The sequence below is a fragment of the Vidua macroura genome, chromosome 3 (assembly GCF_024509145.1).
Source record: "Vidua macroura isolate BioBank_ID:100142 chromosome 3, ASM2450914v1, whole genome shotgun sequence".
NCBI lineage: Eukaryota > Metazoa > Chordata > Aves > Passeriformes > Viduidae > Vidua > Vidua macroura.
Window position 1 is genome coordinate 49,266,373 of NC_071573.1, and position 243,793 is coordinate 49,510,165.

The window sequence follows — 243,793 nt, forward strand, 5'->3', positions numbered from 1 at the left end:
TTTTATGTGAAGCTGTTTTAGAAAGAAAATACAGCTTGCCTTGGAAGGCATTCTTGGGTTTGAATTATCAAAATAATTGTGGAGTATTCCTCTCCCTTTGGTTTGTGCAGAGAGAAGATTAAAAATTTAAGTAAATTAAAGATAAGATATTTTAAAGAGCCTTTGATATTCTGTTGGAAATAAACTTTCCAAATTCAGTGTTTTTTCCTTCCTCCAGAGAATGGCAAATTTGCAAACTCAGCATTACCACTAATGTTGCTTATGAAACTTTAATTTAGTCCTCAAAGTTAAAGTCATCCTAAATTCAAGATGCCTTTGATCCAGTCACCTGTAAACTTAGATTTAATGTTCATTTGATCTCCCTTCATATGCACATGGTTCAGGTCATGTTGTTTATCTTTATAGTGGCTGGACATGAAAGCAGAGACAGCTACTTTCAGTTCCTCGTATTCTCGTGAGTCCTTTATTCCCATGGCTCAGTCACATTCCTTTGCCTGAGAGTCCCAAGTTGGTTTATTCTCAGTGTGACAGAATGGTGGGAATGTTTGGCTGGAATCCTCATTGTGTGTTGAACATGCACATTTTGAAAGACTTTTAATTTCTATTTAGGCAGAGTTTACCCAAGGGACAGCTCCTTTCCTCCTGAGTACACTCCCTCATCAAAGGACCACAAGGTTGTCTGAGTTGCTTCAGTAAATGCTTGAATGTGTACTTTAAAAATGGTAGAGCACAATATTTTCCTTTAGTCTTAAGGTCAAAAATAGTTGATCTTTGTTTTTCCCTCCCACTAGAAGTTCATTCAAAATCAGACACCCACACTATAATACAGTTTCAAGGAAAAAAATGTGACACAATCATAAATGCTTCAAGGCACAATCCTATTCTGGAAAGCATTGGGCAACCATCACTTGAGATTCCTGGTAGCCTTATGTAGCCTTATTTGTTGCATATATATATATATATATATATATTCATATTCATGCCAATAACTTATTATGTAAACACATGCTTATCTCTAAAGCCTGGGAACATTTTAAAAACTAAATCATAACCACAGCAGTACATATTTTAAGCTTAGTGCTCTTCATTCAGTCAAAAACCAGCCAAAATACTCCTGTTAAATTACTTGCATGTTTTTCTATCTAGTTTCTGCTAGCTATCATAGTCATAATTTAATTTTTGATGTTTTTTCATGTTGAACAAAATACTGCTGCGCAACAGCATTTCAGGGCCCTCCAGCTTTGCTACAGCAGGAACAGACTCAATGATTCACCTGAGCTGCTCATGAGTGTGAGGCTGCAGAAGGGCCGTATGCAAAACTGGATGTGCAGCTTATCTCCCTTCTCTCTATAGCTTCATGCTCCAGTGCCAGGAGGTGGAACGACTGCTGGGCAGATTCTCTCATATGTAATGCCAGCATCCTCTAGTACTTCTATAGAACTCCAAATCAAATGTCAGTAAATAATTAATGCAAATAAAATAGCAATTGTGTTTTGGTCACAGCATGGGTTTTATGTGCCAAAGAGAGGCAAGAAGTCTGTAGGAAGAGAAGAATGCATCATTGCTTCACAATTGATGGGTTTGACAGATATCAGCAGAGTTTTATTCTTTTGCTTTTGGCATAGTGGGGGCCAGGGAGTGGTGGGGGAGCAGAGGCCCTCCATGGAAAGGCGGCTGTGTCTGAGGAGGTGGTGGTGTTGTGTAACCACATTGACAGAGTGCGTCACAACATGTGACATGTGGTAGCAGAAGAGCCTTAAATAGCTCTCACCATCTTTTCTCCTTTGGAGGTTTTGAGGAAAATTTGATTTTCTGAGTAATGTTTTATCCTTCAGAAAATCACCTGCTAATATGGCTCAAGCTCCTCTAGAGAACATCTCCCTAAGTTGTCAGGGAATTTTAGGGTAGAACTGGTGAGAATCTTGGTTTTTTTAGCCCAGATGTTAAAATTGTACACCCCAGAGACTATGGGATGAATATATGTTCATTAATCTTGGTATTAAAATTGATCAAAGTCCCTTCATGACCTCATCTGTAACAGAAGTTGGGGCTGAATTAATTCCTGCTTGCGCTGAAGCCATTATTAGAAGAGTGTCTGACAATGACTAAACTTTTTCCAATGATAGAGGATCCATTGCAAAATACAAAACTTTGTTTAACTGTTAATTATCTTTTGTACTAAAATTTCCACTTTGTTTCTGAAGGTTAGTGAACTTATCTGGATTCATCATCCACTCAGGACTTTGTTATTCATTTGTCTGCTAGACTTTAGAGACCTTGTAACCACATTTCTGTTCTTTATTATTGTACTTACAGACAAGTAAGTCTTGTCTGCAAGTCACTGTTTATTTCTGTAAGCTAAATACATTGAGTTCTTTCACTCTTTGTCTCCAGGATCTGCTTCTGCATGTTGCTCATTGCTCTGATCTCTCCAGTTTATCTGTGTAGTGTTTGATCTGTAATGCCAAATTTGGACTAAGCATTCTAGCAGTGCCTGTGCAAATGAGGAATACAGCGAAAGCATCATGTCAGCTGTGCTGCTTAATATTCCCCTTTTATTCCTCCCAGAACTTAGGTGAACATATCAGAATGCTGAACCCACATGTCCAGCACATCAGTGACCTGAGTCCTCTTCAGAGTTACTGCATCTTTCCTGCAATTGTGGCTTTTATTTTTCATTTCTGGTTGAATAAGTTTTTTGGGGCAGTACTAAAATGCGGCCTGTTACCCATACCCAGGAGCGCTGTGTCCTGCTGACCTACACCCATTGTGCTTTACTACACCTCAGATTGTGACATGAGCTCAGTTTCTGTAAATCACCTTAAGTCTTGTTATGCAAATTAGCAAACGACCCCCTGAGATTCTGGTGGGATGCCCTAAGACCCTCAGACTAGCTTAAAGTCACTTTTCTGCCCTCAGAGTTTCCCTCCACCTCTGCCAGAAAAAAAACCTGTTTCTCCATGCACTGCTCCTCCACATCTCAGCGTGGGCCAAATTAACTTAATAGATCAACATTTATTACTGATCCTCAGCAGTAATACTTTTTTACCTCAAAGTGAGATTTTGCAGCTGTCTGGCCAGGCCTTCTGAGACACAGCCCATCAAAAGATGTTTTGCTGGTGAGATCCACTCAGAGTTCATGTTTCACAAGCACAGGTCTCCTTAAAGTGAAATTTATTAAGCTAAGACTTAGTCTTTCTCAGGTATTCCAACATCTGGTGTCAGGCTGTGTAATGCAACTTGGATTTTTCACCCATATTCAGCACTTACCTGTCACCAGGCCAAGGATGAGGCATCAGCTGGGGCTGTCCGTAGTCTCTGGGGTGGGGACTAGGGTACACCGATGGTGTTTGGGATTTAGGGTGAAAGTGGGAAGGTAGGAGCCACGAGGGAGGAGTGTACTGGTTTGCAAGATACGCCGGCAACAGGGTCACGTGGGATGCTGAGGCTGTGGATGGCAGCTAGGAATGTAAAGGCAACTGCTGGATGGGTGATAACCAAAATGAGCAAAAGTCTTTTAAGGGGCAGAAAATCAGGAACCAGTGAGATGAGAGCAGAGACTGAGGCAGCTGCAAGAGTGCAAATGAGCCTAGGTTCTCTTCCCTCCCTCCTCTTCTTTTATTTCCCTCCTCTTCTAATCTGGCATAAGCAACTTTTTCTCCAGGCGCTCCTTGTAGACAGCATCAAAGCTGTGCATCCAGAAGGAAAAAGGACTGCTGAAAGTAGCCTGTAGCTAAGCTGGCCTGGGCAAATAAATGTATTCTCCTATGTATGCTCTGGCCATTCAGATAGTTAGGGATGGTATCTGTCTTTTTCTGACTCTTTCTTTCCATTTCTCTAAGATTGTCTTCAATGCTCTTTTATAGCAAATAAGACATATAAAATGTAATAAAGGAATAAAGAAGGCAGTTCCCCCCAGTTTGCTTCCAACCCTTCCCACCACTGCCCCTCAGCTTCATTTGCCATGCAGCAGCAGTCTTTTGTAAAATTTCTCTGAATATACTGCTCAGTAAACAAGCATTAATTAAAAGAATAAGAAGATGGAGATCAATGTTGATTTACAGACAGAAGACAGAGAGTTAATCCTGAATAGATAAATAGCTCTGAAATTATATCTAGAAAGTGAATGGAAAGAGAAGAACAAAATATCTGTCAAGTTCTTGTAGTGGAAAAATAAGACCCAGATTCTGCTTGGGCCCAGGATTTGCATGTCTGGTAGAAAAGGGCAGGACTAGACAGCTTTCAGGATACTAGTGCCAGTGAGGTGAATACCAGAAACAGCTGGTTTCTTTTTTGGGCAAAGTTTTTTATTGCAGGTCTAAGAAATATTTTCATCCTCCTTAGGCTGTCATGCAAAATCCTCCCAGATTCCTGATATGTGTTCCATTGCAAGAGCTTTCTTCCCATCTTTGTCCCTGTGTGTTCCCCCTTTCAGTCACTGAGAGAACTATTATTTCCAAGATTATCTTCTTATCACAAAAATATAATATAATTCCTTCCAATTTCTCCACCTATTTCTTTCTCTGTCTAATCCCTCAAAGAAAATTTCAGCATATAACATATTTCCATTGTGGCATATGAATGTCATACAGAGGGCAGTGCTGCCTTTTCACAGGCTCTCCTGCTTCCAAATGTTGCACTGCTCCTTGTGATATTTTTTTTTTAGCAGGATTTGTTACTGTTCAAGCAAAAGAGGAATCCACTGCAGGAATGAATTTACACTGGCCTTGTGCCACCTAATCTTGAGAACTGAGACACTGAGTTTAACATTTCTGAGACAAACTGTAATGTGTTATAGGCTCTATGTAGCTTAACCTCTAAGGAGGGAGAAAGATGTTCGAACAGGGATGATTTAACAGAAGCAGTATTTAAAAAAAATAGACCCAGGCCAACTGAAGGAAAAGGACCCCCTCTTAGAAAGCAGTAGCAAGGATATGCTTTCTGAATTTCAGGAAAGCGTTTTTCAAATGGCAAACTGTGCCAAATTCTGCTTCTCTGTCCCAAAGCCCACGATTTGCAGCATGATTTGATGCTTGGTGCATGAACACCTGTGAAATAATGACTGAGGAAGCATAGCAGTAAGTCCCTGTAATTCTCTTAATGTTATATAGTGCACCTTCCCCAAGGGAAATAAGAATTTACACTCTAAGGGGTCCCCCAACCACTTAAAGTACACGTCCCTCAAGGTCCCATTAAACTGCCATTACAGTGAGCCTGGGGCTGTGCTGTTCTCTCCCCCAGCTCTGTGTTTTGTGGCTCCTCAGCAGGTTTCCTCATTATTTTGGAGGAAAATACAGCCAATAGATTGAAGATCAAAAAGAGTCGAAAGCGAGATGCGAAATACCAGCCCAGTCAGAGCTGAACAAGAGCCATTTGATTTTCTCTGCAGAGGAAGAAGTCTAGTGATGCACATACAGCTGTACCTACTGTTTGGCACATACTGGGAGGTGTTTGATCACTTCTGTTGCCTACTTAACCATCAACAGTTGGATTTATTTTCCCTGATGTGATAGGGCAGGGCGAGGGAGAGGTCAGTGTCACCTCAAGCTGCCAGAGATCGACAGAGATGTTTCCCCATCTGCTGACTGTAATTGGTTTCCTCTGTTCAAAGCCAGAGTCACTACCCTCCTACCCTCCTTCTCCTTCCTTGTATTTCCAACTGCTATCCCATTATGCTCCTGTGGGCTGCTCTTTTTGGTGCTGTAAAATGGATGTAATGGCCTGAAATTGGACAAACAGTAGAGACACAGCCTGCCCCAGAGTTTCAGACATAGCAGAACATAGTGGGCTCTGAACTAGTCCTCAAAGGCTGTGCAGTAATGGTACCCAATCCCTGTCTCCAAGCTTTTGGTCCAAGTGATACCACTGTTAGGGCTGCACAGGAGACCCTTATCTGCATTAGACATGACCCCACCACAGAGCTGCAGTGACAGGACTAGATGAGCTCCAGCCATGTCTTCCAGCCTCTGCTGTTCTGTGATTCTGTATTCCAAAAGAGAAGCCAGATTTGGTAGTGTTTTCTCAATATCTTTGAACAGAGACCGAGCTTTGAAAAGAGATTCTAGTAACCATTTTTATAGAACCAATTAAATAAAAACTAACTGCAGAATTCAACAGGAGTTTTAACAGGCTTCCTTATTTAATAATATAAGCATTTAATTTTTCTTCTTGGCAGCTTTGTACAAACAGGTGGAGAGGAAAGATCTGGGCTGGCTTAACTTGTGTTTTTTGACACAGCCAAATGTCAACACTCAGAAGTGTGTCATGCAAATCAAAGCCTCAGATCTGAATGGCTCCAGTCTTAAGGAAGTTTGCACAGAGATACAGATTTTACAGATGGCTTCTATCTTTTCAGTCATATGGCAAAGGCCTTGGGGCTGAACTACAGAGTAGTCTGGAGCTGCATGATGCAGACTGAATTAATCTGAGAATTTATGGATGAGAAAAGAAAATGGTGTTGCTCTCCAATACAAAAATAACCTTTCATTACACTGAAGGCTGATGCTGTCCTAGTAGCCAATTGCTCCTACAATAAACTATACATTATGATGGCAGCCAAAGCAGAAGAAAGCAACTCAGGTGTGCCTAGGACAGCACACAAGGAATAAAAGGGAAGTTGTCATTCCAAATTCTAGCCAGTAAACATTCATTGAACACTACTGGTCGATTTTGAGGGATTTGGATAAAGTCATGAGCAATCCAAATGAAAAGGAATTATAGTAATAGTAAAGTAATTCTCTCTGAACAGTCTCATGAGCAGCACTGAAAGCAAAAGTAAGAATATCAACTACATCAGAGGTAACTCAGAAGGTGAAACAAAACTGTAGTAGCCAAAATCTACTACAGTTTTCTGTGAAGTGTTCCCATTCATCTGCATGAACATTTTTTCACAGCAGTCAACCACAAATAAACCTTCATGGAGTTCCTTTGTATCATGAGGACAAGCAGATTAACAGCAGGCTTTGCATATGTCAAAGGAAAAAAAAAGGTTTCAGAAGGATTCTCTGTGTTACTGAACTACACTTCTGCACTAAAGATTCTTTCAAACTCAGTTTCATTCCAGTTCATAGGTTTTGAAATGGAGAGAGGTAAAGTAACATAAGCACATGCTAGGACATATATGTCAGAAACTAATAAAAAAGATGCAGTTAGGCACCTAGGTTAATAATAGCTTTGTACAAATTCTCTCAGACTAGGTGGTGTACTGACTTTACAGTCAGTTAATAACTTCATCTCCACTTCTGACACTAAATACAGATTTCCTTACAAGGAGATTAAATACTGAGATACAAGAAATAACACCCAAACTAGATCTGCAAATAGGGCATGCAATAAGGTTCAGTTCTCCTGATCCCATTAGCCCTTTTGGTACCCATAGATAAACTGTTTCAACAAAAATCTTTGAATCTATAAAGACACCTGTATCCTACTGATTTGGTTTGTTTTCAATTGAGCTAACTGGAATTAAGTATCTTAATATGTAGATTTTAGCCTTCCAATACATCACTTTCTGCACAAGTAAGTAAGAGCAGCAGCATTACATGTTCTCAAAGCAGCACTAGAGAGCAATTGCATTAAAGCTTATGAGGGTCTGAGGTAGAGGAGATGAACACTGCTCAGACATCACACACTGAAATCATAGCAGTGTCTATTGCACCCGCTTCCTACCCACACCCTGAGGGGACTTTTCATAGCAGCATTGAGATGGTGTCAAATCAATCATTGCTAAAGTCTGCACAGGAAAATTAATACCTCCTGATATTTCCTTCTGGTGTCCACAAAGATTGGCGCAGGAATTGTTATTCTTTAGATTTTGCATGTGATTTTCTGTGCTCTGTGATTTGCTGTGATTTTCATCACATCACTGTAGAGAAGGTATCTTGGCAAAATCTGGGTCCTGATGTACATTGTCATTATTCTTGATGTTTCAGCAGTGGCAGGGGGAGAGGGGCAATCTTCCCCCGTTTTTCCAGCTTTGAAGATCCATGTGGCTACAAGAAAGAATTCTCTTTCCTGTCTGCTAGTCAGAAGTGGGTCATCACCAGCTTAGAGTTGGGCAATCTTTTTATTTGCAATTTTTTTCAGGAGCTTAGAAGGACGTACAGTGGATGGCTTGGCTGTGTCCATTCCTGCTGGGCAATGCCCATTTAATTATTGCATTGCCTTGCCTCCAGACCATCCTGCTTCTATCCTGAGCAAGCCAGAAAGTGAACGCTCCTTTGGCATCTTGGCAGAGTTTCTGGTATTTCATCATTTAGGATCCTGTGTCATTGATCTATTTGTGCATATAGCTTTTGAGCAAATCAGGCCTAAGATATATTTGTAACCCAAATAAAACTTTCAGAAGAGCATACATTAGCTTTTAGTCATTCTGGCTACACTGTGTACAAACAATGCCAAAGGGGAAAAAATCTAGTGGTTATAAATTGTGAGGTGTGACAAGCCCTTGTATGTGTCAACAACTAAAACAATTATTTCTGTAATCAGCAAACAGAGAAAGTTAAAGAAACGGGGACATTGTCCTTCTAAGCAATTCCTAACAGGAATTTAATTTTAGACAGCATATCTGATCTCTCTTTTTTCAATCTATCTCATTCACTCATTTGATTATTTCTTGAAAATAGGATTTATGAAAATAAAATCTTCATTGTAGTTAGAAGTGGAAGAAAATGAACATTCTTTGAAAATGAGGGCAATGATATAGAAAGCATAGGAAATCTTTGTTCTTAACCTATATACATCTGTGTGCCTTTCCTTATTCCTTATTGCTACATTTTATTTACAAGTAAACCACCAGGCAGACCAATTCTTGCTATGAGGAATAGATCTATTTTCTTTGTAACTAACCTACTTCCTCATTCTGTAATTTAAATCAATCACTATGGTAGTGGCCTTACCTGAGGAGACATTTCAAGAAAAGATAGCTGAGTGTGATGTACAGTTTAAGTTCAGAGCTTCGTGTTTCCAAGCATGCACACTTCTATTTTTGTAAAGCAGAGGAACAACTAATGAGCTTTAGACATAAAACATTTGGTATCACCCTGCAGCTGCTGTTTACCAGAAATGCTGACAAACCTGTTTGTAAGTCTGCAAGAACCACATGACACAGTATGATTCACGTTCATGTTGACCTTTGTCTTGTTTGTGATTGAAAACAATTAAAATTACCAGAGTCAACAGAGTGAAAACTATGTGGGGTAATTGAGTTTGGTTATCTGTGCCTCTAACTCTGTTTCTGTGTTTCATCATTCTGGCTTTGCTGTGCACAGAAGCTACTGAACCATTCATGCGCACACATGTGAAGATCTAGATTCAGCATGTTTGACAGCTCAGGGAAGTCATAAGGCAACGTTGTCAAACAATTGCAGAGAAGATGCAAGAGGCATTAACTAAACTGTCAATAAGCTACAACATTAACATTAAATTATCAAATCAAATTTGTTGAGTATAAACATGCATTTTTCTTAATGAAACAGCATTTGGATATTTAAGTTCTCTCCCAAGACAGCAAAGTAGAAAAACAAATGGCATTAATGTTTCTCTTAATAACAGATTGTCTTTAAATATTTAGTCTCTTTAAATATTTAGTCAGGAACTATTTGACTAGGACACTTTATTTTTAAGGAACACCTTGATTACACAATGATTTCTTCCTTGATCACATGGTGTCTTTCAGTCAGGTGTTCAACACCTCCTAGTGCTGGCGGAAGGTGATGACAGCTCCTGTGATTCAAAGGGTGAAATTTTTGCCACCGGGTAATGAGAATGTCTAGATGTACATCAGTGTGCGTGAATTAGAACAAGTTGCTGGCATTCAGTGGCCCCAGTCATCCTTGGTGCATTCTTTCCCTCTGTGTTTGCAAGATACCCTCAGAAGATCCAAGGACCTGCTTCTAGTAGGGTTCAGGAATGACCCTGGTACAACATATTAATAAGAAAAGCATATACCTTCAATATAAGGGAATTTATCTTCTTTCTATCAACAATGATCTTGGAGTTTGGATAATCTCTGTTTGGGTAGTGTTTCTTTAAATGAGAGCTCTTAGACTTTTTTTTTTTTTTAATTGTTGTTGTTATGAAAAATGAAACAGCATGTCTGAAGCCTCATATTTCCCTGAGCAAGGCCACAGCATTTTGCTGAGGTGAGTTCAGTGCCAGAGCTTGGGTGGTGAGTAAGCAGAGAGGCAGCCCAGAGCCTTTAGGTACCAGACCTCTGAATGCCACCTTACACTGACAGCAATCTCAAAAGCAAAATATGCTGCTATTACAAGTATCTGAAAAACAAATAACACTGACCACATTAATTTATTGCAGTGTGAAGAAGTTTTATTACCACTTCTCCGCAGAGGGTTATCAAATTTTATGATACAGTCAAAGACAAGATCTTTAGCTCAGGAAGTCCCTTAGCTGGTCTTATCTTAGTGGTGTAACGCTTCCAATGACATCCTATGTGGCTAGGTTACACACACGTGTTAGTCAAACAAGAGAAGAAACTTAATCTTTGGAAAACTAAAAACAAAATCAAAGAGAGGAAGATTATTGGCATGAAAAAGTTCAAGAGCTGTCAGCACTTCTGAAGGTATTGTTAAGAAAAGTGGCCTTAGAGATTTCTTTCTTTTTTAATTATTTGTTTTCATTCAAATAAAATCTTTATTGTATACGAAGATGTTTCTTCATGCTTGAGTGTTTTTCAAAAGGATGTAAGTTTACACTTAATATTTTATATCTCCATAGCTTCTATTAACTGATACTATCATGAGTGAATTGGACATATACTGTAGATAATATAAATAACATACTCTTCTTGTAGAAGTGTCTTTAAATAAAGGTTTTTAGCTTTGATATCGTTTCACAGCAAACACATGTCTTTTATTTGTCATTTTTCATGACCTTTTATTTCAAGAATGTCTGCACATATGCTGACATTTTGTATCTGCCATCCCTTAGATATAGTAATTGTTCTGTTTTCCTTCTAGTGCCACAGAGTTCATTCGTAGAGCCATTCTTTTTATTGCTGTACACTCTAAGGCTTTTCCATCAAGCTCCTCCCTGTAGCATTCCATTCATTTACAGAAAAGAAAGGTAAAACCTTCATTTTTGCAAGAGTGACTAAGGCATCATTGCCTTGGGTACTTTTCTCCTTTGTTGCAGAAAGTAGCAACAACTATTCATGTAATGAATATATTTTATCTTTAACTTACTGGGCTTTTCCAGCTTAATACTACTGTTTTTTTGCCATTACACCTGCTTCTTTGATGGTAATTAATGTCCTTCTTATTTCCTAATCTCTGTTCCAAAGTCAGTATTTCTGTTCTTGGCTTTTGCCTTGTGAGAGGAAATGGAAAAAATAAAGAAATGTATAAAAAAAGGTTTCTGTTTTGTTTGTTTGTTTGGTTTGGTTTTTTGGTTGTTTTTTTTTTTCTTTTTTTTTACTTATCCTTCCCTCTGAAATCTCCAGAATTATTGTCATGCACATAATAATTGTTTTTGTTTGAAAAAATTAGTAGTTTTGAACATTTGTGCCTCAGCATATAAGATAGTGAGCAACTGATAGGATTAAACAAACTTTCTATAATATTTTTTTACATAATTCTTTTCTACATGGTTTTTCTAATCTTAGCCTGAAGCAGTCAGCAGTTTTTACAGAACAAGACAAACTGAAGTCTGACGTGAAGAGTTTCCTTGGGCATAGAAAATAGAGAAGTACAATGGGAAATCCCAGTACAAAAGTCAATCATACTGCTCCCTTGAGGCTTTAACATGAAAATTACCTAGAACATATTTCTTCTTCTAGCTTCTAGAATCCTGTTTATATGTCTGTTTCATGTGTAGTGACCTCCTCATAAGGAATAAAAGTTACTATTCAGAATATTATACCATTTAGATGCCTAATTCATGGACAAAGACACATTGTGCTTGGCACAGTAGGGACCAAAAGACATCCTCTCCCTCTGTAAAAGCTTAGGCTAAGCGAAAAGACTAATAAAGAATCAGGAAATAGTATTTATTGATCAAAGTATGCACTAAACATACTGTTGTCCAAAGTCTATAGCCATCAGAAAAAAAGAAAATTATAGGGAAGATGGAGGGGGGGGGGGGTGGGAATGAGCCTTGTGACTAATCATGGACCTTTCTTTCAGAGTATGAAATGTGCCAGAAACAGAAAGCCTCCGTGTTTGAAGGTTAATAAGAGAAGTGTAGGCTGGCATTTTCATAAGAAATGAGAATAAGTGCATATGACCAGGATGGGTATCAGCAGTCTTACAGAAGGAAATCAAGCAGCGTGGTTTGATTAGATAGAGAATGGAAGGCCAGGGTGAGCACAGGGAAATCTCAGTGGTTGGTGTGGGCTGGATGGGAGCAAGGCTGAGGCTGCATTTCACAAAGAAATAGAGAAGGAAGTTGCAGTAGTTGACATATGAAATGAGGGCCCCACTTTAAGGAGGATGAGAAATGCATTTACTTAGAAATGCAATGCAATTATAATTTTTTTTTAGCTGAAATATGTGTGAAAATTTTGAAAACAGGCAAAGATGAAGACTACATGCTCTTCAAAGGTCTAGAGCATGGGAACAGGGTTTTAGCCATACTAAAAAATTTAAAAAGAAGTGGCAATTTTATATTATGATCTATTAGATTAACATGGGTTTCTGTTGCTTACTAGGGCTTATTTTATTTTCTATAATGCAAGTTATGTCAGTGTAATGCAAGCTGAAGGCAAATAATTGATAATTTATATCTCTTAAAAATACTCATCAAATATTTTTTCATTGTTAGAGTTTTTCATTTTTTCATTGTTAGAGTTTCATATTAAATAGCTGCCCTCCTATGAATAAACATTAATCTGTACCTCTGCCCAACCTAGGAATATGTCATAACAGCATGCACCTTAACTGCATGCTGGTAATTCTATTAATATATATGAAAATATAAATATATCTATTACCTATTTTTAAAATATATTAATATTATTAATAGTATCCAGGCTAAAGTACATAATCACTCAATTGTTAGGGATTAAAACTATCTAGAGCACACCTATACAATCATGTGTATTGCAGTTCCTGCATTAGGTCAATAAAGTTATCAAGTTATATTCATTTTTGAGCCTGGATTAATAACAAAAGTTGAATTTTTCAGTTTGTGCAAATGCATGGGTCAGTGGATTACAAATTCTGGTGACTGTGCAGATACAGGAAAAAGATCAGGAAAGGTTTTGATTAAAAAAAACCCAGATGTCTCCTGGAAATCATGCCATTTTCATTCTTGTGAAATTAGAAAACTCTGATAAGATGACAGATTTTGTGATTCCCCCTGTTTTACTTATTTTTTTAAAGTAAAACAGAGTGAGGTTCAGTTACATGACCAATTTAAAAAAGGGGGGGGGGGGTTGTATATCTTGGAAGGTCCATAGGTTCAGAGATCAAATAACAAATCAAAATACTTAATATAGAGTGTTCTGCATAAAATATTTTTTTTTTTTTTACATGGAATATGTAGGATTTCCTCTTAAGCATTAATGGAAGACATAAAAAAACCAAAAAGCAAACATAAAACCCAAACCACCAAATGGAAACAATCAGGAGTCTGGGCAGAGAGACTTCTTGGGCAGCATTTACCAGCATGACATCATTTTTGTACACAGAAAGGTGTAAAACACAATAAGAAGTACAAGTTTTCAGAAGCAATGATTTACTAAGTATATCAGCATCTCAATATAATTTTTCACCAGACAGGTTTTGTTTCTTCAAATATTTCATAAGTGAAGCAACAGAAAACATTGTCTTCTAACTAAAAGTTGTCAAGGAATATTGAGGTCTAGAGGTCCACAGAGGCAAATTTAGTTTCAGCTTTGATTATGCTTTATTCTAAATAAAATAAAGGCTCCAAAATGCTTAAGAAAATATAGCCCCAAACCTGCAAATTATTCTTTTTTTTTTCCCTAGTCTTGCAGTTTCAAGATCTTGCAAGGGATTGGAAGAACATTACTTAAGGTAAAGTATAGAAAATTTATAGCTGTAGTTTAGGACTGGAGAACTAAAGTACGCTACAAATCCTGCAAATTCTTATGTCCCCTTTTAACTCTAAAATTATGATCAATTTTAGAGAATTTGATGAGACTGTCCAGAGGGACATTAAATATATGCATAAACAGCAGCAGCAGGGGAGTGAAAGAGATCACAGTATTCCCTAGAACAAAATAACACGAATGTAAGAAAATTGGAATTTGACATTTTCAGTAATGTTTCCCATTAGCTTTGTTTTTTGCCATGCTTTCAGAGCATGCCAGGGAAATGCAGGTTTAAGAAATTTTGATACAGTCTCTTTGCTTTACAATGATTGGTATGGTTGTAAAGACATATGTTTAGACATATATTTTATCAAATTTAGGTCTTACTTTTTGAAGGATTATTTTTCATCTCTCATTTAAAAAATCAGATTTATTTAGCTTGAACCTCTGCTCCTGATATCACATCCAGCTGCTTACTAAAAGACCAGTGTGCTTTTATTGCTGCCTATATTTTACGTCTGTTTATTGTAGAATAGTAGGCAGCTAATTCTTCCCTTTCAAAAAAGCATAACATACTCAAAGCTTTACCTATAAATTCCCAATAAAATAAAGATAGTAAACCAATAAAACACAATGAATAATGGAAATGCAATAAAATACAAACTACCTTTATATGTGCTTGCATTAAGAAGCAAGAACTTAGGCTAATCCTTAAAAATGCTCATATGCAGAAAAAGGTTTGCTGATATACTGAGATATGTGACGAAGAATTAATAGTGTCTTCAAAAAAAATTATCAACCATTTTAATTTCTCAGAGTTAACATGTATACAAATCCATATTTCTTACATCAGTTGCCTAGTTTTGTTCTGAAATTTTAAGAGGCAAATGATTGTCTGTTTTTGTTTTTCCCATGCTGTTTCCTGTTCTCAGAAAACAGGAACTCATCAAATGCTATCTTAAGTGTCCATAAAATCTTGAGAAATCCTTACTTTTTCTACAGTCCTTCATTTCCTGGAAATATAAGCCATCAGGCTCAACATGATGGAGGTGTGTGTACTAGCGTGCCCTTGCTGACTTCAACAGGGACAGTGAGCCTTGCACTGTGTAATGAACTGACCATCTCTAACCCTGCTGAGCTGGAGAAAAAAAGAAAAAGAAAGAAGGGACAAGAAATAAGTTTTTAAAATGACTTTCACATCCACCATGTGGATGGAAAGAGGAGTACTGTTATGAGAAGAGGCACAGAGTCAAACCTTAATGGTAGATGTCCCTTATTCTTCTATATCGGTCTGGTAAATCAGCATTTCCTCAGTTCCACATCCTTGTTATGCTACCACTTTCCCTGCAGCCATTCTTTTTGTCTATTTTAACTGGATGCCCTTCAGTGCAGAGTCTTTTGGGTGCTGGAACAGCTTCCAGCTCGACGGAAGCTGGTGCTCTGCCAGAGACTCCAGGGACAGGTCTAATAAGCCATTTGTGTACTTGTTGCCATTCAAACTGAGCTTTGTCCAGCCCTGCCCTGAAACAGGCAGTGAATTGGACATGAGAGCTGTTATAAAACTGTAACTGAGAATTAGAGTTGACAAAACAAAGATGGTTGGCCAGGTCTCTTCTCTATCACTGGAGGATGTCAGGGGTAACTCAATTAAACATAACTGAATTCCACTGAAGCAGAGGAATGGGAAATCTGAACTGATGCATGCAGAGATGAATGTGTGGCAGAGGATCGAGGACGCAGACTGTGTCTGAACTAGATTGCTGTCAAGGTGGCTGTAAAGTTTGTTGAGAAGAGATGTTAAGTGTGAGAAGAAGGTCAAGCTGGATCAGCAAATTTTAGGGAGAACATTAAATAGCAGGTGGCAAGATGAGGACAACACACATTAGCCTGTGAAGACAAATGGTTGTGTTGTTTTATCTGACTTGCAAGGGGTGTGTGTGAGAATACAACACTGGATCAGAAGAAAATAAATACGGTGTTTTTTCACACTTCTTATATAGCTATGCATATACTTTCTCCTTTCAGAATGGCTTTTGAATGGCAAGTTTTCACTTGGTTCTGAGTTCACACATTGCCATAAAAAGCGTATTTTAAAAATATATTTCTAAACCTACCAATTCATGGGTATGTGAAAACCAGCCAGTTCAGAAATACTGAGTGTCATGTACCAGTCTGCCTCTGTTCAAAAGGAACAGAGGAATGCCACAGCATTCCTCAGCAGTGGCAGCCAGGACAAGCAGTGCCCGCATCACAAAGTGCAGCACCTCAGACACTAAATGTGGCTCCTCACATGGACCTGTTTCTTCTTAAACAGCAGGGAAATGAGAAATGAAAGGGTTTCCTGAAGGACCTCAGCCTCGGTTTGTTTGTGTGCTCAGGGGCAAGAAGTCCTGCTGACGTGAAGCTTCCATGGACAGTTCCTCAACCCCAGAAAGTACTGGGCCAGTTCAGGGAACCCGTTCTGGGGAGGGACTGATGATTTTCCATCTGGTCTTACAGGCTGCACTAGGCTGTGGGGAAAAGACCGCCTTTTCATTTAGGAAGGAGGTTTTTTTGAACAGCAACAATCTCCCATGTAAAGTTCGTTAATTTGATTCTCTCTTTGCCTTTCTAACTAGAAAAACTCCTTACCGCAGAGCTGCTGTCTCAAGACTATCTATGCAGCTCCCTAGATTACTCACACTGTGTAATACTGAACATGCCAAACACCATGAACCATTGCTTCATCAATAGCTTTCCTATGACTGTGGCTGAGCCCTCATGTCTGTGTTTGCTAGATATTTTAATGTAAAATGGGAATTTTTTCTGTATCAACTATTTTAATGTAAATTATGGTGGCTGTTGAAAGTGCCAATTGGACTGACAAGCCTGTAAGTGCAGGTCTCACTTTCCACAACTTAAGTAGTAATATGTTATTTCTGTTATTGCATTGAGGCAGCTGTCAAAAACTAATCCAGCTTGCGGGCCTGATCCTACAAGTCAGGGTACCTACCTACCTACCTACCTCACAGAGCAATTCAAAAGCTAAGCGTTGTGTTGGTAATTAAAAATGCACTGAGTGAGGAGGGGGAACAGGGAGATAAGGATGACTCAATACTACTGCTGAAATGAAGCAACCCCAGCTTGTCTGCTACCTGAATTTTAACAAGCAAATGTTTTCTGTCTTTATTAGGACCAGAGATTGTTTTGAAGGAGGGGAATTTTTGGAGGCTTTTTCTTACACAAGAGGAGAGCACAAGAAAACTGATATTGCTGGCAGAGGTGAGGAAGCAGTCAACAACAGAAAGAAGAGGATAGTCTAGGCAAGTATTTCACAGCAAAGAAAGAGAAATGGTTTGTAGTGGATTATAGCTGAAGTGACAAGTAACGTTGCTAAAATTTCTTTTTAGATGGATAGTTCATTCTACCAGTGAATGCAACCCCTCTGCCTTCCTCAAGACAGTACTGACAAGCCAGGAAAAGGATTGTTGCAGTAGCCTTCTGATCATAGCATAGGAATAAGAAATTTATCTGTGAGGGTGGAGAGGACAGGTAGCAAATTTTCGAAAGGTCATGGAGGAAATAAGGGGAAAATTTCATCTCTGGTGTAGCTTTAGGACCAAGAAGAGAACTCTTGTAGAGAGGAAACTGGCAAAGAAGATGGAATGGTTTCTGCAAAAGAAAAAATACTCTTGTCATGCAAAGATTTAGCGATCTGTTTTGTGCCTGTGGTGACAAGACATCCATAAGGAGATTTGGATATTCAAGCCAACATTAAGACATGATGAAATAGGGAGCAATTTAAGGAAGCCAAGGTAAGCAGAGGATATTACACTAACTAGCTATTTGCCCAGTTTCAGGGCTGCAAGGGAATCAAAGCAATATAAACATGAATATTGCTTCAGTTAACCTCTTCCATGCCTAATTTGTCAACTGCTGTCATTGCTCTCCATGGCACCATCATCACCACAGCAAATGACTACAGTGTTACAGACTGAGATGTATGTGAGGAATAAGCAGCAGAAAAAGATTAGCCCATCATTAATAATTTTGTTTCTCAGAGACAAGAATTCAACTCAGAATTTTTTACATTTCTTAAGTTTTTTATTTTCAGGAAAGTTAATTTTTTACAGATATTAGTAAAGGTTTTATCTACTCCTCTCAGAGACTTCTCTTTAACTGTGTTTTGTCAGTCTAGCAAGCCTAAGCTTAAGTTGAAAGTAATTTGTGTCCTCTGCAGTAGTAATGACCAGTAGTTGAAGTGTAACTCTTAGCTGTGAATCGTGGTATAGCTCTGATGATAGCTTTCCCATTATTGCATTGGTTTTACAAATGAGAATCCTAAAATAGAGCTTTTTAGCCAGAAAAAATATGCCAATAGAGAAGACTCATTCAGAAAGAATTACATATAAATAGTAGCTGTTTCTTTTTGGATCATAAACAAACTCTCTTCTGTGTATGTGAGAAGTGCAAACACAAAGCAAAGAGAAGCTGCAAACCTTACATGGTTTGTAGGTTTTTGACCTACTGCCATAAAGGTCTTCAAATGACACACTAATTCCTCCATCTAAGCTGGTACTGAAGGAAATCTGATATTTTTCAGGAGAAATTTTAGAAGTCTGAGAAGTGTCTTATGGGTTTTATAAGAAGTTTATTTATTTGGAATTATGTCCATGCATTCCCTATGCACTTTGGTTTTCATCCAACTATCATGTTATGAAAAAAAAATGATAAAAATATCTTACAATTAGCTAATAAATTATTCTAAAATACATGCAAAGCATTTTTTTCTTTAGTATATTATCTAGTTAATGAAAAAGACCACTTTCAAACAGGTAAATATTTCTGCAGAGGAGCTACTGATTAAGTTGTGTGCAGCTCTCTTACTGTAAGCCAACAATTTCTATGTCCTTGAAGCCAACTGGCAACTGCTTGCAATCTAGCAAGTGTATCAGCAGAAGTGTCAACCTTTTGCTTTGCAACCCTCTGCTGATTGTGAAAGAAGTGAGAAAAAATTTCAAGAAGTTCCAGTTCCCCCACTTAAAGTACTACAGCATGTGGCTGTTTCAGATCTGAGTGCCTAACATCTTTTTGATGTTGTACTGACATTTCTAATTCTAGTCCCAAGACTGACCAAAGGATTTGCAGGAGTTAAGGGAGGAAAGACAAAACCCTATATTTTACTTCTTAAAATCAAGACCAGTTTAAATAGATACTTTTACATAATTCCTCAAAAGGCGATGGTAAATTTTTACATTTTCTACCCATTGACACTCAACTATGTTGTGGTTATAAGTAGGTAACGTGGCAAGTGTCACACTAAACTCTGTTTCTCAGAAAGACAACAATGACAAAAGTTAACAGAGATTATATAAGAGCTACTGTTCTATTGAGTAAGATAATTTTGTTATGCTAGTTTCCTTGGGTAATTACTATGTTATCTTTCATTTTGAAGGCTGAAGTTCTGAAAATTTTGAAATCCCTCAGCCAATTTGAATGAAACAATTCACGTTCCTAGTCCTTAAAAACACGGTGAAATCAGTGAGAACCTCTTCATTTCTGTGTTTCTTTGTTGGTCTTTTCTTTGCAGAAGGTATTGCAGACACTACATAATCTCTTCACAGAAAGTACATTCAGGTCACTGCTTCCTGTCAGCAAAGTTTCCCTGGTTCATCAGGTTAGATGGTAATAGGCTGGTGTATTTGGTTTGTGTGGAAAGGTTTTGGCAAATGCGGGTTACAGGAGTGACTTCTGTGAGAAGCTGTCAGAAGCTTCCTCTGTGTCACGAGAAGTCAATGCCAGCTGGCTCCAAGACAGACCTGCCACTGGCCAAGGCTGAGCGCATGGCAGCAGCACTGTTGGGATAATATATTTAAGGAGAAAGAAGTTATTGTGAAAACTAAGTGCAGCTGAAGAGAGGAGTGAGGGTCTGTGAGAGGAACAGCTCTGCAGGCACCAAAGTCAGTGCAGAAGGAGGGGCAGGAGGTGCTCCAGACACCAAAGCAGAGATTCCCCTGCAGCCTGTCGTGCAGACCATGGTCATGCAGGCTGTCACCCTGCCGCCCATGGAGGTCTAAACTGAAACAGACCCACCTGAAATCCTTGGAGGACCCCATGCCAGAGCAGGTGGATTCCCAAAGGAGGCTGTGGCTCCTTGGGAAGCCTGTATTGGAGCAGGCTCCTGGCAGGACCTGTGGCACTATGGAGAGAGGAGCCCACAGTGGAGCAGGTTTTCTGACAGGACTTGTGACCCTGCAGGGGACCCACTCTGGAGCAATTCACAAAGAACTGCAGCCTATGTTAAGGACTCATGTTGGAAAAGTTCATGGAAGACTGTATCCCTGTACCCCATTCCATTCATACTGGAATGGGGAAAGAATGTAAGGAGACCTCCTTATGAGGAGAAAAGAGCGGCAGAAACAATGTGTGATGAAGTGACCATAAACCTCATTCCCCTGTGCTGCGGTAGAGGGAGGAGGTAGAGAGAACTGGGAGTGAATTTGAGTCTGGGAAGAAGGGAGGGGTTGGAGAAAGGTGTTTTTAAGATTTGATTTTATTTCTCATTATCCTACTCTATTTAATCGGTAATTAATTAATTTTTTCCCTAAGCCAAGTCTGTTTGCCTGTAATGGTAACTGGTGAGTGATCTCTCCTGTCCTTATTTTAACCCATGAATGTTCAACTCTATTTTTTCTTTCCTCTGTCCAGCTGAGGAGGGAGAGCAATATAATGGCTTTGGCTAGCACCTGGCATGCAGCCAGGGCCAGCCCAGCACAGCTGAATTTCACACACGACCATACTGGACCAGTATTGGCACTCAGGGCACCTCATGATAGAAAACAGACCTCTGACCTGAGAAAGAAGAGTTCACTGAAAGGGTGCATCAAAAATGGTACCTCACTCCATTGGACATATAAACCCAATTCAATGAGGTAATATGCTTCTTTGATATCACATCACCAGTGAAGTGGCACTTGAAGGAGTTACAATAACAGGGTGAAGTATAATTATTGTTTATGCAGTTTTGTCAAATATCATACTGGGACTGTGTGTGTGTGTTGTGTTGCCTCACTTTATGTATGGCACTCCTGGGACTGCATATTATTTCTCATGGCATGGAAAGATGTGATCTTTATATGCAAATGGTAGATGATATTCTGCCAGATCGGTGGCAAGTGTAACTTCTCCACAAATTTGGATTCTTTCTTGAAGTTGTGTTGTTACTAAGGATGACATTGGATGTGGCAGTACTGACCACAAAGCTGGCCCCATAATGTATGCAAAAATTAAAACTTACTCAGTCCCTTTGGGGTGTTTTCTACAGCAGATAAGAGAAGCTTAATTTTTTCCAGGAGATTTTGTCCTCTTTTTTTTTTTTTTTTTTTTTTTTTTACCTGGAGCTCTTTTTCCCAGAGCATTTATGTCCTGTGGCTGCATGAGAGTACTCATTCTGCATGAATACGCCTGTGACCCTATGAGAAGGTGAGTGTAAAATGGACAGCTGTAAATTCTATTTAAGGATCAGTGGCAAGGAATAAAATGGAAGTAACGAAACTGGCCAGAAGGCACTAACATTATATGGGAGTCTTAATATTCCTCCTTCCCCATTTCACTGATGTGTTAAAGTCTTGGAAATTGTCCTTCAGGGTAAGTTTAACATGCAGAAACTAAAGGTTTATCTACATGACCCTCATTAGCACTTATGGGGAGTTGCTTTGGATTATGGTCTGGGAACCTTGCTGCTGGAGCTTGCGAAGTATAGCAGCGGAACACAATTTATGCATTAGAAGTCCAAGGATGGCAGAAGCTTCTTGTTATCTTTCACAGGAAAGAATGCTGAAGGACAGACCTGCAGAGAAAGCTTTCCTGGAATCATTGCTGAAGAAGCCATTGTAGCTCTGACTTTATTTTTTTTTCTGGAGAGCAGATTACGAAGCACCTTATATTCAAAAGGCAATGGACATTTCCTAGCTACTCCTGTTGAAGATGCATCTACAGTTCATGTAAACCCGCTTTGAGAAAACTACAATAAATAAATGCTAACAATAAAAATGAACATAATGCAGAACACTGAGATCTACTGGGTAAGGCCTCAGCTGTGAGGCTTGCTCTGAGCTCCACTGCATCCTTCTAGGCACTCAGTTCAGCTTGGCCTCAGGGACAAAAGCAGGCAGAGAAAACTGCAAGGTCAGTCCAGGGTAAACCCTAGATAGACAAAGCAGACAGATCTACCAGAAACAGCATCTTCTGACAGGAAGGCAGAACTGTTTGGCCTTGGAGATGTGTAAAGAAAAAGCTGCCTGAATGCAACCCAGTTGCCCCTCTCCCTGGCAGGATCTATGCAGGCACTGACTGCATTGCCACCACTGCAAAGACTTGGAAGGGAGAGCACAGCCCTGACGCTGCTCCACAAGGGTCATAACCTGGCCTGTTAACAGTCCAGGGCTCTCACCCAGCACCACTGCTCTTCATACCTTTTAACTAACTTCCTGAATTCTTAAGGATTACTTTTTATGACCTGAGCACAGGATTAAAAGTACGTGTGGATTTTAAGGTTTACAAGGTTTGGTACAGACGAATAGACTGCCTTCTTGATTTGCATTCTGTTGTAGCAACAGCTTCTCACTTTGCAATGGATGAGAACAGAAAATCAAAAGTCTATTTTGAGACTGTCTGGAATTCACTCTACAGATGTTGCTCTTAACATGATGCTTTTAAATTAATTCAAATTATTTTTAATTTCACACACATACTGTTGTTTCTAGAGTTTGCAAGGCACAACTCCAGTTGAACATACAACCTGAAATCTACATTGAGAAAAAGAAACCTTATTTAGTTTTTAATTTTAAAAAGTAGATCCTGTACAACAGACATCCTGCAGAACAGTTTTTCTGGAAAAACCCAACTAACAAAAATGCTTACCTAATAAGAATTTAATAGGTGTTAAAGATACAGTACTGTACCTTGATTCACAATCAGTAACCAGGATAAAACTTTCCAGACTGGCTCCCTGAGCTAGATACTTCCAGATATTTTAGGAGTCCCCATGGACATCCAAAGTTATCCATGAAAACAAGTGACAGTTTGAGATTTTAATTTGATATTATTTGCTGTGCTTGCATATGTTGCTCTCAGTGGATGAAGTTTAGTTTAAAAGTCATGGCATTATTAGGATTTTTTTAAGAGTGTCCCTTAAAAGCCAACAAAGAGCCATCTGCTTTGCAAACTCTTAATATTTAGTGTCCTGTGTGCTTGTGACTCCTCAAAACTTCATCAGTTTTCCCCCAGGCATTTAAATATTAATGTATTTAATACTGACTCATTCCACTTAATACACCTAATTAAGAGAATGTTGCAAAGTCACCTTCATATAAAACTCAGGTAAAAAATTCCAAGCAATAAGAATGTGCCTATCTAGCTACCCCTTTAGATTTGAGCAGTTGGGTAGGATGTGAATCCTTGAGATGTCATGGTTTGCCATTCTGACTGAAAGAGAAATATTTGCATTTTGATATGAGACACTGCAAGAAATGATGCATTTCTTAGTTGCAAGGTGGTGAAGGAGAGAAACTGAGGACTCTGCAAGCAGCTGTGCAGCAGGAGCAGGCCCCACCATCATGGCTGGCTGGAGGACCTGCCCACACCCTCACATGGAATCAGCAGCAGCAGCTCCTCACAGGCAAAGGAGGTTCCTGGCTGGCTTACTGGCCAGACTGCCCTGGGCTACTGGGACAGCCTTCAAAGCCAGTGCTGCCATTTTTACCAATTGCTGCTGGGTATATGACTGGTTGGAAAATTTCTGACAGAATAATGTTTCCAATAAAGAGACAGTTCTATTAAAATTGACATATTTCAAGGAAAGAATGACAGAGTTGATTCATTTGGACTTCTCCCATTTGAACAATGAGGCTTTTCATTTCAATTTTCTGCCATGAAAACAGTTCATCTCAACTTTTATCACTTTGATTTACTGTGCATTTAAATAATAAATGAGCTGCTACATACACATAATATAGTTACATAGTATTCTGACATTACAGTGACCCGTGATTAAACCTTATGAAAAAGGTTTCACAATGCAACCCTTTTGCTAGCAGATTCACTCTGCAGTTTCTACATCCTATTCATAGGAAGTTTGAAAGATGAAGCTTTAAAAACCAAAATGAGAAATCAGATTTGCCTATGCAATGCAGCTAGTCAGGTTCCTGAGCAACTCTGCATGGAAACCACTGACCCAAGCTGTCATGTTCTGCAGGGCAGATGCTTGGAGGAGGCTCCTAATTTCCATGGGCTTAATCACTGTCCCCAGCCAAATCGAGAGGCCAATGTGACTGCTGCTTTCTTTCCTTTCCACTTGAATCTGTCAGTAAGCTCTGCTCTGATGGAAAGACAGGGCATGCAGGACTGAACACAGCTGATCAATAACCAGCCCCCATGTCCTTTTCTCTCCACTGGCTTCTGAACTGGGATGCAGCCTTTTAGTTAGTGGCTGCCAGACACAGCTGTTTGAAATGTGATGTCACAGCAAGGCTGCGGAACCCAGCAATGTGGGTATAATTGAACAATTACAAGTGAGGTGTAGGACATTTCCCGGGGAACTGATAAGCAACCAGGAGGATTTAATGGCCCACATTGTACTTGGCTCATTAAATGCTAGCAGATATCAATCTCCAGAGAACATTCCTGATGAGAGCTGATGTTGCTGTTTGAAATGAGATGAAGCCATATTTTGCTTTCTGTATGCCTACCTGTTTGTTCTCATATGTGTTATGAGTTTGATGGTGGTCTCTTTGCCAGAATGAGCCAAAGGGGTCCTAAATCTCCTCCACAGGCCCTGGTAAAAGTCCTGAAATCACCAGGTGGGAGTAGGCAGTTCCTGCACAGGCAGTTCCTGCCTTGTTGTGTTAATTCCCAGCTCATGGGTCAACCCCAGACTCCCTTACTGAGTACCAGACCAGCATGGGAATTTTCTCATTTTCCATACATAATGCAATAGACTGTGAGAAAAGGAAATGGAGAGAGAACAACTTATGATACCTTCTAAACCTATTCAGGAAAGCTTCAAGGAGTTCTGTAATGTATAAACTAAAATTAACTATTCCTTACAGGGAACTGTTTCTGAGGGAAAAAAAACCAAAACTATAAGGCAAACAAGCATCTATTTTTGGAGGACATAAAAATATAGTAACAGGAGTTATTGATGGGTATAGCCTTGTCAGAGAAGCTCAATAACATTATAAACTCAATCACATCCTCAGTCTTTTACAGCTTCTCAACAGTAATGGTAACCCAATAAAAAGAGATTGCATACAGTTTATGTCACTTTTTGTACATTTTAAAGCTATTTTATTTTCTACTCAGAGGGGAAATACTTTCTGGGAACATCATACTGAAAAATCAAAACTCCTCTTTCCAGCTTTTCTCCTAAAAAGTAACAGAGATGTCTTTGGGAACCAGCAGCTTAATCCATGTAAGCTCCTGCTGAGCTGTCCACTGGGAATTGCCTGAAAATAATTTCTTATGGAACTCCATTGACAGTGATAAAATTACACCAAAGGTGAATTTGGTCCTGCCTACAAGGAGGAAGCACAGAATCACAGTAACTACTGTGGTACTTGCATCTGAACATACTAGTGGCTTTGGAATTTTTGTATCTGGACTGGGAACATGAGGGAAAATCATTAAGGACAGAAGGAATTAACAAGCCTAAGGGCAGCTATCCAGTGAGATGTAGTCGTTATCTATGTGCCCAGAGCATTTGCCATGAACTCATTAAGAAACTTTACTGTTTTATAGCTGGTGAGAAATGCTCATTCAAATTACTTTACAGCAACAGTGCTTTGTAAATTAGAAGTCAGATAAATGTAGGTCCTGCTGTAGAAAAATTCCACTTAATAATTGGGCTGTCTCTGGAAGACAAGAGGTTTCAAAAGGTTTTGTTCAGTTCCCTCGCATTGGTAAGTCTTGGCAAGAACAGAGAAATTAAGCAAAGCTGGCCATATTCAACAATACCAAGGTGGTCATGGAAGGCTGAGCAGACTTGGGGCACTGGAGCTGTGTTGGACTGGAGGGGGTGTAAGCACTCAGGTAATGATTCTTTGTATAAGGAAAACAACCTGCCAGCCTGCCTGAGCCTAGCAGACTGCACAAGGAAAGCTGCAGATGCAAAAGGAATATTTTATTGGGTGGAGTTTTGACCCTCAATAAGCCAACCAGATATTAAGACTGGGACTGTGGACTACTCTGATGATGCAGAGGGTTTTGTATTTTTTTATGTATGTTGTATATTGTATACTTTCCAAATAAAGCTGTTTGTAATTTCATCTTCTAAGACTCTCGTATGATTTTAAAAGGTTGAAGGTTAAAAGGTTGAAGAATACCTGAAAAACCATTAGATTCAGTCTCTGAACCATGAGAATAGATACATTTTTGGACAAGGAAGATTCAAAGAAAGACTGTTGAGAAAACTGAGTCTGGCTCTGGCAGCAACCGCTGACATCTGGTACAAAGTCACAAAATACAAAGGGAAAGAGACTGAAACATATGACCTCAATGAAATAACAGTTCCTGTGGCATGGTGGAATAGTATGAGATAAATATATTTACACCAAGAAAAGGGAATAGAATGCCATTCCTCTCAGGATGCTATGAAATGCAATATAGTAGTATTCCCCTGTCTTAAAATTTGTAAGTGTATTACAGATAGAAAGAGGAGTGAATATGAAAAAAATAATTTAGTTTAGTTTAATGGACAGAAAATACGAAATTGGTTGCTTTATTCTTTTTGTTATGCTGTCTCATACCACTTTTATTGTTCCTCTTCCAAAGTGCAAGAAGGCCTCAATAAGTGTGTGATGCCAAAACCACTTTGGATTTAGAAACAAAATTCTATCCTTATAGCAGAACAGTCATTCAAAACTGTAATAAATTACATACCTAATATGATAAAACAGTTATGAGAGTGGGGAAAGTGAGGGCTTGAGACTTCTCTTTCTTTATTTTATTTATTTCTTGAGCGCTTATGGGGCTCCCACTGCTGCAGAACCTCACCACTTTAAGAAATTATTCTCCTAATACTTAGATGGTGTTAGGGAGCTAAAGGAGCAAGTCCATGATAAGTGACTAGTCACTTCTAGACTCCTAGAGTCCTGATGGTGCTCCTCAAATTTCTTTCTTAGATCATTGATAAATTAAATTTTTCTTTCATTCTCACTGATCAGTTCCCTGGAGTTCTGCTGCTTTTTAGCTCCAGAGAAAGTTCTTTATCTCACAGGCTCAGCAAATTTATTTAAATCCCCAAATTGGACAGTCTCCTCAATTTAAGTGCTTCTTGGCCATAGCAAACCAGACCTAGCAGCCATCCTCAGCACATTCTGCAGAAAACATATACACAAGTAGATTTGACCTCAACCAAAAAAAAAAAAAAAAAAAAAAAGTTTTGGAAGCATTTAAACGTCCAAAATCTCAAAGCAATAACTCAAATATTTTGCCCTCAATAATAAACCTGTTAATAATTATTTGTCATCAAATAATGAGTGAATAATAGCTGCCTGGCGGAGATTAGTTCATATTGGTATGACTCTCTCGGGGATGGATGTTTTAAATGGAAAAGAATTATGCCTCCTGAGTCTTTTAGGCTCCTAGCTATGGGAAGTGATTTGGTACTCCAGATCACCTGGCCAAGTGGTCCAAGTAACGTCTGGAGGGCTATACCAAATGAAGCTCTACGTGATTCAGAACATAGCAAAGATTTAAGATACAAATTTTTCTCTGAAGTATTTCCTATTTGCAGCTCAATGCTGAAGCTACTGGAAACACCCTACCAGAGTGCCAACTTCCCCTTGGAAGTGAGGTGATCCAAGGTTTTTTCAGTTTTTAAGTACCAGATTCAAGACTTTGTTTTCAAATGGTCATGGAAAACCAAAGGTGAGTCCTTTTGCAGCTTTAACCCTATATGACTTTTCAGCTGTCCCAGCTGCATAGGAAACTGAATGAAAGGCTACATGCCAGCTACTACTAAACTACTTTAAGAATGAACTAAACTGTTCACTCTAAAGAAGAATCACTTCATTTATTAAAGTTAGATATCTGATCTTGTCATGTACATAGCTCCTTATTTGGTGGGAAGAGAAAAAGGCTGAACAAATTACTCTTAAACAGTGCCTGAATGTTTTATGGTAAGAACCTCGGTGGATGACCTGGAATAACTTTTCGATGGCTACATCTGGATTGGACAGATCCCATTTTTTCTGTGTTTAACATTATCAAGAGGAGACACTAAGGCAGTACTGTCAAACAGCTGGTTTTAATCAGGAAGAAAACTACCCATGACACATCAGTCATACGTATGCTTGTTTAGGCCAAGAGCCAAATGATGCAGCCATCCAGTCAGGGATGTCTCCCTAGCAAGAAACAAGCCTTAGCTTAGAAGTGGCAATAGGTTAAATAATAGCACCTGGTCTCACTGCTTTGAGGGGGGGGGGGGGGGGGGGGCGGGTTTTGTTTTTTTTTTTAAACTATTAAAGGACATCAAAATGCTTAGGGAGCTAAGAAATAAAACTTGGAATATACCTCTTTGAGCCTTCACCAGACAAAACAGGAGGATAGGGGGCTTGTGTTGAGCTTTCACACATGGTTTGCTTATAATGTGAGATTAACTGTCAGTGACAGCATTTAGCTGGTTGAAAGAATGCATTTTTCCAGCATCTTCTCACAAAATTCTGTTTTCCAGCAAGCTCCTTAGGTACTGAGTCTCTCAGAATAGCACAAATGGATTGCCAAAAACCATGAAAACAAAATGACTGTCACCACTGATTAATGAAAACAATGCACATGCTAGTAGGCGCACACTCACTAATCACATTTTCCATGTACAAGCCCTAATCTTGTATTTGCATTCAAAAATACTTATTTTGCATAAAAAGGAACAACAAAAGAAGCTGAAAGTAAATACTCTGTGGGAGGGTACAGTCTGCATTTCATCTGCAGCAGCCTGTGTCTGAACTGAAGATGCAACGGTAGCTGTCTCCAGCTGATACCAGATTCCTAGTGACTGAATGGGGTTATACAGAGAGAAAAGATTCTGGTGTTTCTTATATGTCATCACAGTCTTGAATTTGCCAGACTAGGAAAATACGGCTTTGATAAAAGTGACAGATAACAAATTGATGAAAGTTAAGCATGAGGAAGCAACTCTTTCTTCAATATTTTCACAACATCAAACCCTCCAACTCTCTAAAAGAAACACAGTGAGAAGGACAGGACTGTAATTACTGGAGCTGTAATTCTTTTTGCTGTGCATGTTTAGACACCAAAAACTGTACTCCAGACAACTGTACTCCAGGCTTCTGCTTGCAGTACCAGGTTCTCCATCTTTCTTCTCTCCTAGCTCCTTCAGCAATTTCCAAATGCTGGGCATGTCTCCTCTGTAGCGAGGAAAACAACCAAAGCCAAGCACACGTAACACTGGTCATCCTCTCCTCTTCTCCATCCTTTAGCCCTGGGCCCAGTTGGCAATTGCCACCTCTGTGCAGATGGTGGCCTTCTCATTCCTCCTGCAGTTTTTTCTCTTCCTTGGTTCTCACTGCCAGCTTTCTGGTGAGAATCTAATTAATTTATCTAGCAGAGTGATATCACCTTGTTAGCTCTATCATGAAGCCGTGCTAAATGGAAAATAAAAGGAAAGAAGTCGAGCCTGGAGAAACATAGTGGGATTTTTCCTTCATTCCCTAATTTCTGCTACAAGACTATAGGTGTAAGAACCCAGGTAAATGGTTTCGATTTAACGAGCATCCAATCTGCCACCAAACCTATTTTGTATGGCACAAAGCCTATTTTTTTGTTTTGTTTTTTTCAGTAGTTGGCTGAAACTCAGAGCATATGGAAATGGCAAGTACTATGAGCTGAACAGCCAGTGCTTCTATAGCTGGCTGGACCACTCTTAACATTCAAAATCAGACTTCCTTTTCACAGTGCGTCCAAACCATAAATGTCAGATCTAAACTTCCTCTTGAACTTTGCAAAGCTGAAGCCTGGTGCTGAGCTCAGCAGCTGCAGACCAAGATGAGCAAATGTTGGAAAGTCTTGGCCTGGCCTGAATGGCTGAAAACCAAGCCTTATGTTGTTCATGTAACTGCATTCAGGGAATATCTCTAGGTCAGAGGCCTGGTAAAGTAGCTTTTTCTCTTAATTACATCAAGGTAACTGGCTCTGTGAGTCAGAAAGGGATGCAAACAGCCCTCATGCAGAGGACTCACAATATCTTCCCTCCTGTGTGCCAAGGTTTCTGCCCCTTTCGCACAAGCCAGTGAGACACAACCACGAGATCAGCTGTCTGCAGCACCACTGTGATACAACACCATAACTCCAGATTAAGATGGGAATCTTCTCCTTTCCCCTGCCTTTGCAGCATTGATAAAGTGAACCATAGAATGTTAGCTATCAGGTTTTTCACCATCCTTCCAATAAAGCTATGTCCACATTTATTGAGATTTTTTTTTTGTCTATTTGAGATTTTTCTTTATTTTTAGCCCCCAGACCAGTACTGTGAAGACTTCAGTTTCTACAAAATCATGAACTTGACCTTAAAGAAACTCTGACAGTACATTATTGCCAGCATTCTGTTGAACTCATCCTCTACTAGTGGCCACATCCAACCCAAGGATGTCATGAAGAAAGTAGCTGGTTGGGAGTGGAGACAATGTGAGTCTTGCATCATAAGTTCAGGTGTCTTTTCGGCTATAGAGATGAGGAATGTATTCTCACTTCACATGAACACACATCTATAGTCACTGACTTCTTCCCAGCACCCAGGTTGTCTGAAATCAAACTAGTGAGGAAGTTTTTGTGTTTTTGCTATTGTCGAAAACCTGTCATTTATAGCCACTTACTGCAAGGAGAAAACAAGAGTCTGCTTTTTTGTACATAACTCCCTGAGGTGTGAAGCATCAGAGGAACAAGCTCGGTTACACTGCCAGCTATTCAGCCATGCAAAGAATCAGCTTTGTGAGAAATTACATAATTAATTCTGCTTTTAAATTGGCATTTAGAGAAGGACTTCAAATTCCTCTGGTTTATCTTTAAAAAAAAAAGAATTTTATATTTTGCGCAGTAGTACTTCTTTAGTAAAAAAATTTTTTTCTTCTTTTTTGAAGAAAGACATGATTTCTCAATTTCTTTGAGCTCTTCTAACTTACAAGATAAATGTTCAAGTGGTAATTTTTTTGACCCAGACAAAAAGAGAAGAAATACTAAAAGCCTAAAGTTATTGGTGGAATTTTTCATAGGTGACTATCTCAGGGAAAGCCAATATCAAGTAAAGATTCTGTATTTCTAACACAGATTGATTTTAAAGCTGGATTCCCAATAGAAATTGTACTGAAGAAATAGTACAGATCTTGGAAAACACACGCCAGAAACAAGGGAAATAATTAAATTTTGAATAGGAAGGCGCTGGAAGAGTTAAGATCATCCAGGGACATAAGGGTAGAAAATCTGGGAAAGAAAAATGCCCCATAATCTGTAATTTTCTCTTTTGAATAGATAACAATTAAGAAGATAACATTGATTTGGTTTGACCTTAGAAAAAACACTAGCTATTCTTTTGCAAAAGACCACCACTATCAGTTCATTAAAAATCTCATCAACTCAAGTACCAGCCAGCACAGTACTGCTCTGACTTCACAACAAATTAAAACAAACACTAAAGGTCCATCTTCCTCTACCTTTTGGTAGAACATTATTTTCTCAGTACTTAAGGTTAATGCATTTAAGTGAGAATTAGAGATGCCATATGTGTACACACCATGAGATACAGGAGGTAGGAAAGGACTGAAAATTGGATATGGAAGACGATTGATGGCCTGGACTACATCCTTACTGCTTTGAAGACGAGTAACCAGAAGCAATGTTTATCCAGGCTGGGAAGCTGGGAATGCTTTTTGGGTTCATTGTTTTTTGGTGGGTGGTGTGTGTTTGGAAGTCACCAAGCATTACCGTATGGCAAATATAGAAATCAAAATGTCACTGTTATTTGGTTACTACTTGAAAGACTCTCCTCTTCCTGTACAAGAAGTAATGTGTTTTTCTTTCTTCTCTTTTTAAAATCAATAATTATTTTTTAGTTTTAGATTACATAATCCTTTCAGACTTTGCTGCTCTTTTAATTAGTCGGTTATCACGATCTTTTAAATAGCATTTATGAGCAATCCTGCATGTCCTTTAATCCTGTCTGTTCAGCGCCTTTTCTGTGACTTGCTTTCTATACAAGTATTTTCCAAATGAAAACCTTTCACCATCTCTTGAGTCTTAAATTATCCCTTCTGCAGCAGAAAGAAAGCACAAGCCAGTAAGTATGTCAATTTTAACCTTCTCAGGTTTTGCACTCCGTGAAATATTGCAAAACATCAAAAGTACTTGAGCAGATATTTTAAAAGCATGCAGAGAACATAAGCTAATTTAAAAATTTTGCTGTTATTGGTACATCTAACAAGAAATACTCTACCATGAGCTTTTAAAGCATCAAACACCTAGTGAAAAAATACCAAATAATTTTCTTCTTGTCTTGTGTGTGGTTTCTCTTAGTGAAGGAGGGGAAAAAGAGAAACTGTTACCTTAAAAACACTCCCTTAAGAGGCACTCAGCTGCTGCAGTTGTGCCTAAATGTCTCCATCTAAATTAAATTGCAAATTTCTGCAGTTACCTGAAGGGGTAAATACTGACTTTTAAAGCTTAGTTAGATCTTCTGTAAACTACTTTTGTTTTTCTGCTTTCAGTGTGTTCTGTTTTCTCTTTAATCTAAAGGTGAATTCATTATTTTTGGCTCTAACAATGAAGCCATACTAGAGCTACAGATTTTAGAGAAAAACAGATACAAGATTATGGGTAGGATTAAGACAGGATTTTTCCCAGGAACCTGTTTCTGGTGTTTTTATTTGAGACTGAGCATATATTATGTCATTTTATAGAGTGACAGAATCATTGAGTTTGGATAAGACTCCTAAGATCAAGTCCAGCTCGTTACCCAGCACTTCCAAGTGCACCACTGAACCACGTCCATGAGTGCCACTTCCACAGACCTTCTGAACATTCCCAGGGACAGTGATTGCACCATTTCCCTGACCATTCTTTAAGTGAAGAAATTGTTTCTAATGTCAAATCTAAACCTCCTATGGTGCAACTTGAGGCCATTTCATCTGGTCCTCTCACTTGTTACCTGGCAGAAGACTGACACCCACCTCACTAAAAGCTCCTTTCAGGTAGCTGTAGAGAGCTACTGTGGGCTCAGTTACAACTGTTAAAAAGATCCAGACTTTCAAAAACCATTTACACTGGACATAGAAATTTTGAAAAAGAAGATCCCTGTAGGAGGCACAAGTAAAAAGTGAACCTTGGCTGTGACACAGCATTCAGAGCAGCTCGGGGTGATAACTCTGTGGAGCAGTTTGCCCATACATAGATAACTGTATCACAGTTCCATCTAACTAACCTTGTGCTTTACTTGGGGAAAAGTCTCTGCTCCCCTGCGCACACACACACACTGAGCCCTGCAGACCATGCTTGCCAAAGGGGATCCATAGGTCTACAGGTTATAGGGCTGCCCTGTAGCTGTGGCTCCCAACAAAAGGCTGAACTCTTCTCCTGAAAAATGACCAAATCCAGAAGATGGTATGTAAATGGGCTGTAAGACATAGGCCTTGCTCCTATGCAAGCTGGCACCCACCCTCACCAGTAAGGGTGATTTCTTCTTCCCAGCTGCACTCTGATGCGGAGGCAGCAAACTGGTTCCTCTGCAGCTGCAGAAGAGAAAGCTCTATTCTAAAAACAGTCATGGAGCTATACTGAGCTTTAAACAGGTTGTACTTTGTGCACATACTTCTTTTGCTTTCATATATTTTTTAAACTTTAACACTTGAAGATTTTTCATTTTAAACTATTTTATTGAAGTATCTTCCTGCTCTACTGTTTCCCTATCAGCTGAGTAGCCACCAGCCCTTTTACCATGCAAGCCACATGCACAGCAGGCTCTGAATTTGTGGCTGGGAGCTAACCTGCTTCTGATACTCTGTAGGAAGATTCTAGTAAGACTTTGACAAACTGGTGCAAAGCTCTGTGGGGTCTGATTTGCTCCAGGTTAGTGCATTCTACCCATTTTGAAGCCTGTAGCCTACTTGGCCTGTATTATACATGGCATGAGCATCACTGGCCTCCCCTCCAGGCAGGGCATCAGCTCGGCAGGCTGCTGGCTTGGCTTACATCCTACATCACATGTTGGATTTGCTGCTTTGGGTCTGATCTGAGTTTAAAGTTCAGGTCCTGTGGGTTTAAGGCATTTTATTGTTGTTGTTTTTTTGTCAAGTCTGAAATATTTTCCACCCTGATGTTCGTAAACTGACTTCTTGTTATCTCTAGTTAAAAGCCCACAATCCCTTGCTAAAACCAGTGAGAACCATTTTAAAACATTGCTCATATGTTTTGAAGAATATGGTGTATTTTAATCCACATCTTTGTACATAAGTGAAAATTTGTGAAATAAAACAATTATCTGGGATACCAACACTTCTGCATTCATGACTTGTCACATTAAAGAATCTTGGTTTTCCCCACTGTAAACACTTACCCCTTCTCAGGAAGCCAGGTATCCAGAAAACCTCTAAATACATTTTGAATATTTAAAACTTGTTTGCATTAAGATCTCACTCCTACAGTTCTATATCAGAGCTCTCATTTTAGCCAACTTCTGATACAAAGTCTGTTTTTTCCTCTCCTCCTTCCACTTCCTGCATAAATAACAACCTTAAGCTCTTCGGCACAGCACCTGTCTTTCCATACTGCCATGCTGTCCACAGCACAGTCTGAATGCTGGGGCTACACACAGCATGCAGGAACAGAAGTACACATCTTGGCTGTGCCCATATCCAATCTTCCCCGGACCATTCCAAATAATAGCATCCTGCTGCAATGTTCAGTGCTGAGAACACAGCTCTGACATTGCAGGTTGTACTTTGATTTTGGCAGGAGAGCTACTAGCTGGAGAAAATAAAATCTTCAAGAAGGCAAATTATTCTTTCTCCAGGTTTGTTTCCTGACCTTGCCCTACACAGATATGGCTGTGTAGCATCATTTCTTATGTTAAACCCTAGTAAAGCTTTTGTGTGATTGCAGATGGTTGACAAAATCAGCAAGCAGCCAGCTGGCCTTTCCCCACTGCCATTCCTTTCTCTCTTGCTGTCCCTGTGAAAGTTTCACTAGACACGCTGGCCCTGAGTATCTGGAATATTATAGCTCTACAGTCTGCCAAACACAGAGATACCACCCCAGCTACAGAGACAAAGTTTGTGCTGTAAGAGGTGTCAAAGGGCAGAAGACACATCATGTTCTTGTTTAACAGGGTTGCACAAATAGACTTTATGACATTTTCTTTGTGGGTGTGGCAGGATTGTTCCCCCCTGCTCTCTACCACAGACAGGTGGTGCATAAAGAGATAACCCAGGCTGAAAGGCCCAGCAAGGGGCCTTCTCTGGTGCCAAAAGAGCTCAGGCCTCAGCTAAGAATCAACATCTTAGTCTGGAGAGCTGATATGGGAAGAGATAAAAGAAATATTCTTGACTAAGAGACACTGTCTTATAAACTATAAAAGACACACGAAATATCACAGAGGCAAAAGCCTCCTACACATGCACACCCTAAAAATGTTTGAGACTTCTTCCTAGAGTTACTTGGTTACTTCCCTGGGGATTGAGGGAGAGAATCTAAGTGCTCCACCACCAATTGGATTCTAAGGTACATTGAATCCTGTGTTACATTATTTCGTGGCGAGCTGTAACATTGATAGGTGCCTTTAACCCCCACACTGTATGAACCTACTAGTATTTTCTCTTTTTACCCTTATTCCTGATTAGTATTAGTTTGTTTTAAGTCTTATTAGTTTTCTGTCTATGAAATAAAAAATTCATTCTATAATAGACTGAATTAGCCATTATTAAAGAACTTGCAAATGAGAACTTGGGTTTTGGGGTGCTGGCTGCCTCAATAAAGCTCCTACCTGCTGCCAGAGGCCTGGGCAAAAGACAAGGACTCATCTAAACCACCGCATCCATTTCTAACAGTGGGATCAGCAGCCTATTTAAACTTAATTCTTTTCATAGGCATTTTGACAATGCTGACATCAAGACTTGTTAATTTGGCATCTTGTGCTGCCTGTGCACTGAGACATGAAGAAGGTTTCCTCTTCAGCTGTGCTGCCTATACATGTGGAGGAGCAGCAGGACCTGGAAGGCATGACATTCCCTGCCAAGTGACATAAACCAGCTCTGAGGCACCACTGCTCCTGGGGCAGTGGGCTGTCGGTCCTGGAGAAGCAATTTTTTATGCAGTCAACTCAGCAAAGCAGAGGGCAGAGAGCCAGTAGCTCAGAAATATTAGAAACAATTGCTGCAAGAGAATTTTAAAAGCTTTTGAAAAGCTATAATTTTAAAAACTTTTGAAGCTGGATCATGCCAAAAATAAGACAGAATAGCCTAGTACCTAGAGAATGTGACTTAGAGGAAGCTTGTACCACTCCAAAGATTTATCACTGATTCACATTTCTTTCATTCTCTCCTCTTTCCTCAACATCTTCGCAATTTCTCCTTTTGGTAGTTTTCTGGAGATAGGGCATGCCCTATGAGACAGCAGAAAGCCTTTCCCCTTGTTAATACAAATATTGGTAAGCCTTTGCTGGATATTTGTTATTGGCCAACCCTCCTGCAAGTTCCAGTCAGGAAGCAGCAGGAGACCCACAATGGCAGAGCATTAAATAAGCCAGAGCTCATGACACTACTCCCATGTGGCAGGTTCCAGAGCAGCTAATAGCACAGCAATTCTTCCCTTCAGACACATAAATTAACTTTATAAAAGCAGCTCTTGAGGAGGTGGATGGGCATCTGATCCCTAGCCATGGTAAATGCTTGACTGCACTGCCCCATGGGCATGGCCCAGGCAGGGTGGCCCTGGCCACCCTGCAGGAAAGGGCTCTGATCATCCTCTGGCTCAGCAGGGCCACTCTCAGGGCTGCACTGGCATGGCATTATTCTCTGGACAGTCAAATGCTGTTGACATCATTAGCCAGAGGAGGATCACTTTCTGATGACTCCAGAGGTTCAGCAGGGACCATGTTTCTGCTGGCTCCTGATCTTGGATGTTAAATGGCCTCATAAGAGTTTAGGGACCAGAAGAGAAATCTGTACTATTCTTACCCCTACAAACTTTTTTTTTCTAGCTGTACCTTACAATTCAGTGTCAGAGAAACCAGTGTCCTTTACTCCCATCATGATCTTGCACAGAGAAGCATTGCGGTTACGACAAAACCACCAGGACACTGAAGGAATAGGAGTCCCCCTGCACTTGCTGAGACACACAAGATTTCCAGATATCAGCAAGAAGGAAAGGGAAAGATGCAACATCTGCTTGAAGAGACACTTTTATCTGAGTAAGCCATACTTTTTTTTTTTTTTTTTTTTTTTGGAGTAAGCACTTGTAGACTTAAGTCAACCCCAAAACTGAATGGAATTTTCCTGCTGAAGCTAGGGGAAGAAATAAAACTAATTTTCTTAGTTAATCTTATGAAAAGCACGATCCAGTATGGGATAGGAGAGGATTATTTCAGCTGAAATATTCTTAAGAAACATTCTTTCATTTATATTTGTGTCAGATGCAGAGGTAGAAGCTCAGAGATGTGGCTGGTGGGCTGCGACAGAAACACAGTCTCCTGTTATGAATGACCTGGTGAAAAAACAGTTACCTGGAATGGCTTGATGACTATGGCTATTTTCCCAGTTTTATTCAAATGTTGTTGTTATCTAGGATGTGTGTCCTTCTAAGAGATCAAAGAGTTTCAAGCACTTAAGATTCAAGAACTCAAGACTTTCAAGTATCAAGATTCTTTCAAGCATTAAAGCAGAACAGAATGTGAGTCAGAGCTGGGATCTAGATAGACTGAAAAAGACAATTGAAAAATAACACTAGAAATACTATGGTTTTCCTATGGAATATGCTTTTTCCAAGGGTGAGAAAATCCTTGTCAGGAAATCCAGTCTTTTCAGCAGACACTGTGATCCGCTATCAGTTGTGCTGCTTTCATGGATTTGTCTTGGAAACACCTGGAATATGGCACCAGATTTGGAAGAACAGCCACTTTCCTCCACCTCATCTGAATGATGAAGTGCTGAGGTGAGGCAGGAGAAGCACTCACCAGGGAGCAGAGGACCCAATGCTTCCAGTGCCAGATATCTATCACCCCTTGAGCACTGAATGCAGAATAGATTTACATCTATGAATAAGGGGTCCTCTGGGCCACAGCTTAATGATCTTTTAAATAATTCTGGATCCATCTCAATCATGCTTTCAGTAACCATTAACTAACCATTTACCTGTTCACACCAAAATATAAGTATTTTCCAGCTGCTCAATATACACACATGCATCTCTAAATTGGGTCCAATTTGAATTCCCAGATTCCTTTTTTCTTCTATTATGTCAACACACTGAATGTCTGCAGATGTCCTCAGAAAGTTTGCTAGAGAACAGTCAGTTACAGTCAATTCTGAATATAAAATGTTTTTCCTTTTGTTTGAAATGAAAAATAACCTGAAAGCCTTTTCCTGGTAATAAACCAAGCTTTGTAACATGCATTTTTAAAGGAATAAAAAGAAATTATGCTTTGGAGTATTCACAACTCATCATGGTATCAAAATACATGTGTACTTCTAAGCAAGAATATAGCTATTCTCTTTGATGAATAGGAATTGCTCCATATTTAAGAAGGAAGTGCCTAATGAGGGAAAACAGGCTGGCAAAGCAAATTCCCAGTATATTTGCATCTGCGACTCAACTTGCCAGCAGGTTTTACCCACACGTTTTATTTTAATATTCTGCCATGACTGATAATTAAATCAAATTTCTCTCCTTGACTATCCTTTTTATCTTTGCTCTTCCTTATTTGTTGCCTTATTTAGTGGATCTTTGTTTTATTCTTAGACTGGAATACTTAGTAGGGGGAGGAGAATTTTGTTTTTAACTTAACACATCAAAACAACAAATCTTGTGATAATGTATTGCTCCTTAAGAACATCAGTCTGCAGCCTTCTCCTGCACGTTCACACATCCTATATTCTCTTCCAGATTGGGAACATTTCACTTAAATTTTATTTTAAGAACCCCAGAAACAAACAAACAAGCAAACAAACCCCAAACCACCCTCAAAACAGAAAATACTGTTGAAAAAAAGGCTAAAGAAAGTAGCATGTCCATTTAGAAGAGATTTCACTTGAGTGTGAGGAATTCAGGACTCCACACACCTGGAAGAGGCCAGAGGTGCCTGACAACCTGCAGATTGCTCCTTTCAGCATTACCTTCTTTCTCAAAAACTCGTTGTTCCCTTCACATAGCATCATCAGGTCGGCTCTCCTTTCATTACTTGTTCTATGGAATGTTAGTCTCCCTTAGTTGACTATCAGTAATATATGAATACAGCAGCCCTTGTGGGTTGTGGTGGGGAAGGGGAAGTGAGCTTTAGAAAACAAACCTAATTTAAAAGCTGAAATTAAAAAAAAAAAAAAAAAACTTTGCTACTTAAATGTTTAATTTTTACTTGGTTACTAAAACTGGCTAAAAAACCTCAATGCAAATAAACCTGATTTTATTGGATGGCAGGGCTTTAATGAAATTGGAGGTCAATAAGTTTTCAAATCAAGACTTACTTTCCATAAAACCTTCATTTGAAGATAGATATATTAAACATAAATGCAAAGTTTTCTTGAACAACAGAACCCAAGGTATTTCTGCTCTCACAGCACAAGCTCAAATTCATGACATAGTACAATTACACCAGATAGAAAAATGCAAAATGTAGAATGTAATTCATTCAAGCACATTGTTTATATGATTCCTTATTTTTGACATCTCTCCAGTTCCCACCTGTAACTGCTTTTAAGGCTGTAGAAGCCCTGGTTCAATTTATGTGTCTTCAGAGGTTTCACTCCCATACCTTATTTACACATGTTATCAGCCCAGACCCCATGGACAGTCAGTGCCAACTTGAGAGAGGGAGCTGAGCAGCAAATCACTGGAGGTCTGATTCATTCTGTAAAACAAGGCTTTTACTCCCAACTAGCTGAAACACCAATTAACAGCATAGGCTGTTGTTTACTGGACATGAATAATTCTGCAGTTGGGATTTTTTCCCCAGGCTGTCAGGGAGCATTGACCTTAGGAGAGAGCCCATCCTCACATATGCTGAGTTCAGTTCTGCAGCTGGCCACACCATCAGGAGAGCATGGATCTTGTTTGGGATGCAGATGCTCTTCCTTACTCTGTTATGTTTTATCTATATATGCAGGTCAGCAATTTCAAGATCATAACACCACCTGAAGCCAATGGCATTTTCAAGCAAATAGGACACTGATAAAGGATGGAGACTATTACTATACTGAAAAATCTAAGTTAGATTGAATCAGATACAAAAGAACAAGGTAAAAATGAAAAAGTTGTGCTTAAACTTATTTATATTTGAGATAAGCTTGCAAGTATTTGGATACATATCCAAGATCTTTAGGTCAGGTTAAAATATGAGCCCTGCAGGCCATAAAAGTAAGGTAGATTAATTTCTGGACTACTGCTAAACTGGTTTTTTTTTTTTTTTTTAAGATTTCACAATATTTGGTTCACTGTGCACATCTGATTTTCTCTCTCTGCCTTTACTACCAACAAAGGTCAGAAATCTTACCATTTCTCTGTTGTTTTAGGTAGATCATGTCTTGGCTAAGGAAAATGAAAGCTTTTGTTTATTTGTGGACATTAACTAGGACAGCATCTCACAACCTGTCAGTAATAAATAATAGAATTTGTTCCTCCTCTTTAAATCTGCAGCCCATCACACTAACTCTTTCAATGTGCATTTTTATCGATGTTATTTGATCTTCAAAACCTCTGGAAAGAGGACCACCACAAAAAGTTTAAGCCTAATTCCAGTACAAGCTCCTATCAGCTTCAAGAACATATTGCCTTTGTCAACTTTTGGAAATGAAGGTGTGTGAAATATTGGTCAATTATTACCTGGCTTTAACAACAAAGCTACGCTTTTGTTTTGCTCTGAATGAAAAAGAGAGTTGCTAAACTCTTTTGAAATCCAGATAGTGTCAAGGGGAATACTATATTTTCTGAAACTTAATATTTATGAATATATTTTATAATGCAGCCCCAGCTTCTGGAAACAGCACCACATTAGGGCAAATGCATTTTTTTGCAGAATCAAATAGCTGGCGATAAAAGAGCTGTCATTTTAATACCAGGGCTATAGACATCCTAATGACACTGAGCAACTCACAGACTCTGGAGAAAAATGACATCCCTTTTTTTAGATACAAAGTCTAATAACTAATATATTCAAATGTGAATAACAAATAGTACCTTCCTCCTCAAGCACTCATCAGCACCCTGTATTTGTATACTCAGAAAGCAAATCTCCTACATATATACATACTATTACATTGCCCCTGTGTACACTCACCCACCTTGCACATGTGATCTGGGTTACTGCAAGTCAAGAAAACAAATCCAGCCATAATTTTCCTGTGAATGTCAAGCCAGATGTCTCCACAGCTGTGAAAGTCTGCCTTTATAAGGCAGATATAAGAAGCACCTGCATGCACATCCTTTCCCAACTAATCCTCATAAAGGGTCTCAGCCAACAAAGCAGCAGTTTGCCATGAACAACACTGCCTTGCCATCTGTACTTGCTCAGGGCTTGAAAACCCCTTTTGACATCTGCCTCCAAATGGGGCTGCTTGGGACAAATCTTACCAGATATCTCTTCCTGATCTTATTCACAGTAGCTGTTGACACAGTTTCCTTTAGTCTATTTGGAAATAACATTTTTCAATCAATTTTTAGAGTCAGTTGAAGCACATGCCCAGTTACAGATAAAACACTGCATCTCCAAAGCTGTCTTGTTTGTGCCTGGCAGTCCCAGCACAGCTCCACAGTTCAGTTATGATTCACCAGGAGCCACAGCTTGATGAAAAGACTGGACTAAATTTCAGTGAAGCTTGACCAAGTCTGCTGCAATTTATTTCTGGGAAGAACTGTGGTTTATGACTGAGAAGAATTGCTGATAATAGCTGAGTTGTGATGCAAGTTTTTGAATTTTCGTACTAGACTCTAAAAACACAGCGTAGACTAAAAAGCTCAGTGCTTATTGAAAGCTGAGATAACAATATTTCTCCTGGAGCTGCTCTTTGTTGTAGCACATGAAAGAGACCTAATATTGGCAGGTTGCCTTCTGAGGTGCTATGGACCAGAATGAGCTAAGTGTCCCTTTCATCACACAATGGAAAAATCCATTTTCCATCTATCTCCAACAAAATGTTTCTACCTTATTTGATCACCATTCAGCAGAAACATGGATGACAAGTTAAAAAAAAGCCACAAAAAGAATGAGCCATGCAGAACATTAGGAGAAGAAATTGTAATTAAATATATCAGACAGAGGAAAGTCAAGATGTTTAAGATTTTGAATACTGCAATATCATGATTTGAAACTAAAAATGAAGTAGCTCTGTTTTATCAAGGAAAACTTTCTTCTGGACAAGTTGGACTGTCAGTATTCATCCTGCTCACCCCTCCTGCTCTGTATTTACATGTGCATAATTGTTGTGACACAAATCTTGTACCTATACTTCTTGTTTTACCTCTTGTGGATTATTTTACTTTCACAGTCACAAAGACAAGATCTCATGGGTCAAAGTGTAGGTGAGGTTTCTTAGTTTGTTAAGCACTGATATATTAAACCCTTGCAGAAGATTAGCAAAAATATATTTCTCTATCACATCAGAGTTCAGTTTGGCCTAGAAATTTCAAGTCTACTGAATATTTTTTCCCCTAAATTCAGAAAACCTCTATCAATCTTATACCACTGATCATTCCTTTGCAAATTTGTTCTTGTACTCATATTCCATGCAGGAATACACTCTTTTGCCACTTCCATTAAATTTTTCATTCCAGTTTTCTCCAGTGAAAGAGTGTTCTGATTGTCCAGTCTGCCCAGTCAAGCAGCATAAGCTCTCATAACCTCTGACAAAAAGGTCACTTTGCTAGGATTTTGCTATTTAGCATTTATTCTAAATCTTGATTTTTTTACTCAACATTAAAATAAGTCATTTTGTGTTCTGCAGGCCCCAAAGGTGGCCAAACTGCTTTGGGAGCAAATTTATTTTGAAGGTGATGGCTGAGAGTCTTTGCATGCACTGAAAACACTGAATTCTTGCTATTCAGATGTCTGCCCATGAAAGAATGTATATGCTTTCCTTTTCCTCTCGTATTCTAGATCCAGGTTAAAAAAATAAAATGGAAGGAGCAATTCTTATTAGGTAAAATCATAGTTCTCCATGTGGAACCAGATTTTATTCCTAACTGTAGTCTTATAAATTAGTCTCACAGTGTTAGAGAAGTAAGGTGATACCCTTCACAACTTTGGTCCCCTTCCTGGACTCTGTGCTACTGTTTGGGTTTTTTTTCCATTCTGTTTTTAATTCCCTTTTTATAATAAAGTCAGTCTTCACTGCCCATCCTGAATTACATTTTAGTACTGCAATTAGGCTCTTAAACAATTGCAACATGGTCCCCTCAGGCAAGGGACACAGGAGATCAACAGAGCAATCTGTGCTTATTGTCTTGTATATCATGCTACTGTGACACTGAAACTTTTTGCTTCTGCAAAAGAGAGGTTTGCAGGAGGAGCCTAGAGGTCGTTTGGTTGTGCTTGCAGTATCATGAACGTTGAACACAATGCCTTTAATCTAATACAGGTGCCATAAAATATGTTGGCAGCAATTTTACTGTGCTTTTACCAAAAATGAACTGGATTTTAAAGAAAAGAATTTTACAAACATGGAAGGAATTAGTCAATAGCAAACAGGACAGGACACAATGTGAATTTGCCAGTGTTAAATCAGATTAGACTGATTTTCTTTTCTGCTGAGATAATTAGTATTCACACAGGGAAAGATATGGTTGATCTAATATCAGAAAATATTTAAATTACTACCACATAGGTAATTATTAAATTGGAGAAAGGGAATACCTGTGAGAATCATAAGCTTCAGGAAATGGGCTAAAGAGAGTGGCTTGGAAAAGGGTATGAAGCTGAAGCTGGAAGGAAAAAAAAAGTGTATAGCTTGTTGGCAGCTGGTCTTTTGGTCTCATCTTACATAATGTTCTTGTTAGTGCTTGGAGCATGCTGGTAAAGTTAGCGATCCTATAAAGTTGGGAGGCATTATAGAGATGTAATAGGGTTAGACACTTGTATTGGCAGAAATGGATGACCTTGCAGTCTGGAGTAACAGAAATTGCACAAGTGAATGTCATTCCACAGAGAAAGCTAGTTCGTTTCAGGATGGATAGCTAAATCTTCTGCTTTAAGGCATGGATATCAACTAGAAGTAATGGGAGAGGAGAAAGATCTGATTGTTTCCAAGTGTGGAATAGTCACTTCTCACTGTGATGATCAGGAAAAGCATTGCTGTAACACTGCTGCAGTCAGCCATCTTTGCAGAAGGGCAGAATTTTCCCTACCAGGCCCTTTCCATACACTCAGAGAAGGAGCACATTAGGAGGTTGGCATTTATAGCACTGGGACAGGGCACTGTGGTGAATGGAGCACTCATCCTTTGCAAAGCCATTCTCTCAGGTTCCCAAAAATGCCAATGGACATAGCACCTCAGTGCCGCTACCAGTGACATTCAGCTTTTAGAGCTTTCTCAGTGGCCATGTCAGAGACTATTTAAAATTAAAGGAATCAGATTCTTGGGAACAAGATGTCAGTGAGAAAGAAGTGCTAGTATGTCATTCTGTGTTAGGTTAGCTGAATGTGAGCCTTCAACGAAATAATATCCAAACATTTTATGCATCTGGACAGTATGTTTACCTTGGAACTAATTCCTCCTGGACTCCTAAGATTTTTTCATTTGTCCAGTTTTAATTTAAATAAAAGCATAGAATGTCAAAGAAAACCAAACTGCATGACAAGTCTTCATAAATTATTAAATATTGGGAATGTCACAGCAGAAATTCTGTCTTTGTACCTTATAAAGCTGTCACATTAAACTGATGAAGGGCCAGTCTGAAACCAGGCAACACATTTATTCTGAAATGAACTTACAAAAAAAAAAAAAAAGACCCCAAACAAAAAACACCACCACAACACCACCACCACACCACCAACAAAAAACCCAACAAAAATCCCACAAAAAACAAACTTGTTTCCAAGCCAAATAGCAGGTATATCTCAAACTTGGTCTTCTAGAGTACAGTCACATGGTATTTCAAGTATTAATACGAAGTATTCAAGTAAATTTAAAATATACCCCAAAAATGTAAGTGAACTTTTTCCTTTACTTCAGAGAAGAACAGGATCCATCCTTCTGAAATTAGAAACTTCCTAAACACGTTTGTGTCTCAAGAGAGGATGTGGGGGAAAAAAAGCAGACAATAGGGAAGATCACATTGCATAATACATTATTAAAAGGGTCCTCAAAGTGAAAGCTATAGAATACAAAACCTTCAGAATCTGACCAGAGATGGTACTGCCACATAGAAGAATATGAAAAAAAAAGATAAAATTGACTAAAATACCTTTTAAAGATTAGTGAGGAAAAGCTCTTAATTTCCTAACAGAAGAAAAAATATGAATTATTAATGAAGCTGAGTTCTGACTGCTGTTGAAATTGAAAGTCGGCCTGCAGAGTTAGACATCTGGCCCTGAGCATGGCTCCACTCCAAGTCTGGGAGAAGACAAGAAGAGAGAAGCTTTAGCAGACAGGCAAATACACTGTTCGTTGGAAATACTTCTACCACAGAGGAGGAGCAAAAGTTTTCCAGTTCTGTCTACCCCAGGGACACCCTATGACAAATGTCCTGTGTTCATGTTTCAAAACACATCTGCTAAAGGGACAGAATCTGGTGAACTGATCAATCAACAAAAAGATCAATCTTTTTTATCTTAAAAAAAATAAAGAAACAGCTGGAGAGTACCACAGTGTTTAATTAAAAATGTGTTTATCTGCTAGACACATTTTTCTGAGATGGAGGTTCAAATTTTGCAACTTTCACAGATCTGAGCAGATCCCAGGCTGTCCAGGCATGGCTAGAGTTGAGCCCTGCCTTCATCTACTGCACAGTGGCTCTGTCTACAGTGAGACATCACATCTCTGGGTATCAGATTAGGACAGCTCTCCAGACAACAGGCTGTTGGAGTGGCACAGCAGCCTACCATTCACTCCCTGCATTGCCATCGCAATGGGTGGAAGGGCTGGCATACCCTCCATTGCCAAGGAAAAGCTCAGGGCTTGTACAAAAATGGGCTGTTGCTGGGGACCATAGCAATAGTCAACTCCCCGCATCCTTTCCTCATTCAGCCTTGGAAGAAGTAGCACTAGATTTCCCAGGACCTCTCACAGCCACCTTCCATCCCAGCCCTGCTCCTCTCTAAGCCCCTGCCTCCCATTCTTTTCCTACAGCAGCAACAGAGTGGTCCCTCTCCCATATACTTGTGAAAGCAAAATTTAATTTTGCCTTCTCTATCTAAAAGTCTAAACTAGTACTGAACACTGCAGAGCCTACAGGGTTTAGTATTGAGAAGTAGTGTTGGTACAGTTTAATGACCTTTTGTATTTCAATGGGAAGGACATGACTTTCTGAACTTACTCAGCAACAGAGAGAGATTGAGTTTTTGCCAAAGGGTGCAGGATAAATTATGGTCAGTTGTGAGTATTCCTGGGAGTGCACTTTGGATCAGAAAATGTTTCAGAGCTCTAACCATTGCTGCTCTCTGTGGGGCCACAGGGCAGGAAGGGTAATTTTCTTCAGGTGCCCTGTATTTCTAGCTATTAAAAACAGGACGAGAACCTGACTTACAGCAAGATACCAAGAACATAAAGCATTCTTTAAAGGACTTGAAAGTTGGGGGCAATTGACAAGACTTCAGTTTCCTGTGGGGAAGTTTCTCCTCTTTGAGCTTGGTGGTAGTGCTCAGTGCCAGAAGCAGAGACACTCTTCCGGAGCCCAAGTCACTGTTGCTGAGGCTCCTCAGGGTAGAGAAGCAGCATAGGGAATAGTACAAAATTGCAGCTGTACAGGAATTAAGTTATTTAGCAGTAGTCCTGTGACAGATTATGTATATCTAGGCTCTGAACCACTTCTGATTTGAACAGGACTGTTGTTATTATTTTTAATGCATTGGGGCAATCTAAATGGAGAAAGAAAATACAGTCAATCCCTAAGGTCACTGTAAGGTCACATGCCCAAGCTGTGTTGCTCCTTCTGCTGCTTGGTTATTCATTTACATGTTACATATCATAACTTGCAAGCTTGGGGGAAAATGACATCTGGAAGACTTGAGGTTTATAAAAATATTTTTTTAAAAATTGCAAGCTATCAATAGTCCTGCAATTATGAGAGAGTTGCTGGTCATTACACATAGTCATCAGGAGAAAAAGTCAGTAAACAATGCTGTAGGGATAAAACATAAGAGTTGAGCATCAACAAAAATAAGGGAGAATATAGAATTTCTGCCTCTAGCCCTCTTCAATGTAAACTTGCTGAATAGATATATTTGTCATGCATGCTTTACTAAGTTGTCATTAAAATGAACAATTAACGTTAAGGTTGGGTCCTGGAACCAACAGTTTCAGCTTCATGGTCTGGCACATGGTTGTGCAAGGCAGTACAAGTTGTACAAACTAGCATTTGTAGAGGATAGTGCAGAATAGAACTGAAATGGGCCAGCTCAGAGTCAAACTTCTAATCAGAACGGTGTTTAAAACAATAATTAAACGCAAGTTAAACCGGTGCTTAAATCTCAGGGATCACATTGAAAACAAAAGCATACTGTAAAGCCCTGGTCCTCACTTGGTGAATTTATTTAAAAGAGGCTACTTTTCCCTGGGGTGATTCAGAAGTTCCCAAGAGGTTAAAAAGCAAACTTTACTGGCAAAATAGAAGGTCAGGAACTCAGCAACATTGAAACCAAACATTCAATCAAAATAAAGCATTTAACAAAGCATTGACATGGCAAACTCTAACCCATCCAACTTTGAATTACTCAGATTTCAAGAGGAGGAAATTAGGAGAAGAAAAATAGAGAAGTAAAAAAGAGAGAGTGAAGAAAGATACAGCTATTGCCTTGGATCCAGCTTCCCGTCAGCTGCCATAAAATCCAAAGACAACGGGGATGTGTGACTATGTGTGTCTCAGGGCAATGGGTTTTATCTGCTCTGGCCTCCTGTGGCCCTGCTTGCTCTGGCCCACTCCCCCTCACACACACTCCAGTTGTTTTAAGCCAATAATAATTTTCTCCAGTCTCTCACAGATACTGAAAGAGCTTCTTTACACCTAGAACTCAGACAAGTTGTACTGATTTCATATACAGACATATAAATTATCATCAGCACACATGCAGAACAAAACAGCATAGTCAACATGAGTAAACACTAATTTTAGGAAGCCAGGCTTCTCAGAGATGTCTGAAAATCATAGAGTAGCATCTACTTTCCAGTCAACATACATCATGACTGAAAATTCTGACCCCTGCCTCTCATGTGGAACTCAAGTAGTTTGCCTCTCAGCAGCATTTATCAAATTCAGACTTTTCTTCTAATCCCATTGTTGCAAGTTTCACAAAAATCCTGGTATCACTGTCATTTATGATCACATCTGGTTTGAACTGAGCTTTTGATTTTCTCTGTAGCTTAGCAGCAGAGCTCAAGCAGCAGAACGAGGACTGCAAAGTTGATACATGTGAAAAGATGTTTTTAGGAAAGGATAAGAATACTTTACAATTCAATAGCATACTCACCTGGATCTGGGGCTTTGATTATACTGAGATGCCAAGTGATGCAAAACACAATTTATTTCTGTTCTTTCCCCTCAGAGACCTATACTGTATGACTGAGGATATAACTACAGGGTTGGCATGTAAATAACTTATTTGAAGGATATCATTAGCAACTTGCTGTGCTCTCAGTTGCCCTCCTCTTTCTATCCACCTCAGTATTTGTTAAGGATTGCATATTGGTCTCATTTTAGAATATTCTTTTGTATAGCTGTCTGTAGGAATCAAATTTGCAATGCATCGTAGCCAGATTCTTTAGCGTTAACAGACATTAGTTGGAACTTCTTTTCTAAGTGGAGTGTGAAAACAGTCATTTCTTCTCCTCCACACTCTTGGAGGGGTGGGAGGGCTAGACAACTCCTCAGTTTAACTGGAAGTAATCTGTGCTTTATGGAAGTCCTAATGCACAAGGAAGTCTGTATACCATGCACAGCAACTAACAGGACTTTTCTTGCAGGAGTCCTCAGCATTTATATTGCTCTTGTAACACAGTAGTAATACCCAACCTCTTTTTGGGTTAGTTCAAACATAAACCAGTTATTTTTAAAAACAGGATTCCACCCCCCTCTTTTACTCTTCTTGAATAGATGCAGAGTCCTACCACATTCAAATTTTGGTTGACAATTCATAGATAAGTCCCTTTCAACAGATTGTAATTCTTCTGCACTGCTTTTTTTAATTTTTTTTTTTTAATTTTAAACAGAAACCATAAAATATAAAACAAAATCAATGTACAAGGGTAGCAGGACCTCACATAATTATATGGTGTTCTTTTCTGGGTGTATCACTACAGTGAGAACTGTAACAAAAATATTGCCATAAACCCTAAAAAAAGATTTTATAAAAATGGTGTATGCCTACATCACATTAGCACCCAGCTCTCTCAAGGCAGTGCACTTTGCAGAATCAGAAATAGATCATGAAAATCTCTGAATCCTGAATATACCGCTGCTCTGAAGCTACACCAGCCATTTAGGCTTCTATTACTGACACAGCTATCCAGCCCCTACATGGAGAGTTTACAACCAGCATACCTTAGTAGTAGTAAATGGCAGGAGATATGGCAAAAGGGTTTAGCTAAGCACAATTGAAATTCTGCTGGGAATGTGACCCCACCAGAAAGTGTAGTAGTATAACAGCCTGGAGTGCTTCCGAGTACTGCTCTCTCTGCTGGAGGAAGTCAAACTTGTGTACAGGTATTTATGTAGCCCTTTAAATACTTGCAATACATCTACAGGGAGCTGTAACTTTATTGCATACTAAGATTGCATACAACAGATTTCCTAGGTGGTCTTGTACAGGTGCATATTGTCTTAGAAAGAAAATTGTTTCTGAACTCATGTCAGAGTTTCATGAATAGCAAAGGAATTTAGCTTGTAGGAGTAACTAATGTGATAACATCATACTGCTGTTCATTTAGTATCACCTCTATCAATTACAATGCACACATTTCCAAAGCAACACATACATTACATTGTTATGTTTTACCATCTTTAAGAATATTTTTCTTCTGTTTATGAAGATAAGTGGGAGGAGAATGGGTACTTCAGAGGAAGAGAAATACAGATTTTCTGGAAATGCTTATGAAAGACTTTATAGCTCAGTATGTTCTCTGTAAAGTTAAGAGGATCAGAGGATGCACTTCACATATTTCCTGACTGAAAAAGGAATTGCTTATCTTTAAACAAGTCTCTCTCTCAAAAAAAAAAAAAAAAAAAGGATTTAATTTTTTTCAGTTATAACATTAGCTTTTAGGAACTTGCTATTTTCCTCAATTGTAATTGAATTGGACAAAAGGAAACCAAGTAGATGTGCCACATAATACAGGAAGAATGAAATATCATTCTAGAGGCCTCAATTCAAGAGTCCTGGCTTTGTTTTTGAACTTCCAAAGAAGGAAGCAAGATGTGCTTGTGCAGAAAAGCACTACTGCAGGCATCTTCTTCATCAGCCTCATGTAAGTGCATTCCCTCAGAGAAGGGAGCATTAAAGATTAGTCTATCTTACAAAAACCTTTCTGCGGAGGGCAATTGAACATCTGTTCCTGTTGCACAGTGGACTAGACAGAAGTTGAAGCTCTTCCAGTTGCTTTTGCTTTTTAGACTGAAGGACCAAGCCTGAAAATTTCTGGCAAATAAAGAGAAACAGGAACCCTGTATGTTTATATGGCCCTGCAAATGAGCTGTGGATCATTCATCACTGTCTCAGTTTAATACAACATGTAGGACTACCAAAGCTATACATGTATTAATTTCATCTGTAATTGGCTTAACAAGAAAAATAAAGTGGAAACACTGAAAAATGAGGACCAGTGAGCCTGTATGTACCAACTGAAGCAAAATTAGCAAAAAATTAGACTGGTTATATAAACCTAAAAACTCCTAAAAAAGAAACCCCAACTCCCCTTTACCGCCTTTTTCTCTAGCTAGAGAGGACAGCTGTTAATATTGGCTGTTGAGCTGCTTATATTGCTTACTACCAGTAGACAGCACACCTCAGCACATTCATCTGTACTCTGTCCCTTACACAGATATCCCTCCCTGTGCTAAAGCCTGGTGAAAGAAAATGTTGTCTCTCCATGTCAACAGTAAAACAACCATTATCTTCATCTGGGTCAGGATTTCACCAGCTGTCTACCTCTTGACTTTAACTAGGCAAGACAAAGTCAACTCTCAGCTTCAGCTAGCCTTTGGACAAATAATTTTATGCATGACATTTTGCATAGAGGAAGGGTTAAAAAAAAAAAAAATGAGTAAGTGAAGGAGGAACAAAAATCCAACCCAAACAGACATCCTGCACAGACTCTCCAGTCTTCTCTGCACTGGCTAACACAAAGACTGAAGCTGTGCTGAACCTTAGCTCCAAAACTCAGCTTGGGGACTCATAGTCCTAGTGCTAATCCCAGCAAATTCCCAGATTGCTTCCAATCAGGAAAAATTATTTTAGTGTGAGAACACAGGATCTAGAAGGCTCAAATATGAGAAGAACTAAACATTGCCTCTCTTTAATTGATTAAAAGCAAGGCCTTGCCAGCTGAACAAAGTCTGATTTTGTACTGAGCCACCCAGGAAAAAACTTAAGCTACAAAAGCAGCTTTGTAGAGTTCCACATTAAAATGTTCAAATTCATCTCCACATTTCACTGGGTTTTTTTTTTTTTTTTTTTTTTGTATTGAGAACACTGGTTATCTATTTCAATTTTAATTAATTTGAAATAAATTTGCATTAAGTATTTAAAAATATTTATTAAAAAAACATATTAAATGGTGCATAATTTAAAAAGTACATTCAGCAACACAATAAGTGCTTGCACTACTTGTTTTCCAGATGAGAAACTCTAGGATATTCAGTACCCTGACACAGTACCATAGTTATATATGCTATATCTATATTGCACCAATAAAGGAAGTTAAACTGGGAAAAATCAGAGTTCAATATGACAAAAAAACAGTTGCTCTCTTGCCTAAAAGTGAGAAAGCTAGTATGCATTGTGTGATCATGATTAGTGTAAATGAGCTAACTGCAAAACATTACTGAAAAAACTTACTTGGCCATTTTTTTTCCTGTGGCCAATTATGAAACTTTCTGGACACAAAAAAAAAAAAAAAAAAATCAAAGAGAAGGCTGTTGCATTAGACAACATAGAACCTATTGTTTGAAACACAGATCACAACTACAGCTGATGACAGACAGAACACCTATTTGTCTCTGTACAGTTATTTTATGGCTTTCGGGTCCTCTTGTCTCTGTCAGAGAGCAGCTGTGCCAGGACCACAGACAGATGTTATTTAATAGGGACCATGAGCTGGTCAAAGGATGAAGACAAGTGCTATGAGTTACAAGTTGCAATCTACAATTCCCTTGAAAGGAGGTTGTAGTGAGGTGGAGTTTGGTTTCTTCTGCCAGATAACAAGCAATAGGACAAGAAGAAAGGGCCTCAAGTGGCATCAGACAAGATTTAGATTGGTTATTATAAGAAACTGCTGCTTCTTCACAGAAGCAGTTAACAAGCAGTGGGCTGCCCAAGGAAGTGGTAGATTCACCATCCCTGGGAGCATTCAAATGTTGTGAGGATATGGTTTAGTGATGGACTTGGCAATGCTGAGTTAAGGACTAGACTAGGTGATCTTGGGGGTCTTTTCCAGCCTTAAAGGGTTTATGATTTTAAGTTTTCCAAGAAAAAAAATTTTCCTGGTAAGCAAGATTCCTGGTAGCAATCAGATTCTTTGTACATCTTCATGACATTGCCTTGGAACAAATGGCTTTGGAGCTGCTTTTACAGGCCAGGAGGCAGTTTGACTGAAGGCACTGCTGCACTGCCATGCATCACAGTGCAACAATGCACCACTGGAGTGATCAGCCCTGGTTTCAGTGCAACAATGTAATATATAAAGCCTGTGGCAAGCAATCCCCTCATGGAGGCAAACATGGGAAACACACTTGTGTGCCAGGCTGCTTCAGTCAGTAACTGTAGGCAGAAGGAGGCTGTTTTAGTTATTAATTTAAAAGACATCTGGGGGAAAAAAAAAAGGTACCTGGTTGATGGGGATATGCTTCTTCTACCCCTAAACTAAAAATACTCCCATTAGACTCACTCCAGAAAACTGGCTGTTCTTTGTGTCATTAGAGTGACAGAGAAGAAAACTCTAAAAGTGTATTGCTTCCCTACCTCTTAATTTCCCTCAGATTGTATATTTCCAGTGTGCATATTAAATACAATATGCATTTAGATGCTGATGTAAAAGTTACTTTGTGGCTGGGTGTTCTGTGAAGTTAATTAGCTGAATACTCTATCTGGACTCAGACCAGCAAATCCTGCTCACCCTTTTCAAGCAAGACCCTCCAAATAACTTGTTAAAAGTTACTAAATGGGCCAAATTTTATTCCTATCTAATATATCAAGCAGTTTATGGAAAATTAAAGGTCTTTACTACAAAACCTCTTCTCAACTGTGTTGCACCTGGGACACTAATTATTTAGTTAAAATTGAAATTTTGAAATATAATTCAGAATTTTATTATTGGTTCATAATGTCTATTCTCTTTTCAGGTCTGCCTAATTCTTCACACTTAGTTATAATCTTGAAAGAGCAACTTGAGTTGCAGCTGAAATACAATTTAATTTACATGTAACATATTTAGTTATATTTTATAATTACCACTTGCAACTGAAAATGCCTCTTTCAGAAACTCAATAGTAATAATTTGTCAGTAATATTTTCTTTGTAATTAAGAGTGACTTGGTTAAAAAAACAAATCATCCTACTAGTTAGACATGTCTTGCAGACAGTACTTGTGCACAAAATTATATCATCTTCTGCACAGTAATTTAACTCACACCGTTTTATACTGAACTTTCTGCTTTTGAAGTTTCTCACCATTTAATTTGCCTAATTTCTGAGATGGCTGTGTACAGATTATGGACAGTGCATCCTGGGTTTTGGTGGTGGTGTTTTTAACCTCAGTGCCAGTGCACTCACACATTCCAGCCCTAACCCGACAGAGCTACTTGGAAATGATCATTTGTTCCATAGCTGAGATGATTAAAATGAAGGAGGGGGAAACAAACAACAAACCCAAAGTAGCAAGCATTTTCTGCTAATGATTCTTTTCTTCTGTTACCACTTCAAGCCCCAGCTAGCAACAAACTCCAAAGCTGGCAGGTGCTGGAGAATACTTTCTTCATCTTTCAGATGTTCACAGGCCTTTCTAAAGGACATATTAGTGCCACATCAAGAGGGAAGCAGGAATCACTTTGAGTACTGAAATCCCTGCTGGGATATTATATATAGCCAGCCGAAAATATTTGCACATTTCTGAATAAAGATATGTAAGCTACAAAAAACGTTGGATATATTCTGTGTCCTCCCCTTTTAACCTCAAAGCTTATTTGCTGCAATTTAACTTCAGCAACAGTCATCAAGTAATGATTTAACCATCAAATAACTTGGGAAATATAGGGAGAGGTGACAAAAAAATAATTGTTAAAGCAAACTATCAAGTACTAACATTGCAGCGTCATTCAATACCAGAATGTTTTTGTATGGGAAGCTTATATGGCAGACAAGGTGAGACTGTGACTCCCTAAGGTGCCTTTAGTTTTTTTATCTCCAGAGTACCTCCAAAAGGATACGAAGTGCCTTTGACCTCTTTTCCCGAGAAGCAGCCCCCACATTTTGAGAGATTGCTTCAGTTTATACAAGGTTTGGAGTGTCTCCCATATTTTCCATTTGTCTCTGAACACTTTCACTCCTTTGCTTTGTGAGGGAGAAAAGTTTTTTTTTAGTAATCCAAGTAAATAAATACTCAAACTGTAAGTTATTGCTTCAGAAATACCATTCATTTGGAGAGAAGGACCTTCTTTCAGAAGCAGTTTAGCATTTTAGAAAGAGAAAAATGGTACAGTCATGCATCAGGAAAGCTCACACGTGTTTAAAGAAGCCAGGCATATTAACATGGGGAGAAATCTTATATTCAGCAAATAATAACTGTTTGCTAGTTGATAAGGCTGACACAACAAGATACAGCTTATAAGGAAGTCTATTGTGGATTACACATTGAGAGCAGTGGGTAACACTGGTTTTGCACAGATGAAAGGTAAAAAGGCAGTATAGCATTACCCCACACCTGAGCAGATAGTATCGCTTGCTAGCAAATGAAAGTAGAGGTCTTTTGATATACCTACATAGATTAATACTATCAGAGGATGCTGAAGTCCTAATCCTTCAACTACACCTCTGATTTTATGCACCAATCATAAAGCCATTTATGAACTGGATACGTAGCCAATGAAAAAACAAAGCCTGCTCCACAGGACAATCCGTCACATCCAAAGGAGGCAGGCTCTGTGCATGGGAGGGCTCATGAATTGAAAAAACTTTCCTCTCTGCATCAGCTACGTATGTCCAAGCCAACTCACCTAGACTTGTTTAAGAGAACAAGGTTCAGGCAAAATAAATGTTATTTCACCATATGTAGTGCTTCTTAGAAATAAGCAGGCAAATTTAACCTCACTAAAAGTCTTACTCAAGAGGCTGAAAATGCTATTGCAGTTTCTCACTGGTCTATCAACAGCTGCAAGTTTTTAAGGCATGCAACACAAAATTAAACAACCTCACTGAAAAATAAGCTATTACTTGCAATAGTATTTATGCTGATATTAAAACTAGAACCCAAAAGAAACATTAAGTTATGATTCTACCACTACTGAAAAAGATCAGAAAGACCTTGTAAATCAACATCTGATCAAGGAAAAGAAAATATGACAATGATTGCAAAGTTTCCTATGAATGTCTACACGCTGTATTATATAATACAGTGTATGCACATGGAAGTGCTGGTCATATTGTGTCAAGACATATTTACAGGGAACAATCATATTCCTTCTTCTCAGATGACAGCAGTAGCTGGAGGGACTCAGGCATATTTGCTTTGGTTTGGCACTGCTCTCAGAAGGGTGCCCGCAGCGGGCGTCCTCTGCATGACACCCTGCCTACTATTCTAGTCATGGCACAACACGGCATTAAAAGATAGATCAAATGCTAAAATAGAACTTTTAACATTGAGTGTAAGAGACGAGGTTGCTAGATAAAACTGAGCTAAAATGCCTCAACCTTATCATGACCAAAATGTCTTTTGACCTTCTTCAGCTTAAGCCTTTTAACACAATCTGAATTTTTAAAAAAAGAAAAAAAAAGTGGGTTTTGGCAGGTGAACCTTTTTCAATTTGTTTTGTGATGTATTCTGACCACTTTCAGTGCACTGATAGGGCTCAAAGCTCACTGCAGTGGGCCAGTAGGACCAAAGCATTACTTACATAACATACCCAAAACATCACTTCCATGAAGCAAAAATCAGCACAGACATAAAACCTGTCATCGTGAGGAAGATAGCAGCATGTCTTCCTTTATCCATCTCAAAGCATTTTCCTCATCTTTCCCAGGAACACATGGATAAATGTATAGTATACAAGGATGTGCCCACAAATCAATTGGACTCATAGCATCAGGAAGGCAGACATACAATGAGAGGGTTTTAATTGCTTTTATTAATAACATTTAAAACTAATATGCCACTCTGCTACTGCTTTAATCAGCCTTAAAAATGTAATTGCACAGAACCCCTATGGTTCAAAGGATGTCAATATTTCAGGATGCCCACATGCAGAGAGCTGCTACCAGCAGATAATATTGCTTATGTTTCTTAGTAACTGATAAAAATTGTTAATTTATGAGGAAGCCTCTCTGAGTCACCTTAGCTTTATGTTAAGATCACTGTAAAAATATGCTCCAAGACATGCCATATGCAACCAGAGGAAGCAAAGAGCAGGTTTAGAATGACAAAATCAAATAATTTCAAAAGCAAATAATGCAGTTAGGGAACAATACAATTTCTTGTGTATATTTAAATTTGCACACTTATCTTTTCCCTTCTACTAAAACCTGCTTGGTGCTTAGCAACTATAAGCTAGCTGAACTGTTCACTACAGTCACTGCAACCCAGTGAGAGAGATTTACAGAAAAAAATTTAAAAGGTTATGGAACAAGCACATTGGCAACTCTACTATATGAAGTCATAAAAATGATCCAGAATTAGCCAGTTCATTTCATATGCTACTACAGATTCAGAACACAATACAACTTCCATTTCATTCTTGTGAATGTATATTTCATATATACATACAATACACATATACACATATATGTGGTGGTTTTTTGGTGGTTTTTTTTCTGTTTTTTTTTCAATGTTCAATGAGCACACAGAGATGTCCATTATGCACTTTAAGTGGGTGCATAGCTGTAGCTGATATCTAAAATAAGTTTCCAGGTAAATAAACAAGGAATCCCTGACCCAATTGCCCAGAGCTGAAGCAAAGAAAAAACTTTTCTCCCTCATGGCAGAAAAAAATATTTGAAGAAAGCTAAAGCTCTTTGTAAAATTAAATAAAAACTTGGTAAAGACAAGAATCACATCTACACAGGAAAAGCTATGTAAAGCCACAATATTAAAAGCATGGGGGCATTTACAGAGAAATCCTTGAGAAAGGGAGCAGAAAGAGTTCAATATTGCTACCTGATACTTTAACAGAGGCAGCCCTTTGAAAGGAAGATGTGTGTCCAAATGAACAGAATAAAAGATCATGAACTCCTACAGACTAAACTTAAACACACAGTGTTGGGATCCATCCCCGTACAGGCCACCAATTGTTGGCATCGGTGCTTGGTACCAATTAATGGTGGATGGGAGCTGACTGTCACTGTTAGTTTATTTTCTTACTGCAAAACTTTCATACCTTCTCTCTGTGAGTTCTCATGGGCAGCTCCTTACAACACTGACTCCTTTTCTCTTCCTTCCGCAAGGCTGGCTGACTTCTTCCTAACCCTAGCAGCACATACTAACTCCCTTACTGTCCCTAGCACAACCACCTGACCCTTGCTCCTCACAGCAGCACAACCAACTGACTCCAACTCCCCCTTCAACCCGCTAACCCACTCTTTTATAACACCCATCCTTATTGGACACAGCTGTCACCTATTAAAGGCAAGCTGCTCCTACTCTTTGGTACTTAGTACAGCTGCAACTCCTCAGGGCCACTATCTCTATTCTCTCACAATCCATCCTCCCACACACAGTGAGGCAGACAAAAATGTTTCAAAGCACAATTGATAAAAGTAATGCATCCACAAAGATATAGATTGATTGCAAAGTCAATTAATAATAATGTAAGAACAGAAATGTATGAAGATAAGATGTAATTTCTTGCACAGCTTTTTGCTCTGGGAGAAGCTGGGAAGTTTCCTATGTTCCCAGAACAAAAAAGAGTGTTGGGGGTCTTTTGAGGGAGTTTGTTTTTAAATGAGTGACTCAGAGGAGCTGTCTGAAATTGAAGTAACTGTAGAATAAGTTATGAAACAAATTCAGAAAATGAACTGAACAAATTGCCAAGTCCAGATGGTATTCACCCAAGAGCTTTAAATGAACTCAAGGATGAAATAACTGAATTACCAAGGACAGTGTGCAGCCTCTCATTGCATCAGTATGAGAGGACCATGAAAAATGTGATGTCATTTTTTAACAAACAGTTTCAAGGAAACTTCAGGCCTCTTGACCTGTAGTGGGCAAGTAAATGGCAACTTCAAATAAAAAAAAAAAAAAAACCAAACGCAGAAATAATAGTCATCTCAATTATCAATTTCAGGAGTCAATAGGGCTTTGAAGAAAAATTATGCCTTGCAAAACTATATTTTGAAGGGGACAAGAAATTCTGTAGATAAGTCTCATAAAGCTGAAAATAACTACTTCAGTTTCCAAAAGGATATCTAACTGAAGTGGTAAAAACAAGCAAGTACAACATAAAGGATGAATGTGCTAGCGTAGACAGATAATCAGTTGAAAGTAGAAACTGAAGTTGGAAGTAAATGGTAAATTCTTGTTAACTAATGGTTCTACCTGAATTTGTGCTAATTTCCATCCTGGAGAAGTACCTGAGAGAGGGTGAGAAATGGAGTGAGAAAGTTTTATTATTTTGTTAATATTAAGTTATTAAGAATGAGGGCAGACAGAAAAACAGCAGGGCCAAAGAGCTGAGTGGACAATAAAGAAGCAGATGAAATTCAGTGTAGGTGATAATAAAGGATGCACAGAAGACAAAGCACAATTCCAGGTTCACATGTAGATGATGGTCCTTACCATTTTGCTGACGATTACCACTCACAAGTGGTATTTTGAGTCTATGACAGAAATAGAAACATAGCGTATATCTATATAAATGTAACAGGAAGTTCCATGAACACACCAGCTCATTTCTTTGCAGCACTTAAAAACTTAACGTTTAGGCACTACTGAGTGATAAACAGAGAAAAAAAATTACCTACGTGGTGCCACGGCTCATTTGGTTCATGAGTATTACAAGATCATAAGTGCAATCTCCACATCTCTTGTGGGAGCCTGGAACAGATTCAGAGGTGGAAAGCAACCAAGATCATGAATAGGAGGACTGGACAGCTCAGCCACAGAAAGAGATGACAAAAGCAGGTTATGGTAGAGGTGTACAAAATCATGATGCTCATGAATGGGTTAAAAAGGCATCACTAGTTTGCCCTCTTTGCCAGTAAAACAAAAGAAGCATTAAAGAAAGCAATTTGGAGCCAGGTTGCAAGCAAACAAGAGGATAAAGGTTCATTTTACAACATTCCTAAACACAATAATAGCTGTACCTGGGAGAATATTCAGGATTATCCATTACCCACTCTTCACTTTCCCACATGCCTCTATTTGTGGCCACTGTAGTAGCTAGGATAGTTAGCCAATGTCTGACCTGTTAGTCTGACCTGTAGTCTTTTTTCTATTGTCATATTAAGATGCATGGCACCTCACTTCCAGATTAATTCAGATACATCTGAACGACAGGTCTAGAATAGCAGTTAATCTGGATTTGAGAATAAATACTGTTTATGAAAACCAATAGCTTTGCCAGGGGGAGGTATCATGAATCTGAATACCATCTCTACAAAACCTGTAACATGCAACAGATGAAGAGATTTTAAAATAAGAGGAATCTCTTGTAAGGAATCTCTTTCACTGCAGTTTCCTCTTGGCAACTGACAATCAGATTTTTTGTTGCTAAATATCAGTAGAGCTTCTGTCATTTCACTGCAGCTCCTCAGGAACACCCAGCAAAGAATCTTAGAAAGTAAATAGCAGTGCTCTCTGTCCTTGTTAATTAGATAATCCTTGAGACTGTTCCTGGGAACAGGGATGTGATGGTCTATACTGTTGTTACCACTGTCCTACCAAATAGCACCATACAAAACCTCACAGAGCACAATTCTAAACCAAAGATATTCCAGGGACCCTTGCCAGGCCAGTTTGCACATGGATATGCTAGTCTGAGATCAAAGGAGAAGACAGGACTTTTCCACAAAGAAAAGAGTGAGTGGAGGGAGGAGGAGGGAAATGGATGTGGGAAGGAGATGGTTAAAATTCTTTCATGCCATAAATCCGATTCATTACACTGTTGCAATTTCCATCCCACAGATTTTTCTCTTAGTTTCTTGCCTTAGTATCCTGGCAAGCCCTGTTGCTTGAACACTTTGCTCTTCAACTGGTATAAGGGCAGAAGCCCTTCCCACATGTAATGCTCCTCTTGAAATCCTCCTCTTTTCCACATTACTTCATCATCTGCAGCCTCCCCTGTGGAGAAGAAGCTATGGTTATACGAAGACCAATTTTTTTTCATTGTCTGTGTTACCTATGCAAATGCTAGAAAAGCTGGAAAAATTCAGGAATTTTCCAGTCTTTATAGACATGAAATACTAGGAAGCCATGTTTCTAGGATGAATATCTATTCAATTAACGATGTTTTCAATTTCCTACTGCCCCTTGCACTTGAGGTAGCATGTGAACAACTTGACAGTAACCGATATAGATGTATGCAGCCTACTCCCCTATGCTAATGAGTGTATTTCTGTCTTGCCCTTGTCTGTAACTTACAAAGGGGAAAAAGTTTTAACTGAGATTATGCGCTGCACAAGACACGTGCTGTGTGTCCAAAGGTTGTGTGGCCAGGGAAGGGCTGGATTCACAGCTCCCACCCCCTTCAGGAGACAGCTGTGAACAGTAAGTCACTGGTATGTAATAAAAAGACAAGAGATCACCAGTCCCAGCACTCTGAAGTGCATTTCCCCCGGTTAGAGCTGAGCCTTACAGGATCTAATGATTCAGGGGAGCTGTCTAGTATCCCTGTCACCCTCCTCTAGAAATCCCTTTCACAGAATGTGTGACTCCTTCAAGGCCAGTGAGAAGCTGGGGGTGAGTGAAGGTGCATTTCTCTAATGTACATTCTCCAGTGGTTTTGGTGACAGATTTGACCCAACTGAAATCCCGACTCTGATGGAGACAGAAGTCTTTATGCTATTAATATTTCTTTTGGCTATTTTGCAATAAAACAATAACATAGGTATTTCCATAAATAGAAGAAAGGGCAGCAAGACGGGTTCAGTCCAAGCTAATCAAGTAACTTCAGGAATATCATCACACGCCACCAACTTAACATTAAACAGCTGAAGGAAAGAAGTACATATGGTCTCCAGATACAAACTGAGACAAAAAATATCCCAATAAAACTTTATTTCTCCTTAAAAAAATAACTAGCTTAGATTCTGTGTGAAGATGGTACAATTTTTTTCTTCCCTCATTAGCGGATGCTAGAAATCTTTCCTTTGTTTCTGACACTGTTATCTCACTGCCTATTCAAGCCACTTGGGCACTGATTCAATCTCAGCTGAGATTCTTTCCATCTCTCCGGTTCTCTCCTCTTAGGAAACTCTATCCAATTAACATAACTCAGTTTCTGAGCATATGAGGCCATTATGAGTGTTGAACTTTCTGTAATTCTTACATGATTTAGTCTGGCCATGATGAAAGGCCCTCTTACACAGCACTTGAATACAAATATTCTGTCTAAGTCACAGAAAATCCAAACTTTTTGAGGTAGCTCAGAAATAGTATAGTAATAGTACTGGCTCGCTTCTAAATGATAGCATGGTAGGCACTTGTACAAGTGACACTAGCCCAAGTAAAAGTGGTTTATCCTCTTCCAACATATGTCAGTGTATACAAACAATATAATCCCACCTGTAGGCAAGACCTCACTCCAGCAGCTCATTCTAATACCATGAACAATCTGCTCTGAGCAAATCCATTCCCTCCCTCTTCTCTGCAGCAAAGAAGAGCATCAAGAGCTGTCAAACCTGGGGGTCCATACCTAAAACAGAGTCCAGACACTCGCATCAAGATAGCAAGACAGCCCTACAAAGCCTCTTCCTAACCTTGTGAGCAGAGAATACAAGGGAATTATTTTTCTGCCAGAGGTACTGCTTTGTAAATATACAAGTATACACCTTGGATTATGTTGTTTATTTGTTTTCTCTCCCCTGCTTCAGACCTGAAGAATACACTTCAGTCAATGCCTTCCCACTCCAGAGACCGCCTGGCCAATCTCAGGGCAGTCTTTACACCCCATTCTGCTTCTATTCTCAAATAGAAAGGAGACTTTTTGTAGATGCAGTTTTTCAGTGGGAAAAAAAAAAGATTATATCTATCATCTCCACCAGCAAATAAATATTTTTTTCTGTCAGTTTGGTTATATTAAGTAGAAATGCTGAAATGGAACTGATTCAAATAGAATTGACCACATTTCATCAGGTTTCAAAATCTGTTAGCTCTGTTGAAAGAATTAGAACCTTTTTATGTACCTTTGGAGGTTTTACTTCTTTTGCAAATTAAACAACATTTGGGAAGTATAATTTCAAAGGAACTGGCATTTGTTGTTAAGGGGATTTTTAAAGTGCATTCCTGCAACAAATGGAAATTTAAAGTCAACATTTTCTTCCTGGCAAAACAGCCCTGGATAAAGATTAATAAAACCTGAGATAAAAATAAAATTGAGATATAAATGGAAAAAAATAATAACATTTCCTCTCAAAGAGTGCAAAGACTCCAAGATCAGAAGTAGTGGGTATGTAAACAAAGACTTAGATAGGAGGGCCAAATATCTACTCTGTTCTGGGAAAGAACTGCAAATCTCTCTTAGCCAAAGTCTTGATGCCAGGAAAAAGCATTGTCAGTGGTGAAACTGAGGACTGAGAAGGGATATAAAAAATTGCTTTAAGTGGGGACTGGGTCTTTTCAAAATACACTCCTAAAGCAAAACAACTCACCTCCAAATCAGTTGAATGAGTCTTGAAATGATTGAATGCCCCCTTTCTTTTGAGAGCAATATGGTTTGTTTTGTGGTTTTGAATATGTTTTTTTTTAATAAAAAAAAATGTTGAGAGATTCTGGCACAAAGTCATTCTATCATATTAACTTTATAGTAAAGTTAATGTGAAGAGACTATAAAACAACAGAACTATGCTGAACGTTAAGACAGGTCAGGGAAACCATAATTTTGGAAAAATCAGCCCCTTCAGTAAACAAGACAATTTAAACATAAACAGGAAAAAAAAAAAAACCACTAACTTGAAGTCCTCTGTGGTAAATGACATTCAGTAGATCCAAACCCTTTATTTTCACTGGTGGAGAAAGCGTCTTAGGGTAGCATGACTTAGACCTCTGAACAATATTATAAATATAAAGAACTTCCTCATTGCACCACAATTTTTGCAGTAGTGCACCACTTTTCTTCTTGTACATGTCAAGATTTTTGTCCTTCTTACCTCTTCTCAGCACTTGCCAAGTATTTAAGAAGCAGAAACATACTGGTAGCTGGTCCACTCCCCACAGCTCGCAGAACTAGTGGGGCAATTACTGACTACCCACCTGAATCGCAAGGGTTTTCACAAGGCAGTCTGAGGGTTTCCAGATGATAATTATGGGCACAGAGAAAAGTTTGAGAAGCACTTAGGAGGAAGATTAAGAATTAACCCCATCACAATGCCTCCTTAGCAAGGTGATAAAATTGGGAGCGATATACAAACAAAACGACTCCCATCCCCAGTCCCATATGTGCAATCATATCCAAGTTGCATATCTATGTTAGAGAGTCTGGGCATTATCTTCCAAATGCTTTCTGGACACAGCAGCAGATATTTAGGTACCTTTTCATTAAAGCATATCAAAAGTCTGTTGGCATATTTATCCTACTGAGATTTTTTTTTTCGCCAGAGAACAATTACATGCCATATCTCTGAACTGTCATCCAGCCTTACAAAAACAGCCTCCCGCATGTGTCCCACAGCATTTTCTAAGGGAACAACTCAGAGTAGGGAGGTCAAACCATCACTTCAGTAGAGGATCAATTCAGTAGCATAATTATTTCCAGACAAAGCATACAGTTCATATTCATGTCAGACAAAATCATTGTCAGTATTACAAAGCTCCTCCTAAGATTAGCAGTCCCACTGTATGGGATGAGGTACAGAACAAACAACTCAGGAAGAATATGACAAAAACGGGGTACCTGCAAATGCAAGAAGCAGGGAACTGAAAATAAAGATGGCATTTTTTATTTCTGCCATCTAGGAACTAACTCTAAGTTACATCTATTAATGAAGTATGTGATTTCAAAATGTCATATTATTGGGGCTATACTCACTAAAACAGAAAGCAAGAAGATACTAATGAGAGAGGTCACCTGCCTACACAAACAGGAATTCTGCCTGGTTTGGCCCACTGCTATTAATGAAATCAAGACAGGAAAGACTGGAATGGCATATGGCTGACAGATGCAAGCATGTAATTTGATGGTGCAGTGGAAAGAATGACTCAGTACATCATTATCAATTTAGTATTTTTCAATTTCTTAGGAGAAAAAGACCTCACTTCTGGTTCAGCCATTTAGAAGTTAGCCTTTCCATGAAGGCAGTATGTGCGGGGTACTTTTCAAATGTAAGCTTTATCATAGCTTACATAGCTATGATATGTTATTACAAGTTATAGCACAATACAAGGGATGGTTAGAAAGGACTCTATGAAGTGGCACAATGTGTGCCCAGGTTCAGCTTCAGTCCTGTCATTTCTGATTAATGTTTGTCCAATCTGTTCTTAAAGACCTTCTCAGCTTCTGAGGTCTAAGAATATATCTCATTATCTTTACCTTTAGGTTGTTGTTTGGAGTTAGGGTTTTTTTCCTAGCACCTAATCTCTACCTCTGTTGCTGTAATTAAAGCTCACTGTGCAAAATGCTCCATGAACTCAGAGGTTTTTGCTCTATTTTTGAAGTGTTGAAATCATATTATTCCTTTGTGCTATGTAAAAACCAAACCAAACCAATAAAAGAAGAAAGCACCCTTTCATAAAAGGATCCAATTCATATCTCCTTCAATTTTGAGGCTGTAACAGTGATGACCACATCCAGAGAGCAGCTTTCCTGGAGATAATAATTTTTTCATCCAACCCAGTTTCTTAAAGACCACATTTCCCTAGCTAATTCACAAGAATTTTATGTGAAGTAATGCCAAAATATCTGTTTCCTTTTGGGGCATGATCATGCTGTCCAGGCAGAACTCTAAAGTTCGCAGATAAATACTTAATGCTCTACCTAAGTTAACTGCAGGCTATGGAAGATGGATAGTAGACCATTCAAACTATTTTTCATTATTAAAAACTGTAGGCAGTGACCCTGTATGCCTTTTTTCTTTGGGCACTGTATGCATATCTTACACTGTATGCTCTGTCTTTGGTTTACAGTATGTATCTCTTGAAGGAAAGCTCAGAAAGATTATGGGATGGTCGTGTACAACTAAACAAGTCCACCTCAGTTTTTTGCCAAGATACTTCAGTCCAGTCCAGTCTACTCTTTCACATCAATGAGGCTGGTACTTGACTTTCACTTGGCATTACAAAGTGAGCAGCAGCTTGAATTCTGAGTCATCTGGCAGGAATACTCACTCCAAAACAGTAACCTCGAAGTTTTACCCTCTCTACTTTTCCTGTCTATTTTTCCATCATTTCAAACATGGATGGTTATGGAAGAGTGAAAAAAGTATTCTTCTGTTCACAAGTGAATATACTGCATACATTTTGTTTTCAGAAGAATATGAACTGTAACCTACATTAATAGTTAAGATAACAATAAAAGGTAGAGGTGTTCTTGCCTGGAAAACCATATACACCCTCGAGGATTAAATTACAACCTAAAAGCTTAGGGAAAATGGATTTTATACCTGGAGCCAAGGTCTAGTCTTAGGTTGCTTAAATTTAAATTACTTTAATTGATTATTTTCCAAAGACAGATTTATCACAATTAGCTGCAAGTACTTGCTTCACTGGTAGCTAATATATACACCTATATACACCTAGCAATTAGAAGAAGAGCACTCTACTAAATGTTAATTGCTTGGGAGTTTTTTCTCTTCTCCAAAATGTAGTTTTTAATCAAATACTTAGCTATCCAGATATCCATGTCTCTAAGGCAATTTATCAAACCCATGCTTTTACTGCACCCTATACCTGTTTTTAATCTTATTTTAGAACCACAGCTTCTGTTCCATAATCTCTTGTGCAACTACAGAATTCCATGTTACTGTGTATGTTAACCCCAGTGATGAGAGACTCTTTCATCAGCAAGCAACCAGCCCTTTTCAGCCTAGATATACAGCTGTGTGACCTGTAATGAACTTCCCCTGAATGACTCACAGGCTTGATTTCCAGCCCCCCACACCCTCCCCCCCCCCCCCCCCCCCAACATTAACAAGCTGCCCCAGAGGGAAAAAGTGTTGTGAGGAAGAAGTGGTGATATTTCTGCCTCACTGAATTCTGCACATGCTCCAACTCAAAAGCAATAATGGAGAAGGAGAGAGGTCTAGCAAGTGCTCTGGCACTGTCCTTGTGCACTGGTTTAGACTGTGGAGCGATGGGCCAGGCATTGCTCCTGTAAGCTGTTACACTTCCATGCTGAAGCACAATTATTTTCTGACCACTGCTGACAGTAGCTCCAGAAAGAGGCTCTGACTGGAGTCTGAATTGGAGGAACAGCCTTGAAGGAATTTGCTTGTTTTGCCTTCCATGAAGTAAATCAGATTAACTCCAGCTTATGTCTGATGATTTACATTAACATGTCATTTGTCTACATACCATTAAAAAAATGTTCCTCAGGTTAGAAAAGGGCCATGTTTGGGGTCACTAGTTTCAAAGCCTGGAAATAAATCAGCAATTCTGAAATTACACAGACAGACTAACCAAGCAAGCACTGCAGCAATATATGGCCTGGGACAGCTCTCCTGTTTGCCTCTACTATAAAACACACTATAAGCTAAGGCTCTTGTTTAAAATAATCCTTAAATATTTCAGTAGAAAAGAAGTGATTTAGGACCACCTGCCTTTAGGCTGAGGTTTTCAAGAATCTGATAATAACAGGCTGTGCCAAATAGAATGGCTGTGGGCAAACCTTCCCTGGAAGGGAAGGGGCCGTATCACAAAACAACCAAAATGGGAGTGAAGCCCTGTGCTTTTATCCTAAATTTACAGAATACATCTGTGAGAGATCTGGCTGATTTAGTCAGAAAGGCTGTTCCTAAGCCATCTTCTTGGATGAGCTAGCCCTCTACTTTGCTTGGTTCCAAATAATGACATCTTTGAAATCCCAGTCAGAGGTGTTGACAGAAGACAAATCCTATGCCAGGTCTGTAAAAAGGGCTACCAGTTCTTAAACAGATGTCTCTGTCAGCACATCTTTGATGAAAATAGTCTCTCTGGAGAACCATAAAGGGCTTGCTTTGCCCCAGCTTTTACATATCCTAGACCTAGGTTTCCACACTTTGCATAGAGAGCTGCATCCTGCATTTCTGTGGTGTCCCAGAACCTTGCCAGAAACTACTCCCTGGCTAGGAGACAACAGTCATCCTGGCAATACGTGACACTTCCACTCCTGCCAGCTGCAGTGTGCTATCCAGGGATGTTGGTGGAGAACAGTAAAACCAAGTTCCAAATCACCAGCCCTGTTCAACTTTTTGAACAAATTGAGACTGCTCAGGCAAGCAGGTATTGCTCAGTGCAGAGGCAACCCTTGCAGCTGAAAGACTGGATTCACATCTGTATCTTCTTGCATCAGAAAGATTTGTCTTGAGGTCTTAAATAATCAATTTTATACATATTATGTCTCTTCTCCCAACTAACAAGCAATAGGATAAGAGTAAATTGCATTGAGTTGCACCAGGGGGAGTTTAGATTGGATATTATGAAAAATTTCTTCACCAAAAGGGTTGTCAAGCACTGGAACAGGCTGCCCAGGGTAGTGGTTGAGTCACCCTGGAGGTGTTTAAAGGATGTGGTGTTTAGGAATATGGCTTAGTGGTAGATTTGGCAGTGAGGAGTTAATGGTTGGACTTGATAGCCTTAGAGGCTTTTTCGAACTCAAACAATTCTATAATTCCCTCTTTAAATGTGGGGAGGGAGGAGAAGGCAAGATGGTTTAAGAACTCCCCTTTAAATTGCAAATTGGCTTTGGCCATGAACAATTCACATTAACCCAGAAATAATCTGATACACACCCAGACAAAGCCTTGCTGATAACTCGTCCCAACTCTTTATTGCCCAGCAAACAATCCAGAAATGAGTAATTTTTCATGGAAGTAATGCAGCCATTCCTGTCCTGAAAGCAGATATTCCCTGAGATACTGCTCCATAAACAGCAGCTACAGTAAAAGGCCAAGTACCTGTGCTGGGTCCTATCAATGAAACCCTTACAAAGTCTAAACAATAAAGTCCGAGAAACAAACATAACAAGAAAAGTGGTCTCCAAATTCATAATATACCACATGACATCAAATGGCTGCTAGATGAGGTGATGTCTTTCTTTTTTAAACTGGTTCCAAAACATAGACTGAAAGGTTTAAGCATCATTACCTTGCAATTTTCATCCAAATGATTACACAAGGATCATTATCTATAATAATACTTCACTATAAAAATGTCTGTTTTTCCCCTACCCCTCCAGCCTCTTCTTTTATGCACTGGTGGACTGCATTTCTTTCAACCAAAATTGGATAGGAATAAAAACCCAGAACTGGACATTGACTGAATAAGATTTTAAAAGGATTTCTTTTGTGGTCCTTTGCTCATTGAAATAGAAGATAGAGATGCTGAGAGTTTAAATACATAATTGCCTAAAGGCCTACAAAGGCAGCCATGCAAGTGACTTGTTTCCAAATTATTTTAGCAGGTCTTCAATCTTGCAGCTCATATTGAACATATGCTCAGCACGTTGTTCAGCAGTGTTCCTCATATAATTTTGTAATCTGTAAATAGGGAGCTCTCTGGAATCCAGTTCCCACTCCTTCATTACCTGGGTGGAGTTTTCACTTGTTAATTCAGCCAGTAGTTAAAGGAAATTTTACAGAGAAGATAATGTAAGAAAATATTAATTTGGATGCAAAAACCCATGAACAGAAATAGAAGTCTGTTACACACTCATGTTTTTCTTTCCTTTTGTGTATTGCAACTCAGTCTAAGTTACCAGTTTTTCCTACTGTCCACTGCTGCCCTAATCAATGATGGTGCAAATATTGATTAGAGTAGGCAACTAGGACAGATGACACAAGCAAGCAACAGATTTTTGCAAGCAGATTGAGAATATAGCCTCTGCTCCTCCTGCAATTTTAAAGTCATTTTTAGTCCTTTTGATTTAGTAAATTTTATAACTGACAAAAAAATTGGCTGCAGAATCTCAGAAAACCAAGCGCCTAAAGCATAACATTAATCCAGTCAACCATTACAGAAGTCCTTATTAACTCTTTTTTTTTTTAGGAAAAAACTCCATATAATATGTCTTGCAAACTAGAGAAAACTACGACTACTATGGTAGCAACACAATAGCTTATAAACAGACTATAAATAGGCTGTTATTTTTAGAACACTGTGCTTCTTAATTGCCTATAAACTTACCCAGTGGTGAGCACTTTGTGAAGACTGATGAAAGAATGCATTCTCCAAATTTCCACAGGGCATAGAGACTCTGTATTGTATCTGGTGGATGGGATGTTGACATTAACTGACAGAAGCAGGAACACAGCAAGACACATATTTTTAAATTAGAAAGGAGAGGAAGAAGGAGCCCTATTAACTCTCCTTCTGCCTCCACCTGGAGTTCCCTGCACCTGGCTCAGCTGTGGCAGAATTTCAAATGGTCTCTGGTGGGACCTGGATCACTGTGGATTTGCATGTAAAAAGAATTGAAGCCAGATGAGAACATCCCAGTGAGATTCCTATAATCCACCTTTTGTTTTCACCAGGTACAGACTCTGCTGATGATTTATGCATCATGCTGTCTCAGTCAAATAGTAAAATCCTTTTTACTTTAGGAACAGTCATTCTGAGAAGAAAAGTGTCTCTGTGTCTGTATCCGTGTGTCTGCTCATCATTAACAGATAGATTGAAGTAACTGATGTCACAATTTTAATAACAGAAGCCAGAAACACCAGTGAAATATTGACAAGTGGAATTTGTTCACAGAGGTTTTACAAGACTGATAGGATAAAAAAGCAACCTTAATGAAGACAGATGCAATTATCGAGAAAATTACTGGGTGTTATGCACTGTTTCTTTCCATCCATAGCTTCAGTGTGGTAAATAGTTCAGACTGGACCAGAAATCTCCTGAGAGGTGCTGAGTCTTTCCAGGGAATGAACAATGATCACTGAGTGCCCCATGGCCTTACCTTTGGGCACATTTCCAGTCTTGCTGCCCCTGCAATGCTCTCTACCTGTGTTTCTACCTCAAGTTTTCAAGTGCTTCCACAGTTTTTTTTTCCTGGTGAGTCTCATTTCCAAGGCCTTCTTGCTGTCCTTTAAAGTGCCTCAGCTCTACCACAACTACCCCTTTACCACCTCTCATGGCCTCCAAGAATGACTCCATATGGCTCATGCACCAGTATCCTTGAAATAATCAACTTCCTAGCAGACAAGTCCTGACAAGATCACTATTCCCTTTACTTAGTCCTTGTTTTCAGCAGAGGTACTCAGAGAGCATGCACACAGCCCCCTTTCTTGGGAATCTGGACATTTGTCTAAGAACAGATCCATCTCAAGTATTTTCTTTGGTTTGATAAGGTGAGGTGGGGAGTCAGTGCCTAGTTTTTGACCAAGAACATTTTATTAGAAAATGAGCAGCAATGCAGAACTTCTCAATAGCGTAGCAAGTTTTGCACAGCTGTAAAAAGAAGTTTTATCACTATGAGTAACAGTGCCATCTGCTGACTCCCACTACAACCATATTGGGAGGATTCCATATCATATAATTAAGCAATAAATTTTGCCAAAATCCAATATCTTTTCATAGAAAACAGCTGTTGTTAGGGTTTTTTTAAAAATCATTTTATAGGATTCTGGGGTAAAAATAATTTTCAGGATGACTTCTGAAGTCAGGGAATCTCAGCTGTTTTCCTATGGACCTGAGAGACAGCAGTGTTTTATTAAATATTGCTCTGACGTCTTTGGGATATTTGGATTACTTTACAATATTACACAAAGCATCAGAAAGCTTTGCATAGCTCTCCCTGATTTGCCTCCTCTCTAAGTTATTATCTGGGCCTGGTGAACTGAGAGCCTAACTTTCCAGATGGAAGCAGTACCGTTGAGGGTTACAGAAAAACTCAAAGCTTCAAAGCTGCAGTGTCTGACCCCCAGCTATTTGTGAGAGAAGCTGTTGATTTTTAGAAAATTGAAAGAAAAAAAAAAAAAAAGATAAAAAATCCTAGTTGTTACGTGCACTGGGTTTGATAGTCTCAGGAGCCTAAATCCCAAACACTGGCCCCAAGGGATCCAACATAACAGTGACTAATGCCAATGGATCCATTTTCGGTACTAGTCTCCAGAATCCTGGCCATAGTCTTCTTCACATTCAGGCATATTAGCTTCTATTATTATGATTTTTAAGATAGTGGTCAATTTTTCTTTCAATCAAAATATGCTTCATAGAGCATTCCTTTCTAAATAAGGAAAATTACTTCCACACCTGTATCATCCTTGATCTTTTCAAGGGAAAGCTTTTTGTCCACCACTCTCTTCACTACAGTGCTTTTCATACAAAAGATGTTCAAAATGAATGCCTAAGTAAAACACAAGGTAAGAGGGGAAAAAAATAAAAAAAAGATCCTGGTGAGGGGAAACAGTAAAACAGTATAGCTACAAGACCTGGTGAGTCAACCTAAAACCTCCTGCAAATTATTTTTTATCATATATTTCTCAGCAGTCCAGAATTTGCTTTTCAGCTGGCTATTGCTAGGCTGAAGTGGGCTGGTTGAAAACAACACATGTGATTTGCTCCTTCCCAGATGTTCCTTTCCTGCCAGTCCAGATGATTGAGTAGAGTCTACAGTTTTTACACTACAAAGACCTTTGCTGTGGGGCTGACATCACTATATAATGCCATAACCAATTCTAAAATATTATCATAACATCATATTTTTTACTAGACCCAAATTGGCAGAAAATGCAATAAAGGCAGATTTACTTATGTAATTTTTCTATTGTGTTGATATGACAAAGCTTGGATGAGCTAAGCATATGTATATTAAAATGCTGAGAAAAAAATGCAGAAAATAAGAAGCAAAAACTGCATACAAAGTCTACCACCAAGATTAAGAAGTTTTGGGCTTGTACAGTGTTGGTTTTGTGTGATAAGTCAAATTCTGAGATGATAAGAACCATAGGAATGCTAGAGGTCAGTGTGGGAAGGTAAATGAAAACAAATTTCTGAGACCTGTGTCTGCCAAGGAGAGATTTCACTGAAGGTTTTTGCAGAGGTTTTTGGAGCCCTGACTGAGATGCTGTTAGAGAGTTTATATGAACTAATTAAATAAGACTGAAATTAATACTCCCATTGAAGAAATGTCTTTGTAGCTGTACACAGTATCTTGCAAATATGCTGAAGAGGGTTTATACAGTAATGTCTTCTGGGTCTGCTCCACTCAAGTCAATGAGAGGTCCTGAATTTCTTCAAGCAGTCATAGGGCAAAACTGACATCAGGCCAAGATTCATATGTGTATATTGCTGCTTCCATCTGGAAACAGGAAAGGAGGCTGTCTGCTTTTCCTTTCAGACTGGAAAAGTGAATTTGGGAGGTAGATTGAGCTGTCATAATAATTTTGCTGGTAAATGAGTCCATAATACGACCTTTGGCTTCACTTTGTCCCTTTTTGGTACTGTTTACTGTTCACAGAATTCATCCCAATTTACCAGTTTATTCAGCATCTGTCTTGCTCTTTCAAACAGGAGAGGAAGGAGAGTTTTGATGCTTGAAGAGGCCCAGTTGAGTAAATCTTACTTGAACGTCCACTACCAGTCCAGTCAAGAGTTACTTTTAATGTTCCTTTCAGGCTGTGCTCCAGTGTACACCTCACCCTGCAATATACTATTTTCTTTTCAGTGTGATCTTTCTGACTGCTGGTCAACTTGTTTCCTTCTGAAATTGCTATCGGAATTCAAGCCTGGAAAGCTGCTATTCATGCAATTCATATACATTCCTGTGTTTCTGCATTCGTCCACCTTAGTCTTCCATATTCTATGCCATTTTGAAGGGGATCTTCAATCACCACATTTTTGAAATTAATTTTGATTTATAATTCTGTTCTCCAGCATATCCACAGTTCTTCCTGGTCTGGTGCAACCTGTGAATTTAATACAGTTACAATTATGTCGTCTGTGACAAGATGCTGCTCAAGATGTCTTTTGTGCTGGCACTTCAAAGATCCAGGCTGGACTGCCAGGCCAGGAAATGAGTTCTGTTCAGCAGGAAGTAGTGGGTAGGATCCAGTTCTGCCCACACGACCATATGATAGATACTGGTCATGCTGGGAACTGTGGCAGGGCATCTCAGCTGATCTGTGATACATCCAGGAGCATGGTTCTGGAGTTCCTCCCAGGAATGCAGAACTTTGCTAAAATTCAGTCCAGATTTATTCATGAGACATATATACATCATTCTGCTCTTTATTATTCAGCAGTGACCCTGGGACCATGTAGGAGTGTGTGTGGGCCAGGTGTGAGGTGGCTCTTACAGCTATGTTTGTACATGTAAGGTTCAGTGTGTGCCTCAGAGGCTGACCATGCACCCACAGAGGCTTCCAAGGACTTTGTCAGTGCATGGAACCTATCACAACATCTTCATTTTTGTCATGAGCATATGATGCCTCTCATTCCATATTGTATTTTCTATATTTTTGAGAGGATGACAGAGTTAAACACTTGTTAATTGAACTACCCTCTTTTAATTCCTGGCAGAAAACTCTTTCTACTTGAAGTACTTTTATGTCAAGGAGCTTCAATGCTCCCTTAAGCAAAACATTGGAATCCTTGCAAAACATCCTTTCTATGGTAATTTTCATAGGGGTCCACTTACTTGCTCATAGTGGTAAAATGTTCACATCTCCTTATGTTAATTCACCTGGTTCAAAGTTGGCTTGCAGAGCATCATTGTATACTATTTATATGAACAAGAAACTGGTGAGCACTCACAATCATTTTAGGTAATGGTAATAATTCCTACTTGTTGAAATATTTTTTTTTTCCTTGAATGAATTATAGATGGGATTTTATCATTATGAAAACTAATAATCACTTTAATAATCCTTTTTTATCCATAAATAGAACCCTGTGGACCTCCTGTTAACTTGATGACAGGACAGCTACTGGCTGCTGTGCACAAGGAATGAAATCAATGTAGCTGTGATACAATGCCATACAAAACAGGCTCTTGTGCAGATACTTATCTGCAATAAGAGTGGCAATACTCAGTACTGTCTCTCCACAGTGAGAATTTTTCTGTGGAAACCTGTATAGCAGAACAACATCTATGCCAATCTATTTCTCCATGTGGAGGCAAAAAAGTGCTTAGTGAACAAGTCAGCTGTAATATCTATATGATAGATTTGGATCTTCAAAGCAGACAAATAGTATTAAGCATACAATCCTCACCTGGAAAGCCTCACCTGTACCCAGGAGTGGATCTTGGAATTTCCTTCCAAAGTTGTGGTCACTTTACACACACTACATAAGAACACTAACGTCTGGACGTCTGGAGAGGCTTAGATGTGGGGTTCCAGTTCCATCACACATTAGGAATTTGATGCTGGATCACAGTTTTGCCTACCTAGAGATAAAGAAATTTAGAACTAGATCTACAGTCTGTATTCATTATTTTTATTTTGATGACTGACTGGAATTTAGATTTATTAGTCTGAGAGTACCACAGATTCCTGAACTAGTAACAGAAATTATTATAGAATCATAGAATATCCTGAGTTGGAATGGACCCACAAAGGATCTTGAGTCCAGCTCCTGGCCTTGTACTGGACAGCACAAAAAGGAGTATTGTCCAAATGCTTCTTGAATTCTGTTAGGCTTGGTGCTGTGACCACTTCCCTGGGAAGCCTGTTCCAGTGCCCAAACACCCTCTGTATGAAGAACATTTTCCTAACATCCAATCTAAAACTCCCCTGGCATAGCTTCAGGCCATTCCTTCTGGCCCTGTCATTGGCCAGCATAGAGAAGAGGTCAGTGTCTGTCCTTTCACTTGCCCTTGTGAGGAAACTGTAATGAGGTCTCCCCTCAGTCTCCTCTTGTCCAAGCTGAACAAACCAAGCTGAACAAACCAAGTGAACAAACTGCTTGCTGTTCCTCATACAGCTTCCCCTATGGACCCTTCACCATTTTTCTTGCCCTCCTCTCAATGATCTCTAATAGCTTTATTTCCTTATATTGTGGCACCCAAAAACTGTCTATTTTTTAACAGAATATTACAAAATATTCTGTAATGAAGAGAATACAACAGACATGTCTGCAGTCAATATGCTGCAGAGGTGCTATTGTTCTGGCACAAGTTTTTGTTTTATTTTTGGCTGTTTGCTGGATTCATCCTTGTGGACTTCACATTAACAATACTGCCAAATATTGCCAAACTGATATTCTTTGCTAATACCTCTGTGTGAGTTCAATTTCCAAATTTCTGTTTGTGAAACTGAACACAATTTAACCAAAAGGGAAAAATATGCATCTCCAATGATTAATAAATTGTGAAAAGTTATTTCAGCTACTTTGACTAAGAAACTTCTCAACATTCAAGACTAATCCAATGCATTTACAGCATGCAAAAAAAAACCCAAAAACAAACACACAAACAAACAAACAAACAAACAACTACTCAAGACTATAAAAACAAAAAAAAAGAAGAAAGTGAGTCACAAACATTTGCAACCCTCTGTTGGCTCATTGCAACCCACGAGTTTGGGGGCTTTTGTTTGTTCTTGTTTCTTCATGGCATCTTCTGTAGCAAAGCCTGGCTGCTCTGAAGGAAGCATGTGGTGCTTTGCAGCACCTCCCCCAGGTACAGGAGTACCACATCCCCACATCCCTTGTGTCTCCATATATTTGCCATTATAGTGACCATCCATGGAGTTAGCAATGCTCCTTTATAAGTCAACCTTCCCAGCTGAGAACTGTAGGCAAGATAGAAGACAATGGTGGGAAGACATGGAGACAACCTCCATAGCTACCAAAGTGACCCTCTTCTTTCAGTGCTCTGCTCTGAAAGTCAGAATTGTCCATGTGGGGCTGTTGTCCAGCTGTTCAGGTCCAGTGCTGCATGCAGAGGGGCTCATCCTTAGAACATAGCTGCATCTGAAGGTGTGCGTAGCAAGGAACTGGCAAGAACACTTCCTTGCTACAGGCAACTTCAGATAGAGGTGTGCTCCAAGGCAGCTTGGCCCTCTTTTTTTTTATCCCTTTTCATTTGCTAGCAAAGTCATGAACACAAGATTATTTTTTCAGATGTCAGCAATACCCACTGATTATTCGCCTGCTCTCTTACAACTGTTTAGTAGCTGAATCACTTCCCAGCCAGCAATTGTGAGCTCAGAGATGGAGGCATCTGTTCACATAAACTGAGGTGTGGGAACTAATTAACTCTAGGTTTGGAAAGGGGCGAGGGGGAAGGGAGAAACTCATTTTAAATACAAGCCTCTAAGGCAGGCAAGACAGTCCAGGAAAATGCCCCGCACCTGCAATGCTATTGGAAATGGACATTTCCAGCTTACACAGAAGAGGTTCTGAACTCACTAATAAAAAAATAATGAACAGCAGTAAAGCTCCAGGGTTACGCCTTATTATTGTCTGTTGCCAGTCTGTTTCAGATTAGTTTTGTAGCTAGACTAAAATAGTTTACCAGATTCTGCTGCTGTGCATGGCAGTAGGATTTGATATTTGTTCTGGTGCAAAAAATCTGTGTGCAATGATTAGGGAATCATCAGTCTGGAATTGCTTGGCATTGCTGGGTAAAGTGCCCCTAAGCTTTTGAGCCATTAAACAGAGAGCCCTGTTGGGTTTTTTCCATTTTTTTTGCTCCCCTATAAGGTTTTTTGCTGTATTTCCTAAATGAAACAGACTGCCTCTCAGCACCCGAACTGACTTCCCAGCCTTCCTTTTCTGATGGAAGCCTACTTAACAGTAGAATAGTCTTCACAAGCTTTCCCCAAAGCTGTTATGTGATCTGCTAACAGCTTCATGGACAAACACACAATCAAGCCACTTAAAAACAACTTTTCCAGGGGAATACTCTGCATTCCTCATGGCAATATTCCCAAGGTTAATTAAAATATACCAAATTTTCATTGTACTTCCCATCATCACAGCTTCCCTGTGAGCTGCTTTAAAGCAGCACAGACCTTTAGAGCTCTTACCTCATACAGTGACAGCTTTAGTCTCAGCAAGGAATGAGCAGGGAAAAGGGAGGAGGGAAGGGGAGAAAGGAGAATGGTCACTCCTGGCAGAAACAAGAATAAGAGTTTGTGACCTTGCAGAATTCACCCTGAAATCTTGCCCTTGCAGCCTTTCACACAAAACCACCTACCTACTGTTCACACTGCATCCAGAATTAGATAACAAAAAAGACCAAATCTCTAAAAACCCAAAATCCCTGAGGTCCAGTATGACTTCAGAATAAAAGAATGGTGCCTCAAAAAACAGATTTTGCAACCTATGTCTTGCAACATGGCTGATCTGGACAGTTTCAAGCTCTTTTGGAAAAAACTGCCACATACACATCTTCAGCATGTGATTGACCTCACCAGTGAACATATATCAGCACTCCTGCGATCTTTTATATCTGTGTGCATTAGCCAGGAGCTCTGAGACATGGTTAATGATTTCTTGCCTCCAAATCCACAGGAACAATAAACACAAACATTGTGCACTGTGGTTTGGGCTTAGGTTTGCACATATGGTGCTTAGAATCTGGTTTGATTAGGTTTGGTGGTCCCAGAACACCTGGAGTCAGAGCAAACTGGGCTTGCCAGCACATGCATGCTGTGATGCAATTAACAGTTACCACCTTTTCCCTCTGAGGTTAAGAAGAAGAAGTTGCAAATTAAATGTTGCTCCACTGCTTCTGTTTCTAAAACCACAGGAAGACTTGCACATGCAGCTGACTGAACCCATTTTCATAGAAGCTCATGAAAAAGGAGCAAGGCTGACGGCTGTTTGTCCTTAACAGAAGTTAAGTAAAGGCAACAGACCCTACACTGCTGCACTTTTTGCCACCTGGATCCAAGGGAAATACATAATGGCAATGTGGTGAACCTTTGTATACTGAAACCTCTGCAGAGGCCTCATTTTCAGCCCATGCTTCAAAGCAAGATGGGAGAGCTGTAGGATTTGCCTTTGGAGTGACAACCATGTGAAGGATAGGCATGAAGCATGTAGTAGGACTTGAGATGAAAAGTTACTGTGACTTAATGTCTTCCTTCTTAATTAATTGGCTTATGAGTAGAATGAACTAATACAAAAGAAAACTAAATCCATCTTCCCTTGCCAGAACATTGTACCTTCCGCAAGCAGTTCAAATGACCCCCTGACTGATAATTCTTGAAATCATAGGACAACGATAATTTTGTGACCTTCATGTTTCCAGAAAATCTGGCAAAAATTTGGCAAAAATTGGCCAGACAATGAAAAAGTGATGGCCAACCTGCAGGCCTTATTCTCCATAGAAAACTCAAGAAATGTTCTGCCCAGTGCAAGTATTTGGGTAAGCTCCAAAACTGAGTCTGAGCACTTGTGAGTTCACAACACTTTGGTTGAATACTGCAGTCAGACAGACACCCAGCCATAGGATGACTCAGGAGTTTTGTGAACTAGGTGGACTTGAAATTACATCCTCCAAGAAAAGGACTTTGCAAATAGGCAGCTCTAAATTCCCATCAGCTGTTGTGTGTCTGCTCAAAGGTCAGGCACCAGGGCAAATTCAAGGGAGAAACACAAAACTCCAAAGGTTAAAAAATTGACATAGGGATTCATATAGAATTTGTAGTATTATAAGCAAAAATCATTAGCTTACTGGCAACCCCTGGAGACTAAGGCATTTATTCATCTTTCAGTCTTGATAAAGTTAATTAACAGATCTTAGGGTAAATGGCTTATTTATGAAAGAGACAGCTATTTATGGGATAATCACCCCTACTACTCCTATTTAGTTGGTAAATCTCTAGAATAATCTAAGGTCCTGTGTGAATTGATAGTAGTGGGTACTCATGTTGGGTGGGGTGCTTGTCATCCCAAAATGTCAGCTACTCTCAACCCTGACAGCTATCACCAGGTAAAAAAGAAAGAAAAAGAAAACCACCAGAAAAAAGTGTTTAGAGAATGAGAAAGTCAGCACTCCTGTAGATCCCACAAATCTTTTTCATGGGGAAAAGAAAAACTACTGTCTCCCCTTGATATCATTGGAAAGGTTAGCAGTTAATGAAGATTGTGCCGATCAGCCAAGCTGGAACAGCACAGCACCACTACTGTCAAAAGAGCAAGAAGAGGTTATCAGTTTTCAGGAAGCCTGTTTTTTTGTTAGATTGCTTTAAACCAAAATTATATCAGAGAAGTGAATGGGAGAATTTAGGAGTTAATGCCAGAATGGAATATAAGACAACTTCCTGGCGCATGATTGCTCTGCAAAAATGCTGTGGTTTCCTCTGTCCAGATATAGCACAACTGCTTCAGCTGCACCTAAACCACCATAATCACCACCAGCAACAAAGGCACACAGGAAAAGGCAGATCTGAAATGTCCTAACAATTTGAGTGTGCAGTTGGAGTTGCAGGAGATGATCACTGGGCATGTTCCACTGTTTTTGGAGGAGCTGTTTAAAGGGCATTCCTCACCCAGTATCTTGGCTGTGCAGAGGTAGGCTGCAAAGATTAATGCTGAAATATTCCAGGATGAAGAAAAGTCTCAAATGATAATATGCTGGCAATTAAATTTCTATTGGTGAAGTTCATATTGGATCATATTCACACTGCATACTGGTCTTCAGAGAAGAATAGAGATGAAATTATTTAAGTCAAATTTGCCAATTTATTTTATTTCTGAATTTAACAACATTGTATATTTCAGTACATTGAACAAAAATATAAATGCATACCAGGAAAACTCATCAATCAATAATTTATTTTAGTTACTTTTTACTGTCTTCATACCCTCTGGTCACTATACAATGGAACAGAGCAGTCACCATGCTAGCAAACTTTGCTAGAATGAGGAATTCCACCAGTATGGAACTAGGAAAGTTTAGGTTCCCACAGATGGGTGTCAGGTAATCCCTGCCTACTCTGGCCATAATAATTCTGGCTTTCTGTATCTTTACACTATTCCGATCATGGACCATAAATATTTCCTACGGTCATATTTATTTTCCCACTGCTCTCATGCTTGGAGATAATTGTTTGCATTTGCTCATAAGACATTCCTCCCTGCTGACTTGGCATTAAATACCACTACCTCTCAAAACTGGCCAAGCACCTAAGATGAGACAGTACTCTCCTGTCCCCACTAAACCAAAAATACAAGTTGCACAGTAGCTACTGCAAGCTCACCTTGTCATGGAATCACCACAGGCTGCAAAGCATCTCTTAACTTAGTCTGAGATCACCTTTCACTCTTACTAACGAAGAAAATTATGCCAATTAGTCAAATGTATGTTATCAAAGCAAACGGTTACGTGGTTGAATAAAGAATTGAAAATTGATAACATTTTAAATGTAGATACCTATCTTTCCTTGGGTTTGAGCCTTAAATATTTCCTCCTCTTCTTCATTTCTCTTAAAATATATTTGCATTGCACTCACTAGAAACAACTGTTCATGTGAAACATAAATTATGAAACATCTAGTTAGATTTACTGCTTTCAATTCAGTCTAAGTTCTAATAGAAAAAAAAAAGATGAGTTAATATCATAGGCAAGGTTTTTTTCTCTGGATTCCCTTCTCTTTTCACCAACTTTAGGAGCCATATTCACACATATTGTACACATCCTCAGCCCAATGTGAAGTACTTCCAGTTCTCAGTTCCAGTTCTACCCTGCTGCAGAGGTCTACCTCCTGCATCCAGCACACCTGTAATCCCTCCATGCCCTTCCTGTGTCCCACTCCATCCCACTAGCAACACCGGTGTTTGGCCTCTCAGTTGGGCAAAGAGCAGAAAAGCACTGGACAAAAAGCAGCACATGACTGAAGCACCTGGGAGCTGTGTATGTAATTATTGTGTGCTGTGGGCTCAAGCAGGGTCTCTTTCTGATTTTTGCAAAAACTGCAGGAACTTAGTATCTCTAAGATAATATCCCTCACTTCCTTTACCAAATTTGACTGAGGTGATGCTGCTGATGGAAAAAGAGAAGGGCAAGTGAAATGAAGGAAGGAGAAATTTGGGCAAAGACTGACAGGCAGAGCTGTAACATCATCTTTGTTTTGACAGAACAAGAGACTACCACTGCCAGCCAACTCTGAAAACATTATGTCCTCAGATGCTGTGCTGTGTTTGGCTTGTCTTCTTTCCAAACCTTACTGAAAATGAATACCCAGAGGAGAGACAGATCCTTCAGTCACACTGCAGGATGAGAAGAGAAGCCTCTCTGAAACTGAATGCTCCTCCATCCACCCAACATCCATCCTGGCAGTGTTTGAACGAGATGCAAAAACAAGTGGGTCTTAAAATATCGTTCATACATACAAATTATCACAGCCCGATTCCATTCACCACACAACTGTTCTATAATTTGGAAACAAGCTATTTGGGGGCATGACAAATACAAGACGTCAAATTCTGATTGCACAGATATTAATTTTTCTGTTGCCATTAATACTCCTAATCTATGCCAGTGGAAATTATGTGCTTGTATTAACAGCACATGAATCAGACAGCTGTGAGGATTACTTCTAGCAACCTTCTAGCACCTGCTCCCCAGCTCCAGTGAGACTTCTGGGAAAGACGTGCTTCCAGAATTGTCCTTCAGGTGTGTGTGGAGGAGGATCAGGAGTTCTAACTGTGAAGCAATCTGAGACGGAGAGGGTGCTTGGAAACATGAACTATCCCACACATTACTCTGGCCTTTCTTTTCTTTATGGGGAGGAATAGGTGAAGATGAAGAGAGTCAGTGAAGTTCTTCACAGGCATGTGGGAATGAAGGCACTCACTGCCCTGCCCTGTTACTGCTCTAAGGGCATGGCAACACAATCACTGTGTGGCTTTCCTCTCCTGTTGTGACTGTTTCTCTGTGCTTGTCCTCGGAACCTTTTCCTGTCACCCCTGCTCTGGTTCTCACTGAAATGAATCATGCACTGTGTACACTGCACATCTTTAGGCAAAATATCTCATGGAAATGCAGACCACAGTTTAGTCACAGTTTGAATTAGATCCACTCAGGCACACACTATGGCGGGGGGGGGGGGGGGGAATGTTGATTTGTTTGTTGCATATATACTGGCTGTTAATTTTTATTGCTTGTAAACTTTCTCTCTATAAAATCTGTGTGAAAGCTGAACTACCATGGTAAAGGAAAGTTACCATATGGGGAAAATATGGTTGATTAAAGTGGCTGTTTCCATGTTTGCTCAGCGTTGTGACACATCTTCACACTGGGTAAGGTGATTGGCAGAGAAACAACAGCAGTGAGCACTGATGAGTGTATGCGTCATGTACAAATGCCTGAAGCTGAGTAGGGCTTGGTTTTGCAAACTTCCCAGAGCTTCCAAGCATGATTTATTGAAGATTTTCTGCAATAATGAAGAGATTTTAAAAAAATAAAATCAAATAAGTGCCACACTTCCTGCTATAGACTACTGAATGCAAAATGAAGAAAAAACAGGGGGACTGTCTCATGCCGGGAATTAAAGTTAGTTTAACACTACAAATACTCTACAGAAGGTACAATCCCATCTTTCCTGTGTGTATTAGCTCCCTTCTTTGTATTCCAGGAAGGAAGGATAGTCTTCTTCTTAAACCTGAGTTTCCTGAACTATCACAGACATTGAGTATGACCTGAAACTCATGTCATCTCTTCCTTCAGCACTCCATCTATAAAATGTGGATAACACTTCTTTTCCCTTAGTCTTCAACCTTGTATATTTTCAATACAGTTTATTCTGTGTGTATATGTAGATATATACTCAGAAATATACAGAATCTGATTTTCCTGGCCTCTAGCTGTATTATAAAATGAGAATAAATAGCTTTCAGTAAGGAGCAAATTATGGTGGACAATTCATAAACTTATCCACTGGTCTAAATCTGGACACCAGTTAGATCTGTAAGCACTGATTCTCATGAGATGCCACAGGTAGCAAAGATGTAATGCACAGGTTTCAAGAAGTTTTGCTCCTCAGGATATTTAAGCATTTGAAGTTTCCTTAGAGAGGGACAAGACTGTTGGCTGTCCCTAGCCACTGGGATGAAAAGCCCAAATACAACCCAGCCTAACCCGTTCCCTGTGAGCAGTGCTGGTTACTGTCAGACATCTTCATTCTGTGACACAGAGAATGGGACGTGGACCCATCATCACTGCATTCCTTTTGGTAGGCTTTTCTTCAGTCCTTGTGGATGCTATACCAGCCATTTCATGTCTCATCTCACATCCATCCTGAAAAAGCGTGGGGTTTTTCAGACTTTCAGCCTGTAGTCAGACATTTTCTTCCTTTGTCAATAGTCTCTCATCATTCAACTCCAGTCTCAATCCCTTTATTCACAGAAGCTAACCTAGAGCTATTTTTTTTATTCAGCCCAAAATATACCCTGATGCAGAAGCTTCTGAGGTCACTGTATTTCCTGCTGGCCTGAGGCAAGTCTTATTCTCATGTGCTCCTTTCACCAAGCCTCACTTACTTTCTCCATTCAGCTCTCTCCTGCTAAGGCCCAGATTCCATGGAATGCCCTAACTTGTCCAAGAACTAAGCTTTTCTGAGGTAAGGTGAGGGCAGAGGTCCTAGAGGGGTTCTCCCTCCTGGCTGGCACATCACTGCATGGGGCAGAGCAGGGATGCAGCACATGAGAAGCAGAGCAGAGGCAGAACAGCGAACTAAGGAAGCATTTAGAAAAGAGTCCCTTCGGAGCCAAAGGGACCCCAGCTTTGTATTGAGGAGGGGTAAGGTCACCATTAAGCCTCAACTAACTCTTGGTATTTGGACCAGCCTGCCATGAAATCCTTCTCTGCAGTGCCAGAGCCTGCTCCATCTGTGAACTACTGCTTACAACTTCTCTAGAAGTACCTGCATGTGCTGAATTCATGGAGGGGAAGTAGACTGTTATACGCTGAATTAAGTCTCTGGATAACCCTGTGGTTAATTAATCAATTACAGAGGACTAACAAACAATGTGAAAATGACAATAATGAATTTTATTTTTAATATTTTTACAATTGGAATAATCAGACTTGCTCTGATCTGGTGATTTATCAGCTAACTGACAGGTGATGATTTTCAGTCAGGGGTCATGAAGTATTTTCTGCCAATACTATCAGCCCTTCACATATTTTTTTTAACTTGTGTCATCTAGGCTTTTTTTCTTGGGCTTGTTAGCAATCAACATCTGCGTAGCTTAGGCGTGTTTCAAAAGGAAAGACACAATATGTAATAACTTTTGTGGAAGAATATGAAATTAAATGCAATTTAACTTGGGTGTTAAGCAAAAAAATTATTTTGAGGGAGACTTTGCCATCACAGCAATTGAACCTCAAAATGTAACCACTGGCCAAGAATTCAATCACCAAGATGTCTCCTTTTTGGGCTTACCTTTTGAGGCCAGATATGCAGACACCTTTCCCTTGACAATTCTCCCTATGTCATTCTGAAAATCTTAGATAAAACTTTTGATTCCAGCATCACTCTAATGGTGTTTCTCCCGGAGGCCAGTTAGCAAGAAGAAAAAGGAAAATAAAAGGTGTGAGAAAGCAATTTTTTGATTGTTAAACAATAATTTACTGCTGAACTTTGCTGAATATTTGGAGATATGGAAAAATGTATGTCCAAAATTAATCACATGTACAAAAAAAAAAAGAAAAAAAGCAACACATAGGCATAAATTATTTCAGTATTTGGTTCTAGATGTGCTAGTCATGACACAACACTCATTAAAAAAAAGTTCATTCTGCACTGTGATACTTGTTTCTTCTCTGGTGCCCATGAAAGGCAGCTTTCTAAGCTGAGAATTCTGGTCTGTGTCTCTGTGGCCAGCCCAGGCTGGTGCTCTGGATACACTACTTTCCTTCAAGGGCACTTTGTGGCTTTTGGGAGAACCAAACAGCTACAAGGTACAGAGAACCAGACAATCCAGGGACTGTAACTCCAGATGCCATGCAGCATTTGGAGATGGACAGTCACCCTGAATTTACTGCCACATACAAAGAGCAGAACTGATGGGGATTAGCTATTTCAACTTTTTCCCCAAGTTCAGAGCACAATCTGTTCTGTTGCCAGGTCCATTTAGGTTACACAGATAAAGATTTTGCAAAACATCCTTGGCCTTGCCACAGTGTTTTCAAAATACTTACTGAATTTCAGTGGAAAGAGATATATTCTGTAGAGAAATAAATAGGAGTATAAAACTGCTCTACTGCCAGCAGTGGTTAAAATGCCAAGGTGTATTTAAAAAATTCAAATTAAATTTGAGTTTTACAGTACCACAGGAACTGATTAACCATATACCTTCTTTTGACAGAGCAATCTGCTCTATCTGCTGTCGAGGGAGATATTGGGAACTGGACTCCACTTGGCTGCCGTGCAGTGAATGGGGCTGCTTGCATGTCCAGGGTCTCCCTGGGTTTCATCAGACTGTGGCATGGCCTCTTCTTATTAGCACTATTTTCATGGGGAAACACTGCTCCAAATCTCAGGCAGAAGCTGTGTGAGCAAAAATGTTTCACTTTTCTCTGAAGAGGGAAATCCTGCACAGCACCCATGCAGAAGTGGCAGCATCTGTGAGCCCTTCCCTGCCTCTTGCCATGTCTCATCTGTGGACAAGGGGACAACCCAGCCTCTCAGCCCACCCATTTAGCTTTTCTGCAACTCAGCTGAACGCCAAGTTGTCTTGGCAACTCCCTTATTTTAGCCTTGAAGCAAACCCTGCTGAAATCCCAGGGCAAACCCTGCTGAAACCCTGCTACTATCTCGTGGCTCCCCACAGCTGGGACTAAAACAGCCCCATCTCCTAAAAATACACTCCCTTCTAGACTGAAAATAGTCTGTTTGAGGGTTGTTTTTTTCTGATCTCGTTTATTTTCCATCACTGTGCCTGTGATTACTCTCCCTCAAGCCCTCTCTCCCTCCTACCGGCTTGCCTTGCCTAATTCCTCCCGCGACGTTATCAGCTGGGATGATGAGCAGCTGAGCTCGGTATTAGCGCTGACGCAGGCGGGCTGACAAATGAAAGCGCGAGCGTGAGCGCCGCCGGGTGCGCTTTCCCGGGTAAGCGGGAGGTGGAAGCTGACGGGCTGGCAAAGAGCGAGAGCTGGCGGCTCTCGAGCCCCTTCCCTCGGTGGCTCCGGGCGCAGAGCGACACAGGGAAAAGACCCATATGCTTCGCTGCCCTCGGCTTGCCAAGAGCCCCTGACTACCTGGCTGATCCGGGCCCTGCCCAGTGCCGTGTCACACAGCCAGCCGGCAGCTTTGCCAAGGGATTCAGTGCTTATTAGGCTTTTTGTCGGTCGGTTGTTTTTTTTTTTCCTGTGCGTTCACCCTTAGGATCACAAAACCTGCGTGGCGTGACTGCCCAAGGCCTACTCTAGCAGGAAATGGTGGGAGATGAAGCACCATTTGAAAAACAAGGCATGCCCTTAGTTAGTCTCCCTGGAAGAGGGACTAGATCCTAAGATTTTCACTGCCCACTGCTCCAAGGCTAGGTAGCTCTACACCCTCTATCCACCAGCCCCTAATCAACTGGAAGCACTGGGGATTTTTCTTAAGCCTCAGTCCTTGGCATCGACTGTAAAAACCGTGAGTCCCTCTTTGTTCCAAAAAAAGGTGGGTTTCCAGTTCTGCATTAGAAAATGTGTACTGAGCAATGACTGGCAGTAATTTTACATGCTAAGTTCTACCTGACTAGATTCAAAGTCTGTTTTCCCTCAGAAGACCTTCACAACACCTCAAGCTGGGTTTGTTCCATTACAGTTACTGTGATGAACTGCCAGGAAGTCCTATCAGGAAAATTGTACATAACCAGCCAGTATTTCTCCTCTCCACTTTGTTGCCAGCTCGGCCACCTGTCTCTGCATGTTCCTCTGCTAGTGATGCTTCTGGTGAGAAGATGTTTCTCCTTTCTTATCTGACCAACTACAAGAGAATTACAAGATTTATGCTCTGCTTCACTAATAAATCTGGATTTAGGTGTGAAAGAAGGCAAAAGAGTTTGGGAAAAATATCTACTCTAAAACGCAAATGTCCATTCCTTCAGTGGACACATCACACAATACAAGTAAATAAAACTGTAAAATTCTCAATTCCTGGGGAATGGTGTATCCACACCATCCCTGTATCCCATCACAGGGACAGAAGAACCTCAGTTGGAGAGCCATTAGTGTCTGCTGCCTGGTTAGCTATGGGCTCATATTATTTTCCATTAGGCTGCATAAAAGAAATCCCACAAGGATGAAAGCTAAAAGAAGCATTACTCCGTACATTCTACATTAGGCTGTTAAAGTGTGGCAGAAACAAAACATGTCACCCAGTGCTCTGTATGAAAGGTGGCAGGTGGTGGCCCTTGGGGTGTGATTGAGTGGGTTTGTTTCACCACTAGATGACACTCCTGTCTTTTCAAAAGGCCCCCGCCACCCCTACTGTGGGTGCAGGTCACAAAATTTTGAGAACAGATTAACCTGGCTCCAGGTGGGAGCTCCCTAAGCCCCTCTCAGACACAGTCACTGCCTGATTAATTGCAAGTGGTTGCACATTAGGAAGCCTCACCTTATTATTTTGCAAAAGGTAGAGAAAAAATGATAACTCGACTTTTGAAATTTCGATTTCCCTCCCAACAGAAGCAATCTAACAAGTGCTCAGTAGAGAGGGTTTCTCCTACTGCCTTGTGAAGCATGGCTGTGGATTAGCAAGAGAATGCATTGAGCTGGTTGTCAAAAGTATGATGGGCTCAAGGCCCAGGTACTGCAAGACCCCAAACTCGCTATGAAACCATGGCCAGGCTGTGCCTTACTCCTAACACCACTTTAAAAAAGCCACAGGGCTTATGTGGTGTTATGGCCAATACCCAAATTATACTCTCTGCAAAACCAGGACAGCTCCTGGTGCCCCAGCCCTCTCAGGAGACAGAAATCATTCCTGTTTACAAGTGCTCAAATACCACAGGGTAACATACCATGATGATGGAGAACTTTCTGACTGATACTCTTTATTCTGCTTTGGCAATTGATTATAAGTATCTGATAATGCAAATTTTGGAAAGGCAAGACAGTAAAAAAAAAAAAAAAAAAGCAAGCCTGAGATTAAAAGAGCCAGTAATAAAAAGTCCAAGATTAAAATGCTAGTATGGCTTTAGGTTACGCAGCCATCTTGTAGCAGAGCACTACACAGGGCATGGGGAAATAGAACATGGTGTTTAAGGACAGCTGTAATTACATTTCTGAAAACTCTCCATGAAGAAATGTCCATATACTTGTGACACATGCTCTTTGATTCCCAGACAAATACCAAAGGGGTGAAGCTCGTATTCCTCCCAGAAATAAGGAAATAGAACATCCAAACACAGCCTGAGATGGCAGCCCTACATCACCCTCTGATCAGCTTCAACAGGCCGGTAATGTCATGCAGAATCCCACGGGATTGTACTTCCACAGATCTGCTTGCCAGATGGGAGATTTATGGTTTTTTGTGGCTTAGAAAGTGATTATCAGGATAATGGGGGCAATTTGTCTGCAAGCTAGCCTTTACAGAAACTTCCTAACATGAAGATCTTCTCCTCACATTGTGCATCTTAACATGAACAATTATAGTCTTATGAATTTTGCTGTTCCCCCAATTTATGGTCTTTGCTTCCTCTTTTTCTTCAGAAATGGAAATCTGCTTCCCAAAATACCTTTCCTCACTTTAGTGCTGGCCAGGCAATTAACAACTTCACTTAAAATCAATATGTAGAGTTTTCCTGAGTGTGTAATAAGGTAGGAGATGAAGATAGATTTTTCTCGTGTAAGCTTTCCACATTAAACCTGAGTATTTACTCCTCTTGCATAAATCTACATACCTCCTTCTAATCATGATGATGAAATCAATTAAATACATTTTGCTTGTCTGCACAAAAACTAATGCGAATACAATTTACAGGCAAGCAGGGTATTCTTGATAATGAATTATTGGATGGAGACTCGAGCTAGCCTCTAAGACTTGTAAAAGTTAAAAGACTCTTACAGTGCTGGACAAGTCTGAAGACATACCAGACTACCAGTGCCTGAAACTTGACTTTGCTCCCGTGTCAGAACAAAGCAAAAGTTGTGTGCCTGATTAGAGCTATGACCATACATAGGAGAAAACTGTCCATTTTGGGGAAGCAATTTACAGGAACAGCTTGTTTACTTTCGGACAAACAGTGCTGCCTGTGAAAGCCCCATCTCAAGCACAGCTGCAGCTGACTTCAGTGGGAATCTGCTATGAGTCAAAAATGGAGGCTCAGTAGTGCTCTATGGAGAATATAGTCATAATTATAGCATGGATTATAATTGGAAACTTGCAAAGTCAATCAGCCTGCTTCTGGTAATATCAATAGCAGTCTGGTGGCTAAATTGCCTAGACTAATTCTTTTTTAACACCTCAGCCATAAGACTCATCATTAGACAAATGCCATATCCTAATATATACTGCAGCTTAAACACAATGAGAGCTTCAATCTGTTTTTTTAATTTCTGTGATATTCTGTCTTTTTGCCCACATACAGGGAAAAGAAGTTTATTGTAGGCAGAAGACTGCACAGACTGTTCCCCATCAGAAGGTTCTTGCAGTCTTCTTGTCCCTGGGAAGTGATGAGCTCCTGCAGACCTCTGGTGCATGATGACATTTGAAAAACAAGCAATAAACAAAACAAATATTTGCTGTAGCTCTCGATGATTGCTGCAGCTGAAAAATTTGCTGAAAGAAATTATGAAACTAATATGTATCAGATTTATAAATGGGAGAAAAAGACCAATCACCTGTTCAAAAATCTAGGCAGCACCCATTATGATCCAGCTTACTTATACAGTTACCTACTCAGTCCATGCAAGAATACTTGGAGAGGAAAAAACTGACCCTTGCTTATCCCAATCCCCCATTTTCTCTTGTACAACAAGCAGAGTGTGGATTTGGTTCTAGCTGAAGGTCAAGTGGATGCATATCCAGTGGTGATGGCCCTTGTGCTGTGTCAGGCCCCTTAGTGGAGCAGGCAGGGTCAGTACCACTGAATAGCACCCTGAAGTTGTCAGGAATATTTTTATGCTTGTTCATTCCCTGGATCTGTTTCAAAAGGCAAGAGTTGCACTTGGTGACAGCAGCCCGTGTTTTCAGAGCTAGCCTCCACCAGCAGTTAATTCAAACTGGCCTGATTTTCAGTGCTCCAATTTGAAGCAAGTTCCTCAGCTCCTCACTCAAGTAATTTTTAGTTAGAGACCTACCTTTTGGTAACTGATTGGGAACATTATGACCTGCCTTTAAATGTAATGTGTTACAAAATTAGAGGGACAATTTATGGGACAGCAGATACTTCCCTTTGCAAGTTTCTAACTTCCCAATGCATTATATCCCTATAATGAGTCAATAAAACAAGTCACAGCTGCAGCGCAATGAATGTCAAGAGGCACAATGGACAGAGGGTATTTTTGATGATTTACTCTATCAGCCTCCTGAACAAGCACTTTTACTTTCTGAAAGTTCACTGTGCTACAGTGTACGAGGTGAGTGCCTCTCGGTGCTTTGGCTGCACCTCCCGTACCGCAGTGAGATCGATACCGTGCACCGGCGTCAGCCTCGCTGGGAGAGGAAGGTCAGCCGAGTTAAGCCGTCAGCTGGCCCGCAGACAAACCCTGAAAACAAAAAGCGGAAAAGCCTTCAGGGGCTCTAAGGCTTAAGGCAACTCAGGCTGGACACAGCCAGCGGCCGCATTCCCGGGGGCTGGCAGCAGCGAGGGTTCAGCCGCGGGTCAGCGGAGCCGGGCTCAGGTTTGCCCTGGAGCCGGTCACACACTCGGTGTTGGAACAGGCAGAGGGGCTGAAAGACACAAAATCCTTCCAGTTCACACAGATGCCTTCTCTTTCAAGTGCAATATGGGCAGACGGGGCACAGCTCTGCAGGGCCTAGATGAAAGCACGGGGCTTTGTTATTCTGCAGACCCATTGCCTCCCAGTTATTATTTTTTACTTTATTTATAGCGCTACTCAAAACTGAGTACACATTTTGCTATGTGAGTAAGAAAAGATTTAAAAAGCAGCTATCATTGCCTCCAGCCTCTCGGAAATTAGCCCGGGTCAGCGAGAATTCAGCACTTCTCTCCTGCAGAGGGGAGGGGCTGAGGGACCGTGTTCGGTCCTAGGGCACAGCTCGGAGCAGGCGCTCCCTGTGGGCTGCCCGGGCTGTGTCCCCGTCCCCGTCCCTGTTGGCGGCGGGGCGTGTGGGCAGGGCTGGAAGCGGCCCGTAAGGGAAGGAGCGGCCCGTGAGGGCAGGAGCGATCCCGGCGGGAGCAGGCGCGGGCGCAGCGCCCCCTGGCGGGCCCAGCCGGGAGGGAATGGCGGCGCCTGGACGTCGTCACTCGGAAAATCGCAAGTCCTGTCGTAAGATATTCACAGTGTGTATTACCTATTGGCAGAGACACGATTCACATCGCGTTTTAAAAACTCCTCCAGACATAAATCATAATTATGAATTTTTAATTATAAATCATACATATATATTTATATTATAAATCATATGTATATAAATTTAATTTTTAATTATAAATCATAATTATGAATTATGAATTATGAATTATGAATTTTTTAAAGTGACTCAGCCTCCAGATTTGGATGTCTGGAGTTAGGTGTCCCCTCTATACTATCTGCACTATTTTTGATTAAATAAATAAAAAAATTAAAAAAAAAAAAAAAAAAAAAAAAAAAAAAGACTCTGGCACAACATTTTTGTATGTTTCTATTTAAGTTAATTTCCACATTATTCCCCATACAGCTACACTGCTACCAAGGTGACAGTATGAAACAAACAATAAATACAGTGGAATCTGTAAAAAGGATGGAACAAAGAGACTGCATTGTGTTGAATCTGAAAGCAAAGTACTTAACTGGACTGCCAAGAGTGCTATCTGTGCCATCTCACAATGTTCTGCCCTGTGCATCCCACTGGTGAAATCCTGGCCTCTTGCAAATCTCCAGCTGAATGTCACTGAGCAGGGACTTCATCTGATAAAATGTCTCGCACTTGATTTGCAATTGTTCTGCACTGCACGCCAACTCTGTTGTACCAGTGCTGGCTGTGTGTTGAATTATAGCAATGATATACTCAGCACACATGGGCTGATAGATAGGTGGGGGACAATACTAGACCTCCAGCTCATGCTAGGTTTAGTGAGAAGACTGAAAAGAGAATGATACTTCATATGAACTTGTCTCTGCGTCCAATTTCTAAACGGTACCACGGAGATCTACATTCTTCTCACCTTAGCCATGTTTCCAGATTTTTTGTTGTTGTTTTGTGGTAAACAAATCAGAGTCTTTAGGAGAAAGCAGATATGGACATAGACAGACAAACACACTAAACAGAACTTAAATATCTCAGCCTATGCATATGGTACTTCAGAGCATCAATTATCAAAACAGTTTCTATCTGCTACATCACAGCTGCAATGTGCTAAGCCAGTAATATATATGGGAGAAAAAAAGAAACCACTTGAAAAACCTAAGTTTCCAAAGAAGTCTTTTAAAATAAAAACTCTGAATAGTTCAGGTGAAAGCCATTTAAGCAAGTACGAGAAATGTGCTTTTAGGAAACTCACCTATTGCACTAGAACAATAGAAAAGCATTTCCTTGCTTCTCCTAATGCTTTTGGTGAAATGCTGTGAGAGTCATTCTACCAAGAGTAAGAACAAGGTAAGAGGAAGTTTCTCATTCCTGCACTAGCTGAACCTCACATTCTCTCATGCCACATTTTTGTGGTGTAAGAAAGAAGAGTACAAACATAGCTTTAGGCACTCATGGCTAATATTTAGTCCCTTATCTTTCTCCAGTTCCCAAGAGTAAAATTTTTATGGGGTATGTAAAGTCCTGTGATATAAAGGCTTTCATTCCTTTGTCTGCTCTGGTGGACTAAGGGTGGAGTAGTTTTAGTCTTTCCTGGATTTTTGGATCTGTGATTCTAACCTCTGCCAACAATAGTCTCCAGAGCCAATTCAAGGTTTCTCTGTAGTAAAAAAAAAACCCAAAAAACCAAGAAAAACAAAAACAAAAACAAACAAACAAAAAACCAAAACAAAAAAAAACCCATAATAATTGTGGCCTTAAAGATGAAGGAGTGGAGTATAGAAGAGGAAGGACAGGTTTTTTTTTCACTCCCCCTTTGTGCCCCTTTAGGCATTTTCTGCTTTCTGTATGTCTGATGTAGTTCTGATTGCTCCTAGCTGTGTCACCGCTGAGTGCTTGCATGCCTCTGTACCTGCCTGTAGCTGACATCTACTGGCTTTTGCCAGGAGTAGAATGTCCAGACATTGAATGAAAATAAAGTCTAGCACACTACAGGCTGCAAACCAGTAATCTCCTTTTAGCAAGACACTTCACTTATATGACTTATTAGCAAGTCAAACCTTACAGAAGTCCATGAACATGCAGCTGCCCTATCCCTCCTTGTATATTCCAGCTTCACTATGAATACACCGAGCCAGGATCTCTCTTGCCCTATGCTCGGTCTTGTGAGCATGGGTCTGGTGAGAATGGGTCCCCCATGGTGTCTGGGAAATATATCCGGGATGTCCTGTCCGTGGGTGCACATCCATGGAATCCAGCTTTCTCAGGCTGAGAGTAGACAAGCCTGGGTATTATTTTCTATGGATTGTGCTGCGCCCACAGGGCTGCCATGTGCAAGGAAGCACCTCACATCTACCCATGGAAGAGTGAGCATTTTGGGGCTTGCCTTTTGAGGGAAAGCCATGTGTTGGGCAGGGAGACTCAGGTTTCAGAGAGAAGCATGCACTGAGATCTGCCCCAAAGTCACATGTCCTGGCTACACTTGGGCCTGTACATGATCTCATTTTCAGAATAGCCTGCTCACTGCCTGAACCACTGACCCTAACCACATTCTTGATGCCACACAGATCAAAGTTTCTGAGTCCTATGTTCCCCTGTCCCCCCCAGCAAATAGTTCTTCTTATTGTGGCTAGTGACGTCTTCACTGCACCTTCCTTTTGTGCTGTTGTCACACTTCATACAATGCAAATGGTTTCCTCTCTTTTCCTGGCTTCCTACTTCTCTACTGTCTTTGTCCTCTTTTGAGATGGAGTACAACAGCATCTTGTTTTTCTGCAAACAAGAATATTTAAATCATTGAAATATGACCTGGACTCTGAATCTATTAGGACTAATTCAAGAAATGAATGAGAGGAAAAAAGGGCTCTGAGAGTGAGATTTCTTCTGCAAACTGCCATGTGATTATGCAAAGCTGTTCTCTTATGTTTTCTGCCAGACAAAATATGTAGACATTTTTCTTGGCTTTTGGAGGGGAAATGCTGTGCATGTGCATAAATTCTGTCTTCCTTGGATTAAAATATGACCTTATAGAGTGGGTAAATTGCACTTTGCTGGGGTGAGCAGACTGGCAACTCAGAACTGAGCCTGGTTTCACAGCACATTGCTGGTCTCAGTAGCAAGGCAACATGGAACAGGCTTGGTCTGCTTTTTGGTCTGTAACTCACTGTGTAAATGCCAGCCAAATTAAAGCAAAGCAGATGGGACAAGTAATATGAAGATTAATGAAGCTACTTGCATTTAAAAGTAACTGTAGACACATATTTTAATGGAAAAGATCCTTTCTAATTCAGAATAGCTGGTCGAGAGAAAAGGATCAAGCAGTGAAAACTGTTAAAGCTTAGCAGAACACACCTACAAAGAATTATTACAAGTGAATAAGTCCTTATGGACTTAATCTCCATTAAACTGAATTATCAGGTCAAAGACTTATTTTCTTTCTCTGCTATCTGCACCACACTGTGAATCTACCATTTTTTCCTAAAATGCAGAAGAAGAGAAATCAAACTCTGATAAATTCTTTAGGGATTATTCACAATGAAATCTAACATGTTTTCATTCTTCTGTGACTTCTGCAGTTTCCATCCAAACTTTTACAAATTTCTACTGAATAGTGACATTTTTCCTTTGTATAACTGGCTACACTTCAGTTGAAAGAGAAATGAGTGTCAGGGAAGAGTACAATAAGCAACTTCTTTTAGTTTTACCACACAAAAAATGCAGCTCAACCTTAATGAGATGTTGAAAGATGCTCTCTGCTCTAATAGAATTCTATATCAATATTCAAATTTCCAGCCAATCACCAAGTATATTTGTAAAACATTTCCAGTATTACTCTAAACTATGAGCTCACTAGGTGTTTCAAACCGCATAACTGGTTCACAGGAGGAAAACCAGGCTTGTCTCTCACATGCCACTGTGCTGCTTCTTGAAATTGCTTCTTCTTGATGTTTGGATACTAACAGACTCTTCAACAGTGTTTTAAGTGCAGAGAGTGGAATCAGCTTTGTATTTTATTCATGAGTTGGAGGTACTTAAAGATGTGGGGGAATCACAAAAAATAAAAAGAAAATCTTACCATTATATTGGAGACTGTCTCTAAGAAGCACACAATCTTCTGCCAGACCCGGATCTGGATTTTTGAATTGCTGAGTTACCAAATTCTCTTTATCTATGTAAAGAAATGGCTGCCAGACTCTTCTTCCAGAGTCAGACTTGAAATTTCAGGGGAGAAGTATGACAGTTAAACTGCAGCTTTTCAAGATCAATATAGATATATGTGCTGTTTTTCATACCCAAAGTCTTTTCATGAACAAAAAATGAGAGGCTGTGTAAGTGACAAACTGTGCCAACATTCACAGAGATTATTTTCTCTAAGAAATATTAGAAGGTCCCTACTCCCACTCCCTCAAACCTCTTCTGTGGTGTGATGCCACCAATACCTGGTATAGTAGGCTTTAATGCAGCCATTCTGCTATTGCACCTCCAAAATTACTGTCATCTTGAAAGATAAAGCAATCGTGTCTTGATCCAGAAAAGTTTGTCCTATCTGTTTCTGTTATATAAAGGACTTGACTCCATGTGTGAGTCCTTTGCTGAAGTTCTTCACTGAGTAAGAATGCACATAATTTCAGGGTTGTCCTTATACCCCTATTGAATCTGGCCCAGTATGGCTGAGCTAAGTATAAGCAGGACTCATGACTACTGAAATTCCAGTACTTTCATTACAGTAAATGTTATAAAGTTATGGTGCTTAAAAATTGCGTTACTCCTACAGGGCAAAAGAATAAACATGTTTCATCCATGTGAACACATAATTTGATTATTGAGCAGCCTGGTCTTCAAACTTGAGGCAAAAATCCTATCAATTAAAACACAACGTACCATTCTTGTTTTCCTTATAGTAAAGTGCAAAACACAATGGCTCTTGAATTTACTGCAAATGGCTGTTTTGGAATAGTTTTGTTTTAGTTTTTGTACATATTTCCCTACTAACTTAGTAGGGAAACTTAGCCTGTAATATAGTGCACCATGTAAAAAAAGCTGTTTTGTTGGCGTAAAACCGATGCATATGAAATGTCATCTGTTTCTGGTCCAATGTATGTATATTCTTTGACACAATCCAAACAAGGCATTTTCTCTTCCAGGCTCCACTGAGGTAAGTGAATATTTTGTTCTTCTGGAATATGCACAGAGATTTAGTAAAACTGTTACTGTGCTTCTCTTAAAACATTACACGCTCCAAAGTACATGCAATTAAACAGTGTGACAGTTATTCACACCCTCATCATATCTACATTGTTAAAATGATAAAAGAGCCAGTTGAGACATTCACAGCTCATTTCCACGATGCCACATTATCCTTCAACATGAAAAAAATATGAAGCTTAGAATTATGTTTAACATCAGAGCAAGATTTGATAATGTTGATCTGAGTACACTGTGCCTGAGTTTAAGTCAGTTGACAGCTGATTACATGTAGGGACTAGTTGTGATCATGGAGGTTATTAGCTGAATTTTTGACATTTAGATATTGATAATGCTGGTTTTTTGAGCTGGATTGATTTTTACAAAAGAATGTCATTATAGCGCTTGCAGTGACATGAAGAACAGAACTTCAAGTTGATCTTCCTCTACAGAAGCTCATTAGAGATTCACATAAGAAGACAACCAACACGTGCTATTGCCATGGAAACAAGATGGAATATTATGAAGCAGTATATCCCATATTCCAAAATAGAGAGGACAAAGACCAATTATAGCAAACGACTGACAGGCTTTTTATTTGCAGCCTGTATGGGTCAAAGCAAAACTTAGCTCCTGCTCTTTGGAATAAAAATCAACAGTGCAGTTTTAGGCCTCTGGTTTCAATTCTTCCTTTTCAAAGACAAGGAAGTTAGTTTAGTTTAGTTTAGTTTATGATGTATGGGTGGAAGGAGGCCAAATGGAAGCATTGGCATTGCAGCAGGTGTGTAGGTGTGATGAGGTACAAAGCACTTATGTCATAGAACTGACAGAAGATTGAGTCAAGTTCAAGTCAAATAGTGAGGTATGGATAAAACAGAGGCAAGAAAAAGCAGCAGAAGCTAAACATCTGGTCATTAAGATGCAGAGGAAAGACTAGTTTCAAAGACAATGGCTAGTCAGTACCAGTGGCCAGAAATGCAAAGGATAAAATTTCTTGTGATTTACATTAAATTGGTGAGTCTCACTTCTTACCTTGCCTAGATAATTAAATGCTTTTGGACATCCTCGACATATTTCAGGTATACAAGACATACTTATTCTAATTTCCCAGCCTTCTGCTTGTGAATATATACATGGAAAATACTTTAAGTCATTTAAAACACCTGTCTGTTATAGAGAGTTTTCACAATTGTAACAGTCTGATCATTGTGTTTGATTAATAGTGATAACTTCTGAGTGGTTTTTTTTTTTTTTTTTTTTGGAAAAAAAAGATGGACAGGGAAGCAGCATGTGATGTTTGTTTTTTTGTTTTTGATGACATGATGACATAATGACAAACACAGGAATTCTGTGATAATCGAAACAAGAGCTTAGAGGAAATACTTCACCCTTTGAATAAAAAGCCTGTGACTGCTACTTCATTCACACACTGGTTTACTTTTAAGAAATATTTTAAAATTCCAGCTGGGAGTCTATTGTAATTAGTCATTTGAGCAAAGTCAGCATGGGCAAAACACATCTTAGGAAAGAGAAACAAAGGGAATAATAGGGTTTTAAGAAGTGTTTAACAAGCCTTGGAAGGTTGTGTCATGAGTTTGTCACTACAGAGAGTTACTGTGAGAATCCAAAACACTTTAAGCGAATGATGGAAGGGAAAATATTACAGTACATAGAAAGCTTGTGAGCCTACTCCATCAGGCTTTGGTAAGCCTTCCAATGCCAGCATATGAAAAGTGTGGTTTGTCACTATTTAATTATGATAAACTCCACAAATTGTCATCCACTTAAGGAGCCAGGCCAAATGACATTCAAAACTGTCAGGTTGCATTAACTATTTCAACTCTGATTCATTCTTGACTGTTTTCGTTTTGATTGAAAAAAAAAAGACAAAAGACACTGGGTTTTTTTGGGAGAAGAGTCTGAATGGAATATGAATTTTATTGCAAAGTTATTCTAGCAAAGCATAAAAACTTTAATAGTAGTGAGTAGCTTTGTAGAATACTAGATAATTTTTTTCTCTAGCAACAGGCAAAGAGATAAAATGTGATAGAGTTGCCAACAGTACTTGAAAATAATAAACATTTTTTCTCACCTTTGCATATGAACTTTCTTTCCCAAACTGTTAAATACAATTCACAAGTGATAGCAACTACACTTTTTTCGCTAAACCTTTACCGTTTTTTGTTTTTCTTTCGCTCTGCTTGCAGGGCTGCTTCCTGAGCTGCCAGTTCTTCTTCTTTTCTGTGCTCGGCGTCCAGCAGCTGATTTCTGTATGCTTCCCGAATGCTATAAACTCTGCCTCGGGCTTCATCCAAGGATGCCTAGCCAAAAGCAAACAGCAATACCGCCCTCTCAACACATCAGTCTTGATTTCACCACAACCAAGTGCATCCTTCCTGTTCTGTTTCACTTTGTGACTCTCTATGTACAAGGGGAGCAATCTCTCCTTTTCTTTTTACATGGATGTTTATTGATTTCTCAAAAGAAACAGCTATATGTCAATCTTTTCACCATGAAGAAGAGAAAGTTCAGGAAATGGCTTAGGAGTTGTGGCCTTTTGAGAGGCTAAAGGAGCCTAAATCATAATGACCTTCAATGAGGCTTGGGGCAAGTGGGCCTTTGACACCTCTGAAAACTTTTCCCTTTCCATTTCCATCCTGAAAAATGGGGATACTGGGAAATCTGTATATAGTTCTTCGTGGTCTACAGATGAAAGGACTGCAAAAGTGTTTATCAGCACAGTGTGCATATTCACAAATAAATCTCATTTTAAATTCATACTGTGAAACTTTTTTAATGGAAATACTTTCTAGAAAGAGTCAAGGATCTACTCTTGTGAAAAATTTGCCCTTCTAATATACAATATGTTAGGTATCCAAAATCATAGCAACATCTGAAAACCTGGACTGGCATCCTTATTAGGGTCAGCCACTGTTGGAGAACTGCGGCTCCTTGCTGACCTGTAGTTGAGTAATACAAATCAGGCTGTCTGGGAACTAGCAAAGGAGATGTTTTCAATTAAGATTTCTGTAAATAGGTTGATTTGATGTAAAATTACTTTTACTGTCTCTTATCCAGTTTTAAGAGCTCTAAATAGTCACCAACTGATTGATAGTGGTTATTGTATCACCACTGTAACAAACAATTTTGTTCCTGTTGATGCTCAACAGTTAAGCCAATTTGGTATGATACTTGTACCAATTTCATGTGCAGTGCCTTGGCTGAGTTAATCCTCACAATGGATCCTACATTAATGCTATCACATTTATTATTTACAGACATGTTTTTTTGAGGTTTAATAATATTAATTCTTCATTTGCTGGCATCATGCATATTACAAGAAAACTGCGTTCTCTAACTTTTCTGAGACACATTAAGAGCAATGTATCCCCCTGTGTAATTGTTTTTTTATTACTTTTCAAAAGCTGCATACAATTTTATAAACAAAAAAAATAGCCAGACTGGAGATACTTTACCTAATAAGCATCTGGTCATGTATGTCAGTTTTTGGTCAGTTTTTTTTGACTTTTAACCATCTTTTTATGGTGATAGTGTTTTTGCAGAGAGTGTATTAAAAAATACCAATAATATCATATTAAGGATGCCATGCAGTACTGTTTTTTTACTTTAGAACTTCTAGTTATACTTTGCCCAAGTGAAATTCCAAGCTTGTTCATTGCTTCTTATCTCCAGTATTGAATACAAGCTTTGATAATGGTCAATCAGGATATTCAGAGTAGTGGCGGACATCACAGCAGCAGTTAACTGGAAAGCAATCTTGAAAACATACCTGCAGGTTCTCATACATTTCAAGTATATTCTTCTTCAATAAAATTCTGTCATTCTTTTCTTTTTGTTTTTGTTCCAAAGCCAGCATGCAAAGTTGCCTAAAATGGTTGAATTTTTCTTCTTTATGTATCTGTTGCTGTTGCATGATAGACTCATTTCTCAGCACAGGTTCAGACATTGTTTTTCTGAAAGAAACACAAACCAGACATTTGTTTCATATCAAATGCAGTTTTGGTTGTTGTCTGTTTTGCTTAACATCTGTATGCGAGTATTTGGCTTATATTTGGCAACATCACCATCATATGGTTGGATATGGTTAAGGAGTCACTTTTCCTCCACTTCTATATGACACCAATAAGGAAATACATTCCTGAGACCAGGTCTTCTTATAATTGAGTGTCTATTTTAAATCTATTTGTAAAATCATGCTCATTTTCAAGCATATGAAAAACTCCAACATGTGACACTTTTAACTGAAAGAAATGCATTTTCAGAAGTTTTTGATACTATAATTGAGACAAATGCAATTTATCTTTTAGGGTTTCTTCTGCTTTTGGCATAATGGCAGATAAGTGGATAATATACTTTTATATTTTGTCCTAAATGACTAGTGTAAAAGTCAAGTTGAAGACAAATGAAATGCTTACAAGATTTAAGCTTGTGGAAGGTATTTTGCCATACTGTTTAAACTATTCACTTCAATATAATACCAATTTCCTTCTCAATTTAAAATTAAATTTGAGCATATTTTTCAGCATTTTTGAAGTCTTTTGAAGATCAATGAAATGCAAAAATGCCACATTGAATACAAATGGACATAAGCATGAAGTGGGTTGGTTATAGCTGCAGCACAGCAAACAAGGAGGTGCATTTAAATTAGCTCAGTAAGTTCATGTCAACACTTGTAATAAAGAATATCGTTCTTTTGAATAATAAATGTAATTAGTACAGTTATTTCAACTATTAACTATTATTAACTGAAGTGCATTTGTTAAATATGGTATTTTAAACCTGCATAATATCCTGACAAATTTTTTATGATCCTGGGATTGGCTCAGTTGGTTGGAGTGTGGTGCTGGTAACACCAAGCTTGTGGGAGCAATCCCTGTACGGGCCATTCATTGAAGAGCAGGACTTGTTGATCCTTGTGGGTCCCTTCCAACTCAGAATAACCTGTGATCTGGATGCTCCTTTCAAGAAGATTCAAATAAGCATATTTGCCTGAATCCTCATTTTCTTCAAATGTTTATGTCAGATACTCATTACATGCAGTGCAGTGATTCAACACCTTTGATATTTATTATGTTAGGGCATGATTTCTTACCTCATGTAAGGACTAAGATCTATAAGCTCCCATTTTTTTTGCTGTGTTTTTAATCTTGAGTCAATAGCTGTTTGTGGTGTTTGCTTTCCTGTGGTAGAAAATATAAAACAAAACAGATTAAACTGGTTATGTGGTTATGCTAGGGAGCTCCACCTAAATTCTTACATAAATTTTTCTTCCTTTGGCTCAGCAAAATACATTATTAAATGAGAATATGGGCTGGAGAGGACATAATATTTCTGCCCTTTTATTTCCAACACTAGGGACAGAATCAAAGTTGCTATTAAAAACCCACATATACTAGAATGAAACTAATATGTGTATTTAAGCTAAATCCCCTCTACTCAAGAAAGTTAGTAAATCTAAGCAAGAACATTGACTTTGCAATGCCTAAAAAAAACCCAAAACAACTTCTGAGTATCATATTCTTTTGTTCAAAAAAAAATCAATAGAAATATGATTCTCCAGTCCTGACTGTAGTTTAAAAAAATTATATTCCCTTTCAGGGAGAAGATTTAATTTAAGAAATACCAGTTTAAAGAAAAACCGTGACATACTAAAACTGATATTCTGAAATCTTAGACTATTTTTTTTAACCCCATGGATAATAACCATGCTATGTTTTATTGTAGCATTCTTGCAGTACAATGACACCATTAATTATGGCAATGGGCTGAGCTGCTTTGTCATTATTTCAATGCTTCCTTCTTTCAATTTGTCTCGATGTGCTAAAAAAACTTGTGACATTTGATGAGATTTAATGACGACTGCACTAGTTTTATTTTATAAAAACTCTTTTATTACCTTACTTATAGCAGTAACCAATTGAATTCTGTTAAAAGTATTACTGGACTTTTCTCATGAGAAATAGGAAGAGGTTTCTGAGCATTAAAATAATTACTGTTTATATATTTACTGTCTATATATAGACAAATATATCAGCCTTCTCTGCTGGTCTCAAAGGGTGACTTGGATCTTTGGAAGCGCCTTATGCACAGAACAATATTCTCCAGAATACAAAAATACTGCATGTTACAGAAATGTTCAATCTCATCATTGCCAAATGCTGCACTCTGTGAAATAGAACCACAACAACTTAAAGTCCTTGGGGTGTCTAAGACATTGTATTAGATTCTAAATGCTTAGTTTAGAACAAAGCTCTTGGTGGACAACCATTAATTTTGCAGCAACTTCAAGCAAACAATATTGTTTCAAGTAACCAATGCCGTGTTAAAGGCATTAGGTGAGGATTAATTCTACTGTAATATCTGCATCTTTCCTGTGAAGATTACTTACTGGGATGGAAAAATACTGATCTATAGTTAAGTACTGGTCACAGGTTCTAGTTCCATGCACATGAGTCATGACCAGATACCGTCACAATCAGACCAGGAAGTATTCTTTCCTTTCTGTGATGGCCTGATCTCAGTGTAATCACAAAAGAAAAAAAAAAACAACAAACAGCTTGAAGCCTTGCACCCACTTCAGCTTTTCATCAGAGTACAGAAATTGGCAGGGAATACATATGAAGAATCCATAAAAGTTGTAATCACTAAAGAAAATTAGACAGCACTAATGGAAGCTTCCAGGAAACTGATGCTACTCAGTATGCACTTTTTGACACCTCACTTCCAGACCACTCTCCATGAACAGTTTCCATGAACATGCACTTTAGGTGCATTAGTCTCTTACTGACATGCTATTTTAGCTGCTAAACACTTTTTTAGCATTTCTACGCTAATGAACTGGTACTTGGAATTAAGGGAGAAGGTATTTTCCACTAAACTTCCAAAAATTTCAGATTAATTTAGGGTTAGAATTCTACTACAGAAGGGCTACCTGTAGTTTGCTTAAGGGTAACTTGGCAGCCTCCAAGAGCTGTGAGGCTGTATCTGTGTCTGGAAACAGAGCACTGAAACAATTGAAATAAAGAGGAGATAGAGAGCAAGCCTGCCATCACACATTTGGACACCTTTATCGGGGCTGATCTATCCATCTACTGCCAGTATTTAATGCAGAAGTATTTCCTAAGGAGTGGAACATGCTAAACAGAAGACACAAAGTTGTACTCTTACCTGCTTCTCCTGAACTAGGTGTTAAGTTGGCAGTCTCAGCCCCAGCTATGGGTTCCTCTGAATCTCTCACAGCATACTTATTAATAAAACGCACACGTTCCTGAAATGCCTACAGATCAAAGTTTTATAATCCAGATAACAAAACTTTTACTGCATATTTTAAATCTCAAAGAATTTTCAAAAGTAGGATTCTGTAAGTCTTCAATAAGACCTAACATCAGGGTGCAGTGTGCAAGTCTGCCTGGTGCTGGAATCAGAAAAGATGCCACAACCCCACTGAATCAGTCATGAGACATTGCACACTTACACTAAAAATCACTGTCCAATGAAATGCTAGGAAATCACTGATCTCTGGGCAGTTTACAATAGTATTGGGATTAAAAATAAAACAAAAGCTGTATAGCTTCATGTATGGCTAATGCACCTCCTAGGAGCTCCTATAGCCTATGATTTAGACTTCCTCTTGAAAAATGGGACCTTTGGATGCAAACCCTTTCAGACTCAATTACCTTTGCTGCCAAAAGCAGACATCAGCACTTCTGTCTTTTCAGAAGGTGACTTTGACTCACTTGGAATTCTCTTAAGGGCTGTCATTGCCAGAATGGACAGAGAAACTCTTTGGCTTTTGCGCAGCCTGGAGTCAGGCACTCATTTTCCAGAGTCAGAGGGTCTGTGACCCCTGGAATAGGCAGACATTGGGCCAGGGTTGTCAAGAAGAAAGGAGAGGGAAAGTTTCTTAATCTGAATAGCATATCCCCAGTTTGGACCTTATTTTATCATATTCTGTTGTGGCTGCAATTTTTTCAACGACAGTTGTTTAAAAAAAGTCACTAAAAAAAGTCCTATGGGGCTTCAAAAGTGGAACCCTGCAGTTGCAATTCAGTTGATTTTCTGATTAGGAAGGTAATGGTGATAGAACCAGATTCTGAAGAGTCCTCACACATCAAAGGGTATTCATTTCTAGCTAACCTTTACGAGGCTGTACTTGCATTTTCAGTCTCAGTACAACTAATCAAAGCTGCAGAGCAGCATTTCTCCTTAGTTCAGAATTTAATAGAGTAGTGTCAGGAAAAGTTTTGAGCTTTGAACACACTGAAAAGATCTGAGAAAATCTGAGAGTGTAACTGGGAAGGTTCATGTCTGAGGTTCATTTCTGAAAGATAATATTAAAACCCCCAAATTTCTAAGCTAGGGATTCTGGCTGAACATCCCTTAATGGACAATGGTACTGGGAACAACTGTCAGGTGAGTTTGAAGACTGCACTTTGTTCTTTTATTTTTCTTTGGTAATGATGCTTCCAATTCTGAATCAGCACTGCACTTTTTGCTTTGCTAGAAAGAACACATATTATTTTTCCATCTCAAGCATATGTCACATCAAAAGCACCCAGATGTACCTGGCAACTAGATCAGTATTGCTTCTCCAAAACTGTGAATTCATACTGAGCGTGTTACAGGCTCTTGGGAAACCTGCAATGCAGACTGAATTTAGAATCCTGGCTGCAAGGGACAATTTGGGTACTGATATGACCAGGTGCCAGTTCTTCAGGAGAAATAATTTTTGGCATGTTTATAGCAGTGTATTTCTCGATAGAATCTGTTCATGCTAAACATTAAACTTGTCACAAGTAACAGCTTTGCAAATGTGTAGAGGTAGTGGGCTTTCTAAGGAGAAACTTTTCTATGTTTTGTAAAGTAGAATCTAAAGCCCCAGTGATCTACAGAAGCGTGATCTAGATGATCTGGATTCCTACCCAGAATTCAAGCACATAATCACTTTTAATTCTTTAAACTGTAAAATTTCCTGTCTTCCAGAGGAGTGAAGCGATCAGCCCTATGAAGACAGGTTTCTGTTGTGGCAACTGCTCTACCATTACAACAACTCCTGGAACTTGTGAAGAAACATCACTGCAGAGATAGCACTCTGATATTACCTTGACAGCTCTCCCTGGCTCTGCAGACTCCCATGCTTTTTTCATGGCTCTGATCTCATCTACTCGCCGGGTGTCCTTTTTCACCTCCAGAAAGTCTGCCTCTTTCTGGTCACTAACTATGCGTAAAATCCAGTAGGGTGCGTTCGAATCTCCTGGCTGAAAGTATCATAAACATAGTGTAGTCACTTGTATACATCTATTATCACTCTTTAGGGTGAAGTTATGGTTTTGTATACTGGTAATTTTTCTGACTGATATACATTGTACAATGACAGACTTTGATATGCATTATGACACAGAGGCTGCCAAAGGAAAGAAAGATTACTTTGCAATGCCTGGAAGCTCTTTGAGGTGTTTTGTTTACATGTTTTCCCCCACCCCCATGCAGCATGTTCCATACTCCCAGTTCTTCTGAACAGTTTGTCTGAACAAGAGTGCTTTGTGTGATTTTTCATGCAATTGTTTTATCTCCTCTCCTCTCCTTCCACAAGCTTCTTTACTAGAAGCCTTATTATATTCAAGTGGGATTTTTGTATAGAAATAAACCTTGCTCTGTCTTATAAGGTTCTTTCCCAAGCACTTCCCAGTCTCTAAAACCCCTTAATGCATGGCTTCTCCAGAATCACAGGTTAAGTAGGGTCTGAAGCCTAGTACATTATTCTGATGCCTGACCAAGAAATGAGATATAGTACTGCATATGTTTCAGGAAAACATATCATCTGAAGAAGCTTTAAGCTTAAGACTTAGAACTAGGGTTAGGAGTTCAGCTCTTGTTTGAGACTAAAGGTGGACATCTTCTCTTTCTGTGAGGGCTCCATCTCAAAACTTGTATCTGTTCTAGTGTGGACTCCCAAGAACCATCATCCCAGCACCTCTAGTGTAAGGCACTGTTCCAGAGCTCTGTATAATTAGGTGGGGATACGAATCACAGGGAAGTCTGCTGTGCAGTAAGGTTACTCAACTAAAAAAATCAGTAGAGATTTCTTAATGAAAACCTGTATGGCTCTTTGCTTCAACTACACACCATGAGGCAGCAAAATTTCCAGCAAAAGCAATGCCATTAGACAAGAAGCTGTCACTTCCTTCATTGCTTTCCATCAATCTGTTTTCAACCAATAATGTCAATTATTCCTTTTAAGGCATAAAGGCTGGCAATAGCTTTTCAGACAGCCACAGAACACTCAGATGATCCACACCAGGGGATAAGAACTTCCAAGTAAGCAAGTACACACCAATTTTTCTGCCACTGTATGTCTGCATGCTAATGACAATTGTGATATATGAGACAGGAACTGACTACAGTGGAAAGGCCTATTTCATCTCCCTAGAAACCTATGGAAGCCACTATAACAAGGGATTAATGGGACACAAATATGGTGAATTCTTGGAATTTAGTAAGCCTTCAGCAGAGACAGAGACTACACCAACAAAAGGAGCAACCAGTTTTTTTACATAAACAAATAAATGAGCAAATTGTATCTCTAAATCCAGGATGCACATCTTTTACATTCAAAAATTTAAATTCAACATTTCTCAAGTGCTAAGCTAAAAAGGTGGCAAAGCAGGGTATAGAGAAATACAAGGGACATTAGAAGTTATAGCAGTACTGATTTGCAGACCTGAGAATATCTCTATATTCAGTGCAAGAATGGCACATTCAATAAATCAAGGCTTTGGCTTTGTTCTCACCTGAGATTCAAGTGATGGACTTTCTTTCCAGAACTTCTCTTTTTCTGTCTTCTCAAATGCTTTATCTTTTGATCTTCTGGTTGATTTAGGAATATTTGCCATCTTTTTTACTTGGAAAGAAGTGAGAATTAGGGGAAAGCTGTGCTCCTCATACTGTCTCCTATGTGTTACTCAAATGTATTTATAATGCATTATGATTTAAAGAATGTCATTGTTATCCATTAATACAGTTCTCCATATAAAACTCAGGGTGGAATAACAGCACAAAACAGCCATACAGAGAGACAAAGGAAAGCCAGTTAATTAGTTGACACTTTCAAGTACTACCAAGAAAGAGTATGAGGACCAAACAACTTTTAAAAACATACTTACAAGGTGAACACGTTATGACAGCCTTTTCTGTCCTAAATAACACTTTAGCCAGGGCTTAATTGAGAGTTTCCATGGTGCCTGCCAGCATTGCTGCTTTGTGTATGGGTCAGCATAAAGACTGCAATGCACAAAATCACAGCCTGACTCTCACTTCCCTTCCCCAGTCTCATACAATCTCTGTCAGTGTTTGTTATGCACCAGGAAAGTAAGAAGCTCAAAACAGGTAAAGCCAATGTTCTCATTATCTCACATCCTAAGACTGTCTAGAGCATAAAAATGCAAGGAAGTTAAAGCAAAGAAACATGTTTGAAACTCAATGCATATTTAAGAAATGCAAAATTGTCATTGTCAGAACTAACTGAGGACATTTTAAATTAACTATATAATCAGTACATATGTATACTACATGTTTGAATTAATGATACTGAGAATTGACATTTGCAACAGTTATTTTGCAATGTCTTAGCTGGTGAGAGCTGTAAACAAGACTTCTTCCATGTCATATTGTTTTTAAAATAAATTAATAAATAAAGCATGTAAGAGCATATAACTTTAATAGCATAAAGAACGTGTCAGTTTAAACAACAAGGGATGAATCCAAAACACTATGAGAAAGATTAAATATCCTGAGTCTGAAATCTCCATTTCCTTCCACCTTTCTACTGTCTGAAACATTGAGAGAAGTGCTGAAAACCTAGATTTAGCCAATATGGTAAAACAGGGGATTTCTCTCAGAAAATGTTGATATGAGTGACTGTTTCACTGTCTGATGATAATAACAATAAGATATCTTTCACTTAATGCTTTTAAGGTAGATATTTTTCACTTAGTGCTTTTTCAATTTCTTTCCACTGAGGACAAATCATTGTACTGCACAATTAATAAGGTTTGGATGAGATCTGCATTGTCATGGCTGAGGTTAAATGGATACATAAAGTTGTAAATATTAATGATATAGAAACATATAGCTCCACATACAAATATATATGGTATATAAGTGTATTACATCATATATCATACACGTGTTTGTCTAGAAATGGTATTATTCTTATTTCCTCATGCTACTTAAAAAATGTCCAGTGACATTTTACACCAAAGTGTAAAGCTTAAATTGGTTCAATGCTGCTATATTAATGAATGAAAGCAAAAAATTAAAGTGGTCTCCACAAATATTGAATATACTAAAACAACTCCACAGGAAATGTAAATATAAAACAGTGATGACATAATTCAAAGTTATAAAATGATTACATAAATGGCTCTCCCTTTAATTTCACATTATCATTACATACTAGCACCATAAATCAGGCTGGTGTACATGCATTATTCAAGGCATAATTAATTTTTAGAGATAAATTATTTGTTGCTTACACAAACACTCAAAGACATTCAGTGTAGTTAGCTAAATGATCCCAGACAAAGACTTTCTATGTCATGGGATACTACAAGCTTTGTCTGCTTTCTAGAAATATTTTGTGACTCTGAATTATAACATTTTGATGCTCTGAACTTATAGCATACCCTGATAAGTTAGTAAAGAATAAACAAGCATAAGAAATGACTGGGGCTAGAATGAAGTAACCTAGTTTAACTCCATATGAAGGCTTAGTGCAAGATTAAGTTGAGATCTCCAAGCTCTCCCATGTACTGCTCTGTCCAGGTTCTCCCAGCCCTTCCCACTTCCTCAGCAGAGCAAGCAGTATCCCCAGTTTAGGGATCAACCTCCAGAAATGCCTGGAGGGGGCAATGGCTGCATTTTGGCATGCTGCCCACTCTGATTCAAAGGGAGATGTGAGCAGCAGCTTGGGGCTTTTCTAAAGGTAAAGCCAGGCAAATGCTTTGAATGGGATATGATAAGAAAGGCAGGCAGATGATACAGAAAGTAAAAGGCCATTCCAGCTCACAGCTTGTGCATCAATCATCACAAACTCTCAGTGGCAGTTTTTATATTTGTGTGGCACCAAGAAAAGCTTGGTCATCACACGGGCTGACAGTGATGACACACAGCTAACAGCAATGACACACAGCTGACAGCAACTTTAAAATTAGCTTCTCTACTGCTTTTCAATTATTTATACAAAAATTAATTTAGTCTAATGCCAAATGGGACTAAAGTGATCACCCAGTCTGATATTCTATGACAAGTTAAACAATTGCACCAAATGATTCCTAGCCGAAACTCAGCTTCAGAATGAGATACATCAGTTCTCTTTTTTAGGCAAGATAGACAGCTACTTCTGATTTATGAAATTTAAATTACAGAGAATCTGTCTTATTCACAGATGTAATACAGAGGAGTCTTTTGAAGCTTTCTTTGAGAAGACATCATGCTACTGCTATCTGAAATAGGCTCTGAGCATTTAGTGGGGGGTTAGGGTTAGGGTTAGGGTTATTTGTATTATCTGTATATCAGAGAATGTACTTTCTTCAAAAATGTTCTAAATAAGTATTTATAATATTGGTGAATATCAAGAGTATAATAGGAAGACTAGTTTAAAAGATTTTAGTAGATCTTAATACAAAGTTGAAATATGCTTTTGCCATGATAAATTAACTTTAATACAAAATTAACTCTAGATGGCAGTGTTGGCTTACATGAAAAAGAGATACTTGAAAAGGAGAAAACTTTTCGCATAAATTTTTAACCTGGATCACTGCATCATTCTTAAAAATCACGTGGTGAAACAGTACCTTTTTGTTACATACCAATATTATTATTGTATGAATTTTGTGTCTGACAGCTTGTGTCAGCAATTTTAAATGATAAAGATCAGTTTTCAAACTGATTTAAGACTAGGTCACAATCAGAAAAAGGAATAAACATTTGAGCTTTCCCCCAAAATACTTAACTATAGTAAGCACTTCAGATAAATATTGCTGTTAATAGGGGTACAAAAAAATAAATATTATTAAATGAGTATTGGTTTTAAACTTTTTTATATAAGTTGTGTTTAAACTCTGTTGGTGGCCTAGGCAATCTGTTTGGTATCCTTGTATAAACAGAAACACTCAGTTAATAAAAACTGTGAAATGGATTTGATTACTTTGAAAGGCAGCATTTATGAGAGGGCACAAAAATTACACCATTTAAAAATTATTATATTTACACCATTTTAAAATAATCCCAAGAAAAAAAGTGCTTGTTATCACTGACTGTAGCTTAAGTATGTTTGACTGCAAATGAGCATCAATTAGCATGGAGAAGGGGAGCTATGAACTGGAGTACTGCTATCTTGAATTCAACAGGAGAACGCTCATGACACTGACAAGGTTCAGTGATGTGAGCTGAGAACTAGTGAAGAAACTTAAGAGAATAAGTGACCTCCTTTGACCTGCAGTTTCACAGACCACGGTGAACCTGTATAAAAAGATATTGTCAAGTGCAAGCTGTCACTATGTAGCCAACTCAAAGGGTAATAGGATGTAGCAGAATGTCTATTGTGAGAAGCAGTCTAACAGGGAAAATGAAGAGAATGAATGGAATCACCTAGGTAGAAAAGATGATATTGTGAAGAACCCAACAAAATTCAAGCAGGTGAAATCACTAAAAGAGCTCTGTACAAGCCTGTAAGCCTACAGGACATAGCTCCTCAAATGCTACTAAAATTGACTACAGACTACAGTAAATCAAGAAGATACATATTTTTAAAGTTGTGCAATAATAACTGAACAAATAAAGAAAAAAGTTTCAAATATTGCACACATCCCAAACCCAAGAAATTAGAAAACATCCATCCGCAATTACTGCTGCTGAATCTAAGTTCAGTCCAGAGTACTAGGAATTACTGAAAAGAAGACTTGACCAGACATTTAAAAAGAAACATGTAAATAGAATAAAAAGTAAGACATACTACTAGTAAATAAAACCCAGACCATCCTAAATAAATTTTTTGAGATTTAGCAAGTGTATGTATATGAGGAAGCAAATAATTTCCTCTTATCGCTTCTTTTAAAAATTGAGTTGTAGAACTTTAATATTAATGATACAGAAAAATCTACTGAATAATGGGAAGCAATATTTTAGGTTCTGCAGAAACCTAGGGGTGAGAACACAAGAGAATCAGCTGCATGTGTGTGTGATGTTCTGCACCAGCAGGTGGAGTAGGGCTGCAGCCTCAGAGCTTGTAGGGGATGCAGAGGCAAGCTACTGGGCACATTAGGTGTCTAAGTGCAGCTGGTGGAAGGATCCACCTTTTTAGAAATATACAGTCTATCCAGGGAACTTCCATTCTTTCCATTCCAAGAGGGAAAAGCAAGATAAGGCAGCTGGTGCTGTTTGTGTTTGTGCTCTGAGTGTCTGAGATCTCTGTAGCTGGCAATGTGCCTGTGTGTATACACGTATACCCACACATATATACACATATACATCGTGTGTATGCGTGTCTATGTGCACATGCTTGGTGGGATTACATCTTCAGCCTCACAAACAGTTGGACCTGGGACTGGGCAGTGGCAGAACCTTGCCTCTCTCAGGCTCTTGGGTCTGGAGGGATAAATTTGAACATAATAAAGATCTAAATAATTTTTGTCAAGCTTGCTGATAAAAGAAGAAGAAAATACAAGACGTTTATCTAATTTACAGAACAATTACTAGGATTCTAAGTTCTTTTAATGTGTCTTGGGATTAGTTTTTACTGTCCCTTAAGAAGAAATACTACAATAATCTGTAAAAAATCAAAAACCTTTTGTAATTTCTCTTCTTCTTGTCCTGTTGTATGTGGCTTAGACATACATACTGTACTTGAGAGGTTTCCTAGTCTTTTCTCTTGCTAAATTCTTCTCCTAACAGTACAGAAGGAATACATTCCCAAACCAGGCCTTCCCCCTGCTTTTTGTTCAGTGCATTTTCTTAAATTATCAGCAGGCATGTTTCTGTTCCAGATCTCTACTTAAAGCTGAGCCCTAAGAACGCGAGTCTTGCAGTGTATTCTGATTTCCTTATATTTTGTGAACTGAAGATGTAGATTCATGCAATCAAACTTCATTTCTAAGAACTACAAAACAAAATGTTTTGTTGCCTAGTTATTTCACTCAAACAGTGAAAAAAATTTTGCTTGGAGCAATATTTTTTTTAAATCAGTAACATAATACATTTGACTAAACATGTACTTAGATCAACCTACCTTTAATTTCATTTTTCTGCATTTCTTTCAGTTCCTGAACAAGCAAAGACTCACTCTCAGTAAGTGGCCAACTATCATGCAACACCAATGCCTCTATTGAATACTGGTGAGACTGTGAAAGAAAATGCAACATGCTGAAGTCATAACAATTGCAGCAAGCATTCAAGTCCTGCAGGTTAGTAAAGTGCCAGATATTGAATTCAGCAAATAAAATACATAATTAATTTACAAGCTTGCACATAACAGCATTCACAAGAAGCTTAAAAAAAATAATGTTAATTCCACAGATCTTATTTTAATTCCTGTGAAGTTAAACAATTACTCATGTGTTTATCAAATAAACTAAACTGGGCTACACAATAAGGAGCTACATTCCTGTAAGATTTCCATGTAACTTCCCTATGTATGCCATGTACTAAAACAAAGACTTTTGTCTTTGATTTTAAGACCTTCTACAGGGCTTTGAGCCCTTGTACTAGCACTCAATAATGCCTTAATTTGAGATGGAGGTGACAGGGTCCATGGGCTGTTTTAAACATTGTCTAAACTGAATTGGAAATCATTATATTTAGAAACTATTTTCCAAAATTCTAATGCTAGTTCTGAGTCAAAGGAACAACTTTGGAGTTTATTTTTCAATTATTTTTGTTTTCTTTATTTATTTTGTTGCAATTGAACTCAACTATCAAGAAAAAAAATCACAGCAGAAAAACATGTAGAGATGTAAACCAAGAACTTTTCCAGAAAGTATACTCAATTTCTCTAAAATAGACAATACTAAATGGCATCAAGAAAAACCAATGGTTTGACATTAGCCTCTGACAAACTTAGCTTGAGTAGCAGATATTATGTGTCTGTTACTAAAGCTTGCAGCTGACTGGAAAGAGGTGTTTCTCTATGCAAACTGTTACAGATGGTTTTCTATAATATCATATTTTAAAGAAAGCTCATATTGAAGCATCAAAACTTTAATTTCATTTCTGGCAATTTTTAATCTTTATGTGAAAGTTACGCTATACTTGTATTGGATTTGCCAAATGAAGAACACTTAAAGATAGAGTCAAAATGAAAAAAACCTCGATATGAAACCCCTTAGTTATTTAGCCATTCATACATGTAAGATCATCCTTTTTTTCATCACCTCATTCAAAAGCTACCAAAAATCTTAATTTTGGATTCTTGTTTTTACCCCAGAATAGAAGATTTCTCCACATGTACCAAAAGAATTAGCAATAACCCTTCACTGTTTGTTTCCTTTTTTTTTTCTTCCCAAATCCCAGTGATTAACAAACTCTTACCTGTTGTGGGCTTCCAACATTATTTTCAAAGCTTTCTGAGACTGAAGATTCATCTGTTAATATCACTGAACATTCTTGTACAAGGTCTGTCTTGGAAGAAGTTTTGCTGTCCATTGATGAATAACTGCTTCCTTTTTTTAATCGTCCAGTTTCCACTCCCTTCACTGTACTACTCTGTAGGTTTTTTACTGCAAGATGACAAAAAAAGGGTCCTGAAATTCTATGAATTACTGGTATGAGGTAAACAGATGTTCTCAGAAAGTAACAGAAATAATTAACATAGTCCACTTTCTCATACTGGATTATACTCACAAGCTTCCAATTAAAATCATGCTTATTCCAAATACTACCCTGATTTCATTTCACATGCAAATCAAAAATATCTTCAAAGCAAATAATGAGAAATTTGAGACTGTGTCTATATGACTATTGTTACTATTTATAAAGCATATAATTTTTCCCCTCAAAACCCATGCTTCTTTCCTGCATTAACCATCACAGCACCATGCCATATATTAGAAAATACAGAGAGCCTTGTGTTCCCTATGATGGGATCCCTTTGTGGCTAACCTAATTTAATAAATTGTGTAAAACTGGATGAAGGCAAGAGGTGCATTGGCCACAGTTTTGACACTGCATACCCTTACAGAAGTATCTTATCTCTTTGTGCCAACCCCAAACAAAAATCATAGCTAACTTGAGCTTAAAAAGAGCCAATCTTGGAAGGAGATATAAAACTGTTTGTGATCTATCCTTTATCAATGTACATAATTGTCACATAAGGAAGATGTTATGTGGAAAAACTGTGAAAACCAGAATGTTCTAAAGAAGCCCTGGCACAGAAATATTAACTCAGAAAATATTAATTTGTTTTCATTTCTAATGCCATTGAAATGTGTTATTTTGCCTGCATGTCTACAGAGAAAGTAAAAAGGAATTCTAAACATTAATATCTCAGAAAATTGAATAAGGACAAAGAATAACACCTCTGGGGAAGTAGTTTCACCTGTGTTACACTGGACCATCTCTGGGAAAGAGATATCATTCTGACTTCACTGTGGACAAGAGGTTTTACTCCTCCCAGGGTTTATTGTATAAAAAAGGGATGACACTGCATCATTGCAACACTTTGAAGGAAAAATGCACACTTTCATGCATGTTAATGAAACATCCAGGAAAATTCACAGGAGATGGCAGGACTATTAGACACCACATTCAACAAAATTTAATGCTGGTGTGTCAAAAATAAATGCCCAATTAGAGGTTAAGTTTGCCCCTAGAAACTCAAATGGAGCCAGGAAATATTGTTTCTTATGAAAGCCAAATATCATGGATTACTTCCTATTGCATCTTTCTTCTGCATAAGCCAGTGCTTCCTTGTTCCTAAGAAAAGCAGAAGTAGTCAGGAAATCAAAATAAGACTTTGCAGAGATGGTCTCTTAAAGAGGTCTCAAATCACAAGTTCTGAGTTGCACTTCTGCATTGCATTCAGAATCTTTAACACCAGAGCCACCCCTCTTGCTGTCCCTGTGGCAAGGAGGCCTGTGAGAGAAATGTGAAGGAAGACAATACTTGGCTTCTTCTAAACCATTTCTAGGGTGCTGCAACTCTGTGGCTGTTATTTTGTAAAAGGTATGCCTAAGCCAGCCTGTAACTGTGGAATAGTTTTTCACTCAGCTGCTGCTGAGCTTTCTAGGTATCAGTTAACATCCCATGCTGTGAAGGCGAGAGTAGATGTAGCTCATAGTGGTTAGATTATTAGGTCTTTCACCAGAAGGAACCAAAATCATGAGGCTTTCACTCATTAGAAGTACATTTGGATGAATAAGAAACAATATCCACAGATCCAAATCTTGAATAATATACATCTGCAAGAAAACCTGTTTCAAAGAAACAATTTGTATTCCAGATGGAAGAATAACTACATAAAGACATTTTCTAATTGCATAAATTGCCTTTAGGTTACCATTTGGAATACTTGCATAAAGGTTTCAAGTCAGGAATGATCTTCAGTGCCTGTCTGAGCACTGTTAGCAAGGGCCAGTTAGCAAAGGCCAGTAGATCTAATTTACAAAAGGGTAGCTTTAAAGCAGTGAAGCCACCTAGATGTACTCCCTTGGAGTCAACAGAGGGGTGAGCTCCACTCCAGGATGCCTTGTGTTGGGGCTTTAGGAGATGTGCGCTGCCCTCTGCAGGATCTTACCTCTACCGAGCAAGACAGGTAGAGTTCAAGGGAGGTTGCATTCCTTAGGCTACAACTGGTTTTCATGAATGCATCGCTATTCTCCTCTTCTGCCTCTCCTAAAACTGAAAGCTTGAATATTGAACAATTCTATAAAGATTTTCCCAGAGGAAGATCCTGCCATGAAGATAATTCCTCTCAGAATGGTGGAATCCCCCATAAGAGTCAATCTGCTTCCTTTGCAGGAAAGATCACTTGGAAAAGCTCCCCGAAATACACACACAGCCAATAATTCTCGCAATGGTCACCATGTGGTGCTGTAACACCATTTTTTTTTTTTTCTTACTACATACAAAAATATATCTATGTCACTCTTGGTTTTCCTAAGTTCTGGCTAGAAGAAACTTCTACCTACCTCACTTCCATATTCAAACAAGTATCTGAAAGGTATTTTTATATTTCTTAACAGGATTGTATCAGACTGCTACTGTGGAAAATAAAAGGATTGTGAGCATTCACTTGTCCATCTGTGCTTAGGCAACTGCTGTGCTTGTACCAACAAAACAAATAGTGGTTGCAATGTGTGTGTCAATATGTTAAGTCCTTTATTGTCAAGCAAATAAAGTCATCTGCTACATCTCAGAAGAGGCAAATGTATTCAAAATCAGTTGGTTTAATGTAGTTTTTGAGCTGTAAAAGACATTAATAGAACAGCTGTGAGCGGAGATGAATTAACAGGCCGTGGGTGGGCAGGGAGATAATGTTTTATTAGTGATGGTTGCACAATAATGTCACTTCAGAGAACTTCTGGCAACAGTGATCAATTCCATGAGAGGCAGAACATGTGTGGTAGTGAATAAGTGTCAAATTTAGGGAGTGTATGTGGCTTAACTAACAAGATTGGTGCCAATGGTATAGCAGCGTTTTCTGTTTATCCTTATTCCAGGAAAACACACTTTTTTAGAGAACAAAGAACTAGTTACAGAAGGAATCTTGTTGCATTGAGTGTCAGTTGTACGAATCTTCACCTGAACTTGGAATCAGTATTCCTGAGTGTTTCTATATTGTTATTGTACAGGCCATAAAAACTTTTGACAATACCAAAGAAACATGCTTTTACAATGCCATAGATTGAACGCCTACTGAACCTAGAGACACTCAGTAGATTGGGTAATACAATACTCTCATATTGGTTATACTGAGTACATTTCACAGTATTTTCATTTAATTTGGACACTATGAAAGATTCTATACAAAGTATCTTTGTGATATACAGGATGTATATTAATAGGAAAAGAACTTCAGTGTTAAGGCCAGTTGGTCTAGTATTGTAAAAATATAATAGTAAAAAAACCCAACAAACAGTAACAGCTTCACAGTCATTCATTCCAAATGGCAACTCTATATACTCTCACACTTAATGAGCATCAGAATATTCATTTCAACTTCAAATATAGCATAAAATCATAACAGGATTTTAAGGCTACCACTGCTAAATAGGCCCTGATTCAAAAACCTTCCTATTTTCAATCAGGTTAAAGTATCAGATATTTCACTGAATAATTCAAAGTGGATTAAAATAATTTAAAATTAGCAGAAATTATTTGTATCATTGCACATTAGAGTTAGAGTGTTTGTGTCTGATTTCTGAGGATATTTTGCAATGTTCTCACATATGTGTCCTGGTAGACTGGCAAAAGCAAAACACTTCTAGTTATTTTGCCCCATCCTCTCCCTTTCAGCATTTGCTGGAATCAATTTCTGTTCTCTGTCACTTGATTGTGCCTTTGAACTTATTTCAGTCTTCAGACTATCCTTTGCGAGGAGACAGTCTCCCGAAACAAAGTTTCTCTTTCACTTAGAGTAACATGGCGATTTACTGCCACTACTGTGATGCTGATCCTAAGCTGAGCTATTTTATACTTTTCTCTTTCTATTTCTACCATTAAGTTTACTAGTCCACTTTCACATTACAAAAACATTAACCAAAAATAGCTACTGATTATCTTGGTAACTCTGAGAGTTTCATGACAGGTTCTCTATGACTTCTTTTAAAAACCTAGTGTTTTCATCTGATGAATGACATTTTAAGAGCATTGTCACCACAGGAATAATTTTTTTTTTTACATTTCTGGTAATAACAAGGTGCAGTTGAGACAGAAATCGAGATGTTTCATAAATATTATTAAATTAATTATTTTTTCCCACAAAGCATTGGAATTTCATATTGTACATTATGCTAAAGGATCATATTTGAAAACTCTAGAGTTCAAAATAGTGGAGGTGAGCAGAAGAAATATAATGGTATTTTGGGCTTTAGCAAAGCAATAAACCAGTATTTGAACAATTTGTCTTTGCCTCAGGTTCTCAATATGCTCAAATAGGCAAACTCAGATTTATAGAAGATTTATTATTTAGAAGTCTTCATAGAAGGACTGAAGACTTTCCTATCTTACATATCTTATGTATAGTAGTGTTGCTGGAGAGTACAGTAGCAGACTTGTTGGCTTATAAACATCTGCTTTATTTAACCAAACTTGTAATTCTTATGAAGAATTAATTGTAAAATTGAAACACAAGTATAATGAATAATTCAAAACAGCACACAAATGAAATGGAAATAATTTGATTTAGAAGTGAAGTATATAGAAAACAGGAAAACAAATGTAGATTATCAAAGAAGATGGCATGGCAGTTGCCTCTAAAATCTATTATGTATAAAAGTATAATGGAGGCAGGCAGATGGTACCTAATTTTTGTTTAAAATTACCTGAGCACTACAGGGTCCATTGTTGAAAATATGTCTAAGAATTATGTACCTCATTAAATTGTACTTATTGGTTTTGAACAGTAAAATTAAAGGTTAATGAAAAGAACAGAGAAAAATAGTATTTTCCATGATTATCTACAGTTACTGTAAGAATGTATATCCTGCAGTGAATAAAATTATTGAATATGGCATACAATACTTACACTGGGAGCTCAGAAGTGATTGATTACTCCAGAAATTAAAAACTGGGATGACTGCATTGCCCTTTCCAATGACACTTGTAATTTCCTTCTCATTATCTAGGACTTGTAGTTTGATGAACACGTCTGAATTAGAGGTTTGTACCTGCAATGTAGCAGTATGTGGTGCTGTGACCTTTACAAAATACCTAAAGAGGAAGAAAAAATTATAGCAATATAATCAACTATACCTGATCACTCTTTTTAGGAAAGTACCTAAATGTTGTGCTGAACTGGAAGCAACCACTTAAAATTGAGTTAGAAATCAACTGTTTTCCTGGAATCTGATGGGCTAAGCTTCCTGTAGTGAAGTTTAATGCAGTGAATCAACAAAAAAAGCAAGTGCTGCTGCTGAAAAATGGGATGGTCTAGCTAATTTTTTTTTTCATTGCCTTATCAAATGTCCAAATAGACATTTGACAGCCTACTGTACTTTTTTTGTTGAATACCTTTAGTCAGATTAAGGAACTGTATCATTTACTGAAGTACATGAGAGGGAAAAAAATATTATTTGCTTTCAAAAAGGTAGGGATATCTCCTTTGATAGCAGTAGCTACTTTGGTCAGCTTAAAAGACTGTGGCATTAAAAACCAGTTGAATTAGAGTCTGAGGACAAAATTCAAATAATTGTTATGTTCAAATTGTTCAAATAATTAAATAGCTGTTATGTTGTAACCCATTGCTTTATGAATTACATGCTTTTTGTCCATAAATTCAAATTGTTATGACTAATCTCAACAAACAAGCAAAGAAACAAAAACACACAAAAAAAATCCATCACCTTGACTTCAGCACATTTGAAGCTAAAAATACGTATTTTTTTTTTTTTTTAAGATTGGTAACATCAGGAGGGGGGAAAGAATGAAAATCATCAAGAAAGAGAATGCTTACAAAATTTTAGTGCATTTGTTTTGTTTCCATTACATGCTTTCTTTGATTATATTGAAACTGATTCCTTCTCTTAAAGAGACTTGTATCCCAAGAATAATCCATTGGTCTGAAATATTGAAAAAGCTTTCAGGAATCAAGAGAAAACGTTTTAGAAATAACCTTCAAAATATACACATTTAATCAGCTCTAAGCACAGGGCCTGTTGTAGTGCAATATGAAGGTCTTTGTGTAAAAACTTAAGTATAGCAATTTAGGAATCGTCAGTTCTGAATTCAGAATGGAATTTAATGAACTTTAATTAATTAAAAAGGATTAAAAAAAAACTAAATCACGCTTGTTAAATATATTCTCCCAAAAGAATCAGCACGCTAAAACAAAACATATATAAAATTTTCTGCCAACACTGCAAGATGGAAATTGGTCTGATATATTGGGAAAAAAAGGTGTTTTAATACATGTTTATTCCCCAAAAGTATTATGGAATTTCAGTAATTGGCATATGGATAAGACAGAGCTTATAGAAATGCAAAACACTGAATTTTGATTTTAAAGTTACAGTCTGTTTACTTCACACATGTTCTTCATTAAGTAGTGGCAATATTTCTGAAATAACACTTTCACTAATCAAATGTTAATTTGATAGCCCATAAGATTCAGATATTTGCATCAATATTCTCCCCTTTGAAGAAAGAGGAAAGAACACATTTTTCTGGTAGGGATGACCGATATAAACCCCAGAATTTATTAATTCTTCTCTCAGTATTTACCTAAACAGTAGGAACTCACTGTTGGGTATGTAATACTCTTTAAATTGTAGAGTAGAATAGGTATTATTTACAGCCTCACGAGAGAGAACTGGAAGGGCACTATGGGAGCTGATGAAACGGAGCTTCCATTTGCCACCTGCCACAGGTTGGTCACCAGTGTGTGCTTCAGCCACAAAAGTGTATCCTTTCTGAAAGGGGAAAACAAGTCATTTTTACATGGCAATAGCACTACTCAAAAGGCACTCTGTGACTACATGCAACACACTTTTTGTCCATTACACTTATTAATATAATAAGATGTCCTTCATCAGCAAGAATCTTATAACTCCACTCTATTCTAACTTATGGAGCATCTCTTATTTTAACAATTTATATTTGCCAAAAAGTTACATGGCAAGTTAAATCCAATTTCATCTAACTGGAAAGCTGCAAGGTAACTTTTTTTTAGGGACAGATACAACCAAAGTAATTTTCTAACCAAATTATTTGATGATTTAAAATGCTCCTTCATACTTTGGCAGTGTGAAAGTAGGAGTGGATGAGTTTGCTGCATGGAAATTTAGAGATCAGATTACTTCAGTCTTCAAATTAATATCTACCCTAATTTCATAATGCCACTGCAGATATAGCATGAAATGACAAGATATTAATCTTATTTTTATTAATATATTAAGAAAAATATTTCTAGTATTAGAAAATTCAAGTAAAAAATAGTAAAAAATGCGACACACAATTAATAAGGCTGATGCAGATTTAGGTGCTCTTTATGAATCTTGAGAATAGGAATATGAGGAGCCAGGATATAACATAAAAAGACTCAAACTTTGATTAATTTGTATTTGTGAAAATGAAGGCAATGTGAATGTGATTACTTGGAAGGCAGGGGCAGGGAAAAGGGATATAAGGAGTTAAATGGCCACTTATAATGTTGCAGGGGAACTCAGAATTAAGTCCCTTTTTCATGTAGTCTAACTAGCCCTACTAACTCCCTATTTCCAGTATTAAAATTTCATGTTCCACCGAAGAAATAGTCCAAATGAAAGATCTTTGAAAGGCGCTCTTTCTTTCAGTCCTCTTCTAAATTGCATTTAAAGAGATTAGCATTTACCAGAAAAAAGAGCTTTGTTGAAAAATCCTTATAATAAATAGGGTTGTGATTTCAGAACTATCCAATAATTCAGGGCTGTGGCTCCATGAATACTGAATATTTAGAATGAAACTAAAATAAATTATTCATTATTCCAATTTGTGCAACTGCAGCAGTAAGGCACTTTACAACCTTTAATCACCACAAGGTAATAGCAACCACTCAGAGTAACCATTCAGGAGAACTCACTTATTTAAACACCTAGTTAAGCACAGAGTCACAGGCCCCTCTGTTCCTATCAAGTACACCTGGAAACAGAGAAGGATTTAGCCAGATATTCAACTGCTTTCTGACAGCATGGGATGCATGAGAAGAACAAATTCTCACCATTTCTCTTGGATACCTATCTATAATGTTATACAATCTTAATGTTCACTAAAAATATTCAGAAAATTCAGACTTAGGACCAAAAGTTTGTTTTTGTGAGCACTTTGTGAATACTACAAGCAACTAGAAATCACAATAACTGAATTTTGTGTGTGGTGGGAGGATCAAGGCACTACTGAGAAATACGAAAACAGATGTCAATAACCCCATTAAATTTATGTCTCTCTTGTAAATAACCTTCAAGAGGTTTCACTACTTACTTAGATATCCTGTTACAATTCACTGTCTCTAGAATCAGAAAGGATTGTTTTCTAATATGCCACCCAAATTAACTTTATGGCAAAGTAAGATGAATCCCTTATGTCCTTCTATGTCTAGTCAAGAGAAATAATTGAGCAGTGTCCTTGCTCAAATAGACTTCTATTTTCCAGACTAAATATGGTGGTAGTGATCATTTCTTAAATTCTTATCTATGTAGGTCAGCTGAAGCTTGAGTGCTTATCTCTATCCTTTTCTACAATCTGTTCAAAAGACTTGTGAATAATAAAGAGAGTAGAATTAAAAAAAAAAAAAAAAAAAACAAAAAACAAAAAAAACAAACAAAAAACCAAGAACTAAAACAACTGTTTCCAGCAGTAGAAAAAAAACACACAAAAAAAATTTAACGCAACCCAAAAAATCCAAATAATGCTAAGCAAGTACCCAGTTTCCATCTAGGTTGTAAAGTCTGAAAAAAGAAGACAGACTTTATTGCTAGTGTGCAGATTTTATCTTCATTGTCAGTCATTCTGAAATGAACTTTAATGTGTTACAGAAGTGTCTCTGCAGCAGAGTAACAGTATCTGTTGACAGGATTCCTTTTTATTTCTGTTGTAAATTGCTGAGTCATATTTTAGAAGCAGAACTGGTAGGTGTATTTTTTTTTAAATGATGTTTTATGTAATAATACTGACATTTAAGAATTCAGGCATACTGAATAATTTCTTGCTTGATGTACTACATCGTTGACTATTTTTTACAAAATACTGTTACAAAAAATGTAACAGATTAAAGTAATACCATTGTGTTTACTAATTGCAAAATGCCTTGTCAAAGCATCAATAGAGCTTTCAAAAGCATGTGCAGATCCACTGAAACAATAATCAACTATTTGGAAAGGGGAAGAAACAAGCTAAATTGTAGAGCATAAGGTTATATACTTACTGAGGAACTCAAGAGCTCAGTGACTGAGAAATGCAATAAGAACAAGTAGAAAAATACAGCATGCCTGCACAATTCTGTTTTAATACTTTAAAAATCACTCTTCACTGCTATTAACCACATTTAATATTACAAAATATCGACCATTAGTTTAGCAAACAGTAAACAAAACTGTGGGTTTAAAAGAGGACTTCTTCAACAGGGAAGAGCAGGAAACAATGAAAAGGGCCATTTTCATTAGTAATTGACAGAATCACTGAAGCTACTGTGATGTACCCATGGGAAGAAAATTCATACCCTTATAATTCCTTATGCAAAATTTTTATGACCACAAGTTAAACATTGGCACAAAGTTTACTGTGCTCAGTGTTATGCATGATGAACAGGAAAAAAAACCCCAAAACAACAGCAGCTAGAAAAAGTACAGAGGATAAAGTAATCAAAAGCTGACTAATAAATATTCAACACAGAAGTAGATCAGTGATGGTCTTGGTTCAAACTTGCTAATAAACAAGGGTGTGCTTTTAAGTAGAACACTATGACATAGCTAAAAATCTTAACAGAATTTGGGTATTTGTTATTATTTTTTAAATTATACTTTTCACAACAACTTCTTGCATTTACCTTATTTTTGGAATAAACATGAGGTGCCACTTTGAAAAAGGCATGTAGGATTTCCTCCTGTGTGTCATTATCAAGAACATGAAGTCTACAGGAAGGGATAGTGGTAAACACCTTTGTCAATATAAACATGTCTTCTGGGACAAAAAATATTTCTCTAAAAAATAAAAATTAAATTATATCAAAATTATTTTCCCAAGTAAAAGGATTTGTGCGATACAAAGCAAAAAATATTGCTATGGTTTAACCCCAGCCAGCAATTAAGTACAATGCAGCTGCTCACTCACTCTCCACACCCAACCTACCTGAGGGAAAGAATCAGAAAGAAAATATAAATCTTGTGTGTTAAGAACAGTTTAACAATAGAAAAAAATATATACTAATAAATATTCTAATAGTATGAATATTTTTAACAATTAGGAGAGGGAGAGAGAGTAACAGAACCCAAAAGAAATCAATGATGCTCAATATAACTGGTGTCCACCCACTGACCAATGCCCAGCCTGTTCCTGAGCAGTGATCAGCCCCCTTTCAGGTAATCATCCCCCAATTTATATACAGAACATGACATTCTCTGGTATGGAACATCCCTTTGGTCACTTCAGGACAGCTGTGCTGGCTGTGCTTCCTCCCAGATTTTTGTGCACCTCCTCAATGGCAGAGTGTGAGACACTGAAAAGTCCTTTGCTTGGGGTATGCACTCAACAACTAAAACATGAGTGTGTTATCAATATTGTTATCACACTAAATCCAAATACACTGCACTCTACCAGCTACTAGGAAGAAAATGAAGAAATTAAGAAGAAAATGAACTCTATTTCAGCAATAGCCAGAACAAGTACATGCCAGAATTTAAGGAAAGCAGACAGATAAGTAAGTTTTTAAGCAGGTTAGTGAAAAAAACAGAGTGTATTAATTCTAGTATTAATTCTAGTGTATTAATTCTATCTTAGAGGTCTCTTCCAACCTCATTATTCTGTGATTCTGTGGTAGTCCCCCATAAGAGTTCTAAGGGCTCTGTGAAACTCACCTGAAAACCAGAAACCAGGCATTTGGTGGTTGATCAGCATATGTTACTGCATAGTCAGTGAAATACATCTTACACCATTCATCTTCATAACAAGGAAACTTTTCAATTGAATTACAGTTTCTTTTAAATATTTCTCTGGAAAGCAGAAAACAAGATAAAGACTTCAATCTAATCAGGATGGCATATATATATACGACTTTTACTTATGCTCATCATGAAGAGCACTACTTTGTGCATGAATGTAAAACAACATAAAATGTGTTACTAATGTTTCTCTAGTAGTTGTTCACTCTTAAGTAAAAAAAATCATGGAGGGATCAGTTCTTTCTGACCTCATGGCAAATATATACACATATTTCTATCCATCAGTCTACCTGTGACTACAGCTGCTTCTAATATCCCAAGATGTTATGGCATCTACAGAACTTTGCCTCTTTCTTTTTCCTTTTTTTTTTTTTTTTGTTTAATGAATATCAGCATAACTTCACTTTCTTTATATTAAGTTGTCATCTTAAAGCTGTGGAATCATTAGGAGATTAAAATCCTTCATTTAGTTTTAAAACTTTTTGGAACAACAAAGGAATAAAAGCAAAACCTATTGGCCAAGGTACTAGATTGTTATGTTAAATGGAAATCTGTTAGCTGCTAAAAAAAAAATTAAGCACAAGCACATTAGCATGATTTTAACACTCAAGTGTATCCCTGAGGACAATGCTTATGAACCCCATAAGTTTTGTATGTCTGAAGGCAGGCTAAAAACTGCATCTCATCTTTGCTGATGTAGAAATGCTACAAATCTAAAATGGATGGCTAATATTTGGAACAAGGCTGTGGTTGCAGAGTCCTGATCCCATCAATGTACACAGGATTTACAAGATTAGAAACACTAAAAGGTGAAATGAAATTATAGCTGGTGTGAGTGTTGCTCAAATTGCTGGTTATAAGGAGTGAGGATTTATATCCACAGGCAGTAATTATTGCCAGTTTTCACTCCTCACCCCTGGAAGAACTGATTTACTGCTAGATCAGTTGTGCGAACACTTGCAGAGATATTTTTGGAGGACTTAATGGAAATACGTGATCCCCAGAGTGTTAGGCTTGAAAATTACTTAATGAACACTGCTGAAATTAGAATAGCCATCTTTCCAAAAGCTGTAATAAAATATCAGGGAAAGCATAGAAATACACTACTACATTTCTACTACCTAGAAATACATCTACTTCAAGCAAGTGCAACAAAAAAGTCCCCTGTTGAGATAATAAACTGTGTACAATTACACAGTAAAGCTATCTTCTTCCTACTGTCAATCATGATTGCTTAACAGATAGCACAAATCAAAAAGTTTCCTTAAATCAACTGGTTAACTGCTTACTAAGCAAACAGTATCAGATCTATACTTACAGAGCAGCCTACCAAATACTAAAAAAATTAAATACATGCAAAAGGTAATATTTTAGATCCAAAAAATCAGAAAAAAACCAGTAACATATCTAAAAATTATATTTTGCTCATGTAGGGTACACAGAATAAAGCATATTTAGTAAAAGACATTTAATCCCTTCCATCAGGGTTTTGTAATTTTGACACTAATAATGCTCTTACCATGCTTATTTTGTGAAAAAACAGTTTATGACAACTGCCTGCAATAAAATAGTTTGATTTATTGCATGATTACCTTAACAACATTACAGCATACTGTTCAAAATTTAACTCAATCATAGTCCACAGGTTTTTCAAAGTTTCTTCAACATCAGTGTTTTCTTTAGTACCTAGAGATAAGTTACAAAATATAACATCCAAGTTTGCTATTGTTCTAAATTTACACCTGCCAAATACTTCTGAAAAAAAATCACTTGTACAAGTAAATTGCTTTATTTATTTGGAGTTTTACAGAAGTCTCACTGAGCTGAAAACTGTATTTTTCTTTGACAGAGTATATTCCATTCATCACCATCTTTGTACTTTTCAGCACACCTACAACTGCAAAAATCATGCGATCAATACTTTCTCCAATTTACATTTTTTTTTTCACTGTAACATGTTGTAGTGATATTTGGCAATCTCTGTCCTCAGAGAATATGCTATTTAACTCCCAGAAGCTTTCATCTTCGATACCAGTAAGGGGTAGGGACGCACCTAAACTATCTGTGTAGCTAACAGGAAAAGAATTAGGCAGCTCCAATGGGTAATTCACTCCATCTGTGTTGGATAACTCACATAATAGGATGTGTTGTCATGTCAAAGTGTCTGCTTCTATACATAGAATACAGATGAAGACTTAGACTACAAGTTTTCAGTAGAACAATACAAATCTTGGTTTATTTCAATAAATACCTTATCCTTTTAAAAATAAATGTCACTTTTCTAACTTGAATGTGTCCAGATTCAAGTCACAAACTTTGAATCTCAGACTAAAGATGTTCTTGTTAACCTTTGGATATCAGCCTAAAGGCACTTAAAAATTATAGCAAATTTACATGGGCTTTCTGAAATTACAAACTGACAACCTGTAAGTACAAGGCCTATATTTAATCCTGATCCTTACAACTCTACTCAGAATTTTGCGGTTGTTATCTTTCTTTCTTCCTGCACTGTGGACACTGCACTTGGACACAGTATTCCAGCTGAGACAATAGAATTGCTGAACAGGAAATAAGCTACAAATCCTGAACTGCTATACAAGATTCCTCTATCTGTATGCACAAGAATGATGGATAGTATCAGTACAGTATCTTTGGAGTAGAGCATTAGACTGATACTGTGTGTGTTCCACTGACTACCCATTACGATACTTAGGTTCTTGTATGATTTCCTTTACATTTCCAGAAAAAAACCCTAACATTTAGCCCAGCTCTGACCTAAATCTACGTTAATATAAATTCTGGTTTAGTATCTATACAAATCTAGGCAGGTGTATCTTTCAAATACTTTTTTGTATCTTATGTGCTAACTGAGTGGTTAGGCGTACTTAAGAGAACTACAAGTTCTATTTCATTAGTTTCAGTTAATTTTATCTAGATGTTAATTAGTAAAAATCTCTTTACAGTGAAGATTTTAATAAGATGAAGTATGAAACATTTTTGAAAGGCATTTTTAAAGGACACACCTGGTTCTCTGCTCTTCAGTATTTTCCTAATATAGGTCCCTCGCCAGATGGCTTGAATTTTGAGAGCTGCTGCTTCTTCTTCAGATGTGGGAGTTTGATTCTCACAACTACTAAGGGTTTTCTCCTCACTGCTCTCTGAAGGATTGGAAGAATGAGTAACATCAATAAAGCTGGAAGCCCTGTAGCTGCCTGTAACAAATTTAAAAAGGAAAAAAACAAACAAAACAAAACAAAAAAAAACCAAAAAAAAACCCAAAAAAAAAAAAAAAAAAAAAAAAAAGAAAACAAGAGAGACTGATTTCAAGCATAAATCTTCTATGATGAAAATATCACTCTTTAAATTTTTTTAATCATAAGTTGGAGAAAATATACTGTATAATTACACCAAGTCAAAATGTCAGCTATTTCGCTAATTACAAACATCAAATCATTTAATTTTTCTCCCCATGGACAGCTATTGCGGGACATTTTTAAAAATCACAACTCCTACTGTAATTTCAAAATGTTCTTCCAAACATGAACCAAGAGGATTTGATACACTAAAGCCTGACTCTGTGTGCAGCTTAAAAGAGCTTCACAAGATTTTGATTACTTTTGTCTCTCAATCTGGTAATTTCATTAAATAATAATTTCAACACTAGTGTTGTTCAAAACATTTTGTTTAACCTTTACAAAGGAGCCACAGAATAAGGGTAAGTTCTATGATAAAGGGAAAGTTCATTTATCTGACTGACTTTATGTTACCAAGGAGTTTCAAAGTGCAACAGAAATTAGTGGGTTCTGACAGGTTAGCAATGAGGTCTTTGAAGGCATTGTTGCCTAGAAGTTAGCATCCTGGGAGCCATCAGCACCAGGACTTAGGGAAGGGCTTGGGGAGCAACATTCCCAGGGGCAAGTGCCAGAGGGGTAGTTTGGAACTGCACACATATGAAAAAAAGGGAGCAAGACAGCGTGATAGGAAGGAAACAATGCTGCAGAAGGAAGTACCAATAAACAAAAAGAAGAGGAATCTGCTTGAAAAATGTAGACAACATTGCAGGCAAACAAGCTATCTTAAGATATTGCTTTCATCAGCCAGATCACACATTTCAATCTAATCACTTTTACTCAATATTGCTAAATCTGGTTGTGTTCTCAAACCATCATTTCTAGTCAGTATTGCATTTCCAAACCCTAGAAAGCCTCTTTAATGCTTGGGGACTGGAAGATCACACAACCCCACTTCATTAGAAACCACATAAGAAGTCAACAATATGAATGCACAACCACTTTTATAAAACTGACACATATACTCAATCACAGAATAACTCAGACCTGAGTGGACCACTGAAGGTCATCTGGTCCAATGCCACATCCAAAGCCAGATGAATTTAGAACAGGTTTCTCCTATTCTTGAATAAATGTCCAGTCAATTTTATAATACATCCATAGCAATGGGGACTCCCGAATTTAAGTAGGCATTCTTTTCCAGTTTTTGACTGGCCTCATAGTGAAAAAAGTTTTCCTAATATCCAGCTGGAATTTAACACGTTCTAAGATGTGTCCTGTCTGTGCATCTCTGGAAAGGTTTTGGCTCTCCCATTCATTCATCACTGTAACACACTTCAAAATTAATTTGTTCAATCTACAACCTGTCTACTTTACAATTAAGTAACCCTGTGGCAAGATAACTTCTGACTCCACTAATCATTGTCTTCATGGAAGGGAAATAGACTTTGATTTTCAGCTTGTGCTTTGGCTCAGAAAAATTAGTTCTGCTGCACAGCCTACATTCCTCATATAAGGCAAAATAACGTATTATAAAGTAACAGTTGTATATATGTGAACACACATATACGCAGATTGACCTCATAGGTAAGAATATCCTAACATGGAGCAGGAATCAATAATATAAAAAAGTAAATACAAAAAGTATTGGTATGGTGTTGCCCTGTAAACCAGCTGAAAACTTCATCCACTGGTGGGCTCTATAACTAGAAGTAAATACCTGTAACTCTAGAAATAAAACATTTTATTTGTGAGGAGAAAGAATATAGGGATATACAGTAAATTAGTTAAATGTTAAACTGTTTCTGAAAACAGAAATATAAAAAATTTGTATGGACTGTCACACAAAAATCAATTCTATTTATAGAAACTGTCAAAAGTTACCACAGATCAGGCCAAAACCCAAATATTATGAGTATATATTCCTAAAGTATATATTCCGAAGGAGGTTTTTTTTTTGTTCTAAATTTTTTAAAAAATATCAGAAGAACAAAAATATTTTTCTTTGCAACATTTAAGGCAAAATAATGAGGTCTTAATTAAATACTCTGATTTTTCAAGGCTTTTTTTACCTAACATTTCTTAATATTTTTTCTTATAAGCAGAGAAATGTATACTGTGAAATGCTTTGAATCAATCTTGAACTAGTGAATGCTTTAAGTCCATCACTATTGAACTAATGGATGTATCAAATTTGACATTATGATTGAAAACAGATTTTTCAAAAATCTCTGACACGCCTTAGCTGTTAATCAGAAGACACTGTGCTAGTAATAAAACTGAGGCTTTCAAAGCAGCCTAGCAAGACACTGTTCACCATAAAATCACTGCAGTTCCTGAAGGCAATGTAGGAATGATTTTTTTAAAAAAGGGGTATTTTGCATGTACTCAAGAGGCATTTTACATATTCAACCAAATAATGTCAAACTTTTCCTCCCCCCTTACTGGAACTCAAGTTCAAATCCAAAGTGCAAGAAGAAACAAATGTTCAGAATTCTCTTTTCAGTCATACAATGCAACACAACACAACCATATAATCAATCATCTTAATCTATGTTTCTGGAGGAGAGAGAAGCTTGTTCTGAAAAAGAACTGAGCAGGACTTTCCAAATACAGTTTCACAGTCAAGATAAGCTTATCAAGAACAGCTTGACTTCTAGATAAAATTTCAGACCAGAAGGTTTTAAGAGAACTATACACAAAGGGCACTCTACTTCCTACTTCAAAGTTGCAATGTATCCATGAGAAAGAAATGTAGCCCCTGAAATGTGCCTAAATGACTGTTAAGTGATTGAGACTCTTGAAAATCAGGGCCACAAACCTCCACTGGCTCACTATTGGGCCCAATGAAACCACGACAAGGTAAACAAAGAACATGTGCAACAGAGAGCAGGCAGGCATCCTGATATGCTTCCTTTCCCAGGAAGCATCACATAACTCTATAAATTCAGTACCTCATGATTGCCCAAAGTTCTGCAGGGCCCCTTTATTCACTCTCCTCCCAGAATGCAACAGAAGAGCCATGCCATGGGGAAGCACTCAGCTTCAGATACTTCCATCGTTTTTTCATATGTTCACATGGCACAGTCTTCCACTTGTTTCTTGTGGCTCTTCTGCTAATTGCTCCTTGGGGATGGATGATACTTGGCAGTCAAATAAATATGACTAGATCATTTTCAGGATGGCTTCTCAGAAACCTTTGTAGGCATGACCACTAACTGCAGTAAATCGTAATATCCTTGCCCTTGCTAAATCTTGAGATTAATTCAGCACACTGTGGAAAATTAATATGCCAATATAAAATGGAGGTACTGTTTCAAAAAAACTCACATTTGACCTGATATACTTGCAGACCCAGATGACAAAAATATTTCATTCATCTGTTATGGTAGTTTACACTAATGTCTGTTAGGTTCCAAAGCATTATAACCTCAGGTCCTGAGCAACTAACCTGACAATGCAGCAGTGCTAATGTGGGGGCAGGGCATTCAGCTGATGCCAATCCTTCAAGGCCTTTCTACAACGCAGTTTTCAACTGGTATTTCCTGCTACCTACCTCTTTTTCACTGATAGTTCACTTGGTTTATGCTTTATTTCTTTAGGTTTCTGGATGGAACCTGAACAAAAGCATTCATTTACTCCAAAGAAACCTGTATTAAGCAGGGCAAAATGTCAATAAAGGTCAAAAAATGTTCAATATCAATAAAACCAAAGGGAAACAATTACCTTTCCAGTCCAATAGGGATCTCTTGTAATTTAATTTTAGAAAAGCAAATAATTTAAAAGGATATATTGGACACTGGAAGAAACAAAACTGAAACAGAACTTTCTTTCTCCATATATTTATTCCACTTTTTTGATTCACTGCCCAACTCCTAAAAACTATTCTGTCACAGTGGATCTCATACTTTAGTAATTTATATGAGATCTTTGCTACAACCTGTCAACTGTGCTAATTATTCAAATCTATTTTAAAAATGTCTTCTAATGCTGACAAGTGTTTAAGGTTTGTTTTTTTTTTTGGAAAGTAGAAATCAGTAGCACAGTCATATTTAAAAAAATGTGACAGGTGTTGTTTACTTTAAGTGGTTTGATAAATGTCAATATGCTGACCCTTGTAACATACTCTTGTCATGAGATGCAAATCTCTGAAAAATACCTGATGTCTCACAGGAAGAATAACCTTCCGAAGAGAGGAGAGTCAGAGGAAAGTTCCCAGTAAAGAGAGACAAGTATACGTGCTTCTAAGTGTTTCTTAATAGGACAAAAGTATTACAACATTCTGTCAATAAAGATATTTGTTTACATTTGAATTCAGTTTTTTATACTATTTTTCCAGAATAAACTGACTAATCAAAAGAAAGTTAGTATCGTTTTGTCTGATCAAGTAGAAACACTTTATTCTGTAAGTTCACAATAGACACAGAAAAAGCTAAATCCTCATAAAAAACTTTCAAATGGTGATCATGTCTCATCCCACCAATCAGATAAATTATTTTTCTGTTGTGATATGAAACCATATACATAAGGCTTTTATTGGTAACTTAAATGCTAACATTAATAGATTAAAAAGTTATAGAGACTGAAAAATAAGTCCTGAAATGGAAAAGAGCCATATATTTGGTTGCCAGGCAAACTTAATTCTAACTGTGTAAAACTCCAGCCTGCATAAAAGAATGAAGCAAAGAAACAGTGGGAAGAGAATTATTCCTGCTTGTAATAAATATGTTGGCCTTCCAATGGCTCCTCCCAGAGTATGTTCAGGTACACAGCACACCCTGACCACAGGCTGGAGAAGAAGCAGTTGGTGCTGTAGCTAGTTCCACACATGGGTATAACCAGCCAGCCAATTAGCCAGGCACCACAGCAATTACTCAAATAAGAATCTTAAAAAACAAGCAAGCAAGCAAGCAAGCAAGACAACAAAAATTTAAATACCCCTCCCCCCAAAAACAAACAAAAAGCTCTCAACCCAACATTAAGAAATAGTTGAACTTTCAATTAAGGCACTAACTTGAGTCTACATTCACTCTCATTATTCTGAACAATATAGGCATTTAAGGTCTTTTCAGCTGAAAATTTGAACGAAAGTTATGAGGTGCAGTACAACAGGTAAAAAATGCAGATGTGTGTTAATGTTGGTCAATACTGACAAATGCAACTCAAAGACGACCATGGGCAGTATTATAAATTAACAAAGGGTAAACAGACTTTCTGTAACAAAGAAAAGGATCATTTCTATTCTGAGATGAGCCTCAGATGTCCTCTCAACAGTAAAAAATCTTAGGCTTAAAAATTAACTGTGCCTACTTAAGCAAGAAAAAACAAGAAAAGAGAAGAGTTGGCTTCCCTGAAAATAAGAATGGGCAGACGTATTTGAAGTGATTAGCAATATCAATACATTACCTGAAAACACAGTGTCATCCCCAGAAATATCAGTGTCTTTAAAATCCAAAGTAAAGGACCTGAAGGCAAATTTATATCTGTAAAGATCCTTCTTGTCTAATACATATTCAATCAAATACCAAAATGCATTATTGAAAACCTAAAATCAGAAAGACAAAAAGCATTCAATAATTCATTTATAAAGATTGATTTATATTGCTTCTCATTATTGTTTCAAAAACTGTTTCACTCTTCTCTTACCATGTATAAATGAAATCTTTAACTTCCTCTAACAAATACTGTATCTGAAAATTAATCCCAATTGTAGGACTATAATTCTTCAAGACAACAACAGAGAGAAAACCTGTTTCATGCCTAGCCTATAAAGAAAATAGGACTCTACAGTGTGTTCATCACTCAGAAACGTCCTAGTTTATGTGTAGGGGGTTGATGGCTGCATACCAGAGGACAGAAGAACATATTATAATTGCTATAATGACAATGGGAGCTCTAAACTCAAGGTTTCAGAATAGAGACAGGAAACTGAATGGGAATGCTTTTGGGATTAGGAGGTGCCACAGTATCAGAAGATTTCGCTCTATTTTTATGCTTTGACACATTGATTCTCTTTAAAGAGCAGAAATCCAGTATTTTCCTCCCCCATTCCTAGTAGATGAGAATTTTAGAGCATGCTTTACAGAACTTGTTTCATAATCTGAGTTAAAGAACATAGTAACAACTTACTGGAAAAGACAAGATTTTCTATTTCATTGTCCTTGGTTTCAGATTTTTCTGCTTTCTGGAAACATATTTTATGTATTTTGATACTAACAAACATGTCCTTTATTTTTAAAATTGTAAAACTAGGGAAGAAAGAATATAATAATCCTTTCTTGTATTCAGAACAATTTTTCACTGTTTATATTAAAGACAGATAATTTCCATATTTTCATCCTTGAATCACTGGCACTCACTGCCTTTCATTTATCTAATTTCTGTCTTTTTATTCTTTTTCAGCTATACATTGGTCTTCTTAGAAGGGGAAAAGTTAAGGGATATGTGTGTTTGCAACTACAGAATTTTTCTTAAGGTCTCAAAATTTTGCACATATTTCACATGAGCATATGCATTTAAAATTTGTTTATTCCATTCCTGAGTTCAAACCATTTTTTTTCCTGGTGAACTTGGCATGTAAATTACCTCTTTCATTAGTGGTTCACCTGTAATCTTTGTTCCTTAATTCTGTTATTTTGCTGAATTTGAGCTGGTGTCCAGCCCATGTATAAAAGTGCTAGTGTTCTAATTTTTAATATCAGTGATTATAAAAATATTAAACCCTTTTTTCTTTCCAGTCTTCTAAACTACCCATAAAAAGTCTAAACTGCATGATCTTTCTAGTACTTTTACAAAAATAAATGAATCTTGAATATATAAAATACTGACTTTAGAAAAATCAAGTTATAGTAATATGATCAACATTTGCATACACATAAAAATTAGTGTTATCTTCTACAAAAATGATTTGTTGCAATCTTTTTATAATATTGAAAAGCTATAGCATATAGATCTATCAGAAAAGTGTAATATTTTCATCATGTATCTTTAATTTATTGTACATAGAGAGCAGAAAAGTTAAATAAGAATGCTGTAGTTTCAAGAAACAGAGAAAAACAACTTGGAATACTGTGAGTGAAAGAACTGATTACTCTCTTCAGAAAGATAAGCTGTAATAATGTTTTCCTGTTCCATCAACATTAGTCACAGAAAGCAACCATTAGACTTTTCTGCATTTCAGGTAGTATCTTTCAAATTCAAAATGAAGTTGTAAATAAACACAGCTCATGCTTTCTGCCTCAAAGTATGCTAAACTAGATTGACAAAAATAGACTTAATTTAGAATCTGCTACCATGTGCACATTGAAATTTTTCTTCTTAAAAGAAGATAATTATCATACAGTTGCAAGTTATGTCATTTGGGCTTACACTTTATAATGAATGCCACATTCACAGTATGCAGGTGTTCCTTGTTAAGTGCAAAGGCATTGTTTTGAAGAGGATAATGACAATGTGAAGCAGTTATCCAGTTTCTATAGCTTTTAGATATGCGTTAATTCAAACTATTTGCTCACCTTGCTGTTTTCTTCAGCTATTTTAGCATCATGGAGCCCAGGAGGACAATAAGCTACTTCCAATTCCTTCAAGGCTTTAGGAAGCTCATCCTTACTGCTGTAATTATTTATCACATTTCCAACAGCTCTCAGGATAGCTGTAGCCTGTTCTATAAATCGAGAGCTCTCCTGAGGAAAGAGAATGAAGCAACCATTGTTAGAAAGATTGCTTTAAGATTTTCTTTGGTTTTCTTTCTGGGCCATGACAGAATACAAGCTTTTTTTCTGTGATGAAGTACAGAAGTTTTGGGATTCATTCAGTTGTTCTTAATATTACAAACTGTAATTTATGTCTCTGATAGTCAAAAGCATATCAACTTCTCACTGATTTTAGCCAGTGAAATAAATAATAGGCACCATAAGATATATCTATTAATTGTTTTATATATATTATATATGTTTATAAATGTTTTAATATATATGTGTACACTTATATATTTACATATTAAATTTATATATTAATTGTTTTATTTTTCCTATATCATTAGTCCTAGGAAATTTAATCAATAATAAAATCCATATAGAAACTTTCTACTGCAGTGATAATAATGACGGCTGAAGTGCTCAGCATCTTCTGTTATGCAAAGACAAATTAGTATTAGTATCCTGCTGAAAGCAATATGCTGTCTAAAACATCAATAATCTTCATCAGGATTTCTGTGCAAGAATGTAGAAGCTTTCCTGCAAACGACAGCTTTCCTGCAGATAAGTTGTTTCAAAAAGAAGTATAGGGAAAACCCAAAGATAAAATTATGCTTTATTTTCAAGATGAGAAATAGCTTTTTATCCAAAAATTGAAGGTAAGCGGATAGTACAGCCACAAGATATTTTTAATGATCCGACTTCTTATATTTCAACTTCTTTACCACAATAAATGTGATAAATTTGCACAAGCTGTTTTAGTGTTCTATTCTTAGGAGATAGAATCTACACTACTATGTAAATTGGTTGTTACACTCACCTTTTAAAATGTTTTTGCACAAATGTTCTCTAGAAAATATATTCCCTCCGTTCAGGGACTTCAACAAATATTTGGGCCTACTGCTTGCTAGAGAAACCTTGAAAATATGGATGACAGTGGTGTCTGTCTGGATTACGGACAACGAAGAACAAAAGCTGTTGTAAATTCTCCCCTGGGCCTCTTATCTCAGCTATGAAAAGTTGTTTGATTAAACTGTTCATTTTAGAAATAAAAGCTGCTCTCGGACCTGGTGAGTAATATGCAATCTCATGGGACTGATGTAAGGTTTTATTTAAATAGGCAGGTATTTTTTAATATTAGTTAATATTTATACTTGTATTTTATGACATGCCTCAAAGAGTGAGTTATACCCTACCCTGGCATATGTATTTCAACAAGAGCATTTTCCACATTTTATGCTGCACTTCTATGTAAATCACAATACTACCCAATTTTAACTTACATATTTATGTAAGATAATTTTTGCAATATGTATCCAATACCTGTTGTGCTGCAAAACACATATCTTTTATGCCCCTACCAGTTTCATATTAAATTTATACTATACCATTGAATATAATAACTCTAAATGGAAATCCAATACTACTTTAATTAGTAGTCAGAAAAACTGTTATCACAATGTTTGATTAGTCATTATGCACACCTTCTGAAGAGCTGGCATCACAGCTTCCTCTTCTCCAAAGACACATGGCACCATGGTACACAGCTGAATGTGGTGCCCTATGGGACAAGTTACTGTGAAGAGCAGGATGTGTCGCCTAAAATCAAGAAAAAAACCCAAAAAACTTTTCTTTTTTTTTTTTTTTTTTTTAAAATTGCAACAGTTCTTAAGCTTTTCCTTTCACACATTTAGTAATATCATTGTCAGAATTGTATTTAGGTGAGGAAGCTTATCCAGGCCACAGCTTCAACGTGTTAACTAGAGATCTAGCAGCGAGAGTAAGAAAGGAGAGTTCATGCCCGCCAGACACACTGGCAGTTTTTAATTACATCTTCTTTCAACTGAAATTTAAATGCTCCTTAGCCACTAATAGACAGTGAGAAGAGAATTCCTTCCATTCTTACCAAGTGACTTCTCACTTGGAATGAAATGGGGAAGTGGTCAATAAGCCCATTTGTCTCCCACACCTTTTGTAAATTAAATCTGACTGAAAGCCTCTTGTCTCTGACTGGAGTAAAGAGAATCAAAGGTGGGAAGTTTATAAATTTGAGCTATCTCTTTTAGCTTTGAAATTTACTGGTGCAAAAAGATTTTGCCCCCCCTACAGTACAGAGAGATACAGATTTTAGGAACTACAGTGAGAAAATACCTGTGAATCCAGAACTAGATGTGAATGTAGTCTATAAACATAATAATAACTATTCCAGTTTTATTCTGAATCAAAACAAATAAAGAGCAAGATTAAAGAGCTTTGATTTAATTTCAGCATGCTAGTGCTGTGGTATTTTCTTTCTATGTCTATTTATTTATCTTATTACTTAATTTTTTAAAAGTACATTTTGCTAAATCTCTTTGAATTTTAACTGATGATTTTCTCTTTTTGGGAAAGTAGAAGGCCTCAGTTAATTAGGCAGGAATATTATGCTTACGACAGGACATGAAGATGCCGTTTTCCTGGTTTCCCTAGAAAGGTTTTCAGAAAATAACATATCAAGGCCTCTTGTTTTTTATCTCTTTCCTTTTTTAAATAATCAGCCAATGCCCCACACTGAATATTTATAGTTACATACAAAGAGAAAAAAAATCATATTAAGTAATACATGAATGGGAAGTAAGATATGCAAGACTTCTGGATAATGTTAGAATTTCTCCTGTCATATTTCTTAAATCCTTTTTCAAGAAAGGCATTGATACCACCTATGGTATCATCATACTTTTACAATTGCACTAAAAATGCTAATTCTTACATTTTTCTTGCTACTCCAGAGAACATTTCAAATCATTCTAGTTAGAAACACTTTTAAGTAGGAATTGGTAGGAATTTAAATCTATTTTTTAGCAAGTCAGTGTGATTTTTCTTGTTAAATGCCCCTAAGTAAGGGTAAAGAACTCAGAATCATTATAAACGCGTTTGTTGGTAAATTCACAGTAATTTGGCAGTCTTAACAAATCCTAGCTATCAACCAGTCTGATACTCCCAAACCTTATGTTTTAGGAAATAAACTTTTACTGGGTTACTGTGTAAGCAATCATTTCAAGCCTTAACTAAGGAGTCAGGACAGAAATGAAGCCTCATACATACCCAACAGGAAGATTTACCACAGTAGCTTTGGTTGCAGATGTATGCATCTTTAACACAAGTTCTCCAGGAGTCACAGTTTTCCAAGAGAAATATTCAACCCTCAGCACACCTGTTGGACATTCTTCTTTAGTACCTAGGTTAAGGAAACAAAACAAAACAAAACCCACATAATATGGGGAGGGTGAATAACATTCAGACATATGCAGAATTTGTAGCTACTTCACAGTCATTAAAATATTCATTTAGGTTTTGCTAACACAGAAAAAACCAGTAACTTAAAATGCATTGGTGGTACAAAGCATGGCTTATTTGTACTATTTGCTAGAAAATAATGGTTATAAAATGTGTTACAGAGGTGTATACATCTGATGCCTTGAGAGACTACCTAGAACAGAGGGTAGACAGTGTTAAAGAAATGAAGTAGGTATTTATTAAAAACTTAATGTATCACATCAGACATCTCCAAAGTCACTTAAGGCTGCTGCAAAACTCCAAACAAATCCTTTCTGTCCACATGCAAATTAAGTAAATAGCCATTAAACTTACATTTATTTACATTTATAGCTTATTTATAGCTTACAGTTTAATTACTTTAACAGAACGGTCAGTTTGGTTTTTTAAAGCATTCTTTTGTTTCTCTCTATTCTACTCTGGATGCATTAAATTGCATCCATGTCAAGTGTTTAAATATCTGATTAACGTAAGCCAACTACCATAAAATACCATAACTGTCCTGAATTCCATTCTATGTTTTTAATGAAATACAAGGGAATAATATTTAAATCATTCAAGTTGAATGATTTGACATCTTTGAAAAAGACAACTTAAAGGTACTTAAGAGGTTATTGTGTACCAGTTTAAAAATAATTTCAGAAATTTACTTTTGTTGTATTGCTTGTTTTTGCTGCATTATGATCAGCTAAGGCATGAAGTAGCTTGCAAGACTGGAATTTGTAGAAAGGAAACAAGGAAAAGACAAGGAAATCCATTCCAGAAATATACAGATGAAAAGTTTCCAGCAATTATAATAAACAGAAAAGGGAGGGATTCTTTCATTAAAATGTTCATCATCAATATGAAATAATGAAGTATTGCTTGAATATCAGTGTATTTCTTAAAACCAATTGGGCTATTTCAAAGTACTGCTAAACTCTCAAACTATGCTCAAGTACACAAACACAACAGCACAAACATATACAAGAATGGGAAAACACAACACTGACATGTACTTTTTGTGTTTGCCTTACCTTCAGTAACATACCAGCGTACTAATGCAGAAAAGCTAACCAGGATTTCAATGGGCGTCGGACTGTCCACAAGTAAATAATAGAAGACTTCCTCATCAGAAGACTGTACAGAAAAATGGATGTTTGTTCATTCATTTGCATTGAATGTGGTCCAACTGGCCTTATACAATGTAGGACTAAGATTTTGGATATGGTGACCTTAGCTATGGTATGGGAAGCAAGCAATTAATTGTCACTATTTCTTCCAAATTTCAGACATGTCATTTAAGCCCAGAGCCTCACACTGCATGTATAAGTGTTCAGTTAAGAGATAAAAGGAAACAGAACTTTTTTTGCATGAGAATATATCTACTTTTATACTGATCATATGCACCTAAATGCAGTACTTTTACTTGTCAAACAACAATTAACAGAAGACTAATAATTTTGGGTTTTGCTGCAACTTTCTGATTCTAATTAATTACAGAAAGCTTGAAAGAAATAAGTACTCTTTGAATTTGTAGATATGAGTGATCCTCCCTTATAAAGGGGTTTTTCTCCTACAAATCTCTATGAGGACAACATCTTTCTCTCTTAATACATTATTCCTATGCCAATATTAGAAACTATGGAATGATTCTATTTTTCCTAGTAATTCTTCAAAATCTAATGGTGAATGAGCTTCTTTCTTCAGAACAATTAGTCTTCCTGGATATTCCAGAGTTATATAAATCCATTTTTTCGGTATATTTATCTTCCTATCATAATATGAAAATGTTCTTTTATAAGCATGATACAGAACTTACCTAATACTGTAAACATATAATCTCTTTCAATGTTAGAAATTAAAACAGTTTTACAGCAAAGGGTTAGGGTTTTTTTTTTTGGCACAAGAGCACACAGGCTTACACAGTCTTAATGCTGATTATGGCTTATGAAAGTATATCGTGCAGTCATTAGGAACATTTCTTGTGATGTGATTACAGAGAGGCGGGAAATTGCAGGCGTACTGCAATTATGGAGCATTAATCCATCTAGTTAACCTTCTCAGTACAGGATTTTACATGAACTTCACGCCTGGAGTTTACATTTCGTTACTCTACAATTACGCTTCAGATACACTATAAAATAAGAGTTGGGACAGGATATTCAAGCATGTTGAATAACCCCCTGATAATATGAACTAATGGCAGGTTTAGAGAAATTCCATTATTCAAATGTTACTAAAGAGTATTTCTAAATCCCCGCAACAGGATGCTGTAAATAGCAAAAGGACTTAGCATTTACAGAGAAAATGGAGTGTTATGCTAAACAGATTCACAATTTGGGTTTTAGGTAACAGGGGAAGATGAAGGAGAATTGAACAGCAGATTCTGTAGCTGAATCATCATTAAATTCAATTTAGACACCAAATTGTTAAAAGGTCATTTTAAATCAAAATAAAGAGTGGTTGGAGATCTGAGTCTCTATTATTTTTCTTTACATAAGCCATTTTTTTGTTATTGTGCAGCAGCATTCCACAGCATTTTTCCTTTTCTTAAACACACATATATAATGCTGAATATTTGCTTGCAAACATACATTTGTATTGACTACAATAATCTTTCTGCATTATTATTTTTCAGTAATAGCAGTTCTATATGCTCTATCAATATCCTTTAGGATATATGTATTATCTAATTATATATGACTTTGAGGAAAAAAAAGCACAATAAAATAATTTACCATAAAACTTGTCTTCTGATAATTATAAGCATATGTATGTGGCTTGTGGAAAACATACAGCTTCCTAAGAAGGATATAAAATTGAAATATAAGATATATAAATATAAGATATATATGAAATATAAGATATATATTGAAATATATGATATATATGTAAGAAAACAATCAGTAGAAATTACATAGTTTAGATAAATGCCTATTTTATAGCAGAAGACATTAATTTTACTTTCACAAGTTAGACTCACAGCTATTTCTCAAAAACGGTTCAACACTTTTAGTCATAAAGCAGGCAAATAAAATTAATCTCCAAAGAAAACAGCTGAAATGAATTCATATATTTGCTGCACTAATTTGTTTAGTTTCAACCTGTAATGGGTAACATGCTAATATTACTCTAAAACATCCATACCCACATAAAAATCACTATGATTAAGTTTTATACAAAGTATAACTTAAAGATGGACTGTTTCATATATTTTATTAATTTTTTTTCAGTTCTCCGCTGTTTGTAGACCTTCAGAAAGCTATATAGTTCCTGACAACAATTTTTTCTGATTTTGATTTCACCAAGGGAAACATAAATGGCTTTAGCTTTAATTGAGGGTGGAATCAGATCTGAACCAATGTTGAGATTACTCAGAAACTCCACTAGGATCCTGATCTACTGCTGACATAGCAATTCCTACAATGACTAAAATACTCCTCATTTCTCAAAGTTGATATGAACTACGAACATGCTTCTTATTTTCAATGTATCTGAGAGGCAGATACAGAGAAGGAAAAGCTTTCAATTGAACAGACAGATAAAATGAAAATCTTAGGTGCCTAATTTCTTCTGAGGGATAAATTCTTCAAAGGTCAATGAAGATGCACTGTTAACAGCTACTTTACCAGTTGACTGTGAAAATAAACTCTCACTCATTTAGAGATAAGAAACTGACAAATGCTTTTTGCCTTAATTAATATTAATATTGGTCTACAAAAGGTCAATAGTACTTTAACATTTGGCTAATAAGGTAGAAACTTCATATTTCACATTCTCTGTATGTGAGCAAGACTTTTAAAGGAAATTAAATTGCTTGTGATGCTTTTTTTTTCTGAATGTCCTATCTTCCTGAACATAGGACTACCTAAAAGTAGCATGGAAATCTTAACAAGGCCTAAAGTGATCTATGACTTTTTATTCCTGAAGTTCCTGTACTGCTGGCTGGTATGAAAGTTATACATTCTCCTTTAGGGAGTGACTGGATTTTAAACACTAATTTATGAAAATAGAAGCTTCACAAAGAAATCTCAGTTACACATTCAAACAAGAAAAGAACTGGGTGAATTTTCTCTGATAAAATTACTTCCCTCAGGAATCTTAGATTCTCTAAAGGATATGTATTGTACCAGGCTCCTTAAATCTGAAAGACAGGAGCTGAAGATATGATGCTACAAGTACACTAGAGTTTTTTAATATTTTCAGAGTCATAAATGCCTTGGAATGATATTGAAAAGGGAGCGAGACAAAACATCTAGTTGATCAAGCAAAGCTATGCTGATGGCAACAGATTTCAACAACTTTTTTTCTTCTTTAGAATTATGTTGTCTTGATGCAGACTGTGCCTGCCCAGTGCCTCATTGGTCAATGGCCACAACACTACAATCTTCCACCCCAGCTCTAGTCTGACAGTTGCTTTATGGAGCTGGTTGTTGTGTTCTCCACCGCATTCTGGAGGACAGACCCAAGGCACAGAGCAGGGCTGCAGCCACTGTCAACAGGGACAGTACGTCTGGTCTGAAGAGTAGCCTTGAAGCCACCCTGAAAGGCAGGATAGCTAGACAAAGAAGTCCTGTTAAGAAGATACAATTTTTATAAAGCCATGTTTTGAATTTTACTGTTGTTATACAGTATATTGCATGGAATAAAACCCAAACCCTCTATTCCTTACTGGAAACAAATGCAGAAGTCTTCAAAGGTAATCCAGGTTTCCCTGGAAACTGAAATCTTTTCTGATGCTGTTTCATCCTTTGATTTAGTCCCTGTCTGGCTCCTCATATCTATATCAGCTCTTTCTGACATTTGTTTTGTATCTGAACTGATATTGTCATGTTCTTCTGCAAAGACAAACAGACATACAGAGCCAATACAGTAACAATATGCAACTTAAAGTAGCATCATTCTTAAAAATTATCCTAAAATTACAAGAAAATTTTCCATACATCAGTTATTATGCATACAGTTTAAAACAAAAAGCTATCACACTAACCTAAAGAGCTCAAATGGTGACTGAAGCAACTCTATATGGAAATTGAGGGTTTGCATCTGCAGCTGCTTAAGTAGTCTGCCTCAATAAACTGCCACATATTGAACTGTGCCCTAGAATCTTCAATATCAGCTTGTTAGGTATATATACATATGATTTCTGCAAACCTAAATTCAGCTATATAAAGAAAAATACATACCCTTGTCCAAAGCTCCATTCAGTGAAAGGCTAATGAGGCAGTACTTCACAACCCACAGAAAAAAATACAGAGAAATTTGGAGGACACAAAGGCCTATCCTCGCCTCTGGTACTTAGTACCCCTATGATGCTACTTACACAAATCAGTCTAACTACTTCTAAACAGAAACAGATTTGAACTAAATGACATGAATTTTCTTGAAGGAAGATCAGAATTAAGGTCAGATTCATACCAAAATATAAACATGGACATATGTAGACAGATTTTGCAATCACTCAGTAACTTTTTGTGTTGCAATGTACCTTTTTCTGCATTTATTCTCTGAGATTCATATAAATAGTTACTGAAAATGTTTGACCTGGCCCAAAAAGAATAAAATAGCTCAACAACTGAAAATAGAAGAACTGAACAGCTATTAATTCAGAATGCTTGTCGAGGAAAAAAGGCGAGGTTATATTCAAATATAAGGTATAACAAATGAGAAAGCTATTAGAAACATACATAATTTATATTTAAACGTGTTTTGTAATTCATTATCACCAGTACACACAGAGCTAATGTGTGGCTCTAAACCAGTTTGCATCTATTAAAGAACTGAAAGAAATGCAAGGAAAGGCACCAAAGGCTTTTTCCTTTGTTTCAGCTATAGAAAAACTACCTGAAAGCTAGAAAATCTACACTTTCTCTTCAATTTAAGTTAGCATAGGTGTTAGGTTTCCAGTAAAACAACCACAGTGCTCTTATTTTTAAGAGCCTCTTGTTTTTCTGACCAAATCCTTCAAAAATTCGAAGTAATTTAAAAAACATGGTATTTGTTTTAAAAAAATTTTGAATACTCTTAAAATAGTGATGTAAAACACATTTCAAAGGAACACACATTAAAATGAAAGCTGTTTTTTTGTTGTTTTTTTTTTTTGCCATTTTTCAGGGAAAAAAAAAAGAAAATACTAAAATTCACAGTTATTGAAAAGAGCTCTTTGGACAAAATCCACTGTATTTTCCTAGAGAGTAACTTATGAGCGTGTTTGCATTTTTTTGAGCACCAATCTGAAGATTTTACTCTACATAACTATACATGTTATACCAGTTCTTTGAAACCTTTTCCTGTAAAACCAAAACCCATAAATAAATAAGACTGCTGATGTATGTACATGAGGATTAACACTGACGCCAAAAACATGGGAATGGTAAAACTCTGACTATAAACTTTACACACACTTACCTTTACTGGGTACCTCTGCATTTTGTTGCAACAAGGGAATGGTTTCCTATGCAGTAAAAAAACAAAACAAGAAAAAGTAATGTTAGTGATTATAATCTTGCATTATTTTGTTAGAGAAAATACTTTATTTTGGGGCAGTCCTTCCAGAGACAGTGAAACAAGCTGGTAAGTTATCATCATTGGTTTGGGCTGGGTTTTTAAATGAAAAATCAAAGTAGCAAATTTCATCATAATACCTACATACATATCAGCAACAGGCAGACTGATATTTCTCTGCAGCAGTACATGTCATCTGCAATGTGAGATAAAAGCTGTTTCATATACCTAACACTTCACTATTAAAACAGTGTTCTTTGGTATTACTGTTTTTTGACAATAAAGTAAGTTTTATTCTAAGAACTAATATTCATATTCTACAACCAATTCCATTTTTTTCTGTTTCCATTCTTGAAAAATTTATAGAGGACTCCTTTTCCAACAAGCATTTCTTCCTGTGCAAGTGACAGTACACAACTGTCATTAGCAACAGCATCCTTGATTATAATAGCATCTTTTGTTTTCTATCACTGTATAAATAAAAAGTAGCCTCTTTTTTTTTTAAAGTTGTTTTTTGGCAAACAACTTTATCCTGGTCAAACCCAGCTCCAAGCTAGAATTGCTGAACTAATATGAATGCAATATAGCTGCTGACACGAAGTTCAAATGAAATTAGCCAGCCTTTCAGAAAGTCCACTCATTAAATTTACAAAGACAGGGTCCTTGTTTTTGAGAGATTAAAATCTTTGATTTAAAAATGTGTGCCTAGTCACCCTTCCTTCTCGACTGCCCTCTTGTCTGCAATATGACATACACTGAAAGAGTCACTTCCATCTCTTTTCTTTTTATTTTGTGAGGCTGGGCAGGAGAGATTGCACAGTTTCCGGTTTACTTCCTACTTGAATGTGGTACAATTAACGGCTTAGCTGGACTAGCTTTGCCTTTGCAAAGACAAATATTAAAGCCTAAAAAAGCTATTACAAACAAATTTGCAAGCTTCCTTTCATCCCAGGTCTCCCTTTACCTAGATTTGTCACCCTTCTCCCCACTCAAACTCCTCATGTATACCCTTACATATTTTTATGTGTGTTAAAGGTGCTGATGCTGAAGCTGGTAGCATTGACCTGGCCAGCAGCTGGACACACACACTTATTTTCTGTTCTGCATTTCGAAGAGGAGCTGTGGGAGCTTGCTGACTTGGAGCTTTTATGCTTTTTCAGTACAACCAGGAAATATATTTTGAGGGGCAGACTGACATAGCTTAGACAGTCTGAGTTAGACCTGGATGGCAGGTCACAACAGTACCTAAATCTTGCACAAGGTGATTGTGCTGGAAATCAGGTCTGCCTCAACCCTCCTATTACAGACTACCCTGCATACACTATGTAAAGGGACCTGTGAATGCTTCCTTAGAGGAAAACCTTATGGCTTCCTACTTTAAATTCTAGCTCCAGTAAAAGCCTTCTTGCAGCATTTTACAGATTTTCTATGGGCTCAGGACATGGGAACAGGCTCAGGAATCTCACCTCTGGCAAAATTTCAGGTGTTTGATATTCTCTAAATTAACAAATGAAAGAGCTGAGCAAATAAACTACAGATTTAAGAGTCTCCATCCCAAAACTGGAAGTGGCAAGTAATTTAATACACATAATTTAACTATAATATTGTTTATTATGGAAATTTGGAAGTCCCACTTTTGCACAGCACAAATCTGAAATTCTATTCCATGTCTGTTATGGGCTTTTGGTTTTTTTTTTTTTCCTAATGTTCATGAGTCAAACCTGGGGACAGATCTAAAATTGAGAGCAATTAAGAGAAAAATTAAGACAGTGCTGAAACTGTTAACACTTGGATTAAGATTTTAGTAATTGAAATATATTGCATTTTGCAGATATTTTTAAGATTAATTTCCTGGCTTTCTATGAGCTGAAAAGGACACTATAGAATCTTGCAAATATCCATGTATATTGGATATCAGCTCCTGTTTGCAGAATTCTATACACACAACTAACTGTTCAGAACAAGTCAAGCTGTGATCACTTGTCTTGTCACATTGAGAGTCATGTCTCAGCATATGAGCCTGAAAAATCACATGGACTATCCCTTCCCTTTAAACTGTGACTTTGGAAGTACATGCACAGAGCTGTCATATTTCTCCATGTGAGCCTACAACTTTCAAGATTCCAATGTTGCCAAATTTCTTGTGGGAGTCACAGGACTTACCAAACAGATACATGTCAGCTATGCAATTTATTGAGTTTCTTCTCAGAAATCCTGGGAATGTCCAAAGTATAAAAAGTATGAGATCTACTGCATAAGCCTTGAAGACTGCAACATCTGTACAATAAATCTAGCACTTTCTGCCCAATGTACTGCTCATGGACAGTACACATAATCCACGCTTCTAGTACGAACATGAGGTAGCTTAATATAGAGCTACTTTGTCAGTATTAACAGTTGGCAGCAGGAAAGCCTGGAGAGATACAGAAAATCCTCAAAAACTGCATCAACAGAATTTCCAGTAAAGAAGGAGAATGTGCCCTGGAAAATCTGGATGCTTAGTAACTTTATGCAGTCTGAGCTGTGAAACCAGTCTAACTACAGCTGTGTAGAGACTGCCACAGGCTCATTTACTCAGTTTTTGGAGCACAAACACAACACAGTCAAAAGCTGTCTGCTTTTTCAATGGATGTGTTCATCTACCTAATCTTCACTGACTTGGAGGCAACTGGAGTGTCAAGTTCTCATTCTTTTATACTATTGCCTCATGTACGGTGCCTAAGATATTGGCACAGAAATAGAAAATAAAGGTATTTTTCCTCATTAATGAGCACACATTGCCTGAAAAGTCAGCTCTGCTGCCACAGTATGTTATAAAGAAATAAATTAGAAAATACTTAGGTCCAGCTGTGAACATGGAATGATGCACACAGATTCTGGGAGAAATACTTCCTTCAATGAATGGCAAATCTGAATAAAATTCCATAAATAACTTAAAAATCTAATTTATCATCTCTTGTTTTTCATAAACACTAATGCATATTTGTAAAAATAATGGTAATTCATAAATTTATAGCTATCTTGTTACATTCAAGAATCCATTCATATTTTTCAGCTTCCTAACATTAGCTATATTTTTACTTTATTCAAATCTACCAAATAATACATTTTAAAATTTATCTGATATTTTTATAAAAACAGTAGCCTTTTCTGTTGTACAAATGATGCATGGCAAAACTTAATACACCATTTTGTCTGTGAAAAACAGAAGTCTTCTTTAAAAAATAAGCTCTCTGAATATAACTGCAGGTGAAGGAATAAAGTTTCAGATACCCTATTTTTAAGATAAAAAAATCCATTTTAATTTCTCCAAAATGACAAAGATGACCAAAATAATTCTTGAGATCTAAACTCCCAGGTCAACATCAAACTGTGAAATTTAATACAGGTTATGTCATCAAAGGATTTTGCATCTACAGTCATTTGGACAGTCTTTCTTTTATTCCTCACTGTATTCACTAAATGGAATATCAGTTCTTATTTTAGCTGTGATGAGGTAACAGGTGGATTTTGGAAAAAGGAAATGTTACAAAAGAACAAATATCTGCAAAGCTGTGCACAAACTGAGATATAGAAATAGCTTAAAAATACTGGATTAACAATTTGGCACCTCTTTTATTAAGTCTCTAATGTTGCATCTGCCCAGTATGTAGGTGCAAGTAAATAATTGTGGGCCCATCAAGGTGTCTCTATACCACAAATGTCTAAATGCCTCTTCTCAAGTCCCTCTTCTAATTCATGTGTCTCATACGTCATGTGTAATTTTTCCCTGAAAATAATAAGCAGGGAATTTCCATTTTATGCAGGGTGAAGTAATTTTCAAAATTATAAAATCTGTAAGGAAAATAGATTTGTTTTATTTCCTACCTAGCTCTCCTGGTGACTCAATACCTACTCACAGCACTTACGAAATACAACACAAGAAGGATTGGAGTGAAAAGAAGAAAAAGCTTGTTATGATACAACAGCCAGTAATGTTTCTGGGGAGCATGAAGGGAGCACACAACAAAGCATGCAAATTGAATAAACTGGTATCAGTTGCACACGAGAAGATAAGACTGAGATTGAATATATAACAGACAGACTGAAGTAAAAAACATGAAAGAACATGAATATTAAAGAACAAGTATTTTGTATTTGTGTCACTAGGAGAGAGTGGAGACTCTACCACTTTTGTGCTAGAAATTAGCATTGCCAGGGAGCTCGACACTAAAGAAGTCACAAAGAGAAAGATGAGTGTTCTGCTTAAGATGTATGAACACAGCAATCAGGTCAGCATATTAAAATATCTAGTAGCCATTGCACATACTGATGGTAAACACATTGTGCTTTTCTTGCTTTGCATTTCCTCAAACAGAACACATGGACCTTTATTCTCAGTGGAATTGGAGATCTATCAAAAAATTCATCCCGATGGAGAATATTCAATTAGGCTTTTGAATGGCAGATCTACAAGGAGACATCTACCTACTCCAGGATCATCTTTTTCTCAGAAGTGTTTGACAAAATTACTGTTGCAGAAATCTGCAAGACTGTGCAACTTATATATGATGACGGTTTTGTTTTTTTCCTGGCCACAAAGTACTTCCACATGTATTTCAATATGTCCTACACTTATAAATTACTTCCTGTTGAACAAGAATTAAAGACAACCTCTCCATATAAGAATTTGACCCTATGTTATTGAGTTTTTAAGCAAAAAAATTAACAAAATGCATTTTCTTAAGAACAGTGATTCAAGATCAATTTAACTGCCAAAATTAGATATTTTTAAATATTTTAAATATTTTTTCCCTAATGCAAATCCAAATGCTTCCAGGACTGTAAAATGAGAAAGAGAAAAAAAAAATTGAAAAATTCAATAATGAAGCATTTCTATTTTTTAGCATGAATACTTTAAGGACATGACAGATCATGGCATGTCTTTCAGCTTCATATTTTTTAAAGACAGTACATCCAGCTCCTAGAATTTTGTCTTTCATGTATCACTAGTCTCTGTTTCTGTGACAACAGACCTTGGGAATAGTGAATCAGATACTCAGTAATGTTACTTCATGCAGTTTACATTACAGCAAATTGAAATATGCCAGTTTAAACTTGTGGAGCATCTGGCACAGCTGAATTTCAGTCACCTTAAAGAATAGAACTGCCGAATCCCAAAGATTTACCAAATCTGTATAAAAGGTTTTAAGCAGATGTCTCCTGACTAGTAATCCCACAGTTTAAAATGGAGAAAAAGTTATTCACATTCAGTATATTGCAATACAAAATTCTAAAAATTAGCAATAATATAGTGAATTTGAGATATCAAAGTTTCTCTTTCAGTGTTTGCTTTTTTAATCACTAAATGACTTTTTTTAAAAAAAACATATATCAAGTTTTAAAACTACAGAAAGCAAGTTCTTCCTTTATGAATTTGCCAGAGGTATCCATATAATTTTGTTGCTGAAAAGTTTTAATATGCAAAAAAAAAGAAGATTGTCCTTCAACTAAAGACCATTTTCTTTTCCAATCTGTAAAAATTAGTTCTACTTGCATACTTTAGCTATTAACAGGCACAGCATTTTTCAACTGAGGTTTAAATAATATCAAATTGAGGCAAAAGTAAAGTTCATGTACAAGTCAATTAGCTCTTCATAACTTCTTACATTTCATGTTTGAATCAGACTGCCCTCTGCCTACATCACATTCATGTCTTCTTCCAACCATTCCAGCTTTATCAGTGTCTCTCTCATGTCTTTTCCTACTCGCCCTTATCTCTCCTTGACTGCATGTCCTACTGTGACAGATCAGCCTTCTAAATCACTCTGGGACTAGGCGAGAAAAATCTAAGGGATGTTTCACACTCCTTTGATGCTTCCAGCATATAAACGTCCATTAATTTGCAACTAGCCAAATCTGTATTTGTACACCTAGAAGCTGAAGTAATGAAAACAATAATTCTTATATGCTATAAGATGCTACTTTGTTTGAGGGTGGTTTTATGATGCTTGTGCTTCTAATTGTCTGTTCTGTTTATGTTGGATGTTAAGTTTTGCACTCTTAAGATTGATTCCAGAGTGAAAGTGGGGAGAGAAGAAGTGCACAGTTTGGAGAAATTGCACTTGCTGGTTCACATTCTTTCGGTGCGTGTTGTTTGCAGCATGGACAGTGAGAGAGAGCCTTCTTTTGCTTTTAATTAGATTTTTTGCTAGCTGAAGCAGAGATGTTTTTTGGACTGTAGGTTGTTGGGGGTTTTTTTGGACCTGTTCAAACTTGTTTTGGACTGAAAATTTAGAAAAAATATTGAAAGTTCACACTGTGGCCCACTGGGGCCCAGGACGCAGCATTTTCCAGAGCAGGAAAGAGTGATAAGAGACTGAGCAAGCTGAGCTACAGCCCACAGAAAGGACATTCTGAATTTGCCATCTCTTCAGAAGAGCAAGAGGTTTTATTGTTCAATATTATTAACTTTTTTTTCATGTTTGTGAATACTTTGCTTGTTAAATAAACAGTTTTTTCCACTTTTCTCCAAGGAAATCTTTCCTAAATTGGTGGGGAGGAGGGGCTGCTTGAATTTGCTTTCTAGAGGGACCTCATTTCAGAGGTTGTCTTCCAAATTTGTTCCAAACCAAGACATACTTTTACAGCTCCTTTTTACCCTGATGCTTCTTGTAATGATTTTTGTATGATGCCATTATTAAAAATACTTTTAAAGGTAAAGTACTACTGAAGTACTAATTAGGCTATTGTTTATAAAATGCACACAAAATACAGAATAGCTAAATATATCACAGAATCACAAGTCATAGATATAATCTATTGTAAAGTATTCTTCACCGCAGAATTGCCTTATTTTAAAATCATTAAATCCACTAAAGATATCCACACGTACATTATCTAAACACACAGTATTCATATAGATCTGAAACATAAAAATGGTATACGTGTACTGTGCAGAGGAAAAATAGACACTCCAAAAATTACACAGAAAATTACTTCCTATTCATTTAAAAATTTAAAGCCAAAAGACAAATGCTATCAAATGGTCTTCTGAGTAGTGTTTACTGCAGTAAGAATGAAACAGAAGAGATGCTGGCACTGCCACATTGAGTTTTTTTGTAGGTGTTGAGCAAATTAAATAACTTCAGTGGAGCTCTGTCTGTTTCTTTGTGAGTATTTCTTTATTTCTCTATGTTGCCAATTATTTCCCTATATGAATTCTTTTTCATTAAATGTATTGTTCAGAAAGTCTTTGAAAGTATCATTTTTCTCTGTTAAACTTGTAAGATTTAATTATTAGAAGGAGCATTTTGTTAAGGATTTATCTAAAAGCAGACTTTGCTAGCATATACGCACTCCCATTTAAAAACAGAATCAAGAAAAAAGAAAAGTATTACAAAAATCAGTAATTACAACTTCCCAAAGTCATCCTGGTAATGTTTCATTAAACTTAAGTAAGATTAATCTTATCTATCTTGGAAGATTACAGCAGAGACTTCTACCTAGTAACTAGCGTTGGCTTGGGTAGTTTGAGCCAACTTGTAGTCAGTGCTGCATCTAGTGAACCTGTTTAGAGGAATGTCATTCCCTCACAGCGCTGCGCAGGAAGCCTGGGGGTCTAAATCATAGCTGAGGATTCCTTTAGAATGCAGAGCTTCTGAAATATAAGAGCAGGCCAACTGAGCAGTGAATGTCTACCTCTTTCCAGATCTAGCCAGAAATCCTTCCATTCAGTCCTAAATGAGGATGCCATTTTAAGGCATGTGTTAATAAAGTTTACATTTTTCTAGGCACATGCCTAGGTACATCTTGCACTACAGTTGAAATAAACTACTCATAATATAAACTAAGATTTATTTAAAACACAGCAGCCTATCTTCTTAAGAGGATTTTAAACAGCAAAACCAGGACAGTGTTAGCAGTAGAACTTTTATAATGTGAGTAAAAATCATAAAAAATAAAGATAAGGTATTAAGAAAGATTTCCCACCCAATACACATCAATATAACTATAAAATGGAAGGGGTAGGGAAGTTACTTAAATAGCAAGGGAAAAAGCTTTCTAAAATGTCTTTGAAAACATATATTTCAGTATTAAATAGTTTTTATTTTGTCTTTCAATGTCCTTTGTAATATAAAACTAGGTCAAGTTAAAAAAATAGAAATATTACCTGAGAATAATCTTCTGTGTATCTCCCATTTTGATTCATATCCCCATTACTGTCACTTTCATTTTCATCAGTTTCAGTAACAGTAGTGAGATGGGATATAGAATTAAATCCTTTTTTGAGGGTAGACTGTGGAAAGTGGCTAAATAATAAAAGAGAATGCAAACACTTTAATCCATACATTTTCTTTCAAATGACAGTCTTCATAACTATTCTTAACAGAATAGTTAACTTGTGTCTCCTTTATTTTGAAAGACTCCTTGGGCAGCATAGAATCCATATCTTCATATATTTCTTATTATTACTGGCTTGGCACTGCACACAAACTTATGATAGAAAGACCTCTTAAATAACCCTCAAAAAAGTAAAACCCAAGCCATCTGAAAACTAGACAATGTCAGAAATGAATAAATTACTATGGCCCCTAGACAAGAAAAAAATACTACTTGAAAGGATGTAAGGCAAAAAATTAAAATGTTTTGTGTCAGAATACTTTTTATCTTTTCCCTCAAAATGGGTCTCCATTGCTACCTAAACACAGGATAACCAAGGAAACCTGTGCAGGCCTATTCTGATACTAGCAAAAGAAAACTTTGTTGCTGACTTCATTGGAGGCAGGAGTAAAAACTGAAGGAAATTTAAGTAATTCTTTGTTAAATGAAGAACTAGAAGAACAAGACCACAACAATTTTGCACACATATTAATTAGACTTAAGTGTGTAATTGTGCTATTACAGTAATAAAGAACAAATTAAAATCTAAGCATGTTTTATCTAGCCCCCTTTCTAAGGACTGAGATAATGAAAGATCATGATCTTTTGCAGTAACAGTCAAAATTATCTTGCCTTTTAGCATTTCAAAATAATTTATTAGAAGAAAAGGAAGAGATTAAAAACTTTCAGTCCCAACTGTGTATCTAAGTCCCTTATCTCATTTACACAGCTATATTATTTGAATTAAATGTTAATACCTGCAATATATTTTTTGCTGCTACCTATTAATTAAATCACAAAGATTAAAGTAGCTAATTGTCATGGAAACTTAGCATATTAAATAAACTATCCTTCCCCAAATGCATTAAGTTGATAATGAAGCAATCAAATACGAAAAACCAATATAAAATCTGTTAAAGTGCAAATACTTCAACATCTTCATTATTAAATCTCTCATTACTTTGATAGCCTGTTAATTGCTTAGAGCATTATAATGTATTTCTACTCCTACTGTTTGAAAACAAGCAGTAATTTAAGTGCTTTTAACTGACAAAATGCAGCTGTATCAGCAAAACAATTACATTCCCAGAATATTCCAAGGTCATGTCATCCATGGACAAATGCTGCTGTTCAAAAGAATTTTTAAAATCTAACAGGTTTATTATCAGTCCATCCAATTATGATGATCAAAATGTAGAACCTGCCACATACGTAATTTAGTCAGTTTATTTAGAGATGTACTCAACAAAAGGTGTACACACCCTAAGAAAATACACAGATCTCCAACAATTCACAACTTATTTTTGGATTCAAGTCTCAGGAAAATTATATCCTCCAAAATGACATCAACCTTTTGGTGTACACTGGGTATAAGATACATTCAATTCTTTGTGACAGAAGCTCAATCAGAATAAAAGAGACAGGATTAATAATTCTAGAACTTGTCTGACTGTTCACATCATAAGCTGAAACCTGACAGAAGTGCATTATGCAGTGTGTCCTGTGGAAAAAAACACAGCTGTGATACATTTTATGGTAATCTTTCTTTTCTTGTCAGGAAGCAAGTATTATGCTGAGCATGGAAGATTGACTAGAAGTCATGTATACAACAATTTCTGAAACTTCTAAGACATCCTATATAAAGACTTTGGTTTTCAAGGGTTTATAGGACTTCTGAACAGTCTTTAACACAAGGCATTTATACAAAGTTGTGTTTTGACCATGAGCTGCTTCATCTACACTCTGTGGGGTCTGTTGTAATAACAATCATGTACGGAGAACCACCTCTTTTATTCATAAACATAACATGTTCCATATCAAACTTGTGATGCCCATGAAAATACTAACTGACTAGTCAATTATTTCCTTGTTATGTGTTAGAATTAAAAAAAGACCAGTAGTTTGAGGAAAAATTTGAAATACTTCAAAGAATATTCTTATTTCTGGCAGAAGTAATCTAGCAAAAATTTTACATCTTTGGGCCCACTGGGTAGAGAATATGGTAATGTGTCTTTGCCTGACAGCACTGTCTGTCCTCCAATGTCAGAAGCCCTGAGAAGTGTGCATCTGCCTAGGTGACTGCCTGTGCTGGGTGTCACAAGTGAGGACCCATGTAGGCATGTCCACACCCTGGGAAGCTTTCTCAGCAGTGCAGTCATAAGCAGAATGTAGGGAGAAACAGCTAAGCCCAGAGACTCACATCTCCAACAGGAAGTGTGTGCTGCACTCCCAAAACAGGAGGTGTTTGTAAGCTTCAAAGACAGGAGGGTGAGTATAATTGCATATGTATCCATCTGTGTGCCCAATTAGAACTTGGAATTAGCTGCAGGAAGGTGTTCAGAAGTTTTTAGGTGTATATTAGCATTTTGTAAGCATCTAGTATACAAACTTAGCTGTTGTATTGCTGATATCAATACTAAATGTACAGTTCATTGATAGCTCTTTAATTATGTGACACCAAAACATCAACAGAATGCTTTGTCCTGATGTGCTGCAGACATGATCTGAGCAGTTTTTCCCTGTGACACAAATAAAGATAAGCCATTGTACTTTCACAATGCTAATGCTGAAACTACATTATATACTTACATGTCTGTTGGAATTTTGATAATATCCAATTTGTATTTAAAAAATAGGCTAGCAATCTCAACATATCTTTCAGGTTTCTCTACCACAGGCTCTGGGAAAAAAGCAACTTGTTAAATATTTGCATTCATAAATGTATTTAATACTATAAATGTTGAGATATAATTTCCAATGGGGATTCATCACCCTTAAATAATTTTCTAAGTATTATCCCATGCACTTGAATGGAACAGAAAAAACAGGGGTGGTTCTAGGTGACAGATCATGAAAAAAATAAATGCTTTACACTCTGATCTTCAGCCTGCAAAGTATTAAATTTTGCCCAATTTATATGTAAGGTTGACCAGGGTAGCTCAAAAACAACTATGACAGCACTTTTTGCCTTTGCCAATTTCCTCTATTTCTCATCCCACTATACTTTGCTAGCCTGCCTGTAACACTTTCATGCTCAAGCTATCTCATATTTAACTCCATTATGCAGTACAGACAACCCTAGGAAAAAAATTACTCTAAAACCATGAGTTGATGCAGCAGGACTAGTCACATACTTTAAATTTTTAAAAGGTGTTCAGAAGCTTCCATGGTTCTGCATCAGAAAGCTTCTGTGTTTGATAACATCCCCTCTTCATTTGCTCCACTACAGTGCTTTTTTCAACATAAATTAAGACATTTCTCAAAGCATGTAGGAAATATGGCTAAGAGGAAGTAATACAAAATTGAGCTAACAGATGATAAGCATGGTCCTGAAATAATTACAAGGTAATGACAAATTTATTTTGCAGTTTTTAGTAGACAGACCTTGGGGTTCAGATGTCACAACAACTTTCTTTTTCAGACGGAAAAGCTTCCAAGGCAGAAGTGGCGGTGGTTCAGGAGGTGCTACCAGAGGACAGGACCTAGTTCTAGTGATCAGGACAGGATGGCTGTGTATATGGGAAAGCCCATATTGCCTCATCTTCTCTGAAGAATCAGCCTATGGAACATGGAAGGATAACCTGACTGGGTCCAATCTTTCTCCTTATGTCTGTCTAACAAACAGGAACAGTATGCACACAAAGGAATCTAACAGCTTGTATAACAAATATACAGTCCACGTGGCAAGACTATCCAAAAACATTATTAGAATTTGATATTCAGCACGAGAAGTATACATAGGTGTTTACATGCATTTCACTTTATATAATAGATTCATCACTTCTTTTAACTTATTTATATAACCATAACATACAATGAATATGTAAGAAAGCAATAGGCACAACATTTGCTTTTAAATAATCATACTTAAAAACTCTTCGGGAAAATGTCCTTACTTCATGCTGAATTTATGAAGTGGAAGAATCCTGAAATCAACTGGTCTTTTGGATACCTTGTAAAAACTCTAATGTATTGCTTTGAACCAACACATCATTAAAGCTAAGATTTTTATTTGATGGATCATTTATAAAACACATTAAAGACAGTTCAGTTGGCCTGTATACCAAAGCCCTTAGCAACAGACTTAATAACAATTTTACATGTGGACATTGAGTGGTGCTCTTCCCACTAAAATAATAATGGTCTAGTACTTAACATCTCAACTGAAAGTTCTGTTACAAGATTAAAAAAAGACCAGTAGCTAGACCATCCTTTTAATTTTAAAAGCACACATGCTAAATAAATCAACAATAACTTATTTCTTTAACATACTCATCAGCAAGTCTCTGATCTCTTCTACTAATTTTAAAATGTTCCTTCGGTTCTGTATTTATGAACTCTGTAGAGAACAATGTTGCGGTTGTCAGTTACTTGAAGAGTGGAGAATGATTTAAATTAAAGATGCCAGTTAAAACATCCAAGATTGAAAAGGATTTTGAAGATAACCAGTTAGGTGTCATAGAGGAGAATTTAGCTGTTGAGTATACTACACACTTGTATGACTCAATTTTTGATATTTTTTTCATTTTATTTGAGCAAACTAAGACAAATTCAAGCCACCACAATCCAAGGAAATCTATACTAGAAAGTAAAGCTAAAAGGGATACTGCAAAAATCTGGGAGGAAAATTCTGGCACAACTGTAGTCAATGCCAAAATTTTCTCCAAGTTTAGGGAGCAACTTTTATCCCAGTGAATTCATTTTCTAATCATTATTTCAATCAGTGTCATTTTCCTCAGCCCTTTAATACAGCTTGAAAATGGTGGGGTTTTTATCCATAAGAAATCCTCTACACTTCTATATTTAACTTCTGTCAACTTCCATTTTTGTATCAAGTCTTTATGAAAATACTAGTTTAGACATATAGATTCATCTGTCTCATCCTATTTGGTCTGCTATACCTCTTTTTCAGTAATCTCTATATCCCAACAGACTGTAGTCATGTTTGAGACTCAGGGTGTTAGGTGGCAGGAAAGATATAAGCCCATGTCCCCACTTCCACTTGCCTTTTGATGACTAGCATTACTTATTATTAGCAAAAAGACAATATTGACTGAGACCTTAAATTAAAATAAATTAAAACAGTATCACAGATAACATGTTAATATTCAAAATTGCATAAAATACACAGCACAATTAAAAAAAAAATAGTGCAAGAATTAAGTGCACTAAAGCATAACACCTGCAAAACATTTCTGGAAATTTCTTTATGAAGCTTACCAGTTTCCTGAGAAGGCAGCTTAAAATGTAATGATCTAACTATGATAGATATAATTTAAATGTACAAAAAAAAAATGAAACCTAATTAATAATCAACTCAAGAAAGCCTGCTCTGGCATTATAAAAAGCTTTCTGAGGAGTGTGAGTGACTAAGTAGAAATTTAAACGTTGTTTTTACCCCAGCTGCATTAAGCACTACACTTTTTCCAGCTGCTTTTACCAGTTACAACACTAATATCAGATATTGATATAAACATGCTATTTCTTATATAACAACAAGCAACATACAGGGAATCTTAACTGTCTTCAAGAAATTAAAATTCATGTTTTTCAAGTAGCCCTTAAAGTAATTACACTTTCCATTCAGAAGTATCTCATCATTATACATTTTCTAGTCCACACCTAGTCTCTCCTATGAGACTTCAGATTCTGGGATCCTGAGGAAACTGGAGGAAAACTCGATAAAATCAGCAGGCTTTTGCAGGGAAATGCATGTTCAGAACACAGAAGTACCAAAACATAAATTTAACTGACAGACATCATCTAGCGACTGTTTCACTGTGCTAATTGTATTCTTTTTGTTACAACATTGTCGCAACAAAATGAAACACTCTGATAACAAAATAAGTAATGCTTTCCTGTCCTGAGAGCACAGAATCTTACCATTTGTGTTAATAAAAAAATGTCCTCTTCAAACAAATGCAGCGGTATACAGCCAGCGTACACGACCATTTCTGGCTGGGTTGGTATGGGCAATTCTACACAGAAAACATCAACATACTTTAGAACAAGGTAAAGAGTAAAAAACGTAGCTGTAGCTCACACTACATTATTGTGCTTTCTCTGCCTTATTTTTATTACTATTTTATTTGTCTGACTCTTATTTTATTCAAAAGAAGAGCTCATTGTAATGCACTTTGAAAAGAAGCCATGCATGGAAAAAAAACACCTCATTTAAATCTTCAACAGCACTTGCATATTTTACTTATTTTTCATAAATGAGTGACAGAAAATACAACTTAAAAATATGACAGATTAGAGGTAGCAAGGTACCTTTCAACATTGGTTTTTTGTTTTATTTCAAATTTTAAAACCAGTAGATACTAGCATAAAAAAATACACATAATCTGTGTAGATGAAGTAAAAACATTCTAATTGGTCAGTACTAGCTAAATGCTTCTCACCAGTGAAGGCAAAATTTGATCTTGCCAACAAAAGGATCCAAAGCCAGAGCTCTGGCCACTGCTACCAAGGGATATGGATTGAGATAAGTAATTTGAGAAATACAGCACCTGATTACTGCTCTCACTTCTGTCAAGCAGATGAAAAAACAGAGGTAATGATGGGTGCCTCAGAAAGTATGAAGCTCTTATCCCACATACCTTATAGAAGCTTGTTTGCCTGTAATTCTGCTATAGGCAAGGAATAGAAACAGAGTCAAATTCACTCTGTTAACCCCAGAAATCTGTTGCACTACACAACCATATGATCATCTCCTACTCTTATCTGTGAAAGAAGCCACTGTCAGAACTCATCCCCATACGGGCCACCAATTGCTGGCACTGGTCCTTGGCACTAATCAACAGTGGATAGGAACTGACTGTCACTGTTAGTTTATTATCTTACTGTAAAACTTTCATACTCTCTCCATGAGTTCTCATGGGCAGCTTCTCACAACACTGACTCCTCTTCTCTTTTTTCCGCACAGCTGGCTGACTCCTTCCTGTCCCTAGCAGCACATAGCACATACTAACCTTTCCTGTCCCTAGCACGACTGCCTGACCCTTTCTGTCCTTAACAGCACATACCAACCCTTACTGTCCCTAGCACAACTGCCTGCCACTTACTCCTCACAGCAGCACAGTCAACTGACTCCAACTCTCCCTTCAACCACCTAACCCACTCTTTTATAAGACCCATCTTTATTGGACCATCCTTATTGGACACAGCTGTGACCTACTGAAGGCAAGGTTGTTCCTACTCTTTGGTAATTAGTACAGCTGCAACTCCTCAGGGGCAAGATTGCCTTCAGTACTATCTCTATTCTCTCACAATCCATCTTCCCATAAGCCACTGCTAATTCCTGAATCATTAAGATAAGACAAGGATGTCTGATAGTCCATTCATGCTGAAGGGAAATTAAAAGTCTAAAACATAAAACTTGAAATATACATCTCTGGATTTAACAAAAAGACAACTCAAAAAGAAAGGTATCTATTTCTCTCTACTTTCCCTTGGTCATCTGAGAAAACTCACAGACAAGATTTCAGTACACAGGTTGTGACAACTGTTTTTCAACAGATTGCTTTTTAGGAAAAAATTCTTCACAAAAAGAGTTGTTAATTATTGGAATAGGCTGCCCAAGGAAGTGGTTGAGCCATCATTCCAGGAAGTATTTAAAAGATATGTAGATGTAGCTCTGAGGAACGTGATTTAGTGGTGGGCTTAGCAATACAGGTTAACAGCTGCATTCAATGAACTTAGAGGTCTTTTCAAACCTAAATGATTCTATGATTCTATCCCCATCTAACAAATCCCATCCCCATCTAATAAATATTTAACTGCAAGTTGCACTAAGAATAGGTATTTTCTGTGAAATGAAATAAAACAAAGCTATCTGCATATAAATAGGCAAGTGTCTGGAAAATACGATTTTTCAGACCTAAACTCTATTTATTTAGAGGGTATGCAACATTTTATTCTCAAAGTCTAATATCTTCACATCTTATATATTCTTCCAGGAATTGAATTATCCAATTAAATATAAGCTAAAGGCAAGTAAGAGTTACTTTCCAATGGATTTTTAGTTTTTCTCACTGCATGCTTGTGATTCCTATGTTAACCACAGCTCTTGTATTAGATGTGGGTTTCAACTTATTCAAAATCAAGGCTACAATTAACTTTAATCTCAGTCCTTACCAATATATCTAATCTGCTACAAACACAGCAATATTAGCTATGATGTCCTGCACATTGCAGAACAGTATGTGCCACAAGGTATACCAATCTCATTGCATGTGAGAAGTATTTCTGAAATAAAAGTATTTAATCAAATACCAGGTAGAATGTAAAGCTATCATATTCAGTCCAGATGGGTTGTGAAATAAAATGTCTGCAGGGCAGACAATAAACAGCAATGAACAAATTATTAGAGCATGCAAATGATTAACCAGGCACATCATATTCACTTTAATAATACCATTACAATAGTAGTGCATTATGCCAGTAGCTTTAAAAATCACATATTATTTGATCTTTTTTTCACTGTACAAAAAATGAGGACAATGTATGCAAATTATTTGGCACCAAGTGTAATGATTAGTGTGGATTCAGCATTTGGGGAAACTAGTTAAAGTTGATAGCCTTTATAAAATTGCACTATTAGATGAAAAATGTTATAATACACAGTACAACAAAACAGATTCAGCAAAGCCTGTTCTTTCTATCCACCAGTGTGGATATAAGAATTCTGGAGTGCTCTGTTAAAAAATTCTGAATCCATCTAGCTACTAGTATTTCACACTTGCAGCTTTGCAAATTCACTTACAGAGAACGAGCACTAAACAACCCAAAAAAATGCTTCTGTCCCTTCAAGAAGGGAAAGTAAGATTTTAATCGATCAATGTAAAATACATATCCAATCACTTAAAAAGAAAGGCCAGGAATTAAAATTGTTGGTTTTAACAGATCTTAATCATTTTTATTTGTTTATCATATGTTTTGCATATGATTTGCAAAGAATTTTCTCACTCTTAATGTTTCTTTTAAATATTTATCTATCAAACAAGAGCTGATGGTGTAGTATAACTTTCCAAGGACTAATGATGCCAGATGAGGACCACAAAGGTGATGTGAAGGCTGGAGAACCTCTCCTATGAAGAAGGGCTGGAAATTTTGTGTTGTTCAGCCTGAATTAGAGAAGGCTCCAGGGAGATCTTAGAGTAGCCTTCCAGTATCTAAAGAGGGGTTTACAGGAAAGCTGAAGAGAGATTCTTCAGGCCATGGAGTGATAGAACAAGGGGCAATTGTTTTAACTGACCCCTCTGAAAGAGGGCAGGCTTAGATGTAGAAAAAAATTTCTTTGCTGTGAGGATGTTGAAGCACCAGAATAGGCTGGTCAGAGAAGCTATGGATGCCCCATCCCTGTATGTGTTCCAGGCCAGGTTGCATGGGGGAGGCTGTGAGAACGCTGGCTTAGTGGAAGATGTTCCTGCCCATGGCAGAGGGTTGGAACTAGATGATCTTTAAGGTTGCTTCCAACCCAAACCATTCTATGAAAACACATCAGTTGGCTTTCAATATCCTGACCATCAGGTGTGCAGATCAGATGTTAACTTTTGCTGCTGTGATAGATACAGATTAGCTTTGCCTATTGGAAGGTATTTTTGAGTTTTCAGAAAAGTAACCTGTGTACTCTTCAGAGGTGACACAAATATCGCAGAATGCTGATATGCACTTGAAAAACCAAAACATTAGGCTTCAGTCTTGTAAATGAAAACTCTTGAATAGGTAAAAGAAAAATTATAAGAAAGCTACAGTGATGTGACGTTTATCTCATTGACACAGATGATTACAGATCTACTTGTTTGATTTCAAAAACTTCTAAGTATAATAATAATCTCAACACTTCTGTGACATAGAAAATATTGTCTTTAATTACAAAACTTGTATCAAGGCATAATGAGACTAGCAAAATACATGGTTGATTTGTAGAACAAACTCCTAAATTCCTAGCTAGTGCCCTTTCAAATGGAATAGTGTTCCCTTTCCAGCAGTTCAGAAATTATTAAGAAACTCAGTAGTCTGGAAACTTAAATACAAGCAAAGCGGTGATTCTTTACAGGAATAAGGTGAATGAGTACCTTGCTGCATAGGTAAAACCTTACAAAAGGAAGGCCTTCTAAAATCATGGCTCAGGCCTGCTACTTTGGCTAAGCAGAAAAGGACTACGGGAAAGTGACTCAGCTGAGTTAGAGGCAGAAAAACAAGGTATGTCACCATCGCGTGTTCACATCGTGGTGTGTGGTGGTTGGTTGAATTATGTTTGTTATGATTTAAAAGTATGTAACTGATAAAGGCCTGACTGCATAAAAAAGGCCTGTTTTTTACAATAAAGAAGCTCTCCTTTGCACATGCCTGGGGACCCTGCATCTCTTCGGACCCTCACCTCACAGTACCTCACCTCACATCATATCATTTCAGTGTAATAACTGCTCATAAAACAGGGGGATACCCTAAGTATGCAAGGTTTGTTACCAGAACAAAAAGCTGCTGAGTGGAAAAGTACAGTAGGAACATATGAATTGTCTGCCAAAACTTCCCAAAGACTGGCTGACTGATAAAGTCAGATCAAAAGTCAGTCAGAGAAGTCCTTTATTAAAGACAAAGTTGGTTGCTCTCAGGAAGGGCTCAGACTGACCATATCAAGGGCTTGTTATTCAGCTGGATCCATGCAACCGTACGAATAGAGAAACAAGTTCAATGCTTCAATGATCCTGCTACTCATACTGTGTTTGTGGGGTGCAGCAGGCATTGGTCTGACTGTGCAAGTGGCTTGGAACTGCATATGTTTGTACTGGATCAGGCCGGGTTTGAGCTTTCATCAGGGCAGCCCTTGTGGTGCCATTTTAGATACATCACCAAAACACTGGGGTAACACACGAGTACGTCAGTGACTACTGAGCCAAGCCGCACACCAATAAATCCTCTGGTTCTCACTCCACTACCCCAGCAAGAACACTGGGGGTGGGCAAAGGGTTCAGTCCTCATTCTCTGCTCCATCCCACTGTGGGGAGTGACCTGGTGGATGGGTGGTGCCTTAGCTGCCAGACAGCATCAGTTCACCACAGTATTATAGCCCACACAAAATCAAAAGCCTGTAAGAGAAGTTTCCAAGTATTTAGGAGTAACTGATACTTCAACGTGCCATGAATAACAAGGTCATGAATATACAATGCAATGAATACAGAAAGTTTTGCCATTTTAAAAGTCAAATATAAATAATATCTGGAGTAGTTGAGTATCTCTTTAGAAACAGTCCATATTTATTACAAAGAAGAAAAATTTCCTTTAAGTCAACAGTCAACAGGCAGAGTGAAAGCTTGCAGAAGGGAAGTAAGCAATTTTATCATGCTGGGAATGAAACAGTTTTCACATCACTTGAAATGAAAAAAAAAAAAAAAGAAAAAAGTATTGCCGCATTAAGTAAAGTCACTGTTACAAAATTCCACATTTCAGAAACATTTTACAACTACTGCCTCTGGAGTCTGACTTTGAATCAAGACCTAGTTTCAGATGTTATTTTATGCACAACAATGGTTCTACTGTCCTGAGCCACTCTGCAGATTGTGTGTCTCATAAAGCCTGCAAGATTTCCCTCTTTTGGCTACACTCTCACAACAAAAATGTATCATAATTCAGTATTATTTCAAACTTCAATTCCTTTTTTTTCCCCCTTTCAGTCTAATAATTTTAAATTTGCTCTGTTACTATAGAGATACCTACCTCTTACTCTTCTCCAAAAGTCTGTTTTGGTTCAAAATTAGGATAAAATAGTTCTTTGATCAGTGTACTGAATTAATAATCTTTCTAAATAACCTCTTCACAGGACACTAATTGGCTTTCAGAAAAAAGCATAAATTGTGCTTTAAGTGGCAGGATAAAGATCTAAATATCATGTCACTTATCACATGGAAGCACTGCCCCTTTTTTTTAATGCCCTTTCACTCATTTTGCACACTTTCTAGAATACATATCTTAGATCCTTTTACTTCCCTTCTGCTTTCTTTTCTCCATCACATGCTTGAATACTAGTTAGTCACTTATATTCACATGAAACACCTCATTTCCTATTCCACACGTGCTATGCTAAAGCAAACTACATTCCTTCAATATATTTTAAAATTTATTGCTGTTTAACTCATTTCGTGGTATGTATGGTAGGAATTTAAAGAAATATATTTGCTGATGACAAACTACAATCTTAGTTTGCTGTAGTTTAAAATTATTTAAATCACTTATTTTAATCAGGAATCAAGAAGCAGGATACCATTTATGTAGTAAATTTCATTTTTACTTTGCAGTTATGTAGTAAATTTCATTTTTACTTTGCAGTTATTTCCCTTAGGAAGATGTTCTACCTATTCTCACATACTGATTTGCAACTGCAAATTATTCCAGTTAATAAGTGGTTTTTGCTGCTAGTCACATGGAAATGCCACATGTATCCAAACATAAGCAAAGCTAAGACTATATAAGCTTATTGTACATTTGTGAAGATCTTCTATAGTTTATGCTAATAAATTTGAAATATCTTGGTTGATTGTTTATCTGTCTGATTAGTATTTATTTGTAATTTGTTTAAAATGTATTTTCTTGAGATTTTTTGTTTGTTTGTTTTTAACATTAAATATAAATGCACAAAGCAAGAATTTGCTTAATTTTTATGCTCTTATGAATATATCAATATAGGAATCAAATTCACCACTATGTATTTCCTGGACAAAGATAAAAAAAAATTAGATTTACATCATGGAGTGAATTGTAACAAATATCTCCCCAGCTCCCCTGCCCTTTGACAAAGAAGCGTTCCTACTTTTTCCAATTGCAATTTTGTGTATAAAGTGGATATTGAACAAATAAATTACAAAAGAGGAAGGATTGCTGGAACTGTAAGACAGTTCGCCACTACAACAAAGTACTGCAATATACTATTTTAATCTATGTTGCAGAATAGGTTAGAATGACTTCAGTGTGTAATGTGAGCTATAAATAACTACAATTTAAACCAAAAAAAAAGAGTAAATACAACCTCCCCCCAGTTAAGTTCAAAACCAAATTAAAGCAAAGCCTTTTGCTTTAAATATAACTCCTGTCTGTATTTTTAGCTTCAAAACAATAGGACTTACTTTCAGTTAAGTCCTGAAGGTCTTGGGCTTTTGCCAACTTTTCTGGAGACTGAAGTGCTACCTTGCCTTTTTCTTTCTCTCCTCTTTTTTTTTTCTTTTCTACTTTTTTCTGCTCTGCTTTTTCTATTAAGCAAAATAAAGATTAAATATTTTTCTTTCTCAGATAAAAACTTTCAGCCATCAAATGTCATACAGTGTAAATGCTTTAATAAGATTTTAGATAAATTTTTAAAAGAATCAACCACAAACTCTTTAAAGTCAAGAGTTGAGATACAATAAAAATCTAATGCAATTTAATTAAAATAAATAAAAAATAAAAAGTAGTCCTTAAGATGTAAATGAAGATTTACTGAGAAGGAGCCAGAAAGGCTACGGTTCCACCTTTTAGTTATTGCACAACTTTTATGTCCTTACTACAATGTAAGAAATTATTGTATTTCTGGCACTGTGCCAAATATTTTCTTCATGAGAGTCCTTGCTCTCATGCATCAGTAATTTAAAAAAAAAAAAAAATCACATAGACAATGCATAGATTCCCAATGGACATGGAAGTAGAATGTCTCCCACAAACCGAATATTCTTTGAAGTCTTAGAATTTAGACTACAGGAAAAGACTTCTTAAATGCATTAAAAAAAAAAAATCATATAATTATGGAATGGCTTGGGTTGGAAAGGATCTTAAAGATCATCTAGTTCCAACTCCCCTGCTGTGTTCAGGGACACCTTCCATTAGAGCAGGTTGTTCGAAGTCCCATCCTGGCCTTGACCTCTTCCATGGATTGGGCAACCAGAACTTCTTTGAGGAATCTGTGTCAGGAGCTCTCTACTGTCAGAAAAAATTTCCTTCTAATACTCAATCTAAACCTGCTCTCTGTGACTTTAAAGCTATTCACTCTTGTTCTATCACTACATGCCCTTGTAAAAAGTCCCACTCCAGCTCTCTGGTAGGCCCCCTTTAAGTATTGGAAGGTGCTCTAAGCCTTCTCTTCTCTAGGCTGAACAATCCCAGCTCTCTGACTGCCTTCATAGGAAAGGTTCTCCAGCCCTCTGATCATCTTAGTGGCCCTCCTCTGGACTCGTTCCAACAGGTCCATGTCTTTCTTGTGCTGGGACCCAGAGCTGGATGCTTCTCTCCAGGTTGGGGTCTCGCAAGAGCAGAGTAGAGGGGGAGACTCACCTTCCTCATCCTGCTGACCACACTGCTTTGGATGCAGCCTAGGATACAACTGCCTTTCTGGGCTGTGAGCACACGCTTGGCTCATGTACTGCCTCTCATCCACCAGATCCCCCATGTCCTTCTCCACACGGCTGCTCTCAGTTCTTCTTCCAGTCTGCATTCATGCCTCAGATTGTCTCAATCCAGGTGCAGCACCTTGCACTTGGACTTTCTGAACCTCATTAGATTCTCATGGGTCCAATTCTCAAGTTTGTCCAAGCCCTTTTGGATGGCATTCCTTCCTTCCTTTGTGTCAACTGCACAGTACAATTTCACAGCTTCAAAGAATCACAGTGGTCCAATCTGGTCCAACCTCCCTGCTCCACCAGGGTCAGACTAGAGCATATGGCACAGGATTGCATCCAGACAGTTCTTGAATATTTCCAGTTTAAAGCCATTCCTAGCGAGGGAAAGCCTCTCCGGGCAATGTGCTCCTGCTTGGTCACTCACACAGTAAAGTTCTTCCTCATGTTCAGGTGGAACTTCTTGTGCACCAGCTTCTGCCCATTGCTTCTCTTCATATTGTTCAGCACCACGGAGCACAGCTTGGTTTCATCTTCTTGGAACCCATCTTTTAGATACTTATACACATTGATGAGGTCTCCTCTCAGTTGTCTCTTCACAAAGCTGAACAGGCCCAGCTTCCTCAGCCTCGCCTTGTCAGAGATGTTCCAGTCTCCGAATCATCTTCATTGCCCTCTCTGCTGGACTCACCCAGGAGCTCCATGTCTGTAATGTGCTGAAGAGTCCAGGTCTGGACACAGCATTCCAGATGAAGATTGAGTACAGGGGTAGGATCAGCTCCCTCGACCTGATGGCAATGCTCTTCCTAATGTATCCCAGGACATCATTGGCCTTCTTGACCCCCAGGGCAAACTGCTGACTCAGGGACAGCTTGTTGCCCACCAGGATCCCCAGGTCCTTATATCTCATGGTGACATGGATGGCTTTGTGTCATCCAAACATTAATCCCAAACATCAACAGAACATGTCAACACTGAAGCTTTTAGCCTCAGTGTTGGAGATTATAGAGCTGTATCAGACACGATGGTTCCCTGATTCTTAGTGATTTCAGTTACTAATGAACTTTTAAGTTTTAGGCAGGATTACATTTACTTTGTTTTCAGGGAAAAAAATGACAGCACCCTGTTGGATGAACAACAGTGCTGTTCCAAGTGACATGTCCATTCCAAACTCTAAAATGTCTACCACACTGATGGCTGGGTCAAAATGATAGCAGGATTTCCTAAGAAGAGAGAATACTACCTCAGCAAGGTAACTTCTAAGACTTTTATAACACTTTAGACATCGGGACATAGTATTTGGGATTCAAAGCGAGGAAGTCAGTGATTTTTCCAAAATTCTAGGAAGAAATAGAAATTTTAGCATGTGATTTGTACTCTCCAAAGGCATGAGAAGTGTTGCAAAATTGCACCCATGTCTTCAAGTTAAAAACAGCAACTAAGAAAACAGTCTCAAATAAAAATAAAGAAGAATAATATACTGGAACAAATAAGTTTCTAAATCTAATTTTTTTTAATTTAAATGTTAGCATGATTAGCAGCTCTTAAAGAAAACTATTGCCTCTACCCAACAGCATAAAATAAAAGTTGCAATAAATAAAAATGCAGGTAGATGTTACAACATATTTGTCATAACTCTGTAGATAATCACACTTTACAACACCCATTATGAAATGTATAATTAATTGATGGTCAGAGAAGTGTTGCCTTTGAAGAAACCCTCACCTCTCTGATTGGTATCTCTCTGCAAGGAACCAGACTTTAGAGAAATTACTGTGACATGGAGCTGAAAAAATCTCTGACAGTAAATGAAGCTATTTTTATAAAATAAAAGACTAGTACTGCTTCTCATGAGATCTATAGCTAAAACAAAAGTATTTTGAATATAAATCACTGCAACATGTTCAGTGAAACAACAAACCCACAGAGTTGTATGTGGCAATATATGCAAAACATACTTATTTGAAACGGAGATGATGTTAACCTTATTTATGCTTGGCCTACAAAAATTAGACTATGTAAAATTACAAACCTTTGCTAACGTTTTTGGCTGTCTCTGCTCTCTCAGTTGTATCTGGCATCTTACTCACAGATAAAAGTTCACTTTTTAACTCTGAGTCTCTGCTCTCTTCAGGTTTTGTGTCATCCTGAGTAATCTCAAGTTCTGGAGCCTTCTTTTCTGGCAACTTGAATTCTGGCACAATCTCTTTCAAAAAGCCCCAAACTTTGTCCAAGTATTCAGGCCTTTAAGAGAAAACAGAAATGTATATGTCATTTGTGGACATATAGGGATATTTCCAATAAGAGAAGAAAGTGTGATTTTCATTTAGACAGCACTATACCACGACTGACAGTCCAACTCTAAAAAATGCTACTGGGTTATTTTAGTAGATAGAACACACTCAGTGTCCGAAATATTTGTTGAGACAGCTTATGGAAAGACCCATAAAAAAAGAGATGGCGGTTAGAGATGTATGCAAATAAAGCATCCTTTCTCAAGATTTTTAGCAGATACAAGTTGTGGCAGAGAAACTTGCAGACCACTTTACAACTACACTATATAATATCGTGATTCTATCTCTGTATATTAAAAAGCTTCTCAAAAATACTTCCAAGCTGGAAAGTTTTTGATCTGATGTAACAGCTGCAGTCATGTTGATTTTCAACAGAAACTCAGTGATTCCAGAAATAATCTCAGAGTCATGAATGAGTTTCATGCAAGCAAACTGCATTCAACTTTTTTTAAAAAAATAAAATAAGTGATTGTAAAATGAGCTAAAGTCATCTTATACTACTATTCCAAAGACTCTGTAGTATTCACATTCTCATATTCCATTATATAATGTATTTGTAGTAAGTGAATACTGTTTTTTGCTGTTGAAGTTGTAAAACTAACTATAAAAAGAAATAAAATTTAGGCTACTTATATTTTTAAATCCATGAACTACATACACACTACTGTAGGACACAAATATATCAAAAACCTAAATAGCAAGCATAGCTTGAGACATAAAAATTACTGAAAAATGGAATAAAATATTCTTTGAAATTATTTATTAGCAAAATACGGTTATAAATAAACAACTATATTTAAGTAAATTATATATAAACCATAACTATTTGTTATCTATATATTCATTTGAATGTATATCTCAAAAGGCAAAAAGGTGTAATTCAAAAGAAAAGTCTAAATATTTAGTATCAGGGTAATTAATTTACTAAAAAGAATGTTAAGCAGAAAAGTCAGAATGCTTTTCTTTAAAAAAATAAAATTAACATAAAACACACAGGAAACAAGAAAAGCATTATCGTAGGTAGGAAACACTATTTTTGGTTGAAACTAGAAGTCTGATAACTGTTACAATTTAAAGGGTAGAAACACCATACTAGCTGACATTGATTACTTCCAAATTCATGACATGTGCTTCCTATGGTATATTCAGATATAAAATTATTATTATAAGCAGACATCTTAGAACTTCATACTAAATGAAACAGATTTCTGTAACCTCGTTTTCCTCATGCTGTTTAAAATTAGTTAAATTAATTTTATAAAGAACAGGCATCAGCATGATAAATAGCTTTACAAGAAACTGTATGACTTACAAAGAAAAACACAATAAAATTACATTTCTCAAAGGTACATTTCCCAAGTGCCTGAACTATAAACCATTCACTTTCCAAAATTGATGGTGAAGGACTTTTAGGGCTCAGCTTTATTTTTCATAATGCTTTATAGAATTAAATATTAAACAACTGATACATAAATTGTTAAATAAAATAACTTACTGGAGAGGAATAACTTCTGGTATCCATCCAGTCAGTGTTTGTAGAACTGTAAATTCCTCCATCTCTCTTTTTCCAGTTTCATGTATACTATAAGACAAAGCAGACTTATTACCATTATAATGTTACCAACTACAGTAAACTCTGTAGTCTACATTGCTTTCTGTAATAAGACCATGTAATAAGGAATAAGATCATACACAGAATAGTTTGATGAAAAACAAGTCATTACTTGCAATTTTAGGAGTTTTCCAAACCACTGCTGACTACTCCCCTACAAAGTGAATTATTTTAGCCATTATTTTACTGCTCTATCTGGTACAATGGCATTTTTTTTCCAACTTTGTTAGCAAGCATACTATGTATACTTGCACACAGTTCAGGGTTGGAGATTGGGTTTGAAATCCCTTACGCTAAAACAGGGTTATGACTCTACAACTTCCATTTCCTAAGCCGCTCCTCTAGCTTCCAGGTTATTCTGAACAAGCTGATTCACTCTAGCTGGTTCACTCACTTCCAAGCTGGTTCACTTCTACTCTAGCAAAGTTCACTCTTTCAAACTGACACTCTGCTGGTCTCTGGAGGGGTTTCCTGAAAGGACCAAGGCAGAAGCCATCACTTGTATGGCTAACCCTTGTGCTCTGGAGAAATGCAGTATGTCAATCACATTCCTGCAAACAGAATTTCATAACAGGCACCTCTCGGCAACTCCTTAGCCTGTGTCAACATACTTTAGATGACTCTTCTGACAAACATAACTTGATATGATGAGAACAGGGAAGCTTCACTACCCAGATGTGTGTTTTCAATTATTTTCTCAAAGTTATTAATTTAAACTCTTGGTGTTCATTCCTCATCTCATAGGAACCTGTAGCCTTAATTGTAAATTACTGCATCATAGGCACATACAACAGCACAACTGTAGCAAAGGTATCAAAAACAGCTCACAAAACTGTACTTTCAATATTGTTTGAGTCAATACTGGTCAAGGCTCACAATAACAATTTCATTAACAGTTCACAGGTACTTCTGTTTAGCAGAAAGCCACATGTGAAGTTTTCAGGAATAATGTCAAACAAATGAAGCAAATAATAAGAGTACTCCAGTTTCTTTGTGAGTTTTCTGTGAATAAATTTACAAACACATCTAAAAATGAAACCCTGTGCCTTCTGTAGCTATAGAGGATTTTGTTTTATTGATTTAAGTGTCAGCTTTCGGAAGTGTATAACTGTCATTAGAAAATATATTTCCTATGTATACTAAATCAACCTTTTGCTGTTACCACGTGACTTCACAAAACAAACCAAAAGTGAGATGACAAAACATACCTAGTATTTGCTAACTTAATTATAGCTTTGGACAGCAACATTGGCCAAAGTTCATTTTGGCAGGTTGTAGCTGGTAATAACAAATTCTCCTCTTCACTGAACGGCATAGTGTCATCCACAATGATCTTTCTCCAACACCCCTGTGACAGGGGAAGGGGAGGAAAGCAGAAAGAAAAAAACTAGTTTGTGGGCTGGCAAGTTAAGAGTATGTAAGAGAACTTTTAATGCTTTCCCAAGAACCCAATTCTACTGTAACTTGATTTACATCACAGATGGCTTTAAAAAAAGTTCTCACATAATCTATGAGAAACATGGAAACAGCATTCATAGCATTTTATTACTGCTCTGACTTATTTGTTCCAGAGATTAATCTAATTGCTGCTATTTCCAAATATATTTCATCTCATATGTGTAGCACATCATGTGCATGCATTCCGTATTGTTTCTTCAGTTGCCATGACAGATGCCTGAGAAACATTAATGATTAAAAAAAAGGCTTAACTAAGATAGCAGCTTTTTAAATGCCTCTTTAGATATCAGTCTGGAAAATATTTGTGATATAAACAGTCCCCCTTGCTTCCCAAAAACTACCTGGGGATATTGACTGGCAGTTAGTCTCCTGTTAAGCATTACAACAGTACTTTATAAAACACTATACTAAACTACACAAAATGATCAAATGTAAAAAAAAAAAAAAAAAAAAAAAAAGATATATTAAAAAAATTCTGTATTTCCAGGATAAGAAACAAACAGGTAAGACAAAGTACTGATAGTACTGATATCTCCAATATCAGATACTTCATTAGTAAACTGAGCTAATATTCCACAAAATAATCTTGTCTACCATTCTCCAAATAAAACTCTCTGTCCTAATGATGAAGATATAATAGAAAACAGGTGGGCCAATAGCAATTACTTCTGTTAATTCACTCACAAAATAATGAAGAATGACCAAATCACTAAAGTGTTCATCATGTGTTATCAGAGTGCAAAACTATTGTTCTCTGTTTGTAACTAAACTATGGATTCAATCTGAAATGACAGCTGATTAATGCTATGAATTCTATATGTCTAACGTGAAAACAAATTTAGGCCAGAAGTCAAAGATATTCAAAAAGCATAAGAAGCTAATATTTTTTAGGATAAGAACCATTATGTGACAACCAAAACAAAATATTTAAACTTCCCTAGTTTGAAAAGGACCTAGTCAGGAATATGATCACATATTCATCTCCTCTTCCAATAATTGCTGAAGTTCACTAGGGAGAACAGAACAAGTTGATAAGTAAAGGAAAAGAAACAAACAAAAAAAATTTTTTTAATTTTTAAAAAGTGGGGCAGGTCTACAGAGGGAAAAAAGTGAGAAAAAAATAACTACAGGAACAAGTTCAATAAACCTCAGGAATGCAAAGTGAAAGTAGAACATGGGACAGAATTTATTTATTGTGTCAATTATGTGAAGAAACCATTATACACAGGTTTGATGTCGTGCACAACAATGCCTTCAGGATTCAATGCAGAACCTTAGTGAAATCAGTTCGTTATTCTTCCACCTTTTGCCATCTTTTTCATTTAATTTTCTACTTTCTCCTATGAAATATCTTTCTCCTCTATTTCTTCTGATATTTTCTTTCCTTGTTTATACATTTTGTTTGATCTTCCAACAGGTGACCCTCTTTCGTTCCTGTTTTTCTTTTTGCAAAATACAGCTGAATACTCAGAGGGAAAAAAAATGAATAAACACGCAGGCCCAAACAGAAAAAAAGACAAAGAGTGTTACAAAAAGTGACGAAAGTGACAAAGAAAATGAAGCACACTGGTAACTCTTAGATATGCTTTGAAATGTAGTCTTTTACCAAATGACTTCATAATATCTGCAGCATTAACTTCACACACAGAATAATGTCCTCTGCTGAGGAACTTGGACAACACAATGTATGCCTTCTCAAACTCATGCAACTTATTTCTGTATGAATATACGATATTCCACAAGTGAAGGCAGTAGTAAGGGGTGAGGAAAGCACAGGCATGTAAATCAGGTAAGTGCTCCCCTTACAGAGAAGGTCACTTTCAAGCTTTTATTTCCAACTCACTGTCTCAAAAATGTTTTCAACTTTGGGCAACTGGAAGTTTAGTAGGGTTAGTTATATGTCTTAGCATGCTGTGACATTTTCTGTTTCCAAAAGGCAAATGTAACTGAAATAATTCCAACAACATAGATAACTTTTAGATGTCAGTTCTTTTATATGTTACTATTTCTTTATTAAAATGAGGTTCAATATGTAATTAAGTGTTCCCTGTTGACTGCCAAATGTGTTAAGAAATGATTATCTGTTATCTTTAGAAATCCTTGGGATGTTTCAGTTTTACCAGTACCTCTTCAGAAAATGGTCCGCACACTGGAAGTATCTAACTATCTTTAAATACACTCAGAAACAAATAGCTTTGTAAAGTCAGCCAACTGAATTACTTAAATATAAAAAAAAAAAAAAAAATAGCCTAATATACCAGAGGTGTGGGCCACATGTCTGACTCTACTAAGCATTTGCATCAAACCTGAAAAACTACAAAAATATTGCCTTTGCAAGTAATAATACTTTTATCAGGCCACAAGTTGTACAAAAATCACATGAACTGTAAGAGGCATTTTAATTAAAAAGCATTCAAATCAAAAATTTGTCAGTTTTTCTACTCCTAAAAATCTAAGTATTTTCAATAATAAAATGTATGTCCAGTAATCATTATGTCCAATAATCATTAAAATTTGCCATGCTAGTTGCATCACATTTTTGTATTTTTGGAGGAAACTACTCACCATCCAATAAAGTTTCAATACATATTTTCCAAATTTATTGTACTGTGGTATGTGTTCCTTTGTAGCTTTACATAAGGCATAAATGTGTTCCCAAGGTTTCCAAACAAGTGTGGGTGTTTCACTATTTAAGGAATTTTCATTATATATCCTCCAGAGAGCATAGATTTCACTTACAATCCATCTCATCAGCTAAAACAAGAGAAAAATATAAAAAAATTCTTTTCAAGTAACACATTTTGAAAAAAAAGTCAAGTTATAATGATCAAAGAATAAAACAGATCCTGTTGTAAATAAAAAAGTGACATAAAAATATAGCTATGGTTTAATGGAAAAATTAATTTCACTGTCACAACTTATCTTAAAATCATTACAATACCTATCTACAATAACACAAGACTTTGTGAAACTAAGTAAAGGCACAGTATAAATAAAGGTATTCATCATTTAACAAACTAAGAAATACGACCTTAAAATAAATTATGTCACAGGACTTGTGAGTTGTCACTTGCTTAATTGCTTTTAAAAAGCCAGCTGCTAAAAGTCAATATTCCCTTGAATAGTCATTATTTGTACTCAGTAAAGGAAATCCTAAATTATTAAATTTACTTAGAAGTTTTTAATTCTTAAAATAAGAGCTATAAGAGCTTTAATTAATCATGTTTTATGCATGTGTTTTTATAATATGCAGATTTATGATGTATGCCATACTTTCAGAAGTATTACCAACCTGTTACAAGGATTTATGTATACTGGAATGAAAGAAAGCTTTTACTACAAGAAACTTGCCCTAAATTTAATTAGTGGTTCTATGGACATTCTAAGAAACTTGTTCTAAAATAAATTAGTGATTTTTCAGACTTAAAAATTTATAAGATTGGTCTTCTGGTGTTTCCTCCCTTATATCTCTGGTGCTGAATTTTGAATTTGCATTGACATATTGAATGAAATAGAAATTATTAAGTAATATTACATTCAGTGAGGCACTCAGATGCCTGGTTTATATTTTCCCATGACCTGCAGAAATTCAGTAGACCTTTATTCAACTCTGGAGATACGGAAAAGACTGTCTGGATCACAGACATTTGCACACACATGCAGACCCACTAGGACTTCCAGAAAGTTTGAATAAAATATATAAATCCTTTCTAATACAGCCTTTATTTACTCTATACAATATTATCCAGGAGTAATTACCTTAGTTCATAGACTGCATATATATATTTTTTTTAAAGTTTGGAAAACCTCTCACTATCACTGATTTTTTAAATTCCAAAAAAGGTAAACATAAATTACAATAATCTAGATAATTTCTTGCCACTTTATCCCCTTCATTCATTTTCCGCTTAAAACACTTCTCACAACTTATTTCTTCTTTGTAGGAATTTGGAGTGAAATTCAAAAAGTTAAAGAAAGATAAAAATTAAATCATTTTTTTAAAGGGACATTAATGTATTTCCACTTACCTCACAGCAAAATATGTGCTCATTTGCTGAAACAAGATCAAATGAGGTTTCATTTTGTACTACCACAGGAACCTAGTAGAGAATAAATTAGTTAAGTCCATAACTAAATTATCTGGAAAAAACTAAATTAACATTAGCATTTAACTGCAGTGACCATGCAAATGTTGGACATCTGGCAAACATTTGAAAACTAGAAGTAATCATCTTGTAGATGGCTTGGTATTTCTTAATAAAACTTCCTTAAAATGTAGGTTCAGAATTCTTAAACAATGATTATTATTTTTATTAGGATACTTAAAGAGCATCAAATTGAATAATCATATAAGTAAATTGAGATGCCCTCAATTTCTTAAGATACTTGCAGTTCTGCATTTAAATCATGATCATAACACTGTCTTATATTTTGAGATTCCCTTAGCCACCCACCAGGGTTCACAGTGATTTATTTGCTCTCGGTCAGTTAGATAGCAGTATTGTCTGAACAGCAACTTTATCAAACCTTTGGCTGCATTACATTGTGTTCATGACTATTTTCTTCTTTTACAGCCCATTTCCTTTTTGTAAGCAGTTTAGTAATAACAGACTGGGATTGCAGTTTATTGAACTAAATGTATCTGTGCCTCTCATCACATATTGGTGTTCATTGCTTGATTCTTTGCTTACCACACTATTGGCTTGTTTATGCTTTCTTTTATAGTTAAAATATATCAGGTAACAAATAATTCTTAATAGCCTTTCATTGCTTGACATTTACATTAATTTTTAGATAAAATCTCTGGTAATCATTGCTTGTTGATTCAAAATGTATTGGACCAAAAGAAACATCAAAGATTTAATCAGTTTCTAAAGAAAACAAATGCTTTCTTCATAGTACTCCAGAGATAGATTTTAAAAGCTACTTTTAATACAGATATATGTTTCCATGACTTTCTGGGCCACCAGCTCTCTTGCCCTCATCTTTCAGATACCTCCACTCAGTTTATGCATTTTGGCAGTGTTTCCTATCCAACCTTTTGGTCTTGTCAATTACTCCTCTGACCTCTCCCTTTCCCTCCATTAAAAATAAAACTTAGATCTGTTTAGGGTCTATTTAATAAAAAATGTAACTAACAAGCTGACAAAAGGAAAACTGACGAGCCTGAAAAAGTTGGAATGGTGGTCCAAGTTCTTTAAAACTTCAATATTTCATCTGAAGTAAATCATGTAAGCCCTTAGATTAGAAACAATATTGGAGAACACTAATCTTTGAAATGGGAGGATGTTTGTTGTCTCTGCAATTAATTTTAAAGTTAAACTGATTAACAGTTGTGCACAATTTTAAAATGTTATGGTTACCTTGCAGACAAGTACTGTCCAAGACATGTACTCTGTGTAGCCCAGAAAAAAAATATTATAGTTGAAGTGGAAAAAAGCAATGTAGTTCTGGTACAGTTAGTTCATGGTTTAATGACAAATATGAATACTTCAGACACCTACTCAGGTGGAACATGCAGAAATTTTTCTGCCATGACAGTAATTTTAAAATAAGAATAGAGAAATAGAAGACATCTATAAAAATAGAAAGGCATCTCTCTGTCCAGTTGTCTTCCAAATGAACATGGGAGTCAAAAAGTGAAGCAGATGTGGGAGGATACACGACCATGATGTTTTGCACCAGGAAATGCTGGTCCATGGTGGTCTTATCCCATTAATAAATTTAATTAATAATTAAATCTCAGATTCTGTATAGTATCATTGAGAATGCTATTATTACAGGTAACTGTAAAGAATGGGATTAGTATAGGTAATCTTATGTCCTTTTAGACACTGAGAAACCCATATTGTGTGGCATCTAGCAGGCCTCTGATTCATCTATGCAGCATTCTGTGCAGATCCCATCCATTTTAGTTTTGCTGACCTATGATACTATTTGAGCTATGGAAGGATATTCTTACAAGAAAATAACTCCGCTGACAATTTCTGCTGTAAAATGAAAGGAAGTTGAAGAACTTGCTGCTGTGGTTACATAAAGTCAAGGAGATGCAGGTGATACAATTGCCAGTAAGGAGCAGGAGCTGCCTGCAGGTTCCTCCACCACCAGCAGCTGGGTGAGCTCACCCTGGGCCCAGGGTTTCCAGCACCAGGGCCCAGCCGTGTGTGCAGCACAGGTGAGCTGTCACATCTGTCACTGAGCCCTCATGTACACTGGTCTCCAGGACAGGACTGACTGAGTGGTCAAGTGGCTTTTACCTGTTGAACTAACTTCCTCTGCTAATTTCACGCTACTTTTCACAAGTTAGGCAATTAGCATTTTTTCATCATGACCTTGCTTGTTTCTTACCTCTTTTCTTAAGAACTCTTGTGGACGTTTCCATGAATGCACTTTTAAGGATGCTGGCAACCTTATTTTCCCTTCAGGATCATCAAATACAGGCTACACAAAATATGCATGAACAAAAATTGACCACTTTTAATATACAGTAGATACAGAAGACATACAGTATTGTATCTTTTAATATACAGAAGATACAGTATTGTATTGTCCATTCGATTTAAAATAATATATTGTTCACAGGATAATCACTTAAGGAGCAAAACAGCATAAAAAAGAACTAATAGTATATACAACTAAACAAAAAGAGTCCAAAGCCCAAGGTGAAGATGCAGCACAAAAGCCACCTCCAGTATCCAGAGAAGTTTATACAATCTGCATTTTTTCTAAGAGGTCTATATGAAATGATTCTTTTTCTTTTCCCCTTTCAGAAAGATCTCCAAAAAAAGGTTAAATTTTTAAGTCACTTACTCTTCTACCAAGTTATTCCTATGTACTTTTTCTAACTCACTTATTTCTACAGCTTTTTAAGGTGAAGACTGAAAGTAAATATCTAAAGCAATTATTAAGACACAAAAAAATCATATTCCATGCATTTAGCACTGCTATAGAATCCAAAGAGAGCTATAATTATACAGCTTGCATTAGCCCATTAAAGAGAGGCTCATACAGTTTTCAAACTTGCATTTTTGAAGTTATGCTTATCCTCCGTGTGCACAGAAGGCGTCAGGAAATGTGGTATCTGTTTACTTACTGGCAAAATGTGGGATGAGGACATGCCTCTGATACAGGCTGTGCTGACTGAGAAGCTAATCAATTACAGGGTTAATGCCTTTTATTTGTGCCTAGATTTTCAACAGCTTCTAGGCATATTATAAATTTGTGAGTGTTTCACAGTCTACAATGCACCCTGTCTTCCACAGACCAGAGAAAGAGTTGCCAGGAACAAAAATCTATGCTACTCTGAGTTCTTAATGATTAAAGGAAGGCAAAACAAAGTACATCACAAAAGCATAAAAAACGAACACAAATCAAAGACTCTCAAATAACCTTCTCCCCACATTTTTTTTTTTATTATGTAAGTTCCTTCAACATAATAATCTGCAACAAGCTATTTCAGTACCTGAAGGAAAAAAGATAAGCTAGGAGGGAGGATAGGGAAGGAATGCTTTAGGAATACTTTTTTTTTTTTTCTGAAAGCCTAAAGAATTCCTTGAAGCCTGGACCACATAAAACTGTATTAACAGAGTTTATATTCTGCTTTCAGAGACATCCAACTCTGACTTCACAGCATAACAGGAAAGTTTAGCTTTCAGACACTAGATAAACCAGAGAAAGGAGGTAGATGGGAATGACATGACACCATGCAAAGTAAAAAAAAAAAAAAAACCAAAAAAAAAAAAACCCACAAAAAACATCTGGAAAGATAAAAGATAAAACCTTTCTTCAGCTTACTAGTGCAAAAAATGATTTGAAGAAGAATATTATAGGTCTAGCTAAACCTGGCTGAAAAAAATCAAGTTTTAACTTATTTTTTATTTAAGGTGGCTATAAGAGATGAGAGCCAAGTCTTATCTTAGCCAAGTTCATGCTCAACCATAAGTTTATGCTCAACCATAAGTTAGAACTATAAGTTCTACAGGAAGGACATGGAAGAAATGAGCACAAGACACAAAGAAAGGTCAAATGCATAATCTCAGCAACACAGTGCACAGCTCTAAGAGTGGGCATTGTGTATGGGTGGTTGGTAAAAGACTTTCAGTGTGACAAGGAAAGAGATCAGCTTGATTTCTTTGCTTTTTTCTAAGAAAATAGGACTGTTTATATTTGTGTTCCAAGTGTACTTCAAGGTTGTGGATGACATTGCTAATTTTGTTTCCCACTGAAATAACCTATACAAATGTTGAATTCTGGCTACCTGCTTGGATCAAAAGAGGTCACGTTGCAAAATACTTTAGATCTGTAAATTCATCTGCTGTGACTGGCATAAGATGTGACTTTAAAGATGCAAAAGGAGCAATGTTTCATACAGCTTGTAGCTGAAGAACTGAAGAGTCCAGTAAACAACTCAGAACACCTCTTGTGCTAAAATAGAACATTTTCATATATAGTTAATTTGCAGTTTATATATGATAATAATAATGTCTGGTAGACCTGACAAATTAGTGTTAGATAAATGCTGAGTACAGCCCAAAGACACCAAAAGCGGTAAAGGAACAGGACTCGACAAGTTAATGACAGTCTTCAGTACAGAATGTACACCTTCTCTCAAAACGATACTTTGGCCCCGCAGGAGTATAATAATAGTCAACCTTAGGATAAGAAAAAAATAATCTAGAAATATGTATGGAAACATAAACATAATACACAAGGACACATTCAGAAGAAATATATTAACAATGCAGAATTTGCATATAAAATAGGTGATAAATCATGGTATTTAACGCATTTGAAATTTCATTTTAAGATGCTGAGGTTAAGAAAGTTTTTAAGAAATAAGTTTACTACTATTCTATATGGAAGACCCATACATTCTGCAGTGATAACCAGTGTGAAGGAGTAAAAATCCATGAAACGTTTAATTCATTTCAAAGTTGGAAAACAGGAATTTTTCAACATCTGGCAGGTGCTTACTTTCTGCAAAATGACAATATGTTCCCTCAAATCATTCCCTACATCTAGAACTGCAGACAGTGATTCACATGTCCAGAAACTGCAGTGTACAAGAGAAAGTACTTCAACATCCATTTTTGCCATAAAAAAGTCAGATGCACCAAACCTTTTGAGTCCACAGAAACTGCAGTGCCCTGAGGAATGTGTCAGTGCCCTGACATACTACAACAGTTCAGCTGTTCCCACATCCCCATTTTTAGTTATACTATGAAATAGATTTAAGGGTTGTATTTTTTTTAAACCATTAATGTACACACATTAATGCACACAGATATGTTAACAGTTCATTTTAAAGGCAGCAAATAAACAATACACAATACTTCTAGTTTATTACTGTAGTTTAGTAGGGAACTATTTAAACATATTGAAAATATATGATTGAAAATAAATATATTTATCAGTAATACATTATTTTGAAGTTGTGACAAATACTCTATTAAATACAAGTACAAAAAATGAAGTGGAAATAATATGTGTCACACAACTTACTGAAATTTGACCTTTTCCAGGTTTTTCTTTTCCAGCTTTTCCAGCATCCCATTTTTCTCCATTGATATCTGCATCATTCCATTCTGGCCAAATAGGAAATCTCCACTTCTCATCGGAAGCAGCTACCCTGGAAAGCATAGAAAACACACAACAGCATAAATAAAAATGAACAGCATTATTAGACAAGGGTAGTAGAAAGTATTTTATCTTATAAAATATTCTTTCTTTAAGGTAATAGGAATTTTAGTGGTTTTAACTATGTTAACTTTTTGTCACTAAGATAAGCAAACTTATCTTAGAAAGTGCTTGTTGTTATTAGGTATAAACCAACAAAGTATTTAATGCATTTATACTTCTGCTGAAGTAAATTGGGTAGCTGAAGCACAAAAACAGATTTTGAAGACAGTTTTTCCCCTCTTCTTTTCCCCTGCTTCAAGCCACATGGTTCTCCTTTCTCTCCTGTGCCAGTCCTAGCATTCATCACTCAGTTCTTCTGAAGGCGTTCTTTCTTTTTTTCTGACTTATTCTCTTTTGATAACCAGAAGGAGCTTGCCATGGATAAAAGATGCCCTGGGGAGAAGGACTCCTACTTCTAGGCATCTGGAAGCTGCTAAACCAGCCAGTGCTCTCTCCAGGCAGTTTCATTCTCAGGGCTCTTGTGCTACCAGCACTCTCACTACTTTCTCTTGGGTTTCACAATCCTGGCAATAATTTTGCTGAGGGTGAAAGGATTTCCACAAGACTAATACACAATGTGTTCATAGCCACAAAGCAGCACTAGTGCACCTTCATCTTTCCAGTGCATACAAAGGGCTGAAAAACTGAATTAGCTAGAATATTCATTCAATGTTCCTATATATAAATGCAACAAAATGTGTAACTACATTCCAAAGTCAAACACAGACTACTTAAATGATTAGTCTGACTAAGGCAAATGTTGTCTAGCAAATGACACCTGAAAATCCTATTAAGCTCCATCACCCAGAAGGTGGAAGCAGGGACAAGTCACTTGGGGAAACAGAGGCATTGCTCAAGTGTACAGCAGTGAAACTACAAAAGCAAAAGCTCAGCTGGAGTAGAAATAATCAAAGGACGTTAAGGACAAGGAAATAAAGCTCCCATAAGTACATTGGCAGCAAAGGACAAATAAGGAAGTGCATGTCTGCTGCTCAGTGGGGTGGGGAACAGCTTAGTGACAAACATGGGAAAGGCCAAGATACTCAATGTCTTTTTGTGTTTCGGGTTTTGTTGGCAAATTTGGCTCTCCCCAGTCCAAGAGTCTATTTACAGAGTCTGTGGGAGTCAAGCATTACCCACAGTAGAGGAAGGAACTGGGCAGCACTTAAGCCAACTAGACACACACAGCTCCATGGAACTAGCTGCAATGTGAGCAAAGGTACTGAGGGAGTTGACTGATTTGGATTTTGGTAATTGCAGTACTTGGCGACACTTTAAACTCAAATAGACATGGATCTAAGAAACCTGATGTAAACTGCTCCTGCTTGAGTAGGAGTTTAACTAAATGGCTCCCAAACACACCCTTCAATCAATGTTTTTCTATAATTCCATAATACTTTAGCAATAGTAAGGACAAAGACATGGGTAAAAATAAACGTTTCTCACTGTCTAGACATTAACTACATTCATCCACACTACCAGTAGCTTTTAATGGAAGACAGCTGTTAAAATTCAATACCATCTGTGCCTTCTGCTGTGCAAAAACCACCCAAATCTCTCTAACTGGAAGGAAGATGTATTCTGTAGAGTGATACTTAGATTTATATTTTCATCTTTGTCACCTCAGTCATCTGTAAATTGACTCTATTATGTTTGATCTTACATTAATGGCATAATATTTTCTCTAGTTTTTCTTGAAGACTCAAATGATGCTTCATTCTGTATTCAATAATATTTAACAAGCAGTTGAAAACTCTGAGGTGTTTATCAGTTTCTCTGTACCATTTCCAGTTGTTTCAAAGAATCTGCTGCATCTGTGCTAACTGCATGCATGAAGAACAATGAAAAACTAAGCACTGGCTGTATCAACAGATTCAACATTTGTGATATTTTGAAACCTGAACACTTCAAACACTGATTTAAGTATGACTCCTGGCAGTTTCTAACACATAGTAAAAAAATTATAAGTTAAAATTCTCATTTTTTGTACTTCTTTCTTACTTCAGATGAAATACGAATGGCATACTTATCAATTTTAAATACTTAAGGACTAGTCTTTTTTTTTTTTTGTATCTTTTTTCTACTTTTAAATCTGCATTTGCTCTTCTACATATTTGTAGAGAAGCATGGAAATTTCACTTACTGGTAACAATAATAAAGATATTCTGACACCATTCACAAATAAAATTAATTATAATTGCAATAATTTGTAGAACCATAGAATGGTTTGGGTTGGAAGGGACCTTAGAGCTCATCTAGTTCCACCCCTCCTGCCATGAGTAGGGGACACCTTCCACTAGACCACGTTACTCAGAGCCTTTCCTCATTTCTTGCTATAAGATTTCTAAGTGCTTTGGGACCATAATAGAAATAAAAAAGCATAATTTCAAAATGCAGCAGTGAGATATGGAAGACTTACTTAGCTTACTATCACACTAAGACAGAAAATAACTTTCCACCACACTTTGACACAACAGAATACCCTCAGCATTAACAATGGGGAAGACATGGAAACAATGCTACCTATGATTGAGATACCTAAACTAAGTTGTGGAAGTCTAATGCTACTGCTTCTCAAAAAGGATAATTCAATAAGACCTGGAAAATTAAAAAATAACTGCAATTTAATTGGTCTCCAAATATAAGTAATAAATAGTAATAAATGAAAAAAAAAGACAGATGAATTAATTAAAATACTTCATTTGAGTAATGTCATTAAGAAGTTCCTCTATTACAAGAATTGAATAATATAATTGAGAATTCTTTGAAATGAACTGTAAGATACAAGGACAATGCAAATGACTGCTATTTTATGCTCAGGCTGGATAGGTTCATTGTGCAACAGTATTTATAAAACCAACTCACTGGCAGACTTCCTTTTAATCCTGTGCTAAACCCTCAAGGAGAAAAAGGAAGAATAAATTGCCAAATGAAATACCATGAAGTTGGCAGTAATTCACCTCTGACCCTTAAAGCAGCTTCTCCAAGAATACTGGTATAATTGATATAGTGCCAACAGAGGAAAGAAGGGACGGCATGATAGACAAGCACAACAGGGAAAAAGCAGACAGATTGCAACCTAAGTTTTTCAGAGACTTCAGATTTAATACAGAGACAGGAAACAAGCCCACTGGAAATGTGCTCTCAAGTAATACAGTCATTTAGTCTGCAGACATATGCACTACCACATTCTGCAAGCAAGATCTTGTCAGCTTGGTTAATGGAGTCTAGGAGGCAAATATTTTCTTCCTGAAACACATAAATCTAACTGTAAATTATCTATGACCATTCCTTAGAGAGGGAACCGAGCAACACTGAAGGGAGTCTTCTCAAGAATTACAGAAGTATTGGTAGGTACTTTCAAACAGCACGGCTACTCCAACATTCCTTTCCCAATACCTATGTCAGTCTGGATCATCAGACAACAATAACTTTGTGATTTTTTTAGAAATCATGAAGACACCAAGAGGCAGGAAAAAAAAAAAAAAGTGTCCCTTTCTGTGGATTGTTTGAACAGTCGTAAAAAAAACCTTCTGTCCTCAGTAAAGCTTTGATATTAGGAAAAAGAGGGCAGAGAACAAACAGATGCTTCAACTTTTTCTCCAAATCTGCACTGCAGGGAAGCTACTTAAGTTTTTCTCTTTTTCCAACCTCAAAGACAAAAGACTCCTTTGAAGACCTTATTTATAGCAGAAAGTTCTTTTAAACTATAATCACTGAAATGATTTTTAAAATGTAGCATCTGAATATCTTAGAAACTCAGAGCAGAAACCATGGTAACGCTCAAGTTCATAAGAATCTCTAAAGGATACAAGAAAGTTTGGCCAAGTATCAGTAACTCTGTGCAAAATTATTTGCTCTTTTTCTTCATATCTAGTGCCATTCTTCAGAAGAGAAACTAACAGAATGAGTCACAATCAGATTATTTAATAAGCAGGTAATAAGGTAATAGTTCCCTCCTTAATATTAGCATAGTCAGTAGCAATTACAAAATATTAATGAGTTGTTTACAATACCTTGCCATTAGTCTTATCTTGGCTACCGGAGCCAAAACTTATAGGATTCTCTGCAGAAGCAAAATAGTCTATGTGTTCAGAGCTCTCATGTTTGGGAAGACCCAAGCCATGGATGCAGTTCAGGTATGATGAGCAGAACAAATAATTGTAAACCATCTATGCTGCAATCACAGATGCTTGCAAAAGCCTATGACAACAGGTTTTATTGTCATTTCATTTTTATGTACTGGGGTAGGAAGAAATCCTAGGAGGACTTTCTTCCTTCTGAGGAAGGAAGAAAAAAGAAAAAAAAAGCACAGAGTACTTTCTGTGTGAAGCAAGTTCAAACTGGAAAAGTAAAGTGACGATAGACAGGAAAGATGAACACCAACTGATTATTCTTTCTAGACATATAATTTTTAAAGGGGTCTGTAATTTAGGTCACTGTTTCCAAGTGTGGTTTTCTCATTTCTAAACATAGCTGATGTCCTTATAGGTGTCAGACAAACTACTAATAGACCTCAGTAACTTGTCAAGAATGAGCCTCTTTTGAAGGCACACACATTTGCTAAGAGAGATGTTTACCTAGCCTCACATTTAGCTTTGCCAGCTAGAAGTCCACGTTTTCTTACCTTTATTTGCCTTCACATTAATGGAAACCAAGTTATTCCTTCTTGGTTTGCTTTCCAGATTCTAGGAGGAGGAAGAAAAACCCTAAATGCCAAATCCCCTGTGCAAATTTTACACAGTAGCATGCCTTGGACATTATTTGAAAGAAAACTTAATAGAAAATAGCAGTTTAAAAGCCCTGTAGGTTTTAAGACTTTAATTTTTTGTTCACTCTCGTTTTCAGCCTGATTCCATTTGTTGCCCTAAAAATATTGTCTGAATTCTTATCCTTGTAGTTTTAGAATTCCAGCTAAAATTGAGTATCACCTGCTGTTTTGATCCATTTATCCCAACTAAACCTTTTTGCTATATAAAAACTCAAAGTCAGAAATTGAATGTAAAACACTGAACCAAGTAATAGACTTTTGCCATGTGTTACAGGAAAAAAAATGAAGATGTATTCAAAAAATTGGTGACAAATAGACAGATAAACAACTGAATACTTAATTTAGATCACAATGGATTTGTTTTATCTTGTGTGACAAAACCTATGTAAAGCAAAAAATAAAATTTGTTCTTTTTTTTTGGAGGAATTCCTGTAAAATTCAACCTTTGTGCTCACAGCAAGCTCATGTACAATGTTAGAATTTTGGACCCTGATCCTTTAATTTTTGCATTCCAGGAAGATTAGTTTCTATTGCACAAACTACCATTTGTAAACTGCTCAAAGACAGAAGTAAAATCAGGTGGCATTATATACTTGAGAAACAATATAATGTATGTGCTGCTTTCAAATGGCAGACCAAGACCCTGTAGCCTGCAAGAGCAATGCCAGAAAACTCAGCTTACCATTTTCTGTGCTGAGAGAGGCAGCTGTAGTGAAAATTCTCTGCTCCTGATTCCATGGAGCCAAAGATCTGCTATAAAAAAAGCTTTGAATACAGAATGGAGAAAAATACCTTTTACTTATTTGAAAAACATTCTTCACAATGGAAAGTATCAGATTGCCTGGAAGTCATTCATTTAACAGCCTTTCATGTTCCACCACACTGGAGGCCACTTAAACCTTTAAAAGACATCCTTCAAACTTATTTTTTTTAATTACATTCCCAAGAGTGGAACATTGAAAATTAATTCCAAGAGACGCCTGCCAAGGCAGAAACACTATATTATCTAGCTCTTAAATGAGCCCTTGTAACATAAAGAAACAAAAACAGCCTACAGAGGTGGGCTTTCTATCCAGTGTTACAGGTGGAAAATATGATATACCAATATCTAGATAATGCCATAGCAAAAGCCTGGAAAGAAGAATGTCTTTTCCAATCATTTTCAGCCAATCTCAGCCAAAAGAAGTTGATCTCTGACAGATTCTTCCAAGATGAGTTATGCTCCAGGTGGGATTGTGAGCTGGTCCAAATCCTTTGAGGTTAACTGTTTTCAAAAGGTGGTGGTGACAGACCAAGTGAACAGACTGCCACAGACAACAAGGGGGTTAAGCCGTATCTTGCAGTTTTCCACCAAGTCACAGATTTGAAAGCAAGTAACATCTATATCCAATTTGCACACCAAATTTCTGTCTGATAAATGTGCTCTTCTTCCAACTAGCAGCAAATGAATAGGCATTATAAGGTTATAAGCTGACCTTTGACTCAGCTGTAAGAATGCTACAAGGACTGCTTTTGACACTAAAGTTTGATACTCAAGTATCAAGTAGAAGAATATGAACTGCACGGCATTGCTTCTTTATTGGCTTCCGTAAAAACCTCTTGTGCCCTCCATATGGAACCAGAACAATTAACCAAGAGCTAGAAGTCTCTGCATGGCAGAGCATGCCAGTACTTCTGAGGATTTAGGCCAACTCATTTAAAAAGCATTTTGCATGCGCTGTTAAGAAAATCAGGAAATCCCATTTCTTCCATGGTGGTTACAGAGAATTCACAGAAGATAAAGACCATTCTGCTTAAATAGATGAATAATCCCTGGCAAACAAAGTCTCTAACATTATACTTTAAGAATGCTTTCTAGTTTCAAAGCACAATTATTAGTATTTTTCTTCTGACAGTACATTTTCTGCTACGCAGTTCTGCTGAAAGCTGCTTTTCTCCATCATACTGTTCCTTATACTGTTCATCATAATAGAAGTCAAAGCTCCTCTTGCACAGCCTGATTGTACAGTCTCCAACCAAGGGCTCATGGAGTGTTTGCCTGTAAGATTCTCTGACAGTGCTTTGAGTTTCATGGAAAGAAAAACCTAAAACTAAAATCAGTAGGGAGTACAGCATTTAGTGTGATATTGCCACTAGAAAATTACTTAACATTTTCATGCCCATGAGTCTATGAAGTTTGAAATCTACAGATCAAATAAGCTGAGCTCTCAGGGATTCTTTGTTTTAATTAGAATTAACTAGGAAAATTAATTTGAATACATAATTTTCTAATTAATATGCAATCTAGTTAAAAAAATTTAACTTATTGATCAGCTTATATGATATTTTAGTATGCTTCTCATATTTACCTGGGGGGAAAAAAATTACCTCACCACAAAGCATGAAACTAAAAAGAAAGTTAAAAGTAGAAAGGAGTAAAAAGTTGTGCAAAGTTGTACTGTGCTTACACACTGAAAAATTTCAATTAATGAAGCACAGGCACTGAAAGCAAGAACTTCATTTTTCTGGTCAGAAATTCTAGGTCTAATTTAGAATTTTTTTGTGATACTAACAAAATTACTGCCCTCAGAAATATGAGTTACTTACAAAACAAATAGACAATAAAAACAATAAATGAAAAGTGGTTCTTTCAAGCTTAAGAAAGATAATCTTCAGGAACATCTCCAGCTTTAGTCAGGATAGATTGATGTATTAACACAATAGTACAGTAGTAGAGCTTGCAGATGGTCAATGATGGAATAAATAACTTCTGAAGAACAATCATGAACCTAAGATCACAACAAATTTATTCACTAACACTTCTATGTCAGGGGAAAGCACTTATGTGCAGGCTGGTATCATTTGCTTGGCATTTCAGATGGTTAAATTTTAAGGTACATAGATACTTCTCCCTTCAGTTATGCAGCTGGATGTCCTGGAATCCTGGGCCACCACTGATTTATGTTGTGCCTAAATTATCTGAGAGACCAGGAAATGCCTTCCAAAAAGCTGCAGACAGACATTCAAACCAAAATTATTGTTTATCTTTGGATTGCAATTAACAGCATGCTGAAGGAGACCAGGATCCCAAAACATCCTCAGTTTTGTCAGGACAGTAGCTGCAACTGGAGATGAACAACTGCTTTAGCTCAAGATACACCACTCACAGAGTGGTGAAGCCTTACCTGGCTTTGGCTAGAAAGGATCTGAACTGAGCTGTTTTGAGACAGAAGAGACCCCTGAGTTATCAAAAATCAGCCTGGTAGTAAGAATATAAAATCTTGTAATATGTTAACAGTTACAATTGTAAAGCAGATTATGAATGCAGTGAAGGTTTAAAATTTTTCATATAATTTTTTTCCTTGAGAAGTCCAGTGAATAGCTATGCTAGGTTTGGCCAGGATTGAAGTAAATTTCTTCAGAGCAGCTTGTAGGGGGGATATGTTTTAGTTTTGTGATGGAAACAGTGTCGATAGTGCAGTAATATTTCAGTTATTGCTGAGCAGTGACTACACAGAGTCAATGCCTTTTGTGCTTCTCACACGGCTCCGCCAGCACGTAGGCTGGAGGTGCACAAGAAGGGACCAGAGGGGATTCAGCCCAGACACCTGACCCCAACCAACCAAAGAGACTTTCCTTACCATATGTTGTCATGCTGAGCAATAAAAGCCGGGGGAAGAAGAAGGAAGTAGAAGACATTCAGAGTGATGACATTTGTCTTCCCAAGTCAGCATTACATGTGATGAAACCCTGCTTTCATGGAGGACGGCTGCACACCTGTCCATCCACAGGATGCAGTGAATGAATTCCTTTTCTTGCTCTGTTGATTACCTATTAAACTGCCTTTATCTCAACCCACAAGTGTTTCCATTTTTACCCAGATTCCTGCCCTCATCCTGCTAGGAATGAGCTAGCAAGCAGTGTGGGTCAGAGCTGCCAGATGGGGTTAAACCATGACATTTGAAACAAATTATATTTTTAAAAACAACTGAGTTTCCAGTAAATTGGGCAGAATTAACCATAAAATGGGTACACCTGATTAAAAAAAAAATGCAAAATCAGGGCTAGTATCCTCAAGGTCTTTTGTCCAAAATATTCACCCTGTTTCAAGTCTCTAGCAGAAGTTGGTTATAACCTCCAAGCCACACTCAACTTTGACTGTAGCTCATGCACAGCCAAAAACAAGCATAAGCACCTCCATAAGAATGTAAGCAGCTTTTACTCTAATACAACAACCCCTTCTCTCAAATAAAACAGGTTATAACATATGTTGCAAGTCAACGATGTACCACTGGGCTACCCCCTTGGACCACAAACAGAATAACCGGAGTACTGAGTGAGAGAATGGGTGACCTTTAGGCCAACACCTTGTCTCAAACAATACTGCAACTGAAAACGTTTATGCAAAGAGCATAAAGGTGTATCTAGTATATTTGTCAAATACTTTCACAGTCCCTAAGTATGTTTAAGAATAGTGCTCGAGCACTTCCCAGGCTTGATGTAGTTGCTATGTATTTATATAATCTTCAATGGGTTTATTTTCTGAAGGCTTGTTCACAGATTCCATGTAAATTTTTAGTGCCCATTAAAACTTACATTAACCAACATGACAGGTCCACTAAAAGCTTCAAGTTCAATTACCATGGTCTTACCCACAAGTCATGAGTTCTTACCACTCTCTATCTTCAGCCTATCTAAAAAACCCAAAGCATCAAAAAATTAAAATGGTCAGTCTATAGTCTCTAAACTACCAAACCTAAAGAACACATGCTAGCAGTGGCTAAAACCTCAATCACAAGCCATGGCTGAAACCTTATTCTAGGCATATGGGAATTGAAAATGAACTAGCAAAGCCACTATTTTTTTCTGCTCTTATTGTCCCATCCGTTAATCTTAATAACAAACATTAGGTAATCCTAGGCATTGGTGCAGCAACCTGCTACTGATTGCAATCAATCAGGCACACAGCTAAAAAAATAATTTTTTCTAGTCAGTGCAGGCTTCAGCCTGTCTCTGCTGGTCCTTAAGGATATATCAGTAGTAAATATTAGTTAGTGACCTCTTTAAAAGAACTCCAGCATTGATCTCTCCTTCCCCTATATACATTGGTGACCTCTGTCTGTGCCACAATTACCTCTAAATAATTTGCCTCTCTTGGCACTGACCATTAACTCCTCACTTTTGTCCCTAAAAGCCCAAACCCTAATTGAGATAGATGCTGATGGCTTAATTCAGAAGATTGGCCTTGATGGCATAGAGCCTCATCAAATTAATTTAAAAGCATTTTAATTCATTATCCATTCTTACTAGCCAGAATCTCGTCCAGTGCCACCAAAGACATCAATTCCTATTCACCGTAGCTGTTGAAACCTGGGAAAGATCAGATTCTCGGTAGCCTCTAATGGTACAAATAAGAAAAGCTGTAAGGGCAGCAGTTCTTTTGAGCTCTTCAGCAGCTGCCCAGCTCCTGAGGGAACTGCTATCTAATTAGAAAGCAATAATGAAGAGAGGCCCAATGGAATATCCTGCAGAGACCCAATGGAAATCTGGCTAGCAAGTCCAGAGGAATTTTCCTGCCTTCTCCGTATGTTTCTGAGGTCCCACTCTAACAATGCAATATATCCACCCATAATCCTGATTGATTTTCCAAAGTGCAGACGTACTGTCCTGGCTGTTCTAAACACTTGTGGGGGAAAAAAAATGAAGCCTGATTTCACTAGAAATCGAGAAAAGTGATTTTAAGGTGATCAAAATACATTGTGCAGATGTTTGTACACATTGCTCTCGGAGGATTTCTGCATTAATTTCATCCACAACAGATGAAATTATAACACTAATTCCTTTTTGGAAAGCACTGACAGATTTCAGGATTTCTTTTACAAATTGATTAAAGAAAAATTAGTCTTTTTCCTTTTTATATTACTTCTATTTAGTATTTTGATCATTAGAGACATATGAAAAACAAGTCACATTTACTATCAGGAGGACAGTATTAGTCAAAAGACAAAGTATTTTTAACATTTTTTATCCTTGCAACTGCAAGCTTTGTTCTAAAATAAAATGGAAAATCTATCTTGCAATTACAACAGAATACTAAACTTACAAGGCAACATTTTCTCAGGCAGGCTGCAAATATCCATTTCTCTTTCAAATACAGGAATAGTTACATTACTTAGGTTCTCATAAATTTACATAAAATTTTTACAATAATTGTCTCTGCCTCATAAACATCCTGAACAGAATGAACACAGACATCAAAGAGAATCAGAGAATATTCTCAGTTGGATTCCACTAGGATCATCAAAATCCAACTCCTGGCCCTGTACTGGACACCCCAAGAGTCACTCCATGTGCCCAGGAATGGTGTCCAAATACTTCTTGAACTCTCTCAGGCTTGGTGCTGTGACCACTTCCCTGGCCAAAACAAGAACAACAACAGAGTTACTAAGCAAAGGGTGCAGTGAGGAGAAGGAACTAGATACTGGCAGCCTGCAACAGAAAAGGTAGCAAAATGGGAATCGAGGTGTGAAATATAAAGTAGAAACATGAAAATATAAGAAACCACTGCGTAGTAAAGGCTGTGTAACTAGATATGAAATAAGCACAAAGAGGCATTTGAGATTGACTTCAGGAGACAAGTTAGTGATACAACTGAAACCTTCATGTATGGCAGAAAGAAAAAGGCCATAAGCACATACATGAGATAGCTTTTTCATTTGAATCCTGACAACACCATGCATTCAGGCTTACATTAGGATGAGAAAGCTGCTAACACCATAGAAACAAAACTCAAAAGTCAAAACAGTGACAGTGAATGTCCATGTTCTCTATTTATTTGTCTTTTCAGGAAGAAATAGACATTTACACAGAAATATACAAATTCACACTAAACACCCAGCAGATAGCAAATCATTTAAAAATAACTCAAGAGATGATACTTACACAGAAATATTCAAGAAATTAATAGGAAGAATTATTTTCTTTATCATAATTGTTTTCCTCAGATTCCTCATAACATAAAGCAAACCTTCCAGACACTGGGAATTTTCTTTCCTTTCTGTAAGGAAAATTGATGTGCTATAACCGTCATTAATAATTTTGTCTCCAAAACTGCAGCTAGTTTGGTTCCTCTCCCTGACGAAAATAGAGCGCCCCCATTCCCAAAATTATTGTCCTGGTTGACAGATTTGAGGTTCTTTTAAACCCAAAATCATTTCAGTGAGCTCTTAACCTCTTAACTTCTGATAGCTGCCGAGCAGCAGCTGAAGGCTTCGTTGCCCTTGCTGTGTGCAAGGTCCGACGTCTACGTGCCAGACCAGGGGCGCCCCAGGACACGCGCGGCGCCGGCGGGGCAGGATGGCGCTACCCGGCAGGAGCGCCCCAAGGATCTCACAGGGAGAGAGCACAATTTCCACACGAGCTGGGCCCCCAGTTTGAAGAAACAAACAAAAACCCAAGAACAACCAAACCCCATCTCGGCTTTAGAAACTACTTTTAACAAAGCACCCACACGAGCAAGTGAACTTTCTCAGTACAAGCCGTTTGCCCGCACGGCGCTTACGGCCACGCACCCGTGTCCGGCCGGTGTCACGGCGACAGGGCCGCCTCGCACAGGTGCCCGCCGGCCTCGACGGCCGCCCGGCCCGAGGAGAGAAGCCTCGGGGGAAGCTCCCGGCCGGCCGCAGCAGCCCAGGCCGGGCACGGGGTGTCTCCAGGCACGCCGCCCGTGTTGGGCCGGCCGGCGGGGCTGCCATCCTCCTGCGCCCACCCTCCCTCTCTCCCGGGGCTCTCACGTTTTGGAGGAGGCGGTGGCGCGGACGGAGAGCTCCTTCTTCTTGCCCGCCTTTGAGGCCATGGCCGCGGGCCGGTGCCGCCGCGTCCGCCGCGTTGCCGGGCGACCCCGCGGACCGCGGGCGGGGCTGAGGGCGGCTCAGGGGTGAGGGCGAGCGCCCGAGCCGCCCCAGCCCGGGCACGGCCCCTGCCGCCCGCTTCGGGCTCGAGGAGCCAAAGGAACGGCGTGGAATGGCTATGCGGGCAAAGGTTTGGTTTCGAGAGTAACAGATACCGCTTTCTGCGGCAGCTTCAGGAATCCGTCCAAAGAACGTAGTTCGTCTGCTGGCCGGTGATAATCAGTTGTGAGAAGCTGTCGACTCCGTCGAAGACAGAGAGGCCCTGCAGAGAGACCTGGACAAGTAAGGGGACTGGGCCATCACCACTTGTATGAAGTTTGCCCAAGACCAGTGCTGGATTCTGCACCTGGGACAGAGCAACCCTGGATGTATGGACAAGACTGGGAAACGGGCTGGACAGCAGCACTGCAGGAAGGGACCTGGGGGCCTTGGTCGATGGAACTTGACTATGAGTCAGCTCTGTCCTGGCAGCCTAGAGAAATTTTAAAGCTAGATTATGCAAGTCTTTATTTTCTTTTTAATTTCAGATTGAGGCAATTAACTAACTCCTGCTATAAAGCCCATGATTACCAAAGTGAATGCTGTTCCACCAAGGTCAGATAAAATTAGCTTTAGTCTGCTGGTTTTGAATTCAGCGGATAGTTGTAGTGAATGATGAAAAATCCTTAATAAAATAGAATATACTTTGCTTATTCTTATTCAAGCTTTTTCAAATGTAAAAAATCAATGTGAATCTATTTGTCAAATTGCAGAGGGCATGAGTAGATTAAAAATAGGAGGAAAAATAGGCAGATGTTGCTACATCTAGAGGCTTGTTTTAGACAAATTTCAGATCTTGATTTATATTGAGATGACAGGCAGCCAGATATACACTCAAATTTTAAAGGGCAGAATTCTTCCACAGTTTGGCATTTCCTTTGGCGTTATGTCCAACAGCATCCATTTTAAACAAGGTACTTTGGGACACTTCTCACTTGAGAGCCAAGTAAACATTTCAATTTTATTTATTTCTTTTCAAACTGAACAACTGGTCTTCTCTTCATACAGTTATGCTATCAAACATTGATTAGGGCAAACAGATGAAAATAGGAGAGAAAGAGATGAGTTTAAACATCTGGCTACACCTCTTCAGTACCAGCACAGGGCTGTTCACCTCAACATCTTGCTGGATGCTGATGCAAACCTGTAGATGGAAGTCAGGATTCAGTTTGTGACCCAGAATGCAGATAAAAAGACCATGGAAATTACAGACTTTCTATTCCTCTGAATCCCCTTTACTTTCCTATACTTACTGGACAGAGAAAATACTATGGAAAAGTAACTATGAAAGATATATATAAATGTAAGAGGCATTTATGAAAGTTTTCATAGTAGGAAAACTTCCTTCTTGATCCCCCTGCAGATGACCAACAAGGTTTGCAGCATCCCAGCAAATACAACTTTCACGGTACACTTAGGTGAATGGCAACATAAAAGTAACTGAAGTTTGAGTGCCTAGGTCTGTAAACATTTTGGGGTGGTAGAGGAGGAAAAACAGAAATCAGAAAAGCATATTTAAGTACAGAGCCTTTAATTCTTTGCTCTGTTAATGACAGTTACTACATAGGAAGTTCAGAATGGACCTGACCTTTACCTTAAAATCCTACAGTAAGTTTGTTTGCTAAGAGTGATGGCATTAAAAGCAGGTATCTAGGTGTTTTGTGAAGGAAAAAAACATCTCAAGTTTAACATCCATCAAGTTACATCTTTTTATTTATGCAAGAAGTTCATTTAGAATTACATAACCTAACAGCAATGACAAGGACAGCTTGTTTGGAAAGAGAAATTAATCTGAATTTCAAACAAGCTAGTTTTCTAACTGGCAAAGCATCTGTAAGGTCACATCAGCTGTTTCGCTGCCCTAATGTCTCGAGCCATGAAGTATATCTGACAGACACTCCCTGAAGGGAAGAAATTGTTAGGGTAGAGGCAGCCTGACAGAAAATGCACAAGACAACAAAACAAGTGTTAGGAACCCATTGAGATGTCATGAAATAAATACTAAGGTAGGACGTACTGATTAGCAATGGATGGATGACCTTCTGGTCATCATTCTTCTAAGGTACCATTCAGGACACTAGCTTCTTTGTTTTTCCCTGAAAGCATGCCAGCAACAGCTACAGCACATGCAAGTCACTTACAGGAAAGCAGCCTTTCAATCTTAAGTATTTTGTACTTTTTTACAGCAAGACATAGTAGTTGGAGAGAATAGAAAAAGAGTAACTATGAACAGCAACACCACCAAAAGCCCTCAGGGGTCTTGGAGCTCAGACTTAAGTCTCCTCTGATTTTACAGAGGGCACAAGGACTTCAGAACAAGAGAGTAAAAGCTTTTGCCTTAGGAGAAGGAGTGTGGGATTGGGGCAAAGCAGAATGTCTAGAAAAACTGATGAGTAGGCTAAAGACATGCATTCATCTCAGAGATGCCAAGTGACAGGATTAGAATCAATGTGAGAATTTAAATACAAGAAATTCCTCTTTAAAATAAAATTTTATTTTTAATTACAGTGAAGGTGGTCAAACACTGAACAGGTTTTCCAACAAGACTGTGCAGCTTTTATCAAACCATGAGCAACCTGCTCAAGGTCTGAGCACAGGTGTAAGACTACACAATCCTTCAAGACCACTTCTGGCCTTACCTATTCTGTGGTTCTGAGACATTTTCCATGAAAAAATGGGTTAAGGTCAAAATCAGCTAGAGGCTTCTGTAAAAAGAGATGCTTCATTTTCAAGCGTGAGGTTGCAACACTCACAAGATGAAAGGATTTTGGTGTTGTATTTTTGAGACTTTTTCCCCCATGTCTTTTTATCAAATTATGGGAAAATCTAGGTTCTGAAATTAATGCTTTTAACAGATTAAAAAAACTCATTACTCTTTAACTTACAATACTCTCTTTTATCTGCTTGCTAAGTGAAAGAGCAGGTGGAAGAGATGCAAGAAAAGTACAGATCAGTGGGAAATAGCGAACAGAGGAGGACAGAAGTGCACTGGCATTTCATTTAGAGCAGGCAGTGAAGGATCAGGAAAATAGTGAAGGGTAATCAAAAAAAGAACAATTGTGAGTGGTGAATGTTAATGCCTGAGAAAATGAAAACACTGCAGTATGTGATAAAGCCTGGGAGGAGCAGTCTGTGCACTGAGTCGGGAACAGTCAGTCACTGAGGTGACATAGGCCAGGGAACTGAATTTGAGCAAAACCATCCTCAAATAGATGGACTGAAACTATGCACAGGCAGCTCTAGTCTGTTAACTCTTAATGTGAGGCTAGGGAGTAAAGTGAATGATGAGAGTTTTCTTGGGTAAACTATGGAATAAGACAAGGTAGGGGGAAAAAATCACAGCCAGCTGCATAATAGAAAATAGTTTTTGCCTAAGCACAGGACTTCAATGCCATTTCTAAAATATCTTATGGTAACATGTCTCATCTGATTTTGTCAGGGACATCGTTTTTCCAACATTCCAGACTCTCTTGAATTTGACACACTGCCAGAAATGTGGGGTTCATCAGAGTCCTATGTTACTATTTCCACTTACCTTTTTTATTTTCAAGTTCTTTATTTGCTAGAGCACCATTATATCACATTGTCATGCTATAATCTCATTTTGGAGAAACACAGACCCAAAACATTCTGTTAAATATCAAGCAGTTGTTCTAGTCCCAATTTAAATACAGCAATACCATCAAGTCCCATGGGACTGCTCAGAGCACTTATTCAGGTAAAAGTGTGAACTGAGGATCACCACAACTTGGATTATCTCTCCACTCTAATATCCCTATATCTATAGGGATATAACAGTGTATGCCCCAAGAGCAGGCAGCAGAGGAAAATCAAAATGCCTCAGGGAATCATGCAGAGCCACTGCCTTTCTTTTGTAAATTTACATTCGATGATACAGGAATATCTTTCTACATCAAACGGAAAGACTTTCTGGGTTTGATACAGTGTGAAAACTCTATCTGAAATCTGGAGTTAAGTAAGACAACTGTGATTTTCTAAACTATTGGAACTGTTAAAAAATTTGGATATGGACAGAGGAAGCAGTATTACCTCTTTCAAAAATTCTAGATATTTGGCTAAAAAGATACAGTGAAATTGTGGCAGTAGCCTGAGGGACAGAAGGGCATTTGTTTTTAAATTGAGACTACACAATCGTAATGTAGTGTAGACTACGGAACTGCACAACCTATTAAATCTCTTAGTACACTGTTTTACTTACTTTCATTTTTATCATTTTTTATAATTAAGAATGTAACATTTTTGCAGGAGATTTAAAAAGTTAAGTCTTCTTGTTCTAAGTAAAGGCATACTGCTGATCACAGCAAATCCTTTTTAACAGTAATTAACTTTAGTGTGTTTTAAGTGCGGTTGCAGTTGTATATGCAGACCAAAAGCAAAAAGCTGTACTATTTGAAAAATGCAAAATGTAAGATTGCTGGATAAATATGTTTTAATAGAAACATGTTTAACATTCTTCATGAAAAGTTAGAAACAAGGTATCTTACATCTAACTGATGTAAGATGTCTTCTAACTTGTTTTAACCAAATAAAAATATATTGTCTTCTCTAAGTAATAAAATCTACAACGGTTTACATTCTCTAACTTCTGAAACTCTCAAAAATTACACAATTATTATCACACTTATGCCATCATCCATATGCTAAGTGCCATCCCAGCCATTTGAGCTATAAGTCATCTGATCTAATTGTGCTTAAAACAATAACCCAATGAAATGAAATGGCATCCTGGAAGACAATCTGATAGAAAATTCTTGCTCCTTAAACTATAAAATAGAAGAAAGCAGTGATTTTGGGGATCTTGTGGCAAAGTGCCATTGAAAACAACAATTCTTTAAGTTTCAAGTGAAGTAGTTTTCCTTGTGTGGTGGGTTGACCCTGGCTGGATAGTAGGTGCCAACCAAAGCCACTGTATCACTCCCCTCTCAGCTGTATGGAAGAAAGGAAATATAACAAAAGGCTCATGGGTTGAGGTAAGAACAGGCAGCAATAACTCACAATTGCTCTCATGGGTAAACAGACTTGACTGAGGTAAATTAGTTTAGTTTATTACAAATCTAATTGGATTAGAATAATGAGAAATAAAAACTAAATCTTAAAAACACCTTTTCCAACCCCTCCCTTCTTCTTGAGCTTAAGTTTACTCACGATTTTCTCTACTTCCTCCACCCACTGGTGCAGGCATATGGGAAATGGGGGTTTCCAGCCAGTTCATCACATACTGTCTCTGCTGCTCCATCCTTCTCAAGGGAGGACTCCACATTTCTCCTGCTCCAGCATGGGGCCCTTCCCATGGGACACAATCCTCCAGAAACTTCTCCGATGTGAGTTCTTCCCCTGGTCTCCATGAACTGCTCCAGAGTAGGTTCCTTCCATGGCATGCAGTCCTTCAGAACTGACAGCTCCAGCATGGACTCCCCCCAGGGTCCCAAGACCTGTCAGAAAACCTGCTCCAGCATGGGCCCTTCTATGGGGCCACAGGTTCTGCCTGGAGCCTGCTCCAGCATGGGCTTTCCACAGGGTCATAGACCTTTGGGCATCCACCTGTTCTGTGGTGAGATTAAGTACTAGGTCTCTAGGAATGACTTAAACTATTCCCCACAGATTAATTATTATAGAGGAACGAAGATTTGTTCCATCTAAGGAGCTAGTACAACTCAACAAGCCTGAGACAAAGTTTAAACAAAACTCTAGAGCTTGGAATGGCTCATATTTTTCTAGTACTACAGTTAAGATACATCAGAAAATCCTATACTGAAAAAGGCACTGTTTGTGTGTGTCTTCCATATATTTTTCCAAATAGAAGTTTTTGGGTTAATTAGGATAGGGCTTCATGACTAGCTTAACTAACGTATACACTTCTCCATGAACTGCAGTCCCATTTCCCTCTATCAGGGAGACACTACCATATCCTTACTCAGGCCAGTCTTTTCTTACAGTTTTCTTGTTCTGACTGGACCAGCTTTCCCAATCCACCTACTCAGTCTTAAATATCACAATGCTCCCTCTCTACAGAGGGATAGTGAGAATGCAGTTTGTAGCACAAAGCAAGACTAACATTCTATTAATTCTTTTCCTCAGACAAGTGATAGAAGATAAAAAAAAAAAAAAAAAACTACATCCTGCAGGTGACAGGACCCAGATGAGATTCCTGCATTCAGGCAGTCATAAAACTTGAGTTTGGTCTCCATTTTGCTGTTGAATCTAAACACTAAAGCAAAAAAAAAAAAAAAAAAAATCCACAATCCACTACATCTGGTGAAACTGGCCGTGGAGGTAAAGTTGGCATTTGCATTTGTGCAGCTTCAATTAAAGTTTAAAAAAAGACAGTGGAGATTAAACATCAAAAGTGAGTTTACAATCAAAATGGAGTTGTTCAAGTGATTGAAAAGGAAGATTATGATAGTTTCAACTCTCAAGGAAAGTCAGGCATTGAAACAACTTTCCCAGGGCCATACAATCTCCATGGTTTGAGGTCAAGACCAGACCACATGAACACTTAAGCACTGTGCTATGACCTTGCTTGGAGAAAGACACTGGCTTAGAAGACATCCTAAGATCCCTTTCATCTGAATTATCTTAGGATCCTAAGTTTAATAAAGCCAGTTTTAGTTTAGGCCAAGCCTTACTGTGGTAATTTTAAATAATTCTTTAACATAGCACATACTAGAAGATAAAGTTGTTTTCAAATGTCAGCAAAAGCATTTGAGTATAGGGTGGAACATATGTGAGTATTCACGTTCTTAAAAGCATACACCAACACATAAAAGATGCCCAAATATATTTATTTAACTCTTAAAAAGTATGTTACTCTTTAGAAAAAAAGACAGCCTAAGAAATCTCAATACAGATTAAGTACATCAAATCCTACATATACCTAATTCTGATGTTTACCTAAACATCAGTACCATCAAACCCAGCAACGTAAGACTTCTGAAGTCAATAGCAATGAGGTACCAGGACAGAAGAAGACATAAGAGGAGCTTCAAAGCCTTTGAGCCTATCAGAACCAGAGTTCCAGAACACATTCAAGAACCATGAAATATCTCTAATCCTTTTGAACTTCATTTGCTGCCAAAAATACATGAGTGTTATAACAAAGAAACATAAGTATCTCAGTATACAGTTACAAACTGGTAAGCCGGTTCATTAGTTCAAAGCAGTCAAAAGAGTTCTAAAACTGACAAAGACAGAGCTTGGGGCAGAAAGGTTGACAGACTAGCATGAACCATAAGCTATTTTCCTCAAGACCTCTATCCTTGCTCATGGTATTCAAAACCATCTCTGGACAGCAGAAAAATGAAGCAAGTTCATCATCACAGGACAGTAAAATACTTTTTGGACTCTTGGTAAAGTTTTCAGTGTTAGTGCATGAAAACGTTACTAGATATTTATTTCTGGATGTGCATAGGGGTGAGGTTACCATAACTATGTGCCAGCAGTACAACTGTATTCATTAATGTGTTTCATATGTAAAGTATTAGCTGAAAATATTCAGACTTAAATTTCTGGAGATGCATTTTTATTAGTATCTCCATAACCATGTCTTTCCCTTGTTAAACACAGTAACAACCATCTTGCTTTTACTCAGTGGTAAAAGACATCTACTTCACTCATTCTTAGTGATCACACTAGGAAAGATACCTCGCATCTTTCATTGGCCTCTTCAAGATTTCTGGGATGTCTTGATCCAGGAAAACTAGCCAAGAGACAGATCCTCATGGCGGGGATAATAAATAGGGACAATTGTGCTGGTGAGAAGGCTCAAGTGGGACATAAATGGTGACAAAGGAAAAGTTTACTTTAAAAGGTGCAAGAGTCTATTCACCTAAAAGTGAGTCCTATTTGGAATGTAGCATATGTCCTAGAAACAAACTAGACACTGATGTTGTCTTTGTTCCTTTTAGGAGTGTAAACACTACCTTATCTTCTCAAGTAAGAAGACACTAATCAGACTTAGATGCAGACACTCAAGCAAGTGGAATAATAACTCACAAGATACTCAGTTTCATGCTAAACAAGAATATGTAAACACCCAAATGAGTCACCAATTCAGATAGTACCAGACACCCCATATGGATTGTCACAATGCATCACCATAGCAGCATTTGGATTTAAAGCAAAGTCCTGCTGCTCATCCCATCACATCTACTGAACAGTGGTAGAATTAGCAGCACTGTGATTTACTCTCTGCTTTCAATGGGTCTAGGTCCAGTTTTGGTTTCCCCACATCATTCTCTTCATTAGGAAAGGTTTTGTAATTGGCAAGGATGTTTTCCACCAAGAATCGAGCAGCTTCTTCTATGTTGATGTTGTCCTAAAAATGTTGAAAGCAAGGAAGTCAGTGATCTTTTTGAAACAGTCACACATTCCTATTAACAGTCACACTTTTGCTAAAGCTATCCAAAAAGAAAATAATTCTTCAGTCTCATCATGAGAACACAAACAGTTTAGATGCAAGAAGTCATTGCTCACGCTTTTTTCTGAAAAAGTTAGCAGAAAGGTTGAAGACAATTATTCATCCATATTACAAGTTGAAATTTGATTCTAATCTAGTAGGCAGTCAGGGGAATGAATGTCACCTGCATTTGGAAGATTGACAAATGCCTAAGTGCATGTCTGCATCAGGAAAGATCCTAGGCAATTACATCATCTGCAGTATCATCCTACCTTTTGGAGCCTTTTTCTGTTTCTGATGGAATTTGGATGAACTTATTTTAAGTAGGAGGATCTTCTCCATGATCCTCAAAATCACAACTACTTCCAAGTGCCTCATCTAGCTACTCTACATATTCTGGTGCACACTTTGAAAAGTCCCTTCCCATACACCATAAAGAATGTATGTGTGCAGGACACTTAGAGATGTACTTTGCCAGAATATCCCAGTTTCTGAGGGTCCACGCTGGCTTAGTGCCAAGGAGTCTCGGGCCACAGGTTTGACATGGCTGGGCCATCTGGTAGCACAGGGCTGCCATGTTTGGAATTGCTCATCTTTGCTTCCAAAGGAAGTATCAGCCCAGTATATTACCAATGACTGAAGATCCATTTATCAGTTCCAACAGAAAGGCAAAAGCAGATTAATAGGATATCCAAGTGGGCAAGACTTAAAGCCATAAACTGTTTTGGTATGCTTAGAAAATAACAGTTGTCCCAAATTTTTGCTATTTCAACTACAATTCTTCAGAGTTTTAAACAAGTCAATTGATACCTAAGCTAGAACTTATTGCCTGGATTTTTCTCTGCAGCAAGAACATTGTTTTACATTGTCCTCTCTTAAATACCACCTAAAAATGCAAGTTGTCACTAGAATTTCCCTTTCAATTTTTTCCAATGTTACTGGCATTTATTTTTAAGCCATAATTCAGTTTATACATAGCAGTATTACAGGCAGGTAAAGGTTTGGGGAAGACTTTTACCAAAGCAGAATCTTGGTATTCTTTTTGAGTATAAAGAGCCTTAAAAATAGTTTTTAGTAACAGATGGGTGAGTTTGGAAATACCTTTCAAATGCAAACAAATTGTCAGTTAATTTAACTAATTCCTTTACCTGTGTATCCTTCTCTTAAAGTAAACCAAGAGCAACTTGTTACTTTGCTTCTTATAGTCTTCTTAGAGACTCTTTGCTTTTTAAGAATTGCCTAAACATCATTGTATAACACTTCAGCAGCAGCAGCTGAAGGAAGTAGGCAAGACAAGGGAAAAGTGGGACCTTGAGGCTTATCTTACTTTATAAAGGATTTATCAGCCAGACCAGTAATCTGGTCTGTCAGCCACACTGTCCTCACATCTAGAGGAGTTCTTCATTTTAAGAATCAGTTGGGCTTTAAGGAAATATTTGGTTTCACTTCCAACTAAGCTGCTGCCAGTTTAATCTGTGCAATGATAAAATGTCTGTAGACTAAAACTATACAATACATTAAATTTCTCAAAGTTAACTGAATAAAGCAGCTGTTTTTCTTAAATTACTATACAGAATTTTTCTCCAGTACACTCTTGACATTGCCTGATAAAATAGAAAAGTGCTTTAGCAATAATGTGGGTAGGTAGTAATGAGTAAGCAAATAACTTCTTCACTTGAAATCTTGCTGTTTCCTACACAAAACAGTGACAAACAGAAAATGCAACTTAAAAACCTGCACCTAAAGATTACCTGTATTTTTGGGGGAGCTCGATCAGCATTTAGTAGTATTAACATCTAAAGAATGACTGATCCTCATGCATGCAAGATGAAAAAGCTTATCCAGCTCTGATAATCAAGGTTTCCAGATATTTTCAATCTGCTCTGAATTTGAGAATTTTTAATCTAAACCAAATATGCCTCATCTTCTTTAGGAATGAAGCTAGCTTGCACATCACTTCAAATTTTGCTGAATTTGACTACCACTTCCTATACTTGATAAATCTATTTCCTACATGATTATATTCACCCTTCTTATGCCAATATTCAAGAGACTAAAAATATTTTTCTATTAAGCTCACCTTGGCAGATGTTTCAAACCATCCAACAAAGCCACCTTCTCTGCAGAACTGGTCCATTTGAGAGGGATTCTGGCTGCCATCTTTCTTCTGGTCACACTTGTTTGCAAGGAGAACAGCAGGGATGGGGCTGCCATTGGGAAGTAATACTTTACTGTCCAAATCATGCTTCCATTTTGAAACAGCCTCAAAAGTGGAACCTCTTGTGACATCAAAGACCACAAAAGCACCAACTGCCTCTTTGTAGTATACTCTGGTCATATTTCCAAAGCGCTCCTGGCCTGAAAGAGAGGACAGTCACAGCACATATTTATATTGAAGCATGAACTGTATTCAGTGTAAATGGATTAGTGTACCAGCTTAACCCATAGAAGTTTGGCATTTGGGTCTAGTCACCTAGAGCATAAAACATTGCCTCTTCTATCCAAGTTAATTGTAACAGCTATTATGTATATTATATACATGACAAGTCAGATGCTTAAAGTAGTTTGCAGTTCCAACTACCACTTGGAGTTTTTCTTAAAAAGAACTCAACTTATACACTGATATAGTCAACTTATTTGTTGAGTAGAGTTCTTTGAGAAGTAATGCCTAAAAACACTACCAGCACAGCTATACACAAATCAATTATTTCATCAAAGAATATTAAGGCTTGTATCTTAATCTAGTTGCTTCAGCTAAAGACTTAAACAAACTCAGCCTTTTGCTGAATGGTGAGCAACAAGGGGTTTTGCAAGCTTCAAGGCTAACAGCCTTCAAAGCATCTTCTGAAGAAGTTGTCTATATTATAGATTTTTCCTTAGGGACAAGTTCAAAAGAAGCTGCTAGCTTAACAGTTCTGGCTAAATCTGTTAACTCTGACTTCATTTTTTCAAGTCTAAGATTAACTCTGGATTAATTTTCAGCTATAGAAGTTCTACAGCAATCCCAGGATTTCAAACAAAAACAGTTAGAGTACAATTATTCACAACAAAAATCCAGGAAAAAAAAAAATCAATTGCCCATAAACAGAGAAAAGTCAAAGCCTTTTCTTATTAAGTACAACTACTTTAGCCAAAATACTTGAAATACAGAATTAGTGTGCCAGTTCACTTTTTCTTCTGTTTGAAAGGTCAGACTATCATGGTGTGTTTACATTTGAGTGTGTCTAGCAGTATCAAGTCCTTGCACATTGTTTGGAAAGCCTGGGCTACTAAAATAGCTTCCTGCTTTGTTTGGAAGTCTTCACTGGGAAAAGCAGTCCCTGAACTCTGATTTAGTTTTACAGTGTATCATCACTTGAGCTTTTCGTGCATATGAGGTTTAAGAACAGACAAAGGAAGAGCTGTGTTTGGAAACTTAGTTGTCCTCTGTTTATAAACATTCAAGTCCACCTTTAATTACCAAGGACAAATACAAGGAGAATTGGGTGCGTTATCACCTTCTCACAAAGAGACCAACATCCAATAAATGAAGTTGACAAGAGATCCTGTTCAGCAGTGTGCTTTTCCAGTTCACTTGCCTCATTTTAATATCAGTAAGTCACAGTATGATTAGCTCATTCCCTACAGTTTCAGAAACAGCAGCAGCCACATTAAAGATACAAAAAACTATTGAGAAGTTGACTATTTCTGTCCATTCATTTTAAACTATGATGCTGCAGAAAACAGCATCACTACCCAGCATATTCTTCAGAATGGAGATTGCACATTATTTTTTTCCACTACTGGCTTATCATCTTGTATAAGAACAAGCAGGATCCAAGAAGAAAGCTCTTATCTCCATACTCAAAACTCAAGTTCAGAAGCAGCATTTATGCCATGGACTTTAAGGCCATGAAACAAGACAGGCACCAAGTCTGCATCTCTGTGACTATGCCTCTGGAAAAGCCACACTGCTAATACAATTCTCCTAAACAGAGTATACAAGTAATTCACATTGTCTCCCTAGACTGGACTTTTACACATAAAAGAGATTTTTAGAATAGCCTTACTACAAATCATACCACTAACCACTGTTTCCACTAATCAAATACCATTAGGGAAGAGTTAGATCAGAAGGCTTTTGCTACTTCTGCATGTCAGTAATGTCACATTTAAAGAAGCTTTACCCTTAGGATGTAGGGATTTTGAGTTTGGGAGTTTTGGTTAATTTTTTAATGAAGTTCTACAGAGTCAAATTTAGTTACATTAAGCCAGTCACTGCATAGGGCGCCACACAAGTTTTGAGGAGCTTATCAGCTTCCCCATTTGTTTAGCTGTCAGTTTCACCACCAATTCCTGCCACATGGGAACACCTTGGACTATGCTAAAGCACTGGCTCCAGTATCCAATACAGGGAGATATCCCTTCACACCAAAGGACAGCCCCACAAAACAAACAATGTAATCTCAAGGTCTACAATGCCCTGTATCAACCTCAGTCTTCTACAGAAAGAGGTCTTCAATTCAGCCCTGAAATGGTCCAGAATTGAACACTACTTGCTGTTATTTACATGAGACTGAACACAAATCTGAAGCAGCAAGGGAAATGGTCCCAGTAGTCCTCACTATTCAGTGGCTGGAGAGCTGGGAGGCTTCCAGACTTTACTTAAGACTGTTTTTCTAAACACTTGATGAACATTTACATAAGAAAATTAAGTTGTATTGATTAGTTGCAGGAAGGGTTGCTAGATTGTTACCAGAAGGAATAGACAGAGCATGATCACTACATATGAAAACTAAGTTATTTAGGAATTGCAGAAAAGGTCATCAGGCAGTTACCATTTCTCAGATAGCTGTGCATGCTGTACATAAACAAGGCTGCAATCACTGAGCACAGTGAAGGACATTATCATTGAATGAATCCCTTCTTGCCTATTGCTCTCCCATCCAAAAAAGCTGTAAAGACAAAAACAGTTGACAAGGTGGCCATACGAACCTCCTATAGCAATAACCATTCCTGAAACATGCACAACAGCACATTTAAGGTGTACAAAAAGGTGAAATTAGTACCATGTTACATATAGCTTCCAAAGAAAAAGTTACAAAGCATAGCTCAGAACCGAACCTGAGGAGTCAGCCGAAGTCAGCCTTGTACAGTGGCTGCTCACAGTGTAAGAAGACAGCAGTCCTGCTAGGAATGGAAGTCAGCATGGAACTGTGTGTTGCTTGGTATTCTATAGCAGCCACAGTATAAACCATGGACTTTGGCTGTCGACAACAATCATTTAACTTTTATTTCCAGCAACTCTTATACTCTTGTAGTATGAGTTTTAGATTTAGAAAAACATCAATACATACTCTTCCACAGTTTTAATTTGGGTGAAAGTAGAAAACTGATGTGCCTATCAGCATGAAAGCTATTTTTACTTACTAGATTAAAGCTTTATATTAGGAAGATTTGCTATCTCTTACCCTTAAAACACATGCTCAACAGCATTGGATTCTTAGAGATTAATGCCTTTTAATATGCCAAATACCACCCAGTATGAGTGCTTCCCTTTTCTAGAGTAACCCAAACCAGATTCTTACAGAGCTGTTTTCACCTCTAGAATTCATGTCCACTAACAGTAAACCTGACCTGAATACTACCTTACAACTGCTCTTTCATTCTGTCTGGAGCCTAATGAAGATAGATATACTGTATTTCATACAAAGACAGAAGCAATAAAACATGGCCTACCCAGGAGGTAAGAGGTAAAAGGTATACAGCATAAGGCAGGAAAAGAACTCAGTTTAAACTGAGTGGACTTGCTTTACAATCATGTCATTACTGACAAAGCACATGCTGACTTTCTTGTCTAGGATGTAGAGCATTCTAGACAACCTTTTGAAAAAATTAACAGGAATTTCAGACAGTTTTTGCAAGTGCTTTTCTGCTTGCAAAAAAAAAAAAACCAAAGAACAAACAAACAAATCAAACCCACAAACCCTCATACAGAAAAATCAAACTAGAATATACTAAGCCTCCAAATTCACAAGGCTGAACAAATTTCTCTTTATGCTTAAAACTAAATGTCTCAACTTCTGCCATGCACAGTTCAGAGATTCGTCATGCCCCATCCTCTGTCTAGCAAGATATTTACTATAGTCATTTCTCCAAATATGACAACAGTGTTGAGCAGTACAGAAAGTGGATCATATCCCCAGAGAAGAAAAAGGCTAAAAGTGATCAGATTAAACTAGACTTAAAATCCCCAGCGTGTATAATCTTAGAAGAGACCACAAAGATAACTAATTGCTTAGTACAGCAGTATAGAAAGGACATCACAAGATTAATCATTCTGGTAGGTCCAGCGACTAGGCATAAATCTGATGGTACTACTTAAGTATAGTTTGTTTTTTTAGTAGTTGAGGCATAAATGAGGAGCTAAGATACAGGACAGGGATCAGAAGTTTAATTTGGAGGTATGGAAGTGACTTAATGTAGTGCAAAGTTCTGCATTCTCTAACCACAGTTTTCATATCAAAATGACTCAGCATCTATTGTCACCATATTTTCCAGTAATTGCAACAACCTTAATTTGCACAATGACATGCATCAGGAATGAATTCACTTCCCTACAGCAGCACCACAGGAATAAAGTAGAGTTGAGTTTAAAACTGCATTAGAACTTGGGAGCTATTCTCATTCCCCCGTTTATATTGTAATGGGGGTGGAGCTGCAAGTTAAAAACTACATGAAATAAATTATAGTCTATAATTTAAGATTTAACATTAGAAGCTTTATATTTGTCCTTTACTTTACTGCAAAATATAAGTTGTCATTGTAACCTTGCCTTGAAATAAATTTTAAAGAGTTTCTAAAGTAGTCGTTCCCAGTGTAAGGGAGAAATACTAGTGTCCTGTTTATTACAGCAGTGTGATTTATCATTGTAGCAGTTCTTATGTATATTTAGTAAAAAAGATACCCTATACTTGTATTATTTCAACTTGTAACTCCTCCTACATGATGGGAATGGGGACTAGAAAAACAATTTAAATGTACAAATGACTGCAGGATAGTCACAATGAGTTTGTCACGCTTCCTTCCCCCAGACTACTTATTATATTCATGAGTTAATAGGCAGTTTATATCAACTAACAAGAACTTACTCAAAGAGAGTAAAAGGGCCCATCTAGAAGAAGTTTCCCCAGCTATTCTTTTTTGCTACAAAGGTAAATGTTGGTTTACCCCTGACAATACCAACAGTACAGCAAGAGTTCCCCTACCTTGTAAAAATCCAAGCTTTACCTTATTTGAAGCCACACAACTCAAAAGAGAATTGTGTTAATTGCATTTAAAACCTTAATAGCTCATCAGGAACACTGACAGACAACTGGACAAAGTTCTTCCAAGTTCTTCTCTTTCAAACAAGATTAACAGTTCTAGAGTCCTCCAGAAGCTGTGTCATTAATGAGGAAGAGATAGATGACCAAGGGTTATAAATGTCTGACAATCGCAAAAATGAACAAGTAGTTTCTTCCATTAAAGCAATGTAAGTTCAAGCCATCTTTAATCAGCTTAATGGGTACCCAGAGCTCAATACGATTTTAACAAGTTTTGCAGTTCTACGTTAAAAACCTTAAACTATAGCCATATAGTCTAGACTGCAGTCACCCAAAAGTCAGTGTACAACTAGCTGAAGAGTTTTGCTCCCAAGCTATTTGCTATTAACTAGAAGACCATGGCAATGAAACTAGGCAGTTTTTTCCTGGACCAGCTAATAGAGTTGCCAGAAGTCTGAAAAATATCAAAAAGCCCTCAGTTTATTAATAGAGTCAAGGAGCTCTCATCAATTTTGTCCTTCAGAACACTGAAAATGAGAATTCAAATAGTTGAAAAGGCAGTTAAAATTCAACAGAAAGAAGGAATAAGTCACACAGGAAAAGTTTAACCTATAAAACCAACCCAAAAAACTATACAGTAATACCTGCAGTAGCAAACAAGATGACCAACAGACCTAGTGAATCAAATTAATTTAGCTCAAAATACATAGAAGTAGCTTCCTGCTAGTGCATTTCATTCATTCTGCTTTTGTATAAAGTTACTTTACACTGCAGTGATCACAGGCATCATGTAATGCTTAGTGAGCTTTAGTGACTAATTGTAATAAACCATTTTTTTTAGTCTGGAAATACTTAAAAAAAAAAATCTCCTTGCACTGTGAGAAGCAGTCTCAGATCAACTACTTACCATGACCACTAATAGTCACTCACACCAAAATTCAAGAAGGACAGTCAGACTGCCAACACTATGGCTCTTAGGTTCTTGCTATCAACTACTCTAACTTTATTGACCAGCATGCTGGCACAGTTCCAGCATTTAAACTTCAGTGTCAAACTCCACAACTAAATTGATTGAATCCATTTCCAGGACCATGACATATTTGTGCTTTTATTCAATGTAGGTGGTAAAAAAGACCAATTGAACAATAAGTGAAAGTTTTTTTTTTTTTCAGGAACACCTGAGTGATAATTCCATATTTACAATTCCAATTCTCAGTAAAGTTACGTCATTCAGTGTGATAGATTTAAGCTAAATCCCCATCCAAAATGGTTGGGAACATAGTTCAATCCTCTAATTGAGTTAGAGCTACTGTCACTTTCAAAACTCACCTAGGCCCTTCAAGAGCCACAGGCAGGGAAAGACCACACTTTGGGTGCCAGCTGGATGTTTGGCACAATACAGCAAATATCCAGAACTGCCCTGAGGATGAAACTCCCAGCTCTCCAGACATGTAATGTACATTTTAGCATTACCAGGGTCAGGTGTAAGTTGACTGAAGTTCCTTTTTAGAGAGATATATAAACATGTTACTGGCAAGTTACCACTGCTGACAACTATCCCCCATCTCCCCAAAGCAGCACATCTTGTCCCAGAACTGTCTTACATAATTAGATTGGATCTGCTATCCTGCAAGAAGTAGGTTAACCAAGCCATTACCAATATTACAGCTCACATTCAAGTGTGTCTATCTGCTTTTTCCCCACAGACAGTAGCCACAGATTGAGAGTAGACAGACTCCAAGACTGTTAATACCAGATGGCTCCCCACTCCCCAGTCTTATTCATTTAAGCTATAAGTTGTCACATGTTAAAACCATGGAGGCATTGAACTATGCATTTATTTAATGACAGACAAATTTGCAGATGACATCAAGCTGAGTGGTGCAGCTGGCATATCTGAAGGATGGGATGCCATCCAGAGGGACATGGACAAACTTGAGAAGTGGGCCCATGGGAATCTCATGAGGTTTAACAAGACCAAATGCAAGATACTGCACCTGGGTTGGGGTCCCAACACAGGCTGGAGAATGAACAGACTGAGAGCACCTGGGCCAAGAAGGATTAATGGGTGCTGGTAGATGACAGGCTGGACATGACCCAGCAATGCGCACCTGCAGCCCAGAAAAATCACTAGTATCCTGGGCTACATCCAAAACAGCACGGTCAGCAAGGCGAGGGAGGTGGATTCTGCCCCTTTGCTCCACCTTTGTGATACTCCAACTGGAGCATGCTATCCAGCTCTGGGATCCCCAGTGTAAGGACATGGACCTGCTGGAGTGAGTCCAGAGGCAGGCCATGAAGATTATCAGAGAGCTGGAGCACCTCTCCTATGAAGACAGGCTGAGAGAGTTGGGATTGTTCAGCCTGAAGAAGAAAAGGCTTCAGGGTCACCTGAGGCCTTCCAGTACCTAAAGGGAACCCTACAAGAAAGACAGAGAGGGACTATTTACAAGAGCATGTACTGACAGGACAAAGGGAAATGGTTTAAAACTAAGAGTAGGTTTAGATATGATATTAGGAATAAATTCTTCACTATGATGCTGGTGAGACACCAGTACAGGTTGCCTAGAGAAGCTGTGGATGCCCCATCCCTGGAAATGTTCAAAGGCCAGTTTGGGTGGGGCTCTGAACAACCTATGGTTTAGCCCCATGGCAGCAGAGTTGGAACTGGATGATCTTTAAGGTTCCTTACAGCCCAAGCCATTCTGTGATTCTATGACATTAGCAGCTCTAGCAGATATTAGAAACCTCTAAATGTTAAAAAACATCCAGCTTGACATTTACTTTCCACCACTGTGAAAAAGTGGTATTCGTGGTTCTGGTGACAAACACAGACAGGCTAGGAAGTGAAAATTACTAGAATATTGTATCTTCCTGTATGAGACTAGAAATAGCTTCACTGACTATAGTACTTAGTGTTTCTAACAGACAAAAGCAGCCTCAGACAATTATAACTGCTAGTGCCCTTTCTTACCAAGGGTGGCATGGGTAAGTTAACTGACCACTGGATGGACCTCTTCCCAACACTAACCCTTTCCCCAAATGCTTCAGAACAGTCTTCAGGGCTACAGACAGTTAATCCCTGTTCAACTGACTCACACTTTATTCTGAGACTACCTTTCATCCCCTGTTTAGGTCTATATTAGAAAGCTGCAGGTGCAATTGAAGCAGTTCTGTTGAACAATGCAGTGTCAGAGGCATGACATTGACTATATACTGTACAGACACAGTATGGAGACTCTGTAGCCATTGAAAAGTTACTGATGAATATCAGCCTAAGTGCAGCAGTATTTTGATTTAGATATCACAAAGTATTCCCACATGTTCACAGAAGTCACTATTTCATTCTGAAATGTTAGGAAGCAGTTTGCTTTAAAGTTCCATTTTCCAACACAGCCAGTTTCTAGCCTAACAATTTGTTAACTACATGAAACTTCAAAATCAATGACTAGTCCTTCCATTCACTGTTTGCCATCATTATACTTAAACATAGGACAGTCCTGTTCACTACCCCTGAAACAGCAAGAGCACAGAGATGGCAAGTTCTGGAAGATAGACACCAGATTTCCACCAGGAGCTATGATCACTTCTATCAAGCTAATAGAAAAGGCATACCATTTTCTCCCACAAAGACAAAAAATTTTCACTCAAATAATTGCACAACCCTCACTGGGAATTTTACAGCAAGACAAACTTTTCATTCCTGCCTGTAGTCTTGGGCTAATCTAATTACTTAATTGTCCAAACTGACTTCAATAGCTTACTGTTCTGTCTTTAAGAGGTTGAAAGGCAACACCCTGCACTTGGAGTTTAATGGGTTTTGTCCAACATTGTGTGTATTTTATGCAGCAGTATGACAGTTGTGTTTGTATAAGAATCCACCTATTTTTTTGCATCTTTGCTAAACAGCAAGTGAGATTCAAAGTCCCTGTTTAAGCACTAGATTTCAATTCCCAGAAAATCAGAGTGCAACCAAGCTAAACAATTTCTAACTAGCTGTCAAATGCAGCATGTATAGAACAATTCCCTTGCATTAGTATTCAAAGGAGTTGACATAGTCCAATTAGTGCCAGCAACAGCATGAATTGGTACTTCCTACCTTAACAAGGCTTACTCAAACAAGTAATCTGCCAGAGTTAAGCTATTTCATGCCTGCTACCCTCTAATCCATATCCTTTGGTGTGCTGCCCTGCAGCCAGGGCTGCACCGTGTACTTCACAGTGATGCTGCATGGCACTACAGCATTTCACAGCACACAGGAGAACAATTCTAAAGTCAGTTTGTCTCCAGAACAACTTTATCACGAGACTGAAAAAAATGTTAATCTCTGAAATGCTCAATGTGTCATGGCACATTGTGTGTGATTGGAATTTTGTATCAAATTGCTGCCACTTTGCTCTACCCCAGCACTCTTTTTGCCTGGGAGCACTTAAAGAACAAGTACTGTTTGCAGTAACATTCAGAGACTACCTCTCAACCTATTATTTGAAAAGCTGCTAAAATCCATACAATAAGGAATATTTGTTTTCATTACCTGCTAATGTAAAAGCCACTGCTACTGAGAGTTTGCCAGCCTTCTCTAGACAGTTAAGACATTTATTTCTAAGCAAGCTCCATAAAGCCCTGAAATCCCTCAATTTCTCAAAGCATAATCACACTCCATTTATCCTCTTTTTGTGTCTCCATAGCCAGAAGAGATCTTTGAATATTGAACATTGCCCCACAGTAGCTCGAGAAGCATGCTGTGCTTTGTAGTCACTGCTTACTGCTGGTCATGCTAGCTTTAGCACCTGCAGGAATTTCACAAGAGGTATTCCTTTATTTCCATGCAAAAATATAAATAGACATTCCCTTCCTGCAAATCACTTCTTTCTAACATGGCGTATCACACTTCTGAACCTCTGAAGCAAGTATTTGGAGGGAACCATTTACAGCAGAATACAAAAGCAAAGCAATGGTTACTACTGGAATTCACGGAGGGTAGGTCTGACAGCTGTGAGAATGAATCCAGTGGTCTCACTCACCACTGAGAGGAAGAATCTTATTTTTACAGCATGCTAGTACCTTTTCTGGAACCAGTCCGCTAAGATTATTTTCTGTGCTTTATGTCATAAATTGAGAATTACGCCTTTATAGCACTTGCCAACTCAAATGGTACTTGTGGATATGCACTTTGGTAACACGCCATCCTAATGTGCACCTAAAGGAAACCAAACTGGTAAGAGGCAAAGTGGAGATGTAAATAAGGTTAAGCACCAAGACTCTGAAGCTGCAACTTCTGAAGATGGAAGGAGAGTTGATAAAGCTAAATTTACATTCATGTGAATGCCATACATTAAGAGAAAAGTGTATATTCAATATTGTCTGCGCCAGTTTGTCTCTGAAGGGCAACGTGCTTGACTTGTCAAACCAGCTTAATTTCTGACTACTTGAGTCAGTATTATATGAAGGGCAGGAATTTAATACTTGCCTTCAGAAAAGTGGCTGACCCATGTAAGATTATTATTTCTGCAAATCATTCCCATTTTATAAACTAATCCAAAAATTAGTTGAGCTCTATTTTATGTTGAACTATCTTTCCTCCTGTCTACTGTACTGCATATAAGAATTTAGGTATTGTTTGCCTTTAAGGAAGATTTCCCCTGTCTCTTTGATGTATATCCATTCAGCCATCCCTTATTATCTGTATTAGAGTATTAGGAAAGAGTTTTTATTGTGATCTTGTAGGAAGCACAAAGCTGCCAAGCAACAGCTGTGTGACATCTGTTTGAAAATAAAGCTGAAGCACCATCTATTCCACACTGAACAGATGCTCAAGCACAAAGTGCATTTTCATTGTTGACAGAAATTAAAAGTACCTGTAAGATAAATACACTGAACTTTATTTTAAGCCTGTACTAGATCGGGTGGTCTTTTAGGATCACATCTTTAACCCCTTAAACACAGAACACCTTGAAACACCTTATGAGGAAATTCATAGCTAATTTCCAAGACATTCAAAGAACATCTGTCTCAATTCTCCCATTTAACTGACCAGTCCTGCCTTGCATAAGCAAAATTACCATACTAGACTACCTTACAACACCAACATCAAGACAGCAGCATTTCCCATATGCTTCTGGAATTCAATTAGCACAATGGTGATAGGCTTAGTCCAAGATAACATATACAGTACTTTGAGTGGCTACATAACATAGCACTAAGCAAATGAACCTTTGCCACTATGAATGCTTTGGTACGCCACTGATAATATGTGGAAATTCCTTCATTAGACCAACAATCATACCTCATACTTTAATAGCATTTCATTAAAAGTGTATTTAAACCAGATTCCCAAAAAAAAGGAAAGCATCAAGAATCTGTATTCAGATATGTCTGAAAGCTAGAAAAACACCAAAACCCCAAGTCTAACATATTCAGCACTTATTTGGATATTTAGCTGTAGAACTCCAAGCACAGCAAGTCATTCTGCAGTGAAAGCTCATAACCCCAATCTAGCTATTCCAGCAAAGTCATAAGAAAGGACACCCACACAAGATTTCCCACAGAGGCGTGGTTTTCAGAAGGAAACAAAGTACACCTTCAATTCTGTTTCTTGCCTCTCTGTTCAAAACCTATGTGAGCAGGCCTTCTACTTCCTGTCCCCAAATTTTATCTGCTAGTCTTGCATGTTTCCAGTAAGCACAATCCTTAAGTAAATTTTCTCTCATGAGATTCATATTTAAACATGTATGAGCAGGAAGCAGTCAGAAATTAAGTCTTTCATATCTTCATGAGTCTGCAGACATAATCACATAGAAGATTCCCCAGCCTTGACCAGGAGCTTTCTGACCTGCTTCAGCTGTAAGCAAAATGATAGCACTCCTTATCTCCACCTGAAGGCTGCTCCTGGAACCTCCATCACCTCCATACAAACCAGGAAACAACCTCAGAAAACTTACAAGTTTCTGAAAAAACTCTGAGCTCCAAGTTCTGCATCCATTTCTGATATGGTTATTTATGTGCACATCTTCACTCATTAAGAGTATTTATAGTGGTGAGAAAAAAAACCCCACATTTGAGGGCAGGTTATGTCTGGATCTTCTCGCCTCCACCTTATGCTCACTTGTACCAGGCACACAATTAAGCAATTTTTTCATGGTTTCTTTGCAAGAGTTGCCATTTTAATCCCTTCAACATGCATTGTGGCTAAGGACAAGTTGTTACAAGAACACCTTAACTACTTTTAGAGACTGCTGCCTCCAAATTCTCCATACTTAGGAAAGACTTCTCTGCAAAGCAACTGAAGCATACATGCCTCTGGCACAGGTAGAGATAAGGAACAGCAGAAGTTTTCTGGTTGTTTTCCTATAGACTTTCAGGGACATATTAACATTGCTTAACACTTGCTTTAGATTTATTTTAAAAAAATAAAATCAGTCCATAATTCAAGACAAGTTAATGCCCCAGTACACAGAAACAACTTGGCAGCCTCTATGACACGCCAGCAGCACAAGTGCAGACTAACTAGAATACAGAGCTGTTTGAAACTAGAGTTTTCACATGGAAGTAAACTATCTCACATACTATAACTGCCTTAATGCCTTTGAAAGTCAACCATATCCATGGTTTCCTGTGCTCTGTCCCATTTCTCATGGCTTCCTATAGCTAAGCTTAAAAGTTACTTAGTTAACTCGCTCTTAACATCAACTCACATATCTTAACACTCGCTTGTCTTCATACAAAAGAGGAGTTATTCCAGCTGTTCTTCAACTTAGTATGTAACCAAAATACTTCATCTGATTTCTCCATCCTCCTGGGGGCTTGTATATACTTATAAGAAGTTACAGTTCAGTTCCTCTCAAGGAGACATGCAAGATTTTAGTAACAAATTTACATGCTACATGTTGCTTATCATTCAGCTCTTGAAAGCCCGTAGAGCCTGTTTACAGTACCAAAGTACAATGATTCCTTTTCTGTTTGGCCAACTTCATAGCCATACTTTTCCAGTTAGAACATTACTTCACTTTTAATATTTATACAAAGAAATTCTAATAAAAGAAGAATGGTATTAACACCAAAGTTAATCCAGAATTCCTCAAAAAAAGCTTTTAAATCAAATTCATCTACCAGTTGCCATTAGTGACATTCTTCATGAGCAGCCAAACTCAAGCCACCATCTATGATCTTTACCACTCCTGCCCTCCAGTAAACTGCACTTCATACAGGCTGATGTGAGTGACAGTGATAGTCAACATGAGCACAAAAGCAGCAACTAACACAGTTGCTGGTTTTACTAGATCAGGTCAGAAATTTCTATGATACTGAAAATCCTTTAAGCACTCTTTCACTATCACCTGACAATATGCTACACACACCTCCTGAGCACGCTGTGGTCAGTGCAGTGCTCACTAAAACAAGCACACTTGTCAAGTAGGAATCTCTACTGTTTTGAAATAGACTATAAAAACACTTCCCTATCATTAAGATTTCTTTGTTTTGCATCTCTACCACAATGACTCATTCCTACATCCTATTTATTTTACCAATCAGTTATGCCCTTTGATCAATGTTTTAACACTTTCCAAATTTATCCAGAAAGATAATTTTTCATTTCTTCACGCACCAAAATAAAAAAAAAAGCAACATAACACAAAAGCCAACCAAACAAAAAACCCAAGAATAATGCCTAAGGGCAGCTAAACTTCCTGCATGAACACAGATAATCTGTTCACCTTCTTTCTGTATGCTGTAATCAAGGTGATTTGACAGTGACTGATCAGTCTTACTCTCAAGCTTTTTCATCATCTTTATTTAAGAAGTTACAACTGGTGTCTAAAAACTAAAACACCTGACTATCTCTGAAATACAAATGTCTAGGCACAACAGTAACCTTCCTCCCTCTTCATTACTTTACATCCCTTCCCCTTTGCTGCTGCAAGAATTTGCATCACTTTGTACCTCACAACAAGAAGGCTATTTTCAGCAGAAAAAAGAAAAAGCATAAGCAGTGTAGCACGGTCATGCTCTATTTGACAAAATTCTCTAATCACAAAAAAAAAAAAAGACCCAAAACCAAAACAACCTCAGCTAGAACAAGAATTTGAAGACATCCAGTAACCTACTGGATTGCAATAAAGAGCAAAACATTCATCACTTTTCCTACAATCACATCAGAAGCCAGCATAGTATCTGCATTATGATCTTTAGCTGATGCACGAACTACAGCATCAGTTCTTGTCATTGACTTAGGTGCAAAACCTTAGTTTGCATCACCCAGCTCTTTAAAGAAAGCTTCTTATGATGAACTGTTATGTACAAGCTTTGATCTAGTGAAAATAACATCCCTTTCTATGCTTAAGGGTTAGACTTTAATTCAACAGCCTTTTTAAATGCATCAAAATAAATTCAGAATGCCAGCACTATATTGCTTGCAGGGAAGTCACATGTAACATTACTTACCATAAGATCCAGATCTCTTCAGGAGATCTAAAGCTGTTTGTCTGCACACACCAGCAGGCAAAATTATCTACGAGCTGTTGAAAGCCAGAAGACAGCTGGGCTGACGAGTTAAAAAGGAATGACTATCACATGTTCAGACACTGCTACACTTCAATAAAGTGCTTTAGAGAATATTGTCTATGATTATAGAAGCCATCTTCAACCTGGTTCTTTAACTAATAACTTCAATAGAAATCTGTTAACATCCTCAGGTAATTAAAAATATTCTTGATTGTACACATAAACAGCTGCAGAACACACTCCCAGGTTGAGGACTTCAGCAGCTTTAATACCATCAAATACCCTTACGGATACTAAAATACTCTTTATTTTACTAATTAACTCTCAGATGTTAGTGCTATAGGAGCCCAAATTGTTCCTGTCACACTGGCTAAGCACAACCCAATCAAAGATCATCAAGATTACTTCTCTTCTTGCTCTTTGTTTTTTTTTCATTGGGCAAGATCCCCCCAGCCATTTGGAAACAGAACACCCTAAACTAGCAAACTAGCAGATTAGACAAAGAGTTTGGAGTGCAAACTGCAGAACAGTTGTGTCTTCCTTTTTCATTTCTGCTAGGAAAAGACTAGTCAGGGGTTTCATACAAAAGTCTAATAAAATAGGAAAAATATTTCAGTGACAGGAAAAATTTTAATTCTTCAATCAATTTAATTCTTCAACCAATTTACCACAAGCTTCCATGGATTTATCAGCAGCTCTTAGTCTTCAGCTAGCAGTGTCAAAAATAGTTCAAGGGCAATAATCAAGAATGAAAAATACTGTCTTCTGGATTATTACATTAATGCATGGATGCATTGATAGAACTTCCCAAGCTGTAAATAGGTTCTGTCCAAACTTTGTGACAAGTTACAGCTAAGTTTCTGCCTATCCTGTTGAAACAGATTGCTTTGGCAAAGCACACAGCCTACCCAAGTCTGAGCAATGAAGGGCTGAGAAGTCAAACACAAGGATGGCAGCCTGCCAAACCCCACGATGCCAATAGCCTCCCCTCTTCAATCTTTGGAACCCCAGGCTGGCTAAATATACTCAGAGGATTTCAGTAGCTTGTGCTGATACTGTTGAGTCACAGAAAGTTAAAACTGATTCACAAAAGGAACAGATCAGAAGAGAAAGCTTGCCAACATCTTACTTGCTCTTTGAAACAGCAATTCGAAGATATTTTCATTTGCCCTACAGGCCAGCAACAGAAAGATCCATGGTGTATTTCAGCGTATGGCACTAAGAAGGCTTTTCAGTTTGAGCAATCATATTTGAAGAGTTTTAGAGCAAGAAGACCAGAAGATGAGGTACAGCTGGTCTGTCACAGGGTTACAGCAGCCACATGTCACACTTCCTTATTTTTGAGCTTCCACTGATAAGCATAAAGTTCATGGAAACAGTAACTACCAGTTTTTTTTCCCTTGTGTCTTCCAGTAGTGTAAGTCTAAACACTAGTATTTGAAATAAAGTCTGCTTTTTCATATCCAAGGACATAGTCTGAGGGTGGTAGACAGGGATGAGAGTTGCAGGCTAACACCTGGGTTGCACACAAAACTAGAAATGCAATACCAACCAAGGTGATTACAGAGCTGAGGGACAGACTTCTTATGAGACCACAGCAAAACAGAGATTGTTCTGCGGCATTTGACACCACAGCATAAGAAAAGTTAACCATGGTAGCTATACAGCTGGAGTCTTGGAAACAAGAGATGCTGAAGAACAGGTTTGAATCATATATAGGAAAGGAATAATGCATGGTTTGGGCAAGTAGACAGGACTTTTCTGCTTCCATGTGCTCAAAGTATGTTTCTAATACACAAATTTGTGACTTGAATATAAAACTAAGCATAACAGAAGTTCCATTCCATCACTCAATGCAGCAGGGATGAAAACTACTTTTAAATTAACCAGGTGACTCCAAGCATGCAAAGTTTAAGCATTCTTCCTCTGAGGACAATTTTAGCTGTTTGAGTTACCTTTAACCTGTAAGGCATGGTGCATTAGATGCATTACAGAGCCATAACACTGAATTAATTTCAGCAGCAGACATAACCAAGGCCACCACCACCCAGACAAGCAGGTCAGGAGGAGCAGTATGAGCAGGAACACTCCGGGAGCCCTGGATCCAGCAGTGAGAGTAAAGCAGCTGCTCGAGGACTGCTGTAAAACTCTGGGACAAGCCAAGAGCCCCAAAAGTCTGCTAACTGGAAAGGGCAAAGCCTGTAGAAAGTGAAAAACTTCACTCTCACATCAAGACCTCCCTCTCCTTACACCTCAAGGGCAAGAATGAGAGGTTGCTTATAACAGGGGTAAGACGAAAAACAAGAAGAGAGATTTCCCAGCCAAAACACGCTTTTCTCCGCAGAGGCCGTGTGCCGGGCCGCCGACAGACGGGTTCCCAGCGCCGTCCGGGCGCACCTGCCCGGAGCAGCCCGCCCGTCCCGTCCCGTACCTGCGATATCCCAGAGCTGCAGCCGCACCAGGGTCTTGCTGTCCCAGTTGATGACTTTGAGCGCGAAATCCACGCCGATGGTGGCCCGGTAGTGCTGGGAGAAGAGCTGGTGCACGTAGCGCTTGATAATGCTGGTTTTGCCCACGCCTAGCTCCCCGATCACCAGCACCTTGAAGAGGTGCTCCCGGCACTCCGGCACGCCGCTGCCCGCTCCTTCCCCGCCAGCCATCCCTCCCTCCCTTCCGTGGAGTGCGGCGGAGAGGCCGGGCTGCCGGGGCCGCGGCTCTTCCGCTTCTAAACTTTCCCAGCCACCAACTTTCCTCCAACTTTCCCCAGCCGGCTCTCCGCAGGGCCGGCCCTCGCCGGGCGGGGGAAGAACAAGCGGGACAGAGGCGGGAGGGAGCGGGAAACCTCAGCCACCACCTGACTGCAGTCACAGGACGCGGAAACTCCGCGGGCTTATAGCGGCCTGGGGGAGGGCATTGGGAGGGGCGGGGAGAGGAACGGAACCGGCCCGCCCCGCCCCGCCGCTCCAGGACACCGGGTGGAAAGTGGGAACGGGAAAGGGCTAGAGCGGGAGAGAGGGAGTTCCCCCGCAGCTGCGTCGGGCGGGCTGGGCTGGGAGCGGCGGCGGGGCAGCGCGGGGTGGCAGTAGCGGGGACTGAACTTCAGAAGAGGGCTCGTGTTGGGAAAGTGTCAGCTCTCTGTCGGTACCGTTCCTTGGTACTTTGCTTCCAGTGGTGGTGGTGGTGGCGGCGGCAGCGAAGTTTTCTCCCAGTGAAGTCTCTGAAAGCGCCCGGGTTCTCTCCCCACCGTCCGGCAACGAGAGGTCCGTGAGACAGAGGGCCTTGTCAGGATGCGTGGCGATGGGAGGGTGCCAGTGGCCCGTGTTCGCTCCCAGTCTCCATTCCCAGGAGCCAGCTTGGGGAGCTGTAGGTGCAGGGTGCTGCGCCCCGGCTACCTCCCCGCTCTCGCAGGCCCTGCAGTGCGGCCTAGGGCTGCGTAAGGGCCGGGCCGTGCTGAGCCCGCCGGGGCGAGCACGGCCGGCAGTGCGGGGCCGGGCTGTGCTGAGGTCGCCTGGGGCAAATCGGCCCGCGCCCAGGCGACAGCAGTGATGCAGCGGTGGCTGCTCTGTGGAAAAGGCTCGGGTGAGCAGGGAAGAAATCACCTCCTTAGCTGCAGGATTGCCATCAAACACCTACAGCTAAATTTGGTTCCCTCTTGTAGCTAAATTGATCTAATAAAATACATTTATTCTTTTCTGATTGTTTTAAAAATTATCCTAGGCAGTCATAGAACTGTGGAATGGTTTTGGGTTGGAAGGAATCTTACAGATCATCTAGTCCCAACTCCCCTGAAATGGGCACGGACACCTTCCACTAGACCAGATTGCTCAAAGCCAGGTCCAGGGATGGGGCATTCACAGCCTCTCTGAAACAGACACGTTGTTAGAAATCAACATAAAACAAGTTTCCTGATCTTAGGACCATGTGTGCTGGTTACAGGTTTTGGGGGGGAAAAAAAAATTCTTTGCTAACATACTCTCCAAATTAAACACACGATCCCAGGTGTCTGTGCCAGTAACAAGAGGATGAAGTTGTGTGGTAGTGTCTCCATGCTGAAGTGTTCGTTTATCATGTAAATACCTAAACAAAACTATTTTGTGGCGGAGAGCAATGGCAACCACCCCAAATGGGAAATGTTACCTGGTTGTCTGGACAGCCTGTGTGTACAGAGCCTGATAACCCAAGGGAGGATCTGACTAGCAGTGAAGGGATGCCCCCAGTGGGAAAGAAAGTAGCGCTTCAAATATATGGTAACATGTGTCAAACAATCCTCAATTGCTCCTGATACTATAACAGTTTTTTTGCACATACTAATTTCTTTACAATGCTTTAAATTAGTGGCTTCAGTAAAAAGATCCAGATATCCCCACGTGGCTTTTGGAGAATGCGTATTTCCATGTTACACAGAGATGGTACATGCAATGTAGATGGGAGTAGGTGAAAAGAAGAGCTGTTTTGCAAAATAAGGCAAGAAAAGACAGCATTCTTGGAGAAAAATAGTGTTTGGGGATTTTGGTTTGGTAAATTTGTTAATTTGTCATGCTATATTAATTCCATGACAATTGCTGTAATTAGTATTTACTTGCCCAGCAGTAATGATACCAGAATATAAACTGGGGGAAGACTATAACTTAGAAACGATTTTTTTTTCCTTGATGGAGGGAGGCAAAGGGCAGCCTAGCTTCCTGTCAAGAGATGAGACAAGCAAGTAACACTGTCTTTATCCAGGCAGTTGAAGTCAGATGTGAGACAATATTTTCTCAGGTACAGATACTTTAACCACTATGGGTTCTGGTAAACCTCTCTAGCTATATCTATACTGAGGTCTGCTTCATCACAATTGTCCATTCAGAGAGGAAATTTGGCTGGCATGCACTGAACTTTCTCCCCAGGTAGATGCCAAAGTTTTCCTTTGTCTTGCAAAAACCAAAGTGGTTTGGAAATGGATTGTCACATGCTCATGTAAGGGTGCCTGGGGTTTAGGATGGATGCAGAAGCCTTATTCCACAGACTTAGATGGAGTCTTTGAGCCTTTATTCCTCACTTGTGAGGCAGTAATTACATTACTTTCCTACCTTCTGGGAGAGTTGTATTAATTGATTACTAGGCATATTCTATAATTATAAACCAGGGTATGGAATGCTTGCATGTTGACTGCAGGCCTCTCGTAACATTAGATAAATTGTTTTCCCTTGCATAGATGGGAGCAAAATTGTAGGTATTTACTACCATTTGTAGGCCTGCCTACTACCCTTTTTGTTTTAGATGTAATAAAAATTCATTGACACCGTAGAAATAAATTCCTCCTAATTACTTCCTCCATTCCATCTACTTTTTTTTTTTTTTTTTTTTTTTTTTTTTTACAAGCAAGGCAAGACGGATAATCTGGTTCTGGTTGGGATAGAGTTATCATACCAACTAAGTGAGCTATTACTAACTGTACTACTAGTAGTAAACTGAATACAAGTACTTCAGGATACTTCAGTTTTATATCAGCAAAAAAAGAAGCCTGTAATTAATTTTTTTTCCTCACATACTGATTTGGAGTGATTAGAACCAATATTAAAACCAAAGAAGTCAATAAAAGTCATCATCTGTTCACACAGGAGTCAGTATAAAAAAGCAAGTGCAAAATATGACTGATAATTTGCCGTGATTAATAGTTTAATCAGTACTAATTACATTACATAATGCCAAACATATAGCAGTAGATCTTTCCTGAACTAATAATTTGCCTTAGTTTCATTAATATTAATTTTCATCAAGCTGGCTGATACCTGTGTGAAAAAGCTTGGAAAAATTCAGTCATTTATAGTCCAGTATCTCTGGGGCAGTGCAATCAATCATGCATGACGTTATAGAATAAAATATAATCAACATCCACTTAATCTTCATATTGTGAGCTTAATTTCTGTGTCACTTGGTCTTTTACATATAATTCTATTTTTTAACTGACTTCCCTTGATCACTTGAATGTCAGCAAAAACACTCTATTGAACAAGGGCTATTGACATTATGGTACAATAATTGGGATAAAAACATTATATTTTACCTTCAGTTGCCTGCACTGGGAGACTAGGAAAGGGTTGGTTTTGGCCATATTGCCTAGCTTATCTGGTTGGTTGCCTTTAAATAAGATGTGTGCTTCATATTTCAAATTCAAAATAAAAGCTCTTTGGTTTTGGTAGGTTTTTTTGTTGTTTTTTTTTTTTTTTTTCCTTTCTCTGCACTGGGGATCTGAGGAATGAGGAAGAGAAATGTGTATCTTACAAAACAGGCTTTTGGTACCCTCTCATCCTAAAGGCTGAAGTTTGGTCTGAATTTTTTTTTACCGTTGCTGCTTGTTGCAACCAGTTGCTGCCCAGCCACTGGGTTCCTTTGCTAAATTCTGTCAGAACACTGGCTTCCAACAGTGGCTGGATTTAAGGAACTGGCTGGCCACTGGAAATGCTACAGAAATTTTAATAACCTCATGATCATTACACAATGAACTAGAGAAATAGTTTAGCTTGTAAGACAACACTTTAGCTTCCCTTTTTTCTGATCCGTAATGGCTTTTGTATCTCTCTTCCTTCAAGACTGCTTCTTCTAATCTTTCCCATGTTAGTCTCTCCTCCACTTCCTCTACACACCATTTTGCATTATCTCCCTTCTATTTTCATCATACTAGCTTAAATTCTTGTAATTATTGTAATTATTGTAATTCTTTAACAACTTTTCTTTTTGTTTTCTTTTTCTTTGTTTTTTTTTTTTTTCTCCTGTATTTTTATTTCCTTTTCCCATTAGTGTTATTTTTCTCCTAACCTCAGTTTAGGCCTTTCACTTTTTACCTTTTTTTTATGATTTCTTTCTTTCATTCTCACTTTCCTATTCTTCTGAGCTTTTTCCTCTCTGAAGTGAATGAGAGATTTTTTTTCATGTTTCTACTTGTCAGCCAATGGTGAGAAAGGGACCAGCAGCAGGTTCAGCCAGTTAGACCAGGGAAAACTACCGGAGGCACATTCTTGCCTGAAGCAGAGGGATGCATTTAACTTACTCTGCAGTTACATTAAAAGTCAAATTCATAGCTGAAGGGATGGTGTGAGTGGCTGAAAAAATGGGATGTATGACACATGGACAATTTCCCTGTGCCTATAAGGATGCAGAGCTGCTTGGAGACTATGACTGAGCAGGTTTGCACGCTGTGTTATCTATGTGCTTCCTTGATCTGGTGGGGGATGCACAGAGCACTTCCTTTGCTCCATGTAGTGTTTTCCAGAAGTCAAGAGCAAAATAAATCCACATTGTACATGAATACCATGATCACAGCCAGAGCGTTCTGCTGGAGCAGCACAGGTGACTGAATGTTTTTATTTAACAGTGGATTTTGAGGGAAATGTCCCAAAATACTGTTTTTAGTGATAGTAACATACAGTGGAGACCAAAGCAGGAATGGAAGGCTGGGGATATTTTGGAAAAATGCTTCTATGGTCAAGTAAAACACTGGATAACAAAGCATATACACAATTAATTGTGTATAATTAATACACAATTATTGATTTAATTAATACTAATTGAAAGCTATATATGAGTTTACAGTCTACAAATGCATGCCTAGTTTTTGCCCACCATATGCCATCAGCTGTATGACAGCACCCATGAACAAAAAGCTAAGATTATGTGATAGTATTAAGCCTGACTGTGGCTTTGCTTCCTGCCAGGCACTGTGACACACTCTTGTCTCCTGACCACAAATTTAACTGAGTGATGCAGGCTTGAACTTGTGAAATGTTCTCAGCATATAGGACAGTTATACTCATACTCAAACGATGTAGTTGAAGAAATACAGGTACTGTTGTAAAATATATCTTGGATGTGTGCATGCAAAACTATTATTAGACAACCATAAATATAAGTTAGAAAATCCAGAAAAATAAATACTGATTTTTATTTAAAGCCTGTAACATAATGGTGCAAAAAGTGAAGTAATGGAAGGGTCCTTCTGTCCAGAAGAGTAAGAGAAACCAGCCATGAAGAGGTCATGTCAAACAGTGACATTTGCTGGCAAACTCCTGGAGAGGGGCCCTGACGATCACAGGCAGAACTCTCCTTATGGTCTTGCACACAGGATGAGATAGTCTTTCTCACATGTAATCTATATAAGTAAATGATGGACCTGGAATACCATTTTCACATGGCTATCAAGCTTACTTGTTCCCCACTTGCAGGCTTCCTGTTACCCGAATTCTGGACTGTATCTGTTTTATTGTTACTTCTGTTCTTTTGAAAAGTCTTTTGTGCCTTTTCATTTATCAGGAAGTTTAATGGATAGCATACTGCTACAGCACTGAGTGACTGAGAAACTGTCTCAGCATCTGCCTGTGACTGCAACACATAAAGCAAGAGCAAGCTGTAGTGAAAGTGCTACAAATCTGCTGATTCCTTTCCTGACTTCTTTTGGTGAATCTCCATCGGTGTAGACAATAGACTGAGAGAAACGGATTTTGAATTGTTTCCATTGCAAATATTTATTTTTTCCTCTTTAAATGTGAGAATGGTAAATTCTTTGCCTTCATTATGAGCACTCTGAAGAAGATAGTAGTTCAATACTCTAGTATTGAACCAGTGCAATGAGCCCCCATTGTGTTGTTGGCAGGCAGATTTGTGGCAAAATAGGTAAATACTTCCAGAGCATTGTTGCAAGTTTGAAGACTGAGCCAGGTGGGAGGACAGCCATTGACTGGGATTCAGATAAGCAAGATGGTAGTGAGGGGATTATTATGATAAGCTTTCTTCCTTTGCTAGCTGTTCATTCTAGCTTGTGTGTGGACATTTATTCCCCCAACAACTTTTCCCACATTCAGTAGCCATGCCCTCCATTCTTCTCAGTACTCCCAAGCCACGTGCTAGGAAGGAAACAGGTTCTTCCATGCAAGGCCCTTACTTTCCATCCACAGTGACTCTACCTGATGTCTTCTATAAAGTCAGGGTTGTTTTGGTTTCTCATTAGCATAGAAGATGGGGCAATTATCTCTGTGGTGATGATTAACTCTTAGCATCTACAGCAAAACACATAGAGGCCATGAGTATCTGAAGGTGGGGAGAAATGAGAGGATTTACTCAATCAGCAGCAAACTCTAGCATCTCCAGCTGGGCATGGGTGGACTCTGCAGTAGGCACCACCCTAAGCTGCCCTAGGAAAGCCACCAGACATAAGCTGCCCTAGGAAAGCATTTTTTGTGCGTTTTAAATGGTTCCGAGACTGAAGTACTGAAAGGCACTAGAAATTCCTATTTATGTTTATGTTGATAACTCACCATATTGTTTTGTGTCACTCTTAACTAAAAATCCTTATCATTCTTAGCTTATCTTGGTTTAAAAATGTACTTTTCCTATATCACAATAATATCTGCAGCTACAGAAATGTGACTGAAGATATGACTTGGAAACACAGATACCAAATTACATAGATGTTTAGAGTGATGAGTGACAACCAGACACTATTGTAAATAAATCCATGTTGATTGACACAATTAATTTTAAATCATTAAAATTTATTTAATTTGTATCAACCCTTTAAAGCAACAGCATTTATTACATCTATCATGGGGAACAAAGTAGGAAAACTGAAACTAAAAGCATTCTATGGCCTTTTGTAAACTGTTGTAGTAAGTCCCCATTCTGCTCACACACTTAAGCAAGAGAAATTCAGTCATCATGACTCATCTGCACCTTCTATAGTTCACTCCTTTGCATGAACTTCATCACATGCAGCCAGCTTCTTATTTTTAATGGTGGGACACAGAATGGAAAAGATAACTATTACAGCAGACCTGGAAATACAGCTAATATGCATGTAGACTTAAATATGCATCATGCTTATTCAATAATTACATGTTCAGCCTGAAAATATGGATGTTTTCCTCTGCCTTCTTTGCTGCACAATTTCACAGCAATGACAGAAGGCATGGAAATGGCCTTTTCTCTCTCTCTTCACATTCAAAAGGGCAAGCTTCTCTAACAAAATAAACTAACATACTTGTGCATTTTTTGTCAACCTCAGTGCTGCTGTGTAGCTTAAATATGAAGCCATGTAATGGAGCAAGCTGTATTATGATCAAAGTATGTAACAGTTTCAGTCTCATTTACGTGCAGATTGCGTTGGAATTTACGTTGCAACTGAGTGTCTTTCTTACAACTGGCTTTAACTGTGACTTGCTAAAATTAATGTTTGAACTGAGATGTCCAAAACCTGGCCAATTTGAAGGGGTTTTTTATGGATACATGAAGTTTGATGCATGCTAACCTTTGTCAGTTTTAAAGATCATACTGCCATGGACAGGAGTTGAAACCTTTCCTTGATCTTTGACTTGGGACAGTCACTCCCCCCTGCCCCCCGCCACCCCAATAGTTTATTATTGAGAAATGGTTGAACAGGTCTTGTTGACAGGTTTTAGAGCTTTTCAGCCTGAGGCAGACACCTGGCATGGATAAGGTTTGCTTAGGTTTCAAGCAGGCTAAAGAACAATAATGGAGATTCCCAGTCTTCATTACTGAGAAAGCTAGTAGCTCCTTCTGCAATACTGTATTGTCTTATCCTCATTGCTCTTCTTTTCGGTAGGTGTTTATAGCCCTGCTCTCAACCATACAAAAACCCAAACAAAACAAAACAAATAAACAAACAAAACCCGAAACCAAACAAAAACCCAAAAACAAACAAAACAAAAAACACAAACAAAAAAAATCTGTCAGGCTCAATCTGTATCAAATTGTATTTGATAAATAACAAATCAGAAGGTATTTTGCTGAACAAAATAGTGGGGTTTTTTAGTCATCATTTCTTAAGGAAAAGTATGGAAATAATATATTTGGAAGACAGTGTGTGATTACTATGACTGTGTGAGAATGAATCTGGGTTTAATGCCCCATCACTTTACCTGTATTTGCAGACAAAAAAAAATCTTTAGATTCATCATTCATTGAGAAAAGATCTGCTCTTGCTTTTTTTGCTTTTTTTTATTTTTTCATTGGTTTGTAAGCAGGATCAGAGTGCCACTGAAGCCATTTTCTTTCATGATTGTGTATTCCATCACAGTGTTCTAGTTCTTAACCTGCCCCTGGCTGTATGTGCCTTTTTTACCAGATCCTTCCTGAGGAGCAGCACCACTCAGTCCACAAAGAGCTGGCAGCCAGGGAGTGGGGTCTGAGCACTTTTGCCAGCTGGTTGATCAGCTGAGGGACAAGGACAATAGCTTATCTATGCTTGCTCTGGTCAGCTCCCAAGACATTCTTGTCCTTCAGACTGGCATGACTCCTGGCTGAGTGCCCATTTTCATCACTGTACTGCTGTTCTACATACATACAGCTTCTTTTTGCCAGTTATTTATCATTTTTGCATAATTTTACTTTTATTTGTGGTGGCCATCTAAACAACCGCTGCCTGTTTTCTGCATTGTTAGCAACAGTCATAAGCTGCTGTCAGTTGGATCTTGTTAAGCTGCAGCTTTATTCCATCAGCCTGTATTCTATGGAGCCTACACACCTCTAAACTGAACATAAAAGGAAATAAAGACGTCACTCTAGGCATAAATCCCAGCAACCGAACATCTTTGTTTAGTGCTTTTGAAATATCCTTCTAAAAGGTAGCTGCAGGTGGTTTTGTCAGTAAGTAATTTTGCACTTGTCCATACATAATGTTTTAAAAGCCCAGTTTCACTGGTTTTTGCTTGGTTTTTTTTAATCCATTAGGCTCCATAGCTAGTTAGAGAGGTGAACTAATTAAAGAAAATAATGACCCATACTTGTATCAGATCAATATATTTGGAAATCTTTTTGTAAGCTGAATAACAATCAAGCTGAAATTTAGAATGTAAATGTTGCTAATTCCATGAGCAAGGAAAGGGACATCTGGTTTAATGTCTGCTATAAAGATTATTATTAGATAGTTGAAAACTATCTAATAGTTTCAAACTATTAGAGTAGTTAGTTCAAACTAACTACTTTGAAAAAGTACTGCCAAGAGAGTACATAAAACTGCTACTGAGTTGCATATTTAGGTTCAGTGTTGTTCTTCCAACTGGAGCACAGTTACAATCTTTATCTTGCTTTCTATCTCACCATGGTAACGTAAGTTAGGTACCAAATCTTTCTACTTTCAAGTACCTTATTTTGTGAACAGTCTGTTTATGTCAGAGATAATATTTTCAGGCTGTACACTTTATATCATTCACAAGCAACTAATTCAGCACAGATATCTCGCAGTCCAGTCATGATGAAAATTGTTGTAGCCTAAAATGAAGTGCTGATTTTCTATCAGTACCTATTTTTGTTTCTTCAATGTCTCTTTTTAGTTTTTTTCTCCTACTTTCTCCTGGTGAGACATTTACTGAATGTAACTTCTCTAAACACCTTTTTAAGATACCTTTTAAGTTTACAAACCAGACACTATTTGTTCGTCTGTCATTTAATTTATAGAAACAAAAAGTACCTATTTCAGAAATTGTGTAGTCTGCAGTTTGTTCCTTTGTTTGTTTAATCTAATCCTGTATCTAATGGTGTTGATCTCAACAAATTTAAGGGTGTCTATTTGCTTTTGTTATAGAGATAGTTCTCAAATATTAACCCTGCCTCAAACATCCACACAGCAAATTCAATGGGATGAAGAACTGTGGACCACAAAAGCAAAGCCACTCCTTTTCAAAGCTGTTGCAGCTCTGAGTCAGTGATTTGTCTCTGTGAAAGACATACTAATGTCTTCACATATAACTTCCAGATGAAGGACATTTTTTTCCTAACAACATGCTGGCTGGTCACAGAGCTCAGGACTCATCTCTTCTGAGCTACTTTTGCAGTTTCTTGCTGTCATAGACACAAAACACCAAAGAATCCATTTCTTGGCAGAAGGAAAATCACTTACAGTTATTTTCTGAGAGAGAGTTACAGATTGCCTATATAGAAGTTCAATTTAGAACTGAAGGTGTTTATTTAAAATGTCCCAAAGCTACAGTTGACATTACTTCCTTTTGCTGGGCCTAGCAAACACTTTCTGTCTTACATGTGATTGCATGTGTGCTAAAGATCAGAGAGATTTTTATCAAAATTGGCTCTCAGATGCATATAAAGTTTGAACAACCATAAACAGTCTTTTCAAAAAGCAGCTTGTCACACGACACATGTGGATACCAACCAAGTTTTCTTTCCTTTTGTTCTTTTTCTCCTAAATGAAAAAAATTCTTCTGGCAGCCTCCTATAAACTACTTCAAAGAAGTCTCAAGTCTTTTTTTCCCCCAGATGACCTACTATTCTGTGTATTCTCAGAAAATTTGTCAAGATATTTGAAATTTGAGGAATGTGCAAAACAGCAAATTTGATTTTTTTAAAACCAATAATGTATTTCAAGAGTCCTGATTTTATTTTTGATTTTTTTTTTAGTTTATATCTCTCAATAACAGTGAAGACATATCTATAAAGGGGTAAAGCCTGCAGAAAATTCAGTAGTTTTGGAAAACTACAAGGCTGACAAAAACTAGTCTCAATCCAACAAAGTACTTAAGTTATGCTTAGTGTCAAACATATGAGTTAGTGTAGGAAAGTTGAGATTCGTGCCTCAGAGCTAACATATTCCAGTGGTCTCTCAAATGACATCTATGAGAGGAAAGACTACAGGTCACCTGCACAGATTTGGCACATCCAGCAGTGGGAGTTTCTTCCATGCCCCTCATTTGCTGGATTTAAGCACACATCAGCCAGTGGTCTCTTAACCTCTTTGTTTAATATGCCAGAAACCACTGCCCATTCTAGATAGCATGAATTCTAACCACATGCTGTCACTTTGATGGGTATTTTTCAGTGGACTTTTTTGCACAGTACAAGTGACTGAAACCATGCTTTTGATTAGTTAGGAAATAATGTTCTACTTAAAAAGCCAAGCATTCAAAATAATGAAATTTCAGAAATGAGGCTGTCCCTCCAACTTTAATTTGGCACCATATAAGTGCCAGTCCTTAACAGTACAACTGTATTCTTTCCCTGTTCCCAGCTTCATTCATTGTAGCGCAGTATGCTTAGAGAATCCAACATCTGTTCACTATTTTTATCCTTGTTGCTTAACTAGTGCCTACACCATGGAATGAGTGCAGAATTCTTTCTTTCCTCATGATCCTTTTCAGAGCGTACTAGAGTGCAATGGTGTCCAAAATAATCATGAACTTTAATGATCATATGGCTGCTATGAGATTAAATGCATCATTATCTCCATTTGATGTCCATGAAAGTGGAACAAAATCCTCTCTAGAGGCCATACAGGGAGCCAATGGCAGAACTGGAATTTGGGACCCAATCCAGTGCTCATTCTCCTGGATGAAACCATTTTCCTCCAGGAAGTGCTGAGCAGCCTTGGCTTTCATTGACTTTGCAGTTTTGAGCATTCATTGTGCCTGTTCACCATCACAGCACTAGTAATCTTAAAAAGCTCAACCAGAAGATAAAAGCCCAAATACATAAAGTGGCTCTATGCCTGAAGCAACAAAAGCAAATTCCTCATTTGAACAGGCTTTTCAGTGGAATGATGAAACTGAATGAAATTGCGTATTTTTATTGTCCTAATGCTTCCTTCTTCTCACTTCAAAACACATATTTCTTCCTGGTGCCTTCTTTAGTGCCTTCCCATTGGGGAAGACACCACTTGTGCTAGGGATGGCATGGAGCTACACTCGGAACAACTGTCAGGCCAGAACTGGCGTGACCACTCATGAACTGGAACACTGCTGCCCAGCTGAATGTGGGTTGGACCCTTCCATCTGCTTTCCTGCGGTGGGATTTGGGCATGTAGCATAAATCCAGGTCCTTACTTCTCTGAAAGTTATTAGGACTTAATTAAGGCTGGAAGCCTCCTATGTATGACTGAAATGAATGAACTTGAACTTGTTTAATGCCTGGTATTTGAAGGATGGATGGGCAGATGAACATGCAGTCCTTGTAAACATATAGACTATCCTTGGCAAACCACGAGCAATTTCTATTTCCTACAAAAGAAAAAACAATGTTCAACAAGAGAAGTGTTTCTAGTTCTGGGAAGGCAAAAATACTCACAGATATATACGAGGTTTTGCTCTTTCAATCTCATTTAGATGAAGGGTGCTCAAATATTTGCAGGGATAATAGCAGGAGAAAATGTTTGGATAGGTAAATCAAAATAATTTTCTTTCAACTGGCATGTTCTTAAATTAGACAATAGAGTGCTAATATATTTTAGACACAAAAAAGTACATAAATTGGTTTGAAAAATCTGGAAACTAAAAACTGTGCACTTTCATACCAGTGCCTGAGGTAATGCAATTTCTTTAGATTTTCTGACAAAATATGCCTCTTGGTTAATATAATTTAGCTCAGTTAAACTTGTTAAAGAATAAAGGTAGTATATACTATGATAATTGCTGTATGATGAATGCATGCTGATTGTCCATTCTTTAGCTAAAATACCCTCCTCAGTATGTTGTGGAGGGCATATTTTTAAAAGGAGTTTCAGAAAATAGACCCATTTCCTGGGCTTGTCTAGAATGTGCATTTATCACTAATTACCCAAATCTTCATCTTTTTGGAAGCAGTTAATTAGGCTTGATGTTGTATATACCCCATAGAATTTTCAGATGAATTTAAAAAAAAGATCCTATATGCTTTGGTCTGTGGGCATTTGGGGTAATGTGGTTGCATGCAGAGAAACTGGCCTTTGGTGGAGGTTGGCAAACACCAGAACAAGTCCACTTGTGAAACACATGCAGTAAAGTCTGGTAGATCTCCTCCCACTTCAGCACTGACTGGCATGTGCATTTGCTGTCTGTCTTATGCTATGTTCACTTCAAATAGTTCATGATGATCAAAACACACCACTGAATTATCCAGAGAATTCAGTGTTTCTTGTGCCATTAGACACTGCTCAAAGTTTAGATGACAGCTCACCTTGTCTGCCTGCCCTCAGTTATCACTGTATTACACCAGGGTTTTCCATTTTGCATCCTCACCTCATGAGAACTCTGAACAGCTGTGAGAACAATCATTTGGGAGCTTCTGGTAACCGGTACAGTATTTTAAAGAGTCCCAAAATTAAATACCTAAATAGTTGGATTTTAAGATCATGCAGCCCATGCAAAAGATTGAAAGCAGAGATGTTAGCATATGTGTGGCATATGATTAAATCTCTTTAATGACACCCACAGAATTCACAGAGTGGGGAAGCCCCTTACAGCAGTGGAAATACTTGCAGTTACACGGGGAAATTGCTGTAATTGTAAACCCCAAGAACTTGCAGCATACTTGCTCATAGAGAAGACACCAAGGAAGGCAATTGTCCTACACTATGAACTTCACAACCTAAACAAGATTAATGGTCAAGTTGAGCAGAATTATAAAATTATTCTAACCTGAAGAATATTGTCTGTTAATCTCTTTTGTTTTGGTTTGTATTTCACAAATGAATAAAAGCTCACTTCCTTGAGTGAATTGGGCTCATGGATATAATATTAACAAAGGAAAAGACAAAATGTTCCCAAATAATTTAAGGAGCATATAGTTTCAAGAAAAATCGTGCAATAGGCATGGAAGCATTTGAGAACATTTCCACACAGCATGACATGCTCCTAGGTTGTTCTGGGACAGCTCTCCCTATTTGCAGTGAAACAAACCCATTCTACAGATAATGAACAGGACGTAGCTGTCCTTTCTTTTTTGTTCCTCTTTCTGCTAGGAAGGACAAGCATGACTAGGAATGACTTCTCTTGTTGAGCCGCAAACATTGCTTAATGTATTCTTTGCTTGACAATGAGTTTCTTGAATTGTTGGGTTGCTGTGAAATATAATGAGCACACTGTGCAGATAAGAAACTTCACACCAGCAGATCTGGTTTCATTATGTAATCATTCATTTCTACTCTGCAAGCTCTTGCTTGTACACCATGTCCCTCAGCTTTGACACCCTTAAATTAAAAACAGGCCTGCAAGGACCTACTTATATTTAATAATGATCCCAATAAGATGAGTCGTATAAAGCACAAGAAGTATATAGAAGTGTAAATTTTTTCTTACATTCTAGTTCTCTGTAAACCAATCACATTTCTTCATTTAACTTGTTAGAATGTGTAGTTATTTGAATGAATCAATTACTCCCTTAAATCCGAAGAGTGATAATCCTTATTCTTAATTTAAAACTGCGTATGCTACAATTTTCAGCAAACATAAGGATACCTTGTCTGATTGCAGAGGCATAATACAATGTTACTTTTATGGCTCAAGGCCCCTCTTCTCAGAGGGGTTTTCTCACCCTTTTTGAAGTTCTCTGTAAGGCTGGGTTGTGATAATTTTCCATTCACAATGTCACATTTCTTTCCAGTAATCTGGCATCTTTTCACTAAGACCCAACTCATAGAAGACTGAAGCAGCAATGACATATCTAATTATCATTTACATTATCATAGCTTATTGTCACTTCGCTACTTGTGTTCTAAGTTTATGTGCACATGTCTAGCTGTTGAACTGTAGTCAAGAGACAGATAAAGAGAGCCGTAATATTGCTAATAATTTTTAATGTTAGAACTGTCAGACAGTGATAATTTTTCAAAATTCTGAAAGAGGTGAAAGGAAACTTGTGCCTAAGAATTATGAAATATTAGGAAATTAGATAGTGTTTTATAAACCTCTCATTCCTGTGATTTTTTTCCCCCAAGAACAAAATGATGTTCACATGAAAAGCAATTGTAACTGTAATCACACTCCAGTTGTCTCCTATCTTGACCATCCTTTCTCCTGAAAGTATTATGACAGTTTTATATTTTTTAGACAATTTTGAGATATTTTAATACAAAGTTCAGATACTTTTTCTGATTTGCTGACAATTTAGACAGAGATATCTCCGCCCACACTAAAAAAGACACAAGATCCCCAGAGAGGAAAATTCCGCTTTTATGATCAACTGTAGCAAAACCAAATCATTAGCAAAACCAACACATTTATCATTTTCTATTGTACACATCAGACAAAAAGTGTTCCTTGTCCTGTGGTTTCTTCTTATCACTATTTTGACTCTATTTGCACAGCAGTTTTTATGAGAAAGGGAAGACACCAACACTTCTGTTTGATTAATGGAGATCTTTCCTATTATTATTATTCCCTGACATTCTTGTCATTGACTAAAATGTGACAAGGATCTTCTCTTGATGCAAGGTCAGCCATTGTTGGGCTAAACAGCTCTCAGGTAGAAGTGCCTGAGCAGAGCATTTGAACAAATAATTTCTCTTTTAAGGGATAAAGCCTAGTTTCATAGCTGTCAGGACAAATACTTCACAATTATTCTGAAATGACTTATCTACTATGTTTTCTGCTTGTACAGGCTGACTTAACTTTTACAGTGTACTATTAAGGTTAAAGCTGGATCTGAATCCTGAGATTGTGTCCAGACTGAGCACTGCTTCTTTGGGGGGTAGGTGTAGCATGAGCTGTGCAGGGTAGCAGTGTCAGCTAGTGCTGCAGAGCTGTGTCCCCTTACTGGGTAATGCTGTGCAACCAGGCCCCCTTGGCAGATGTAACTGTATAGAAAGAAGGCAGCTTTTGTCAGCTCCACTTATGTTATCTGTGTGGCTGACACAACCAGATTCACAGGGAAGCTATTCATATATGCTAAGTTTCCACTCAGGACCTTTACAGAAAAAGCCTTGTTCACAATTCAAAAATTTTGGTATCATTTCTGCCATCAAAATCTGGATCAGTGAAACAATAAGGATTGTCATGTCCAATCACATGTTCACAAAGTATTTTTGGTATGCAACAAGCCATCTGTTCTGATAAGTTTTTTCTCACCTATTTGTCAATTCCGAGCAAAGCACTGTGATCATTCTTATTTATAATATTACCCCAGTTCTCCCTCGCCTGCTGACATCTACTATGTAAATTAGTTACAGCAGTAGTCTCTGTAGTGCAAGCAGGAGAACTTTGCCACACCACTCCCAAGGGATAAGGGGGATAAGCTCAGCTGCCTCTGCCCTGCACACCTGGAGAGGAGCTCTGAGAAGCTGAAGCAGCTGCCCCAGTGGGAATGAGGCAGGAGCTGGAGTCAGTGCAGCAAAGAGCTCTGAACCTCAAGAAGGCATTTCTCCAGTGGGGCTGCGTCACACAAGATGAGAGTCAGAAAGCTATATCAGGTCATTCATTGCCTTTGGTTTCGACTCTAGGATTACTTAAACTTTTTGAAAAAAATTGGCTAATACTTACAGTGAGAATAAATATTTGGGCCTTTTTTTATTTTAAAATATCTCTTGGACTTGGAAAACACAAGAAGAATATTTTATTAAGAGGATAAGGAGACAATGCGCCACAGGCACTTCAAAGCGAAAGGGGAGCTAAGACATGACAAGAAACAAGTATCGCATAAATGAAGCTGAGATTGTCTGAAAGAGGGGAGTGGCTGAAAGGATTTAATGGAGATGAAAACTATTCCATTGTGAATGGAAAATTAAATCTAAATCCTATGTAGGCAGTCTTTGCACTGAGCACTGAACTAAATAAGCTTTGGATCATGACCAAAGAACTAATCGTGTACCAAGTAACCCTCATCAGAAGTTTTTACACAGGCATTTTGATCCATTTAATGATTAAGGTCACCCAGCAACATCTCTTCCATTTTTGGAGTTTATTTTGCAACATACTGTGCATATCTTACTGAGAACTCACAAAATGCATTTTAGTCTAAAAATTATCAGGAAATTGCAATGAACATCTTGAAGAACTGGAACTCAGGAAGTCAACAAATACAGCACTTACAGCCGAGATGTTTTCAGTCTGACCCGTTCACATAGGAATGGATGAGTTTTCAAAATGCTACAGTGATGTAACAAAGTTTGCAGTGCAGGTCTGAAGAAAATTTAGGAGAAGGACACACCTGTGTGTTGTAGCCAGGGGATGATCACAGTGTTCAAGGCCAGGCAGCCCTCATGCATCTTCAGGTGAGTACCTTGTATGAATGCATTCTGATGCTTTTGGAATGTTGTTGTTTTTATTTTTAAGAAGCTGAATGCTAAATCTTGCAGGCATGAATGATACTAAGAAACTGTGGGATTTTTTGGGTTTTTTTTATCACTGAAAAGAATCTTAAAATTATTAAATAATGCAGCTCTGAGCAAAAAGAAGTCAGTTAAATATGGAAATATTTGCATGCCATTTCATTCCTCTCTCCTAACCTAAGGGAATCAAAATCTAATAAAGTGAAGACTTAATTCAGTTTCATAAAAGTGAACATGACAAAACATTAATGTAATTATGAAAATAAGGTCAAAATAAAGTAGTTTTAATCTCGAATGAGCCTCATAAGAGCAAAATGAAAGCTAGACTCAGTTGTCAACATACTGAGAAACGCTCTGAAGATACTTGATCATGCATGTAAATATTAGGCAAGAGAAAAACTGGTTCTACTTCAGTGTTATTAAACTTATTATTATATTAAGTCCAACAGCACTCGGAGGATGGACATTCCATGGGATCCCTGGGCACAGTGGAGTCTCTCCACCCAAGAGACAGAAAGAAAAATGGGATTATGAAGGATTCTTGTTCTCATTTGATAGAAGGTAAACTAAATACCAGGTGATGTTACTTGCACAAAGTCAGTTATCAACAGAGCAAACAGTACTAAACTGGATTTTCAATTCATTTCAGGTTGGATAAATTGAAATTTTTTTTCTGGAAAAATACTAATATAAAAAAGATTTTAAAAATCCAATTTTGAGGGTTCTGAATACTTAGAAAATTGATTAGAAGGAAACTTAGGTAAAAGACCTTTACATCAAAAAGTCAAATGATTTAACCATCAGAATGTTTAAAAAAGAACTAGTACTTAGAGGATTAGGAG

General features: G+C 37.8%; 2 protein-coding genes across 3 annotated transcripts; both read right to left on the reverse strand.

The window, feature by feature from the left end:
• Nucleotides 1–99,477: 99,477 nt before the first annotated feature.
• Nucleotides 99,478–197,650, reverse strand: ADGB (androglobin). Of its 2 annotated transcripts, none has more exons than XM_053973252.1 (35): nt 197,555–197,650; nt 184,835–184,961; nt 181,682–181,774; nt 179,362–179,433; nt 177,899–178,087; nt 175,084–175,223; nt 173,759–173,845; nt 172,002–172,213; nt 168,731–168,853; nt 161,487–161,581; nt 158,988–159,162; nt 158,193–158,283; nt 155,395–155,533; nt 147,147–147,192; nt 145,411–145,576; nt 143,477–143,540; nt 141,773–141,875; nt 140,526–140,658; nt 138,926–139,040; nt 137,262–137,429; nt 135,154–135,292; nt 129,481–129,615; nt 128,050–128,143; nt 126,374–126,508; nt 125,347–125,500; nt 122,049–122,236; nt 120,355–120,539; nt 115,200–115,387; nt 113,902–114,013; nt 108,407–108,516; nt 106,718–106,873; nt 104,784–104,892; nt 102,709–102,796; nt 101,386–101,569; nt 99,478–99,916 (listed from the first exon to the last, which is right to left on the reverse strand). In XM_053973252.1, the coding sequence occupies exons 1-35, from the start codon at nt 197,614–197,616 to the stop codon at nt 99,767–99,769; spliced, it is 4,527 nt and encodes a 1,508-aa protein (XP_053829227.1). In that variant the 5' UTR covers nt 197,617–197,650; the 3' UTR covers nt 99,478–99,766. The 2 variants fall into 2 exon arrangements, with proteins under 2 accessions (XP_053829227.1, XP_053829225.1); XM_053973250.1 differs by having other exon boundaries at nt 129,481–129,669.
• A 6,842-nt stretch (nt 197,651–204,492) lies between these two features.
• RAB32 (RAB32, member RAS oncogene family) lies at nt 204,493–226,537 on the reverse strand. The gene is made up of 3 exons (XM_053974576.1): nt 225,363–226,537; nt 208,207–208,484; nt 204,493–206,045 (listed from the first exon to the last, which is right to left on the reverse strand). The coding sequence occupies exons 1-3, from the start codon at nt 225,589–225,591 to the stop codon at nt 205,896–205,898; spliced, it is 657 nt and encodes a 218-aa protein (XP_053830551.1). The 5' UTR covers nt 225,592–226,537; the 3' UTR covers nt 204,493–205,895.
• Nucleotides 226,538–243,793: the final 17,256 nt, after the last annotated feature.

Coding starts and splice junctions, on each gene's coding strand:
- ADGB (XM_053973250.1), bottom strand. CDS start 197,616: ATGGCCTCAAAGGCGGGCAAGAAGAAGGAGCTCTCCGTCCGCGCCACC. Junction 181,775..184,834: donor CTGGAAAAGGTCAAATTTCA/GTAAGTTGTGTG, acceptor TATTTTGTGTAG/CCTGTATTTGATGATCCTGA. Junction 108,517..113,901: donor GCAGAAAAATGAAATTAAAG/GTAGGTTGATCT, acceptor CTTCTTTCCAAG/TAAAAAAGATGGCAAATATT.
- RAB32 (XM_053974576.1), bottom strand. CDS start 225,591: ATGGCTGGCGGGGAAGGAGCGGGCAGCGGCGTGCCGGAGTGCCGGGAG. Junction 208,485..225,362: donor GCAGCTCTGGGATATCGCAG/GTACGGGACGGG, acceptor CCTCTCTTTCAG/GCCAGGAGCGCTTTGGAAAT. Junction 206,046..208,206: donor GGTTTGAAACATCTGCCAAG/GTGAGCTTAATA, acceptor CAACATTTTTAG/GACAACATCAACATAGAAGA.